The 286,056-nt window shown below is 45.8% G+C and overlaps 6 protein-coding genes, 1 long non-coding RNA gene and 1 pseudogene across 24 annotated transcripts; 3 read left to right on the top strand and 5 right to left on the bottom strand.

The window, feature by feature from the left end:
- Positions 1-10,420: 10,420 nt before the first annotated feature.
- On the bottom strand, positions 10,421-20,936 carry LOC109262673 (uncharacterized). The gene is made up of 2 exons (XR_002077864.2): positions 20,696-20,936; positions 10,421-10,752 (listed from the first exon to the last, which is right to left on the bottom strand). It is a non-coding gene; the product is annotated as an uncharacterized LOC109262673 (long non-coding RNA).
- Positions 20,937-24,606: 3,670 nt separating this feature from the next.
- CUNH15orf39 (chromosome unknown C15orf39 homolog) lies at positions 24,607-49,781 on the top strand. Of its 4 annotated transcripts, none has more exons than XM_019441415.2 (3): positions 24,607-24,625; positions 43,773-46,502; positions 48,439-49,781. In XM_019441415.2, exons 2-3 carry the CDS (start codon positions 43,823-43,825, stop codon positions 48,804-48,806), a joined length of 3,048 nt encoding a protein of 1,015 aa, XP_019296960.2. In that variant the 5' UTR covers positions 24,607-24,625; positions 43,773-43,822; the 3' UTR covers positions 48,807-49,781. The 4 variants fall into 4 exon arrangements, with proteins under 4 accessions (XP_019296960.2, XP_019296963.2, XP_053744811.1 ...); XM_019441418.2 differs by lacking the exon at positions 24,607-24,625 and adding an exon at positions 35,094-35,110; XM_053888836.1 differs by lacking the exon at positions 24,607-24,625 and adding an exon at positions 40,234-40,411.
- Positions 49,782-81,811: 32,030 nt separating this feature from the next.
- COMMD4 (COMM domain containing 4) lies at positions 81,812-87,984 on the top strand. The gene is made up of 8 exons (XM_019441414.2): positions 81,812-81,933; positions 85,883-85,954; positions 86,186-86,251; positions 86,413-86,452; positions 86,753-86,872; positions 87,016-87,096; positions 87,424-87,600; positions 87,692-87,984. The coding sequence occupies exons 1-8, from the start codon at positions 81,931-81,933 to the stop codon at positions 87,730-87,732; spliced, it is 600 nt and encodes a 199-aa protein (XP_019296959.1). The 5' UTR covers positions 81,812-81,930; the 3' UTR covers positions 87,733-87,984.
- A 5,514-nt stretch (positions 87,985-93,498) lies between these two features.
- Positions 93,499-100,080, top strand: NEIL1 (nei like DNA glycosylase 1). 4 transcript variants are annotated; one of them, XM_019441411.2, is made up of 10 exons: positions 93,499-93,767; positions 95,169-95,625; positions 97,521-97,640; positions 97,730-97,793; positions 98,077-98,176; positions 98,573-98,700; positions 99,086-99,113; positions 99,285-99,346; positions 99,479-99,644; positions 99,791-99,952. In XM_019441411.2, the coding sequence occupies exons 2-10, from the start codon at positions 95,192-95,194 to the stop codon at positions 99,835-99,837; spliced, it is 1,149 nt and encodes a 382-aa protein (XP_019296956.1). In that variant the 5' UTR covers positions 93,499-93,767; positions 95,169-95,191; the 3' UTR covers positions 99,838-99,952. The 4 variants fall into 4 exon arrangements, with proteins under 4 accessions (XP_019296956.1, XP_019296954.1, XP_019296957.2 ...); XM_019441409.2 differs by lacking the exon at positions 93,499-93,767 and adding an exon at positions 93,918-94,174; XM_019441410.2 differs by lacking the exon at positions 93,499-93,767 and adding an exon at positions 94,315-94,504.
- A 296-nt stretch (positions 100,081-100,376) lies between these two features.
- On the bottom strand, positions 100,377-112,152 carry MAN2C1 (mannosidase alpha class 2C member 1). Of its 6 annotated transcripts, none has more exons than XM_053888834.1 (26): positions 111,915-112,115; positions 111,520-111,645; positions 110,951-111,074; positions 109,716-109,786; positions 108,010-108,187; positions 107,505-107,694; positions 106,280-106,434; positions 106,042-106,152; positions 105,559-105,651; positions 105,319-105,435; positions 105,047-105,142; positions 104,789-104,934; positions 104,301-104,424; positions 103,831-103,952; positions 103,643-103,728; positions 103,361-103,516; positions 103,065-103,156; positions 102,800-102,894; positions 102,440-102,544; positions 102,201-102,357; positions 101,964-102,107; positions 101,494-101,603; positions 101,306-101,385; positions 101,052-101,200; positions 100,860-100,969; positions 100,551-100,787 (listed from the first exon to the last, which is right to left on the bottom strand). In XM_053888834.1, the coding sequence occupies exons 1-26, from the start codon at positions 112,010-112,012 to the stop codon at positions 100,661-100,663; spliced, it is 3,162 nt and encodes a 1,053-aa protein (XP_053744809.1). In that variant the 5' UTR covers positions 112,013-112,115; the 3' UTR covers positions 100,551-100,660. The 6 variants fall into 6 exon arrangements, with proteins under 6 accessions (XP_053744807.1, XP_053744805.1, XP_053744806.1 ...); XM_053888835.1 differs by having other exon boundaries at positions 106,328-106,434; positions 111,915-112,105; XM_053888832.1 differs by lacking the exon at positions 101,306-101,385 and having other exon boundaries at positions 100,377-100,787; positions 105,622-105,651; positions 111,915-112,152.
- Positions 112,153-114,139: 1,987 nt separating this feature from the next.
- SIN3A (SIN3 transcription regulator family member A) lies at positions 114,140-188,948 on the bottom strand. 3 transcript variants are annotated; one of them, XM_019441404.2, is made up of 21 exons: positions 188,915-188,948; positions 168,165-168,386; positions 163,910-164,086; positions 158,365-158,471; positions 157,378-157,660; positions 156,073-156,324; positions 154,986-155,138; positions 154,686-154,844; positions 152,854-152,943; positions 149,627-149,745; positions 148,861-149,071; positions 148,458-148,574; positions 145,456-145,694; positions 143,672-143,855; positions 141,706-142,279; positions 138,991-139,160; positions 135,091-135,264; positions 127,501-127,593; positions 126,512-126,606; positions 119,397-119,604; positions 114,140-115,497 (listed from the first exon to the last, which is right to left on the bottom strand). In XM_019441404.2, the coding sequence occupies exons 2-21, from the start codon at positions 168,351-168,353 to the stop codon at positions 115,267-115,269; spliced, it is 3,825 nt and encodes a 1,274-aa protein (XP_019296949.2). In that variant the 5' UTR covers positions 168,354-168,386; positions 188,915-188,948; the 3' UTR covers positions 114,140-115,266. The 3 variants fall into 3 exon arrangements, with proteins under 3 accessions (XP_019296949.2, XP_053744803.1, XP_053744804.1); XM_053888828.1 differs by lacking the exon at positions 188,915-188,948 and adding an exon at positions 184,522-184,740; XM_053888829.1 differs by lacking the exons at positions 114,140-115,497; positions 119,397-119,604; positions 188,915-188,948 and adding an exon at positions 184,522-184,743 and having other exon boundaries at positions 126,508-126,606.
- An 8,173-nt stretch (positions 188,949-197,121) lies between these two features.
- On the bottom strand, positions 197,122-278,753 carry PTPN9 (protein tyrosine phosphatase non-receptor type 9). Of its 5 annotated transcripts, none has more exons than XM_019441397.2 (15): positions 277,995-278,108; positions 252,139-252,510; positions 241,688-241,831; positions 238,866-238,955; positions 238,018-238,142; positions 233,138-233,243; positions 224,705-224,815; positions 222,104-222,432; positions 212,881-212,974; positions 209,310-209,363; positions 207,154-207,220; positions 202,616-202,694; positions 201,274-201,424; positions 200,642-200,849; positions 197,122-199,848 (listed from the first exon to the last, which is right to left on the bottom strand). In XM_019441397.2, the coding sequence occupies exons 2-15, from the start codon at positions 252,352-252,354 to the stop codon at positions 199,634-199,636; spliced, it is 1,989 nt and encodes a 662-aa protein (XP_019296942.2). In that variant the 5' UTR covers positions 252,355-252,510; positions 277,995-278,108; the 3' UTR covers positions 197,122-199,633. The 5 variants fall into 5 exon arrangements, with proteins under 5 accessions (XP_019296942.2, XP_019296944.2, XP_019296946.1 ...); XM_019441399.2 differs by having other exon boundaries at positions 252,163-252,510; XM_019441401.2 differs by lacking the exon at positions 252,139-252,510 and having other exon boundaries at positions 277,995-278,753.
- LOC109262665 (40S ribosomal protein S15a-like) lies at positions 256,794-259,701 on the bottom strand (annotated as a pseudogene).
- Positions 278,754-286,056: the final 7,303 nt, after the last annotated feature.

Raw genomic sequence — 286,056 nt, 5'->3', positions numbered from 1 at the left:
GCCAATACCATATTGTTTTGATTTATATAGCTTTATAATATAGTTTGAAATCAGGGAACATGATACATCCAGATTTGTTCTCCTTTCTCAATATTGCTTTGGCTATTTGGGGTCTTTTATGGTTCCATACAAATTTTAGGATTCTTTGTTCTAGTTCTGTGAAATGCCATTAGTATTTTGATGGAAATTGCACTGAATCTGTAGATTGCTTTGCATGGACATCTCAACGATATTCGTGAGCATGGTATGTCTTTCCATTTATTTGTGTTGTCATCAATTTCTTTCATCAATGTCTTCTAATTTTCAGAATACACTTTTCCAGAGAAGACATCCAGATGACCAAGAAGCACATGAAACGATGCTCAACATCATTAATCATAAGGAAAACGCAAATCAAAATCACAATGAGATTATCGTCTCATACCTGTCAGGATGGCTAAGATCAAAAAGGCGAAAAATAGCAAGTGTTGGTGAGGATATGGAGAAAAGGGAACCCTTGTGCACTGTTGGTGGGGCAGTAAATTGGTGCAGCCACTGTGAACAACAGTTACAGAAGTTCTTCAAAAAGTTATAAATAGAATTACCATATGATCCGGCAGTTCAACTCCTGGATATTTATCTGAAGAACATGAAAACACTAATTTGAAGAGCTAAGTGCACTCTATGTTTGCTGCATCATTATTTACAACAGCAAAGATATGGAAGCAACCTGAGGGCCCACTGATAGATAAATGGATAAGAAGATGTGATAGATATAAATATTACTCAGCCATAAAAAAAGAATGAGATCTTGCCATTTATGACAAACTGGATGGATCTAGAGGGGATTATGCTAAGTGAAATAAGTCAGACAGAGAAAGACAAGTACCATAGGATTTCACCTATCTATGGTATCTTAAAAAAAAAATGAACAAAAAACAAAACAAAACAGAAAGAGACTCACAGATACAGGAAACAGTCTGGCGGCTGCTAGAGGGGAGTGGTTGCGGAGGGTGGACAAAATAGGTGAAGGACATCAAGAGGGACAAACTTCCAGGTATGAAATAAACAAGTCACGAGGGGGGTGCCTGGGTGGTTCAGTTGGTTAAGCGTCGGACTTCCGCTCAGGTCATGATCTCACAGTCCGTGAGTTTGAGCCCCGCGTCGGGCTCTGTGCTGACAGCTCAGCACCTGGAGCCTGTTTCGGATTCTGTGTCTCCCTCTCTCTCTGCCCCTCCCCTGCTCATGCTGTCTCTCTCTGTCTCAAAAATAAATAAAAACATTAAAAAAAAACTATAAACAAGTCATGAGGATGTAATGTACAGCATAGGAAATATAATCAATGATATTGTAATAACTTTATATGACAGATGGTAACTACACTTATTGTGGGGATCATTTCATAATGTATAAAAATATCAAATCACTGTGATGTACACTCAAAGCTAATAAGATATTGTGTGTCAATTACATGTCAATTAAAAAAAAGAGAGAGCCCTAGGGTGCCAGGCTGGCTCTATTGGAAGAGCATGCGACTCTTGACCTCAGGGTCGTGAGTTTGAGCCCCATGTTGGGTGTAGAGATTACTTAAAAATAAATAAATAAACTTAGAGGGAAAGAGAGAGAGACCCCAAAAAAGAACAGTCTAGCGGAGCTCAAACTCCAAAACCATGAGAGATGATAGTAAAATGATTGTTCTTGTTCTATGCCACTAAGTTTGGGGTGTTTTTTTTACACACTAGTGATTGGAACATATTCCTTCCAGGCTCCATCCTGCATGATGATGGAAGAGGGGTTCAAGTGTGTGGGCACCCCCAGAACTTCTGTCCACACTCTCCCTGTGTCCTCCCGTACAAGCAGCCATGATTGGGCGCCTCCCGGGCCTAGATGTGCTGGTCTTTCTGCCCTCAGGAAGACAAGGTGGGGCAGAGGCCAGCTCAGGTCCAGAAAGCGGGCTTGGGCAGGAGACCCAGAGTATAGTCTAGAAGGGGGGTGTGGGCTCCAACTGGCTTCTACCCTTGGTCCCAGTGGGGTGGGGAGCAGGCAGGGAAGGACCTCCGAAGTGCAGGGTCCAGACAGAGGCCTGCTGCCATGGTTAGGACAGTACTGACCGAGTACTTTGTACGCATCATCTCTTAATCTCCCCCTAGCCTTGCCCTTCTGGCTTCATTGTCTTCATTGTGTACATGAGAACACAGAGGCTCGCAGAGAGTAAGTCACAAGACAGGCACATCAACTGCAGCCAAGGTCAAGCCCTCTCCATTATACCACACTGCTTCCAAGGTCCTCTCTGGCTCAAAGACATTTGATTGAGCATTTCTTAGAAATATAGTTCTACTTATCTTTGCTTTAAAACAAAACAAAGCTGTAAAAGTTTTAGACTAAAGGGGGAGGCCCAAGGAACCTGAAAAAGGAGGACCCAGCCTTGACCCTGGAGGATGATGCCAGAACTCAGAGGGCTGGAGGCATCCAGCTGCCATCCAGCTGGGAGCCCAGTCTTGTTGGAGGTCATCAAAGCAGCTGGCACAGACTGATTTATCTCTTTAGCTCCCCACGAAGGGATCTCTTTATCGGCTACCCAGCCTTTAAACCTAACGTCCACCCCCAAAGAGTGTCTTTTTAAACTGTTTGGCCTTGAGAAAGGCGGTCTACTCCTTATCTCTCTGTTTTGTACTGTGTTGGCTTCCTGGAGGGTTATCAAGGGAGGCTTTGGTTTCTGTCTCCTGTTATCTCCCTGCTGGGTTTCAAAGCTGCCCTCACAGCAGCCCTTGGCCTGAGCTGGAGCCTTACCCTGCAGAGAGGCCAGAGAGCCTCCTGAGATTCCAGCTCCTGGAACTCGCCTGTCCCTTGCCCACCTGGGCTCTCACCAAGGCTGGCTGGGTGTCATTTGTGGCTTCTCCAGGGAAATATGACACCAGGTGGACACTAGATTTGGGGAGTTCACAGAGCACCCACTTTTTTTTTTTTAAGTAGAGAAACCGATGCAGGCTTTTCACTTCACTTTTGTATGTATGTTTATTTATTTGCCAAATACGTTACAAAAAGCAACTTCTTTTATTTCTTAAGAAAAAAGGGAGTTTCAACTCCCATTGAGTGGGAAGGCTATAATGTCAGATTAAAATGATTGTGCTCCCCCCACCCCCAACTTCCAGCCCCACTCCCTGCCGAGAAAGGACAGCTGGCATCCTCACTTGACCCCTGAGGCCTGGGAAAACTTTGTCCAGCTGCATCAGCCCCTGGGCGGGTATTAAGGCCCAGATCTGAGGACACAGGCTCTGGGAATTTCACAGAACTGCCAGGGCCTCGCACACATTGCGCTGTTTCGTGGCCTCCGCTATTGCTCAGGATGCTTCCCCTCACACGCTCACACTCATCCTTCAGACTCAGCTCAGGCGTGTCCTCTTTTAGGCAAGGCCAGCTTTGGGGAGTGTGAGATCTGTGCAGTCTACGCAGGGCCCAGGGCTGCGAAGGGCCCTGTGCTGGGTCGAGTGCTCTGCTATTGCCATCTTGAAATCTGAACAAGAGACCCTGCATTTTCATTTTGCACCGGGCCGTCCAAATTATGTAGCTGGTCCTGCCTCCAACAACATCTTTCTGATGTCACCTCCCACCCTAATTTGAGTCTGGTGCCTCCCCTGGGCTCACACAACCCCCATGCTCACTTCCTCCCTACCAACCCACCAAGAGCCCTTAGTCACTTATTTGTCTCCCCACTAGACTCTGAACCCCTTGAGGGATGGGGCAGAGTTTATATGTGTCCTATACTGTATTTAGCGCGTAGCAGGTGTTCAGTAAATGTGTGTTGAAGTGAATGATCCAGATGGTTGAAGGCCTGGCCCTGTTCCCTATATGATTCTGGCCAAAGCTGGGTTTCAACTCATTTCTCTTGCTTTGGGGCCAAGACAATTCTCCCTGTCCTCTCGCTCTCCTGACCAGTGGCCAAAGGCCAAAACCAACCCAGACCAAAGCCAAATATGAATTTGTTTTTCTGCCCTAGGACCCAAATTAATGTACTTCCCCCCCCCCCCACAAAGGTATTCTACCATTTTCTAAAGCAGTTAAGTCCAACTAATCCAGAACATCAGAATATCCTCAACTATCCAGGATTGGGTGGGGTGGAGTTGGGGTGAGGACCAAAATTCCACCAAAGGAGGACTAGGAGCCCTGCTGGGTCATGAGGGATTCAAACTGGATCCCAGACATGAGGAACTGGGGAGCTCTGGGCAGTCCGCACTCTTGAATGTGGCCAGGAGGGGTGGCCTATGTTGAGGCTGGAATTTATAGCAGCAAGGAAAGGAAAAGTATGGCTTATACGAGGTCTGCCAAATTCACCACACAATCCCCTTACAGCCATTCATTCACTCATTCATACATCCATTCATCCATTCATCCACTCATGCAGTGGATGTGCTAGTAAGGGAGACTGACAGGTTCCAACTTTTTTGATGCTTAGGTTCCAATCTTCTTTGGAATAAGCCAGAGTCTATAAACAATAGGCGGGGTGGGGGGTGGGGGGAAACAAGTCATTGGTGCCCATCTGGCTGCCTGCACTGAACAGAGGCTCCACAGAAGCACCCTCTGGGCTTTTGTTATCTTCAGTGGCAGCTCTCTCCTTGCTCTAGCACCCAGGCCCAAGTACAAAAGCTAGGTCAGGGCCAGTGGTTATCTAAGTGTGCAACAGGCAACACTGTGCTGTGCTCTGAACTTCCCCAGGAGGGCCCCAGGGTCCTTTTCTCTCTCTCAGCTGTGTTCTCAGCCAGAAGGCTCTGGGTCCCATCTGACCCAGACTAGTGAACAGACCCGCAGCTACCAAGTCTCCTTTGCCCATCCTGGAGGCCTGAGAGGTAAAATGGGCCATGGCCACCAACAAATACTCGAACATCGTCTGGGTACCCAGCTCTGGCTGGGCTCAGTTACCCTGAAACGGGTATATGCAGCCCCAGAAGGGAAGGGCCCCTGGCCTGCCTTCTAGAGCTCTGGTCTCCATTGTGAGCACCTGAGAAAGAGTTATTAGAGGAATGAATGACCAGGCTGGGCAGACTCTTAACTTCTGGACAGTTTGAGCACAGATGATCAGTGTGTGGCTGGTCGGTCCAGATGATCAGTGCGTGGCTGGTCCATGGGGAGAAGTCAGAGCGAGCATGGGTGGGGAGGTGAAAATGAAAGGTTTTTATTTTCTAAACTCAAAAAAGAAAAGATTTCTGGGCCCAAGTCCCAAACTGCGAACAAGTCACTACAGATCCCCGGTAAATCTAGCCCAACTAATCACAGACTGCCTTACCTGCGTACCCCGAGAGCCAGCCAATCAGTGGCAGGCTCATTCCAGTGTCCACGTTTCTGAGGGTCAGCCAATGAGCAAGAGCCAGCGATAACCCTTCTGAAAGTCAGCCAATCCCTAAACTCCAAGACTGAAAGTCAACCAATCTACAAACAGACCACCTTTTGAAAGTCAGCCAATTGCTGAGCAGCATGCTTTCCGTACTCTATATAAAGTCAACACGGATGGCGGTAATTCTGTGCTTTCTTGGTAATTAGAATGTTTGTTTGTTTGTTTGTTCTGCGAGTAATGAACTCAGAGCCAGTGTTTCACATATGTATGTCCCCGCGGCCCCTGAGGTGCTACTGCCCCCTCTGCCCCACCCCACACGCCCCAAGGCTGGGGCAGGCTCCCTGGGCTCCTGGCCATAGGTGACTGGCAGCTTCAGAGCCTCCCGACCACTCTCTAAACTCCTGTCCTCTTCTTTCCTCAGCTGTGTCCTGAGAAGGAGGGTGAGGGAGGCTGTGGTTGACGAGGATGCATGTAGGAGGGAGGTAAATCCACAAGGCATTCTATGGTTCCGACAGGCAAAAGGAGGGGTTCAGCCTAAGGGGGAATCCAGTGACAGGAGAGAAAGGCCTGCTTTCCCAGGGATGATCTGAGAGGGATACCGAGGGATGAGAGGACGTCCCGCACATCACATCTGATTGGCGTGACATGCTCTGAGAGGGGAGGCAGGAAACCTAAGAGCGCTCAGCAAAACCTCTCTAGAGCTCCCAGGCCACATCCAGTTAGGCTCCTCTTCCCTGTGCATACAATGAGGAGGGAAGGGGAGGCTAAGTTAAGAAAGGCTTCCTCTGGGAAGTGAGGCTGAGGGGGAGGTGGGGCAGACCCTAGCTGGCACTTCTGGCCAGGGAAAGGAAGAGGACGACATAGCTCACCCCTTTCTGCCTTCTCCCAACCCTGCCCCCCAGTATCCTGCAGGCCAAGTCTCTGGCGGTGTGAGCCCAGAGCAGGAGGTCCTTTCAGAAGAGAACTTCTGTGGGCTTCATGGAAGAGGAGGAGGGAGAGCCGGGTGGGGCGTTTGGAGTGGCCAGTGCAATAAGCAGAATGAGCCTGCTGTGAAGTTTCTGTATCCCTTTATCTGCTTGCTGGTCTCTCCTCCTCCCCACACACACCTGTCTCCGTAGCTCCCCTTCACATCAGAGCATCAGTCTTCCTTTGTGCAGTGAGTGTAGCACCCACCCACGTCCCCTTCCTGCAGTCTGCTTAGTGGTGCGCTGCCCCTTGGCATCCCAGTCCCCATCCCATGCAAACCTCCAAGAGACTGATTTGCATAGCATTTTGCCTCTGTTTGCCTGGTGGCTTCCCTCTCTTTAAAAAAAAAAAAAAAAAAGTTAATGTTTACTTATTTATTTTTGAGAGAGAGGGAGAGCACCAGCAGGGGAGGGGCAGAGTGAAAAAGAGAGACACAGAATCCAAAGCAGGCTCCAGGCTCTGAGCTGTCAGCCCAGAGCCTGATGTGGGCTTTGAGCCGATGATCCATGAGATCATGACCTGAGCCGAAGTCAGACACTTAACCAACTGAGCCACCCAGGCACTCCACTTCTCTCTCTTTTTAAAGCCAGCCAGGAACTCTGAGTTCTGGCCTCAAGGAGCTCTACTCTGTGCCTGTCTGCCTCAGGAGGACAAGGTTCCTCAATCCTCCCTAGAGTCCAGGCTGGGACCAGAGTAAAGCCAGCAAGGTGCCTACAGTGAAAAAAAAAAAAAAAAAATAAGGAGGCACTCACTCCTTAAGTGCCAGTCTGCACTTGTAAGACCCTGAGGGTGAGTGCTTCCTCAAATTTTGCACCCTAGCTTCCTCGCTTGCCTTACCCCAGCCTCTGTTGGAGGTGTTCTGGCCTCTGGAGTCTGAAATCAAATTTCATCAAATATGCCCTAAAAGCTGTTAGGTCCAGAGTCTGTCCTTGAGCTGGCCTAGGCACCCCCTTCCCTGGCCCCTGAATCCTCTTAGAGGGGCAGCTAAAAGATGTAGGAAGAAGGTTTGAAGTGGGTAGGACTCTATATGAGAACAAGGATGGGAGGGGAGCCCCCACACCCCAGGAACTGAAAACCGTGTGGAAGGAATGTCAGAGTGACCTGCCCACAGAAGGAACCAGGCTGGCCAGACTGTGATTGGGACCAAGTGCTGATGTGAAACCCAGACGTCTGAGTTGAATTTGACCCCAGAGGGATCTGAAGGACTCCAGGAAAGGCCAGGCTGATGCGGGGATGATTTAGATCCCAGATCTCTGATAGGAATTAGCTGTGAAAGGGGCTACTGTGGACCAGGAGAAACAAGGCAGTAAAGGACCCTGCCTATGTGCCTGTGGGCATGGAGGTTGGGGGGTGTCCCCCATTTGCATGCCTAGGCCTCAGTACCTGCACTGGGGCAACCTTCCCCCCTCTTGGTCCTGCCCGTTCTTTACTCTGCAGGTAGCTTTATCATGCCTGATCCCTTGGGTGTCCCTCCTACTTTCCTGGGTGGCTCAGTTGGTTGAGTGTCCAACTCCTGATTTCGGCTGAGGTCAATCCCAGGGTCACAAGATTGAGCCCTGTGTTGGGCTCCATGCTGAGCATGGAGGCTGCTTAAGATTCTCTCTCTCTTGGGGCGCCTGGGTGGCGCAGTCGGTTAAGCGTCCGACTTCAGCCAGGTCACGATCTCGCGGTCCGTGAGTTCGAGCCCCGCGTCAGGCTCTGGGCTGATGGCTCGGAGCCTGGAGCCTGTTTCCGATTCTGTGTCTCCCTCTCTCTCTGCCCCTCCCCCGTTCATGCTCTGTCTCTCTCTGTCCCAAAAATAAATTAAAAACGCTGAAAAAAAAATTAAAAAAAAAAAAAGATTCTCTCTCTCTCTCTCTCTCTCTCTCTGCCCCTCTCCCTTCTCTCTCTCTCTCTCTCAAGTAAAAGCTAGGGGTGCCTGGGTGGTTCAGTCAGTTGAGTGTCAGACTTCAGCTCAGGTTATGATGTCATGGTTCATGAGTTTGAGCTTCACATCGGGCTCTCTGCTGTCAGTGCAGGGCCCACTTTGGATCCTCTGTTCTCCCCTGTCTCTTCCCTTCCCTATTTGTGTTCTCTCTCTCTGTCTCGAAATAAATAAACAAAAAATTAAATGGAATAAAATAAAATCTAAAAACTAAAAACAAAAACAAAGTGCATCTAGAGCCTGAAACCCATTCTGTGCCTGAGTTGCTATTTATGGTCTCAGGGAATGTTTTCTTTCTTTATTTCTCTTTTTTTGTTTGTTTGTTTTCTTTTAGAGAGAGAGAGAGTGGGCGAGTGAGAGGGGCAGAGGGAGGGAGAGAGAGAATATTAAATAGGCTCCACTCTCAGTGTGGACCCCGACACAGGGCTTGATCCCAGCACTCTGGGATCATGACTTGAGCTGAAATCAAGAGTCGGATGTTCAACCACTGAGCCACCCAGGTGCTCCACAGGAAGTGTTCTCTTGAGTCTAGTTGAAGGAGCGCGTGCCCTTGTTCACTGGCTTCTTCTAGTGATTGGGTGGCAGTGGTCTGTATGTCTGTGTGGTTGAAATGGAGTGGGCGGGTGAACCAAGAGAAGGGTGGGCTCCTTCCCTATCTGGGGAGGTGCTGAGCCAGTGCGCGCGCCTATTGAGGTGCTCCTGGATTATTCCAGGGTGGGCCTTCTGCATTCTCTGCGTGTCTGGGAGGCCTGAGCTCACTAGACAAACACCACCCTGGCAGCTGGCCTGCAGGGTATTGTTTTCAGGAGGTGTTTCCTCACTTTGTTTGGGAAAGGTAAAAACAAAGAAAAAATGGCCGATGATTCTGAGCCTCGCCAACCAGGGTGTGAAGTGATCTCAAACTCCCTGCCTCCCATATTTCTCCTCCTAGCTCCCTTAGGGCTGGGAAACTCCCAGGAGGATCTGGACCCAAGCTTCCACCTGACACTTACGAGACCTCTGGTTGGCAGGCTTGTGCCTAGTGTTGGCTTGTGTCCCTCCAGTGATGCGGAGTTCATTGTGCTCCAGAGAGTATGAGCTGCTAAAAACACAACAGACTTCGGAAAGAGGCTGAGAGGTGGTGGCCTGGAGAGGCTGGAGAGACGTGCTCATAAACCAGAACTGGTGGGGTAGACCCCACAGCACTGGCCCCGCAGCTTTGACAGTAAAGGGGAACAGAATACGCCACCGTAGAATGTGCCACTTTGGTGTGTGGATTATTTGAAGCTGAAGACATTTTGGGTCCAGCAGACTCAGGAAGGGCTTTTTACCTCCTCCTTAACTGCCTAAAAGAATTAGATAGGGGGCCTGTACCAAGAAGAGAGCTATTACCAGAGATGACTTTTTACAACAAAAAGAATTATCTGCATGGCATGGAAAACATTTGTTTACCAAACATTTGCTCTTCCCATCTTCCTGTGAATTCTCTTCCTCCACTTTGAAGTCCCAGACCCCCTACCCCCTTCTTCTTAGCTCAGGATAGCAGATAAGCCTCAATTACCTGACTATCATTGGGGGTCTTCTATTTTTATGGGTTTCCCGTACACACGAAATGTGTTTTTCTCATGTCAATCTTTTTTTTTTTCATGTTTATTGATTTATTTTTGAGAGAGAGAGAGCAGGGGAGAAGCAGAGAGAGAGGGGGGCAGAGAGAATTCCAAGCAGGCTCTGTGCCATCAGTGCAGAGCCCGATTTGGGGCTTGAACCCACGAACCGCAAGATCATGATCTGAGCCGAAATCAAGAGTTGGCTACTGAACCAACTGAGCCACCCAGGCACCCCTCTTGTTAATCTGTTTTATGTCAAGTTAATTAGTAGACCAGCCAAAGGACAGTTTCCGGCCCCTATAACAGTGTCTGGGGTCCACTGGCCAATGAGGTAAGTCCCAGGGAGAGGGATTCCAGCTCAAAAAGAAGAAAGACTTTCAGCAGAACTGGAGGCCAGTGATTTGGTTTGGGGGGAACTAATGAGTTTTCTGTCACTGAGGAGTACATAGAGAGTAGCCCGTAGGTGGGACTGCGAGAGCTTCCAGAAGGGCCCCCAGGGGGCCCCTCCGGATGGGACAGGACCCTACCGACCCTACCGAGGCAGGCTAGGTCCAAGGACCCAGAGGGGGCCCTGCAGGACGAGCCAAGAAAGTTGGTTTCATACAGGATAGAAATCAAACGCGAACCAGGCAGAAGTGAGAGCAGAGTTTAATTGAATAGCGTAAGTGAAGGCACACAGCTGATGGGAGTATCTGGGGGACTCAGAAAAGGAGGGAGTCTCTCCGCCACTTGGGTTAGGGGTTTCTATTGGAAGGGGGTCCAGGATACACATTCCTTCAGGAATCCAGGGTAGGGTCTGATCAAAGGCGAGTGTCAGGTGAACAGTAGGTGTTTTTCCATAAATCACCAAAGGTAGGGGGGATTGATGCCAGTGTTGACCGAGGTTTGTTCAAAGCTACCGTCCTGGAACATGTTTGGGATCCAGTTCTTCTTACATAGTATCAGGTGTTTGGGGGCCTGGGAAGAAACTTAGAGAATGATTAAGTTTCTTGTCTCCCCGTGGAGTGGGAACATAGCTTCTTTGGTTTACTCAGATGCAAAATATAGAGCATGAGCAAACTTAGGAGAGAAACAACCGAAATGGAGCCTTTCTAAAATGGAGTCCCTTCACTTTCTCTATCTCACTCCTTTGGGAAGATGGCCAGGAAGGGTATCTCCTCCCCAAATCCCCGCTGGCCCATCTGAGAGAGGGCTGGCAGGCTGGAGGGCTGGGGCGGTGGAGCCTGGGCATTGCCCAAATATCCTGCTCTCAGGACATGCCTCTCCTCTGGGCATCAGCAGTTGGACTTTGGCTTCCTCCCCAGTCCGGTTTCTATCCCAGCTCCTGTCACGACTCCACACATTCTCACAGCCAGGTGAAGGCAGGACTGCTAAGGAAAACCCCACTGCCCAGCATAGACCAGAGCACCGCAGTGCCCTCAGACTCCTCAGGGCTGGGCCTCACCTCCCTCTAGTGCCTCCTGGACCCAGGTGAGTGAGGGGCCTCCCCTCTCAAGGCCCAGACCTGCTGCTCCAGTGAAGCCTCTGGGGTCTGACCAATACACCTTGCCCCTCCTGTGCTGTGAGCCTCGCCTCTCTCCGGGAGAACTCCTTCACAGCCAGATACTGGAAGGGCAAGCCTGCTTCAGGGACAGGCACTGATAGGGAAGGGGGTTCTGGGACACTGCACAGGGGAGGTAGTGGGGGCCAGAGGGACCCTCCTTCAGCTGAGGGTCTTGCAGGTGGGCCTGCTCTGGGAGTGAGGCAGGGGGAACGCATTCAAATGAGATGTAAATTACCTACAGTGCCCCAGCCTGTCCCACAGCCATCCCTTCCTCTTCCTCCTGCCCCAGGGAGACCACGCTGGGTCTGAGCAGCCACCAAGGAGGCTCAGAGCTGGGTCAGCCTCTTCCCCTCAGCCCCTTTACCCTTAAGAGAGTTTTCTTTCCTCTGACAGCCTCAGTTTCCCCACACGAGCTATCTCCAAGAGCTTGTCTCAAGTGAACTGAGGCTGTCTGGCCAGGCCTTAGGGTGAGGTGGCCTAGGGGGTGGGGGGGATCTTGGAGGCCAGAGAAAGCAGGAGGCAGTCTCAGTCCTAGGGCCTGACATCCCAACAATGTGGCCAGCCAGCCTCTGGCTCCAAGGTGAAAGGTGATGGGCCTGGGGGTAGGGGTGGGCAAGAGGTGGGGACAGCTTGTGCTCTAGGTATTCAAAGATCAGGATGGTGGGGGCTGTGCACCCCAAGTGCAGGCAGTAAGAGGGGCATCATACGCAGAGAATTTAAAAACAATAATAAAGTTTATCTGCCTTTTATTTTCACCCTGTGCCAGCACTTTTAAACCAGGTCAGTGATAAAAGACTCCTCTCTGAAAGTCTTACTGATCAAAGTTCTAACAATTGCTACAATTACTATTGAATTTTTATAATAAACAAAATAAGCTTCAGATTAGCACCTTTACTGCTTATTGAGGAATATTGTGTTCTACATAAACGTTCACTCAGAGAATTCCCTGTTACACACGCACGGACAAGCTGTAGGGTCCCCGCTGCCCATTCCGGGCCATTCCTGTCTCCAGTCCCTGCAGGACATGGTCCTATGTGTAAACAGTGGATTCCAAATACACCAGGATAGTCCAATGGTTGTAAAGACGAAGAAACAGAACTTGAGTGCCTTCAATTCTGCCACTCTGTGACAGCTTGGAGGTTTTATTTCTGTTTAAATTTAAGCTAGTTAGGGGTCCCTGAGTGGCTTAGTCCGTTGAGCATCCAACTTCAGCTCAGGTCATGACCTCAAGTTCTGGGAGTTCGAGCCCCACATCAGGCTCTGTGCTGACAGCTCAGAGCCTGCAGCCTGCTTCAGATTCTGTGTCTCCCTCTCTGCCCACTCCCTTGCTCATGTTCTGTCTCTCTCTGTCTCAAAAATAAATAAATGTTTAAAAAAATAATTAAAAAATAAAATTTAAACTAGTTAAATGGTGCAAAGTAAGAGAGGTAATAATTTTTGTCTGATAAATGCAAACTCTAGTTCATTATGAAATATATTCATTTCATTTCCTTATCATGTAGAGGAGGGAAGTATTAAAGAATGGTCCACTATGAGAGTCAGATATGCTTGATAGAGTCAAATTTCTTGAGCAGCTCTGCAGGGGGGAACCCAGCCACTTCTCCACCCTGGGGGACCTTGACCCCATGGGGAGGGCAGGGAAGGTGTTCGGCCTCCCCAGAGAAACCGCCCTCGCTGACATTCCCAGCCCAGCAGTGGGCACCATCCCCCATTCCAGCTTCACCTGTGGGTGAGAATCCTCAGTATAGCCTGAAGCCACCTCGTTGCACCAGGTCAGAGGGGCAGGGAATGGCATGGCCCCAGCTTAGCTGTGAGGGAGCTCTGATGAGAAGCAGAGGCCCCAAGCGTTCCAACCTCAGCCAGGGAGGACAGCCTGGAAGACGTCTAGGAAACCGACAGGTGCTCTCCAGCTTCAGCCTGCAGCTCCCATCCTACCCCACTGTCTCCCCTGCATGACTGGAGGTGCATAAAATATGCCAGTGTGTCTTAAGCATTATTTTGAGCTGAAGATATTTGAGAATCAGCACATGCAGGAAGAGGCGCTTTTTTCTTAACTTCCCCTTATCTGCCTAAAATCAGAGCCTCCCAAAAGAATTCCAGCGTCATAGGGGGCACCTGGGTGGCTCAGTAGGTTAAGAATTCCAGCGTCATAAACCCCCTCCCCAGGAGTTTTGCAACCAGAGAAGATTGACTCCTGTCACCTGAGACCAGGATAAGAAATCACCTAAACAGACATATCACAAAACGATCTTATCTCCCATCTATTGTAGAGGCCCATGTATCTTTCCTAAAAGTCATTTGTTTTCCCATAAAGTGTCATTTCTCCCCTCCCCCTTCCCTTATTGGGACGGGATCTAACATCTGACAAGGGGAAAAATATAGAGAACTCATGCAACTAAAGAGCAAAACAAAAAACAAACAATCCAACTAAAAATGGGCAAAAGAACTGAATAGAGATTTCTCCAAAGAAAACATCCAGATGGCCAACGGATACATCAAAAGATGCTCAACATCACTCATCATCAGGGAAATACAAATCAAAACCACAATGAGATATCACCTCACACCTGTTAGCATGACTGTCATCAAAAAAGACAAGAAATAATGAGTGTCGGCAAAGATGTGGAGGAAAGGGAACCCTGGTGCACCATTGGTAGAAATGCAAACTGGTGTAGCCACCGTGGAAAACAGTATGGAGGTTCCTCGAGAAATTAAAAAGAGCTGCCCTATGATTCAACAACCCCACTTCTAGGCATATATGTAAAGGAAAGGAAAGCAGGATCTCAAGGACATGACTGTACTCCCGTGTTCATTGCAACATAATTCAACACAGCCAAGACATGGAAACAGCATAAGTGTCCATCGAGGGATAAATGGTACATATATGCAGTGGAATATTATTCAGCCAGGAGGAAGAAGAAAATCTGCCATTTGCAACATGGATGGACCTTGAGGGCATTATGCTGAGTGTCAGGCAGAGAAAGACAAATACTGTAACGTATCACTTGTATGTGATATGTGCAGAACTCGTAGAAACAGAGAATACGGTGTTGGTTGCCAGGGGCTAGGAGGATGGGGGCAAGGGAGAGTTGTCGGTCCAACAGTAAAAACTTTGAGTTATAAGATGAATAAGTTCTGGGGATCTAATGTGTAGCATGGTAATTATAGTCAATAATACCGTATTATATAGTTGAAAGTTGCCAAGAGAGTACATCTTGACAGTTATCACCATGAAAAATAAATACTCATTCTATGACATGATGGAGGTGTTAGCTAACCTATGATGGTAATCATTTTGCAATACATAACTGTATTAAATCAACACGTACTACTTAAACTTACACAGTGTTGTATGTCAATTAAATCTCAAGAAAACTGGAAAACAAAATTGGGTGTAGGAGCCCCAAATTCTAACTGCTTCTTTGAGCACATTTTCCATGAGCTCCTGCATTAGTGCATGAATAAACTTTATCTTTTCTTCTATTAATTTTTTAATCTGTCAGTTTAATTCACAGGTCCTCAATCACTGGATCTAAGTAGGTAGAGGAAAAGTTTGTCCTCCCCAACATGATTAGAATCAAAATAGTACTAGGTAACATTCATTGATCATGTACTATATGCCAGGCCCCGTCCTAAACCTTTATATGTGTTATCTAATTTAATCCACCTAATATCCCTTTGAGGTGGATGCTGTTGTTAGCCCCATTTAATAAAAACAAAAGTTGGGCACCTAGCTGACTCAGTCGGTGGAGCATGTGACTCTTGATCTTGGGGTCATGAGTTCAGGACCCACACTGGGTGTAGAGCTCACTAAGGAAAGAAAGAGGAAGGAAGGAAAGAAGCAAGGAAGGAAGGAGAGGGGGAAGGAGGGAGGGAGAAAGAAATATAAAAATAAAAACAAAACTTAAGGCATAAAGAGGTTAACTTGCCCAAGGCACAGAGAATAAGCAGTGGAGCTGGGATTTGAACCAGTCATACCCAGAGCTCAAGCCTAAGGAGCTGGGGCCAGGCCACAGGTGCTGTGGGTCCTGCTTCTGGCTCTGCCACCACTGGCTCTGTAACTTGGGACCTCAGTTTCCCTGTCTTCACAGAGGGGTAGTAATGTCCCTCCTAGCTCTGATAGTTCTCAGTCCCAAGACAGTGGGGCCGGCAAGGACACCAGCTGGAGTGTGACCCATCTACATGGCCAGCAGAGATAATGTCGTACTACAGGAAGAAGCCCTTGGCTGCAGAGGGAGGGGCTGGGCTGAAGCCCTAAGACTTGGGTGTTCTACCCACTTCTGCCACTGCCTTACCGTGGACCTTTGGACCAATTGCTTGTCTTTCTGAGTCTCAGTGCCTTCATATCTCATCTACCTGGTCTTTAGTCTTGAAGATCCGAAGACAGAGTGTAAACTATATAGAATATACTCAAAATGTAGAGTATCAGTGCATGAATTGTGAGTCCCAGTGATATGGTGACCGCACCTCAGCATCAACATATGAGGGTTGCCTAATTTGCATATTTATCAGACCTGCTGCCAGGTTTGAGGGGGTGGTGGAGCCTGCATATGTGCCAGTCCAATCAAGAGCAACACCTCATTTAACTAATTTGCCTGTAGCCAATCATAGTGAAGACATGAATGGCAACTCCCTTAGAGGAACTGTAGTATGATAAAAAAAATATTATATATGTAATTGGGGCTCCTGAGTGGCTCCTTTGGTTAAGTGTCTGACTCTTGATTCAGCTCTGGTCATGATCTCTCTGTTGGTAAAGTTCAAGCCCCGCATCAGGCTCTGCACTGAGAGTGCAGAGCCTGCTTGGAATTCTCTCTCTCTCTCTCTCTCTCTCTCTCTGCCCCTGCCCCACTCTTGCTCTCTCTCTCTCTCTCTAAATAAATAAATAAACTTTAGAATTTATGCTAATGAGGTGACTTAGGGTGGGTGGCCCCCAAGATAGTTTCAGGATGGGGGCTGATCACCAGAAACGCCAAATATGTGATTTCAGCTCCACACCCACCCTGACCTGGGAGGAGGGAGAGAGGGCTGACTATTGGATTATAAAAACTCTTTTACAACAAGATTCAGAGAGCCTCCGAGTTGGTAAATACATGAAGGAGCAGGGTGGGCGGGTAGTGTAGCTGCAGAGGGCACGGAAGCTCCGTGCCTTATCCCCATGCCTTGCCCCATGCGTGTCTTCCATTTGACTGTTTGTATCTTTCATAATAAGCTGGTAAGTGTAAGTAAAGTGTTTTCCTGAGTTCATTCTAGCAAATGACTGAAACTGGGGGGTGGGGCGATTGTGGGAACCCCTGAGTTTATAGTCAGCCCAGCAGAGGTGTGCGTAGCCCAGGCACCCCATTTGCAACTGGCGTCTGAAGTGGGGCTAGTCTTGTGGGACTGAGCCCTTTAAGTTGTAAGATCTGAGGCTAACTCCAGGTAGACAGTGTCAGAATTAAGTTGACTTGCTGGACACCCAGTTAGAGAATTGGCTGTTGGCGTGGAAAAAACTACACACGGGAAACACTTACAAAAACGGAGTTCTCCGCTACAGAGTGTAAGAGCCATGCTGGGTGCATGCTGTCTCTCAGCAACATGCACAGAAAAGTTTGAAATAAAGGGCAAGTGTCCATCAGGAGGCTCTGCGTGCTGCCCTGAAGAGCTTCAAACCAGAGCTGCTGCAGAATAACATTCGGGGAGGCAGCACTGTTGGCGAGAGGGCACGTCTATACCAGTAAAGCGGACCACCACGGGCATCGCCTAGAGCCGTGGCCCGTTTACTTCTGCCCCAAAGCAATGCGTATGATTCTATATTAGGATCTTTTGTAATATCTTTCTTTTCTTTTTTTAGTTTATTTTGAGAGAGAGAGAGTGCTCGTGCGCATGAGCAAGCAGGGGAGAAGCAGAGAGAGAGAGAGAGAGAGAATCCCGACCAGGCTCCCCTTGTCAGCTCGGAGCCCCAAGCGGGGCTGGAACTCACAAACTGAAACTGGGATCGTGACCTGAGCTGAAATCAAGAGCCGGTCGCCCAGGCGTCCCTGTTTTAGGATTTTTTATGTTGAATAACCATATAATAAGTGTGAATAATTTGGACGTGCTACCCATCTTATCCTGGGTCCTCTGAAAAACCGAGTTGGATGCAAGGACTAAGGACTAAGGTGCTAACACTTTATTTGGGAGAAGAAGGAAAGGGAGGGAGGCCAGGGGAGGTGGAATGCACTGTGTGATGTGTGACCGAGCTGACGGTATCCTCACAGCAAGCAAGCATGTCCCTCCGCTTGGGGATGTGGCCAGAGGGTTACAAGGAGGAATGGCACCTTGGAGCAGTCCCAGGGGAGACAAACGAGGCAGAATTTATCTGCCCAGCTGCTCCCCATCTCCTATTTCTTGTTGGCCAAGTTTCACCTCAGTTGGAGTGAAATCACCCATTCTTAGGGGTTCATCACCAAGTTCCTCGGTGGTGCGATCCGTGCCTTGTGATGTGGCATTTTCTCCTATTCTAAAAGCGGAGCGTCGCCCAGTGCTGGTGGTGTGCCGGACAAGAGGACGAAAGCCGATTGCTGAGTGAATCTGAGCAAATACTCAAGGTCTGCACCTGCAGATGCTCTTCTGTTTGGGATCCAAAGTTGCTTTGAAGCCAGGAGAATCAGTACAATGTGTTCACTGCATTGACACACTTTCTCCTTCTGTAAAATGAGGGAGCTGAGGATGACCTTCATGTCTCCCTACTCCAATTCTGGGGCGGGGGAGGGGGAGGTAGGAAGGCCACCAGGGGCCCAGCACAGCTCACTCACACCTCTGCCTTCGGCTGTCTGTGACCACACCCCCCAAGCCATCTCCCAGCACAGCCCAATAACAGAACTCACATTCTCCAGTAACCACTTACTGTATGCCAGGGACCCGTAAGTGAATCAGACCCCGTCTCTACTGTTTGATTGCTAATAATAGCCGCCCCTAATACCACCTTTTATTGTGGCAACAGCTTTGTGTCTGGCATATAAGCATGAACATACACACATGCATCTTGTTTAATCCTGCCCACAACCTTGAAGTTATGCATCATTTCCCCATGTTACAGATGGAAAAACTAAGGCTTGCACTTGATCTTAGCCAAAAGGCCGAGAAGCGATGGAAAAACTAAGGCTTGGATAATGCTCTGGGATTTGCCCAAGACCACGAAGGAGTAGGAGGAGCCTGATGTAGACTTAACCCATACTATAGTTTGAATATTATGGGAAAGTCAACTGAAGAACATGCTAGAGGGATGCCCATTTTTCCTTAATCAGGCAGCTTTTCTCAATATACTATAAAGTTGTTTGTGGCCAATGCCCCTGCACACACTTCAGGCTAAGGGTCCTGGGTGGCCTCCTGTCTGGGTATGAGTGTGTGTGTGTGAGTGCTCACCCTCTTCCTCTCCTCAGTGCAGCACAGCCTGATAGCTAGAGGGCTGAGCTTCGGCCCCCATTATGGGTCATCAGGGGCACACAACTCTTAGGCTGAACTTGTGTCATCAGGCTTTGGGGTCCTCTTGTCCTTTGCCCACACTTTGCAGCCCTCCTCCCTGGTGAGACGCTCCCTCCAGCAACTGGTCTGGAGCATCTGGCCACACCTGAGAAACAGAACCCAAATCACCCTGGTCTGGGGCTGGTGTTGTATGAAGAGTGCCTCTTCCAAACTCTATCAGGAAGTAGACACCTGGGGCACCACGGTCATTCCGCTCAAGGGAACAAACCGCCATGCTTAATAAGTGGAAATATTTTTTAAGCCAGGAAGCCTGCTGCTCTAAATTTGCTAAAACTGGGTCAATATTTGGCTTCAATCCCGAGGACAAATATCAGTATGGAGAAAAGTTTTATAGTTGTCAGTGTTCTGCAGACCAATGAATGTGGCCAATTACATGTTGTACAGATGGGCAGTGAACTGGGTGTTTGAAAATGTTACCTTTCACTTGTGTAGAAGCAAAAGACACATTTTTAGAAAGTATTTTCAAAAAGAGAAAAGTGGCACAATATAAAAATAAAATGGAAGAGATAAGCCTGATAGTTGGCGATCAACGTTCCATAACAAAACCGAGTCTTGCTTGTTGAACAAGTTTTTGCCCACTTGCAATGCTCTGTGAGTGCTTTCCCCAAGTGGGGGTTCTCACTGAGGAGGGAGGGAGGGTTTGGGAATCTCTTTGGTCTCTCCTCTCCTTCCCCCCCCCCAGGATCCCCCACCAATGTGAGGTCTGGTGCACTGGCCCACCTGGCCTCCTGTTCCTCCCCACCCACCCCACTGGCCATCCTTCCCGGGACAGGCAGTGATATGATGCATTCAGCACAGTGATTTGCCCAGGGCGAGCCTCTCTCCCACTTCCATTTCTTTTTGGTTTTTTAAGCTTTTCAATGTTTATTTATTTTTGAGAGAGAGAGAGAGAGAGACAGAGACAGAGTGCAAGTGGGGGAGGGGCAGGGAGAGAGGGAGACATAGAATTCGAAGCAGGCCCCAGGCTCTGAGCTGTCAGTACAGAGCCCGATGCGGGCCTCGAACCCAAGGACTGCAAGATCATGACCTGAGCTGAAGTCGGATGCTTAACCAACTGAACCACCCAGTCACCCCTCTCCCAACCCCATTTGGGTGCCTAGCATATCCTGGCTTGAAGGTTGGGACCCGGGTCTAGACTGAAGGCCTCTGGGAAGGGAAGATGCTTGACTTGACTTTGTGGGTCATCTCTCTGGATCGGAGGAGGATCCATCCGGCCAGAGGAGCAGCCTGGTAGTTGGTGGGTCCCATAAATACGTGCCAAGTCTTGGGGCTCATCCACCTCCACCTCCCCATTGGCAGTTCTGCACTTGCCCTGTGAGTATCCCCATACTGGAAGGAGGGGATTTATTTATTAAATAAATAAAAAGAACATTATAATGGTTGAGAGAGAAATCGCGGAAAAAAAGGAAAAAGCCTTCCTTTCTGCTTTTTGAACAGGAACGCTATAATTTCCCTTTGCACTTGGCCTGGCAAATTATGTAACCAATCGTGGATGCAGGTTGTGCTGGAGCCAGCTCTCACTAGCTCCCAACTCCATGTTCAGTGACATCATGTTAGAAGCTTAAAAGGGCCATGGTGGTAATAGTACAGAAATCAGGCAAATGCTGCAAAGCAGGACTTTTTTTTTTTTTTTTTTTTTTTTAAGAGCTGATTGTTAAACATTTACCAGCACACCATTACAGAGCATTAAATAACACTGGAAACTTCCTACTCTTGTACTGACTAAACCCAAAGGCCCAAACTTCTATGGAGACACTGTGGAGCCCTGGAAGGAAGGCCAGGGAAGAAAGCCAGGGACTGACCCAAACCACTTCACCACTGTTATCAGGATGAGGAAACAAGCTCAGAGAGGTAATGGGACTCACCCAAGACCACACAGCAGGACAACTGCTGAGCTTACATTTGGATCCAAAGTCCTGGCTCTTCGGAGAGGCTCTTTAGAGCTGCATGTCTCCTGTCCCTGCACAGCACCTAGCGCAGGGTCTGAACTTCGGGAATAACTAGGACCAAAGTGCTCAGGAGGAGCAGGCAGGAGGGGAGCTGGGGGAAGGACCCAGAAGTCCCAACCCTGCAGTTTTGTCCTCTTCCAGGACCTTCACAGCCTGAGGCAGAGGCCTGTACAAATGAGCAGCAGGACAGAACGTTCCAGCAGCCAGTGACTGCATCAGAGGCACAAATATTTGCTAAGCCCAGGGGCCTCCCAGACATTCTGGCAGGATTGGGGAAAGCAAGTGTATGGAGCCTCTCCCTCTGGGGCCAGGAAATCCAGAGAAGGTAAGAGCCCCTTGAAGAGGTGTCCCCTGACCCCATTCTCTTCGTCACATTTGTATACTAGGCTCTCACACCCGTAAGTAGGTAAAGTCTTATCACAAAGCACCTTCTCAGCCGTGAGCAGAACAGAGAGCTGACCCCCCTTTTACAGATGAGGAAAGCCAGGCCCACAGAGGGAAGAGACTGTGTGAAAGGGCTGGGAAATGGGAGAGCCTGAAGTGGAGACAGGACCAGAAAGCTAACACCCAGCACCAACAGTCTCCCATCCTGCACTGGGTCTGCTGCCCCCTTCCTCAAGAACTTCCCTTAAGCCTTGGACTAGTCGGATCCTTAAGCTTGGACTAGTTGGTAGTCCCTGACGGACTGCCAGACCATCTTCTCTGGTCAGACCTCCCGTACCCTTGTTTCTTCCCCTCTCTTCTTACCTCCCAGCTCAGGGAGCCCTTGCAGCCCCACACTCTCCCCCAGTCTTGCCCTTCCTGCCTTGCCTAGCTCAGACCTCCAGTCCGGGAAGCTGTCCGGGACTGTTCCTGCCCACAGGGCTCTTGCCCTCACAAGAATGGGAGCATGAAGGACTGGAAGCAAGGGTCTGGATCCTAGTTGCAGCTCTGTCACCAACTTGCGGGGTGACCTGGGGCTACCTTGCGAGTCTCAGATTGCTCATCTGGACTCAGCTCTCCTGCCTCACCAGGGAACTGAGAGTCCGGGTGGGAAAATCCTGGCAGTGGACACAGGCCACAGCCGCTGGGGTTCTTGTCGGCATCAGCATTGTCCAAACTTTAGGCTCCATTCAGATCCATTGTCATCCAGCCACACCTTGTATTGTCTTCTGCCTCTGGGGAGGGCGAGGGGCTAGGGGAGGCCTGTGTCTGGCCTGAGAGCTCAGCTGGGCTGGGTGCTGTGGGCCCAGCAGCCCCTGCTCCTCTCCACTGGCTCCAGTAAGCCAGACCTGGGTGTGGGGTTTGGGGGGCCTGCAGCAAGAGGGTTTGGAGGCCACCTTGAGTCCCAGCCCCTAGGCAGCTGGGTCCTTCAAACCCCCAGGGTGTTAACAACTTTTCCCAGTTAAGAGCAAATTCCCTCTCCATGCTAACAAAATTAGAAAGGGCCCCTGGGAAGTGCTGGAGTCTTCCCTCCCCCCACCCCACCACCAACCCTCACAGACTCTTGAAGGGCCACAATGCATAGAATCAGAGACTGTCACAGCAACGCACCGTAATTGTACAGATGAGAAAACTAAGACCTAAAGAGAGACGGGGACTCGCCACCACCGCGTGGAGACGCTAGTGTGTTCAGAGGGAGGGCCCTTGTCTTGAGGCTTCGTGGGCCTTCCAAGCACCAGCTTTTTATTTAGTTGTAATGTTATTTTGAGTTGCTTTGGGGGATTAGGCCCTTTCGGAGTCACCCATTGGCGCCGCCACTGCTCCGGGTTTTGGACGTCTGAGGTTTTTGGAAACGAGACCAATTCCCACGGGCGCCGAGCGACCTCCTGGAGCGGGTTCCGAGGTCCTGGACTTTCGGATGTCCCAGGACTCGGCTGGGCTCCCTGAGGGAGCGGGGCGGGCTCTGGGGGCGGGGCTCCGGGGGGCGGGGCCAGTGACTGTGACCCCGTCCCCCGGCCTGAACCCACTCGGTAAACAGGCGGCCGTGGCGCCTGGGGGCTTCTGCTGCAAGCCGGGCGAGGAGTTACATCACGGTTCCCGGGAGCTTCCTGCCCCGACGGCCAGGTCCCCGTGGCCCTCGCCTGCCCGCCTGACGCCGGTGTCCGAGGAGCAGAGGGTGGCGAGGCGCCCGTCTGCCCTGGCCTGCTTGCCTGCGCTCTCCCCGCAGGCCCGTGGGGCTTCGTGGAGATCTGGCTCGGCTGGAGGGTGGGGCCTCTGCCTCAGCCGCGCAGAATCTGCGTCTCAGTTTCCCCGTCTCTGAAACCAGGGGCTGCGTTAGGAGTGGGTGTCTCCCAGTTGGGGGACGAGGAGATGCTCCTTGAGCCTCTGGCGAAGGGCGGCCCTAGGAGGGTCAGTGACTCTGACTTGGCTTTCGACTTTAGCCAAGGGGTGGCTGCTCACAAAGCCACTTGACTCAGAAGGCAGTCGCGGCCCCCGAGGGCCTTAGGGACCACTCAGCCTCGCAGAAGAAGGATGACTTTGTAGTACCCTAGCCTACCCCTCTCCCCACTTGTTGCGGACACAGACCCTCTGGGTAAAATGAAAAACTTGGTCTCAGGCTACCACTCTCCCAGAGCTTTGGAAAAGATACTCGGTTGCACAACCTGGAGGGAGATTTCTGCGCAACAACAGCTTCCCCCTTGGGGCCTGAGAGAAACAGGCTGCCTGAGGAGGCAGGGGGCACCTTGCGCTTGGGAGACACCCAAGCAAATGTGGGCCAGAGCTGGTGAGGGAGGCGGTAGAAAGGATGCTTGCTGAGATCTCCGGGGGCTGCCCAGTCCTGGGACTTGACTATTTGGTGATTCTGCACCAACACTGTCCAAAAAGAAAAGCACTAGCCACATGTAGCTGTTGAGCACTTGAAATATGGTGTGGGGACCCACTCAGAACCCCAGAGCTGGCATGAAGATTATCTTAAGACATTTGAGATTCAACCAATGCAGGAAAAAGGCTTCCTCAGAGCTTCCCTTATCTGACTAAGAACATCAACTTCTGGGAAGTGAGGCTACCATAAATCCTGTCTTCAAAAGAGCTTTATGGCCCAGAAGAAGATGAGAGACCATCCATACCCGTATAGATAAATATTATCACAGACTCTCTTATCTTATGTTCTCCTAAAAGTCCATTTGTCTTTGCTAAAGAAATCTATTTGTTTTTCCCATTGAACCACTTCCCTCCACTCACTTTTCCTTACTAAGGTCTGTAAACCTTTACCTGTAATAGTTTGAGACTCCTACTTCCTTTGTTCCTTTGTTGGCTCCTGTATGCATACCAATACCCCCTTTCTCCTGTTAATTTGCCTTTTGTCAATGTAGTCCCAGCAACTGCACCTAGGAGGGTACGGGAAACTTTGTTTCCCTCCCCTACAGTCACTAGTCCACATTGATAAGTGCAAGAAGTGTAAAATACACACAGGATTTCAAAGATAGCATGAGATAAAAGAATGCAAAATAGGGGCGCCGGGGTGGCTCAGTCCTTTGAGCTTCCGACTTCAGCTCAGGTCATGATCTTGCGGTTCGTGGGTACGAGCCCCACATTGGATTCTGTGCTGACAGCTCAGAGCCTGGAGCCTGCTTTAGATTCTGTGTCTCCCTCTCTCTCTGCCCTTCCCCCACTCACGCGCTGTCTCTCTCTGTCTCAAAAATAAACATTAAAAAAAAGAATGTAAAATGTATCATTAATAACTCCAAGTATTGATTACATGTGAAATCATACTTTGGATAAGTTGGGTTAAATAAAATATATTATTAAAATTAATTTCACCTGTTTTTTTTTTTTACTCTTTTCATGTCTACTAGAGAAACTTTAAAAAAAACATATGCGGTTGGCATTATGTCCCTATTGGAAAGAACTACTAAATGTCAGGTAACCTTGTATCTTTGGGTTTGCTTTTACCAGACAACATCACCGGGCTTTGTTAACTGAATGCTCTGCATCAGGTCCTGAACAGCTTCGGCGGGGGGCGGGTGGAGACGGGGGAGATACTGCGCCAGCCTTCGGGGAAGCTGCCAAGCCCCTCTTGGCTCTCAGCTCAGCCTGGCTGAGTCCTCCTGCAGTCCTGCCTCCACAGGACACTCAGGCCAGCAGAAGGCTGGGCAGAGGGCTCTGAGGACTGCCAAGGCTCTGGGAACTTAGGGAAGGAGCTTCATGCAGGGCAAGGGTTCAGAAGACAGTGTAGCCACTGGCCAGGAACCACGGTTGGCCCTTGAGAGCTGTTCCCATGGCCAGGACCACAGACAGGCCTTTCAGCTGCCCCAGTCCCAGGCCTCACTGCCCAGCACCTCCTGGCCATCTCTTAGTGGCAACAGAACCTTCCACCAGCCTTGCCAGCACCACCTGGCTATGATGGAACAGGCTTCTCTGCTCTCTCATTCTCTTTGCCACCTCCCAGCCCCCAGGCTCTGCTTGATTAAAAGATATTTCTGATAGTCATTCAGGGGTACAGGTGGCAGTTTGGGGGAAAAAATATCCCAGGCTCAAAAAAGACAACTACAGCTGGTGTTTCTGATTAACAGCCCACACCTAGCAATTTGGAGGGATGGTCCTGCTTGGTATGACCCAGGTTTAACCCATGCAGCTGATACAAATGTGACAGCTTTACAGCCATGTAAAGCTAACCAGACCTGTACATAGTTAAACAACCTTATCTAACATTCCTGTTTCTTCTCCTATATAAATGTGCTCATAATAATAATAGCCGACGCTCTTATCGTGCTTATTGTGTGTCAGGCACTGTGCTGGTAGCTTACATTGATGAATTCATTTAATTTGAATCCAGTTAGATTTTAGGCACAAACAACAACCCTATGAGATAAGCACTATTATTTATTTTTATTTTTTACTTATTTTTATTTTATTTTATTTTTTTGATTTACATCCAAATTAGCGTATAGTACAACAATGATTTCAGGAGTAGATTCCTTAGTGCCCCTTACCCATTTAGCCCATCCCCCCTCCCACAACCCCTCCAGCAACCCTCTGTTTGTTCTCCATATTTATGAGTCTCTTGTGCTTTGTCCCCCTCCTTGTTTTTAGATTCTTTTTGTTCCCCTTCCCTTATGTTCATCTGTTTTGTCTCTTAAAGTCCTCATATGAGTGAAGTCATATGATATTTGTCTTTCCCTGACTAATTCCACTTAGCATAATACCCTCTAGCTCCATCCACGTAGTTGCAAATGGCAAAATTTCATTCTTTTTGACTGCTGAGTAATACTCCATTGTATATATATATACATACCACATCTTCTTTATCCATTCATCCATCGAGGGACATTTTGGCTTTTTCCATACGTTGGCTATTGTCGATAGTGCTGCTATAAACATGGGGGTGCATGTGTCTCTTCGAAAGAGCACACCTGTGTCCCTTGGATAAATACCTAGTAGTGCAATTGCTGAGTCGTAGGGTAGTTCTATTTTTACTTTTTTGAGGAACCTCCATACTGTTTTCCAGAGTGGCTGCACCAGCTTGCATTCCCAGAGATAAGTACTATTATTATCCATTGTCCATGGGTGAAGAAACTGAGGCACAGAGAAGATTTTTTGTTTGTTTGTTTGTTTGAGAGAGACAATGACAGTGTGAGTGGGAGAGGGGCAGGGAGAGAGGGAGACAGAATCCCAAGCAGGCTCCACGCTGCCAGTTCAGAGCCCGATGTGGGGCTTGAACCCACGAAACCGTGAGGTCATAACCTGAGCTAAAACCAAGAGTCGGACGCTTAACTGACTGAACTGCCCAGGCACCCTGAGGCACAGAGAAGTTAAATAAACTTGCTCAAGGTCACACAGCTAGAAAGGTGCAAAAGTGGTACTGAAACCCAGCAGTCTGGCTTTAGTGTTTGTACTCCAAACCACTGCATTACACAGCTTCTCCCAGGATGCTGGAGGAATCTGGTGTGTTTTGTTTTCCTTGACTGGTTCCTTTGCTAAGCAGTTTATGATAAACCTGTGGCATGTGCTCACAATCTAAAAACTGTCTGCGATCGGCTTTAACAGATTAAAAAGGATGAGATGTGACTGGGACCAGACTTGTGGGGAAGAAGAAATTCCTGAAAGAAAAAGATCGTTCTATCCTTCTTTGTCTGTTTCTCTACATGAGTGGGCAAGGGCACCCCGACTGAGAATGAGTGCAGCTTGTGAGAAGACAGACCCGCAGCCAAAGGTTGTTGTGGCCTGGGGTTGATAGGTACCCCCAACTTAGTAAACGGCCTGGGCGGGCTTAGAAACGTGGAGCCATATCTGGTTTGCACGTATGGGGGTGGGGGTGGGGGTGGGGTGGAGGGCTAAATAGCTTTGAATGAGGACAGGAGAACAAGGGGGGAAAGGGGGAAGGGGGACCTGAAAAGAAGATGCCAGCTGTGACCTGAGTGGGGTGTGGCAGAACACGAAATAGCTGATGGGTTTGAAAACAAGATGGCCACTGCTTGTCTGCCTTGCTTGTTCTGAGTTGGGATGTTCATGTTCCTCATCCTCCTGACCTTTGGTCAAAGTCTAATACCAACGCTGCTTTGTGCCAGTGGGTGCTGAGGGGCTGGAGGGAGAGGGTCCGGCTGGGGGAGCAGTGGGCCTAGAGGCCATGGGCACACGGGGAGCTGCTGGGTGGGAAGTCTGCCTGGAGAAATCTAAGTTGCTGCTATCCTCAGAGTTACTGGGGGGTCACAGGGTTCCTGCCAGTTGCAGGTTGGGCAGTACACAAGGGTGTCCAGCCGAAATGGTGTCTAGCCTCTGAAATCCATGCTCTTGCCCCCAGTCAGGTATCCTGGCACACAGGGCTCTGTCTGCCCAGAGGGGTTCCTTTTCCGGGTCCATGTGGGCTTGGCAGCTGCCCTGTGGGGAGCCTCTGCTGACGGCCGAGGAATGGAGGAGGCCCCTCAGGTAGCAGCCTCTTGGGTCCCACACATAGTGTGGGTCCTGGGCTGCTGTTCTAGACCCTCCAAAGTAAGAGAAAGCCTCATTGGGCCTCCCAGGCCTTCCTTATCCTGACTCCTGACTCAGCCTCCCACTTTTTTCTGAGGCCTCCCTAGGCCAGCCTCCCCTGGGGAGTCTGTCTCTACAAGGGTATCCTGTCAGCGGCACCTCAAAGACACAGAGATGGGGCCCACGATGGGAATCCCTAGCAATATACTAGTATCAGAATTTGCTAACCAGAGTTTTGGCATTGTTTTAAGAAGTTAGGGGCGCCTGGGTGGCTCGGTTGGTTAAGCATCTGATTCATGATCTCAGCTCAGGTCACGAGCTCACAGTTTCATGGGTTCGAGCCCTGCATTGGGCTCTGTGCTGACAGCATGGAGGAGTCTGCTTGGGATGCTCTCTCTCCCTCTCTCTGCCCCTCCCCTCCTCGAGCACGTGCGCGCGCTGTCTCTCAAAATAAATAAACATTTAAAAAAAATTTTTTTTAAGTTAGAGCAGACTCATGAGTATGTTCCTTTATCTATCCATTTATTCCTATCGTTTATATTAACCTATATACTAGCTACATTGCTTTTCTAATTTAGTGTCACAACATATCTTTAGGTATTTTTATTCCCAAATTACCAATGAGGAAACTGAGCTGGTAGTCAACGCCTGTCTGGATTGTACCAGTCTTCCAGCTCAGTAGGGGTGGGCCTGGGGCATCCTGGGCTTGGACCTTGAACTGAAGAAGGGGATGAGGGGAGCTGGGTGTGCCTGCGGGCCACAGACCCACATAAGAGCCACACTGAGCAAAGAGGGGCTTGTGAAAGAGAATGCAGGTGGACCCCGCACAAAGATAGAAAACAGGGAGGGAGGGGACAGGGTGCTCCCTGGGCCTTGTGGAAGCAGGTGGAGGCTAGAGGGATGGGAAGCTGGTGGGTGCCCAGCGGAACTCGCCCTGCAGAGGTCTCCTGGCATAAAGTGATGGGGACTACCTTGAGGGTGGGGTGGGTTGCCCATGCCTGCTCCTCTGAGGTAAGCAGAAGGGAGGATTCCAGCTGGGTGAGCTGGGCCTCCACCCACCCCCAGGTGCTGTCTAGGGCAGCTGTCTGGAGGGGAACCAGCTCCATCCCTGGCAGGTGGGAGAGGATGAGCTACCGATCACAGCGCATAGTGCTTTTCATTCAAGACTTCCTACCTCCCTCCCCTCCATAATAAGAACATAAGAAAGGTTGGGGTGCCTGGGTGGTGCAGTCAGTTAAGCATCCAACTCTTGGTTTCGTCTCAGGTCATGATCTCACATTCGTGAGTTCGAGCTCCACGTCGGGCTCTGCGCTTGACAGCTCAGAGCCTGCGAGAGATTCTCTCTCCCTCTCTCTCTGCTCCTCCCCTGCTCTCTCTCCCTGTATCTCAAAATAAATAAACTTAAAGAAAAATCTTAAAAAAAAAAACATAAGAAAGGCATAAGCCCCATTTTAGAGATGAGAAAGCAGGCCAACCATGTCCAGTGATGTGCCTGAGGTCACAGAGTTAGGCTGGGGTACAGCCAGGATGCAAACTTGCCTTTGCTGTTCTGGTGGAGGAACTTGGTGCAAACCCTAGAGCAGTGGGTGCCAGGAATGGGGTGCTGGGAGCAAAGCTGGAGAGGGGGGAGTGGGTGATTGAATACCCCCACCCCAAAACCCACCTTCCCAGCCCCTCCTTATTTGGAGCCAGGAAGGAGAGGTTAGTGGCCCTTTAGGGCTGTGACTAGTGGCTCCTGTGACCATACACAGAGGTCATACATACCCTGACCTAACAGGCCTGACAGGGTGCAGCACACTGAGAAAGAAAGCAGATGAATGAATGAATGAATGCGGGAAAGAATGCATGAAAAGCCATGTCTGGAGGTCTGTCTGTGCACAGGGGTGCTCATGGGTGGACGTGACATCCTTCTCATCTGTCGCAGCTCCTGTGAGTCCCGCCTTGCCAGAAGGCCTCCATTCCGGGTGACAGAGCACAGTGTTGGGAGTGAGGAACCCTAGGCTTGCTTGACTCCTGGATCTGCTGCTTCCTGGTGGTGAGACTTCGAGTAAGTCACTTCACCTCGGCTTCCTCCTTTGCACAACAGGCCTATGAACCCGTAGCCCGGGAGATGGTTGTGCATGCCAGCCCACTAAGCTTCATGAGCTGTAAGTCTCTGCACTGGTATTATTTTCATTACAAGAGGAGTCAACAGCCCTGGACAGAGTCCACGGGCAGAGGGGTGGGGAGGAGAGAGGACAGGAAATGGGGAAGGGAGGAAGATAGAGGAGGGAAGGCTGAGTAGGGCTGGGGAGCAGTGCACACCCCGGGCAAGCCTGTGCTAGAAGAAGGGGTGCTCTTGCCTGTCCCGGGCCAGACAGTCCCCCCACGTGCATGTGCGCCGCTGGCTGCACAGCCCGGCTTGGGTCCCCCCGACCCCTCAGGTTGACTTCCTCCAGGAGTATTGCCCTGTGCCAGCTCAGGCTGCAGCATGTTCACAGCCTCACTTAGTCTGCCTGGCTGTCCCATGTCGGTAAGTGACAGTTATCCCAATTTTCTGCCTGTGTAAACTGTGCTTCAGGAAGGTGAAGTGACTTGCCTAAGGCAACACGGCTAAGGAGCAGCAGAGGCGGGATGTGAGCTAAGGATGGGCACCAATCTTCGCTGGCCACTCGAGCACAGCACGAGCACAGGGTGCGGGCCCCCTTCTCTCCAGTCCCCTGGCCCCAGGAGCACATTCCTGAGATCATTCTGCTCTGTGAGGCCTGTCTTGACTTGTCACGGGGTGGGGAGCCTGGCATCCTGGTGGAAGCATATCAGGTCACAGTGACAGTCCCGGCTCCCCAGGGATTGGCTCCTGGGGGGAGGGGGTGGTGGGTAGTGCTGTACCCACTGAACCCACTGAACCTGAGCATGGGGTCAGCCAATCAGGGAGCCCCTCAAAGTTCAAAGGGATGCTGGCCACCTGAGAGGCTGAAGGAGGTGGCTTAGTTCTGGGCAGGCCCTGCTGAGGGCAGTTCATGGAGAAAGCTGTGGTTGGGTGGGCCCTGGGGGCCGTGTGGGCCTTTCGTGTCCAAGCCCAGCCCCGTGTCTTGGGTTCATCTCCCACAGCCCTCGCAGCCTGGCTGAGCAGTGGACAAAGTCTCCCCAGTTCCCCCAAATGCCTTCTGGAACTCTTTGCCCTCAAGGGTTTCATGCTTCCACTTCTGGGTACAAACAGGCCAGCTGCCCACCAGACACAAGGAAACATGGAGGCTTCCCCTTAACTGAACAGGGCCACTGCTGGCCTTTTGTCCCTATTAGGATTTTCCTGGTGTGTTTACTGGCTGTTGCCTCAGAATTGGGATAGGAATGAGGCCAGAGCTGGGACTGGGAGCCAGATGGGGGTGAAGATGGGCTGGGATGGGGGCAGAATCTTAGGCTGAGAGCCAGAATCTTAAAAGCAGGAGATTTTATTGGCAATGAGCCTCTGCAGGGTGTGGCTGGAGGCCAGTTTCATGACTGACCACAGCGGGCCATCAGCCCCAGGTTGCCTCGATCTGCAGGCCTCCTCTTGTGGTGGGGCTGACTTCCTGTCTGTCTGGGTCCCCTGTGCCTTTCACACTCGTTACTCAGGCCCAGTGTGCACTCCTTCCCCCAAGGCTGAGCGATGGGATGCCCACTCCTAGGGCCACTGCTGTTCTGAGTCTGGGAGAGGGAGATGAGATGTGGTTTCCCTGGCCGCTCACTCCTACACCGTGGCCTGGGTGCCAATGCCACCTGCATCCTACCCCCATAGCACTATTGCCCATCCCACACCCTGCCTCTCGAATCCTCTCTAGACCCTGGGGGTTGTTACTCTCATTGTCCCTATGTTAGAGATGGAGGAACTGAGCTTAGTCAGGGGACATCTCTGCCTGCCTCTGCCCCCGGAGCCACTCCATTGTGCTGTGACCCCACACACGCTGACAGCACCTCACGACTTACCACCTACTTTTGTCTCTTGCAGGAGGTCTTCTCTGACCCCACCAGCCACAGGCCATCCTACCCTCAGCCCCCTGATATTACCCCAACTGGTTTTGCCTTCTTCCCTAGGGGACCTTGGGGACTTGGCTATCCTCCTACCCTTCCCCACTGCCCTGCCCATATCCCGATATCCTAACCAGCCAAGCCTTCCTGAGTAAGCAGAGCTGGTGAGGAGGTTTGTGTGGGTGCAGTGCATGGCCCTGGGGATTGCTGCGAGAAGCGGTGTCCTGCCTGAGGCTCCATTACTTTTCAGCTGCCCTACTCCAGTCTCAGAGGGATTCTTCAGTTGGGTCCACTGCCCTATGCTGGGAAACTCATACTAGCAAGTGCTAGGGGGCATGTGTGAATGCAGGGAGGCCTGCTAGGACTTGCCATAGCCCTGGGCCCCTGAGGTCGTGGAGACCTCCTGAAACCCCTTCCCAGGAGAGCTATTCAAAGGTAGACAGGCCTGATGAGGTGCTAATTACTGAGCTAATTGGAGCCTGTGTGAGCTACAGATGGCCTAGTTGACAGGACTTGAGGCCTGCAGGAGGGGAAGGGGCTGCCAGCAGAGGGTGAGGAGAGAGGCCCAGGTCCAGAGGGCCGTGTTTGTTCAGGAATTGTTGACTCACTAGCGCTGACCAGCTGCTTTGAAATGCAGCCCGGTCGCCTCTATACCTTGGCCCTGGCTTTCCCTCCACGAAAGGACTTGTCTTCTGAGGCCCTATTTGTTGGAAGGGTCCACTGAGCACTTTGCAGGGGCAGACTGCTCTGCTCTGGGGACCCCTCAAGGAGAAGGGAGCCACCCCCCACCCTGTCCTGGGGCCTCCAGGCTTGCTGCAGCCCAGGCAGACACCGGGCTGGGTGCTGTTGGAGGCTGCCTGTGAAAATAGAAGTGACATCATTGAGCTGGGTCATCTTTGAGGGGTCTGGTCTCACCCATGGCAGGCCCTGACTCTTTCTGGAACTTGGCCTGGGCCCTGTCCCGAGAACAGGCCTGTGTGGCTTCCTGAGGGGGCCGGAGAGCCGGAGGAGATGAACTCGTGCCCCGTGACTACAGAGACCTCCCAGATTGGGGATGAGACTGGCCCCAGACAGAGGGCAGGGGAGTCAGTAAGGCCACTTGGCTGCAACCAGAAAGGCAACAAGTAGCACCCACCTCCCTCGCCCAGATCTCAAATTCCCTGCTTCACAGACCACCTGCAGAGTGCAGGCGTTCTCAGCACCCTGGAGCTAGGGGGCACTCTGGCCTCAGCCGGGCAGTGTGTGGCTGTCACTCACGTTGGCCTAGGTATCTCAGCAGACCACAGCTCTGGCCCTGGCTCCCCATGGCTCCTGTCCACATTCTGCATTCTCTCTGGTCTCCAGGCCTTTATTTGGGCTGTTCACCCCACCAAGCACCCCCTCTCTTCTCCTCGCTGCCTAGTGAGGTCCTCCCCACTCCGCAGGCTCTGGCTCCCTCTGCATCCCAACTGCTGTGTGACCTCCTGCTTGACCCGCACCCACAGCCCCTGCTCCTCCACATCCCTCCCCAGGCCCAGGACCCACACTCAGGTAATCAGGACAGACAGCTAGGAGGCTAATGCCCCCAGAACTAAACAAGAAGATGGGTACGAAAGGCCTTTGGTATAATATTGGTTTAATAACATGATAATAATTGCTCCGATTTTATGAGTCCCTACTTCTGGGCCAGGCATTGTGCTTGGAACTTTCTGTACATACTTTCTCACAGCAACCCTCCAAGAGCTCTCTTATTATCTCCACTTTCCAGTGAGGAAATGGAGGCTCAGAGAGGCCATGCAACTTACCCAAAGTCATACAGCAACTTAGTGATAGTCTGGCAACTCCCGTCATTCCCCTCACAATGAGAGGGGGCTTGTTGTTGTTGTTGTTATTATTATTATTATTATTATTATTATTTTTGCCAACCTGTTTCCTTCCCTCTTTCCCCTCCCTCCCTGCCTGTTATCCTCTATCTGGTGAGTTTGCATCATTACTAGAGCCTGTGGGTCCAATTAGGGGACCTCCCCAAGGGAGCTGACTGAGGCAATCCCTGCCCCGAGGGGGCCTCCCTGAGCCAAAGTTTTAATTAGTCGTCACTGCTCTTCCTGAAACTCTGACCTGCCCACGGCTACACCAGCCCAGCCTGGCGTTGTGGAAAGAGGCGGGACTGGCATCTAACCCAGCGGCCGGGTGAAGCCACGCCAGCATGGCAAGGAGGTGTGCCTGGGCCCCTGTCCCACACAGCTCTCCAGGTCTACCTCAGCATTACTTCATTTAATCCATTAAATGGATTAATAAAATAAACGGATTAAGTGACTTAATCCATTAAATGGATTAAATAAATTAAATGCATTAATATTTGTAAAGCCCTTAAACCAGTGACCTGCTACATAGTAAAGGGCTATATGAGTATTACATTGAAAAAACAAGGCAGGAGGGACAGGGGGAGCAAGGGGCAGGGTGAGGGCACAAGGCTATTCTTGGACTTGAGGATGGCACGTCCCTGGGTCACCTGGCAATGCTGGGTGGACGGTGTGTGGGCTGTCAGCATCTGTAATGCTTGTCCCCCGTAACATGGGAGGCTTGGGGTTCAGAGGAAGGGAACGAACAGGTATGGAGAGGAGGCTATGTAACAGGCGCTGCTTTGAGCATTTTACATACTGCACACTGCCTTATAAGACAGGGGTTAGCATCCCATTCTACAGACGAGGCAACCTAGGCTCAGACAAGGAATTAACATGCCCAGGGCCACACAACCATTAAAAGGCAGAGCAGGATTTATGAGGAACCTGGGTGGCTCTGTCGATTAAGCATCCAACTTCGGCTCAGGTCATGATCTCGCGGTTGGTGGGGTTGAGCCCCATGTCGGGCTCTCAAATATAAATGAACATTAAAAAAAAAATTTAATAAAAAAAAAAAAAGGCAGGGCAGGATTTAAACTCAGGTCTAAGCCCTGTACACTGGGAAATCTGACTCCTCTTGTCCCCCACCTCAGGCCACAGGGTGGTGGTCAATAAGCCCAACACGGGTATACAGCCAGTCCCTCTCTGCTCCCACTCAGCCTCCCCTCAAGCTCCCAGAAACTCTGAGTATGAGTGTTTGTGTGGAGGACCATGGAGGGCCTCGGAGACCCCTTTCCTGGGGCTGGGCTGTGAGTCTAGGCTGAGACAATGACAGGAGTTCTGAGGTTGCAGAGCTGAGGCCCCACCCCCACCCCTCCCAGGAGCAAGAGGCCTCCTGACCGTGACCCTGGCCTGGCTGCACGCCTCCCCCTCAGCAGCAGCGGCTGTGCCAGCCTCAGCCAGAGCCAGCCCTCCCGACGCGGTTGCCTGGTAACCAGCCCTAAGTGACGGAAACCCCAGCAGGCCACTAACGAGGGGGCAGCACCAACCACCTGGCCCAGACCCCACTGCCCCAGCGGCTAAAGCTAAGGGAAGGTTTCGATGGACAGTCCCCCGGCCCAGCCTGCCCACGGTAGGAGGGGATGTGCTCTAGCACTGGGGGAGGGGGCCTGGGCAGGGCCAGGAGGAGCTGTGTTGGCAGCCCCCCAAGACCTTTGAACTGGGGAGCTGCGGGAAGGTAATTCCCTACGGAGGCCGCAGCGAGACAGACACTGGGCAGGAGTCAGGGCTGTGGGTACAGCCCGCCCAGGCCCAAACCACCATCCTGGAAACAGCTGTGCTGCTCTGCCCAGGGCACAGAGGTGGGGGAGGGGATCCCCAGAGAGAGGCCCTGGATAGGGAAAGGAAAGGAGGTGATTAGGGAGGCTGGCAGAAGTCCAGGCTCCGGGTAGGTTGCAGCCTCCTGCAACACTGAGGGGGAAATGCATCAGCCTCTCTCCTTTTCACTGGTCCTCCCCCTCCTCTTCTCACACCCCCAGCTCCAGGCTAGGGGCCTCCAAGGAGGGGGCTGCAGGCAGCCCAAAGCTCAGGTGGAGCTCAGCCAGGTGTTTTTCCATCCTGGGTCTGGGGATGGAGAGGGAGGCGGGGGGAGGCCGCGTCAAAACAAGAAGGAAGCTGGTGTGCAGACTGGACAGGCTTTCAGGAGACCTAGGTTCAAGGCCCGCCCACCCCAGACCCTGGGCATGTGGCTGCCCCTCTCTGGGCCTCAGTGTTTCCTTGTTGAAGTGGGCTTGGCAGCAGGCTGTTGCTGGTCTGAGGTTTGGTGTCATGGGTCCCGGGAGGCTGAGAGGGGAAGTACAGGGGCTTTAGGGGAGCTTTCGGCTGTAGAGGCTCCCTTCAGGCCCTCATTTCTGGGCCCAAGGAAGTTTTTCTGCTTTTCTTCCCTTTCAGATGAGCAGAGCCCTGCTTTACCATTAGACCTCCACTCCCTAACCATGGCCAGACTCCACCCGCTGCTGGGCACTAGAGTATCAGCATTCAGGCAGACCCAGGCCCTGCCCTGGAAGAGGTCCCTGCCCAGTCTAGCAGGGAAGCCAGGCTTATAACCAGGCCGTGTTAGCATAGGGAACTGAGGCTAGGCTAGGGCGGAGTGGAGTTTGCAGTGCTGTGAGGCTTCAGAAGAAGCCCAGCCTAGAGTTCTGGAAGGCTTCCCACAGGAGGGAGCCTGAGCTGTCCTGAAGACCAGCGGGAATTAGCAAAGAAAGAGCTGGACAAGCAGCAGAGGCCAGTGCTCTCAGCCCAGGAGAGCGTATTCTAAAGCGTAGAGGTATGCCCCAGCGAGGCCCTGAGGCAGGCTCTGGGGGCTCTAGTGGTAGGATGGTTGGAGGGGGCCAGTTAGGAGGCAGGCAGAAGCCAGAGTGAGAAACTGGATCCTGAGGGTACTGGGGAGCCATGGGAAGCTCCAAGCTGGGGGGTGACGGGGTCAGATGTGGGCATTAGAAAGACCTCTCTAGAGGAAGGAAGGTAATATTTCCCACTGCTTACAAAACCAAGCCAGACCCCCTCGTCCCCCCGCCCCACCCCGCCCCCGTGGCTGGGCTCTGGCACAACCAGAATGGGGGACCCTACACAGTACCCTATTCTTCAGGCCTCTCTTGGGCAGCCCATCCCTACGCAAACACACATCACACTGAAATGCCACAGTCTGTTTCACATCTGTCTCTCTCAGTGCACTGGGAAACAGCACTGGAAGGAAGGATGGGAAGGATGGTTAACCCACCCTGGCTGTTAATTAATCAAAGTGCTCCCCCCTCCCCTTCAGTAAGGTCCCAAAATTACTGTGTGTGGGCTTTTTCTGTCTAGCCAGTAGGCTGGCAGGCACAGTCCTCCAGAGGGGCCCAGTGAAAGCCCATCTCCCTTTCCTGGTCTTTGGGATTCCCCTCTGAGAGACTCTGATTTCCTCGGGAGGTGGAGTGGGGCTCCTCTGGAATTTGGGGGCTTCCCACTCTCTGCTCACCTGGTAGGACAGCAGGTTACTGCCTCCCCAGCGGAAGGAAGCTCTGGCTTGCCAGCATACCCATGGGAGGGGCTGAGCTCACTCTGATGAGATGCCTTGACCCTGCCCCTCACCCCAGGTCCTATCCAACCCAGACTCCCTGAGATGGTGTGAGTCCACACTGACGGCTGCTGGGTCAGCGCAGCCCTCAGGCTTTGTGTGGGTGGGTGGCAGAGAGTTCCTGACCACCAACTGTACCTGAGCCTTTGCTCAGAATGGTTTGGGGTCACAGTTCTTCGTGGGGAGTCCCAGCTCCTCCATTTCTTGGCTCTGTGGGCAAGCCACTTCCCCCTCCTCCTCTAGAGCTACCACTGGTTAAGGTCTTACCATAAAGCAAGCTGTGAACTCATTAGATTTGCATGAGCCCTGTGACATGTTCTCATTATACCCATTTGATGAGCAAACTGAGAGGTTAAGGGGCTGCCTTAAGGTCACACAGCTCGGTAAGTCAAACCTGTTTGCCTGTTTTTCAGACCCTGGCTTCATATGGTTGTTGTAAGAATTAAATGAGATGCGTATTAAGTGACCAGCACAGGGCCATGTGTCAAGTAGGAGCGCCTTGTCTAGCCCACCCACCAACACTGAAATATTCCTCTGCTAAGTGGGAGTAGGAAAGGGATGAGGAAGCAGAAAGGGCAGACAGTGCTGCAGCAGCAGTCCAAGGGCCTTCCTGGAGGAGGCAAGTGTATAGTTGGGTCTGAAAGGATTGGAGAGAGCACTGCTGTGTGTCTCAGGGAAAGATGCCATACTTCTCTGTTTCTCTGCCTGTAGAGTGGCTGTGGGCGCCACATCTCCCTCCTCTGGGGTGAGAAGAAGCTCCTCGGAGGAAGGAAAGAGATTTGTAAATAGCAAATGTGGCCTCATTAGAGGGAACAACATTATTAATAACTGTAGGTACAGCTGAGGTTCGGGGAGGTGACCTTTTACCTCACCTTCCCAGAGAGCCAAGGGGGAGTAATCAGGGGTGGGGTACAGGAGGAGTGTGTGCCTGTAGAGCCTGTGCAGACCTGGTGGGGGGAGGGGGGGAAGCTGGGGGAGTGTGAAACCTCCCTTCCAGACTTTTCTATGCTACTTTTCTTTGTTTACCCCACCCGAGAAGCCCACAGAAAGACAGGCTGCTCCCTTCTCTGCTTTTGTTAACACTGTCCCTTCCAGCCACAACACCACTTCTCCTCTCCACGACCACAGCCTAATAAATACGTGGAGGCTCCCAAGGCAGTCACCTTGTGTTGATTACCTTCCTTCATCCATGAGACACCTGATAGCCGCTTTTCTTCACAGTCTGCACATACATGACCGCTGAGGTAGAGAAGAAAAGGACAAGGTTGGGGCCTTCAGGAGTTCACAGCTGATACCCTACAGAGCTTTTTACCATTTATAGGCAATTTCCCACGCTGATTTTGTGCAACACTCACCTCAGTCTGTGAGGCAGATCTCAAGGTTCCCATTTTGCTGATGAGGAAACTGAGGCTCAGAAAGTAACAACAAAGTGGCTCCCAAGTTCCCTACCATGTCCTTGCTTTTGTAGTGCAAGGTATTTAAGTGATGCTGAAAAGGAAGGGGCGAGATACTGATTAAGGGGGCTGCTGTCTTTGTGGATTAAGGCAAGACTCAGTGGGGCTGCAGAATCTTAACTGGCCCCTAGGGTCTCACCAGGCTCATCCCGGCCTGGGTGGGTCCCACTCGGGCCCAGAGAGATTGGAGAGAACATCAGGTGAACTGAGCACACAACCTGACAGTCCTAGCTCCTAAGAACTGAACCTCCTCCCACCCCTCAGCCGCAGGGCAGAGGTGAGAGAACCGGGTGTTGGGCTAAAGAACGGGGAGGGGAGTGCAGAGGTGGTGAGGAGCAAGAGTGGGGACGAACAGCCTGTTGATGGGGGCCTGGCCAATACCCCCAGTTGTCACACACAGGTGCACCTTCCTGATGCCAAGGTGCAGGAGCCAGGAGATCTGAGTTTTTATCCCAACCTGCTGTGGACCCTCGGGAGAGCCCCAAACCTCTCTGAGTGTCTGCTCCCCAGTTCTCTCCAAACCCTATTTCTAAGGACCCTCCAGCTCTCAATGAAGTGATACTCTCTCCCCCTCCCCGCCACCCAGGTGACCTCCACTTCCTCTTCCCTTTCTACCTCTAGTGTCCAGCCCCTCCTCCTCAGCTCCAGCTGCTTCCTGACTCTTGGAACCTATGGCCTCAGGCCTGCTTTGCCCTCTGACTCAGGCAGCCCTGACCTTTGGGATCCAAGCAGGTGGCCTGGGTGGTTTTGCCCCATGAACTTGCTCTGACCTTTGGCATGTCCACCTGCCTCCCCACTCCTCCACTGCACACACCTGTCCTTGGACAGCCCAGGAACTGTGAGGGACCAGGTTTCTTTCGAAAAGGTAGCAGCACTGAGAGGCTTCACATCCAAAATCAGATGGTTCAGAGAGTCGGGGCAAATGGAGACAGCCGGTGGGCCTCTCCAGCCCCTCTCTCAGCAACATATCATTCCTGTCTGGGAATGCTCCACCCCATCCCACCTTGCAGGCTTCACATGCTCAGACCTGTCTTACTGAGGGAGGTTTGTCAAGAAGGTTCAGAGGTGCCCACTGAGGCCACTTCGTAACCCCCAGCACCCTCACTCCTGGCTCATTACAGTGATGGGGAAATCACCTCTTCCTCAGATACATGTGGTGCCCTAACAGGGATTGACATATGTTGGTCTGGAATTTGCTCTCACTGGCTGCACTGAGATTGAGGGACAGACTAAGGAACCCTTCTCCAGCTCTCTAACGCAACTAGTTAGTACTGGCCAAGGGAACCGGAGCACCTACTGTGTGCCAGATATCTTAATACAACCTCTTCTAAGCCTTTACAGCACCACCACTATGATATAATTCGTTTTACTAAAATAAGGAAACTGACGCCCAAAGAGGTCAAGTGGCATGCACGAGGCCACGTAGCTAGAAAGTGGCAATGAATGAATGATCTCACGGAGTGACTGCATGAAGGCGTGTGCTGGGCGCGCTGGGGAGCGGTTCGCGGAGTGCGGTAGACACAGACGGTGCACGGCACGCGAGGCCGGGGCCGGGTAGGGCTGGCCGCCGGAGGCCCTCCGCACCCCGGGCCCAGGGGAACGTGGGCTCCCAGAGGCGCTGCCGGGCTCAGCCTCCACCACGCGGGCCGCCCCGCCCCCGCTCCGCCCCCAGCCCGCCCCGCCCGGGACCGCAGACGGCGCCCAGCGGCGGCGCGAACGGCCGCGAGGAGGGTGGCTCCGAGCTCGGTGCTCACCGCGACTTCCCGCTCAGGGCCTGGCCCGACGAGGACCCGCGGCCTCCGCGGCGCTGGACGATGCGGTCGCGGCCCCGGGCAGCAGCGGCGGGAAGCCTGGCGCCCTGCAGGTACGAGCTCGCCCGCTCCGGCGCGGAAAGTTGGGCCGAGTTTGCGGGCGGCGCGTGGGGAAGGGGCGGGTGGCGCTGCCCTAGGGCGCCCCTACCGGCCGGCCGGCGCATGGAGCGCCCCAGGCCTGGGCAGAGGTGCGGCGGCTCCGGGCTGCGGCGGGCCGGGGGCTGGCGGGCTGAGGGGCAGGGGGCGCGCGGCTGCTCCAACTTTCCCCGAACTTCGAGGCTCCCGGGGCCCGGGAGCGCCCCGCAGCTCTGGCAGGGCTCTGGCGCCAGATCCGGCGAGGGGCCGGTGAGGAGCAGCTCCGGCAGGAGCCCTCGGGCCTCCCTCGGGGCCCCGCTCACGTGGACTGCCGGGGCGGAGATGAGGGGGCGGCGGGGGGCTGGGCCTGGGGGGCGGCGGGCGCGGAGGCGCCGCAGGGCCCTGGACGCGCCCTGCTGGGACGGGACGGCCCTGTGGTTTCCTCGCTACGGCTTGACTCACCCTCTGGCCGCAGCCCAGGCTGGCGGGATCGCCCCGAGGCGGTGGCTGCCCGGACTCTGAGGCCAGGCCGCCCCCTGCGCCTGACCTCCCGCCAGTCTTTGGTGTAGGTCCGTGGGCATGGGTGCACGGGCCTTCTTGGGGTGCACACGTGTGCCGGGCCCCAGCGAGGGGAGAACGCAGTTCTGAAGGGGCGTGTGTGCAGATGTGGGCCGTGCACGTACTTGCAAGCACGGGTTTGCATGCGTGGCTGCGGCCTGTGTAACAGCCTGCTGGGGTGCACGTGCGCCCCAGCGCCAACGGGCAGAACATGGGGACACGCGGAAGCCGCGGGGTCAGGCGCGGCGGCAGCCCCAAAGCCAGGTTGGCCGAGGGCCCCTGGCACCACGGTTATGGGCGGGGCAGGTAGAAGAAAGGTGGTGGAGGCTGATCCTGCGACCCTTCCCCCTCCCCTGGAGCCTGGGCCGCCCCAGGTTCATTTGTTCCCGTCAGCAGGGCCCAGAGTCTCAGCTGGGGGAGGTGTGAGAACCCCGGGAAGGGCCTGATTCAGCCCTCTAGGGGAGGCCAGACGCTGGTCATAGCCAGGCAGGATCGCTGTCTTATTCCTGGTCTTTCCCACCGTCCATGGGCCTTCCGGAGAGCAGCTAGGAGATGGAAGAGGGAATTGCGCTCCAGATTCTGTTTGCTTCCCCTGATGCTTGGCAGGGATGGCACGGCAGGGGGGGGGGGGGGGTCCTTTTCCTTGTCCCTGCCCTAGGCCCTGGCCGAGGTTGATCCTCCCAGCCCAACTCTAACCTCAGTCAGCAGACAGCTTGGTGGCCCAAAAGATGATATGACCCTGCTCCTTGTGGTCCTGCCCTTCTCCAAACAATCGCTTGCCTCCTCAGTATATGTGTGTGTGTGTGTGTGTGTGTGTGTGTGTGTGTGTGTGTGTGTCAGGGAAGAAGGCACCTACATTTTGGCTACTGTCTTGAGTGGGGAGGGGCCTCCCTCAAGGGAGTGTACACTGGGCTCCTTCTACTGGCAGGAGGTCAGGTCAGCCCCATACCCTTCATAGTCCTCCACTGACTCCCCAGAACCCTCATCTCTCCCCTAAAGACTCCCGAGGGTCCCCGGGGGGCTTTGCCTCTATTGGCTGAGTCCCAGGGTAGAGGGGAGGCTGTCTCAGGAAATCTCCGGGGCAAAGGGCACGCAATGGGCAGAGCCCAGGAGAGAAGGACTCCTGGGATTGGGGTGGGTGTGCAGCAGGCCCCAAGGGGCATGTGGAGGTGGTGAGACCAGAGCCAGCACTTAATTAATCCAGAGCTATCCTTGGGCGGGGAACGGAGCCTTAACACCCCCAACACAGTACAACTCCTTGTAAGGTTGCCGTGCAGCTGGTTGGGGTTTTCTCTCTGGGATGCAGATCTCTGTCATAGAGCATTGCTCTCAGTACCGTTGCCCTGACGCCCCTTCCTGTCTCCTAGGCTGGCCTGAGGTGTTGGGATTCTGGCCAGAAGATGAGCCAACTTTGTGAGAGTCCTGCCCGGCTTCCTTGGTGCAATTAAGCTAGGATAGGAGTGAGCATTGGCCCTCACACTACCCTTGGCTTTTCCTGCCCCCAAAATGTGCTGGTCTCACTCTGGGCCTGTGGCTGTCATTGGCCACTAGCCAGAAGGGAGGAGAGGGCTGGGAGAGAGGGCTGGCTTGGCTTGTTAGTGATAGAAACCTGTGGCACCTGAACCATGGCCTAATCATAACAAGAGTGAGCTGATTCATCCTTTCTAAGCCACCTGAGTGTTTCGGAGACCAGGGTACTAGGAGGGGTAGAGGCAGGGCAATGTGGCCCTAGAAGACTGACCTTAGATGACCCTTCACGGATCACTGCGTACCTGCTGCCCTGATGCTTGACCTCTCTGGGCCCGGCTCCCAATCCTTGCTTGGCCTTGCTTCAGGACTTTAGTCTTGTTCTGGCATTCAGTTTTTCTATTGGTACAGTGGGGGTAGTTGCCAACTAGCACTCTGTGGCCCCTGGGGACTCCTTCCCTGCACAGTCACACCCTCCCACCTCCCTACCTGCTTGTCCCTGGTGCTGTGCTGCCCTCATGTGCCTTGGAATACCCAACTGCAGCTTAGGGGCTGGGATGCACACAAGGCTGTCCTTCTGGACACTTTTGGGACCTTCCTGCTGGTGGCACAGCACCATCTACTGGACAGCCTTGGCTCTCCAGCTGGGGGCAGGGCCTGTACAAAGCTGTGCACCCCACAGCCTCTCCTGGGGGAATAGCCCTACCCTGCGAAACCAGGCCCAGTGTCTGTGTCACTCTGGGCTGAGGGACCTGGGTTCCAGGCTTAGCTCTGACATTTTTGATAAGACTGGCAGGTCAGAGAGTAAGAGCTGAAGAGTGTCTCAGGAAGTCTGAATTCACAGACAATGTCCAATTCCACATCTTGGCTGCAGTGGGCACCTTGAGAACCCTATAGCATCTGCAGTGAGAGCTATAGTGGGAGGTAGGAAGCCTACCTCTTGTCCCATCTCCTTTATCAGTGACGTTGGGATGAATGGGTTTCATCCCAATATGGGGAACGGGGGTAGCCAAGTGAGCTGATCCTCAGACTGTGCTCTGTAAAGTCTGAAACCCCAAGAAAGGGGTCTTGGGAGTCATGTGGAGAGAAGCTGAACAGAAGGAGGCTCCTGGGATGGGGGTGGGGAGTATACATTGGAAATCTCTGTGTTGTATGACTCACGCGTTCATTCATTCATAGTCTTTATCGAGCATCTACTAAGTGCCAAGTTCTTAGGTGTGGCAACAAGCCAGTGAGAGCAGCAGTCCTCCATTGCTTGTCTGGAACCCATTCTGACAGCCCCTCCCTTTCTCTCTTTCTCTCTCTCTCCCCCAGGTCAGCAGTTGAGTAGCCGGGGCCCCTGAGGGCTTGAAGCCTTCACAGTGATGGCGGAGAAGCGGCCACTGGGGACCCTGGGGCCTGTGGTATATGGCAAGCTCCCCCGCCTAGAGGCAGACCCCGGACCCGGGCACAGCCTGCCCCCCTCTGCTGGTAACCAGGACCCCTGCAGCTACAAGGGTGCCTACTTTTCCTGCCCTATGGGGGGTGCTCCCAAGGCAGGGTCTGAGCGGTTGGCATCCTGGACCCCATACCCACCCTTGTACCCTACCAGCGTGGCAGGACCCCCTCTTCGGACAGACAACCTATTGACCAGCTGCCTGCTCTACCGCCCGCCAACAGAAAGCTCTGAGAAGGTGCAGGACTCTGGCCCCGTTGAGCTCCTGCCCTTCGGTCCCCAGTCTCATTCCTACCCAGGCCCACCGTTGGCGGCCCCCAAACCTGTCTACCGCAGCCCTCTGTGTTACGGGCTCTCGACTTGCCTGGGCGAAGGGGCGGTGAAGAGGCCACTGGATGTTGATTGGACAATGGTGACTGGACCCCTGTTACCCCCGGCTGACCCGCCTTGTTCACTGACCCCAACTCCTGGCAAGAGCCAGTCTCTGGATGGCACCTTCTTGCGTGGGGTGCCGGCTGGGGGATCCAGCAAAAACTCCGTGGGCTTCTCCCCGTGTCAGGCATTCCTGGAGAAGTATCGGACCATCCACAGCACAGGCTTCCTAGCCTCCAAGTATGCGGGTCCTTACTCTGGGGACCCCAAGCAGGCATTGTCTGAGGGCCCCCCAAGTCCTTGGACCCAGCTGGCCCAACCCTTGGGGCCAGCCTGCCAGGATACGGTGCCCACCCACTACCCGCTCCCTCACCCTCACCCTCCACAGGCCCTGCCTTGCCCACCAGCCTGTCGCCACCCAGACAAGCAGGGCAGCTACAGCTCAGTGCTCCCACTGCAGCCTCTGGGAGCCCACAAAGGGACTGGGTACCCAGCTGGTGGGCTGAGCAGCCCCTACCTGAGGCAGCAGGCAGCCCAGACACCCTATATGCCCCCAGTGGGCCTGGACACTTTTTCCTACCCCTCTGCCCCGCTCCCAGCACCCTCACCAGGCCTCAAGCTGGAGCCACCTCTTGCTCCCCGGTGCCCGCTGGACTTTGCTCCCCAGACACTGGGCTTTCCTTATGCCCGGGATGACCTCTCTCTCTATGGGGCATCCCCAGGGCTCGGAGGGACGCCACCTTCCCAAAACAGTGTGCAGGCTGTGCCGCAGCCCGGTGCCTTCCAGCGAGGATGCCAGCCTCTCCCTGTCAGCCAGCCATGCCCAGAGCCCGGAAGGCCTGCAGAGAAGCCGGTGCGGGAAGCAGAGGAGAAGATGTGGCTGCCCAGCTGCAGGAAAGAGCAGCTCCAGCCCCAGCTTGATGAACACCCTGGAGCGCCCATTATCATCGAAGACAGTCCGGGCCCTCGCACCCCGCCGGCACTCCCAGCCTGTGCCCAGGAGCGCCAGTCTCTTCCACAGAATCAGGGTACGCTGCCACCCAGCTCTCCGCCCATGCCTATTATTGACAATGTCTTCAGCCTGGCCCCTTACCGTGACTATCTGGATGTGCAGGCACCTGAGGACGCAGCTGAGCCTGACTCAGCCCCTGCCCCCAGGGAGAGCCCTGCCAAAGGCTGTGGGGAGCCCCTGCCTGCCCGGGAGACCCCTTCGAAGGCACGATGCTCGCTTCGAGAGGAGGTGGCACTGGACTTAAGTGTGAAGAAGCCCATGGCAGAGGCTCCAGTCAGGGTTCCTAGTCCTGCAGCGCATGCCAAGCCCCCGGCCCTGGATGCCCCTGGTGTGGGAAACACGGTCTCGGATCTGCCTGACCTGGAAAAGGTAGTCCCAGAGGCACCCGGGGCGCCAGCGACTACAGAGGCCACCCCTAGGACCAACTTCCATAGCTCCGTGGCCTTCATGTTCCGAAAATTCAAGATCCTCCGGCCGGCACCCTTGCCTGCAGCCGTGGTCCCATCTGCGCCTACCCCGGCCCCTGCGTCTGCCCAGCCTGTACCCACGCCCACATCTGTGCCCCTTGGTCTACAGATTCTCAGCCAGCCCTTGCCCGTGGCCTGCTTCAACCTGGCGCTGCCCAGTCCTCCAGCTGTAGCCATGACATCCCCGACCCCAGCCCCTGCTCCGGCTCCATCGCCGGCCCAGGCCCAGGCCCCGACTCCGGCTTCTACCCCCGCCACGGCGGACTCCCCAGAGCAACACTTTACAGGACTGCATGCGTCCCTGTGCGATGCCATCTCGGGCTCGGTGGCCCATTCCCCGCCCGAGAAGCTGCGCGAGTGGCTCGAGATGGCCGGGCCGTGGGGCCGGGCAGCATGGCAGGACTGCCAGGGCGTGCAGGGGCTGCTGGGCAAGCTGCTGTCACAGCTGCAGAGCTTCGTGTGCACCCAGCAGTGCCCCTTCCCCCACGTGGTGCGGGCCGGTGCCATCTTCGTGCCCATCCACCTGGTGAAGGAGCGGCTCTTCCCACGGTTGCCCCCCGCTTCGGTGGACCATGTGTTGCAGGAGCACCGTGTGGAGCTGCGGCCCACCACGCTGTCAGAGGAGCGGGCGCTGCGCGAGCGGGCCCTGCATGGCTGTACCTCGCGCATGCTCAAGCTGCTGGCGCTGCGCCAGCTGCCCGACATCTACCCTGACCTGCTGGGCCTGCAGTGGCGTGACTGTGTGCGCCGCCAGCTGGGTGAGCATGGGGCAGCCCCAGTAGCCACCGGAGCTGTGTGAGCGAGTGACAGGTGTGTGGGCTGTGTGAATGGTCACGGCTAGGGGCTGAGGGATGCCTGGACCTTGGAAAGGGCAGGGAGGCCCAAGAACTCATGCTGGGGAGGGGGCTGGCCATCCAGGGTAGGCTCTGTGGACCCCCCCTCGCCCCAGCACGAAGAGCCTTCACAGCCTCCTCTGTAAGCCTCTGAGCATGCCAACCGCTCTGTCCCTATGGAGACTTTCTCGGCCTTCCCCGGTGCAGCACCTTCCCAGATTCCCTCCTCCTCCTCTGCTGTGCCTTCTCTGGCTTTGGTGCAGGCTTCTCCTTTGGGTTCTAGGGCTCTGACCAGGCTGTGTTCTCTATCTGAGGTCTTTCCCCACTGTGTCTGTGTCCCTCCCGGCTTCCCTTCTGGGCTTGGGCCGCAAAGAACTGAATGCATGTTGGCATGTTGCACCTGATGTCTGTCTGACCCTTAACTCCTCCCAGACCCACACTCCTGAGCTTCCCCCTAAGTCCTCTGCCCCCCGCCTTCTCCATCTCAGTGAATGGCACCTCATCCCCGAAAGTGGGCAGGAATCCCCTGTCCCCTCCAAAACACTGTTGCCTTTTGAACATGTAGTGTTTCAGTCCTCCCGCGTATTTATGGGTGGTGCACCCATAAGTCGGAGCAGTGTTTTGTGGTTTGCTTTTCCCCTACTAAATGATGCCTTGTGCATATTGTTCTTCAGCTCGCTCTTTTTGTGTCCTGGAGCATCATGTGCATTGGTGTGGGTAGCTTGGCCCCGCTCTCGGGAGCTGCTGTGGTGTTTCATGGTGTGTACACTCACTTCTTCGGCCAGGACTTTGGTGATGGTGCCAGGCGGTGTCCATCGTGGCCTCTCCTGCATGTGGCATATTGAGGCCTGAGGCCTGTGACCCTCTCGGTAGTCTTTCTTCCCTTGCTGCTCTGCCATCCCTGCCACCAAGCCTGTGTCTGGGCTGTGTCTCCACAGGAACTGTTTCTTGTCCCCTTGCCATGATGGCAACCTTGGCCTGGGCCCTTACCTTGTCCAAGTTTCAGGTCAGGGTGGAGAAGACCCTGAGGCAATGAGGCACAGATGTGGAGCTTGGGGTCTGGGTGACAAGCATTGCTGTCCCCTGAGCACTTAAACAGTTGGGGCATTTGCCCTAATGGGTGCAAAGACCATCTTGTTTCTGTACAATTGGGCTGTTAGGCCTAGAGAGGACAGGGCCGTATTTCCTGGACAGCTTGCTGGGCAATGGGGTCCAGGCACTTCATAGTCCCCTCCTGCTCTGACTGAGCCTGCTGGAATCTGGGGCATAGTGCAGAGTTGACTGGGACCCAGCTTCCTGCCGCTGGCTGGATTTGCATCCCAGTCCCCACTCCCTCCCTGGGCTGTGGGTCCTCCCCCGATCCTTGGGGGGGGGGTCCACCCTTCTGTGGGTGTCCTTAGTGTTACCCTGACAGCCTCCCTTACTAGTAGGTGTGTTCTTGGTCAGAAGCTCCCCTTCTGTCCCTTCTGCTGCTTCCTCCACCCCAAGCTCTGGGGTGGTGTGATGGAAAGATGATGGTGCTGATGTATAGCAGGGCCCTCTCTCATACCTCAGTTTCCCTGCCTGTACAGGCCAGTGGTTCCTGGCCTGTTGGCCCCTTTCCTTTTGTTCTTACACCAGACACTTCTCCTGAGCAGTACCCTCATCAGACAGAGCTCTGGTATCACCAGGGGAGAATCACACCCTTTGGTTTAGTGGTCTGGCCTCCAGCATGTGTGGGGAAGGGTCATGATGTCTGTGACCCTGCTGGGGCCACCCAGGCCTGAGCAGAGTGGAACCACTGGTTTAGGTGGCTGGGAGGCCAGGAGATGGGACCTAAGGGTGTTGGGGTCTACAGCCTGACTGTGTGTTCATTTTCCAGGTGACTTGGACACTGAGGCTGGATCCGTGCCCTCCTCAGAACCCACCATGGCCAGAGATGAGCCAGAAAGCCCAACCCTGGCCTGGAAGTCACCCGCCCCCAAGGCCAGGAAGCCGGGGAGGAAGCCACCAACCCCTGGCCCGGAGAAAGCGGAGGCAAATGCTGGGGAAGGGTCCCGCGGTGCCTCACCTACCCCTGCCACCAGCGCCAGCCCACCTGGCCCCACACTAAGGGCTCGCTTCCGCAACCTGCTGGAAACTGCCTGGCTCAATGGCCTAGCACTGCCCACTTGGGGCCACAAGGCCTCAGGGCCGGATCGGCCCGTGCCCCACCCACAGGTGTTGGGTGGCCAGAGCCATCACCTGTAGCACTGGTTGCTGTTTGGACAGCTGCTGTGTGGGGGTCACTCTGTACCCTTATCTTGTAGGCCAGCGGCCCAGGGCCATCAGTGGATACACCCTTGGAGCTTCTCCAGCTCTTGCTGCCCCCACTGGGCTGGAGACCCCACTTTTAACTTGAGGGCCTTCATTAGAAAGAACTACTTCCTGTTTTTTTCCTTAGAGAAAATGTGTGGGCTTTGGAGCTCAACAGACTTGGGCTTGAATCCTGGCTCCTGTGTTCCTTGCTGTGTAACCAGGCAAGTCACTTCCTTCCTTGAGCTCCCAGTTCTCCATTTGTAAGATAGGACAACGCAGCCTACCTCACAGGGTTGTTGTGGGGTGATGCCTGACACACACCCATTAGGGTTTGCTCTCTGCTCCCTCCCCAGGACCAGGGCCTAAATCCCAGCCGGGGCCTGGAGTAGGAGGCTAAGGCAAGCAGAACCTTCTTCTAGAAAGTCTTTGTGTGTCATGAGACTTGGTTATTGTACAGTGTGTATGACTTACACTTTCTAGAGTCATCCCCAGGAAAGCCTGGGGCTATACCCCCTCACTTGGTGTTGGGCCCTGACCCCCCAGCCTGGAGCACTCTGGGGAAGCCTGCTTCTTCCCTCCTGCACTACAGGGGGTGCAGGGATACAGCCTGGGGCTGAGATCCTTGTGTGTTTTCCCAAGAAGTTGTGTTTGCTAGAAGTCATGCAGCTGCAGGGACTCAGGGACTAGAAGAGACAGGCTGAATGACAGCTCAGTCCTGGGAGGTCTCTGAAGATATGGACTGGGGCCCCTGGCACTCCCAAGCTAGAGCCCCATCCGTCATGCCTGCTATGAGTTACCTCCTTGCAGAGTGCTAACCTGAGCCAGAGGCTGGCAGGCTGGGCCCTTGGCCTGGCTAAGGTTTGTCATAAGGCTGTGGGCCCTGGAGGCAGGCCATTAAACATTAAAAGCAATTGGGTTGTTTTTGGACCTGGGGCCTGGCTGTGTGTTTGGCGGGGCGTCCACAGGTTTAATAGGCCATCATCAGGTGCCTAGTCCTTAGCAGTTCTCCCTGTTCCCAGCCCAGAAGGTGCCAAGCCTCTCTGGCACCCCTGCTCGCTTGCTCTGGCCATGTGGGTCCTTGTCACACCCACTGGGCAGCCACTTCCTTGCTCGGGGAAAGCCCCTCCCCTTGTGGGTCCTGGTGGCTGTTGGTCTATAGCACACCACCCGGTGAGAAATGCTAGTCACCACACACCCCAGCACCAAGGACATGCCCACCAAGGTGTACTTCATCCTTCACACGTGAGCTGGTGTGGGGAGACCCAGCACGCCCTCCAGAGACCCTGCCTCTGCTGGGCTCTCCCTGCAGAGGTTCGTTCTCGGGGCTGCTGTGGTGGTGTCTCACTCCATCTAGACCGGAGGCTGGTCTACTAAGGCTGGTCAGACCTGCCAGTGTCAGTCCTAGTGTTGGTGAGTCTTTCCTGAGCCCGGCTACAGGATCCCTCCTGGCTCTGCTTTGCCCCAATGGCTGAGCCCAGGCCTGTTTGGTTAGGCTTCTCTCTGACTCGGGTGGCCTCACTAGGCAAGATGCTAGGTGCGTCTCTGGCCTCAGTTAATAAAAGGAAGATGGCACTCAGGTGAGCCTCCAGCTTGAGTGAGGCCCTGCCTCCTGGCTGCCCCACTTGGGGCTCTAACCCAGTACAAAAGGCTGAGGAGCCCAACCCACTAGCTTTGCCACCAGGAGTTAAGCCTTCAAGGTAAGTGACGGGGCAGCTTTGTCTCGGAGCCGGTGTTTTGGAAGGAAGAGAGCAGAGCTATGCCTGACAAGGGGATTATGAAGAACCACCCCCCCCCCCCTTGGTAATCAGGTGCTTTCTGCTCTGCCTTGTTCTCACTAAAGGGGTTGGGGTGAAAGGGCTGGGTCTCCCTAAACCCCCACAGGGGAGATGGAGCAAGGCCCAACCCTCTTGCCTGAATGTGCCTCTTCTGACCCCACAGTCCCCCTCCTAGAGTAGTGTCTCCAGCCCATGGGCTACCCCCTAGCCTGGCCTGCTGCCCCTTCAGGCCCAGCCGCAGCTGAGGAAGGCTACAGGGACATCCCAGCCAGTGAGCACCAAGCCCTGCTGCAGGCTGATCTCTGTGCACTCCAGACTTCTTCCCAGGCAGTTCCTTCAGCCCCCAGCCCAGCCTAGTGCAGCCCTTCCAGGCCCCAAGTCAGGGGAAGGTCCTGCAGACCCCCTCCTATCTCTAGCAAGACAAGCTCCTGGACTGAGGCTGGCAGGGAGGTGGGCTCTTCAGGGACATTGTTGCCTCCATGGGGACCCTGACCCTGGGTGTTCTAGCTGCTGCCCCTCGGAGGTGTCTATATCTGTAGAGCGATCCATCCCATTTAACACTCCCATCCCAAACCCCCTGCCTCTGTCCCAGAGGGACCCAACTCCCAGGCTCTGTGTCTTCTTGAGGCAGTGAAAGCCTGGGCTCCTGGGAAGAGGGTGCTGGCTCCCTTGGAAGAACCTTGAGAGGCTCCTCCTATGATTACTATGACTGGCAGGGGGTCCCTTGCTTCTTTCTCCACTAGCCACCAGATCCAATCCTCTGTAGACCTCTTCTCAGATGGGGGTGATGGGGCCAGAGAACGCTCCACTCCTGCCTCTAGTTTAGAGCCTGGGACTCCAAGCTTGGCAACTGCTTCTCAGACCCTATAAACCTCCCAGACCCAAGCATCCTGTCAGAAGAGCCGAAGCTTCAGCTCAGCACAGAAGCTAGAGGCTTCTGTCAGCCTCTGCCCTTCCATTGAAGTGTCCTTGGGTTTGAGCTTGCTTGCATCCACTCTGAGTGGGCAAGAGATCCTGAAGAAAGCCCCTACTCAGAGAGGCCTGGGTCCCCTGACAGACACGGGCCCTGCCTGCCGCCTCTGTCCCTGGTGTGAGAGAGCCAGGGTCACCCTCTCCAGCCTTCACTGCCACCCCTCCACTTGCCACCTGCTGGCCCTGAGGACACACTAGGTGTTCCCAGCCCTGTCCACTACCAACCTACCACCCTTGGCATCACCAAGTCAGCAGGTGGCAAGGGTGTCCAACTGAAGGACTGGTCCTTACCAGATCTGCCTGGCACTTCCCGAACACTGCCTTGCAACTCAGGGGCATCCTAGGACCCCAGCTTCTGGTAGTCTGGTCCTTTCCAGTTGTCAGCTTGGAGCCACCTTCTGGACCTGTGAATGCTCTTGCATCTGGAGTTAGCTTAGATCCCCCTCCTGGAAGCCTGGTCTCCCAGCTTTCCTCAGGACTGGTGAGGAGGCCTCTCCTGGCTCAGCTGATGCCATGCTCTGTACACCAGAGTTGCTTTCCACGTAGTCCCAGCAGGTAGCCCTTTTCCCATGTGGCCCCTGCCATGTAGACCCTAAACCTCCAGCTGGGCCCACCCTTGCAGAGAAGGTACCCACGGCTTCTGTAACACTTTCGTGCTGGGCTCCATCCCAGGGACCTCTCGGGGGTCTGGTGCCATGGACCTGACACAGTCCAGGCCCCCTTCCTCCTCACACATCAGGGGCTCTGTGTCCACCGAGGCTCCTGACTGCTGCGAGACCCACACAAAGGCCTAAGAACCACAGGCCCCTTTCTGACTGATGGTCCTTCCACAGCCTGGATATTCAAGCCTCTGGGCAGAGGTTTAATGACCCCTAGCACATTCTTCTCAACCAGAGAAGCTACTTGGCACCAGGCCTTGGCTCTCTGGGCTGAGCTGGGTAGTGGGAGTGTCTCTGAGGCCACCTGGGCAGAGGGGCTCAGTCCTAAGCAACCAGCACTCACAACTCCTGCCATGTTCCTGTCAGCTCTCCTACCTTGGCTGCTGGGTTGCTATCCCAATTCAGCCACTGGTCATGGCGAGACCACCTCAGGAACCCACAGCCAGCTGGGAGGGTTTCTGCACCCCCTTTATATGGTGCCCACTTGGGTGGGAGGGGCTTTGGGATCTGTTGGGGGGCGTGGGCTACAGGTCCTCTCTTCTTCACCCCAGCTCAGAAGTCTGCCCCAGAGGATGGGACTGCCCCCCTCGCAGAGGTGATCTGAATCAGCCAGTCCCAGCCCTGCCTTCAAGCAGAGCCCTTCCAGGTTTGTTTTTCCAGCTGGCCAGCAGACCCAAAGTCCCAGTGATGTCTGGGTGGCCTATGTCCTATCCCACTGTGTCCCTTGCCCCTGGAGAGGAGTCTGGCTCCAGTCCTGGCCTGGAAATCGGATACCTTTGGGTTGGAGGCCACATCTGGCAGGTTCCAGTACAGCCTGCCATGGCCAGGGCAGGTACCATGTCTGAAGCCCCAGGCTTGCCTGCCAGGGCTCCCATGCTCCTCTCCACTTCCGTGCACATCATCTATGCACCACTCCTGATGAATCCAGGCTTTGTCTGTGTTCACCAGCTCAGCTGGGAAGTTGCATTGACAGTAAGGAGAATAGTACCATCTGAGTTGTTGACCAAGAAGGGAGAAGCCTGGTTTGGAGATGGGTGGAAGAGGGACTGTGGCACAATGTCTGTGAGCTCCTCTCTGCTTAGCTTCCTTTTTCCTTGGCCCTCAAAGAAAGCAGTTTTCTCCATGTCTCCTACCCTGCCCCAAGCACACAACACTGCCCCTGGGCTTTCTTTCCTTAGAATGTCTCCTCCACCTCCCTGTGGGACTGACAGCTTTGTTTTGCCCTGGGATCCTTGTGAGATGGGGTTATCCCTGCTTTCCTCAACAAAGAGGGCCAACTGAGGCAGAGAGGTGGAAGCGCCGCCCCCCCCCCCACCATGGCCCCAGCCCTTCTCTGGGTAGTCATGCCTAGTGGGTGCTAAGCTTAGAGGCCTCCCTCTTACCAGCCTTCTTGTAGCTCAGGCACATGCTGTCCTCACACCCAGCTTCCTAAAAGAGTCTGTTTCTAGTAAGTCTTCTTGGCTCCATGAGGCTGGATGAGGCTCTAAGCCTGGGGTTAGGGCCCTGCCCTGTCTGCCTCTCAAGCTCCAGGCTAGGGAGAGACCTGGGCCTCCATTGCTACTGATACCCACTAGCTGTGCCCTCTTCATGCCCGCTCCCTGCAGCGGGAGGTCGGTCTGGGTGCAGAGTCGGGTGGAGGCCTAGGAGTACTTTGTGCCCACTAGCTCATATCCGTGCCCTGTGGTAGCCAACATGTGCCAGCTCATGGGCCTGGCCTCACTCAGCCCCAGTGGTGAATGGAAGGATGCTCACTATCTTCTAGAACATGCCCACCACACCTTTGTGCCTCCTGGATTCCTTGGCAGACCTGTTACCTACCCCTCTGACTGCCCTGAGGCCCAGCTCAAACCTTCCCTGCCCACAAAAACTTTTACCTGAAAGGACATCCCCACCCCTTCCCCCCCCCCCCCCCCTCACTTCAGAGCTTTTGGTGGGAGTTCATGTTAGGGGTTGGATATTAGGGGGTAACATTTAAGAGTGGAGAGTAGGACCCAGATAGCTGTAATTCCCACAGGGTCAGGCTCTCATCTGCCGTGGCCTCTCCTTCCAGGACAGCTCAATGCCCTGCTTCCTTTGGTCTGGGGCTGGCTGGGAGCTATAGTTAACCTTGCTCAATTTGACTTCCAAGACGGTACTGACATCCCTGTGAGACAGAGGGGAAGGCTGGCCTAGCAGGGGTTGTCAGGGGCACCACAGCCAAACAGGCCTTGGGTCTTGGCACAAGGTGGCCTAACACCCTTCTAGTTTTGTGCCCTGTAGGGTGTACCTGGAGCACCTGGAGCCCAAGAAGCTGCCCATCACCTTGGTGGTCCTGAGATCAACGTTCTGCCCATGATGAAGGCTGAACCTGCTGAGCAACCCAAAAGCAGGTGCTGTCCCTGCACCTTCCACAGCCCTGGTGTTGGGAGGGTGTTGTTCCTAGAGGCTTAGGGGGTGGGAGCAGATCACAGATCGAGAGGACAGGGTATCTCCATAAGCTGTCATCTGGGCTCCTGGGTGGGACCTCTGAACCTGACCCTTCCCCTGTGAATCACATGGCTCCAAAAAAAAAAAAAAAAAAAAAAAAGAGGAATTGTCCAAGGTTTACCCCACAGTGAGGGGCAGAGTGGGACCTTGGCTCTTCCTTACTCAGATATAGCTTTCTCACCCCTCTGCAGCCAACAGAGAAGATGGGTGGGCATGTCCAGTGAAGACTTCACCTTCATTTATATCTGGAAAGGGTAGGAGGGAATAGGGGGCTGGGGCTCTGCCTTCACTGCCACCTCTTCTTCCATTTGAGCACAGATGGCATCTGGGCAGTAGCTTGAGTGGCTTAGACCAGACAAGGCATCCCCCAGGTCCACAACCTGGCCTTGGGCAGAGTGCTTTTTTCTGTGTCTTGATCCAGGAGCCCAGGACTTTGAGTCTGTCTCACTAAAGGTCCTCAGGCCCCCAGACCCTGGGCATTCTCCTCTCCCAGCCCTGGAGGATCCCGGGGCATTGCCACCTCCATGGCTGCCACACCAAGACAGGCTTTGGCCACTGAAGTTTCCCCCTGGAGCCTGAAGCCATTGCCCTGCCATCTTCCAGCCCCTGGAGGGACACTCAGCCTGTAGCTCCTGGGCCCTGGACCAGACCTGCGGCTACTTCTGTCTTGTATGACTCATCTTGGCAGATTCAACACAGCATTGCCAGATGTGCTAGGCTGGGCTTGGCCCCTTCCCCACTGCAGTGGCATCTATTTGTAGAGGTTCAAGCAGGCTGTATTCTGAGGGTGGGGGTAGGGTCTGACTTAAATGGACAAGATGTCCCAGGACATCTGCTTAAGTTCTTGGCCCCTGTGGCCTCTTTTGGGCATGACGCCTTGTCATGCGTGGGTTCCTGCATATGGCCACAGGAGCCTCCCCTACCACCCTCCCTACCTCAGGCCAGTGTCAGGGCCCCTGTGGTTCCAGGCAGAAGCCCAAGTGCAGAGCCAGGCCTGGTGAATGGTCCCCAGGTGCTGACGGTGCTGACCAACCAGCCATGGGCCTGAGCTCTCTCACTGTGGCTGGTGAGTGACACCCCTCTTTCCCCACCCTGCTGTTCCTCCAAGGCCAGGTGTGGGCCCACCTGGCCTTTGTCTGCTTCTGGCCTCTCCTTTGCCTACCAGGCTCTCAGCTGAATGCAACAGTCTTGCCTATTCCCTTGACTGTCCTCAATAGGAAACTTATAGAGCTACTCAGACATTATGTCTGTTGTCTGCCAGGCCCTTACAAGAGACATGGCCACCCTGGTAGGCCTAGGGCCAGCTTGAAGTACCCAGAGGTCATGCTCTCCTTCTGGGACCTAGCTCCAGTGGCTCCCAGAGACCCTTCCCCATCTGAGCAATGGCCTAGTGGGCAGCTACCACTTCTCCCATGCAGGGCACCTTGCAGGAGCAGGAGACAGGAGAGGAAGGTCAGGCAAGAGCTCTGTCCCTGCCTCCACCACTTAAGGTTCATTGGAGGTGAGGTGTCCATTCCTGCCTGCCTCCCGGCTCCCTGAGCTACAGGTTTCATCTTGAGGTTCCCAGTGAGTGTCAGGGGTGGGAGGGAGGTGAGCCTCAGCACTCCTCCCTGATCTTCAGGGCCTGGGCAACCACTGGCCCAAGAGAGCCTTGGTCAGCTGGTTTCCCTACGGCCATCTCCCAATACCTGGGGCTGCATGCTCTGTCCTCTGGGTGGGCAGAAGGAAGAAGCAGTGTTCCTACCTTCCACATTTAGGTCCTAGTAAAGCCCCTGTCATGGGGATGTGGTGGTCAAGAATGCAGTCTCTGGAGTCATTCGCACAGCTGGGGTTTGAGCCCAGCCCTGTTACTTTGTGACTTTAATTTTTTTTTTTAACGTTTATTCATTTTTTGATAGAGACAGAGCGTGAGTGGAGGAGGGACAGAGAGAGAGGGAGACACAGAATCTGAAGCAGGCTCCAGGCTCTGAGCTCTGAGCTGTCAGCACAGAGCCCGACGTGGGGCTTGAACTCATGGACCGTGAGATCATGACCTGAGCTGAAGTTGGACGCCTTAACCGACTGAGCCACCCAGGCGCCCCACACTTTGTGACTTTAGACAAGTCACTTAACTCGTAAGCCTCCCTTTCTTCAGATGTTATATGGGGACAATAGTGCCTGTTTCACAGGTACTTGATGAGCACCCAGTTGTTGGCAGGAATGGAGTCCAGAGGTGGTGACAGGCGGAGTGATTGAGGCCAGATTGCATGTCCGTCTCTCTGAGCCTCTTATTCATCTGGAATAAGATGCGTGGCGCTAGGGTTGCTGCGAGAATGTTCTGTGTGCTGCTGGTCACAGGCCCCGGGAAGTGATCCTGAAGCCCCATCCTGCCCACAGGAAAGACCTGCTTAGGAAAGACTCACTCATCTGCATGGGGGAGTGAGTATTCCCGGCCCAGGCCAGACCCCTCCACCATCCTGCTGACCCTGGTGGTGACTGTCCAGCCTGACGGCCATCTGGCTGACTCACCTCCCCGGGTGGACCCTTTCTCCTTCCATGTTGCAGGTTTATCTATCACCTCCAAAGAGGTCATGCCAGGCATGAGGGTTCTCCTCTTGTGCCCCCACCGAGGGTGTGTACTGTCTGAACTATATCTTCACGCAAGGCCTCACATGAGGCTTGACACAGCCTGTTTTGTAGAGGGCCAGAAAACAAAGCCCAAAGAGGGGAGGGGCTCAGCTCACCCTCAGGCTCTGTCCCTGTCCATCCCACTGCTTTGCTCCCAGGTCGCCTACAAGGACTCCTATGGTAATGGAGGTGACTCAAGAGAACAGGGCTGCATAATCCTCCCTCCCTAGGACAAACCCTGATGGGGAAGTTTTAGATATCCTAACAGTCGGGGGAGTATCTCCCAGGGAACCCTCTTATACCCTGGCCTGCCCCGGCCCTTTTAGTCAGAAGTTGTGGGTACATGGAGAGTGAAGACTGACTGAGGGTATGTGCATATATCAGGCCGGTCTTTGAGGGGCTGGGGTAGAACCTTGGGGGGCAGGGGCCCCTCAGGGGTATGAATGAAGGACAGAAGAACATGTCACCGACTGTAGTCAACCAGTATATGGTGACCTTCTTGCTGACCCTCTCTGGCATCTTGGTGTTGGCTGCCATCTTTGTCTAGGTCCTGGGCTCCTGGGGCACCTCATGGGGCCTGTTGGCTCTTCTGTAGGTGGGGAGCCTAAAGTAGGACTACATCTGAGTCTCCATTTCCTTCCAGGTCACAAGTTCCAAGACCATCCTCCCTCTGCTGCCAAATCTCTCTCGTGTCCCAGTGGGCCCAGGAGCTGTTGGAGTTTTGTGAATCAAGGCCTTTTCCCACCTGGATGTCACCCAGGAGGTCACCAAACCTGCCTGCAGAGGGCATGATGCTATACATAGAAAACCCTAAAGACTCCATCAAAAAACTATTAGAATAAATGCATTCAGTAAAGTTGTAGGATACAAAATTAATATACAGACATCTGTTGCATTTCTATACGCCAATAGTGAAGTAGCAGAAAGAGAAATTAAGAAAACAATTTATGATTACACCAAAAAGAATAAAAGACCTGGGAATGAACTTAACCCAGGAGAGGAAAGACCCATACTCTGAAAACCATAAAACACTGATGAAAGAAATGGAGGATGACACAAGCAGGAAATGGTCCATGCTCATGTATTGGAAAGACATTAGTCAAATACAGTTAAAGTGTCCATACTACCCAAAGCAATTTACAGATTCAGTGTAATCCCTAGAAAAATACCGATAGCACTTTTCACAGAGCTAGAACAAATAATTCTAACATTTGTATAGAACCACAAAAGACCTTGAATAGCCAACGCAGTCCTGAGAAAGAACAAAGTGAGAGGTATCACAATTCCAGATTGTAAGATATACTACAAAGCTATAATAATCAAAGTAGTATGGTGCTGGCACAAAAATGGACACAAAGATCAATGAAACAGAATAAAGAGCCCAGAAAGAAACCCACAATTCAATGGCCAGTTAATCTCTTACAAAGATGGTAAGAATATACAACGGAGAAAGGACAGTTTCTTTAATAAGAGGTGCTGGGAAAACTGGACCGCTTTCTCACACCATACACAAAAATAAAATAAGTACCTAAATGTGAGACCTAAAACCATAAAACTCTCGGAAGAGTGTTGGTCTTAGCAACAAAACATTGGTCTTAGCAACATTTTTCTAGATGTGTTTCCTCAGGCAAGGGAAACAAAAGCAGAAATAAACTGTTGGGACTAAAATGAAAACCTTGCACAGTGAAGGAAACCATTAACAAAACAAAAAGGCAAGTTACTGAACAGGAGAAGATATTTGTCAATGATATATCTAAAAAGGAGTTAATGTCTAAAATATATACAATCCTTCTACAACTTAAAACCAAAAAACCACAAACAAAAACAAGCAAAACCAGTTAAATTTTTAAAAACAGGGAGGTGGGGCACCTGGGTGGCTCAGTTGGTTGGGCCACCGACTTCAGCTCAGGTCATGATCTCACAGTTTGTGACTTCGAGCCCCACATCGGGCTCTGTGCTGACAGCTCGGAGACTGGGGCCTGTTTCAGATTCTGTGTCTCTCCCTCTCTCTACCCCTCTCCTGCTCATGCTCTGTGTCTCTCTGTCTCTCAGTAATAAATAAACGTTAAAAAATTAAAAAAAAAATATTTTTATTCAGGAGGGGACCTGAATAAACATTTTTCCAAAGAAGACATACAGATAACAACAGACCCATGAAAAGATATTCAGGTCTCAGTCAGTTGAGCACCCCACTCTTGATTTCAGCTCAGGTCATGATCCTGGGGTCTTGGGATCGAGTCCCATGTCGGGATCTGTGCTGAACGTACAGCCTGTTTACAATTCTTTCTCTCCCTCTCTCTCTTGCTGCCCCTCTCCCCCACTTGTGTGCTCTTTTTCTCTAAAATAAAAAAAAATTAAAGATATTTAACATCATGAATCATTGGGGAAGTGTAAATCAAAACCACAATGAGATATCACCTCACAACAGAATGGCTAGTATCAAAAAGCAAGAGATAACAAGGGTTGGTGAGGATGTGGAGAAAAAGGAACACTCATGCACCACCATTCTTGGGAATGTAAATTGGTGCAGCCATTGTGGAGTGGAAGTTCCTCAAAGATTTAAAAATAGAGATATCATATGATCCCCTTATTCCACTACTGGTTATTTACCCAAAGAAAATGGAAACACTAATTTGAAAAGATATATGCACCCATGTGTTTATTGCAGCACTATTTACAATAGCCAAGGGGCACCTGGGTGGCTCCGTCGGTTAAGTGTCTGACTTCAGCTCAGGTCATGATCTCATGGTCCGTGAGTTCGAGCCCTGCATCGGGCTCTGTGCTGACAGCTCAGAGCCTGGAGCCTGCTTCGGATTCTGTGTCTCCCTCTCTCTCTGATCCTCCCCCCATTCATGCTCTGTCTTTCTCTGTCTCAAAAATAAATAAACATTTAAAAAAATTAAAAAATAATAAATAAAACACAATCTTACAATAGCTAAGATATGGAAGCAACGTAAGTGTACATTGATAGATGAATGGATAAATATACATGATATATGTGTGGTATAAATGTGATATATATGCATACATACACACAATGGAATATTAGCCATAAGAAGGATGAGATAATCCCATTTGTAAAAACATGGATGGACCTAGAAGGCATTATAATAAGCAAAATAAGTCAGAGGAAGACAAAACTATATGACTTCACTTGTGTGTGGAATGTGAAAAACCAAACAAAGAAAGCAGAAACAGGCCCGGAAATACAGAAAACAGCTGGCAGTTGCCAGATGGGATGGGTTGGGGGCATGAGCAAAATGGGCACAGGAGAGTGGGAGATACAAGCTTCTGGTTGGGGAATGTGAAAGTCATGGGGAGGAAAGGTACAGCATAATGAATACAGTCAATGACACTGTGATCGTGTTGTATGGTGACGTGTGGCAGCTACACTTGCCGGGGGGCATAGCATACTATACAGTTGTGGATTTACTACGTTGTACACCTGAATCTAATGTAACATTGTGTGTCAACTGTAATTTTTAAAAAGTTTCTGTGAATGTGGTCTCCCTGTCTCTCAGAATAGCCTGTTGTACTATACTCACCCTTCTTGTGATGATATGAAATGACAAAATGCCTACATAATGACATGAAGTGAGGTGATTGACGTAGGCACTGCGACATAGCATTAGGCTGCTTGTGACCTTCTGACATATGGCAGGATCATCTGTTTCCAGACTATGACTGACGACAGGTAACTAAAACCACAGGAAGTGAAACCACAGATGGGGGTGGAAAACCGCTGTATACATATATAAACCCACGAACATCCATCTAAATGAGTATTTTTACCTCCTTTTTATGGAAAGTTTCTATCTATATGGAGGTAAAGAAAAAAAACAACCCCATCACTCACTTTCAATAATTACCAAATACAGATCATCTTGCTTCCTCTATGCTCTCCATACTCTGCTTACACTGGATTAGCTGAAGCAAATCCCAAACTTCATATAACATCATCTATAAATTCTTCAGTATGTATATCTTCAAGATAATGATTCTGTATTTTGGGGACACCTGGGTGGCTCAGTCGGTTAAGCATTCGACTTCAGCTCAGGTCATGATCTTACAGTTCATGAGTTCGAGCCCCATGTCGGGCTCTGTGCTGACAGCTCAGAGCCTGGAGCCTGCTTTGGATGCTGTGTCTCCCTCTCTCTGCCTCTCCCCTGCTAGCGCTCTGTCTCTGTCTCTGTCTATGTCTCTGTCTCTGTCTCTCAAAAATAAACAAACATTTTAAAAAAGTAAGTAAAATAGTATAGTGGACCTAATGGGAGATGGGGTAGGTAAAAGGGCTCTGTCCTCTGTATACTGGGGATCTGTGCTTTGATTGCTGATGGCTGCTTTTGACTACAGAGGTGCAGACAGAGAGGAGGGCAGCCTTTGTTGTGGCACCTTCCCCACTGTAGCAAGCCCCTTCCCTCTGACTGAAGTGACTTCCAGGAAATTTAGAGTGCTGGAGCTGTTTGCTGGTTTTTCATTTTTGGCTTTTTCCCTTTCCAGAGCCAGACATTCAAAAGCAGCTAGAAGATAGGGACGCCTGGGTGGCTCAGTCAGTTAAGCTTCCGACTCTTGATTTCAGCTCAGGTCATGATCTCACAGGCGTGAGATCAAGCCCTGATCTCTTGAGCTCTGAGCTGAGCATGGAGCCTGCTTAAGACTCTCTCTCTCTGTGGCGCAAAAACAGGCAGATCAAAGGAGATCCCAGAAATGGACCCACAAACGTATGGCCAACTAATCTTTGACAAAGCAGGTAAGAATATCCAATGGAATTGAGACAGTCTCTTCAGCAAGTGGTGCTGGGAAAACTGGACAGCGACATGCAGAAAAAAATGAACCCGGACCATTTTCTTACACCGTACACAAAAATAAACTCAAAATGGATGAAAGACCTAAATGTAAGACAGGAAGCCATCAAAATCCTCGAGGAGAAAGCAGGCAAAAACCGCTTTGATCTTGTCCGCAGCAACTTCTTACTCAACACGTCTCCGGAGGCAAGGGAAACAAAGCCAAAAATGAACTCTTGGGACCTCATCAAAATAAAAAGCTTCTGCACAGCCAAGGAAACAATCAGCAAAACTAAAAGGCAACCGATGGAATGGGAGAAGATATTTGCAAATGACACATCAGATAAAGGGTTAGTATCCAAAATCTATAAAAAACTTATCAAACTCAACACCCAAAAAACAAATAATCCAGTGAAGAAATGGGCAGAAGCCATGAATAGACACTTCTCCAAAGAAGACATCCAGATGGCCAACCGACACAATGAAAAAAATGCTCCACATCACTCATCATCAGGGAAATACAAATCAAACCCACAATGAGATACCACCTCACGCCTGTCAGAATGGCTAACATTAACAACTCAGGCAACAACAGATGTTGGCGAGGATGCAGAGAAAGAGGATCTCTTTTGCATTGTTGGTGGGAATGCAAACTGGTGCAGCCACTCTGGAAAACAATATGGAGGTTCCTCAAAAAACTAAACATAGAACTACCCTACGACCCAGCAATTGCACTACTAGGTATTTATCCAAGGGATACAGGTGTGCTGTTTCGAAGGGACACATGCACCCCATGTTTATAGCAGCACTATTGACAATAGCCAAGGTATGGAAAGAGCCCAAATGTCCATCGATGGATGAATGGATTAAGAAGACGTGGTATATATATACACAATGGAGTATCACTCGGCAATCAAAAAGAATGAAATCTTGCCATTTGCAACTACATGGATGGAACTAGAGGGTATTATGCTGAGCAAAATTAGTCAGAGAAAGACAAATATCATGTGACTTCACTCGTATGAGGACTTTAAGATACAAAACAGGTGAACATAAGGGAAGGGAAGCAAAAATAATATAAAACCAGGGAGGGGCACAAAAACATAAGAGACTCTTAAATATGGAGAACAAACTGCGGGTTACTGGAGGGGTTGTGGGGGGGGGAGGGGCAAAACGGGTAAGGGGCATTAAGGAATCTACTCCTGAAATCATTGTTGCGCTATATGCTAACTAACTTGGATGTAAATTTTTAAAAAATACATTAAATAAAATTTTTTTAAAAATTTACAAGGTATACAAAGAGACAGGAAAGCATAACCCATTCAAAAGAAAAGATAAATGGAGAACCTGGGTGGCTCACTTGGTTGGGCATCTGACTCTTGACTTTTAGCTTAAGTCATGGTCCCCCAATGCAGGGCTCAAATTCATGACAGGATTAAAGTTGGCACTGGCACCACGAGACTCACAATGCCATCATGGCCCTCCATGGAGAGTGGACCTGTAGAGGGCTGGTAATAAGTGAAGCCCTGGGCGAGGTCAATCTCATAGTGGATCTAAGGGGATCATAGCTCCACCTTGTTGTCACCTCTCTTCTTTCTAAACAATTGAGATAAGTATGCCTAGAAGTAAGAGTGCTCTCTTTTATTCTCTGACCTGTGGGTGGGAGCCATTATAGTAGGATGGGCCAAGTTAAAGTCTGGGAAACTGTCCCCTCCCCACTGCCAAGAGCAAGACGGTATTCCAGGTGGGACTGCAGAGATTACTGCCACCCTCAGCAGTGATCCCTACTTTACGCAGCATACTTCCATTTCCCTGCTCCTGTCCTTTATACTATCCTTGCCACTGCTTTACTTCTATGCTTGTTACGTAAATGTAAAACCCACAGCATATCGTTATTACTTTTGCTTTAAACTGTCAATGTTTTTTAGAGATCAAAAATGAGAAAATGTTATCTTTTACATTCTTCCATATATTTGTAATTTCAGTGCCCTTCATTCCTTTGTGTAGATTTCCATCTGGTATCATTTTACTTGTGACTGAAGAACATTCCTTATATGCAGGTCTGCTGGTGATTATCTCTGCTTTTGTGTGAAAAACTTTGTTTTGCTTTCATCGTTATTTTTTATTTATTTTTAAACTATTTTTTAATGATGATTTATTGATTTTTTTTGAGAGAGAGAAAGAGATAAAGAATGAGTGGGGGAGGGGTAGAGAGAGAAGGAGAGAGAGAATCCCAAACAGGTGCACACTCAGCATAGAGCCCAATATGACCTGAGCCGATCAAGAGTCAGGTGCTTAACCGACTGAGCCACCCAGGCGCCCCTTGCCTTCATCTTTATGTTTTTTAATTTTTTTTAGAAAGAGAGAGTGTGCTAGTAGGGGAGAGAGGCAGAGGGAGGGGAAAAGAGAAAGAGAACATTCTCTCTGAATGTTAAGCAGGCTCCACACTCAGCGCAGAGCCCGACATAGGGCTCAATCCCACAACCTGAGCAGAAACCAAGAGTCAGACACTTAATCAACTGAGCCACCCAGGCACCCCTTGCCTTCACCTTTAAAACATTTTTTTTTCTGGAGGTGCTTGAGTGGCTCAGCTGGTTAAGCGTCCAACTTCAGCTCAGGTCACGATCTCTCAGTTTGTGAGTTCAAGCCCCATGTCAGGCTCCATGCTGACAGCTCAGAGCCTGCAGCCTGCTTCAGATTCTGTGTCTTCCCCTCTCTCTGCCTCTCCCCTGCTCGTGCTCCATCTCTCTCTCTCTCACTCACAAAAAAACAAACACTGAAAAAAAATTTTAACATTTTTTTCTGACTATAGAATTCTAAGAAGATTTTTTTTTTTGCAGCACATTAAAGATAACATTAAACTATCTTTTAGCTTATGTAGTTTCTGAGGGGAAGTTTAATGTCATTTTCATTCATCTGTGCATTATAGGCCTTTACTCTCTACCTTGTATAACGAGATTTATTACTTTTTTTCTAAGTAATTTTACCATAATATGCCTTGGTATGTTTCTCTTCTCCTTGGAGTTTATTGAGGATCTTGGATCTGTGTGATTACAGTTTTCATCAATTTGGGGAAATTTTGGCTATTTCTTTAAATACTTTTCTCTGAACTCCCTCTTTCTTTCTTGGATTCCAATTCAATGTATGTTAGTCCACTTGATATTGTCTCACAAACCACTGGTGTTGTCTTCATCATTTTCAGTCTTTTTTTTTTTATCTTTCATTTTGGAAAGCTTCTATTCAAGTTCACTGTCTTCAGGTTCATTGACTTTTTTTTTTTTTTTCTGCAGTATGAATCCGTTAATCCCATGTACTGTTGGGGCACCTGGGTGGCTCAGCCGGTTAAGTGTCAACTTCGGCTCAGGTCATGATCTCGCTGTTCGTGAGTTCGAGCCCCACGTCATGCTCTGTGCTGACATCTCAGAGCCTGGAGCCTGCTTTCGACTGTGTCTCCCTCTCTCTCTGCCCCTCCCCTACTTTCAGTCTGTTTCTCACTCCCTCTCAAAAATAAATAAACATTAAAACATTTTTTTTAATCCTGTGCACTGTTGACTTTTTTGTCTCTAGAAAACCCTTTTTTAAAATTTATTTTTATTTTTATTTGAGAGAGAGAAAGTGCAATCAGGGGAGATCGTACAGAGGGAGGGAGGGAGAAAGAGAGAGAGGAGAATCCCAAGCAGACTCCATGCTCAGTGCACAGCCTAATGCAGGGCTCGATCTCACAACCCCTGGGATCATTACCTGAGCTGAAATCAAGAGTTGGACGTCTGCTCACCTGACTGAGCCACTCAGGAGCCCTAGAAATTCCTTTTTAAAATATCTTCCATTTATCTCTTCTCATCATGTGTAGGTTTTTCTCTACCTTCTTGAACACATGGCATATATTTATAACAACTACTAAAATTTTTTTAATGTTTATTTATTTTTAAGAGACAGAGTGCGAGTGAGGGAGGGGCAGAGAGAGGGAGACGCAGAATCCAAAGCAGTCTCCAGGCTCTGGGCTGTCAGCACAGAGCCAGACACGGGACTCAAACTCACGACCGTGAGATCATGACCTGAGCCGAAGTCAGACGCTTAACCGACTGAGCCACCCACGCGCCCCAATATAACCACTATTTTTGAATGTCCTGTTAATTACATCTCAAACATTTCAGGGCCTATTTCCATGGACAGATTTTTCTCCTGGTTGTAGGTCGTATTTTATTCCTTCTTTGCATTCCTGGTAATTTTTGACTAGATGATAGATGTGATTTTGATGTTGTGGATGCTGAATTTAGTAATTTTCTTTTAAATAGTTTTGGACTTTGTTCCCACATCATTGAAGTTACTTAACATTAGGTCTATTCAAAGCTTACTTTCAAGCTTTGTTAGGACGGTTTCAGAGCAGCCTTTATCCTCCTGTAAACTAAAGTTAATTAAAGTTCTCCTTTATCCTCCAAGCATTCCTGTTAAGATAAAACTTCTGTTCAGTGTCCTGTGTATTAGGAGGTGTTTCTATTCTGGTTAGTGAGAATAGGAATTATTTCTAGTCTCTTGTACGCTCTGGGAATTGCTTGGGCTTCTGCTTTCTAGTTTTTTATCTTACACTTGTTTCCTCTCACATGTGTATATGTCAGTACTGAGCCAAATACTTCAAGAATCTTTGTAATTTTCCAGAATATACTCACTCATGCTCTCTTTCTGAAGCACTGTTCTCTCTGGTATTCTGCCTCACAAATTCTATATTTGTTGACCTTCCTAACCTCTAGTCTCCCATCTCAACTCAGCAAGAGAGTTGGGCATTACTTGGATTCCCTCTCCCTGGGTGGGAGCCTGAAGCTGTAAGTTTCACCTTCTTTTAGAAATCACGATTCTGATCTATCTATTGTCTAATGTCTAAAAGTTGTTGTTTTATATATTTTGTCCAGTTTTTCTCATTGCTCAAGGAGGGAGGGAGTCCTAGTACCTGTTACACCATTAATGGCCATAAGTAGAAGTTTCTCCATTTAGTTTTTTTTCAATTTTTTATTTTTTAATTTTATTTTTAAATTTTACATCCAAGTTAGCATATAGCGCAACAATGATTTCAGGAGTAGATTCCTTAATGCCCCTTACCTGTTTAGCCCCTCCCCCCCCACAACCCCTCCAGTAACCCGCAGTTTGTTCTCCATATTTAAGAGTCTCTTATGTTTTTGTCCCCCTCCCTGTTTTTATATTATTTTTGCTTCCCTTCCCTTATGTTCACCTGTTTTGTATCTTAAAGTCCTCATATGAGTGAAGTCACATGATATTTGTCTTTCTCTGATTAATTTTGCTTAGCATAATACCCTCTAGTTCCATCCATGTAGTTGCAAATGGCAAGATTTCATTCTTTTTGATTGCTGAGTGGTACTCCATTGTGTATATATATACCACGTCTTCTTTATCCATTCATCCATCGATGGACATTTGGGCTCTTTCCATAGCTTGGCTATTGTCAATAGTGCTGCTATAAACATGGGGTGCATGTGTCCCTTCAAAACAGCACACCTGTATCCCTTGGATAAATACCTAGTAGTGCAATTGCTGGGTCGTAGGGTAGTTCTTGTTTCAATTTTTTGAGGAACCTCCATACTGTTTTCCAGAGTGGCTGCACCAGTTTGCATTCCCACCAACAATGCAAAAGAGATCCTCTTTCTCCGCATCCTTGCCAACATCTGTTGTTGCCTGAGTTGTTAATGTTAGCCATTCTGACAGGCGTGAGGTGGTATCTCATTGTGGGTTTGATTTGTATTTCCCTGATGATGAGTGATGTGGAGCATTTTCTTCATGTGTCGGTTGGCCATCTGGATGTCTTCTTTGGAGAAGTGTCTATTCATGGCTTCTGCCCATTTCTTCACTGGATTATTTGTTTTTTGGGTGTTGAGTTTGATAAGTTTTTTATAGATTTTGGATACTAACCCTTTATCTGATACGTCGTTTGCAAATATCTTCTCCCATTCCATCGGTTGCCTTTTAGTTTTGCTGATTGTTTCCTTGGCTGTGCAGAAGCTTTTTATTTTGATGAGGTCCCAAGAGTTCATTTTTGGCTTTGTTTCCCTTGCCTCCGGAGACGTGTTGAGTAAGAAGTTGCTGCGGACAAGATCAAAGCGGTTTTTGCCTGCTTTCTCCTCGAGGATTTTGATGGCTTCCTGTCTTACATTTAGGTCTTTCATCCATTTTGAGTTTATTTTTGTGTACGGTGTAAGAAAATGGTCCGGGTTCATTTTTTTCTGCATGTTGCTGTCCAGTTTTCCCAACACCACTTGCTGAAGAGACTGTCTCAATTCCACTGGGTATTCTTACCTGCTTTGTCAAAGATTAGTTGGCCATACGTTTGTGGGTCCATTTCTGGGTTCTCTATTCTGTTCTATTCATCTGTCTGTTTTTTGTGCCTGTACCATACTGTCTCGATGATTACACCTTTGTAGTATAGCTTGAAGTCCAGGATTACGATGCCTCCTGCTTTGGTTTTCTTTTTCAAGATTGCTTTGGGTATTCGGGGTCTTTTCTGGTTCCATACAAATTTTAGGATTATTTTTTTCTAGCTCTGTGAAGAATGCTGGTGTTATTTTGATAGGGATTGCATTGAATATGTAGATTGCTTTGGATAGTATCAACATTTTAACAATATTTGTTCTTCCTATCCAGGAGCGTGGAATCTTTTCCCTTTGTGTGTGTGTGTGTGTCTTCTTCAATTTCTTTCATAAGCTGTCTATAGTTTTCAGTGTATAGATTTTTCACTTCTTTGGTTAGATTTATTCCTAGGTATTTTATGGGTTTTGGTGCAATTGTAAATGGGATCGATTCCTTGATTTCTCTTTCTGTTGCTTCATTGTTGGTGTATAGGAATGCAACCAATTTCTGTGTGTTGATTTTATATCCTGCAACTTTGCTGAATTCATGAATCAGTTCTAGAAGTTTTTTGGTGGAATCTTTTGGGTTTCCCATATAGAGTATCATGTCATCTGCGAAGAGTGAAAGTTTGACCTCCTCCTGGCTGATTTGAATGCCTTTTATTTCTTTGTGTTGTCTTATTGCCGAGGCTAAGATTTCCAATACTATGTTGAATAACAGTGGCGAGAGTGGACATCCCTGTCTTGTTCCTGACCTTAGGGGGAAAGCTCTCAGTTTTCCCCATTGAGGATGATATTGGGTCTTTCATATGTGGCTTTTATGATCTTGAGGTATGATCCTTCCATCCCTACTTTCATGAGGATTTTTATCAAGAAAGAATGCTGTATTTTGTCAAATATTTTTCTCTACATCTATTGAGAGGATCATATGGTTCTTGTCCTTTCTTTTATTGAGGTGATGAATCACATTGATTGTTTTGCGGATACTGAACCAGCCCAGCATCCCAGGTGTAAATCCCACTTGGTCGTGGTGAATAATTTTTTTAATGTATTGTTGAATCCAGTTGACTAATATCTTGTTGAGGATTTTTGCATCCATGTTCATCATGGAAACTGGTCTGTAGTTCTCCTTTTTAGTGGGGTCTCTGGTTTTGGAATCAAGGTAATTCTGGCTTCATAGAAAGAGTTTGGAAGTTTTTCTTCCATTTCTATTTTTTGGAACAGCTTCAAGAGAATAGGTGTTAACTCTTCCTTAAGTGTTTGGTAGAATTCCCCTGGAAAGCCATCTGGCCCTGGACTCTGTTTTTGGGGGAGATTTTTGATTATTAATTCAATTTCTTTACTGGGTCTGTTCAAATTTTCTATTTCTTCCTGTTTTAGTTTTGATAGTGTATATGTTTCTAGGAATTTTTCCATTTCTTCCAGATTGCCCATTTTATTTGCATATAATTGCTCATAATATTCTCTTATTATTGTTTTTATTTCTGCTGTGTTGGTTGTGATCTCTCCTCTTTTATTCTTGATTTTATTTATTTGGGTCCTTTCCTTTTTCTTTTTGATCAAACTGGCTAGTGGTTTATCAATTTTGTTAATTCTTTCAAAGAACCAGCTTCTGGTTTCATCGATCTGTTCTACTGGTTTTTTTGGTTTTGATAGCATTAATTTCTGCTCTAATCTTTATTATTTCCTGTCTTCTGCTGGTTTTGGGTTTTGTTTGCTGTTCTTTTTCCAGCTATTAAGGCGTAAGGTTAGGTTGTATATCTGAGATCTTTCTTCCTTCTTTAGGAAGACCTGGATTGCTATATACTTTCCTCTTATGACCGCCTTTCCTGCATCCCAGAGGTTTTGGGTTGTGGTGTTATCATTATCATTGGCTTCCATGAACTTTTTAACTTCCCCTTTAACTTCTTGGCTAGCCAATTCATTCTTTAGTAGGATGTTCTTTAGCCTCCAAGTATTTGTTACCTTTCCAAAATTTTTCTTGTGGTTGATTTTGAGTTTCATAGCATTATAGTCTGAAAATATGCACGGTATGATCTCTATCTTTTTGTACTTGTTGAGGGCTGATTTGTGTCCCAGTATGTGGTCTATTCTGGAGAACGTTCCATGTGCACTGGAGAAGAATGTATAGTCCACTGCTTTAGGATGAAATGTTCTGAATATATCTGTTAAGTCCACCTGGTCCAGTGTGTCATTCAAAGCCATTGTTTCTTTGTTGACTTTTGACTAGATGATCTGTCCATTACTGTGAGTGGGGTGTTGAAGTCCCCTACTATTATGGTATTACTATCAGTGAGTTTCTTTATGTTTGTGATTAATTGATTTATATATTTGAGTGCTTTCACATTTGGTGCATAAATGTTCACAATTGTTAGGTCTTCTTGGTGGATAGACCCCTTAATTATGATATAATGCCCTTCTTCATCTCTTGATACAGTCTTTAAAGTATAGATTGTCTGATATAAGTATGGCTACTCTAACTTCTTTTGTTGACCATTAGCATGATAGATGGTTCTCCTTCCCTTTATTTTCAATCTGTAGGTGTCTTTAGGTCTAAAGTGGGTCTCTTGTAAATAGCATATAGATGGATCTTGTTTTCTTATCCATTCCATTACCCTGTTTTTTGATTGGAGCATTGAGTCCATTGACGTTTAGAGTAAGTACTGAAAGATATGAATTTATTGCCATTATGTTGCTTGTAGAGTTGGAGTTTCTGGTGGTGTTCTCTGGTCCTTTCTAGTCTTTGCTGCTTTTGGTCTTTATTTGTTTGTTTGTTTGTTTTTTCATCTTTTCTCCCCTCAAAGAGTCCCCCTTAAAATTTCTGGCAGGGCTGGTTTAGTGGTCACAAACTCCTTTAATTTTTGTTTGTCTGGGAAACTTTTTATCTCTCCTTCTATTTTGAATGACAGCCTTGCTGGATAAAGAATTCTTGGCTGCAAGGGCGCCTGGGTGGCTCAGTCAGTTAAGCATCTGACTTCAGCTCAGTTCACGATCTCGAGGTCCGTGAGTTCAAGCCCCGCGTCGGGCTCTGTGCTGACCGCTCAGAGCCTGGAGCCTGTTTCAGATTCTGTGTCTCCCTCTCTCTCTGCCCCTCCCCCGTTCATGCTCTGTCTCTCTCTGTCTCAAAAACAAATAAACGTTAAAAAAAAAAAAAAAAAGAATTATTCGCTGCATATTTTTCTGATTCAGCACATTGAATATATCCTGCCACTCCTTTCTGGCCTGCCAAGTTTCTTTGGATAGGTCTGTTGCAAACCTGATCTGTTTTCCCTCATAGGTTAAGGACTTTTTTTCCCTTGCTGCTTTCATGATTCTCTCCTTGCCTGACTATTTTGTGAACTTGACTATGATATGCCTTGTTGATGGTCAGTTTTTGTTGAATCTAATGGGACTCCTCTGTGCTTCCTGGATTTTGATGTCTTGTCTTTCCCCAGGTTAGGACTTTTCTGCTATGATTTGCTCATATAACCCTTCTACCCCTATTTCTCTCTCTTCCTCTTCTGGGACCCCTATGATTCTGATGTTCCCTTTTAATGAGTCACTGATTTCTCTAAGTCTTAAATCGTGCCTTTTTGCCTTAATTGCCCTCTTTTTTTTTTTTCTGCTTCATTATTCTCCATAAGTTTGTCCTCTATGTCACTGATTCTCTGTTCTGCCTCATCCATTCTTGCTGCCGTGGCATCCATTAGAGATTGCAGCTCAGTTATAGCATTTTTAAATTTCATCCTGACTAGCTTTTACTTCTTTTATCTCCACAGAAAGGGATTCTAATCTATGTTCGACTCCAGCTGGTATTCTTACTGTTGTGATTCAGTTCAGACATCTTGCTTGTATCTGTGTTGGTTAAGTCCTTGGCTGTCATTTCTTCCAACTCTTTCATTTGGGGTGAATTCCTTTGTTTCATCATTTTGAAGGGAGAAAAGGAATTTTGAGGTAAAAAAATTAAAATTAAAAAAATATTAAAATTAAAAATTAAACACACACACACAAAATTAAATAAATGAGGCTAGATTGTAAGTATGTTTTGGTCTGGGTGTTGAAGGGGGCTTGATAGATTAGAGAAAAAAGGGGAAGAAAAAAAAAGGAAATCATTTGAAATTTTGAAAAAATGAATACACTGAAGTAGACTAAAATGAAATGATGGAAGTAAAATAAAATTTGAAAAAGTTTACACAAAAGTAAAAAATATAGTAGAAAAAATTAAATAAAATATTTTTTAATGTTTTTTATTTATTTTTTTGAGATAGAGAGAGACAGATAATGAGCAGGGGAGAGGCAGAGAGAAAGGGAGGCACAGAAGCAGGCTCCAGGCTCTGAGCTGTCAGCACAGAGCCCAATGTGGGGCTCGAACTCATGGACTGTGAGATCATGACCTGAACCGAAGTCAGATGCTTAACCGACTGAGCCACCCAGGCACCCCTAAAGAAAATATTTTTAATAAAAATTGAAAATGAAAATGAATTTTTTCTCTTTCTGTATTCAAGAAAAAGAAAAGAAACAAAAAAGAAAAAAGAAAAAAAATTGAATAGATCGACTGGTGAACAGACTGAAATACGACTGAAATTACTTCCTTTTCCCCTAGAAGTCTAACTATGAAGCACTTTATAGTCCATAAACTAAGCAGGCAGAGGGACTTGTGTTTCTGAAGAGCGGGGTTGGCCCACTTGGGTGGGGCTTAGTGTAATGGCTCCATTTTCCACTAGATGGTGCTGCTTAGCTTACTGGGGTGGATTGTTGTGACACTTGTAGGTGCATATGCGCATGTGCAGCAGCGGTGAAAATGGCCATCACCCAGCTACCCAGTCTCTAGTATTGAAACTCTGTTCTCCCCAATCAGCAATTGTGCACCCGTCCTTTGTCTTTGGCTTCCTTCTATTCCCCGCTTTTACACAGTCCATGACCAAGCCCCAGGCAGCACCTCCCTACTGAGTTTATCTCAGATGCAGCTGTTTTTCTGACCCCTTACTTCTGAGGGACTGTGGCTTTGACCCATTATTCCCCTCTGCAGGCGGGTCTCAGCAAGCAAAGGCCAGGTGCCAGCCGCACCCAAGAACGTATGCAGGACTGTGCTGCTGCTGATGCCCAGAGACTGTGGCCGGGTGCCAGCCCACCCCAGGAAAATTTCATGAGATAGTGTAGCAACAGCATTTCAGGGATTATGGAAAATCAGAACACACATCTGGCACCAGGCTTCACCCTTAATGACCTTGTTTCAGCACCAGTGAATGTGGTTGTTCTCCCAGGTCCACTGGGGCCTTGCCTTTGGGGGACCCACACAGCCTCTACCAGGTGTCCTCCCAGCAGGGGAGCTGCCTCTCGCTGTGTGGCCTGAAGAACACTGGACTCCACTCTGCTCCTGGGAATTCTCCCTTCCCACCAGAGCACCAGCAGGTATCGAGCTGCAGAGTTGCAGACTCTGTGCTCCCCCTGTTTATAGTCTTTTTTTTTTTAATTTTTTAAACGTTTATTTATTTTTGAGACAGAGAGACAGAGCATGAACAGGGGAGGGGCAGAGAGAGAGGGAGACACAGAATCTGAAACAGGCTCCAGGCTCTGAGCTGTCAGCACAGAGCCCGACGCAGGGCTCGAACTCACAGACTGTGAGACCATGACCTGAGCTGAAGTCGGACGCTTAACTGACCAAGCCACCCAAGCGTCCCCCCCCAACCCGTTTATAGTCTTAATGGAATTTAAACCCTCTTCTTTCTCCTTTCTCCTTTCTCACGTTTTAGTTCAGTCCCTGTGGCTGCTTCCACTTTTCCACTTTCTCTCCAGCTGTTTTGGGGGGGATGACTTTTCCTGTATTCTCCCCCCACACCCATACCCCTGTTGCTGTCCTCTCTCCACCTGCAAAAGTGGCTCCCTGCCCTCTAAAGCTTCTCTCTCCCCCAGTTCACCCTTCTGCACCGTGTACCTGCTGAATTCTGTGGTTCAGGTTGAGCAGATTGTTGTATTAATCCTCTGATCAGTTTTCTAGGTGTGCAGGATGGTTTAGTGTTGGTCTGGCTGTATTTCATGGATGCAAGACACACAGAAAACTTCCATGATGTTCCGCCATCTTGGTTTCTCCCTCCATTTAGTTTTAATCTGTGTCTTTCTTGTCAGTGAGTTTGAACATTTTTTTTTATGTGTCAGGAGAATTTGCATTTCTTTTTCTTTGAAGTTTTATATGTCTTTCCAGTTTTTCTTAGAATTGTTGGTCTTTCTTTTCTTTTTTTAGCATGGAATGAATAATAGCACTCCTACTGTGACCAAGATGGAATATTGATTATAGCCTCCCATCATAAAACTAAAAAGCTGAACAAAATATATACAGAAATTATCTTCAGGCATTGGGCAACAGACAGTGCAAGTTTACAATCTCTGAGAGAAGGGAATAATATGAAGTGAATTTTACATCTTTCTGCCTGGAAGACATTTCCAAGCCCCAAATGATGGCACAGGGAAGTGGAGTTCAGGTAGAGAGCATCGGAGTTCAGGGCTGCTAAAATGCATATGGTAGAGTAGCAGAAAGGAGTTACAGAGAAGGGGCCCCAGAAATCTTACAGAGCTTCTCCTCAGGTCCTTGGTCAAATCCTAAACTCTGAGTGTGTGGACTCAGACTCTGCAAGGGCTAGCAGAAAACAGCTGCCAGGGCGCTGAGGGCAAAACATATACTTCCGAGGTCACAGGATACTAGAGACACAATGGAGCTCTGACCCAACCAGAGTGGAGAGGTCTTCATAACCATCCCAGACAGTCACATGAGGGCCTAGAATGCTATGCTTTTGGAGTAAGGAAACTTCTCTAGGAATCAAGGAAAAATGGAAAAAGATGCACCATAACAAAACCTAAAACCAAGCCTTGACATATATGATCAAGTTAATCCATCAGTAATTTAATTGCCTCCCGGAACAAAATTCAACACTAGAGTGAGATAATATAATCCAAATTTTGGGGCACCTGGGTGGCTCAGTCAGTTAAGCATCCGACTTTGGCTCAGGTCATGATCTCACGGTCTGTGAGTTCAAGCCCCGTGTCGGTCTCTGTGCTGACAGCTCAGAGTCTGGAGCCTGTTTCAGATTCTGTGTCTCCTTTTCTCTCTGATCCTCCCCCATTCATGCTCTGTCTCTCCCTGTCTCAAAAGGGAATAAACGTTAATATAATCCAAATTTCTACAGTGTACATTCACAATGTTCAGCATATCAAAAAATATTTACTAGACATATGAAGAAGAAAGGATATTCAAAAATTAAGAGAAAAACCAGCCAACACATGCAGACCTGTAAATGGTTCAGATATTAGAATTAGCAGACAAGGGCTTAAAAAGACAACTATTTAAGTACATTAAAGAATTTTCAGGGGCGCCTGGGTGGCTCAGTCGGTTAAGCGTCCGACTTTGGCTCAGGTCACGATCTCACTGTCCGTGGGTTCAAGCCCCGTGTCAGGCTCTGTGCTGACAGCTCAGAGCCTGTAGCCTGTTTCAGATTCTGTGTCTCCCTCTCTCTCTGACCCTCCCCCGTTCATGCTCTGTCTCTCTCTGTCTCAAAAATAAATAAATGTTAAAAAAAATTAAAAAAAATTTTTCAGGAATAATATTTTAGTATAAGTATATCCCATTAATTATTTGGGATATACTTACACTAAAAATTATTCCTTGTTTATCAGAAATTTAAATATCACTGGGCACCCTGTATTTTACTTGGCAACCCTACCCCAAATGCCAAGCGGAAAGAAGAATCCAAAATCCCAGCCTCCTGCAAGTGGTCTGGCCTAGAGCATGGCCTCATGGGGACAATTGTGCATTGGATAGATTAGTGATAGTCATGGGGGCGCCTGGGTGGCTCAGTAGATTGGGCGTCTGACTCTTGGTTTTGGCTCAGGTCATGATCTCATGACTTGTGAGGCTGAGCCCTGCATCCGGCTCTGCAAGCCTGCTTGGAATTTCTCTCTCCCCACTTCTCTCTGCCACTGCCAGACTTGCTCTGTCTCTCTCTCTCTCTCTCAGTAAATAAACAAACATAAAAAACTATTTTAAAAAAGAGATGCTCAGTCATTTACTATGTCAAAATTGCCAGACCTTCATACTGCCAAGTACTATTTTTTACTAAATCAATTCTTTTTCATCTTGAAATCACTATAGATTCAGGAGAGGTTTCAAAGATAGTGCAGGGAGGTTTCATGTATTCTTCATTCCATTTCTTCCAATGGTTACATTCGACAGAAATATAGCTCAATATGAAAACAATATCAAATATATAGTTCTACATCATTTTATCCCATGTTTAGGTTCATGTGACCACCTGTAATCAGGATACAGAACTGTTCCACCACCACAAAGAGTTCCCTCTGCTACTCCTTTGTAATCACACCTCCCTCCTCCCTCCCACCACCCTTTCCCCAGCAACCACTGCTCTGCTTCCCGTGTCTATGATTTTGTCATTCCAACACTGTTATATAAATGGACTTATATTCTATGTGACCTTTTGAGATTGGCCTTTCTCCCCTCACTCTGCATAATACCCTTGAGATCTATCCAAGTTGTTGCATATATCTATAGCTTGTCCCTTTTTATTGCTGAGTAGTATTTCATAGAATGGATGTCAAACAGTTTGCTTGACTGTTCACTATTTGAGGGATATTTGGTTGTTTCCAGTTTGAGATTATTACAAATAAATCTGCCATGAACAACTGCATATAGGTTTTTGTGTAGACATAATTTGTCTTTTTTTCCCTTGGGATAATTGCTCAAGAATGTAATTTCTAGGTCATATAGGAGGTATATATTTATTTTTTTAATGTTTATTTTTGAGAGTGAGAGAGAGACAGAGCGTGAGAGGGGGAAGGGCAGAGAGATGGGGAGACACAGAATCTGAAGCAGGATCCAGGCTCTGAGCTGTCAGCACAGAGCCTGACACAGGTCTTGAACTCACAGACCATGCACAGACCAAGAGATCATGACCTGAGCTGAAGACAGATGACCAACTGACAGAGCCACCCAGGCACCCCAAGGAGGTATATATTTACCCTTTTTTTTTTAAGTTTATTTATTTATTTTGAGAGACAGCGAGCAAGCACAAGCAGGGTAGGGGCAGAGAGAGAGGGAGAGAGAGAGAAAAACCCAAGCAGGCTCTGCACCATCAGCACAGAGCCCTACTCGAGGTTGGAACCCTTGAAGTGCAAGATCATGACCTGAGCCAGTCAAGAGTCAGTCGCTCAACAGAGCCACCCAGGCGATCCCAGGTACATATTTAAAGAAACTGCCAAACTATTTCCTAGAGTATCTGCACCATTTTACATTTCCAACAGAGATCCATTTTTTAAGTTTATTTATTTATTTATTTTGAGACAGAGAGAGAGAGAGAGAGAGAGAGCATGAGCAGGAGAGGGGCATAAAGAGAGAGCGAGAATCCAAAGCAGGCTCCCTGTTGCCAGCACAGAGCCCGAGGTGCGGCTTGAACTCAGGAACTGTGAGATCTTGACCTGAGCCAAAATCAAGAGTTGGCTCCTTAACCAACTGAACCACCTGGGTGCCCCCAGAGATCCAGTTTTAATGGCATCTGCACCAGGATTTGGTATTATCACGACTTTTTAGTTCAGCTGTTCTGATAGGTATGTAGTAATACCTTACCATGGTCTTAATTTGTATTTCCCTAAAAGCTAGTGATGTTGGACATCTATTTGTGTACTTTAAATCAACTCATTTCTAACACCTAAACCAATGTATTTAAAAGGCAACCAAATTTGTGGTTCTCCATGTGTGATCTCTGAGCTGCCAGCATGGCAGTTTGCTTGACTATCATTTACTATATATAGAAGGTATCATTTACTATATATAGAAGGTAACTGTAAATATCAATTATTTATGGTATATCACCTGAAACCATCTTGCGTACCTACAGGTTCACACACCACATTCAGGGCAGGGCACATTCATTGCCCAGTTCTGGGGGTTCCATGCCCACAGATTATGGTGTGAATTCCCCTCCCCCTGGAATTGTGCAGTACACAGCCTATACAGCTTTATGTGACAATTCTGACTCACAGACACTGATCTAGTCCTACTCACACCTCTTCCTGCCCTTAATTTGACACACACACACACACACACACACACACACACGGTAAGACTCCTCTTCCAGTGCTCTCACCCCTGCTAGGACTCGGGGCAGGGCTAGCACAATTCCTAGCGTGTTCAAAGCCTGCCCCTAGTCGTTGCTGAGTGAAAAATCACGTTCCAAAACAGAATACAGGGTAAGATACCATTATGAAATTTATATTAATAGTTGATAAAACAGACAATACACTGACATCAAAGGTGTTCCTCCCCAATCAATTCTCCAACACTGGCTGAATGCCCTACAATTCAATTCAATTCAATTCTGACAGTGTCTACCTAGAGTTAGCATCAGAGCCCACAGGTTAAGGGCTCAGTCCCACAAGACTGCCCGCACTTCAGACAGCAGTTGGAAGTAGTGAGTTCTCTGGTTACCCCCGCTTCTGTCTGGTTTGGCAACAAATCAGGGTTTTCACAACCCTCTCAAGTTAATTTGCAGAAATTAGGGAAACATGCCCACCAGTTTACTATATAATAAAGGGTACAAATGAACCGTCCGATGAAGAGATACTCAAGGCAAGACCTGAAAGGGTCCCGAGTGCAGGACTTCTGTCTCCATTGAGTTGAGACATGCTACTTCCCAGCACATGGATGTGATCACAACCCGGAAGCTCTCTGCAGTTCAGAGGTTTTTATGGAAGCTTCATCATGTAGACATGATCAGTCATTAACTCAGTCTGTGGCTCTTCTCCAAGCTTCCAATCATGGCTTGGTCTTCCTGGTGACCAGCCCCATCCTGAAGCTATCCAGGAGCCCACCAAGAGTCAAGGGACTCCTATTACCTAGGAAACTCCAAGGGATTTAGGAGCTCTGTGTCAGGAACTGAGGGCAGAGACCAAATATATATTTCTTATTAGGTCACAGTTGTGTACGTATGGAAAAAAGCCAGAAAGGGCTGTTAGAGAAGTTACCCGGGGAGAGAAGGGCTTTGCTAATTTTTTGTTCCTTTAACTTTTCTGTATTTTGTGATTTATTTACATGCCTTTTTGTGTTTATTTCAAAATGAATTACTATTTTAGGTTTTTATGTTAATCACCCAGTGCTCATCATGACAAGTGCACTCTTTAATCCCCATCACCTGTTTTACCCATTGTCCACCCACCCACCTCCCCTCTGGTAACCATAAGTTTGTTCTCTATAGTTAAGAGTCTGTTTCTTGGTTTGTCTTTCTTTTTTTTCCCTTTGCTCATTTGTTTTGTTTCTTAAATTCCACATGAGTGAAATCATATGGTATTTGTCTTCCTCTGACTGACTTATTTCACTTAGCATTAAACTCTCTAGCTCCATCCATTGTACATTGCAAATGACAAAATTTCGTTATTGTTTATAGCTGAGGAATATTCCACTGTGTATGTGTGTACACACATTTATACACACAAACACACACACACATCCCACATCTTCTTTATCTGTTCATCAATCGATGGACACTTGACACTTGGGCTGCTTGCATTTGGATGCTTACAATTTGGCTATTGTAAATAATGCTGCTATAAACATAGGGGTGCATGTATCCCTTTGAATTAGTGTTTTTGTATTCTTTGGGTAAATACCTAGTAACGTGGTAAATTGTAAAGCTAGTTCAAGTAACATTTTGAGGAAAAGTATTTCTAATGTGTGTTGAATTAGAGAGAAACCCTGTCAATGTTTGACAGGGTGATAAAACTGTAATCTTTGGGGTTATTTTTTCTACTAGACAGAAATCTGTAAGTTAACATATAACCTTTCAGGTACATTTTCCTACATTAGTGGTTTTCAAAGTATAGTCCCCAAAGGGGAAGCATCAGTATCACTTGGGAACTTGGTGGGAATTGCACATTTTCGGGTCCCATCCCAGACCTGTTTAATTAGAAACTCCGAGGAATAAATAAAAAACATTAAAAAAAAAAAAGAAACTCCGAGGGTGGGAACCACCTCTGTTTGCCCAAGCCCTGCCAGTGATCCTGATGCACTGTAAAGTTTGAGAACCACTGCTCTAAATAGTCAAATAACCTTTACTTGTGAAAAAAATCCGAGACAGTGCTCCAGTATGACATTAAAAGGACACACCACCCACCTTTTTGCCTTGTTTCCAGATTTAAATAATTTGTCTGTCTGATGCTAAGTTTCATATTTGCTCTTTCGTTTTTCAAATACCCTATCAACTTAAGGCAGTTTCCACCTATTCCCAAATTTTCTTTTAAATCAAAACTGGTTTTGATTAAACAGTCTATCAACTGTTTTCTTCTGTAACCTACTGATATGCTGAAATAGAAATTGAGCCAGTCTTATAATGCTTAAAATGTAAGTTTTCTTTGACATCGTGTAGTATTTTAAAACACTGTTGACTTAAACATGCTGACGTTTATGATTTTCAAAAAGCTCTTTATAAATGAGATCGATTTTAGCATGAATTGGGAAAGCTTTCCATCTTTTTCTATTTATGGAGAGTTTAATTGCGATGGGTTGTCCTTTGAAAGCTTGAAAGGCTGCAACAATAAAACCAGCTGGGCCTGGCTTATGGGGGCAGGATATGTCATTGAAGAGAGCTCTCAAATTGTTCAATTTCTCCTTTGGTTATTAGTCTATTCTCTAGGGTGTTTTCGGTGCTGTTGCTGTTTTGTTTTTTGCTTTTACCTCTTTAAGTGAATGTTGGAAACTGTTCCTAGTTCACCCCTTGCTCAAACTCACCAGTAAGCGGACTAATGCAACTTCAAACAACTTATTCTCTTCCCATTAGAAAAACTAAGGTATAACATCTAACGTTGGCGAAGCCACAGGGGAAGTTCCGAGCATGTCAATTGTTACAGCCAATTGTAACGAAGGCAACTAAAGGGAATTCATCAAAATGAAATAAAATACGCAGGCACTCGAGGGAGCTGGGCGGGTGCTGGTGACGTGGGCTGTACAGTTTATGAAAATTCATTAAGCTTTATACTTACAGAGTGTACAATTTTCTTTATGTGTATCTTATTTCAGTAAAGTTTTTAAACTGTCTTTTGCCGCAGCCCACAGCTACCTATAACGGCACCGCTTACTGGCGGCCTACACGGAACGACCTGAACCACCCCCCCCCTCTTCTCAAGAGTATCATCGCAAGTGCCAAAAAGGGCTCCCGGACTCCTGCTCTCTTAAGTTGAACACATTCAATGGCTCCCTGTCCCTCTCTTCTAGCTAAACTGGGGGCCGGCGCCGGGCAGTTCCGGGAAGAGGCTCCGGGGAGACACGGAACTCGTCGCCAGCCCCCTGCAGCTCCGGACGCGCAGACGCGCGCCCGTCCCCGCCCCCGCCCCCGCCCGCAGAGGCCCCGCCCCGCGTCACGTGAGCGCCGCGTCAGCTGACCAGAACCGCCGGGAGGAGAAAGGCCGGGCGGCTTTCTGGCGCGATGGTGAGGGCCGCGGGGTGTCGGGAGGCGGGGCCCCGGGGCGGGCGTGCGGGCAGGCGGGCCCCCGAGTCTCGTGGCTGCGGCCGCGGGCGGACGTCAGGACGGGCAGGTGGAGACGGCCCCGGCCCCTCGGCAGACACCTGGGTGCGGTCGTGAGGGCCGAGCGTCCGGCTGGCAGGGCGGGCTGGCTGGGCGGGCGGGCGCCCTGCGGACTTGGTGTCCCGGGTGCTTCCTCGGCGGAAAGGAAGGGCCCGCACCCCCCGGACAGGAACTGGGCTTGCCTGCGGCGGGAGGTGCCCGCTTCCCGGCCCTCCTGTGAGACCTGGAGAATAATTTGCTTGGAATTAGGCTGAGTCTTCCGCACTGTTAGGAAGCCCCTTCGCCCTTCCCAGAACCAGACAGGACTAGACGTGGGATTGAGGCTTCTCAACTCCTCCATCCATTCATTCCTTCGACAGACTTCGAGTGCCTACTCTGTACCAGGCAGGGTGCCAGGCGCTGGGACTTCAGCTGCAGGGGGCCTGAATTGGCGGTCATAGGACTTGAGGGGACGGGACCTAACGTGTGTAGTGTTAGGAAGGCTTCCTGAGCCTGACAGCAACCTGAGGAGGCGGGGGCAGGGAAGAAAGCTGGCTGGCTGCAGTGCAGTTTGTGTACCAGAGGTTAGGAAGCTTTGCGGGTGGGGGCTGTATCTTCAGACAGAGAACAGCATGTTTAAAGACTTCAGGGGAGAGAGAGCAGGGCTCCCTAGGTAGACGCACTTCACCTATCTGGAAGGGGACCAACTGGAGGTTAGTGAAACATGAGGCTCAAAAGGTAAGCAAAGACCATATCTTGCTGGGTCTTGAGAGCTGGGAAAGGAGTTTACTTTAAGAAGAGAGCACTGAGAAGCTAGGAAGATCCTTTCCAGCAGAAATTAGAGATACTTTCCTATTTTCGGCTGACTTGTGGTGGGAGCAGGAGGGGAGCAGAGGGCCCCAGTTAGGGCAGCAGACCCCCCAGGAAACGGAGGTGACCTGAGTTAGGGCGGAGAGAGTGGAGAAATCATCAGGGCCTAAGGACCAGAGGCTTGAGGGAAAAGGGAGAGGCAGGTGTCGGCTTGGTTCCCAGGTGGCCGTGCTCAGTGGGATGGGAAACCCAGGAAGGGGAGCAGGCTTCAGTGGGAAGAGCACAAGTTATTTTGCCAGGCGCTGTGGGAGGTGTCTGTGGGCCACCAGGTGCAGCTGGGAGAAGACCATCTAGATTTCAGGGGCTAAAGCTCAGAAGAGAATCTACAGTGCAGTTATAAATTTAGGAGTCATCAGCACCAAGATGATCACGGTAACCCTAAAAACAAGTAACCTGAGTGATGTGAGTTGGGAAGAGAGGACCTAGAGCAGAACCTTGAGAAATGCCAGCATTTTAAGAAACGAACGCAAGAAACACGTTCTTGTAGTAAAAAAATGTAAATAATACAGAGATGGTGGAAGACTTCTGCGGGTAGAAGTCAGGGGCCCATGAACTTAGGAGAAATCTCACATCTTAATTTTCACTAACTTCAAACTGAAATTCAGCATTGCCTTCAATCATGAATGTTGGCAATAAACCCCAATATTAGCACCTCTGACTTTGTCACCAATAGAAATGAGAGATATCTGCCTATCACATTACAGTTGTTGACATTGTTCATGTATGTATTTATGTTCATTTGTAAATTACAGTGGATATCAGACTTGAAACATACACTACATCGCCAATTTATTTGAAGATTTTGATAACTTAGTTTCCTTTGCAATCCTGTGTATTTTATGCATTTAAAAACATTGTTTTGAGGGGCACCTGGGTGGCTCAGTCGGTTAAGCTCCAACTTTGGCTCAGGTCATGATCTCTCGGTTCATGGGTTCACGGGTCCAAGCCCCATGTCAGGCTCTGTGCTGACAGCTCAGAGCCTGGAGCCTGCTTTGGATTCAGTGTCTCCCTCTCTCTCTGCCCCTTCCCGCTCATGCTCTGTCTCTCTCTCTCAAAAATTAACATTTTAAAAATTAAAAATAAAAACATTGTTTTGAGAAAGGCCTGTAGGTTTTGCCAGATGCCAAATGAGTCTATGGCACCAAAATGTTAAAAACCCCTGAAATAGAGACTAGTGCAAGCCTGTCACTGTCCTTAACACCCCATCACCTCACCAACTGGTCCAGGCTCCTGCCCCAGAGTAATGACAGCAGGTGATGTGCAGAGATCACTATTTGGGGGCAGGGGGAGGAGGGTGAGCCAGCGAATGAGACCAAGGCCAGGACCGGGAGAAGTCCAGAAGAGTATGCTGTTTCACCAGGAAGGACGGGTTTGTGTCAGATGTCACTGAGGAGTTGAGGAAGAGGAAGGCCAGATTTAATGACAGTCATTTGTGACCATGGCTATGGGACTTCACTGGAGGCCCATATAGAAGCACCAGTGCAGTAGGGTCAGGTGAAGAGGAGCAAGAGGGTTGGAGGTTGAAGGGTCGTGGAGCAGGTCTGAAGTGTCTGAGAAGGTGACTGGGGGGGCCAAGTAGAGGACATGGTGTTTCCAGGCTGCCTGAGGGTCCAGTGGGATCAGGAGAACATGGGTTTGCGGTGTCCTCAGTTTATGCGGTTTTGTTCCCAGCAGCAGGAAGCTGCCCACAGGTAAGAGGCATGGAAGGATGGACGTGGATGTTGCTGTGCACTAGACTCCTGCCAGGCGGACAGGAGCTGGTCTGGGGAATGGAGGGTATGGGCAAGATGTGGTTGACAGGGTGGGTTTGCATTCTAGCAAGAGACAGACCTCAAATAGATAATAAAACCTGTCTGCTCTGATAAATGCTGTGGAGATCAAGAAAGAAGGATAGAGCAATGCCTTGGGTGGCTCAGTTGGTTAAGCACCTGACTTGATTTTGGCTCAGGTCATGATCTCACAGTTCCTGAGTTTGAGCCCCACGTCGGGCTCCATGCTGAGAGCGCAAAGCCTGCTTGGGATTCTCTGTCTCCCTGTCTGCCCCTCCCCCACTCGTGCCCCCCCCTTCACAAAAATAAATAAATATTAAAACAAAATAATAAAAAGGATAGGGGCTAGAGTATGATGGAGAAGAGGTATTTTATTTATTTGTTTGTTTGTTTTAAGTTTATTTATTTTGAGAGAGCATGAGCAGGAAGGGGCAGAGAGAGAGAGAGGGAGACAGAATTCCAAGCAGGCTCCACAATGCCACAGAGCCTGAGGGGGGGGCTCAAACTCAGAAACCATGAGATCATGACCTGAGCCGAAATCAAGAGTCAGACGCTTAGCTGACTGAGCTACCTGGGAGCCCCAACTATTTTATTAACAGCTTAACTGAAGTAAAGTCAATAATATACATCTGTAAATGTACAGTTCAATAAGTTTTAACACGTATATGTTCCTGAAAACTTTACCACAATCAAGATCACTGGGGCACTGGCCCCCAGAATTTCCTTGTGTAAGGGGCTGTTTTAGAAAGTATGGTCAGAGAATGCCCATTTGAGCAGAGACCTGAATGAAAGATGAGAGAGCAGGGTGCGCAGAGGGGGTGGCAAGGACACGGGAGAGTGTCCGTTGTAACAGGAGTAGCAGGGAGGCCAGCATGGCTGGAGCTGGAGAAGGGAAGGAGGAAGAAGTGAGAGGTCATGACGCCCTGACAAGGACTTTGTTCTATGCTGTACCCCCAGCACTTAGAGCAGGATCTGCCACAGAGAAGTTTGCCACAGTCACTGCTGAGCACATAAACACCCAGGACAGGGATCAGAACTAGGCTTGGTGGTGGGTGGGGTCAGTGAGAGGGTTCCCTAAATGGCCTGGTAATCGGAGAGAACAAGTGGCCAGACGACATCCATCTTGGACAGGGAGCAGGGGTCCCTAAAGAACAGAATGTGGGAGACACCTGGCCACACCTCGGCACCCCTCCACCCCCCGCCCCAGCCTGACCACCTGCCTCACTCTTGTGCAGAGGTTCCGGTTCTGCGGTGATCTGGACTGTCCTGACTGGGTCCTGGCGGAGATCAGCACGCTGGCCAAGATTGTTGAGTGCATGGGATCTTTTTGAGGGTGGGAAGAGCAGGGATGGGGGATGGGGGCTTTGGGGATGAAGGGTGGTGAGGTCACTCGGAGGTTGGGGCCTCGGTGCCCTCAGCTTGTCCTAGCCTGCTATATGACTCTGATCATGTGGCCAGCTGTCTCTGAGCCCGCCTCCCCCCCCAGCATGGAGGGGTGAGGTGGGACACTTTGACTAATGCAAGGCCTTCCCCTCCAGTCCTCCGTGAAGCTGAGGCTGCTGTGTAGCCAGGTGCTGAAGGAACTCCTGGGACAGGGGATTGACGTGAGTGCCGGGCCCAGCACCCCACTGTCCCATGAGCCTTGACCTCTACTGCCCTGAAAGTGCACCAGACCCAGGGAGGCGGGTGATCAGGACCCTGGCTGGGGTGCGAGAGGCTGGTGAGCAGGGGTCTGGCACTCCCTGAGGGCCTCCTTTCCCCATAGTATGAGAAGATCCTGAAGCTCACCGCCGATGCCAGGTTTGGTGAGTACCCCACTGTGTCCACAGATGTTTGGGCCACTCTAGGTACTCGGCCTGGGGGTTAGCACAGAGGCCCCTCCTCCCAGCAGTCTGCCCTGACGCACTTGCCTCAGCAGAGGCGCATGGAGGAAAGGTGTTGACATCCCCCCCGCTCGCCAGTGTCCTCTTCCACTTCCTGGTGAAGCAGTAACAGTGCTCATGGGCTCAAGCAGGCCCAGGGGCTCTGAGCTGAAGATAGTAGGGCAACAAGGAGCTGGCCGAGGCCACAGTGACACCCCCTACCCCACCCATGGGTCCTCCCAGAGTCGGGCGATGTCAAGGCCACGGTGGCAGTGCTGAGTTTCATCCTCTCCAGTGCGGCCAAGCACAGCGTAGATGGCGAGTCCTTGTCCAGCGAACTGCAGCAGCTGGGGCTGCCCAAAGGTATGGGTGTGCAGGCGGCGGGCAGGTAACCTGTGTGCCAGGGGCTGCTGGGCAGCAGGCGGGGCCGGGTGGCCCTGAGAGGTGCCCTGTAAGCAGTCTGAGCCCCTACCTGCTACTTCAGGGGACCTCTATTCTGCCCCCAGAGCACGCGGCCAGCCTCTGTCGCTGTTATGAGGAGAAGCAGAGTCCCCTACAAGAGCACCTGCGGGCCTGCAGCCTGCGTGGTGAGTGTGGGGGGGTGGGGTCTGGCTTCCATTCTAGAAGGTGCATGCTGCCCGAGAGGTGCTTGACCTCAGGAAGGAGACTTGACCCTGGTCACATGTGGAGGAGTTACAGAGCCCAGGACTCCTGACTCCAGCCCAGATTTCTTTCCTCTGAGATCTGCTGTGGATAATCTAGCTTCTGATTGTGGCGTGTCTGCCCTGGGTGAGAGGGATGAGAGCTTCTCAGAGATCACGCAGCTTTGAAGGGTTGAGAGATGACCCCGGTGCGGGCTAAGGGCTGTGTGGCTCACCAGCCTGTGATCCTGAGAGCCCCACCCCACCCCGCAGTGAATAGGCTGGCGGGTGTGGGCTGGCGCGTGGACTACACCCTGAGCTCCAGCCTGCTTCGGTCCGTGGAAGAGCCCATGGTGCATCTGAGGCTGGAGGTGGCAGCTGCCTCGGGTGCCCCGGCCCAGCCTGTGGCCATGTCCCTCTCAGCAGACAAGTTCCAGGTCCTCCTGGCAGGTGAGACTCAGCTGTACCCGGAGGGGGAAGGGCCCCTCCCAGATCCCACCCCAGTGCTGCCCACCTACCCCCCCACCCCTTCCTCCCGCAGAACTGAAGCAGGCTCAGACCCTGATGAGCTCCCTAGGCTGAGGAGAATGGTGTTTGGGGCCCCTGTGGAGCCACCTTGCCCATGTCGAGTTGCTGCCCCCCAAACTCTTGAGGGGTGGCTCCAGCTCCAGGACCCTGGAGGCCTGGCCTCCCAGATCTCTGGCTTGCCAGGTTACCACTTGAGAATTCAGCATAAGGATTCTGAGGATTTTTCCAGCATTGCCCTCCCTCCCCCACGAGAGGCACTTGTCAACAGTTTTCACAAGCAGGAAGAATAAACAGAAGTGTAAAGGAGTGTGTGCACAGGTTTCTTTTTGGGTTCAAATGAAGGGTTTTTGTGAGAGAAGCCAAGCAACATACAGATGTCCCCGGCCCGTCACTCTTTTTCTATCTGCTGGTTGAGGCAGGTCAGGGGCGAGGCAGAACAAGGACCAAAATGAAACAGCTTGTCGGTAGACCAGAAAATCAGGGTTCTGGTTCCTAGTCCCATGACACTCGTGGCACTGCCCTCTCAGGCTGGCAGCAAGCACGTGGCCATAGTGCCAGATGCCCCAAAGAGAGAAAGGAGAGAGCCCTGCTCTTCCTGCTGTGTCCATTTAGAAGAGAGGAAGACTGCACCCCCTCAAACCACTCATTGTCAGGAGTGGGGTAGGGACTGAATGTATGTGTCCCCCCCCACCCCCAGATGAAGCCTTAACTGCCCAATTAGATGGTTTTAGGAGATGGGGCCTTTGTAGAGTGATTAGGTTTAGATGAGGTCATGAGAGTGGGACCTTCATGATGGGATTAGGAAAGACAGAGGGACTCTCTCCACAAACATGTACTGAGAAAAGGCCACATGAGAACAGCAAAGCAGGAGAAGGCCCACCAAGAACCAAATCTTCTGGCTCCTTGATCTCAGACTTCCCAGCCTCTGGAACATGAGAAATAAATGTGGTTTGAGCCACCCAGTTTGTATTTTATTACAGCACCTTAAGCCTAAAACATCTTAGGGTGCAGGAAAGCCATCAAAGAATAGTCCTGTCAAAAGGAGCCAGCATGTCCCACTGGCCAAAGATGGTTCCATTTAAGCATCAGAAAGTTTAAGGACCGACTCCACTCCTGACTTCTGCTTCTGGGAAAATGGAACATTTTTTCCTCCCACTAAGTAGAGCTGAAAACCTTGGACATTACTTACGAAACAAACCTAAGACTCTAAAAGGTGAAGAGAAGGCAGACTGGCTAGGACCATCAGGAACTGAAGGATCACAGCAGAGTAGATCTTAGATTTGCTTTGTGTGTCCCGCCTGGAGGCGGGAGACTGGCAGCCTGGGACACACCAGCACACCGAAAACCCTGACAAGCATCCTCTCTTGAGCCAAAGGACCAGGAAAGGGGCCAACCAACAAGACGGGAAACTACAGATACTCACTGCTGGCCTCCAGTCACAGCACAGAGAAACTGCAGTCCCTTTTCCACCCCTGCGCCGCTCCCCCCACCCACCCCCCCCGCAGAGGCTGAGTGGGTGCCTGGATTCCCACCCCACATGGCAACAAGGAAGTGGCATTCCCTCCTCCTTTCCTCACTGGTGCTGTGTCTGGGGAGCCCTGCTAAAAAAGAGGATCTAAATAAGATCCAGAGTCTCAATACCCCAAATGTCCAGGATTTAAAAAAAAAAAAAAGCCAAGAACCAAGAAACTTTCGGTTTGAATGAGAAAAGACAACAGATGCCAACACCAAGAAAATACAGACTTGTATGCCAAAGATTTTATTTTATTTTTTATGTTTTTATTTATTTATTTTGAGAGAGCATGTGAACAGAGGGAGGGCCAGAGAGAGAATCCCAAGCAGGCTCCATGCTGGCAGCACAGAGCCCAACACGGGGCTTGATCCCACAAACCATGAGATCATGACCTGAGCCAAAATCAAGAGTCTGACACCCAACCAACTGAGCCACCCAGGTGCCTCTATGCCAAGAACTTAAATTTTTTATTTTTTTGTTTAAAAAATTTTTAACATATCCATTTTTTTGACAGAGACAAGAGTGTGAGTGGGGGAGGGGCAGAGAGTGAGGGAGACACAAAATACGAAGCAGGCTCCAGGCTCTGAGCTGTCAGCACAGAGCCAGACGTGGGGCTCAAATTCACAAACCTGAACCAAAGTCAGCCCCTTAACCAACTGAGCCACCCAGGTGCACCTCTGCCAAGGATTTTAAAGCAGCCAATGTAAAAATGCCTCAAGTCTTAATAGAAGATACAAGGAGCCAGATAGAAGTTTTAGAACTGAAATCTGTAGTAATCAAAGTGAGAAATCAATAGATGGACTTCGAAGAAAGAATCCATGGATTTGAAGATAAATCCTAGAAATTATCCAATCTGAACAACAGAAGATAATTGGGAAAATAAGCACACAGAAACCAATAAAACAGAGTCTCGGACCTGCAGGACCATAACATAAGCTCTAATATTCATGCCTTCAGAGTCTCAGAACATGAGGAGAAAGAGGCTAGGACAGAAAAAAAAAATATACAAAGAAATAATAGCTGAAAATCTCCCCAACATGGCAAAAGTTCCCTAAACCTACAGAGTCCAGAAGCTGAATGAATCCCGTATGGGTTGGACCCAAAGAAATCCATGTTGAGCTACATCATACAATCAAACTTCTGCAAGCTAAAGAAGAGAAAAAAAAATCTTGAAAGCAGCAAGAGAGAAATGACACTTTACCTTATGGGGGGAGAAACTGTTCGAATGATTGTGGACTTCTCACCAGAAACCATAGAGGCCAAGTGGAAGAAGCACATTTTTCAGGCCCTGAAAGAAAATTTCAACCGAGAAGTCTATATTCAGCAAAAATCACCTCGAGAGTAAAGGGGGAAATCAAGATATTCTCCGATGAAGGGTAACTAATATAAGTTGTCACCAGCAGACCTAGAAATAAAAAGGCGAAAGGATGATCTCTAATCAGAAGGGAAATGATGAAGGAATCTTGGAACATCGGGGAGTAAGAGCAATGGAAGGAGTAAAACTATGGATACGGTTAGACTTGAGCATTTTCGGTTCCATTTGACAGTTGAAGCAAAACGTGGAGCACTGATGGATGTGGTTTTCAGAGTATGTAGAGGGAATATTTCAGGTTATTATAAACAGGAGAGGGTAAGGGGAGGTAAGGTTTCTACACGGCACTTAGACAAAGCGTCGATACCAGTGAACCATGACAAATACGTGTATCGTATCTAGAACAACTACTTCAGAGGCTGTGCGATGTAATATACTCAAAAGCAACACCAAGTCAAAGTGGAATTCGAAACATTCAAGTGGCCCACGGGAGAGAAAGAAGAAGACAAAAATGGAAAAATCGAATAAACAAAAAGTGGCAAAAAGTCGCAAGGAAGTTCAAAGTCTCCTGAAACGTTTAATATAAGCTTGATTTCCCAGGTAGCATTCCATCCTCAGTGGGGTCACAGAATCCCACAGGTACTTCTCTCATGGCCTTATAACATGGATTGTAATTTTGTGTTTAGTCATTTGCCTCTTTTATCATTCTGAGTTTGTTAAGGATGGGAATTGTATTCCCATGTTTGTATAGCCCCAGTGCCTAATAAAGTACTCCTCCAATAGATGGGGGAAAAGATAAAGACTTGAACGGATTTAAAGATGTTGAATGTAAAAAAATCCTTGAGTCTGTAATAGAAGAGTCTATAAAAGACGCAGTCCGTCCCCCCAAAAGCCAAATCAGTCCTGGTTTGTCACCATTGGATGTTATTGGACCAATTTTTTAGCCTGAAGATTGATAGTTAAAGGGAAAGAATTCAGATCTCTCCTGTGTTTTTAGCATTTCAGGATAACCAGATAACCTTAGTCCAGCTTAGGTCCAGCTCTTTACAGGAGATTTCTAGCTGAGGTAGAAGGAATGACAGAAAAACACCATTTTGTGATTCCCAATTAAATACTTGATTGAAGCAAGGATCATCAAGGATAATAAAGCCATAAAGTGAAATGTTTATGTGATGTGAAACTGGTTATTTTGTGGTGCTAAAGAATCCCCTCCCATAAACAACCCAACCTCCTCAGTTGGTAAATTGTTGAAAACACTGGCCCAGCTACACAGTGGAATACTACTCAGAAAAGAAAAGAACTGATAATCCTAATGACACAGATGGATCTCAGATGTACTATGCTAAGGGGCACCTCGCTGGCTCAGTTGGTGGACCTTGTGATTCTTGACCTCAGGGTAGTGAGTTCCAGCCCCATGTTGCACGTAGAGCCTACTTAAAAATGAAGTAAAGATATTTTTAAAATGCATTATGCTAAAAAACCAGACTCAAAAGACTACCTACTGAAGATTCCATTTATATGGTGTTATGGAGAAGGCAAAAACTATAGGGACAGAAAACAGATCAGTGGTTGCCAGCAGATGGGGTGGAAGTGTTGACCAATAAGGTGTATAGGCAAATTTTGGGTGATGGAAATGTGTTATCTTTTGACTGTCGTGATGGTTATGTGAGTGTATGTATTTGTCAAAACTCACACTTTAATAGGGTGAATTTTACTATATAGAAATTATACCTTAATTTAAACAAAACAACCAACAAATAAATCACCCCGTAGATTTCTTAGTGGGCACAAGGTGTGACACATACCTTTACAAAGCAGAGGTCTGGTGACCACCTCACCTGTGATCAATTTCAGCTGCACTAAAATGGGACAACCAGATGTTGGGTGCCTCCTAATGTGAAGCAATTTTGGAGTACAGAGCAACACCTAAGAGAGATCTATCTAAGAAAACGTTCAGACAAATCCAGAATATGATGGGGCATCTCAACTGGCTTAGACTCCAGGAAGATCAAAAAAGAAAAAGAAAAAAGGGTGAGGTGGGTGGAAGAGGGTGGTTCAGTCAAGATCAAAAATGATTAAAGCTGGCCGCCTGGGTGGCTCAGTCAGTTAAGCGTCCAACTCTTGTTTTCCGCTCAGGTCATGATCTCGAAGATCGTGAGTTTGAGTCCTGCCTTGGGCTTTGTGCTGACAGCACAGAGCCTGCTTGGGATTCTCCTTTCCCCCTCCCCCCACCCCCAGCCCTTCCCCCACTCCTCTCTCTCCTTTTCTCTCTCTCAAAATAAATAAATAAACCTTAAAAAATGATTAAAGAGTCATATAATCCTTGATCGGACTCTGCTTTAAACAAACTGGCTATACAAGTCATTTTGGGGACAATTAGGGAAATCTGAATGTGGACTAGGTATTAGATGGTACTAATTTTATTAGGCATAGTAAATGTATTGTGGCTTTGTAGGATATTGCTTTTTAGAGATGCCTGTTGAGGTATTAGGGATGAAATGTCGTATTTTCCCTAGTTTACTTCAAAAGACTTCCACCCAAATAAATGAGTAGATGGAGGAGGAGGAAGCAGAAGTAATAGGCGGGGCAAATCAGGGCTATGGGTCAGGCACCTGTGCCTGCTCCACTGACGATGGAATGCAGGCTCCTTACAGAGGCCTCTTGAGACCAGACCTGACCTGACCTCACCTTGCCGTGTGTCTGTCCTCACCTCCCAGCCCTCCCCCCAGCCCCACTCCAGCCACACAAGCCTTCTTTCAATGGGCCAGTCCCTTTTCTGCCTGCAGGCCTTTGCAATGGCCTTTCCTTCCGTCTGGCGTATCGTCCTGTCCCCCGCCAGCCAGCTGTCTCCTGAGGACTCAGCCTAAGCGTCACCTCAGAGAGTCCCTCCCCCACAGAACCATCTGAAGTGGGTTCTGCTTCTCTGCCCGCATTTTGTTGCTCGGCTGCACTTGCCACCGGGCAGGTGGTGATGATGTTTCTGTTTATGTGTTCTGTCTGTACGTTGGCATTTAGGGGCCACCACCGGGTCCCCAGGGTCTGCGTTTATCACGCACGGGTGCGCGCCCAGCGCCCAGCTGCAGGCGCCTCGGCCTCGGGGCACTGCTGCTGTTTCCTGCTGGCAGTGTCGACCCCGTCCGGGACTAGCCGGGTGACTCTCCGCCCCCGCCGGCCACGGAGACAGCTGCAACCCGAGACGTCAGACCTGACCCCGCTGCTCGGCGCCGGCGGGAAGCCAGTTTTCCTCCTCCACCTCCCGGCCAGGTGACTGCCCCCAAACCTTTCCCGCACCCGGGGCCCCCAGCCCACCCCGCCCAGCCTCTGCCCTACCCGAGAAACTACACTTCCCAGCAGGCACGGGAGCGGAGACCTCAGCTCCCAGCGTGCTCTTAGGCGCGGCCCGGCCCCCGCGTTAACCCCTCAGTGGCCGCAGGCTGGCGGGAGCGGCGCGGGGCGCAGGTGTCCGGGGGCGTGGGGAAAAGCGGAGCTGAGGAGGGGATGAGATTGGAGGCCCTTGGGAAGGAAGGGACCTGGGGTTAGCCGAGGACGGGCAGCGAGGAGGAGGGTGAAGGGGAGGCGAACACTGCGGAAATTAGGAATCTGGACATTCACCTTTTCCCGAAAAACGAAACTTTTCTTTTCGGGTGCCAGCCCCGGACGGCGCTGAGGAGGTAAGGGAGTCTGCCCCTAGCTAAACGCCCGCCTCTGTCCCACACACAACTTCGCCTTGATCTCGGCACGTCCAGAAAGAGGAGAGTGGCCATCTACGCTCCCTCGGCCCGGCAGGAGGGGGCGAGGGTGGGCGGGTGGAGTTTGCGTCCCTCCGCCCCGGGAGCTGACCTGAGCGTTTTCCTGTGACCCTCCTGGACCATGGCCTGGAGCTCGGGAGCCCTTCTTGTCACCCCTGTCCTCCCTCTGAGTCGTGGGGACCTGGTTCCAGCGCAGATGTGCCTGGAGATTCCTGCCTTCCCTCCTCCTTGTGCTCGCTCTGGTCCTGACCAGTAGGTGGTAGCAGGCTGGCCAAGCCCTGCCGAGGGGAGGAGAGGGAGTCTCTGGGCCTCTTTATCCCAGCCCCGGCCTCCCAGGAGGGGTCAGGTTCACTCCCTCAGTAGTTGTGGACCAGATGCAGGCCAGGTCCTAAGAAGCAGAGTCATGGGCGAGTAGAGCTTGCACTCGGGTGGGAGTGGAGGTAGAGCCAGACAACAAGCAAGATAACTTCATATTCTGGGAGTGCCATGAAGAAAAGAACACTCTTAAGTGTCCCAGACAGAAGGGCCAGCAGAGGCAAAGACATGGGGATGGGAAGACAGTGTGCTTGGAGCAAGCGAGCGAGGGGGAGTCTGGGAGGAAGTGACATGACCGTGCGGGCCCAGGAAAGATCCGGACTTTATTCTAAAAGCAGTGGCAGCTCACGAGAGCCCCGGGAGAGTGTTAAATAAGGCAGAGTCGTGCTTCCCCAGCCTGAGCTCCACAGCGCCCCGGGTTTCCCCAGCGCTTTCAGGTGGGGCCCCGGGCTTGCGGCCAGGCCAGCCGACTTTTCTGCCAGTCCTAGCTGGCCGCCGCCCGTACTGACCCTCACGAGTCTCCTTTGCAAAATGGGCTGAGAATTTCCACCTCACAGGGGGACACTTGACCCAACCTGCTGTCATCCTCCCCCACCCACAGGGCCCAGCCACCCCTCCCACAGAATGCCCGAGGGCCCCGAGTTGCATCTGGCCAGCCGCTTCGTGAACGACGCGTGCAGGGGGTTGGTGTTCGGCGGGTGTGTGGAGAAGTCACCCGTCAGCCGCAACCCCGAGGTGCCCTTTGAGAGCAGTGCCTACTGCATCTCATCCTCAGCCCGTGGCAAAGAGCTGCGCCTGACCCTGAGCCCCCTGCCTGGGGCCCAGCCCCCACGGGAGCCACTGGCCCTGGTCTTCCGATTTGGCATGTCTGGCTCCTTCCAGCTGGCGCCCAGCGAGGCACTGCCCGCCCACGCCCACCTGCGCTTCTACACAGCCCCACCTGGCCCCCGACTCGCCCTCTGCTTCGTGGACATCCGCCGCTTCGGCCACTGGGACATCGGGGGCGAGTGGCAGCCAGGCCGCGGGCCTTGTGTCTTGCTGGAGTATGAGCAGTTCAGGTAGGCCCAGCACCAGGTGTGATGAAGCCTTGGGCTCCGGGCCTGGCTCTCTAATTAGTGCCTCGCTGGCCGTGAGGGGCGAGTGTAGCCCCCTCTGGCCCTCAGTCCCTTCCTGTGTAGACCAAGACGGCGTCCTTTCCTGGGACAGCTCTCTGAGCTAATGGATGTGGAACCCCCAAACTGGCATGGGGGTGGGCAAGAGGATGGCTAGGCATACCCTGCGGACATACGGCCAGTTCGAGTCAGAGCTGGGGATCAGCATCCCACTCTTGTTTCTTGGTGCTCTCAGGAGGCTAAGAAGAAAGGTGAAGGGGCTTTAACAACCTGGTAAGAAGGGACGCTGAGAAGGAAGGAATGGCTTCAAGGGGGTGGGCAAGGGACTGACTGCCTAATGACATGGTTTCTGCATCAGGTTTTGTGGTCTCCCACATTCTGCCTGCCCACTGGTCTGTGACAGCCCATGGTCTCCTCCATGGGAGGGGTAACACCAGGATGTAATGCGTGTCACAGAGGATGGCACGGTGGCAGCCCTTCCCTTCCTCTAAAGGTGAACTGCGTATGGGTTTCTGTTTCATGCCAAGCTCTCTTCTAGGCGTTGGGGGTACAGCAATGATCAAGATGGATGTGGCCCCTGCTCCCACAGAGCTAAAGTTCAGATGGGCCAGGGGGGACAGGAAACAAAGTAGATGAATTCACATAGGTACACGCCTGAAGAAAAATCCAAGAGGTAGAGAATGACTCTAGGCTGGGTATGCTGGGGCGGGGGGGGGGGGGGTTGGCCACTCTAGGTGACATTTGAGCTGAGGCCTGCCTGATAAAAAGGAGCCGGGCTTGCAAAGTTCTAGAGGAAGAGCAATATAACAGACAAGCACCACAGACACGAAGGCCCACAGTGGACCTGGCAAGTCCTCCCTTCCTTGGGGACGGCGTGCTTTCTGTTGGTCCTCAGACTTGGTTGCCCGTGGGTCAGGGCGTCTCTAGCACCACAGAAGCCACTTGACTCCTGGCCTTTCCAGGCATGACCCCCAGTGCTCCCCAGGGAAGTGTCTGTCATGGTCCTGGATTCCTCCCATCTTATCTTTCCTGGGAAGTCATGCCACAAGTTAACTCTTTGCCAGCTGGCTCTGAAGTTCCTGTCACACGAGGAGGCATATTGGCCGTTTCTTTGGTCTCACAGCTGGGGAGCCTGCAGGGATCTGCTCCTCTCAGTGATCCGACCACGTAGGCTAATGTCCACTCTTACCTTCACCCCACACTCTGTCTTCTGGCCCCTACTTCATATGCTCCTCATGCCCATTACTGAGTCAGTCTTGCCATGGTCTTTCCCCACAAAGAAACAAGATGCATTTCCTCTTCGTGGTGGTGAGAAAGGATCCATGACCCCTGGAGGTGGGGTGGGGGCTGCTGGGACACTCACTAGCCAGGACTTGCCTTACACACCTGCTACACAGAACCAGTCCCAGCTTCCTTGGAGATCTTCAGGGTCTTGAGAAAAGTTGACCCCACCAAAGTCAAATCCTCAGAGCTAACCAATCAGAAGTTCTACAGGGAGTTCCAGACTGCAGGCAGAGTCTTGAATCTGAGGACTTTGGTGATATACCCACAACATATACAGACTCGTGTATTTGCTTGAACACATTGCTTTTGATTGGTACTTTTCACCTTTCATTGTGAATTACAGTCTTATTCTGATGTTCCCATTTAACGGATAGGAAAATGGAGGTTCCTGCTGCCAAAATAGCACTGAGGTTGGGAAAAGGGGAACAGGGACTTCCGTGTTTCTTCCTCTTGCATCCAGGAATAGACACTCCCAGCCCCTCTCCCCTATCCTGCAGCAAGGCATTCGGGATGGGGGTAGAGAATGGGTCTCACGGGCCCAGGCTGTGTTCCTCCAGGGAGAATGTGTTACGAAACCTAGCGGACAAGGTCTTTGACAAGCCCATCTGTGAGGCCCTCTTGGACCAGAGGTTCTTCAACGGCATTGGCAACTATCTTCGGGCAGAGATCCTGTACCGGTCAGCAGGCAGGCCACGAGGACTAGGGAGGGCTGGGTGCACCCACATTCCCCACTACTTAGCCTGGCTCCCTCTCCACCCCACTTCAGATTGAAGATACCCCCCTTCGAGAAAGCCCGCGAGGTTCTGGAGGCGCTGCAGCAGCACAGGCCGGTGAGAGTGCAGGAAGGAATGTGCATGTACCTATCAGAGCAGGCCAACAAGTGTATGGCTGGGTCAGGTGTCTGCAGCTTAGCTCAAGTACATCCTTTCTTGGCTTTGGGTCCATTTCCCTTTCCCTGCAGTGTGGGGGGTAGGGGGTTGGGCGGGGGGTTGCTGCTAAGGCATTGTCTCTGAGTCCTGTCAAGCTCAGGGGTTCTGCTCCCCGGGATTCAGCCGCCTTCTCAGTGGTCCTGCGTCAAGCTGACAGCCAGGTCCTGCCCTGCCCCTTCTCCAGAGCCCGGAGCTAACCCTGAGCCAGAAGATCAGGGCGAAGCTGCAGAACCCAGACCTGCTGGAACTGTGTCACTCAGTGCCCAAGGAAGTGGTCCAGCTGGGTGAGGCCTGGGAGGCAAAGATGGCTAACTACCTCTGCTTCAGCATGTTGTGTAACCTCAGGGCAATTCCTGCCCCACGTGGGGCATGGATGTTTGTAGATCTAGTTGTTGCTGAATGGACTAGGCCTACTCACTTGTTAGGTATCTGTATCCTCTGAGGTGCCCATGAGGCAGGCAGGACAAGGATTACCAACCCCACTCCAGGTTGGGAAAGCCATGGCCCAGAGTGGGGAAGACACCAGCCCGAGGGCATGCACAGCTGGAGGAGGGAGAGCCTCGGCCCTCTGACTCAGCCCATCAGCTATATAGCTGAGGTCTGGGCCAAGTTGACCAGGCTCCCCCTTCTCTCAGCCCGAGTCAGCCCTCTGACTTCCGCCTGGTTCCTCTGTCCCACAGGGGGCAAAGGTTACGGGCCGGAGAGCGGAGAGGAGGACTTCGCTGCCTTTCGGGCGTGGCTGCGTTGCTATGGCATGCCGGGCATGAGCTCCCTGCAGGACGGGCGTGGCCGCACCATCTGGTTCCAGGTTTGGGCCCTAATCTCACACAAATGGAGATCCCAAGGAAGCTAGTGGGGCAGACAGATCTGGGGTCACAGTGGGGCAGGAGCTGGGGGTCTCCGAAGTGGAGATGCCCAGGGCCTGTCGTGACCCCCAAGGATCACATGGTCTATGTCTTCCCTGTGTTATGCCCCTCCCCTCCTCAATCCAAGGGTCCCAGCTAGTACAGCAGCCCAAGGCACGGTGGCCTTGTTGGTGTCCTTCACCTGGGGAAGAGGGGGTGGTCAGAGAGGCTTCTCACCTGAGGAGAAGCTCCACCGATCTGGAAGGATGGTATGAGCTCTGCCTCTCCAAGAGAAGGTACCCCTGCCCCAACCAGGTTGATTCCTCAATTCTCCTCATTCCATTTCAGGGGGATCCCGGACCCCTGGCACCCAAAGGTAGGCTACTCCTATTGTAACAAGCTAGGACAGCACAAAGAACTAGATGGCCTGCAAGAACTACCTCACCCTTCTCCACCCCAGTCCCCACTCCACTCCCAGAGTAGGAGAGTCTGCAGAAAGGGGACTGAAGCCGCAGGTCCCTCCAAGCCCAGTGTCAATGTCCTGCAGGGGGCAAGTCCCGCAAGAAGAAATCCAAGGGAGCACAGCAGGGTCCTGAGCACGGATCAGAGGTATGGCTCTCTCCTCTGCCGTGGTAGCAGCTCCCAGGTGCCCTCCCTTGACAATGGGGGGCAGTGGTGGGTCCTCATCAACCTCTGAACTGCTCACTGAGCCCCTTGAGGACCTGGCTCTCCTCTACTCAGGACCCTCTCCTTCCAAGCACGGCCCCTTCCAGAACACATGGGGCACAGAGAGGCCTTTCTGAGCAAACTACAGCCTGGCAGCCCGAGGGGACCAGCCTCTCGCAGGACCCAGAAGTCCCCCTAGTCCCTAAGAAAGGAAGAAGGAGGGGGAGACCAACAACCTCAGGTGGGCAACAGGCCTTCCTCAGCATTGTCCTCTGGGGAGAGGAGGGGCACCACCAAATGGGCTGTACAGGAGGCAGGGGCGGGGTGGGGGGGGGGGGAGTCCTCAGCCTGTGGTCTGAGCTGCCATCTCACCTGTCTTCCTCCCAGGCCCCCGCAGACCCCAAAAGGTCAAAGCTGAGAATGGGGGGACCTGAGCCTCTTAGCAGGAGGGACTCCCTGCTTGCATCCACCCCTTCCCTTTGCCTTGCCCTGGATCGAGGGGCCTGTGTAGCTTGCTGGAAGCAGGCTGGAGCTGAAGGTGCCTGGATGCCCCTGGCCCTGTGGCTGTTCCCTGCACAGCTATGATGTTTTACTGTACCCCACCTTCCCCATTTTTTAAGCCCATGTGAAAGATACTGTAATTTTTTTATAAACTAATAAACTTGAGCTTCTTGGCACTTCTTGGGCTGGCTGCAGAAGGTCTGGATAGGCCAAGTTGGGAGGACCTGCTGCCTGACCCTGGAGACAGGAGAGCCACTGGGGCAAGGCAGACTGAGCCCCATCCCCGTCCTCAGGGCCCTGTCCCTCACGCAGTAGTCTGCCTCTGCAGGTACAGCCTGTCAGAGGTAGCGCAGAGATCCCGGCCCTCAGCAGGCCCTCCAGTCCAGAATTCCCAGCACTGACATTGGTCAGTGCTCCTCTCCTAGTGGGTGGCTCATCAGAAGCCCTGGCTTCCTCCCCAGGGGAGGAACTTCTTCTCACAGGTCCCCTAGCCACCCTGTGGTCGCTGAAATCCCAAATCTCTCCCAGGGGCTGCAACCCAGACCCTGTAGATCTTGCCCTTGCCCCCAAATGCCTGGGGCAAAGTCTTCCTCCCTTGGGAGTCTGGGGATAGGCCCTTCGGGAGTGAGCAGGGACTATAGCAGGGTTCCTGAGTCAAGGGTTTATTGTTCAAGAGGTGATGAATCAGGCTGGGGAGGTGGAAGTGAGCACCCCCCCCCCAGGCCTTCCACAAACAAAACCCCACCCTCAAGAGGCTCAGTTTGGTGGGGGTTGCAGCACCAGCAACAGGGACTGCACTTGGAAGGGAGAAAAGGTGAGCTTCAGGCGGTCGTCCTGAAGGGGCAGGTGGCCAGCGGGGTCGCGCCGCTCCAGGAGGTCGCAGCTGGAGAACAGGAGGGGTCACGAGGCCCCCGCGAGGGCAGGACTCCCACCCCCACCCCGCGCCCCCACTCACAGGACGGCCTCCTGAACCGGCAGCGACGTGTGCAGCCAGCAGTCTACGTGGCTGCCGTGGGCCTCGTACAGCCTGAGGACCAGCGTGCTGCCCTGGGGGCTGGTCTCCGCCTGCGGAGGGAGGCGGGCGGTGGGCGGGGCCGAGGGTGGACCCAGCCGGGGAGCCCGCCCCCGGCGCCACGCGGCCCCTTGCCTGTTTGACCGTCTCCAACACTACCGCAGGCGAGGACACCGAGAAGGCGCTCCAGGCGGCAGCGGGCGCCGGGCCCGGGGCAGGCAGCGCCAACAGGGGGAAGTTGAGGCTGTAGGCAGCGGGGATAACGCCAGCGTCCTGGAATGAGCCTGGAGATGGGGGTACGGGCGTGAGTGTGCTGGCGTTTTCCTCACCGGCCGCTGCGAGAAACCGGCTCAGAGAAGGGCAGAGAAGCGCCCGGCAACAGCCCTCACCCTTGTGCGGCATCAGCGCATAGGTGAACTCGTGGCGTCCCATGTCAGCGGTGGCGTCGGGGGCCTTAGGTGCCCGCAAGCTGGGGTGGGGAGGGTGGGTATGGGCCGGGCTGGAGCTGCGTCAGCTCTGGCCTAGGAAGACCTGCGCCCCCACGCCAGCACCCCGGGCCTGGCGGGCACCCACTCACAGTGAGAGGCTGAGGACGTTGCCTCGGACTGAGGCGCCATACTTGCAGTCATTGAGCAGGGCCAGCCCGAAGCCGTGCTCCGACAGATCCATCCAGCGGTGGGCCCACACCTGGAGGGCAGACCCCAGACTCACTTGGTGGCCCTGCCTCCTCGTGCTCCAGAGCTCCCGTCACTACCGTGAGGGTCAGCCCTGGGGACCACAGGATTGAATTCCAGCTCTCACTACGGGAGACCCTGGGCACACCACCCAACCTGTCCGGGCCTCAGTTCTTCCTCTGCGAAATGGGCCTAACAGAATTTACCCCACCAAATACGCATGAGTGTCAAACTAAACAAAGCATTTAGCAACAATGCCTAGCACAAGGTAGGAGCCAGCAAATCTTGATCACGGTTTGCTGACTCTACACCACACAACCACGCCCTCCCCAGCCAGGCAGGATCCAAACCCCCACCCCACCCCATGTCAGACCTCAAATCGAGCCCAGTCCCAGGAGGTGTTGTGGTGGGTGGGCCGCTGCAGATGCCCGAACTGGACCTCATAGGTGGCCTGGGGGCTCCGCACACGGGCGGGGAACTCCACCTTCAGGAACTTGTGGGCCTCGTGCCAGTGCACCTGGAGTGGGAGGCCAGACGCACACAGGCCTGGGCGGCTCCCCCCTCACCAGCCACACTGGGGGAGGACGCCCACCACGCTGCCCTCTGCTACCTCGGTGTGGAAGCGGACGTAGGGGCAGCCAACATCCAGCACAACCTCCTGGCTGAGCCGACTGTTGGCGCCGATCTGCAGCAGGAACCAGGCACTGCCCCGCATGCCACCCTCGATGCCCACTGCCAAGGTCCCTGCCTGGCCCCGCACTGGCTTCCTGTGGGGCGGGGTGGCAGACCTGAGCCAGGGCAGGCTGATGGAGGGGGCCCACCACCGCCCGGGTCCTGCCCATGGCGTACCGTGTCTCCAAATGGTAGTCCATGACATCCCATGCATCCCAGTACAGGGGGACATCATCGAACAGCACAAACTGATTCCCCACGGTGCCCTCAGCAATGGCTTCCCTAGAAGGACACGGGGTTGGTGCTTTCGAACTTTATGACCTTGGTCTCTCCAGCTGCTTAAGGTGGGGTGGGGGCAGGGAGAGTAGGCCCAAAGGACAAGGGGATTCCTAGCCCAGTCTGCCCTGCTTCATGTGTGGGTTGCAGTCCAGACCCACTGAAGGGCTGCCGTCGGTAGTGCTGTGGCCAGGAGACAGAGGGAACAGGGTCTGGGGTCTACTTGTCAGGCACCGGAAGAGGGCAATGAGGAGTTGGCACCTGCCAGAGGCCACCAGCACCAGGGACGTCAGGCAGCCGGTTGGGTCCAGCGTCACCCGGATGATGCCGTTGTCCAGAGTCACAGAACCGTCAGCCTTGGTGGGAGGGGTCCTTGAAGCTGAGTCTGCAGGGGCTTCCCACAACCAACAGCTCCCCCAGCCCAGCCCCACCTTACCACTTGCTCCGGGCTGGGGAGCTCAGCATCCCCATGTTGTTAGGGACGGCCCAGGACAGGCCCTGCCCACCAGGACGTGCCTACACTTACCTCTTGCACTACAAACACGGGCTGCTGGGGCGGCAGGGGCTGCAATGAGGTGGGGGCAGGAGCATAGCCCATGCTGGGCACTGTCACCAGGGCTGGGGATGAGGCGTAGGTATCAGTGCAGCCTCCCTGCCCTTTCTAGGAGCCTTGCTCGGGGGCGGGAGGAGGGGCAGATACTTCCACTACTATTCTCCAGCCTGGGGCACCCCAGGGCAGCGACCCCCAGGGCAGCGTCCCCAACTCTGGGTCGGGCCTCGGTCCCTCCTACTGCAGTGGCAGCTTTTCTCTCCAGCTCATACCTAGGCTGTGGGCCCCACCAGGCCTGGGCAGGGCCAACACTTCAGTGCGCTTCCAAGGCAGCGTGTTGACAATGAGGAGGCCCTCAGGACCTGGCTCCCCAGCACACAGGGCTGCGGCTGCAGCACTGAGCAGTGTGTTGCCATGGGCACGGATGTCTGAGGAGAGACTGGCTGGTCACGGGTGGGCAGTGGGTCTGGGACGACCCCTGAGTATCCCATAGGACACCCTCAGGGCTCCACCCTTGCCATCGGGGACAGCGGTGGGAATGTCATCAGCCTCACCTTCATAGTGGCACATGGCTTCCTCTGCCACCAGCTCGATGCAGCTGCCGGTCACCACATCATGGAACTGGTTCAGGAGCAGGAGCCTGCAGGAGCCAAGGACAGGGATGGGGAAGGCCGGGAAGGGTGGCCACAGAGGTGTCGGGGAGGAGGTCAGGTTGGTGGCAGGGGCCAGAAGCCAGGCTGACCTCCAGAGGTCCTGCAGCTGGGCCGCCGGGTACAGGAACTGGGCGCTGCGGGCCACGGCCAGGCTGCTGAGCAGCTCCACGTCATGCAGGATCCGCTCACACTCCCGGTTTCCCTTCTTGATCTGAGCAGGGTTGGGGTGGGGGGGGGGATCTGTCCCAGGACACCTTCCAAGCCCTCCCCTGCTCAGAACCTGAGGCTCCCCGGGGCCTTCCGGATAAAGCCTCTTGTGGCTGACCTGCCCCGCATGCCTTCGTCCTCTCCCCTCAGCCCACACCCACCCTTCTTCAGGGACACCCAGCCCTGTCTCTCCTCCAGGCCCCTGACCCACTCAGCTCCGGTACTTTTCCCCCCTCAGCGCCTCCCTGGAACACAAACCTCTTCCCCCAGGTCTAGACTAGACTCTATCCCCCACTTCCTCCTCTAACCCTCTGCAGACCCTCCCCGCTGGGCTCAATGACCAGCTCCTGACCTGGGCATGGGTGGTGTAGGTGCCATTATGTAACTCCAGAAAGAGCTCCCCAACCCATGTGCACAGCTGCCCTGAGTCGGTCTCCAGTGCCGAGAAGAGTCTCCCCGGAGAAGACAGCTGCACCCTGAGGGGGACCACAGCCTGGGTCTCCCAGTCTTGGGGCTACTACGTGGCTCACCCTTCCTCCACGCCAGAGTGGACAAGAGATCCAGCCCCAACAGAAAGGAGCCACCCCCAGAAAGTTCCCTGTCCACACAAAGCCAGTTCTGGACACGCCAGGAGAGTTCTCTCTCTGGTAGATTTAAGCTCCTTCCCACCATCAGCTTTTTCCCCACCCCTCCCCCAGGGTGGGAGCTGGGAAGGGCCAGTGGTCCGGGATTGGAGCAGGATCAGGTTCAGTGGAGGAGTTGGACCCGATGTTTGAGCAGAAAGCAGGGCTGCGCAAGGGCAAAGTGAACAGTGAGGGCTGCCGGAGGGCCAGGTCCAACCTGGGCAGCCCATCTGTGTTGTGCAGCCGCTTCAAGCGGTCCACCATCGTCTGGGTGGGGCCACCACCCCCATCCCCAAAGCCGAAGAGAAATGCACTGTGGTTGGTCCGCCCCTTGTCCCTGTTTTTGACCACGGTCTTCAGCACCTGGACAGGCGGGGATAGGTCAACATGGGTCAGCTGAGAACAGGACACCCAGCCCTCTCCGGCCTGCCGCCCCCGCCCCCCCCCCCACCTCAGCCACTAGGTGCCCCCTCACCTCCTCCACACTGCCCTGCATCCCATATGAGTCGCCAGGTGGGAAGTGGGCCAGCACACGGGAGCCATCCAGCCCCTCCCAGAAAAAAGTATGGTGCTGCGGGTAGGGAGATAGGAGAGCGGCCAGAGTCAGGGCATTCCTGTCCTACCTTTGTGTAACCCTGGGGAGGGACGGCCTCTCTGGGTGGGGGTTGGGTGGTCTGTCCAGGACCCCTTAATGAGGGGGAGATGAACGTTCCACGTGGGGCCCCTGGTCCCCTGAGGTCTGCTCACCGGGAAGGAGTTCACCAAGTTCCAGCTCAGTTTTTGGGTCAGGAAGTGCCGGATGCCACAGCTGCGCATGATCTGGGGGAGCTGTGCCGAGTAGCCAAACGTGTCTGGCAGCCAGAACTGCGGGGAAGAGGGCCTCTGGGACAGGGGAACCAGGGCTCTTGGTGGAACAGCCCCAGCCTCAGCCTCTCAAGGTCAAGCTCCAACCCCATCTGCCCGCAGGTGCAGCAGCTCCCAGCCTACCTCAGAGCACATTTTCCCAAACTCCTGCAGGAAGAAGTTCTGGCCCTGTAGGAACTGTCTCACCATGGCCTCTCCACTGGGAAGGTTCCCATCCTGGCAGGAGTGAAGACGGAGGTAGCCGGCGTCAGCATAGATGGGGAATAGGCAGGAGATCTGGCCACCCCCACCTCACGTGTAAGAGAAACTGCGGCTGACATAGGGGTTACAGCCAGTGCCCAGAGGGGTCCATCTCCTCCCATCAGGCCCAACTGTCTGCCTGCTGGAAGGGGAGGTATCCAGGGTGGGGTCACAAAGACAGCCTGCCACAGTACTTGAGGCCCTCCTCCCCCTTGGGGTCCCGGGCCTTGGGACTCCGTGGACTAGTAAGTGCTGCCACAGAGGGGGTATGAAGGGCATGCAGAAAGCCACCTACCGGCAAGGCCGAGTGGGGAAGGCTATTTTGACAGTGTGGCCTGAGGTGGAGGGGGTGCAGATAGTACTTACCATCTCCACCCAGGTGCCCCCCACAGGCACAAACTGCCCGCGGCAGGCGAACTCCTGGAGTCGAGCATGCAGGCCAGGGTAGTGGCTCTTTACCCACTCGAGCTGCTGCGCCTGTGGGCAGATGGGGCCCGAGCCGGTCAGAAGTGACCAGGACACCACCCAGGCCTGAGCGTCTGGAGCCAGTGGGCAGCTGAAGGTGGGGAAGAGTCCTCCTCCTCAGAAGCCCTCAGAACCTCACCCTTGGACCTACTGGGCTCAGGTGCCCCCACACGGCTGTCCCTCTGACCTGGGAGCAGGCAAAGATGAATTCAGGGTTCTGCTCCATGAGCTGCACAGCTGACACCCAGCTCCGGGCACATTTTCGCACAGTCTCCTTGAAGGGCCAAAGCCAGGCTGGACAGGAGGGGCGCAGAGGTGGAGGGAGAGCAGCAAGGTCCACAACTCCTCACACATCTCCAGCCTCATCCCTGGCTCCCAGCACCAGACCAGGCCCAGCCTGGGCCTCCAGAGGGCTGTCCCCCTACCACCCCAGGCCCCTTTCCCTGCCAGGCCCTGTGGCACCCCTCCCGAGCTCTCAGTTCAAAACACGCCGGCAAGGTGCAAGTAGGGGGTGGGGAAAGGAGGCTGTCAGCTTTATAGGTCAGGAAATGGAGGCCCCACACCCTGAAATAGCCTCACTCTGAGGCTGAGACCCCACCCCACCCCACCCCCGAAAGGATTCTATAAAAGGTGGCAGGGTGTTAACACATTGAGGGATATCCCAGAACAGGGGGGCACAGCATCCCGAGATGGACCTGCTGGGACCAGCTATCCTGCATAAAGCCCTCCAGCCTCCTGGCCTCTAGGCCTCACATCCTTCCTTACCAGCCCAGAATCCCCACACTCCACTGCAAACCTTGGCACAGCAGAGAAAGCCCTTGTTCTGTGGTTCAGAAATGTTAGCTGCATCGGAATCAGTACCTTGGGGAGCTTGTAAAAATGTAGATTTCCCATAAGCCTCACAGATGCTGCAAACTCATCAAGTCCAAAGCTAGAAGCCTGCCCCTGCGCTTGAGCCCCTATCTTAATTACTTCTAGGCCACTCCTGTCTGAGGACTTGGACACTCTTGTCAAACTTACTCATTCTCACTCAGTTCCAAGATCACCTCCTACAGGGAGCCTCTCTTGAGTTCTCCTGACCTTCCTCCGTTATGGCCCCAACTCTGTCTGCCTATTTTACAGTCACCAGTCTCTATACTCCTACCTCCCACTATCTGGCAGGGGGCCACATGGGGCATCAGATTTTGTCGAAAGAATAAATGAGGCGACACAGTCCAGGCCCCTGACCCCATTTTACAAATGGGGAAAACTGAGGTCCAATAGGGGTAAGAATTTGCTGGGGATGACACAGTGCTTCCAGGGCACATCCAGGGCTTCAAGGGCATTCCTGCTTCCCCCACCAACCTGGCCAGCTGCTGCCCTACCTGTATCAATGTGGCAGTGCCCCATGGCATGGATGGTATGTTGACTTTCTCCTCCACGTTGGCCAAAGAACCTGGAGGCCAGGGCCTGCGCCACTGGGAAGGTCTCAGGCTGGGCAGGGTCACACACGTTCACCATCTGGTTGGCTGTGTACAGGGCCTGGAAGCTGCGCTGGTTGTCCTCCCCAAGGCCCTGCAGCAGGGTTCTGTCCCTTCATCCCAGTCTCAACCAAGTTGAGTCTCCAGAATTAGGCCCTGGCTGACCTCTCAATGGCTCTCAGCAAAGCTCCTCCCTACCTCTGACCCTTTGCTCCTTCTGGTTTCCCCTGCTTAGCACTGTCTCCCTCCTCCCCTTTACATAGGGAAATCCTTTCGGTACTCAAGCAGGCAGAAACACTCTCCCTAATCTGGATTCCCAGACTCCCAACTATCTGACACAAGAAATAGCCTGCTCCTGGGGGCCAGGAAGGGCTCTAGAGTGACTAGGTGGGATAGGGGTGTCGAGTACCTTGGCTATGCCCAGCAGCAGCTCTAGATCCACCAGGAGCCTGTGGACATCCCGGCGGAACACAGCCAGCTCAGCCCGGCTCACCTGGAACATCTTCTCTGGGTCAGGGGCTGCGATCATGCTTCCCTTCCCGGCCCCCAGGAGCCCATTGCAGGCTACTTCCACGTAGAGGGTCAGGCTACGAATGTGGACAGGCAACCTCAGGCCAAGGGACTAGCAGAAGATCCTGGGGGCTTGGGGAGCCAGAACCAAGGGAGCATCCATCTGGCCTCTCCCTGTTCGCCTCCAGGATCCACTACCCAGATCCCACAGTATCTGAGGTGTGTGGACAAGAAGGTCATGTTCTGCTGATGAGGGTCCTGCTTTGGGCAGGGTCAATGAGTAGCCAAGTTCGGAACTGTGTGAATTATGCTGCTGCTTAGCCTTTTGTTTCCATTTCCACAGCTGTCTTTACAATACACTCCCTTGGTCTCAGAACCCTCTTTGCCGATTAAAAACGTGTTTGGATCCTCCAGGTCCAATCCTTCAGAGCAAGAAGCCAGCAGCCAATATGGGGCAGGGCCGTTCTTTGGGGTGGCACAGTAGTCTGTGTTGTGGTTCTACTTAGACTTCAGTGAACAAACACGAGTTCCTTGGGGAAGCCTTCCCTAATCCACCTCCCACCCCTCTCCTAAATCTGGAACAGCTTTCCCATATTGAGCTCCCAGTATTTGCATTCAGAGCCGCCATTGGTTTTGTAATTTTGTAAGTATCTGTGAGTCCCCCTTGCTGTCAAGGACCAGATTACTCGCTAACCCTGTCCTAGTATCTGGGAGCATCAGATACAGTGTTCAGTAAATATTAGAGGGGCACCTGGGTGGCTCAGTTAGTTAAGCATCCAACTCTTAATTTTGGCTCAGGCCATGATCTCATGGTTCGTGAGTTCAAGTCCTGTGTCAGGCTCTGCTCTGACAGCACCCTGCTTGGGATTCTCTCTCCCTCTCTCTCTGCCCCTTCCTCATCAGACGCATGTGTGTGCGCACGCTCTCTCTCTCTCAAAATAAATGAACATATAAAAAAATAAAAAACAAAAAATAAATAAAAATAGGGGCACCTGGGTGGCTCAGCCAGTTAAGCATCCAACTTTGGCTCAGGTCATGATCTCCCGGTTCGTGGGTTAGAGCCCTGTGTCAGGCTCTGTGCTTATAGCTCAGAGCCTGGAGCCTGCTTGGGATCCTGTCTCCCTTTCCCTCTGCCCCTCCCCCACTCACCCTCAGTCTCTCTCTTTCTCTAAAAAATAAATAAAAATAAAACAATAAAAATAAATAGTAGAAAATATAATAATATTATGTTGGAGTTTTTAATGGTGACATAAAATGCCCATGTTATAATATGGGACGGAAAAAATCAGAATGCAAAATATCAAAGAAATACAACCTTAACTAGTAAGAACTATGCCTGAATGAGTTCCTGTGGTGAAGGCTGAAATGTTAATAACGGTCATCTCTAGGTGATGGGATAATGGGAGTCATTTACTTCTTTGTGCTTTCCTGTATTTACCACAAGAAGGCAGATATTATCTTTCTAGGCAGGAAAAAAAATCCTATTCTTTTAAAAATTGTGAGATTTGAGGATGCTTGTGTTGGAGGTTGGCATTTCTGGGTCACGCTGGACTTCAGCTCTTCCTCAACTACTGGTGGTCAACTAGAGCACAGGAACTCACTCACCTCCGGGGGTCTCCTTCTTCCAGCCTGTCAGTCAGGACATAGCTGGTCTTCTCCCCCTCTTTGGTCAAACCCTTATGAGGAATGAAGTGAGAGACAGGGCCTGAGGCTTTTGAACAGTTCAGGTGAAGTTTAAGCTGAGGGAGGCCAGGCCTCTCTGCCTAGTCCTCAGCCCTGGCTCCTCTCTCCCATGCAAGGCCAGGATTGACAAATTGGGGACCCCTGGTAGCCAGTGCCTAACCCCTACAGAAGCTGGAGTGCCATGAGCACAAATGGCACCCATTTACCAGCAGAAAAGCCCCTGGTCTTATGGGAAGGGTCCTGGGCAGGTATTAGGATGTCTGGGTATGGCTTCTGGTGGCCTCTGTACCACTGAATAAGTATTTGAAGGGGAACTCTATGAAGTCAGATGCAGGGTTGCCTCATTCCTTGCTAAATCCCCAGTGCTTAGTACAGGGCCTGGCCCAGAGAGGGCACTCAGGAGACATCTGCTGAGCCAATGGAAGGAGAGAGAGAGGGAGGGAGGGGTTTGCCATCTTTCCATACAAAAAGAACAAGAGTCCTATCCTGAGACAGGAAGTTAGTCTAATTGGAATGGAGGCTGAGCAAGTGAACTGACCGCTAGATCTCAGTTTCTTCATCTGTAAATGCGCATAAAGACCCACCACATAGGACTGTAAAGATTAAACCTGATATGGGTGGATGTATAAACAAGACAGTCAATAGTTATATCTGGGGAACTGGGAATGGTGTGGCAGGGAGAGAGCCATTACTTCAGGGGAAGAGGACTTGCATTTATACTTTATACCATCGAGAACCATTTGAAAGTCTCCCCTCGTAAGTATATGCTACATATAATAAGAACTAGTTTATGAAAAACTTAAAAGTGTTATGGTCTGCAAAGCCAACAGTCTTGGCACCTGACACCTAGTAGAGGGTTAATAAATGGATCTGCTGTATTTATTATTATTGTGCTTGATTAGCAACTATATTCAGCCCAGAATGGGAAGGTGGCCAGTCAGTGGCAGCTGTTGGTTTAGCACTAATTATGTTAGGACCTAAAACCATCCACTGAACTTCCCACTATGAGAGGGACCAATTACACTGGGGCCCAAGTGGCAACTTCCCCAATCCTGATATCCTGATACCACCCTGCAGGCAGAGCCACTAAGCTGTGGCTTCTTCACAGACAAGGGCTGAAATGGGGCCCTACCTATCCCTAGGGCAGGGCTCCTCACCTGGACAGGCTCTCCATCTCTCCACACCAGGCCTTCTCCATCACTTTCCCAGCGAAGGTGAACTTCCTGACCCACCCATGCCTCCGGAATGGTCAGCTCCACCCGAAACCAACAGGTCCACCATCTGCAAGACAGCCATTGAGATGGGCCTAGGGGGTCGAAGCCCTGTCCTTTTGCCATACTTCCTCGGATTAAGGGTCAGCAGGGACTGGAGACTGTCTCCAAGCATCTGCAGCGTCACAAGGTAGTCAGCTTTGATCCACAAGAAAGGAGCAACAAGGTGTGCAGCAAGGTGAGGGGAAAAGGCAGAAAAGTCAGGGGTCTGTAATCCGTGCTAGAGTGCCTTTCCTAACGGGTGTCTAGGTACTGGGAGGAGGGAGGGGCGGGGGATGAAAACTCTCCCACGGAAACTGAGAGACCAGGGAGCTGTTTCCAGCAGAGGGCGCTGCTCCTCCCCAAGCGGCTGTCTAGGACCTAAGGCCGCAATGGAGGTGTGGCCCTTAGAGGGGGTGAGCGAGAGGGGAGGGGCGCTGCCCGCTGGCCCCACCCTGCCCCCGGGCGTTACCCACGTGGGTCCAAAGCTGTCGCGGATCTGCGCGGGGCGGAACTCCTGCCGGACCGCCTCCTGGTACGGTAGCCTCTCGGGCGTCTGGAAGCTGGAGAGCGCGGCCACCGGGCAGCTGTCCCCGAAGAGTCTGGGCGGGAGGGACGGGTGGGCGCGGGCTCGAGGCCGCCCCTTGCCGCCCGTGGGCCAGTCGGCGGATGGGGACGCCCTTGACCCGCCGCCGGGAAGGCTGCCCCACAGCACAGCGTCTCCCGACCCCTCCTCCCGGGGCCTTGCCCAGTCGGCGGCGGGCACTTCATCCCTCGGCCCCGGTGGCCGCAGCTTGAGTTCCCCCCCCGGAAGGGAAGGCTGAGGCGCGCGGCCGCGGCCGGCCGGCGCCCTGGGCGGGAGGAACCCCACCTGCCGTGGAGGTTACAGTCGGTAAAGTAGAGCGGCGACACGAATTTCTCCACCCGCTCCAGCGTAGTGCGCCAGTGCTTCAGGGCCGGCGCCGCCATCGTCGCACGCCCACTCCTCTCCCCGGAAGGCCCCTGTCGTTGCCGGCGCGGCCCACGGTCGGGAACCAAAGGTTCCGGGGCCGAAGGGCGCCTTCCAGCCCCGGGCAGCTTTTCTTGGAACACTGGCGGCTCTCGGAAGTCCCGCTACACTGAATCTTGAACGTGCAGCTGAAAGCCAAGAGCCGGCTTCCGAGGCTATCTCGTCTGAACTGGCAGGCCACTGGGCAAATCCCCCAAAACGGCAAGTTTGACGCCGCTTAGATTCTCCGAAAGAATCGAGACAGAGACCGGGGATTTTAGGCACGACGGGTGGGAGCCTCGGCCAGGAGGCTTAGACGCAGGTCACCAGGGCTTAGAAGCAGCGAGTGGGAACTGGCTAGTTCTCCACGCCTAGCCCGACTTCTGGCTCTTGTCTTCGAAAACCTGTTGTCTGTTTAACGTCTGAAGAGCCAGGAGCCAGGGCTGGTGCTTTGACGCTAATTGGCAGACATCTGTTTAAATAGGGAGGGCTTTGTACCCCCAGTAACCTGAGCTTCCTCTCCTACATGTTTTGTGTATATAGCTGTCAGTTATCACCAGAAACCCTGGGAGTATTTTGATGTGAGATGGCAGATCAGTCATAGCATTCAAAATCCTAATTGAATAACGTATTTCACCACACAGGACTGGGGAGTTCAGAAAAGCCTGATCCAAGAAACACCTCCAGTTTCATCCTTACCTTAGTAGCCCACTGGTATTTTTTTTCCTTCTAGAATTGCCAGGCAGTGCTTGTCTATAAAATCATTACTAGGAAAAATTACATACACACTAGCCCTGATTATTTTTTAATGGAGATACTGATCAAGTTCACATTTCAAGTGTAGGTCACAGGGAAAAGTGACTAAGTGCAGAGTACCAAACGTGATTTAAAATAAAGATAACTCACTGCTACAATACAGGCTGGGTTTAGAGCTTGGAGCTCAATTTTCAGAAGGCAGGAGGGATAAAGATGGGGCTTGTGAAAACCCTGGGTGTAGGTGAGGCTCCCTCCTTTTTTGGTTGCACTGGTGGGTTGGGTTTTCTCCTGAACTGACCCTGAAACCCTATCCTGACCTGTAAGCAGTGCAGGGACAGCAACAGCTGGGGCTACCCCTGGTCAGACCCCATCAATTTCCTCCACAATTCCAGGTTAACACAATCTTTCTTGAGTGAGCAGAGGGTGACAGGTAATAGGCTATTGCTGGAAAAAGCTGAAGAGCCTTCCCCTCAGTCAATAATGCATGTGCCTCCAGGTCTGGCACTGGCCCAGCTTCATCCTAGAATCTGCCGCCACAAGGCTCTTTGACCACCCCCTACACTTCTGGGTTCAGAGTCTCCTGTTACCTCTGCAACAAAAAAGTCTAAAAGCAGAGAAATCTATACCATGTGTTTTTAAAGTTCAGAAGCCAAAAAATTTGTAGTTTGTGGTGGTGGTGGTTTTAATTAAGCAAACAAGTCCACACAAAACATGTTGGTTACTTTATAACTAAGACTAGGGCAATGGTTGATGGAGAAAAATCTACCAGACTACTGGGAGGGGTTCAGTATGTCTTTGTTCATAAACTCCAGGCTGAAGACAGAAAAATCCTAATCAGTTTATCTGGTTTGCTAGTCTAAATTTATGCAATTATATATATATATATAATATATAAAAGTCCATTTGCAGTTGCTAATAATGTAGCAAATTTTTTCTCTCCCAACCCTATTTAGGCCATACACCTTGTACATATTTCTTTTAAATACTAGTTTTGTGTTTAAGTTGTTCACCCCCATTTCCAATTAAGGATTTTGTGTGTGTGTGTGTGTATACACACACACACACACACACACACACACACACACACACACACACAGAGAAATGCAAATAGCTGGACAACTTGCCAAAATACAAAATATTTCCAAACAGTTGAAATAAGGGGAAAAACATGTACTAAAAGAATTAAGTATTCTATTTGAAAATTTTGGAATATTTTGATTTGGGACAAGTGCAATGAATCGCTATTTAAAGCAAATTCTTGTTTGTGCTGAAGATAAGGAACTGAAGCCCAAATCCCTACTCCACAATAGTTCTCTGGTGAGGACAAGGGACTTGGGTTGAGAGTTCATTCCTTAAGTAAGAACCAAGCTTTATTTATTTACAAAAAAAAACAAAAAACAAAAAACCCAAGAAAGAAAAAAAGAAAGAAAAAGAAAAAAGAAAGAAAAAAAAAGTTGGGGCAAGAGGGAAGACAAGTTTTACACAAAAGTACTACAACGGTAACTCCCTTTGGTAAAAAGTGTAATAAATGTCTTGTACATCTGTTCATAGGTACTAAATCTGAAGCCACATAGAACTATGGTACACAAGAAGCTAGAGCAGTTATGCTAGCACATCAAAGCATATTTCTTTTAATAAAAAATCGACAGTATGTACATTATTTACAAAAAAAAAAAGAAAAACCAAGTTAAAATTGTGTGTGTGTGTGTGTGTGTGTGTGTGTGTCAGAGAGTAAAGCTGGTGGATGGCACTAGGGTAGACTAGTAAAGAAGCAGGTACAAAACAGTTCCACGGGAGCTAAAAAGGACGACGGATTTGAACTTGCTGAGGTTGAGAACCAGAGGAGAGAGTAAAGGGTGGGCAGCGAGGGATTCGTCAGGAAAAACCCACAAGATGATCAATCCCAAAGCCAAACTGCAGGTCCCAGATAAAATCTAACAGGTGATCTAGATGTGCTCGAGTGACCAGGGGAAAAAAAAAAAAAAAAAAAAAAAAATCAAATCCAGTTTTTTTTTTCCTTTTGGGGGGAGGGGAGAGGAGCAGTGACCATCAGAGTTACAATCCATCTGAGCGGTGAGTCCTTCCCCAGTCTGTCAGTGCATGCCCATCCAGTCAAGGTGTGAACAGCATCTGGCTCCTTCGTCGAAGGTCAGGCCCCAGGAGACTCCAGTCTTAGCTCTGCTGGTGTGTGCAAGCAAGCTGCATGTCTCTGTGCTTGCATGGATTTCCTTCCCCTCCAGAGCAGGGTAATACCCCAAACCCCTTGGGAAAAGTTCCAGCTCCGGCTTTGTAAGGTATCCACGTTCCTTATATGTAGCCCACTTGGTGCCAGGTTGCACCAGCCACACACTGATCAGGTGGCCATGTCCCAGAGAGGCCCAGTGAGGCTTGAAAGGCATCTTCCTTGTTTCTTCAGTGTGTGTGAGTGCAAGTGCTCCCCACACACACCCCCCTCAAGTTATCTGCTCTGGCTTTGCAGTTATGGGGCTTTGAACACTGTGCCATATTTGACACGGTACTTGTTAATGCTCACAAAGTGCAGGGTCTCTGTGTCACAGGTGGTGGTACAGGGCACCAGGCCCTCCAGCCCCTCACCCATGAGCCACTTGCTGGTCTCTGCTGCCATTTCACGGGGCACATGCTCCTTGGTCCATTTATCTACCCAGGCCTGGAACCTCTGATGTAGCCGCTTGCTTACACGCTCATGGGACTGCAAAACAGAACAACGAAAAAAAACCATGAACTAAGACAAACAAAACAAAACAAAACAAAACACCTCTTCAAATACAAAGCCTAATTTTTTTCTAAAGTAGCAGAGGAAAAGGTGTGGGGTCAAGCCTTGATACCTCTGGTTAGTGAGAAGTCCCTGTTTAAAGAAGAAAATTGAAAGAGATTAAGAACATGGAGTATATAAAGAGTTGGAATCCATAAAGCCCCTAAAGAAATGCCAACATGGGGTCTGAGCAGAACTAGCTCAGCACTTCTCGATTTTAGCATTCATCAGGATCAACTAGGGAACCTGATAAAAACACAGATTTCCTTGTTTCCATCAATCTGCATTAAAAAAAAAAAAAACTGAGAGGGCACGTAAACAGGGGAGGGGTAGAGAGGGAAAGCGAGAATCCCAAACAAGGTCTGTGCTGTCAGTGCAGAGCCTGACACAGGGTTCGATCTCGCGATCAAGAGTTAGACGCCTGGGGCACCTGGATGGCTCAGTTGGTTAAGCGTCTGACTCTTGGTTTCAGCTTAGGTCATGATCTTGCAGTTTCGTGGGTTTGAGCTCCACATTGGGCTCTGTGCTGACAGTTGCAAAGCCTGCTTGGCATTCATTCTCATTCTCTCTCTCTCATTCTCTCTCCTTCTCTCTCTCTCTCTCTCTCTCTCTCTCTCTCTCCCCCCTCTCTGTCCCTCCCCCCACTTGCACTGTCTCTCTCTCAAACTTTTAAAAAGGAGGGGCGCCTGAGTGGCCCAGTCAGTTAAGCGTCCAAATTTGGCTTTGGTTAGGGTGTTATGGTTCACAAGTTTGAGCCCTGCATCGGGCTCTGGGATAGTTCAGAGCCTGAAGCCTGCTTCAGATTCTGTGTGTCCCTCTCTCTCTGTCCCTCCCCCACTTGTGCTCTCTCTCTCAAAAAGAAACAAAGATGCTTAACTGACTGAGCCACCCAGGCGCCCCCCGCCCCCCATTTTGAAACTAGCATCACAGGTGCTTCTAGCATACCCTGAATGAGACCCTATGAGTTGCAGCTGTTAGGTCACCCTGGCAGTGTGACCATCCACTTCTAAGTAAAACAGTGCAAAGGCAAAGGGCTTAAAACCCACTTTCTCTTCACAGTATTACCCCACCCTGCCCAGCAGAGCATGAGGACACAGCAGATCTTCAGGGGAGGTTTATGCTTTCACCTACCCATCTAGTAAATATTTATTGGGGCCTATGTGCAAGGCAGAGTAGGGGATACAAAGATGAATTAGGTGTTACTTAGCCCCCCAAATAATCTGGCATCAAACATACAACACACAGCATCATGAGAGAAGTCCATTAAAACACCCATCCAACATTCTCCTGCTTGAACTGTAGTCCTTTCAAAAAAAAATTTTGTTTTAACATTTATCTTTGAGAGACAGAGAGTGACAGGGCACAAGCAGGGGAGGGGCAGAGAGAGAGAGGGAGACACAGAATCCGAAGCAGGCTCTAGGCTCTGAGCTGTCAGCACAGGCCTGACACGGGGGCAAACCCACGAACCATGACATCACGACCTGAGCTGAAGTTGGATGCTTAACCGACTGAGCCACCCAGGCGCCCCTGTAGTCCTTTCAAACATAACCAGTTCAGGGGCGCTTGGGTGGCTCAGTCGGTTAAGCATCAGACTCTTGGTTTCAGCTCAAGTCATGGTCTTGGCAGTTAGTGAGACTGAGCCCCACATTGGGGTTGACAGCACGGACCCTGCTTGGGATTCTCTCTCTCCCTCTCTCTCTCTGCCCCTCCCCTGCTCTCTCTTTCAAAATAAATAAATAAACATTAAAAAAAAAAAAAAAAAAAGTTCAAAACACAGTGCCTTATATGCCCCCTAACCCACCTCCGTATTAACAGATTGTATCCCTAAACTTCTGATTTACTCAAGCAAGAACAAAAACCAAAAAAACAAAAACCACCAGGCATCATCCTTGATGTTCTCTTTTCTCTTACCTTCTCACATCCGATCATGACCACATCCTGACAATTACATCTCCAAACTGATCTACTTCTTACAATTCCACTGCCACCCTGATAGCCCAGGTACCATCACATCTCATTTGGACAAGAGCAGTCTTTCAAGCAGTCTCCGCCTTTCCGGCGTCATGCCTCAAGTCACCCCACTGTCCTCACAGCAGTTCGAGCCATCTTTGTCAACAATGTCCCAATGTACCACAAACAAAATCCCAACCGTGGTCTATGAGACTAGCAATGATGTCTTCCCCCACCCTTCGACCTCAAACATGCCACTCTCCCTATGGCTCAAGGCACACTGATGCTTCTGGTTTCTCAAACATGCCGAGTCCTTTCCTCCCTTCCAGCGTTGCATTTGCCTGTTTCCTTTGCCTGGAAAGTACCAACCTCTGACTCTTCCCCAGGCTATATCCTTGTCATTGTTCAGGCCTCAAGCGTTTCCTCTTTACAGAGGTCTCCCCCAACAAAAACAGGGCCTGTGTGCCAGTTACCCATGATCACTTCACCCAGTTTCTTTCTCTCATAGTGCATATATGCTCTACTCCTTGGTTGTGTCCCAGGGCCTAGCACAATACCCGGTATGTAACTGCATCAGGAAGCTTCACAATTGAGACAGCATGTGAAAACGGACAGAATTCAAACAAGCAATACCACTTGAAATATAAATGCTGGGAGTAGCTTCATTTCACTGAGGTGCCACCAGCTGTTATGGGGTGAACTGTGTTCCCTGCAAGTCACTGTGTTAAAGTCTTCACCCCAGTACCTGAGAATGTGACCTTACTGAGAAATAAGGTTGTTGCAGATGTAATTAGTTAGGATAGGTCACACTATAGCAGGGTGAACCCATAGTCCAGTATGACTGGCACCCTTTAAATTGGGTTCGTGGGTTCGAGCCCCGCGTCGGGCTCTGTGCTGACAGCTCAGAGCCAGGAGCCTGCTTCAGATTCTGTGTCTCCCTCTCTCTCTCTCTGCCCCTTCCCCACTCATGCTGTATCTCTCAAAAATGAATGAACGTTAACGAAAAAAAAAAAAATTTTTTTTTTAAGGGTAAATTGGAGGCACCAGGGTGGCTCAGTCAGTTGAGTGTCTGACTCTTGATTTCTGCTCAAGTCACAATCCCAGAGTTGCGGGATCAAGCCCGACGTCCACGCTCAGCGTGGAGCCTACTTGGGATTCTCTCTCTCTCTCTCTCTCTCTCTCTCTCTCTGCCCCTCTCCCCAGCTTGCACTCTAAACATAAAAATTTAAATAAGTAAATAAATAAATAGGGTAAATTGGACACAGGCACATAGGGAAAACACCATGTGAAGATGAAGGCAGAGACCTGAAAGCCAGGAAGGCCAAAGACTGCCAGCAAAACACCAGGGGCTAAAAGAGGAGGCAGGGAGCAGATTCTCCTTCACGGCCCTGGTTCAGAGCAACTCTGCCAAACGCTTCAATTTTTGACTTCTAGCCTCCAGAACTGTAGGACAAAAAATTTCTGTTGTTTAAGGCACAGTCTGTGGTTCTTTGGACACTTTTTTAAAAAAAATTTATGTATTTACTTTTAAGAGAGCAAGCAAGTCAGCAAGTGGGGGTGGGGGGGTGGGGCAGAGAGAGAAGGAAAGAGAGAATCACAAGCAGGGTCTGTGCTGTCAGCATAGAGTCCAAAGTGGAGCTAGACCTCAGGAACTGTGAGAACATGACTTGAGCCAATTACCAAGAGTTAGACACTTAACTGACTGAGCTACCCAGGTGCCCCCTGACATCTTTAATAGACTAATACACCTGCTTACTCAACAATTCTCAAATCTGCGAGGTGGTTTTCATAAAGGGAGAGAAGCAATCAGAAGCCTCTGGGGTAGGTCTAGGTCTGGGCCTGGCTGGGAAGGAGGGGTGTGGAGAAATTCAGTTACTCGTTCTTACCTGATGAGCCCGGAGCAAGGCAGTTCTCCGATACATGTAGTCCTCTGACTTGATCACATACACCATCTTGTAGGAATTCAACTTGAATCTACACTCCAGTTTATCCAGGCTATCCACATTCTCCATGGTCTTCTTGCTGTTTCCTTCCTTCCCTTCCTTTTCCTGCTGTTCTCGACCACGCTGACATTTCCGGATCCGCCTCAGATTCCTACAATGCAGAGAAGCCATGCCGGATGAGAGCTCATCCAGACGCAGATTCCCAGAAGTCCCCTCAGAGGGGTTTTCCTTATCATATATATGTCTTCATAGCACTTACCAGGATTTTACATATAATGCCCAATGGTTTCATTGTAAAAAAAAAAAAAAAAAAAAAAAAAAAAAAAAAGTTCAAATGCAGAGATACATAGAATAAAAACTAGGAATCTGTAACCATCTCCTAGCCCTGATTTTCCAAATCCCACGTGCCTTGGCAGAGATAGCCATGGATAGCAGTTTTTGATTTAAAAACTTCTAGGTCTCTCTGAATCAGTAACATATGTAATCACTTGCTATAGTTCTGTTTTGGGATTTGTTTTTTAAGACAAAACATGATCATACTATAAATATTATTCTCAACTTTTCACTTAATGTGAAGATATTGTCAATTCATCACAAAAAGATTTGTCACATTTTCTTGAACTGCTGCAGAGAACATGCCTTAACCATTCCTTAACAAAAATCAATTAGGGCTCCTCACCTGAACCACAGACCAAAGAAAATTATTTGAATGCCTATTTTTTCAATTCCCCCAAAGAGAGTACTTAATTCCTGCTATTCTACACGCATAGTTAAGACGACAATTCATATCAGTGGATGTCTTGGCAGGTATTTAGTGCTGAATCCTCTCCGCCAGTAAGCAGAAAGACTATCAGCTAGACAATTCTATTGTTTCCAATACTATGCTATGAAAAACACTGCTTCAGTGAGTATCTTTGTATACATGTATTTCTGCAGGATGGCAGTTCTTTGGTCCAAGGACCTCTGCGGGTTCCAAGACACTTTTTAGGAGGTCTAGGAGATCAAAACTATTTTCATGATAATACTAAAATGTACTAATACGGAAACATGTATAAAAAAAACCTTTTTTTTCCTAGGGCACGTGGGTGGCTCAGTCATTTAAGTGTCCAACTTTTGATTTCAGCTCGGGTTGTGATCTCACAGGTGTGAGATGGAGCCCCGCTTTGGGCTCCACCCTTGGCATGGAGCCTGCTTAAGATTCTCTCTATCCCTCTCCCTCTCTCAAAAAAACGAAACTTTTTTTTTCCTGTGTTAACATTTGCACTGGCAGTGCAAAACGTAATGGTGAATAAAAATGCTGGTGGCACCAAAGTGTCTTTAGGAATCTTTGTGTTCTCACTGGCCATGCTCTGGCAGTTGAAAGATTCCCATCTTTTTCATACGCTGTGCAATAAAATGGGAACTACACATAACGCACCCTAGTGTGCCAAAACACAATGGGATTCTTACAGAAAAGCACTTGAGCACTGCTTGAGTCGCAAATGGATCACTATTTTTACCTGAAAGAACAATGGGCTAGCCAGCCTGGAGTACCTGGTAGCTATTTTCTCAAAAAATGTACAATGAGGTCTGGCACTTCCAAGAAAACAACTGAAAATGTTTGCTGCCAATGAGAAGGTTTAACCTTTCAAGTAAAACTTTAAAATTTGGTAAACTAGCATTGGCCACCACAAGCTGACAGCTTCCTACTAACAAATGTGTTTGATGAGGTCAAGGGTGATATTAATAAACATGAGGTTTTTATGGGGGAGGAGGAGATGGTAAAATGAACATGTGTCAACATCTGGTAGGTCTGCATAACTTAGTGAATTAATATTTTCCAAATAACCAACCACATGAACTTACAAAAAATCATGCATGAAAAAAAGATTCATTCAAAGTACAAGGTAAACCCACAGATTCTGACCTAACTGTATGAAAAACTCATTGATATTTTCACTGATACTGCAACTAACCTTTAAGAAACTACCACTTGGAAGAGTTTTGATGTCATGTCAAAGAATATCCACAATTACCTGAAAGCCTATGAAAATACTTTTTTCCAGCTACATATCTGAGTAAGGCCACATTTTCTTCACATATTTCAACCTAACAACATAGTGCAACAGATTGAATATAAAAGCAGAGATGAGAAACCAGCTGTTTTTTTATTAAATCTGACATGAAACAGATTTGGAAAAATGGAAAGCAATGCCACTATTTGTACTAATTTTTGTTTTAAAATCGCTTTTCATTAAAATATATTTTTTTAATTTTTAAAAATTATTTATTTCTGAGAAAGAACGAATTATTTCAGCTCGTGCACGAGCTGGGGAGGGGCAGAGAGAGAGAGAGAGAGAGAGAGAGAGAGAGAGAGAGAGAACACACAGAATCTGAAGCAGGCTCCAGGTTCTGAGCTGTCAGCACAGAGCCCGACACTGGGCTTAAACCCACAAACTGTGAGATCATGACCTGAGCCTAAGTTGGACATTCAACCGACTGAGCCACCCAGGTGCCCCATCATTAAAATATTATTTATGATAATATATAATGGATTTAATATTTTTCAAATAACATTTTAAATATTTCTGTTCTAATTTTGAACATAAATATTACTAAATATAATCCACATAAACAAAAGATTTTTGGGATATTCCCTTTCTAAGAATATAGGTCTCACTGAAAACCTTAGCTAGAATAGCTGTAAGGCAAATTATTAGAGACCAAAGTTATAGGGTAAAGGTCCCATACAATTTATCTGCCCTGACCCCAGAATGATTCTATCAATTCATATTCCACCCCCCACCCCGCCCACAGTATATGAAAGTGCTTTCCTTCCACATACCCTCTACAATACAGGTTACAAATATTTAAAAAATTTGGCTGACCTGTGAGAAATACATGATATGTTTATTGTACTATTTCATAAACATGGAGACTAAGTCTGTTTTGTTGAAGAGTGGCCTGGCACAGAACAGCTGCTCGAAGTCTGCTGAATGAATCAAGGAATGGAAGAGCCTGGCGGGGCCCTTCTGCTCACACCCCTTTCCATGTTTTATTTAGGACTAAGTCTAACAACACACATCTTCCTGGACTTAGGGGCTACATCCTGATAAGTAGTTGAAAATACTGTATGTCAAAAATGCATTTTATAAGCCTAAACCTACTAAACACCATAATTTGGCCTAGCCCACTTTAAAGTGCTCAGAACACTTACTTTAGCCTACATTTGGGCAAGATCATCTAACACAAAGCCTATTTTATAATGAAGTGTTACATAACTCATGTAATTTATTGACTACTGTAAAGAAAATGAAAACGGGGGCGCCTGGGTGGCTCAGTTGGTTGAGTGTCCGACTTCGGCTCAGGTCACGATCTCACGATTCTTGAGTCTGAGCCCCGCACTGGGCTCTCTGCTGTCAGCACAGAGTCTCCTTCACATCCTCTGTCTCCCTCTCTCTCTGCCCCTCCCCCACTCACGGTCTCTCTTTCAAAAATGAACAAACATTAAAAAGAAAGAAAGAAAATGAAAACAAAGTGATTGTATGGGTACAGAAAGGTTGTATCAATTCTTGACCCTCCTCCCAGTCATCATGAGGCTGACTGGGAGCTGCAGCCCCTGCCCAGCATCTTGAGAGGGTCGTACCACAGATCACTAGCCTGGGAAAAGACCCAAATTCAAAATTTGAAGTATGGTTTCTCTTGAGTGTGTATCGCTTTCACATCATTGTAAAGTCCTATCATTTAAGACAAACTATCGTAAGTCGGGGATTGTCTGTATTAGGATAATACATTTCTGGAAATGTAAGATGTGAGATTTCAATTCCAAGCTCTTGGGAAGGAAGAGAGTCACTCTACTACAGCAAAACCTCTTTTCTACTTCTGAAACTCCACTTTCATCCTCAGAAAGAAGACCAACAATATGCTTTGCCCATAAATAGGGAGATTTTTAAAAATTCTGGAGTGAATGCAGCAGGCCTAAGACTTCTATCTTTGAGTTTTTTCCTATCATCATCAGAAGAGAGCTCTACTTTCTTACTATTTTTCAACCTTAATTCTGGTATAGGTAACATACAGGGTTGTATTAGCTGCAGGTGTACTGCAACTAATAGTTCACTATCAGTGAACTAATCACTAACAGCGCATCACTAACAGTGACTCAACAATTCCATATAACACTCTGTGCGCATCATGACAAGTGTACTCCTTAATCCCTATCACCTGTTTCACCCAATCCACCCACCCCTCCCCACTCACAGAACCATCAGTTTGTTCTCTATATTTGAGAGTTTATTTCTTGGTTCGTCTTTTTTTTTCCTTTGGTCCTTAAATTTCCTTAAATTCCACATGAGTGAAATCCTATGGTATCTGTCTTTCTCTGAATGACGTCCTTCACTTAGCATAATACTTTTTTTTTTTTTTTTTGTTTTTGTTTTTGTTTTTGTTTTTTATTTTTATTTTTGGGACAGAGAGAGACAGAGCATGAACGGGGGAGGGGCAGAGAGAGAGGGAGACACAGAATCGGAAACAGGCTCCAGGCTCCGAGCCATCAGCCCAGAGCCTGACGCGGGGCTCGAACTCACAGACCGCGAGATCGTGACCTGGCTGAAGTCGGACGCTTAACCGACTGCGCCACCCAGGCGCCCCAGCATAATACTTTCTAGCTCCATCCATGTCATTGAAAATGGCAGGATTTCACTCTTTCTTGTGGCTAAATAATAATCTGTTGTACATTTATACCACATCTTTTCTTTATCCACTCATTTATCAATGGGCAATTGGGCTGCTTCCAGATCTTGGCTCTTGTAAATAATGCTGCAATAAACATAGGGCTGCATGTACTCCTTTGATTGTTTTTGCATTCTTTGGGTAAATACCTAGTAGCACAATTACTGGATTGTAAGGTAGTTCTATTTTTAACTTTTAGAGGTACCTTCATACTGTTTTCCATAGTGGCTGCACCAGTTTGCATTCCTACCAACACTGCATGAAAGTTCTTTTTTCTCCACATCCTCGCCAATACCTGTTGTTTCTTGTGGGGTTGGTTTTAGCCATTCTGACAGATGTGAGGTGATATGTCATTGTAATTTTAATGTGCATTTCCCTGATGATCAGTGATGTTGAGCATCTTTTCATGTGTCTGTTGGCCTTCTGTATGTCTTCTCTGGAGAAATGTCTATTCATGTCTTCTGCTCATTTTTAACTGGATTATTTGTAGGTTTATTTTAAGTTTATTTATTTTGAGTGAGTGAGTGAGAGAGAGAGAGAGAGAGAGAGAGAGCGCGGCGTGCAAGCAGAAGAGAAGCAGAGAGAGAATCCCAAGCAGGCTCCACGCTATCAGTGCAGAGACCGACACGGGCCTCGATCTCACAAACTGTGAGATCATGATCTGAGTCCATATCAAGAGTTGGATGCTTAACCAACTGAGTCACTCAGGCACCCCTGAATTATTTGTTTTTTAGGTGCTGAGTTATGCAAGTTCCTAATATACTCTCAATACTAATCCTTTATCAGATAGGTCCTTTGCAAATATCTTCTCCCATTCTGTAGGTTGCCTTTGAGTTTTGTGGGTTATTTCCTTCACTGTGCAGAAGCTTTTTATTTTGGTATAGTCCCAATAGTTTTTCTTTTTATTTCCCTTGCCTCATGAGACATATCTAGAAAAATGTTGCTATGGTCCATGCCAGAGAATTTACTGCCTGTGTTCTCTTATAGGATTTTTATGGTTTCAGGTCTCAGGGTTAGGTCTGAAATCCATTTCAAATTTGCTTTTGTATATAGTGTACGAAAGTGGTCCAGTTTCATTCTTTGTCATGTTGCTGTCCAATTTTCAACACCACTTGTTGAAGAGACTTTTTCCCATTGTGCATTCTTTCTTTGTCGAAGATTAACTGACCATATAATCATGGATTTATTACTGGGTTTTCTATTCTGTCCCACTGATCTATTTGTCTATTTTTGTGCCAGTACCATACTATTTTGATGCCTATAGCTTTGTAACAGAACTTGAAGTCTGGAATTATGAGGCCTCTAGCTTTGCTTTTCTTTTTCAAAACTGCTTTGGCTACTTGGGTCTTTTGTGATTCTGTACAAATTCAAGGATTTTTTTTTGTTCTAGTTCTGTGAAAAATGCTGGTAGTAGTTTGACAGAGGTTGCATTAAATCTGTAGACTGCTGCAGTATAGACACTTTAACAATATTTGTCCTTCCAATCTGTGAGCATGGAATATCTTTCCATTTCTTTGTGTCTTCTTCAATTTCTTTCATCAGTTTTATAGTTTTCAGAATACAGCTCTTTCACCTATTTAGTTACATTTATTCCTAGGTATTTTACTATTTTTGGTAAGACTGCTATCTTTTGAAAGCCCCACTTTCAAGGTTGTCCCTTGCTTGGGTTCTGGAATCTTGAATCTGGGGAGAGCTTCCGCTATTCCCTAAACAATAAAAGTGGTTCACTGTACCCCAGCTGTTTCGTTTATGCTGAAAACCTGCTTTCTTTCTGGGAGTCTGGCCTATATGACTAGCACCCCATAAAAAACCTTGGCACTGAGTCTCCTAATGAGCCTCCGCTGGTAGACAGCGTTTCAAACATATCGTCATAATTTGCTGCTGGAGGAATTAAGAGCATCCCGTGTGGCTACAATGGAAGAGGACTCTTGGAAGCTTGCGCCTGGCTTCCTTGAATTTTGTCACAGACGCCTTTCCCCCTTGCTGATTTAGCTCTGCATGCTTTTGCCATAATAAATCATCACTGGGAATATGACTACACGTGGAGTCCTTGAGTCTTTCTAGTGAATCATCAAAACTTGGAGACTCCGACACACAGTCCTATCCGACATAGGCAAATTACTGCTACATCTCTAAAACTCTCACTTCTCTGATGCTTCTTTGGCACATGCTCCAGGTAAGCTCATGGTGTAACAGCCATAGAAACCTTGAATTAGTGTCCTCAGTGTCCCCGCTGTCCAGCAGACAGAGCAATGAAGTGAGTGAAAACCAAGGATCTGAAAGCCATTTCACTCTCCGTTCCTCAGCCGTGTACCAGTACATATTGCCAACCTGTGACTTCGTTCACTCACCTCGGGAGAAATACTGGTTTCCGTGCCAGATGCTCACGCAGCTCAGGAGAGGTAGTATCAGAGTTCATGTATCGCTCCACATAGTCTGACCAACGCTAGGATTATAAACACAAAATGGGGGTGGAGAGAGAGCACAAAAACTGGACTCCACCCTCCTCAGGTATTCTAGCAAATTCTACGACTAACATGTCAGAAATCCTTAAGTTTTAAGATCAAAAAAATCTTGCCATAGTGACATGCTGGTACGTATTGACACACAGCTTCAAAATTCTGGTACATAACAAACCCAAAGTTTGTCTGAGATACTTAAAAGTTACCAGAAGTCATAAATGGGTAGAAACTGGCTCACTGACAAGTTTTATTTCACCACAGAGGGTTTTGTTAAAGAACAAAATATACAGTGGCAAATGTTTGAAAATCAGGATCTTTCACATTACAATCTGGCCTTCTGGCATCTCAAATTTTTTTTTTTCCCAAAGATTTGGCACCCAGGAACCAATACTCCCACAGAACAACAATCTCCCTTCCCTATCTCAACATCATCGCATGGCTTGCATCTCTCATTAACATTACCTGCCAGGCCCAGCTAGGATAACCAACTCACTCTACCCACTCTGCAGGCTTGAGAGCTCCTGGCTTCACCTAGCCCAATAAAAAGTAAACATGACACAGAGTCAGGATGATACCAGGCAGATGGCACCTCATTTGTTGTTTCTTATACTTTAAAAGAAAAACAGGAAAGCTGCCAAACAGGACATTTCCTGAGAGACGGATTTACTGAGAGCTAGATGAGACTGCCATCAACCCTAAGTATCTACCACCAGGCAGCCCCCTTCTCTTCTGCTGAACTGGCCTATACTTCAGGCATCAGGTTCTGACCCTTAACAGGTCTGAGGCTGTCTTGGCCTTCTAGAAGATCATCCCTAGGCAGAGCCTCAGGACGTGACGGCCCTCTAAGCACACGGTTTCTGTAATATACTTGTCCATACCTCTGCTTCTACAGGGTCATCCGAGTTCTCTTCTTCTGTGTCCAGGAGCTCAATGGTCAGCTGAACCTGGCCTTGGCTCTGAATAAACATAAGCTGCAAATAAGAAACCAGGGTGTAAACAAAAGACCATCTCCAAAGCTGTAATAATCTAGCTGCTCAAGGGTTGGGAGATAGGGAGGCAATAAACTTATAAAACTTTGCTCTGATTGAAGAGATGAGGCAGACACTCCAAAGCTTAGGAGGCAGATGATAAAAAAGGCAAAGTTCAATCTTGCTACCAGCAAAATGAAAGGTTAGAGCAAAAAGTATCATTCCACGTTTCATACCTCTTATATTGGCTAGAACAATAGTCAATGTCAAGAATGCTTTAAAATTATTTTGTTCGTTAGAAAGAAATATAGCATAAAGCCAGATCCGTAAAACATCAATGCCATTTCACCTGATAATCCCATTTCTGGAACACAATACAAAGATGTTAATGACCCTCTAGCATTAAAGAAAGAGAAGAAAAGAAAAATGAAACAGAAAGGAAGGAAGGGAGGGAGGGAAACTTCTAACAGAAAGTGAAGTGGAAAACATCAAACCCAACAGAGAGCAGCGATCACATTTTTACAGCAATAAAGACTCCCCAAGGAGGTGCCTGGCTGGCTCAGTCAGTGGAGCATGTGACCCTTGATCTTGGGATTGTGAGTTTGAGCCCCACATTGGGTGTAGAGATTACTTAAAAATAAAATCTAAGAAAAAAATAAAAAGACCATCCAAAGCATCACAAACTCTGTGGTGTAAGGAACACAAAACATCAACATATTAATAAGTGATCTGCTGTAATGGTATCAATCATATTTGAGGCTCTTAATATTCTGAGTTCTGCGAACTTTATTTCTGAGAGAGAGAACACATGAGCATGAATCTGGGAAAGGCAGAGAGAGAGAGACAGAATCTGAAGCAGGCTCCACACTGTCAGCATAGAGCCTGCTGCAGGACTCAAACTCACAAACCATGAGATCATGATCTGAGCCAAAGTCATGGACGCTTAACTGACAGAGTCACCCAGGTGCCCCTTAAAAATTCATATTTAAAAGCAATACACTGATAGGGGCAAAAAAAAAGTCATATTTTGCACAAAAGAACTATGAAATGGTGGTGGCACACGGGATCTCCCCGTCAGAATCCCAAGACTCTCAATGCCCTTACCCTAAAGGCTTGCTGCAGACAAGCTCACTGTCCAAATCACAAGGAGAAGAGCAGAGCATATAAGGAAGCTTGAGAATCATTTATTTCAACCTTCTTCATTTTACACAGGGAAAAACCTAAAGTTCAGAGTTCTGACTTCTCAAGGCCACACAGCCAGTAAACAAACAGGACCAGAAGCCAGTTCTGATTCCCAGTGCTCTTCCAAAGCACCTTTAAAAACTCCTATCTGTGGAGCACCCAGGGGGCTCAGTTGGTTAAGTGTCTGACTTTTTTTTTCTTTTTTAAAGTCTATTTTGAGAGAGAGCGAGCGTGTGTGCGCACGCAAGAGAGAGAGAAGAGAGAGCACAGGTGAGCACTCTCTCAAAATAGATTAAAAAAAAAAAAAAATCCCTATCAGGGGCACCTGCGTGGCTCAGTCAGTTAAGCCCCTGACTTCGGCTCAGGTCATGGCCTCATGGGTCGTGAGTTCGAACCCCACGTAGGGCTCTGTGCTAACAGCTCAGAGCCTGGAGCCTGCTTCAGACTCTGTCCCTCTCTCTCTGCCCCTCCCCTGCTCATGCTCTCTCTCTCTCTCTCAAGAATAAATAAACATTAAAAAAATAAAAAAATTAAAAATTCCTATCCACTAGTAAAATTTAGAACATGACAGGAACATAATACATGCAACATAAATATAAAACCACAGTTATCTCTAAAACATTTCAAAAACACTGTCCCTAGGAGTTTGCTCCCCACCAACACCCCAATCTAGGATGACCTAGAGTATCAAGATTTGTTCTACTTCTTAACGAACTCACCCTTTGAAACAATACTAAGACCATCTCCTCTCTACTTGAAACTGAACTTCATTTCACCTCAACAGGGTCCTCCACCTGCCACCTGTCTTCTTAGGCCCTTTACCAGGTGTTTACCGTGGCTCTCTGCACTCTGCAACCACTCCCCAGTTCTTGACTAGCTTCATTATCTGACTGCCCACATCCATAACCCAAACGGTAACTACCTACAGTTGTAAACATACCTCTGGTTTCTCCACTCCTCCTTTCTCAGGGCTACCATACTGATCTGCCTGAAAGCTCAAATCCAGTGGGACACTTAGTCCCTAAAAATGCTTTACCGCTTACCAACCACAAGAAACTTCACACCTTTTACTTAGTATGGCTGAGGATCCTCATTTGGACCCTCGTTCTACACACCTCCTTCACCAATATTCTATACTTCAGTCACTCAACATGTGGTCACTTAATGTGTATCCTCAGGCACCTATAGAAGAGAACACAGTTTCTAGCTTGGAGGAGCCCAATTTAGTAAAGGAAACAGGAATATAAAGAGCTATATTTATGGGGCACCTGGGTGGCTCAGCTGGTTAAGCATCTAACCGGCTCAGGTCACAATCTCATGGTTTGTGGGTTTGAGCCTGGCATCAGGCTCTGCGCTGACAGCTCGAAGCCTGGAGCCTGTTTCAGATTCTGTGTCTCCCTCCCCTCTCCCTCTCCGTGGATCTCTCTCTCTCAAAAATAAACATTAAAAAAATATTAAAAAAAAAAAAATAAAAGAGCTATTATTTACATTAAAACTAAGGTAACTACTGGGGCACCTGGGTGGCTCAGTCGGTTAGGCATATGACTTCGGCTCAGGTTATCATCTCATCTCATGGTTTGTGGATTCGAGCCCCTCATTGGGCTCTGTGATTACAGGACGGAGCCTGCTTCAGATCCTCTGTCTCCCCCCTCTCTCTCAAAAGTAACATTAAAAAAAAAAAAAGAAAGGAAAAAAAAAAAACTAAGGTAACTACCAAGGTACTATTCTAGAGACATGGGCAATACCCCGTGAGAATAAACAATTTCTCCTCAGTGAGCTGAAAAAGATTTCACTTCACTGAAATGGCACTCAGGTGGTCACTGAAGGATATAGGGGAATACCAATCCATTTCAGAAAAACTACAACAGAGAAAACCCTATTTTTAAAAGTACATAAAAAGAGGGGAGGCCTGCCATGTTTGGCTCAGTCAGTTAAATGGCCAACTCTTGATTTTGGCTCAGATCATGATCTCATGGTTCATGAGTTTGAGCCCCGAGTAGGGCTCTGCACTGAGTGTGTGGAGCCTGCTTGGGATTCTCTCTCTCTGCCCCTCCCTCATGTTCTCCCTCTTTCTCTCTCTCCCTCTCAAAATAAATAAATAAAACTTAAATAACTTTAAACCCCTTCCAAAACCAGGGTGAAGGATATGAACAGGCAATACACAGAAAAAGAAATGGGCAATGGCAGAAAACAGGAAAATATGAATTAAAATAATTTTCTGGGGCTCCTGGGTGGCTCAGTTGGTTAAGCATCTGACTCCTGATTTTGGCTCAGGTCGCGATCTCACGGTTTGTGAACTTGAGCCCCTTGTCAGGCTCAGTGCTAACAGCACGGAGACTGCTTGGATATTCTCTGTCTCCCTCTTTCTCTGTCCCTCCTCTGCTCATGTTCTCTCCCTCCCTCTGTCTCTCTTTCTTTCTCTGCCTCTCAAAAATAACATTAAAAAAAAAAAATATATATATATATATATGTATATATATATATATATATATATATATATATATATATATATATATATAAATTTCTAACCATCCAAATGGCCAAAATAAAGTAGTTTGATAATGCCCAGAGTTGACTAAGGATGGGAAAATAAATGCTCTTATGAAACTGTACCCTAGTATATATAGCTTGTTGCTGTGGAGAATAAAATGGTGATATCCATTAAAATTTAACATTTAGGGGTGCCTGGCTTGTTCAGCTGGTAGAGCATGAGACTCTTGATCTCAGGTTCGTGAGTTCAGGCCCCATGTTGGGTGTAGAGCCTACTTAAAATACGTATAATATATGTACATTTTTAATTTTTTTAAATATGCACATCCTTTGACCCAGTAATTTCATTTCTTTGTCCCTACCTTAGACAAAGACTAACACATGCACACTAGGATATAAGCACTAGGATGCAGCACTATTTGAGACAGTAAAAAATGGAAATAGTTTAAATGTTCGCCCTGAAGGGAATATCTTTTAAAACTATGATACATTTTTACTCTTAGGTATGACAAAGCAGTTGTAAAATTGAGCTGGACTTCTATAAACCAAAACAGAGAAATTCTAAGCCAGACTAAGTGAAAAAAGCATGATGCAGAATACGCGGTGTAATATGTATTTCCACATATACACACACATATGCATGTAAAGGCACAGAAGACGGTCTGAACAGGTACACAGAGAGCTACACATGGCTGAGTTTTTGAAAAGCAGTGTACAGAGGCAGCTGGATGGCTCAGTCGGTTAAGTGTCTGACTCTTGAGTTTGGCTCACGTTATGATCTCACAGTCGTGAGACCAAGCCCCGAGTCAGGCTCCATGCTCAGTGTGGAGCCTGCCTGGGATTCTCTCTCTTCCTCTTTGTCCCTCCTCTGCTCACACGTCCAAGTGCGTGCTCTCTCTCTCTCTCTCTCTCAAAATAAACTTAAATAAACAAACAAACAAACAAACAAACAAATAAATAAATAAAAGCAGTGTACAATGCACACAGAAACAAAATGGAGAGGAGGCTGGGGGTCAGAGGTGGGCAGGAGATCTGAAGGGCTGCTTGTGCTTAGCTTAATGTTAATACTATCCAATTTTATTTTCCGTGTGAACATTTTAAAGGATCACGGTCATGGCATAATTTTTCTGGTTACGAAGCCTTCGTTCCCACTGTTCCCTCTGCCACTCTGACAACTGTTCTTATCCCGTAGGGTGACTCTACCTATTCCTTCGTAGGCCTTCACCACACAATTTAATCCATTGTTAATTCACTGTGGGTGGGGATGGCAATTCTGTTCACCAGGAAACAACACACACTAAACTCCTACTAAACATTTATAGATTTAAAACGTTGGAAAACAAACAAACCAATCCTGAAAAGCTTAGGAAATTTCTTCTGTACTGCAAACAGTACAGGTGACAGATTAGAAACTAAAGAAATAGCTGAAAGTAGAAGCAGACAACTAGGTGGAAGATTTGGGGTCAGATCCTAAAAGTACATGGAATATATCCATGGGGCGCCCGGGTGGCTCAGTGGGTTGTGTCTGACTCTTGGTTTCGGCTCAGGTCACAATCTGATGCTTCATGAGTTCAAGCCCCATGTAGGGCTCTGTGCTGCCAGTGTGGAGCCTGCTTTGGATTCTCATTCTCTCTCTCTCTCTCTGCCCCTCCCCCACTCACATGGGCTTCCTCTCTCTCGAACTAAATAGATAAACTTCAAAACAATAAATGGCTGGGGGGGGGGGCGGTGGTGGCAGGGAGCGCCTGGGTGGCTCAGTCTAAGTGTCCAACTTTGGCTCAGGTCATGATCTCACAGTTCATGAGTTCGAGCCCCTCCTCGGGCTCTGTGCTGACAGCTCAGAGCCTGGAGCCTTCTTTCGATTCTGTGTCTCCCTCTCTCTCTGCCCCTCCCCTGCTTGTTCTCTCTCTCAAAAATAAATAAATAAACTTTAAATAAATAAGTAAAATAAAAGCACATGTAACACATCCAACAAGGATATGTTAGCTCTCTCTGCTCAGCCAACTACAAACCTTATTCTGGGCCACCAAAACCATCCTTCTTATGTAAATACATACAAGTTTTGTTCAGCCATACTATATTCATTACATAGCTGCAATCATAATACACATACTTTTGTCTCCTTTTATTTGCTTCGGTATTTTTATAATTTATAATTAACTTTTAAGGGCTGCAAAATGTGCCACCCAGCATTCACAAAATAGGCTGCCATTATCCATTCCCACAGTGGGTTGGACATCAAGGCTGTTTCCAACTATTTGCTTTCTTAACTAGCAACAACAGTGGATAACGGAAAAATGGGAACCACCTAAATGCCCGACGAGGCAGGCATAATTCTCTGTAAGATGAAATATCAACGTCATGAAAAGATGCTAAAGACCCGAGTGTTGCTAACTGAGCAAAATAAGTTAGATTATTTTGCCCAGTATACTCTCTGTTAAATCCAAGCATAGAGTCTAGAAATGTCATCAGTAATTATTTCTGGGAAGCACTACAGGTGACAACTTTTTTCTTTTCTCTACATTTCCTATCTTTTCTATAATGATCATAGATTACATGTATTAACATATTTATTTATTAAATTTATTTTCTTTTTAGTAATCTCTACCCCCAACATGGGGCTACAACTCACGACCCTGAGATCAAGAGTTGTGTGCTCTGAGGAGCCTGGGTGGCTCAGTTGGTTAAGTTTCCAACTTCGGCTCAGGTCATGATCTTGTGATTCTTGAGTTCAAAGCCCTGAGTCCAGCTCTGTGCAGAAAGCTCAGAGCCTGGAGCCTACTTCAGATTCTGTGTCTTCCTCTCTCTCTGCCCTCCCCTGTTCGCACACTCTCTATAAAAAATAAACAAACATTAAGAGCTACATGGTTTTCAGACTGAGCCAGCCAGGCGCCCCTTTGTATTAACATTTTTATTTTTTATTTATTTTTTTAAAAGTTTATTTATTTATTTTGAGAGAGACAGAGACAGCACGAGCTGGGGACGGGCAGAGAGAAGGGAGAAAGAGAATCCCAACCAGGCTCTGCACCATCAGCACAGAGCCCAATGCAGGGCTCAAACTCACAAAACTGTGAGATCATGACCTGAGACGAAATGAATAGTCAGATGGTTAAACCAACTAAACCACCCAGGCGCCACTGTGTTAACATTTTTAAACAAAATATTATAATATTTACAAAGCATTATACTATGAAAAAATATTCACAAGAGAAAAACGCAGAATACAAAACTGTAAAAATCACACACAACAACTAATGTTTTTGTTCTGTTTTGTTTTTGAGTAGGCTTCACTCCCAGGTTGGAGTCCAATGTGGGGTTTGAACTCATGACCCTGAGATCAAGACCTGAGCTGAAATCAAGAGTTGGATGGGGCGCCGGGGTGGTTCAGTTGATTAAGCGCCCAACTTCGGCTCAGGTCATCATCCCGTGGTTTCTGAGTTTGAGACCCGGATTGGGCTCTGTGCTGACAGCTCAGAGCCTGGAGCCTGTTTGGATTTTGCGTCTCCCTCTCTCTCTCAAAAAATAAATAAACATTAAAAAAAAAAATTAGAGTTGGATGCTTAACTGACTGGGCCACCCAGGCACCCCCAACTAATTTTTTTTTTTTAAAGGTAGGGAAGTAACAGACTATCCAAGGGAGACTTTACCTTCATTTTTTTTTTTTTTTTTTTTTAATTCCCTCCAGTGAGCTCATAGGAACTCTAAGGAGTTCTAGGAGTAGAATCACTGGATCAAAGTACCCTGGCATGGCTTTTATTTCTGGTGGAGACAGTTCCAACAATGTCTGCTGTCACCAGCATGGTCCTTGACTCCATGAGTAACTCTCACCTTAAAGCAATTCTCATCTGACATGAGTTGCTCAGCCTTCCGCTGATACGTTGACTCCAGGAGACTCCTGGAGGTCTGTGTGTTCAGCTGGCCTCCTGTGGCCCCATTATTGTTTTCTGCCAGGTAAAGGTCAGTCACCTGTACACAGATCTCGTCACTCACAATGTGCTGCAGCTGAAATCAAGCAAAGGCAAGCTGTCAGTGAACCAAGAAAATATTTCTCCTTGTCATACAGTCAACCTTCCTCTGATGGTTCCAGTCAGTCAGCTTAAAAAGACTTCTGGTTGGTAATTTTAGAAAATTAATCACACAGAACCAGTATTTTATATTCTTGGAGAATAACTAAGCCTAAACCTCCAAGAGTAACACTGGGCCATGAAAAAAGCTTTTCTATGTATTTAAAAGCAAAAGCATAGGCAGTTCATGTTAATATGCTGCTTATTTAAAGTTCTAAGGAAATGTAAAAATAAAAAAAAAATTGTTACATGAAAGAGAAATCTCACGGCTTTCTGTTTTTATGGTGCTTCTTTACGGTTTACAACTTGGTTTCACGCACATTCTCATTTGCTCTATGCAACCAGCCCGGGGAGCAGGCTGAAGAGGGACACCCAGTTACAGTGGAGACAAATGTCCATTTTAGATGAGAAAACTCACTGTGTGCCAAGGTGAGGTCAGGGGCCTTGGTAAACCATGAAAGCTAGACCCCTGTCTATATGTTCCCAGCCCTAGCACAAAGTTGGAAACTCATTAGGTATTTGAGAATTGGTTGCTGAATCAATTACCCAAGGGCACTCAGTTGAAGGAGCACAGTTAGGACTAATATTCAAGCTTCCTGACCCTTATGCTGATATTCTAATACGTTACTTCTGTTTCTACATCTGATAAAAAATACAGTCCTTAAATTGTAAACACTATTAATTAACTCAATTTCAACACAGGTCAATCATGAGTGATTACTGGTAATTATTGTGATTACATTCTTGAACTATCTAATGACTAGAAAGTTGAACCTTTCAGAGTTTCCATTCTCATAGGTCATGATGATCTTTCTATTGTGAAATAAAAATTCCCCTCAAATGAAACTTTACCCATAAAAATGCCAGAGAATGTGAAAAACCTACAAGCAGAGAAAAGCAAGATGTTAACTGCACTATCATTTTGTCTATTTTACTTTAAAATTCTCAAAAACCACTAAGCCATTCTATTTTTAGGAAGATACATCCTTTTTGAAGCACTAGTAACTATGACAACTACTTATTTTTAACATTTAAAAAAGTCTTAAGTGACAAGTATGTGTATTTGTAGATAAATGGACACAGCGCAAGGTCAGAAGGGTGACTGATTTGACAGTGGTTGAAAGGCCAGCAACTGGAGATGGCTGAATTACAATTAGCCCAGACAATGGATTCTAATGTGACCATTAAAATAATGTCTATGATAACCTGATAACAGAGAGAGCAGCTTAAGATATAGTGTTTAAGGGGGCGGGCGGAGGGGGAAAGCAGTGTAATAAAAGTGTATCTAAAGCATGGTGCATACCACGTAGACACTTCCGCTTAAGACCTTCTTACTAAAGTAAACTCACTGACTCCCTATTCACACCCTCTTCTTGGATATTCGGCCCCTCCTAGAGTTTTTGGAAAGGGCAGACCTATAATATCAGGGACAACTGGACAGCTTACACTCCCAAGCTAGGTTGCTCAGATTCTCTCTCCTGCTAATTTGAAATGACACAATGAACATGTTTGGTAGACATTTTACAGAGGAACATCTACATGGAAAGGTCAATGCTAGGGCCAGAGGCACTGGCATAGCAAGCCAAAGCTCCAGGGGAGCTGGAGAAGCCTTGAGTATGTGGCCAAATGTCTATTTGCAGAGAAAAGCATGAGAATGAAGTAGATGTTCAGAAAGAAGGCATGCAGGAGAGAGAAAAAAAAAAAAAAAAAAAGATTCCCAGCCCAATCCCTACATTGGCCATTTTCTGAGTTCTCTACTAGCTATCTGTGAGACCACCTGTTGTGTTAAGACAAATCCCTACTAAACCACAGTAGATCCTTGAACAATGTGAGGGTTAGGGGCACCAACCCTCCATGCAGTGGAAAATCCACATATAACTTCTGACTCCCCCCAAACCTAACTACTAATAGTCTACTAGTGACCAATAAGCCTTACCAATAACCTAAATAGTCAATAAACAAGTATTTTTTGTTAGATGTATTATACACTATACATCTTTACAAAAAAGTAAGTTAGAGAAAAAGTATTATTAAGAAAATCATAAGGAAGAGAAAATGCATTTACAGTATTATGCTGTGTTTATTGAAAACAATCTGCATGGAAGTGGACCAGCGCAGTTCAAATTCAAAGCCCTGTTGTTCAAGCATCAACTGTAGTCTGGAAAAGATAAATGTATGGCCTGACCTTGAAATATATGTTCTGCCTCCAGTCAGGAATAATCTCTGGGAGAACATCAAACAAGATGGGGAGAATGAGAGAAGATATGCCTCCAACTGAGGAGTTAAGATGAGAAGCATGAACATATGTTTTAAAAACACTGGATTTGGGTATCTGGACAAAACCTGTTTCTTAAAAAGATTAGACATTATGTGTTACTGACTCAAAATTGCAACCAGGTGCTTCTAATGTATGGATTAATTATATGTATTGTTTCAAAAACCAAGCTCGGGTTTATAAAAAGTTAATTTTCCTGGATTTCTAAAATTGCTGTGCTGGCAGTGTGGGAGACCTTACTTCCAGCCGTAGCAGCAATACGCAGCAGCAGAAGCACATGACAACTGGAGGCTTTATTTTACATACGTTCAGAAGGTGTTAACAAAGATCAGTCTCTCAAAATTAGGACCAGAGCTGTTGGCACCCATGTAATGATTTCGCTCAGTCACCATACAGACTCCTTATGGGAAGGCCTATTAACATCTTTGACTTTCAGGAAAAAACCTGTATACCTGACAACCTTCCTGAAGATGCCAAGATTCAGTTATGTGAAGCGTTCTTCCTTGACCCTGAGCAGATCCTGCGAAAGGGTGCAGAACCTTTCCAACATGCCCTCCCGACATCAAGGCAAAGGCATGGGTACTTTGCAAAGGATTCCACATTTCACTCCAAGAAAGTACCAAGCAACACAAGCTTTCCACCCCGCCCTCCCCATAGTGGCAGTGAGGACTCCCGAATGTTCTTTGTACAAGTTTTCACTTTAAAGAAAGTAGTGCACCAACAACAGATTCTGAGCCCTTCACAATGCAGACCTTAAGCCAAAAGAGTGGAAACCTGACTACCCAATTGCTGTAAAATTATCACTGCTGTGAAGAACAACATATTTACAAAGTTCCAGGGTGCCACAGGAACAAACCACAAAACCAACCACAAATTCAACTCAAATGGAACCTCAGATAGTGAGGTGGGCAGAGTATTATAGAAGATGTTGTATGAAACCCTTCCCACAAAAGGAACTTTAAATCTTAAAAGGAGGAAAGTACACAGAATTAAACCAACACCTACAGAAGAGGAAGAGTTACCCACTGAGAGCCCCCCACTGGGAGCCAAGGTAAGAGCCGGGCCAGTACCAACACTCACTCTATAGGCAGGCAGTGAGAATAGGGCAAAACATCGGGTCTGCTGTAGACTCATTCAACTGTGAGGGCATACTGAGCAAAGCGAAGGAGTCAATTTAGCGGCTGAAGTACTCCCACTCTGTTAACACGAGAGATCCGTAATCACATTAACCTCCCCCTTTCCTCTAGAGAACCAGACATTTGTAAACATCATTACATGCGCAAACTGCCCTTTTAATTCCAACCGAAATCTTGCCTTTCCTCTTTGCCTCATCCATCTTTAGGTAAGGACTTCTTCCCTCACCAAACCTAGCCTCCACCGTGCCCTCACCTGTCTGACAATGCTCTGGATTAGTTTGTCCATGGTGAAGGCAATGTAGGCGTGAATGGTGAACATCTCTCTCAGCGAATCTTCGTACTGTGACGAGTCTATGTTGCCATCTAGCAGGCTCCGCACCATGTCCAGGAAAGCTGGGTAATAATCTTCTACATCAACATCCACTGTGGGAGAGATGGGAGAGGTGAGGCCTTACCCTGCTACGAAAAGACTGGGAGAGAGGGCAAGGCAAATCCCACAGCTGGCCTAAAGAGCATTTGAAAGAACGAACCCTAGGTATTCAGACATACCCACTCAATCTGCTGCAGGCAGAGATGAGATCTGACAGGTGGCTACAATGGCCAGCGCTGGCTATCAGAGGACAGTGACCCTGCAACTTTAACAGGGGCTCTGACACTCTGTCCATGCTAGAAAGACACTAAATTACAGTACGACTGGGCTCTGCCTCAGGAGAGCAGAATATCCCAGGGAAGAAGTTTCTTCAACAGTTGTTGGCTCTCCTTCTGAGAGAGAAACCTACTCTCCCGGCCTGCACAGAGCATTCCTCACACGGGTCACTTGCTCATAAAGCTATTTCAATGAAGCATCAAGTGCAGATGAGAAAAGGCAGACAGCGCCACACTCAAGTCCTGGGAAACCTCTCGGGAACAGAAAAATAGGAGTGCAAATTAAATCCCCTATGAATAATGAAGTAATCTGCATTTGTCAAAGTCCTTTTGTTTAAAAATGGATTCCCAACGTTGTACTTCACAAATTGCATTGAATGATCTGTACTTGCTGCACATGAATCACTTCAACCAGCAGCTGGAATCTTATCAGTTGTCACAGAGACATTTGGCAACTTGCAGAGTACAAAAGGAAGCATGAAAGTACTCTGCCTTTAGCTTGTTTAAGACCCATTTACTGATCTCCAGTGCTAGCAATCAAGACAGTGGCATGAGGGGGCCACTGGGGTATCGGTTATGTTGTTTCCTGACCCAGGTGCTGGTTACACAGGTGTGTTTCACTTTGTAAAAATTCGCTATTCAATTTGGATTTGTAGATTTTCCTGTACATATGTTGCACTTCAACAAAAAGTTCACTAAAATGAAAAAAAATTCACAAGAACTCTTTGTCACTGACATCTGGTTACCCATTTGTAAAGTTTATACAGAGAAAACAGGCGCAGAGCAAAAAACTAAATCCTTCCCCATTTATCTGAAGTGTGATGGCTCACTGAAGACCATGCAAAACAGAACAATTAACTGTTGAAAAGAAGCAACTGGCTAGACTTTCATCACAGAATATCACCTTGTTCAGACCCACAGCACAGGCACAGGCTGTGCTACTGCTGTGCAGGTGCTTTTATGCCAGAATAAAGCTAGGGGCACAGGCGAGACGTGCCCACAAGCTATGATCAGTGTGAGGCTTAGCGTTACCACTCAAGACACAATGTAAGCTTCAAACCAGGTTAAGTCAGTGGTCAAGCCAGGATTAGGCCATTTGCTCTCTCATTTCTACCCAAGCAGATGGAATTCACCACACTGAGGTCCAAAAGCGATCTCTCTCAAGCTAGGATTAATCCAGACAAAGGCTTTTAAAATTAATATCTCTATGAGCTTTTCAACAGAAAGTTAGGGCCACACATGGGCTACTTACATCAGCAACAGCTAAAAAAAATTTAAAATAATTCACTCCATTAAAAAAAAAAAAGTCTTAAAAAAAAAAAAAAGAGCCTGTGTGGCTCAGTCGGTTAAGCGTCGGACTTCGGCTCAAATCACGATCTCACGGTTCGTGAATTCAAGCCCCACAACAGGCTCTCTGCTGTCAGCACGGAGCCCACTCTGGATCCTCTGTCCCCCTCTCTCCCTGCCTCTCCCCAACTTGTGCACTCTTCTCTCTCTCAAAAATAAACATTAAAAAAAGTCTTAAAGATAATTCATTCCACAAACTGGCTATTTCTTTAAGGGCACAGAAGAAAAGCTCCACGGAAAAGTTTTTGGCTTACAGCTCAAGAACCTAATTACGAACAGGACAGTTATCTAGAAGCAGGCAACAGAGAATTCCGTAAAGCACACGGAGGCTTCCTTAGCCCATGTTTATTTTCCTTTTCCTGTGATCTCTAACTGCACTCCTGTTCTTCATGGTCTGCTGCCTCACACCATCTCTTGACTTCCAATCTCCTTTCCATAAACTATTTCTGTTCATTAGGAATGAGCCATGAACCCTATTGGCTAAAGAGAAGTCTAGCCCAAACATATCTGAGAAAATTCATATCTGGCTCAGGCATGAACAACTAGGAATTTATGTTCCGTCATGCAGCAGAACCGACTGTGATGTTTTAGTCCCACCCTGTCCTTTAAAACATTCTGCAATACCCCTGAGAGCTGCCATTTGGGAAACTGATGGCAACTGACACCCCCTGTCCAGGTGTCCACAGTAGGAACCACTGAGAGCATCCATGATCCAAGCCCTGCAGAGGGTGCTTTGCATATTCTCCCCGATTCTCCCAACAACTCCACAAGGTATTAAGGAGTGCCTCCATTTTACAGGTAAACAGGTAAGGGGAGTTGAAGTAAGGTCACACGACCAGTAAATTGCAGACCTAGGATCTGAACCCTGGTCAGGCTCTGAGGCTGTATGTATAAAAGAAAGCAGTCCCAAATCTAATTTGGCTCTGAGGCCCCCAACCCCTCACACCATCCGGAAACCAACAGTCTAAGCACTCACTAGGTTCTTTGAGGCGCAACTGGATAGCAGGACTGTCACTCTTGTCTCGCTTTATGCCCAACACTTCCCGTTCCCACTCTCTCTCTCGGTTTTCTTCTTCAATTTGTCTTTCAGCTTGGGAACAAATCCGTAGCAGCCGCAAGCAGAGAATCTGGTGCAGTCGCATAAAGATATACCAGTTGTTATTAACATAGAAGAGGTTGTATACTTCATCCATCCCTCTTAACTTCTGAGCTGCTGTGTTACTAAACAGTAGCTTAGACTTAGGGGGACTGCCCCCAACACCATTGTGCTTCTTAGCTGCCCCTGTGGCTTCATCTACATCCATCTCTTCTTCTTCCTCTTCCTCCACATCCGAGAGATCACCTCTCTGAGCAAAGAGCAGATCTGGAATGAAATGATGCATGATTTGCTTGATTTTATACTTGTCCTCCTTTTGAATGCCCGTCTGCCTCTTCACATGGTGGATAATCAAAGCAGCGGCATCTTCCAGGATCTGTTTGTCTTCATAGGCAAGCGAGAGGTGTGGGCCGACAGGTACACCGGCATTTTCTTCTGTAGCCTGCTCCTGCCTCTGACAGGAGAGAGATGCAAAGTATTACCACAACAACAGTCAACAGAGCTGTGCGACTGTGCCAGCAGTACATGCCGTTATCAACCACAGTGTCTATTATTTTCCAACCGGACACTTCCAGAAACAGAAAGATAAGGTGAGAGATGTGGTCTGACACCAAGGTATTGGTATCTTCTAGACTGCGAAGACTTACTGGGACAATGGGACAAAACTGGGACCATCTTTTAAAATTCTGTAGTAGTGTTTATGGATATGGAGGATACAACATGAGGTCTAGGACTGGAGGTCTACAATCTGGGGTGGGAGTGTGGAAGGTGACAGATGTGATAAAACTGGCAAAACAGGGATGCTTTTTTTTTTTTTTTTAATTTTTTAAAATGCTTATTTATTTTTAAGAGACAGAGAGAGACAGAATGTGAGTGGGGGAGGGCAGAAAGAGAGGAGACACAGAATCCGAAGCAGGCTCCAGGCTCGGACATGTCAGCACAGAGCCTGACGTGGGGCTTTAGCTCACCAGCTGTGAGATCATGACCCAAACCAAAGTCAGACGCTCAACTGACTGAGCCACCCAGGCACCCAACAGGGGTGCTTATTTAAGAGCTCGTTTTACCACTCTTTCCCCCTTTTCATGTAGTTTAACATGTTCATAATAAAACTTTTTTTTAAATTCAAGATCATACAACTTTTAGGAATGCTCAATTACACTGTATTTATGTTTCTATCCATCCCCCATGACTGTAAGCTCCAAGAAAGCAGGATTAATTTCTTAATCATCTCTGTATCCTGGCTCCCAGTACTATATACACTCCTGGTAAGTATGCTGAGTAAACACGGATTGGAAAGCGTCTGGGGATTAAGGCTCAGTGTTTCACCGGTGGAAAGTTGAGAAGGGTTACATGAATGAAGACAAGGTATCATTTGGAGGGAGAGAGACAGGAAGACAAGTGGAAGAGGGAGGTGGCAGGCACAGACTGAAGTCAGGATGTTAAACTGGGAAACCAGTAAAGCCACTTAGTCATAAAGGTGAGGCTTAGATTTAAAATGACAGAATCAAGGGGCACCTGGGTGGCTCAGTCACTTAAGCGTCTTGGCTCTTGACCTTGGCTCAGGTCATGATCTCAACAGTTGTGAGACTGAGCCCCGCACTGGGCTCCGCTGGACATGGAACCTGCTTAAGATTCTCTCTTCTCCCTCTGCCCCTTCCCGCTCTCACTCATTCTCAAAAATGAACAAATGAATTAATTAATTAAATGGCAAAATCAGGAATAGAGAAGTCTGTGACAGTTACGAAGCAAGAATCAACATGTCTTGGAGGGTCTCACTTTCACGTAACAAATGTAATTTCCAGGAATCAAAGCCATGCTCTCACAGATGTAGAAACCTCCAGCTCACCTCATCATAGATACTCTCAATCTCGTTGAGTAAACTCTTAGACCTCAGGACCTTGGTATCATTCTGTTTAAAGTTGATGCCCTGGTGGTCCAGAGACTTCAAGTAGTACTTCTCATTCTGCTCTCTCCACACCTTGTTAAAGCCTCTCTGAGCTTCCCGCCATTCTTCCTCTTTCATCTTCAACCTGGGGGGGAGGGGGGAGAAACAACCAGACATGGGAATTATAAGGGAGAGACTTAAACTCTGGCTTTGAATCCTGGCTCTGCTCTACTAGATTCTGTTTTCTTACCGGTAAAACAGAGATAACAAGACCTACTCTCTAAGGGTTTAGAGGTGAGAAATATGCCAGACTTACTTTATTTCAAAAGTCAGAAGATACAATAGGTCTGTCATAATTATTGGTAACTTGGGATATTGTTATTCAAATTGTTATATTGTTATTCAAACCAGGCTTGAACTGTTACACGAGAAAATTACTCATCCAGGACTTATTTTGAAGAAGTAATTTGTCCCAAACTCAGAAATCTTACCTAGAATTTATTTCTCAACAGCATTCCATAGAATACCCTTGAAAGGGGGGGTGCTCTTCCCTGGCCAGCTAAAATAAGCTATAGGACTTCTGCAAACATTTGCTATACTAACTAACATAAATGCAGAAGTGCAGAGCAGAGAACTTGCATTTGCACTGGAAGGCTCCTCTGCACACGGTCTGGGAATTTCTGATGGCAACGACTGATCCGAGCACTCCAGTAGAGAGGAGAAGAAAATCAAAACCAGCATTAGAGCTGAAGAATACCCTACATCTCAAAGCCAAAAGTTAAATGCTATGGGCATGGCAAGAAGAGGAATACCTAGGCCGGCTCCTGAGGAGAGGGCTAGGGAGGCACAATAAAATCTGGACATTTGCACACTGTGCAGCAGACAAGAATCCCTTCCCACCGTTTCAGGTGATACTAAGGGAGGACCCGTCTGTTAGCTGGGATTCACACTGTGGTCCAGAGTGCCATGGACTTGAAGGAGCCCGGGCTCAGCCCTAGCCCTGGCCTCCTCCTTGATGCCTGGTCTAGGTGAGTACAATAGCCCTCAACACTTGAGGCTGAAGGCTTTTCAGGAGAAAAAAAGTAAGACATTCTTGGTAAAAGTGGTGAGCTAGTGGGGCGCCTGGGTGGCTCAGGTGGTTGAGCGTCCGACTTCAGTTAGGGACATGATCTCACGGTTCGTGAGTTCGAGCCCCGCGTCAGGCTCTGTGCTGACAGCTCAGAGCCTGGAGCCTGCTCCGGATTTTGTGTCTCCCTCTCTCTCTGCCCCTCCCTAGCTTGCACTCTGTCTCTCCTTCTCTCAAAAGTCAATAAACATTTAAAAAAAAAAAAAAAAAAAGTGGTGAGCTAGTACGTCTAGTACGTCTTTTTAAATAAAATATAAATTTTACAAAAAGTGATTTTCCTTACTAAAAACAAAGGTGTTAACAAACGGTTAGTACTGAGTGGCAGGAATGTGGGTGGTTGTTTTCTTTGTCCTTTTCTGTATTTTAAAATATTCCCTTAAACACACAGAGCATTCCGCTATGGGAAAGTCCACTATGGACTTTCAAGGTCTGTTCTCTACTGCTGGTCACACAGAAGTTCCACCATCCCAAGCTGCACCTGACTTCCAACAACCAGGGTTGGGGAGATATGGAGGTCTCACGGGATAATACCCAGGTCGAAAATGAGGGCCTTATTTAATGGGGCACTAAATCTGTCATCAAGCACACTAAAGCACAAAGGGCACATTCAGTCAGTTACCTTTTAAGGACAATTGGGACAGCGATGGAGGGGTTCTTCCTCAGACCGTCAATGATGTCAGCTGCTTTATCAGCATATATCCTCTGGAGTGCTTTTCGATGAATAACTTCCGACGTGCCCCCAAGGGTGTTGTCCAAGCGAAATTTGGCTTGTTCCTCAGCAGACAAGCGAGAGAGCTTCTTCTGAATTGCTTCCAGAACCCGGATCGTTGCCAGATTGGTCTCTAAAACTACATCAAGCTAAAGCAAAAGACAAAGTGTGCTCAGGACCCAAACCAGAACAGAATAGCGGTCAGGAGTGTGAAGTAATGAGTCAAGTTCCTTGGATGTGAATCCTAAGCTCTGCTGTAACAGCCACACAAAAGTCTATTTCCTTACCAATAAAATAGGGATAACACCACCTACTCTCATAAGGTGGTTTTCTAGATTAAACAATACAATCCACATAAAGGATTTAGTGCAAGGTCTGGCACATAACATGCAACAAATGATAGATAAGTGGTAGTTGTTACTTCTAACACCATCAATGCACTTTCCTTAGGACTACTGACCCCAGACCAGAGGAATCACACAGGGGGGCAACCTTACCGACACTTCCATCCCTCTGAACTTACCTGGATTGCTAAGATCGGTTACAAATGATAAAACAAAACAAAACAAACAAAATACAACAATCCCCAGAAGACCATTCAAGATGATAAATCAGTCTTAGGTGTAAGGTTTTTCAGGGTAACTTGAAATATTTAAATGTTTAATAGCTTTGCTCTACATCCAGTAAGAGCAGTGACTATCATTCCTTAAGGACTTCGATGTTGGGGCACCTGGGTGGCTCAGTCAGTTGAGCATCTGACTTTGGCTCAGGTCATGATCTCGTGGTTGTGACTTTGAGCCCCGCACTGGGCTCTGTGCTAACTGCTCAGAGCCTGGAGCCTGCTTCGGATTCTGTCTCCCTCTCTCTCTCCCCTCCCTCACTTGTGCTCTGTCTCTCTCTTTCTCTCAAAGATAAGTCAACATTAAAAAAGGGGGAGGGGAAGGGTGGCGCGTGGGTGGCTCAGTTGGGTGAAGCTTCCAGCTTTGGCTCAGGTCTCATGGTTTGTGTGTTTGCGCCCTGCATCGGGCCCTAGGCTGACAGCTCGGAGCCTGAAGCTTTCTTCGAATTCTGTGTCTCCCTCTCTCTCTGCCCTGCCCCACTTGTGCTCTGTCTCTGTCTCTCAAAAATAAATGTTACACAAAAAAAATTTTTTTAAAAAGGACTTCAATGTTGTATCTGTAGGTAACCATCTAAATTCTAACGGAATTCCTGGAACTTACTTTGTGGCAAGGGCCTAGCCAGACCTGGTTAAGGATAGGACTGGCAACCTTTGAGCTAACTTTTTTCCTAGGCTTAACACAAGATTCTCTAAATGAGAAATAGAAAATGAAGTAAACGAGCAATCTTAGGGCCCTATGACCAAATGTCTATAGAAGTACTCCCTAAATTTTCTAGTTTAGGGACTGTGGTAGTAATTTTGTACAAAATTTCTGGTCCCTCTTCTGATTATGGACAAATGATGAACTGAACCTCCCGGCTCCCTTGTGAAAAGACAGGGCCATCTAACTAGTTCTGGCAAATGAGTATGGGCAGGTAAACTGAAGCAGTGTTTGCTACTTCCGAGCAAGACCCTCCTGAGCCCTTTTCCCTCTAGTGATTGGCAATATTCAAGATGGTAGCACTTGGTCAGCCTAGTTCCCTGAAGTAATTCTGATGAGCAGGATCCCCTACTAAACATTAATGCAATGTAGCATGATCAAGAAATAAATCTGTTTTTTCAAGCCACTGAACTTTGGGGGTTGTCTACACTACAGGATCACTAACGTATCCTGAGGTATAAAGGAATGCTCCATCAAACTAGCCCCCAATCCTTCATCATCATGCCTATAATCAGAAATGGGAAATGAGGATGTTGCCTTTTTCAGGCATACCATTTGAGAATAGGAACACCCTGTCAGAAGAAGATGCCAATCTCTGCTTTCTAACTCATCATGTACCCTTACTCAACACAGGTAACAAAGAAATGCTTTCTTCAGCCTGATAAAACTTTCCATGGCATCTGTCATGATTTCGCTTTATGCAAAAGGTTGAAACTCCTCATGAACACTGGGGCCAGTCACCTGCCAGAGGCCAAGCAAAATGTGGCTCTTCATTCAAAATATGCCAGAAACAGCTAAATCAAGCATGAAGAGGGATGGCCGGCAGAGTGAAATCATATGGATTTTAAAAAAGAGCAAGCTATCTTCTATCTATATAAATAAGCAGGGACAGTCACTTTTTAAGTAATAAATGCATTAAATAGGATACACATCATTTTACCTCTTTAAACACAATGAACAGTCCCTTTTCTATTGATGAGATCAGCGAACTAGCCATTTTTACACTCAGTACTCCTACTTGCTGGTACAGAGGCTCTATCAGCTCACTTACTCACTCGGGCTCTTCCCTTCCCAACTACTTTAAAATGAAGCCCTAATTTGCTTTCTTTCCTAAGGAGCTAAATCAATCAGATATAGATAGGAGAGAAGAATTCCAGTTCTCACAGGAGAGCTGCTTTGCTAATAACCGTATCAAGATACCTGCTAAGAATAACAATACACACTTCAAAATAAATAATTCAACCTCTTTACGACAACCCAGACAGCCTTAAACGATACTGTTTTAGATACCCTGTAAAACGCAGTAACTTTTAAAAGGCCGTTAAAAATTCAAGGGATTATTACACAGCCATCAATGGATAACTTTACTCAAAAGGGTAAAGTGGCCTAGATAGCTCACATTCGCCATAAAACATTACTAATATATTTGACGAACTTGTAAAGCATGGTAAATACGACAATAAGCATTTACTACTGAAGAATACAAGCCTCTGGCTCTTCCGTCTTAAAAGCCAAGCCTCACAGACATTTAAGATAGCTTAGCATTCAGCACCTCCCATTTCCCCAACCTCCAAATGATAAAGGAACTTGTACCTCAAAGCGTTCATCTTCACAACGATAGATATGTTCTTCATACTGGGTTTTCTTGGAACTAACAAAGGTGGAGTCCTCAGACCAGGAAGGGAAGGAAACCCACGTATCATTTAAAACCTTGGAGTAAAGGAAGAGAAATTGAAGGCAAGCCTAAAAGTTTTCTGGTGATTAAGCATTCTCAACAAAAAGACACAACTCTAGGGGATGGAAGAAACCATTGCCAATTTTCACCTCTAGTAAGTTTGCAAAAGATGGAAAATATGGATATAAGTATAAAACAATTTCTTCTGAAAAAAGAGAAGGATCTTGATTTCCTCATTTATATAAATTCTTGATCCCTGGTACCACTCCCTCTGGAGGAAGCTGAGTCTTCAGGACTGATCCTTGCCAGAGAAAGCCTTACCTCTTTACAGAGAGGAGTCCGTCCTGTACACTTGGGCTGCTGGTAACTCTTTGGTAGGGCCCGGTAGCTGGAGCCCAACCGTTTACAAGAGGCATAATCTATCTCCATGGCAATGCCCTCTGTGGCTCGTTCCTTTGGAAAGGTTTCCAGATGTACAGACTCCTTATAGCCCAGAAAGTTTTTAAACCAATTAAACAGTTCAGGGAATTTCCTGAAGAATCAAAACCAAAAACTGGTGAGCAATTAGAAGCATGATGTAGTTACCCTGAGGTATGGCTATTTGGTGTTGGGTCAGAACTCTGCTACTAGGGACAAATTCCAATGACAATTATTATTTCCTGCCTAAGAAGCACTGCTTCTGAGCATCTGGCTTCCCCTTTTCTTATCGAGTATTCCAAGACTAGTTAGGGTGCTGATGGAGGAGCTGCACTGAAATTAAGCAATAACCAGCTGTTCTTCTAATCAAGAAGACCACTTTAATGTTCAGATAATTCTTAGGTTGTCAAATACAGTCAAGATTCTAGAACCCTGGAAGAGACTGGTCTCTACAAACATCCAACATTGGTCAGGGGATCAAGAGACCCCCTAGTCTTAGCCGATGCCCTATTTTTCCATCTCTAGAGTTAAACTAGAAGAACTCCCAGAGGATTCTTGTGACTCTGACATTATATGAGTCAACAGACCCATCGCGATCAAATTATTTTTGCCTATCATATACCCTCACCTCCATACCACACATCAGGGCTAAGCCCCTCTCTCCACTTACCCCAGGAAAGGAGAGACTAACTGGACAAGCTCAGCCCGAGAGATCACCTCCTGGTTAAAGATAACAAGACAGCGCAGGAAATTTTCATAGGCCTCAGCACTCCGCAGAGCCTTTCGGACCTTATGGAGACACCAGAAGAGAAACAGTTAAATGGGGAATCAGGAGATCCTGGATTGCTTTTAGAAGATTGGGGAAATTTGGGGGTGTCTGGGTGACTCGGCTGAGCATCTGACACTTGATCTCGATTCAGGTCATGATACCAGGGTCATGGGATCGAGCCCTGAGTCAGGCTCTGTGCTGACAGCTCAGAGCCAGCTTGAGATTCTCTCTCTCCCTCTCTCTCTGTTCCCTTCCCCTGTTCACACACTCTTTCTCTCTCAAAAAAAAAAAATAAAATAAATAATATTTTTTTTTTAATTTTTTTTTTTTTCAACGTTTTTATTTTATTTTTGGGACAGAGAGAGACAGAGCATGAACGGGGGAGGGGCAGAGAGAGAGGGAGACACAGAATCGGAAACAGGCTCCAGGCTCCGAGCCATCAGCCCAGAGCCTGACGCGGGGCTCAAACTCACGGACCGCGAGATCATGACCTGGCTGAAGTCGGACGCTTAACCGACTGCGCCACCCAGGCGCCCCAATAATATTTTTAAAAAAAGGAAACTTGGTAAAATATTTATGTATGAAATAATATAATATCTGGGATTCGTCTCAAAATAACCCAGGGTAGGTTAGAGTACATATGAAACAAGTACACTGGCCAGGAGGTGGAAACTGCTGAAGCTGGATGATGGGTACATCTTACTCCTCTCCTTAATTTCACACGTTTAAAATTTTCTATAATAAAAAATTTTTAATCAAGATCCTAGAGTATATAGTACATTTATCTACTTATATGCTTGATTCTCCAACCATATCAGAGTTACCCAAGTTTTTGCCGCTGCTCCTAACAGCTGTTTATGGCGAGAATCTTTGTCAGTACTGTTTTTAAACTCTGGTAATCTCGAATAATGATTTTCTAAATAAGACACGTCTGTCCTCTGAGCTGATCCTTTCCCTTCCTCCACCTACTATGCTGAACACTTCAACATCCGAAAACCTAAAAACATTCAATGGTATACACACAGTAAAACCAGCCTGACTAGATGAGCAATTTGGAGTTTCAATTCCAAAAGTGAATATTTAGCACTGTGGTACTTCAGTGAGGACTGCAAACAGATCCTCACCAAACCAAGTAGTTTAGCAACAACCTCTTCTTCAGGCTCCTGTATATTTTTATAACGATTTGTCAGTAGACATTATATGGCATATGCATTTTCAAAGCCAAAGATGAAAGAGAACCGTATTTCTTGTACTATACACCAGATTCACTTACTTTTAACTTTTTATTAGCCTTTAAACATGCACAAAAGTAGACAGAATGTCTAATGAACCCCCTGTACTTACCTAGCCTCAATGATCAATATAAAGTAAATTCTATTTCATCAATAACCATTTCCCCCACCAATGAATTTTAAAGCATATTTTAGGGGTGCCTGGGTGGCTGAGTCGCTTAAGCATCCAACTTCGGCTCAGGTCATGATCTCACAGTTCATGAGTTCGAGCCCCATCAGGCTCTATGCTGAAAGCTCAGAGCCTGAAGCCCAATTCGGATTCTGTGTCTCCCTCTCTCTCTCTCTGCCCCTTCCCAGCTTGCGTGCACACTTTCTCTCTCAAAAATGAACAAACATAAAAAAAAAAAAAAAAAAAAATTAAAGCAAATTTCAGACACTTCATCTGTACAGCTGACCCTTGAACATGGGTTTGAGCTGCACCGGTCCATTTATATGCAGATTTTGATAATACAGTACTGTAAATGTATGTTCCCTTTCTTATGATTTTAATAGTAATTTCTCCACCTTATTATTAGCATATCATACATACAGCATAAAAAATATGTATTAACCCATGGTTTACATTATTGGTAAGGCTTTTCTGGTCAAAAGGAAATTTTGGGGGAGTCACAAGTTATACTCAGATTTTCAATCCACAGTGTTTAAGGGTCAACTGTATATCAGTATATATCTCTAAGAAATAAGTGCTCCAAAAATTTTTTTTAAAAACACAAAAAACAAAAACTGACATCACTCATTAAAAAATTAACTTATTCACACCCTACCCTCCACTCTTTCATTGTTATGTAATGGTTGTTACCTGGACTTCCAAATTTCCCTTAGAAGTACCAAGTGCCCAGGCAGCCCTCAGAAATTGCTCAAGTCAGAGCCAGGGACTTGGCTGTCAGACAGGACAGCTCACACAGGCACAGCAGGCTAGAGAGATCAGGAGGCACCAATCATGGGGATGCTAAAACACCTGCCCTTTTGCAAAAACCCAAAGGTGCAAGACAGGGTAAATCTGTACCAGACCAATCCAGGCTGGCTCCTGCCAGTGAGAAGTCTGACAGTTGCCAATTACCTTGATAAAAACAGCCCGCTAATCATCAAGTTGACTCCAAGGAGGAAGTCAGACACAGGAGGAAGTCAAACTAATACACCACACAACACGGTTGACACCAGTAAGCTCAAGCCTGGCAGCTTATCAGGATCACCTGGGGAACTTTGACAACAAATCAGAATTCCCACAAACCCTATATTCGATACTGCAAATAAGTACCACAAGCAATGAGAAGATTGTAAGTCTTCTTAAGTCCTCGACAACTGGTACAGACCTGGAAGTCTACAACAGGGAGCTCCAAACATCTTCCAAGAGTAACATCATGCATTTTTCTTTCTTTCTTTCTTTTCTTTCTTTTTTTTAATGCTTATTTATTTTTGAGAGAGAGCGAGTGCGCCCACTAGCAGGGGAGGAGCAGAAAATCTGAAGCGGGCTCTGTGCTGACAGCAGACAGCCTGATGTGAGGCTCGAACTCAGGAACTGCGAGACCATGACCTGAGCTGAAGTTGGGGACTCAGCCACACAGGTGTCCCATGAGTAACCTCATGTATTTTTCAAAAGCATCTTCCACCATGGAAAGTGCTGTAAACTACTTTACAAAAGTAACACAGACAATCCTACTATTTCTCAGCTGTGCTAATGGTTCCAGTAGTCTGAAAGGACCTACAACTTAGAAACTATGTTAATAAGCAGAAAGTCTTCATCAGCTTGATGCAACTCAAAACAAAATCCTCTTGAGGACAGGGTAATTTGCTTGTGGCATTAATAACCAATATTAAATCTAATTCAACAATTACCTTATCAAAAAATAACGACTCGGTTCCTACACCGTGTTTACTGGCATCTGCCATAGAAGAATCCTTTAGGCTGAGCAGTTTAGGTTTCTTCTGCAAAAAAGAAAAAATACAAACACGTAAGATTCAGAGTTCTCAGAGTCTGATTTTCATCTGTGTTCAATGGGTCCATCACTGACCACTGCTGATGAATAATTTGCAACAAATGAGAGAATTCAAATCACTCACTCACTTTATACCCCCAAAAGATTTCCACCCATCTTCTCTATCTCGGTTTGCCTGTCAGGTTTTTTTTCCCCCCCAGAGATTCACAGATATTCTCTCTACAAATGGTCTCAGCATTACTGTGATAACAGAATATCCTTACTTTTTCCATTAGCCAAAAGTAACTTTATTTGGAATCCAGTGCCACTACCTCATCTCCCTAGCTGTGGAGGCAAAGAGAGCACAATGCCAGACCTAGATAGAAATCAATCTTTAACCTTTAATTATAGTTCAATTTAAAGATCCCTGAAAAAAAGCACAGTTTATTTCCCTAAGAGAAGGAATGACTATCTTGTCAGCAATATCCACTCAGACCAATTTAACATTGCTTCTTCAAAGGGAATGAACAAGCCATGACATAACTGTCAGCAAGAATTCACTTTTCAAAAGCCATCTCTCAACTACCTGTGAAGAAATGTACAAACTTTGGGAGAAAGTATGCACACTTACCCTGATCACCTCAGAGTATACCCTCTCAAGAGCCAAGCTGCTTACAATGCCTAAGGAGAAAACAGGTAGGGAATTCTAATCCCTCTTTCTAGTGTTTCCACCTGAGGGTAATCAAGTGTGGGAGGAGACCAACGCAAGAGTGGGGCTTAACTGCTAACCTGATTCTGGTTACCCATATAACCAACACTCTTTCCTCAAGTGAATATAAACTATTACTACATTCAACTTGCCTTCAAAAGGAAAAGCCATTACAAGCACTAAAAAACAGTCCTTCTAAAGTGTGAGCAACACCTAATGTTGCTAGTCCTTGTAGTCATCTGCTTGTTCACCAGTCACTTTCTACTGTTAAAAATTACACTAGCTTTTTATTCTTTAGATCCTGCAGACACGGCCATCTCTTCCACATTACATACTGCTTTAGAAATCACTGAAGCAACATCCAGTACATACACCTAACTCTCTCCCCAGCACAGCTGCACTACATCCGAGAGGAAGGGAGCAGGCTTAGCTCTCTGCAGGCAGACCATCAGCATTTACTGTAACAAGAAGCATTGTATGACAGGTCACTAACAGAAGTTTAAGATCTCCCTCTGCTATAGCCCAAAGGTCCTGCCTTAGAGATTAGGATGATACAGATAAGATCTGGCAACCCAACAAAGAATCCTGGGCAGGCTGGGTGTCTCAACCAAAGAGATCTCACAATGTATAGACACTTTACTCACAGGAGGACTTAGAGATCACTGACTTAGTTGTGAAACAATTATCAAGCTTAATAACCATCCTTCTCAGCACAAGGCAGGCTGAAGATCAAATCAGAAGAAGGGAAAAATCAGTGTAAGTCTCAAACTTCTGGCAGCAAACAAAAAGAGACATGACAGCGAATAGCAAAGAAAAGAGAAAATACTAAAAACCCAAAAAGTAAACTGTGCAATTAGTGATACTCTAACATTCTTTTGCAAAGCCAGATAAGAAGCTTTGCATCAAGTTTCTGTGACATATACCAACTCACTGAGTTTCCGGGATCCAACTTTCAACACGCTTAGGATAAGATCAACCCTCGAATAGTTGTCCATGAAAACTTCTCCCAGAAGTCAAAATGCACAGGTGCCACCCTTTCTCACCTTCACTGGAGGGGTGGCTCCCGTTCCAGAGTGCCTTCGGATCTGGCAGCCATTCTGGTTGGGCCTCTGTGGCTTGTTGTTCAGCTGGGGCTTCTTCACAGTGCCTCCATGGTCATTTCTCACAGAATCAACCTTCTCAGCTGTGGTTTTGCTTAAAAGCTAATTAAGACAGATGAGAGAGATTAATTCTCTTACCAAAGCAAGTATATCATTTAGAGGAAGTCCCCTCCTATTTCCAGCTTCCTAACTTATTTAAGATGATAATTCTAAATAGTACAGTTCTTTCTAAATAAAACTTACCACAGAGCTGTTGGCATCTGGTAGGAACTGTCCAAACTCTGACAACAGATCTTCCTGATTTTTAAAAAGACGAGCCACCTGGGCATACACCTCCTGCTCGGTCAATGCTGGAGTGTAGTTTCCTCCAGCTTCCTTGGCATTTCGCTGCTCTTTCTGACAGGAAATTGCAAATAGGAAGATACCATATTAGAGGGCCACTGTTTCGAATGACTCCCCTTTGCACACTTCCTGGGATGTCTGAGAGGAGCTCTGTATGTTATCTACTTGGGCTGTAGTTAAGAAAAAAGTCTATGTTCTTAGCACTGTTTTAACTGCAAGCTTTTAAGTTGAGAAATGAGTAGAAGGTGGTGACTGACAATTTTTTAAAACTACACCAGGGGGCGGGGGACCTGGGTAGCTCAGTCAGTTAAGTGTGTGACTCTTGATTTCAGCTCAGGTCATGATCTCATGGTTCATGGGTTTGAGCCCTGCATGGAGCTCTGTGCTGACAGTGGGGAGGCTGCTTGGGATTCTCTCTCTCTCCCCCCCCCCCCCCCCTCTGCCGCTTTCCCCTCCATCTATCTCAAAACAAATAAAAAAAAACTTAAAAAAAAAAACAAAAACAAAATCTAGGACAGGGCACCTGGCTGGCTAGATCAGAAGAGCATGCAACTCTTGATCTCAGGGTCATGAGTTTGATCCCCATGCTGAGTGTAGAGATTACTTAAATACATAAATAAACTTAAAAAAACAAAAAAACTAGGACAGTATATGTGAATGCTCAGGGGACCACTACCAACCAATAAAACACAAAACCTTAGAGAAATGTCTCCTACTGCAGATGAACTACACTACGTAAACCACCCTCTTACTGCCCAGATAATAAGCATCCCTTTCATAGTGCAGTAACTTAAAAATCCTGTCTTGCTGTTACAAGGCAATTAAAGTCAGGCACATCAAATTGGCTTTATAAACACACATCAGTTTCTAACCTGTTGACTTCCAGTAGTAATTAGGGGACATAATAATGGGTATTCAAGTTCTTCTCAGCCCAGATGCCCTCGGCACGTGACCTGGTTAAGACAGGCTGAAAGGGCAACACTCATACCTGATATGTGTGCAAAATCTCCAGGAACGCTTTGTAGATGTCTGGTTGGCCCTGGAACCTGTTCTTGATTTTATTAACATAGTTGATGGCGTGATTAAACTCCACAGGCTGATTGTTCTGCAAGGATGGGGCCGTTCCCAACGAGATTGTCACTGGTGTATGAGGCTGGACAGGTGGAGAACGCGGGGATGCATATGGTGGGAGAGGGGGAGTCTGCTGACTGGCTGGAGTATGTGCTTGTAGTTGGGAAGGCTAAAAAGAAGAAAGTCATTATTCTCCTCAGGAACACAGATGGTCTGACATAGGAAAGAAAAGGTCAAACTAAAGAGAAACAAAGTGTCTAATCAACATATGTCCTTTATTTACTCTGGCCAGGCCATTTAGCCCAACTGAAATCACACTGGGCAGGGGTGGGGAGAGTAGAGAGTTCACACATTTTAATACAGATATTTCAGTCTCAAATTTTCTAAATGCAACCTTAAAAATGGCGACATCTCCAATTACAGGGGAGAATATTTTCTAATGCAGTGTTTAAGCTCACTCAACAGGTGCAAACAGAATAGAAAAAAAAAAAAACAACCTCACTCTCCATAAATCTTTAATGTCAAAAGACAATTGTTGCAGAAGCTCCACATAAAAACCTTCTAAACCACCTCTGTCCAGTAGAACTGAGATGATGGAAGCGTTCTTTATTTGCACTGTCCTGTACAATAGCCACCAAGCCACATGAGACTACTGAGCACTTAAAATGTAGCTGGTACAACTGAGAAACTGAATTTATTTTATATTTTAATTAGTTTAAATTTAAACAGTCATATGTGGCTAGTGGCTACTATATCAGACAATACAGATCCAGACCAAGAACATACCCCCGCCATCATCACTTCCATCAATAGAATCTTCTGCTTAGCCTGATATGACCTAATTTGATAAATGGAGTGACTTTTATAAAAATGAGGACCATAAGGGCAGTAGCATAATCTGATCACAGGATGACCATTTCTGCCTGTGCTGTCAAAGTACTACTGTACAAATCAAGTTGCTATCTGTTGGGATGCTCATGGGTTCACTATGCAGGAGGTGGGGACAAAAAGAATCCTTGTAGGTTGCTAATGTGTTGATTTAAACAGATATCGAAATATGTGGAAGGTAAATGTGAACCATCTTCTAGGGATGTGACTATAGCATCTTCTCTAATAAAATCACTGCAACTGACGTCTCTGAGACTTAAATAAAGGGGAAATGTCCAAGGAGGGTGCTTTCTAGGGATGTATTTTACATGAGGTAAAGTTCCCAAGTGCTCACCTTGCTGACTTTGGCAGGTGGGGGCTGAGGAGCTGGCTGGGCAGGAGCTGGGGCTGACTGGGCTGAAGGCTGGGAAGGATGTTGGGGTGGTGGCTGAGGCTGGGGCTGGATGCCATGGGTAGGGATCTGATGAACCTGGCCAGGAGTTGTCACGTTCACCATGTCATTGGTTTGCACCTCAATCTTGTAGCCAGGGGGCAAGAAGGTATTGAAGCCCATAATCAGGTCGGGGTGGCCTTTGAACAGCTGGGACACACGACTAATCACTCCTGGAGTGTCAATGCTGATTAAAAACAAAACAAAACAAAACAAAACAACACAACAACAACAACAACAAAACACATATACACACATGGAAAAAAAAAACCCACAAAAATTAAAGTGGCAAGCTTGACCAACACCATAGTAAGAAAAAAATTCACATTCCACTAGGTTCTCTGAACAGTAAGACAGGTAAAAATCAACCTGTGTATTACAAAATCAACAAAACACAAAGAACTCTCAAAGTCCAAAGCCATTTTAGCCTCATATTCAATGAGACTTGGTCACAATTTTGAACAGAATATACATTCATGATAATGGTCCTATCTAAAGCTGCTATTCCCATACAAGATCCACCCTCTGACACACCAGTATCAATCACTATGTGTCTACATTTTTCATGGGTTACTCTAACAGTGAACCATGCCAGAATATTAGTGCATCCTAAAATGACTCAAAGAGCTGGTAGCCTAATCATTACCAGTCTACTTCCCTAGACTGAGAAAAATTTTAGTTATGAAAAATTTACCAATATGGAGGCTACAAAGGTCTGGAGCCCATCGTTTTCATCAATAAAGCAATCCATAAATAAAAGCATGACTCTGAAAATTAACCCCCCGAAAGGAGGCATCCTTTATCTTTCAGCATATGAGAATAAGCCATATCCTCCCTCCAAAATTAACATTTCAAGTGCAAAGCTTGAATACAACCACATATATCTTTTACCTCTGAGATTTAAATTCCTTCATGATGTCAAGGAAATCATTGTAGACCTGAGGCTGACTACCAAACTGCAGCTTCACCTGGTCAAGATAGGACAGCGCATCCTCCACCTGAGGCAGGGATAAATCTCAAGGTTATGAAAAGAAAATAAGCCAAGAATTTTTAAAAAAACAAATGATTTGTGCCTAAATAAAATTAGCGCAGTAAATGAAAGAAAAATATCTAGTAAATGTACATGAAAATATTAAAAGTTAGCATGGACGCCAATAATAAAACCTGAGCCTAAAATAAAAATCAACTCATAAAGTCTATAGCCTTGTGTTAAATAATTCTGGGGAGGGTGATTAGTGAAAAATCATCACGTTAATATTATTCACTTATTCATTCGTTTATTCATTTCACAAATATCTACTAAGCTAAAAACATACCACGCCAGGCCCAACATGAGATACTAATGAGTCAATGACAAACAGGCCACAAGTCTCTGCTCTATAGAAGTTCATTCTCATCTAGTTGGGAATCCTAATACACTGGGGTAGGTAGGTGGTCACCGAATGCCCAGAAAGCACATGGGGAGGGTACCTCTGCACTAAGAAAAACCCACGGGGACAGAAGGGAAGGCGGCCCCAAGAAGTGATGCCTAAACTGAGTCCTAAGAATGAGTACAAGCCAGCAAAAGTGAAGACAGTGAAGATCTACAAAGAGAGTCAGAGGAAGCAGCATGAGCAATATCCCAGACAGGACATCATCTGGTACACTGGGAAAACTGAAAACACTTTAGTTTGGCTGAAGGATCTGTGCTGAAGAGGAGCAATGGTGGCAGCAAGAGGTGACAAAAGAGGAGACAAGAGAGGAAGCAGGACCTAGATCCCAAAAGGCCTTGTAAATCTTATTGAAAAGCAGTTTAGATTTTAACATCTGCATGTTAGTGTACTCAATTTGGCTACAGAGTTGACAGTGAATTGGTGTAAAGGAAGGATATATTGAAAGGAGGCAGGACAACCAATTGTGTGAACGACAGTGGCTTGAATTATAGTACCAACCAAAGGAATAGAGAGAACAGGACAAACTCAAAAGCTTTTTAGAAGGTAGAAGTGACAGGGTTTGGGGACTGACTGGATATGGGAGATAAGGGAGAGGGAATATTCACTAAATTATACATTATTTGGCCATTCACAAAGGAAAAAAGACCGAAGGTCTTTCTAGTTAGGAGTCTGATTTAGGACAACTTAATTTTTAGTTACTCAGGAGACATCCAAGGAAACTACTTACTAGGTGTTTCCTATATACTCTGTGGATTATTTAAATTGTACAAAATATCGAGTTTGGGGAAGTTTCAGAAATAAACATGATTTGATAAGTCCTACTCTTGTGATATATTGTAAAATAGAACATTTATGTTCAAATAAGCCACTAAATGGTATTTCAAGAGTTGCCCAAACTTCCATTATGGGAAGCTCCATTATGGGTACCCTTATGCCATGGTTAATCAGAGTATTTCAGTGTTGCTAGAGCACAATTTGTATACTTTGTCAATGCCCACTCATTTTATGGTTGGTTTTTCTGTACCTTAGAAATAACACAACAATTTTTGTTGAAATTCAATGCACTATTTAATTCATATTCAGAACGTTCCATATTGAAATGTTACCTTAAGGACCAAACTGATCAACATAAAACTCATTAAGTTTGCAAAAGAAACAAAGACTGTGGGTGGCTCAGTAAACTGAGCGCCCAGCTTCAGCTCAGGTCACGATCTCACAGTTTGTGGGTTCGAGCACCATGTCAGGCTCTGTGCTGACAGCTTAGAGCCTGGAGCCTGCTTTTGATTCTGTGTCTCCCTCTCTGCTCCTCCCCCGCTCATGCTCTGTCTCTGTCTCTCTCTCCCCTAAAAATGAATAAAAACATTAAAAAAAAGAAAAGAAACAAAGGCTTTGGAAGATATGTACAAATAGCATTCACAACGACATGACAAAGGAGAAATTATCAAAAATAGCATGACGGGGCACCTGGGTGTCTCAGTCCATTAAGCGTCCCACTCTTGATTTAGACTCAGGTCATGACCTCATGGTAGTGAGTTTGAGCCCTGCGTTGGGCTCTGCACTGACAGCGTGGAGCCTGCTTAAGATTCTCTCTCTCCCGGGGCACCTCAGTGGCTCGGTTGGTCAAGCATCCGACTTCGGCTCAGGTCATGATCTCACGGTTTGTGAGTTCGAGCCCCACGTCGGGGTCTGTGCTGACAGCTCAGAGACTGGAGCCTGCTTCGGATTCTGTGTCTCCTCCTCTCTCTGCCCCTCCCATGCTCATGCTCTGTCTCTCTCTGTCTCTCAATAATAAATAAATGTTGGTTTTTTTTTTTTAACGTTTACTTATTTTTGAGACAGAGAGAGACAGAGCATGAATGCGGGAGGGTCAGAGAGAGGGAGACACAGAATCTGAAACAGGCTCCAGGCTCTGAGCTGTCAGCACAGAGCCCGATGCGGGGCTTGAACTCACGGACCGCGAGATCATGACCTGAGCCGAAGTCGGCTGCCTAACCGACTGAGCCACCCAGGCACCCCAATAAATAAATGTTTGAAAAAAAAAAAAAAAAAAAAAAAAGATACTCTCTCTCCCTCTGCCCCTCTCCTGCTCACACTCTCTCTCAAAAAATAAAAATACAAAATTTTGAATAAAAAAATAAACAAGCACGCTATGGCATAATAATAATTACTATAGAGAGAGAAAAATTGCAAAAGCCTGAATGAAAGAAATTATATGTGTTGTGTGTATGTCTGGTCACAGTGAACCGGTGTGAACTAATTTACTGTTTAAATTAGTTATAATTCTATGCTTAAAAACATCCAGCAGGATGGGGCACCTGGGTGGCTCAGTCGGTTAAACGTCCAACTCTTGATTTCGGCTCAGGTCACGATCTCACAGTTTGTGAGATCGAATCCTGCACGCTGAGCTCTTTGCTGACAGTGCAGAGCCTGCTTGAGACTCTCTCTCTCCCTCTCTCTTCCCCTTCCCTGGCTCGCATGTGCTCTCTCAAAATAAATAAATGAACATTAAAAAACTGGGGCGCCTGGGTGGCTCAGTCTTTTGAGCGGCCAACTTCGGCTCAGGTCGTGATCTCGCGGTCCGTGAGTTCAAGCCCCGCGTCGGGCTCTGTGCTGACAGCTCAGAGCCTGGAGCCTGTTTCAGATTCTGTGTCTCTCTCTCCCTGACCCTCCCCCATTAATGCTCTGTCTCTGTCTCAAAAATAAATAAACGTTAAAAAACAAACAAACAAACAAACAAAAAAACATCCAGCATGACAATCACATTATAAACGAACTATTTGCATGTAAGAATAGTGAGGAAATTGTCTCATTGCCTAGAAGTACAGATCAACTCTTTATAATATGCGGCTCTGGGAACCACAACTTAGAAGAAAACAACCTGGAGGTAGCCCTTCAGAAGCTACAGATTTAGGAAAGCACTTAGGGAGGCTTCCAGGCTGTGGATGCATTTTCTTGGCTCACTTCCACAGGCATTTATCATTGAGGTCCCTACCCTCTGGAAGTTCACAATCTTGGGGAAGACAAACACAAACAATTGTAAAGAGAACTTGCTAGAGATGTGCCAAATATCTATGCTGCTAACATTCAACAAGTAGCTAAATCACACCAAATATGCCTCAAATTATTCAAATCCTCCTTGTCATCAACCTGCCAAAGACAGACAAGAAAGTATAGACAATGCTGATGCTTGAAATAACCTAAGTATTTTCACTGAACACTTCCTTATTATAGAATATAAACGGTTTATTGAAGTTGATTCGAATGCTTGTAAAGCATTTTAAGACTTATCCAAAAATGGCAGGCAATGTGGGAATACTGAATGAAGCTACATGGAGGCACAGAAGGCATTTTACCTCTCCTCGTCAGAAGGGAAATTCAACAAGTTATTGCGCACAGGAATTATACCCAAGAGCAAGAAGAGAAAGAGCACAAAGTCCTGCTTCTTGTCTGCCCATGACTCACTCTATCTATAACCCCAACTCCAAAGCCCTTTCTTGCTTTCTTGACAGTTTCTGTAAAACAGACAAAGCACAATCTATATACTTATACCCAAGTGAGGGAGGTGAGTAAAATCAGTGTTGTGCTTTGACAAGATTGGCTTAAAAAGGATATACAAATATATATTTTTGTTAGTTTAATAGCACGTTTGGAAGCTCTTTTGCAACATTAGGATATTAACTGCTGAACACAGTATTAATATGGAATTAAATCATACCAATACAACTTTAAAAAATATTTTCAGGACTTTGTGAAGTGCGAAATTCACAGCAATAATACAGTTTGGTACACAGCCATCACTCTACAAGCAGTCAACCGTCAATATATTACACAAATTTTCCCAAAGACAGAGCCGAGAGTGAAATTTCAGGCCCAAATAATTTCTACTCTCTTTAAAGACTATGCTTAAGTATGGTCAACTCTTCATTACTTAAGCTAATACAGACAAAGTAAATTTTACAAAATCCCTCTATATAGCTTAACTTTGGTATGCTTTATATTTATGTAGCATTTAACTTCCTTAGGCCAATATTAAACAAGTTCCTGAGGACCCAAACAAATGAGGGCAGGAATCAGGGAGAACTAGATAAAGTACCAAGGAAAACAGAAGGCTGAAATGTTTGCTACACGTGGATGTGTTCTTCAAGGGTATAGTGTTCATTCCTACCTGGAAGCTATTTAATTATGCTGATATGACCACATAAAGACCCAACATCTTATCTCTTTATAGTTCTTCAATTCTGTATTTCCTGCACTTGATTTTAAATTTTATGTAAATGTAAAATTAGAAAAATTGAAATCTGGAACATTTGCTGCAACAATCACATACTTTGAAAAGTAACACTCAAGGAAGCACAGAGAGAGGGTTAGCTGGGAACACAAGCTTCACTTCTCCACAGATGCCTCATGAATTTCAAAAGCACTGAAAACCTACAGCACATACTCAGCAGAACAGATGAAAACACTGACACTTCATTCACAATTCTAGTCTTCCCCAATCTTTATAAAGGTTCCCAAAAAAGGAGCATGTGTTTTACTAACGATGGACTTGAAGATGACAGCCCATTCAGCTATTTATAAACAGGGATAAAAAGATTAAATCCTAAGATAATACTGGACCCAGTTACCGTACAGTACGGCAGCCAACCATGTGTATGCTCAATAAAACCTTATGCCATGCTAAGAACTAAGAGTTCAAAAGGAGGTATCTAAAAAATGGACTTTGTTTATTTTGTATGAAAACAGTCCCTCAATCCTGGACACATCTGAGTACTACGCATTCATACATTCCAAAAACATTTCTTGAATATATTCTCTGGATCAGGCACTGATCCAAAGATGGGAAATCTAAGTAGGTCTCAAAACAGAAACAAAGTAAAACTTCTTGTAATTCAATCCCTCATCTAGCATGTTAAAAGTTATAATGTCACTACTAATAGGCTGAAGCCAGTGCTTCCTGCTGACAGAGAAAACTTTTTAATGGAAGAAGAGGAGCTGAATATCACCTTAAGCCTCTGAAACTGCTGCTGTCCCTGCACTGGTGCAACTGGTGGGGCTGGATGAGCATGACTCTGGACCACCTGGCCTCCGTGGGGCTGCACAGCTGTTGGGTGATGATGGCTGCTGTGAACCGCTGCGATGGCAGGCCCGTGACTGCCAGAGCTCTGTGGCACTGCTGAAACCTGGGGTGGACAAAATGCAGACAAGAAACTTCAAGGCTTCTGCATTCTTCCCCAGATGCATCTAAAAGTCATGCATGTATATCTTTGCACACAAAAGATAATTACAGATCTTCCTTGACTAAATCCATTTTAAGTTGAAAATATCCTAAGTTGAAAATGCATTTAATACACCTACCCTACTGAACGTCACAGCGTAGCCTACTACCTTAAATGTGCTCAGAACACTGACGGTAGCCACAGTCGGGCAAAATCATCTCACACAAAGCTTATTTTATAGGAAAGTGTTGAGTATCTCATGTGATATGTTGAATACTATACTAAAAGTGAAAAGCAGAATGCAATGGTCATAAGGGTATAAGCATCTGACTCTTGATTTCAGCTCAGGTCATGATCTCACAGGTTCGTGAGTTTGAGCCCCACATGGGACTCTTGGGCTGACAGCACGGAAGCTGCTTGGGATTCTCTGTCTCCCTCTCTCTCTCTGCCCTTCCCCTGCCTGTGTGTGTGCATGTGCTCTCACTCTCAAAATAAACAAACTTTTTTTAAAAAATCCAGATTTAAAATTCCAAGTATGGTTTCTACTGCACATCACTTTTGCACTACCGTAAAGTCAAAAAACTGGAAGTCACGCTATCCTAAATAGTGAACTATCTGTAATTAGAAACCCAAAATTCCCACAAAAGGGAACTGGTGAAATAAATTATAGCCCACCCATATTATAACAGAATTCTCTGCCAAAAATTGTATGGCTCAATACTTCTCAAACTATGGTAAAGGACCAGTCTTTTCTTAAATTCCAATCCATCATGGGGCACTACTTTTAATAAAATACTATAAAAATGAATTACTAGAGAAGTAAAATAAAAAAATACATAAGCTCAAAATTGTCATTACATTTTACAGATATATTACAAAATTACTGTGTCCAAATCGCTAAGTTTCTAAACATTCTCAATTTCTATACTTATGTCATTATAGACTAGTAAGAAAGTATACACATCAACCATCTGTGGACCACACTTGGAACAGCACTGATACAGATGCATAGATTTTAACATTACAAAATGTTCACAATCCATAAGTTGAATGTATTCGTGTTGTACACAGTCTTAAACTTAAATATTTCTTAGAAAGCACATTAAAAAGCAGTATCTAAAAATCAATAAAAAGATTTTAAACCTTAGATGATGAACATACAGCAAAACGTTAGCATTTTATCTTGTGGCGGGATTAGAGAAGATTTTTACTTTGTTTTATTTTGCTTATCCTTATTTGCTACTTTTAATCCTTATTTGTTTATTTTGTTTATCCTCATTTGCTAAATAAAACTTTCTTCCAAACTGTTAGTGGTTTGGCCTCAAACATAATTATTTTCTATTCTTTCTCTCATCCTCTTGTAAGATCAGAGTGAAATAAAGCCCAAGCCCCTTTCCTTCCATTTCTATTGCAGAAAATGCTACATAAAATTTCCAAAGCTTTTTTCATTTTCCTATTTCAGAACTGTTAATCACCACAGAAGACAACTAAGGACAAGATACCTGATTTGCCATGTGTCCACAATAAGGAGTCTAAACAACCTGAGACTTCGTCTAAACAATGGAAGTTGTATACCACAACTTAAGAGAGGATGTTTCCCCCCTCACCCAGACCCCATAAATTTATAAGGATTCCCCTAGACAGAGGGGAGGGTGGGAGACAGACGACTACTTACAAATCCACACAAACAATACAATACACATTAGGAGTAAAAAGACACTATTTAGACAATTCTAAATGCTCTAATATGTCTCTTGAAAGAAGGGTTATTATTCTGAGCTTCTATATTCCAACATGCATGTTTTGAACAGTTTTTTAAAAGACTATTAATTGGAGCTTATAAACACTTGAGATGACAGGCTTTATGTGAGCACATTATAGTTCCTAGCCTGTGAATATATGTGATCATCCCAAGTGTAGGAAATAGTCCCAAGGAAAACAAGCAGCCTTTCTTTCTTCTAAGACCAAACCTAAAGATTCGATTTGTAGCAGTCCTCTGACTGCAGTCCTCAGCCCCTTATGAGGGCACGATACTGCTTCAAGGGGGACTCCTGATAAAGAATGACACCTAAGGACTCACCATCACCTACTTCACCTGGATTTCCATCTTCTTTGTTTTCTTATACTAAATTCTGAGAAATTTATGGAATTATGAATTGTTAGGTCAAAATGGAATTAAAGATTCTGACACAAACTGTCAAATTGCTCTCAAGAAAGATTACACCAATTTATGTTCCCCGTACCAGCCATACTGTTCTAAAAGTCACTAACGAGTTAGGCTGAATAACGCCTCTCTCTCCAGACCAGTTAAATAAATTATGGTTCAGACTGACCTAGAATGGAGGAATATAAATGCAGTGATTTTTTAAAAAATTACTTAAGGGGCGCCTGGGTGGCTCAGTCGGTTGAGCGGCCGACTTCGGCTCAGGTCATGATCTCGCGATCCATGAGTTCGAGCCCCACGTTGGGCTCTGTGCTGCCCACGCAGAGCCTGGAGCCTGTTTCGGATTCTGTGTCTCCCTCTCTCTGACCCTCCCCCATTCACGCTCTCTCTCTCTCTCTGTCTCAAAAATAAATAAACGTTAAAAAAAATTAAAAAAAAAAATTACTTAAATCTATACAAATGTATTCAAGTGGAAAGTTGTCCGCTATACATTAAGTGAAAAGAGCAAATAGCAGAACAATGTATACTGTATCATACAAATTATGTAAAAAGAAGTGTATCCAGATAGGTAGGCAGGTAAATACAGATACGCTTGTATATGCATACAGTTTTGGACACCCAAGAAATGCACAAATCGGTTAAAGCCTGAAAAGTCAGAGGAAGAAGTCATCTTATATCTTTAAAAAAAATAAATAACCATGGTGATATTTACTTTCATAATTAAAAAGGGCAAAACCCAAATTCCTTCCATTTCCACAAAACAGAGTAAACACAGAAGAGATGAAAGATCATCATCGGCCAGGACGTGGACAAAAGGAATATACAATGCTGGTGGAAATATAAATTGGTACAACTCTGAAAAACAATTTGACGTTACCTGCTAAAGGTGAAGATGCTCACACTCTATGACCCAGCAATCCCTCTCTCTCCTAGATACCCAAGAAAGTCTTCTTCATGTGCCCTCAAACCTACTGAGCGGTCTGCAAGATAAGAAGGAGTTTGCACCAGAATGTAAACCAACTATTTCACTAATAAGTACACTGTTTAATTCAGCTGTCTTTTTTTCCCCATGGCAAGGGTTTTTTTAATTAAAAAAAAGTAGCACATTGATTTAAATTCTGATGCAAGCTTATCTTGTCATGGATTGCCACCATGAGCACCACTGCACTAGGAGAAATACCTAAAATCAGCCACACAGCACCTTTAAAACAATAAAAATCTGGAACAGCCTGATTGTGCAGCAACAGAAAAATGGATAAATGGAATATATTCATGTAATTAATAACAGTAAAAATGACTCAATTATTTACACACAGAAATACAGGTAAGTCTTGGGAACCACACTGAGAGAAAAAAAGTGAGTTAATATAGGGGCGCCTGTCTGGCTCAGTGGAAAGGGTATGTGACTCTTGATCTCAGGGTTGTGAGTTCGAATCCCAAGTTGGGTGTGGAGACTACTTAAAAATAAAACCTTAAAAAAAAGAAGAAGAAGAAAATATATGTTTTCATTTACATAACATTCAAAAATACCAAACTAAACAATTTTATTGTCTAGCAGTATAAACAAAATGATTTAGGGGCACTTGGCTGGCTTAGTCAGTGGTGCATGCAACTCTTGATCTTGGGGTTGTGAGTTTAAGCCCCAGGTAGGGTACAGAGATTACTTAAAAACACTTAAAAAATAAAAATAATTTTAAAAAGTCTGTGAGGTAGGTACACAAGTATACATTATTTTTGTTATTTGTTACATCTTACTTACACATATACCATAAATATAATTTTACATGTAACTGAATGCTTGGTAAACAATTTTTTTAATTGGATGAAATCACCAATGCTCCTCCCTTACACCTAGTCCCTTGGTAGGCTCCAGTTTACCTGATAGCTGGGTGTCACAGAGTACTGAATTCCCGTGGCTGACTGCATGGTCTCAGACACTGCTTCATATACAGGAGGGGCAGGGGCAAGTACCCGGTGCTGGTGAGGAAAAGCCTCTGTGCTACCAGGGATCCGACGCTGCTGGGTCGCATACACCGGTGACTCCTGGTCATCCAAACGTCGCTTCATTCTGTGCTCATGCTCAGTGATGCACTACAAAACCTGCAGAAACCAAAAACATTGACATGCAAACCAAATTCACACTCCAATGTGATGTATACAACTTAGATGGAGAGTCAGATGCTCTTTCGGCTGAGCCACCCAGGTGCCCCTGATGTGTACAACTTAGGACAAGTTGCCCAAATTTATTATAAGCTCAACTCCCAGAACCAACTGTCTATTCCATGCTGGAGATGTGATCACTGGCTAGTTTAAGTGCATGACTGCACACACAGGCCCCACAGTAGATACTGTTCCATAACCAAAAGACAGAAATGTAAATAATCACATAGTCTGAATTTGGGACTACACAGTTGAAAAATAACCTCCAATTTAAAAAGACAAAAGTATACCTTTCTTTTCTTTATTCTCTAGTTTTCTCCTCAAATGCCATCATTCCTAATATTAATTACATGTTTACATGCTACAAAAACATTCAAGTACGTCTTCGTAACTCCACTCAAAACCTAGTACTATAATTGTGGTCTAATTTTTAAAATATCAATTGTTTAACAATTAAATGGTATCATGAGAGAGCACCAGGCCAAGAGTAAGAGGACAATGGTGCTAGACTTGCTAATTTAAGGGGCTATGTACATTTCAACAACTTCCTCATTCCATGTGAGTTTGTTTCTCCAACTACAAAATGAGAAGGTTGGAAAAGATCATTTCTAAGATTTCTTCTGACTCTAACAATCCTTAACACTGAGGAGATTCCAGAGTCCCTTGTTAATATTCCTCTGTGGAAGGACCCTTTCTTTCCTACAGGATACAAACAGTCTAATAATATTCTGGCTGGGAATCCAGTCTGTTCTTCTCAGGGCTTTCCCAACATCTCTAAGCTTCTTCTAGGTAGGGTCCTTTCAACTTTGTCTGCATTGCCCACAGTCCTCTCACAGACACTCAAATACTGACTATGCAGAGGGAAAGAATAACAATAATAGTTAACATAATAATAGCATATCTGGAGTGCCTGGGTGGCTCAGTCGGTTAAGAGTCCAACTCTTGGCTTCAGTTTGGGTCATGATCTCACAGCCATAGGACTAAGCTCCTCATCAGGCTCTGCACCAACAGCACAGAGCCTGCTTGAGATTCTCTCTCCCCCTCTCTCTGCCCCTGCCCTGCTCATGTTCTCTCTCTCCTAAAGTAAATAAACTTAAAAAAATAGCATATAATGAAACCCAAGGACCATTCTACACAGTTTACAAATATTATCATAATCCCCACAACAACCCTATAAGCAAGGTGCTATTATTCTCTATTTTATGAATGAAGAAACTGAAATACAAAGATTAAGTAAACTGCTCAAGGCTGCACAGCTAACAGGCAAAGCTGGAGTAGCAATTCGCCAAATCTGCCTCCAGAGCCTGAATTCTTACCCACTTCACTATCTCCTATCTCTCACAGAAGAAGAAATAAAGGAGGAAGAGTCCCTTTACTTACTTAAGACACACATGCACTGAGCAACTTCAGCTTTCTTTAACCTCTCCCACACTAGGCTCATTCATCCTTTTTTTCAGCCTCAACCCCATAGAGTAAGAAAGCTTTTGCGGCATTCATTTATTCAATTAGCAAATTCAGGGAGCATATATGAAGGTGTTAGGTGCCCTACAAAAGCTTAGAAACTAGTTGGGAAGACCACATACAGCCTCACTAGTAATCAAAGAAATATAAAGTAAAATGATAACTTACCCCAAAGCAACAGGCAAAAATTAAAAGAAAATGATGATACTGAGTGTGGGTAAGGGTATAGGGAAATACTACTGGTAGAAGTTTTAAAATTGGACTGTTTGGTTGGCAACTTGCGGCATTCACTAAATTTTTAAATTGAATTTAAAATGGGCAGGGGCACATGGGTGGCTCAGTCGGTTAAGTGTCCAACTTTGGCCCAGGTCATGCTCTAACGGTGTGAGTTCAAGCCCCACATTGGGCTCTGTGCTGACAGATCAGAGCCTGGCGCCTGCTTCGGATTCTGTGTCTCCCTCTCTCTCTCTCTCTGCCCCTCCCCAGCTCACACTCTGTTTCTCTCTCTCTCTCTCTCTCTCTCTCTCTCTCTCTCTCTCTCTCTCAAAAATAAACATTAAAAAAAAAACATTAAATTTAAAATGGGCATACCCTCTCACCCAGCAATTCTACTTCTAAGTATCTTATACATCTGCCAAGTATATCTACTAGAGCAAAGTAAGAAAAATCTAAATATCTATCAATAACTGAATAAACTTGATACATTGATACTAGGAAAACTATGTAGCAATTAGAAAGACTGGGGTTCCTCTATAAAGAAAGCCCTCCAAAACATACTATTAAGTGAAAAGAACAAGCTACAGAATATATACAGTGTGATCTCAACACCCACACACTATATACTCTTAAGATTTGTGCATTTTATTGCAAATTTCGCATCAGAAGGAAAAAGCTATAAACAAATACTAAACTCTAGATAAGGACACGCATATTCCAGTAATTAGGTAAAAATGTACTAATGTTTGAAACTTACTTTGAAATACATCAAGAAATTAGTTTGGATTAATAGATGGAGGACTGGACAGATGGATATACGGCAAAGTCAGTACTGTAAAAACGGTAATGTAAAATCTAAGCAGTGTGTACATGGGTGTTCCCTATAAAATTCTATCAACTTTGCTGTATATTTGAAATTGTTCTTAATACGATGTTAGGAGAAAAGGCTAACAATACAAACCAACTCATAAGTGCTACAAGTAAGTACTACAAATTTGGAAAGGAGTAGATATGTGTATACTCGGAAAAAAATAAAAAACAACTCTACAGAGAAGGTAAATATTTGGTTATGTCTTGAAAATTAAGGATGAATTGAGGCATAGCAGGTATACAGGATGAGATTAAAATATTACAGTAACTTGGTACTTACAAGTATAAAGAGCTATTTACAGTCTTTGCCAATTCATTTATTCCACAAATAATTCCTGACAATCTACATGTGCCAGACCCTTTGCTTCCTGCTGGGGCACCAGCACTGAATAGGGCAGATTTCCCTGCCCCACAACAACCAAGTCTTCCAAACAGGCCTGGAACAAGTTACTGTGCTCCTCCCCACAGTCCTGTCAGATGGGTATACCCAGAACACGATTTAGAGGGAAACTGATATGCAAAGAAATTAAGTGATTTGTTCAAGGTCACACGGCAAGAGGCTAGACTTTCCTTGGAATACGTGACCAATCTGGAGTAGAAATACTGGACAGACAATAGTAACCTGCTTGCAGAGAGGGACAGTGAAATTCCAGACTATAAAGTATTCGAATGCCAATAATGGAGCCACAAGAGTCAGACACAAAGCTACTTTCAAGCCCTGCTTCAGCTGACATGATTTTCATCTGCCACTTTGGTCTCCAACTGTTCCAGATTTGGGGCTTACACTGTTATCAGAACTCCAGTCTATGAAGACAGAATTTAAACAAGGAAAAGCACTTTGAGAGATAGAAACTAGTGAAGACAGACTCATGTGAACAAACAATGGCAGCAGAACACTAAAAAGTCATCTGGCCATGTGTTACAATAAAAAGTGGGAATAGCTCCATATCATCACGCAAAGAAATCGTAACACCCAAATAAAGCAAGGAGAACAGGGTAACTGTAATACTGCAAGGCGGTCTTCTGGGAAAGGGTAGAACAACTGGGGAGAGTGAATGTGTCACATTTTAGACAAATTTAAGAAAGGCAGAGGTAAAAGCTAACCCTTTCTGAATGACAAAAATAAAAAAACATTTTTCCAGTTCTACAACCAAAAATGTCTTCATTCACAGTAAAAAGTTGGCCTCCTAGAAACCCAGACAGTTCTCCATGATTATTTAAATCCAAATGAAAAATCCAACTTTATTTTATTTTTTTATTAAAAAAAATTTTTTTTAACGTTTATTTATTTTTGAGACAGAGAGAGACAGAGCATGAACGGGGGAGGGTCAGAGAGAGGGAGACACAGAATCCGAAACAGGCTCCAGGCTCTGAGCTGTCAGCACAGAGCCCGACGCGGGGCTCGAACTCACGGACAGTGAGATCATGACCCGAGCCGAAGTCGGCCGCTCAACCGACTGAGCCACCCAGGCGCCCCTGAAAAATCCAACTTTAAAGAATCTTATCTTTTCATTTAGATTAAATTTCACAAATTAGTTTAAAGAGATACAACAGAATTATTTTAGCCAAGATAAGCTCAAAGTAGGAAAGTGTATGCAACAAACCAAACTACCCTATTCCGGAGGCTTTTAAGTATACAAAACTTTATTTTTGAAATTTTTAAATTTATGGTTGACCCTTTAGTGTCTCTTAATTTTGTATTGTTATCTTGAATTAGACACATTTTTAAGTTCCTTTATTTATGTAATAATGAAAAAAATCCTCTGAAATTATTCTCTTATTGATGGTCAGCATCACGTAAAATCACATTAAAATGTGTTCTGGTCAATTTACATCAATAAATACTGTGGAAAAAATGTAAAGTTTCTTTTTAAAAGCAAAGAAATTTGTATCAAAGCATAAAGTGAAATGTAATTACACTCTTCGATCTCCTGCAATTGCCCACCATAGTCTACTTCAAAACCTATCCGAATCCAGTTCTGGATTTAAATCTGCTGGGAAATAAAAAGTATCCCAGAATAAATGAAAAAGGCAACCTATTTAGATTTCCCATTTTACACAGAAATTAACAACCCATCTTTTTTTTTTTTTTTTAATGTTTATTTATTTTTGACAGAGAGAGAGAGAGAGAGAGAGAGAGAGACATAGCATGAGTGGGGAGGGGCAGAGAGAGAGGGAGACACAGAATCTGAAGCAGGCTTCAGGCTCCGAGCTGTCAGCACAGAGCCCGAGGTGGGGCTTGAACTCACAGACCGCAAAATCATGACCTGAGCCAAAGTCGGACACTCAACTGACTGAGCCACTCAGGCACCCCAACAACCCATTCTTTTTTTTTTTTTTTTTTTTTTAATTTTTTTTTAATGTTTATTTATCTTTGAGACAGAGAGAGACAGAGCATGAGTGGGGAAGGGGCAGAGAGAGAGGGAGACACAGAATCCGAAACAGACTCCAGGCTCTGAGCTGTCAGCACAGAGCCCGATGTGGGGTTCGAACTCACGGACCATGAGATCATGACCTGAGCCGAAGTCGGACGCCCAACCGACCAAGCCACCCAGGCGCCCCCAACAACCCATTCTTAACACACTACACATCTAATACCCAAGCCTCCCCAAACTGTCTTACATTCTTCTTCTAATGATGTGGGCCTCAACCAGGAGAGTTTGCCGCTGGGGCACATTTGGTAATGTCAGAAGACATTTTTGGTTGTCACAGTTAAGGCATCTCATGAATTCCCAAACATGCTACAATGCACAGGATAACCCTCCACAACAAAGAATTATTCGGCCAAAATATTAATAGTGCCAAGTTGAGAAATCTGGATCTAATTAATGACAACATCATTTGGCACATACCTTTTATGAGCTTTGGTGGAATTATGTCATACTGTGGTATGACAATTTTTACCAAGGTAGCTCAGAATAGTCATCTTGGTTGTGCAAAAGATATCGTTGCTTTTCTTTAGGACATGTGATTCACCTTGAACCCTCGGGTGTATCAGAAAAAATGTATCATTTACCATTTGAATGAAAAGCAACTTTATTAGAAACCTCAGTAAGAATTTAAATAGCAAATCCAAATTTTTATTCCTTATTTTCCTGGTTTTGAAGATATAAATATCTCAACTAGGCAATATCCTTTAAAGTGCAACTGATTAGTCATCAACTATCATGCATGAAGTTGGAACACAGTCATTCTGTAAATCTGTAAATTTTGATTCCAGATACATCTCTAATAAAGTTCTAGCTTATCATCACTAATGCTACAGAATGACATCTTTTTTCTTTCATCACCAAACATAATACTTTGAAAATTAATTTTTAATTTTGTTGAAGAGGGGACAATCATGTTTTTTGTTCCATAACTGCAAGCATTCTCAGTTTTAGGCTACTAAATACCAATTAGAATGATCAATCCAGAGGTGCCTGGGTGGCTCAGTTGGTTACGCACTGGACTCTTGATTTCAGCTCAGGTTCTCACAGTTCATGAGTTCAAGCCCCACGCTGGGCTCTGCGCTGACAGTGTGGACTCTGCTTGGGATTCCCTTTCTCTCTCTCTCTCTCAAAATAAACAAACATTAAAAAAAAAAAAAAAAAGGGCACCTGGGTGGCTCAGTTGGTTAAATGTCTAACTCTCAATTTTGGCTCGGGTCATGATCTCATGGTTCATGAGTCTGAGCCCTGCACTGAGCTCTGCACTGACGGTGCGGAGCCTGCTTGGGATTCTTTTTCCCCTCTCTCTCTCTGCCCCTTCTCCCCACACCTCTCTCTCTTTAAAATAAATTAAAAAAAAAATTTTAATGCTCGATCCAATGATGTGTTTTCATTTCTATATCCTGTTTCCTTCCAATCACCTCTGTACACCTGCCTTTAGCATGTGTCCACTTACAAGTTAGTTTTGGTGCATGAACATCCTAGAAGAATACACTTGTATACCCTTTAAGCAGACTGAAATAGCTTTGATTCATGTTGAAATGCTGTGTTTCAAAGTCCTTCCTGCTGAACTACCTGGATGAGGACATCATTATTTCTTTTTCCCCCCCTCAAAAATACATTGTACACTCATAAGGTCTTCAGTCTGAGAAAATTCATCATATTGTCATCTAAAGACTACGCAGTTTGCAAACTGGCTCCCAATTTCACCATCATCATCCCAGTCTAGCCTGCTGCTGTCTGCTGGACTGTATCTATCCACTAGCTCCTCCGGTTGCTGCGTAATATCTTCCTCTGTTAGTTTTCCTCTCTTTGCCGTTACAGGGGGGGGAAAAATTCTGGACTACCAAATATATTTACCAAAAGCTTTAAAAAGTTGTAAAATAGTATAAGAAATGGTCGTATATCCTTCACTCAGATTCTCCAAATGCTAACATCTTACAGAATGTTTAAGATGGCATCTCCCAATTCTTGTAGACTTTCTTGAAAGATGCTGTAATGCTTCAGGCAGAGCAGTAAGAAAACTGAAGTGTAATAGTGATGATTTATTTTACCACTGCATTATCTTTCTAGGCAATGCTATCAGTCTTCCCTTTTCTTATCATTTTAATCTTTTTTTTTTTTTAACTTTTAAGGTTTATTTATTTTTGAGAGAGAGAGAGAGAGAACGAGAGGCAGAGAGACACAGAATCCAAAGCAGGCTCCAGGCTCTGAGCTGTTAGCACAGAGCCTGACATGGGGCTCGAACTCAGAGGTCAAGATCATGACCCGAGCTGAAGTCAGAGGCCCAACTGACTGAGCCACCCAGGCGCCCCTTAGTCTTTTTAAGCATAGTTAGGAATATCTGATGAGCAATGATGAAATACTTCCTAAGATGATGTAATACCAAAATGTTTCAAGCTATAGAAAAATGAAGATCATTAAGATCCCATAATATAGGTCAGAATTATAAATGGTAATAGCTAAAATGAGTTTATTACATTAAAAAGAAAGTAAGTAAATTCTGTTTGTTTGCTTATGTTGATGTTTATTCACTTTTGGAGAGAGAGACAGAGCATTAACAGGGAGGGGCAGAGAGAGAGGGAGACACAGAATCTGAAGCAGGTTCCAGGCTCTGAGCTGTCAGCACAAAGCTCAACACAAACCAGGAACCATGAGACCATGACCTGAGCTGAAGCTGGATGCCCAACCAACTGAGCCACCCAGGTGCCCCTCTCTTTCTTCTTTTAAAGACCTATATAATAAAGAATAAAAGTCATGAAATATAAATCTTTACAAACAGTTAGCACTGCTCAAAAAGAAACTCAAAGGGGCACCTGGGTAGCTACGTTGGTTAAGCATCTGACTTCGGCTCAGGTCATTATCTCATGGTTTGTGAATTCAAGCCCCATGTTGGGCTCTGTGCTGACAGCCCAGAGCCTGGAGCCTGTTTCGGATTCTGTGTCTCCCTCTCTCTCTGCCCCCCCCCCCCCCACCACTTGCACTCTGTCTCTCTCCCAAATATAAATACATATTTTTAATGTTTTTTTAATGTTTCTTTTATTTTTGAGAGAGAGAGAGAGAGACAGACAGATTCTGTAGGCAAAAAATGACCAGGAAACTTTAGTTCAACTCAAAATGTATTAAAAACTGCATCAATGTTAACTTTTTGATCTAGCTCACCGTATTAGTTTTGTAAGATGCATTAGGGAGATCTGGATGAACCCTACATAACAACTTTTTTTTTTTTTAAGTGCTTATTTATTTTTGAGAGAGAGAGAGAATGAGAATGAGCAGGGGAAGGGCAGAGAGAGATGGAGACAGAATCTGAAGCAGAGTCCAGGAGCTGAGCTGTCAGCACAGAGCCCAACGTGGGGCTCAAACTCCAAAGCTGTGACATCATGACCTGAACCAAAGTTGGATACTTAATGGGCTGAGCCACCAAGGCACCCCTATACGACAATTCTTTGTATTACTTTTGCAACTTCTTTTGAAGTCTAAAATTATTTCAAAATAAAAAGTTTAAAAAAATTTAAGCATTAACAGTAGTAGAATATGAAAGAAGGAAATCATCCTGTGTCTCTGTTCTAAAGGACACATTTAGTTTATGTGACAAGTTTTGTATAAATTACCTGAGAATGGTATAAAACAACAGACTGAGTTTAACAGAAGGTAACTAGCTAAAGAAAGCATTGCAGGGGCACCTGGGTGGCTCAACTGGTTAAGTGTCCAACTGTGGCTCAGATCATATTCTCATGGTTCATGGGTTCGGGCCCCACGTCGGGCTCTGTGCTAATAACAGCTTAGAGCCTGTTTCAGATTCTGTGCCTCCCTCTCTCTCTGCCCCTTGTGCTCTCTCTCCTTCTCAAAAACAAATAAACATTAAAAAAAAAAAAAAGGAAGCAATGTAAAGCATAGGACTGGAGACAGTTAAAGGGATAAGTAGGGATAGGTAGATGTGTCACTTACCTCATCCTTCCTTTATCCTATTAGCTATAGGTGTGCCCCCACAAAAGCACGGGCACATATACACCTTTAACCAGCTTTGTATCCTCCACTGTGCGTAGCATACGGTCTTGTCTATGGCGGAAATCAAATCATTCACTCATTCATTCATGCATGCACCCTCTAATACTGGAGTACATACTATGTGTCAGGTGTTGCTCTAGAGGCTGGGGATATAGCAGTAAACCAAACAAAAATCTCCTCCCTCACAAAATTTATATTTTAGTGGCAGAAAAGACAATATACCAAGTGCTCAGAACACTAGACAGTGGCAAGCACTAAGAAGAAAAAGAAGAGAAGGGTTTTTGAAATTTTACATACAAATGACCAAAGAATACCTCACTGATAAGGTAACTTTTGAGTAAAGGAAGTGAAGACCTAGCCATGTAGAAATCAGCGAGGAAGCATTGTATGTGGAAGGAACAGGAAATGCAAAGACCCTGATGCATACATGTGCTTGATAGTTTCCAAGAACAGCAAAAAGGCTGTGTAACTGGAGCAGAATGGAGGAAAGATAGACTGGTAGCAAATGAATCAGAGAGGTAATGGGCAGTGGGGAGGACAGTAGGTAGGGAGCATATGTATTTGTTCTCAGAGGTCATAAGGACTCGAGCTTAATAATCAGACTGAACTGGGAAGCCATTGGTGGCTTTGAAGCAGAAAAATGACATGGTCTGAGTTAAAAGAAGTTTTAAAGACTCACTTGGGGAGCACCTGTGTGGCTCAGTTGGTTAAGTGTCCAACTCTTCCACTCAGGTCATGATCTCACGGTTCATTATTTCGAGCCCCCAGTCCGACTCTGAGCTGACAGTACGGAGCCTCCTTGGGATATTCTCTCTCTCTCCCCCTCTCCCCCCCCCCCCCCCCCCGCTGCTTACATTCTCTCTCAAAAATAAATAAATAAATAAATAAACTTTAAAAAGTAAATAAATAAAAGACTCACTTGGATTGCTGTGCTAAGACCAGACTGAAGAGAGGCAATAACTAAGCAAGAGAGAACAATTAAGGTAACTGAAATAATTCAAGCTAGAGATGTAGTTGCATTCACTGCCATAGTTGGGAGTAGGGTGGTAGTGGTGGTGGCGTTACATGATCAATACAGAGCAAATAGGGGGATTTGTTGAAGACCAGATATGAAAAAGACAGAGAAAGAGAAGTCGCGATGCCTATTAAATATCCAAGAGGAAATATGAAGTGGGCCGCTGGTTATGGTTATCTATAGTACAGGGGAGAGGTCCCCAGTTAAAGAAATTTGGGAGGTACCAGCATGGTTTGGATTTTAGGAAGGTAATTCTCCTTAATTAAGTGCATTCAGATTTCTGCACCAAGTACGACACCCTAAAACCAGGTTGTGGCCCTTAATTAGTTGTGGAACCAAGTTTATTTAGTTGTGGAACCAAATGTATCAAAAACCAAAACAAAAATTCTTGCATTTCAGAGCTGCAGATTAGGGATTATGGGCCTGTATATCCTTCAATAGCCCACAAGTCAGCAAGCCTCGCCCTGGAGGACGGAAGAAGTGCCCTCAGCCATGATGCTCTAAGCACAAATAACATGCAGACACACAAGACAGAAAGGCGTGGGTAACAGGAAAGCAAAAGAAGGGAGGGGCAAAAAAGAGAGGTTTGCCTTAGAAACTGCTACTAATAAATGCCTAACTTTGAAGCCAATTGCAACTAAACAGAAGTAGCCTCTAGTTAACAAACTTTAAAATGCAATTAGAGTTCAGTTTGTATACTTTTTATCACCAACTGTGTGCCAATCTTATCCTAGGCACTGAGGCCACCACAAAAAGTTAAGTTCCAGTCTAGATGGACTGTTATTGGCGCAGCTCTCGCTGAGGAAAGCCAGTTGCCCACAAATGTTTAAGAACAAAAACCTCTATGCACTTGGTTATGAATGCCGATGAATCTCACTAGGTACGTCTTTTGGAGAAAAAGGACCAAAAAGAAAATTACAAAATTAAAGGAAGCCAAGGTTTTTTGGTATTTTTAATGTCTTGTTAAAAGACAAGACAGGTACCTGTTGGGGCACCTGGGTGGCGCAGTCGGTTAAATGCCAACTCTTGATCTTAGCTCAGGTCATGATCTCACAGTTCATGAGTTTGAGCCCCACATTGGGCTCTGTGGTGACAGCACAGCACCTGCTTGGGATTCTGTCCCCGTCTCTCTGCGCCCCTCCTCCGCCTCTCAAAAATAAATAAACATTTAAAAAGAAAAAAAAGACAGGTTAATTTTCTAAAGATAATTAGAATTCATATTTAAAAAGAGGGCCAACTGGGTGGCTCAGTCATTTGAGCATCGATCGGACTCTTGGACCCTTGATTTCGGCTGGGATCATGGTCCCAGGGTCGTGGAACTGAGCTGTGTGCACTGGGCTCCGTGCTGAGTATGGAGCCTGCTTGGGATTCTCTCTCCTTCCCTCTCTCTCTGCCCCTCTCCTCCACTTATGCACACACACTCTCTCTTAAGAAAGAAAGAAAGAAAGAAAGAAAGAAAGAAAGAAAGAAAGAAAGAAAGAAAGAAAGAAAGAAAGAAAGAAAGAAAGAAAGAAAAAGGAAGGAAGGAAGGAAGGAAGGAAGGAAGGAAGGAAGGAAGGAAGGAAGGAAGGGAGGGAAAAAATATGGCATGAAAACAAAATTCCTTGAAATACTAGAAAAGAATAGACATAATAAATGACAGAATGACAGACTACCCAAGTATGCTGTTGGCTAATCTTATCCTCAACAAAAGACAAACATCCAGAATTATTTACTAAATCTGTAACAAGATAAAAATCCTTAAGACATTACTTCTACTACTCACTTATTGAAGTAGAAACAAGAAGACATGTGAAGGAAAAGTATTAGGAAACAACAGTTGACCATATTAATATATCTTGAGCTTGACAGGGTAGCAGTAACATATGTGCCAAGTCCATAATTTCTTCACTATCATTCTTAAATACCTTCCAAAGCAGCAGAAGCAATCAGGTCTGCAAACCGAAGAGAACAGGATTCACAAACTCTGGAAGAGACTACAATTCATGTGCTGATTTCAACATAATGCCACCCCTTCTAACACCCCCAAAGCACTTTCTGGGAGTACTTTGAGATGTCTAAGGCCATTCATTCAACAACCACTTCAACTGGATCTATGATTTCAGACTTCACCCTCCTGTTGCTCATTCAGTGTCCTCTCTTCCTCCACCCCTAAGGCAGGCTCTCCCTCCTCTGAATTCCTTTCAGCTCTTTGTACTTGACTCTTATGGCACTCAACCTAAACTAATATGTAGTAAAATTTACCATGTGTATATTTGCCTTTCCTTCTAAGAACATAAACTTTTCCGGGACAAACTCTTCCTGTGTCAGCCCAGAGCTGTTTAAGAAGGTGGTCAATAAACGGGTGTTGACTCTATTTCCCTTTAGAATCTGAGTCCCAATTTTTTCCCTGTTGAGGGAAAAAGCACACTGCTCATTTCTCAAAAAATTAAACACAGAATTACCATATGATCTAGTAATTCCATTTCTGGGTATATATCCAAAAGAATTCAAAGCAGGTACTTGGAGAGATATTTATACTCCCATGTTCATCGCAGCATTATTCACAATAGCCAGTAGGTGGAAACAACCCAAATGTCCACGGACACATGAATAAAACAAAAGATACATACATGTAATGGAACATTACACACCATTAAAAAGGAAAGTAAGTCTGACACATGCTGCAACATGAATGAACCCTGAAGACATCATTCTAAGTTAAATAAGCCAGACACAAAAGGACAAATATGGCATGATTCCACTTACATAAGATACCGAGAGAAGTCAAACACACAGGTTGTTGCTAGGGGCTGGGTAGAGATTTAAAGGGCCTGTTGTTTAATGGGTAGAGTTTCAGTTTGGAAAGATGAAAAAGTTCTGGAGACAGATGGTGGCAATGGCTGCACAACAAAGCGAGTGTACTGAATGCCACTGAATTGTACACTTAAAAATAGTTAAAATGGGGGCACCTGGGTGGCTCAGTTGTTCGAGCGTCTGACTTCGGCTCAGGTCATGTTCTCACAGGTCATCAGTTCGAGCTCCACACAGGGCTCACTGCTGTCAGTGCAGAGCCCACTTCAGATCTTTATCCCTCCCCGCTTCTGCCCCTCTCCCAATTGTGCTCTCTCAAAAATAAATATTTAAAAAAAGTAAAATAAATAAATAATAATGGTTAAAATGGTAAGTTTTGTTATATATATTTTACCACAATTGTTTTTAAAAGCACACTGCTCCTTCTGTTTACTATCCTTAGATGAGACACAGAGTTAAGAACATGGACTCTGGAACCAGAACACCAGGATTCACACCCTAGTGTAGCTACTTACTCTCTGTGTCACTGTTTCTGGATCTTTAAAACATGGATTTCATAGTACCCACTAGACAGGGTTATGAAGAGTAAGTGGATTAATAAATGAACAGTACCCAACTCCGCACCTGGGACATAATAAGGGCTCAATAAATGAAAGTTATAACTCAAGGAGACAGAAGATATAGTTTTAAAAAGCATGTTAACTTTCATTTTTAGAAGAATCGACAGAAAGTAAAGCTTAACAAACTCTTAATAATGGCATTATTCAGAAGAGTGAGAAAGCCTTTTAAAGCACTTCACTAGATTACTGAACGCCATGGACATAATCTTTTAATTCCGACTAAAATTCACAGCCATTAACATCTGCTTTGCAAAGATCTCCAGTTATCGTTTGCGCTGAAGATGTCAACAGGACTATGTTTTGCCAGGAATCTCATCAAATTACGACATACCTCTTTCCTTAAAAAAAAAGAAAAAAAAAATCTTACTCTTTAGGTGAAATCTTCTTAATTACAAAATGCCAACAATCTATCTGGGGTCTTTAACTCTGGCAAACCTATAGGGTGTGGAGATTATACACACACACACACACACACACACACACATATATATCTCAGATATTTGAAGAGATAAGAAGCATTTACGAAAACTTTCCTAACATACATAGTATATCCAGGTTCTTACTTGAATCCTTACAGTCATCGTGGGACTTCTGATCCTGGTGCACCAACAGACAACATATTCTTTAAAGGCATGAATTAGGTCTCCCATGTTTCCCAACAGACAACATCACAAATGGTGGAAACAACTATGTTGACCAAACCTTCCTCCATGGTAAATTCTCCACTGCCTTCCATATCTTTGTCAGTTTATGCACCAGAAAAAAACACCCAGGTTTTTTTGTCTCCACAGCAATTCTAATACAGTCACCATTACTCAAATGGAAAAGCTACCTTTGCCATTGCTACTGCCTTAACAGATATTGAGACTCTCTTCACATGCGTATAGCACAGGGCCAAGCTCTCAGCCCCAAATGAGCAAAGCACAAATCCAGAGTTTAACTTCAATTCAGATTATCAGCCAGAGGGCTTGCTCAGATATTAGTCCATAAATACATATTCCTTCCATTTTTATTTTCTCATGAAAAATATAAAAAATACGTAAGTAATTTCTCTTAAGAAAAGAGAATGTACCAAGTCAGAGCAAAAACTTAATGTAAAATTAAAATAGTTCATTAAAAATGAAATGCCCTAGGGCAACTCCCCAATACAGGTCGGAGAGCACTGCTACCAAAGTCACATACACAAAGCTACACTAGTCCTCGACTACACCCTCTCTGTAATAAAACAGGGCAAGAGCACTGTATTTTATAGAATATAAACAGAAAGTGATCTAGATGTTCTAACAGAATTGCATTAAAACCAGAAGAGATTTTTTAAGAACACCTATAGTTACCTAAATTGCAACTTATTTCTTTGTGAAATTAAGTTTACATAGCAGAACCATCTGTACAATGAAAACATTCAAAAATGCAAGAATCGAAGAAATCAGAGTATTTTATTCAGTCTGAGGGTTTTTTAAGATTACTATCTTTTATAAATAGGTCATTTTAAATAGTAAAATGTAAACCCAACCCTCCCTTTTCTAAATTTCAGCCTTGTTAAGACTTCTGGCTAACTCGGTTTGAAGTCCTAAGGCACCTAAACAGTGGCCAAGTCTAACTACCCACCACCCTATTGGCTCCAAGGAAACCCCGCCCCGTACAGCCACAGTAACTGAACATTCAAGGGAACTCCCAAGAAAGGTTGTCCCCGGCCACATTTCTAGTCTCTGCTAACTCTCCGCCCCTCCCCCCACCATCACCGCTGAGGAAGCATGGTCACAGCAAGAGCAGCCACTCCACCGCAGACTCCAACGAAAGGACCTTGAGCACCGCGCCCCAATAATTACAATCTGGGGGGAGTGGCGGTGACCATGCTCCCACCCTCCAAGGCTGCATGATGCCATCTATGCTGCATGGAACTAAGCAGAGACAACAGCTCTGGCACAGGCCCTTCTGCCCTAGGCAAAAGGCATGGCCGAGCCACAAGAGTAAGTCCTGACACCTCCGCAGCTCAGAGTCGGCGGGAGCCCCTCCCACCCCACGGAGACGTAGGGCGGGGCAAATCTGGGCGCCGCGACTCCCAGCCCGACCGGACAGCGGGCTTTCCCGAACCCCGCCTCATTTGCCAAGGAGGCGGAAACCGGGGGGAGGGGGAGACGGCCAGGAGGAGTGGCATCACGGCTCTGTACGGCCCCTCCGGCCAACCGGATCCCGAGAAGGCGGAGGAAAGCGGACTTCACGCCCCTCCCTGCCGCGCCCCGAAGCCACACGCGGGAGACCCCTTGCCCGTCCCCCAACCCCAGCAAGCCAGAGCGCGGCTGCCCAGCCGAGGCCCCGCCCACCTCGGGAGGACAGGCGGGGTGGTCGACCGCAAACAGCACTTAGCCAGGGCCGACCCCGCCCCTTTCTCCACAATCGCACGCGCGCGCCTGCCCCGCCCCTGAGCGGCGGCGCGAGAGCCCGCCCCCTCCGCGCGCACCGGGACTACGCTCTCCTCCCCCTCCCGCACGAAGATCTACCCCGCTCCGCCCCCCACCCCCCTCACACATCCACACACCTCCCGCCCGCCTGCTCTACGGGAAGCCGAGGAGGTCAGCCCCCCCCTAAAAATACACACCCTCGAGTCCGGTGTTACCCGCCACTAGGCTCCCCGCCCCGACCCCGGCCCGGCGTGCTCTCACCGCAAAGCTGCTTCGGCCGCTCCTCACTGCGTGTCCCTCTCGGCGTGAGCCTTGGGCTCAGCAGGGAGGCCCCGAGAACGGAGCAGGGCACAGGCCCGCCGAAGCGGACTGGCAGCCTCCTCTCCGCTAACGAAACGGTCACAGGCCCCGGTGCCCAGACTGGGAAGGAGGGAGGGAGGGAGGGAGGGAAACTCCGAGGGGGGAAGGGGAGGGGGGGAAAGATGGAGAAACCGTCTCCGCCGCCTCTACCGCCGCGGCCGCTTCTCTGTTACCCGGGAAATCCCGCCCACTCCCCCGGCCCGCCCCGCAGAGGGAAGACTCAACTTCGCTCCACCACAGGCCGCATTATCCGCCCGTCAAAGACTTAACCAATCCCAGCACCCTGCTTGCCGGCTGCCCGCCCCTTCCCCCTCTGCTGGGTGGGGGGGGGAGCCGCTCACCTTCTCCACGCCCCTATTGGCGGGGAGCTTCCCTAACTCAACCCCGCCTATTGGAGACGAATTGCTGAATCCCACCCCCAAGCCTCAACACTATTGGAGGAAGCAGGGGAGCTCTTCACGTCTCATTGGAGGACTCCACACATCCCGCCCCGTGCGGGCTCAGCCACAGGCCCAACAAGTCGGCTCCCGCCCTCGCCGGTCATCGCATTGGAAGGCTACCCCTCGCTCTCTCGCTGCCCCAGGAAGGTAAGTAACCGATGTGGGGTAAAATGTCCGTAAGTGAGACAGGCCCCGCCCCCAGCTATCCGATTGGATATCTCGGCGCCGGTAGCAGCCTCCATTGGCCAGGACGTCCGTCTAGGAAGGAGTTGACTCCGCCCCGCGCTAGGAGGCTGAACCTTAGCAGTCCTTTTGTGGAATGTTTACACTAGAGACTGAAGTGCAGAGAGTTCCAGGGCCCGAAACAGGAGGGGGCGCGGAGCTCAGCGGCCGGGATCCCATGCCCTGGGACTTGAAAGGGAGAGGCAGCAGCACTACCACCGTGGAGGACCCCCTTACCAAAAAAAAAAAAAAAAAAAAAAAAAAAAAAAAAGAGAGAGAAAGAAAGAACCTCATCGTATCGAATTCTTTCTTTACAATTTACATTTCCGCACGCTGCCTCCTTGTAAACACAAATATCCGGAGCAACCGGATCCGTACAGCTTTCAGTTAGTACAGAATTAAGCGCTGGAGACCAAAGCCAAAAAATCGCCCCAGTGGTTGCCAGCCCGCAGTTGGGGTGGCTGCACACTTCTAACACCGACAATCCCTAAACTTCAGTATGCAGTTCTAAGAGGGCGGGGATAATCAAAATGAAGGCAGGGCCCTAACAGCCACCGCCCTGGCAAGCCTCCGGAAGGCGGAGCGTGAGGTGTAAGGCATTTGCGATCTCCGGGGTAGATCTTGTAGGCACATTCGGACTCGAACTGAAGGAGACCAAACAGCCCACGACATAAATGAACCTTCACCCCACACTTCATAGAAAGAATAAAAATTCCAGAGTTAGTGACAAAAGATAAGAACGACTGTTCACCTTACTCCTTTGGCCAACGAGGATTAATGGAAGTTCCTAGGCCGTCTCTGTGTACATTATAATGCTTCAAACACAAGGTGCTTGCAACGTCTAACTTGCTTTTATTTATTTTACCAAAATCGGGCGGAGAACGGTCGCTGGACCTGCTTTGGGGGGCGCTCAAGGAGCGCCAGGAAAGGAGGGGGCGGGACTAGAGTTTTCCCGCTCTCTAGCAAAAAAGGCTACTCCCCCAAGAGAGCCGTGTCAGTCCCCAAGTGGCAGGCCCCTGGGAACCCATTCCCAGGTCCTATCTTGTCCTCCCTCCGCAACCCAGTGGAGATGGCAAAGAAACCATCGCTGGCAACAGGTGGGCCTGACTCCAAGGATGGCTTCGAATCGCAAGGACAAGGCAGTAAACTGGGAACTCCATGAGTAACTAACAGATGAGATCCAAGCCCTGTAGCAGGTCGGAGCTCTAAAAATAAGTCACACCAACTGAAGCGACCCTCGGGCCAAACCTCTAGGAGGTTAGGAAGAAGCGGCACTTTTACAGAACTTTCGAGGGTTACCTTTCACTCTACGGCCGTCCCCTGCTCCTTGGAACTGGGTGCCACACGACGCTCCCATCTGCACCTCAAGAACCACTTCGAATCTAAGGAGGATTGGGCCACCCCCGACTTCTTTGTCAACAGGAGATGAACCGCCCTGGATCTTGCCTAAAGGCATCCAGGCCAATCTTAGGTTGCTCAGAGTTTTACATAAAGCCAACTAAGGACAGGCTGCCAGTGTCCGCGGCGTTCTCAAGCTTAAGCTCAGAGCGATCTCCGGGAAATCAAGAGGCGCGGGAATAGCCAAGCCGCAGGGTCAGAACTTAGTATTTGGCCAGGAAGGCCAGATCCTACCCCTCTTTCTAGCCTCTGCTGAACCCCTGGAGCCGGGGCCCTCCAAATCCACTCATGCTGTCAAACCAACTTCATCGCAAAGCTACCAGATCTCCACCTTTAGAGAAATCATTGTGTGCCTTCTCCGCCCTCCTCACCCCCCCCCCCCCCCCCCCCCCGCCCCTTGCCAAGGACTCCAAACCCGGGACTTCCGGGCGGGAGGACAGTTCGAAGGAGCAAGGCGGGACTCACACATGTGCCGAGCGCGCACACAGGCTAGGGGAGGGGGCGGAGAACAGAGGGTGGACTTCCCCCCTCTCCTAGCTCACCCTGCCGGAGGGGGCGGGACTATCCGTCTCACCAATCAGGAGTGGGGGTGGGACCTTGCGCCTCACGTAAGCCGCAGGAATCCTCCCTCCGCCCTTCACGGAAAAAAATCCTAGCAACTTAAACTCCAGCCCGGCCTCCGATAGGCGGAGCTCAAGAGAATGTCATCCAGTCGAGAACCGAGAAGGCAAAAAGGGAGTCTCGCCCAGCCAGTGGAAGACAAGAGAAGGCGGGCCCTCTGGAGGAGCCCGAGGTGGGTGGAAGAGAGAGGGAAAGGCCCCGCCCCTCAGCTCCCCTCCAGGCGGGTTGCACAAGCGGCGGCTGGAGTAGATAGTAAACAGGCTAGGCCAAGGAGTGGAGGCAGGGGCAGCCCGGCGCTCCGTGGGCTCGGGCCCCGGCACCTCCTCTCCCGGCTACGCCCCGCCCGACCCCGGCGGTTAGCGCCGGCGCCCCGCCTTCCAGCCCGCGGCCGCCATCCCGGCTGACAGGCGCGCCCCCCGCGCCCCTCCCCGCCCGCTGATGCATTTCCTTTTCCCGATTCCGAGCGTGGAGACTGTTTTCCCAGTTTCCGACCTTCACTGCCCCTTTCAGGCCACCCCCTCGTGGGCGCGCTCACACGCCCGCGCCCCCGCCCCCGCACCATCCGCGGGCGAGCGGCACGGCCGGGGGAGGGGAAGGGAGCCGCCACCGCCTTGGGGTGGGCGGGGAAGGAGGCAGCTCCATGTTTGCAAGGGGATCAGCTGGGGCCGCGGGTCGAAGCCGCCGCCGAGTTCCTGGAGGTTTTCCACACCCCCGGGCCGAGTTCCGCGCGGGCTCGCGGCCTGGTGGGTTCCGGCGCCGAATGCTGGCTCTACTGCCACGGCCCGGGAGTTCGGAGAACACAGACCGACACGCGAGGCTAGTGCCCAGGCGCCAGGGGCTCTTTCCGGTGGCCTCCTCCCCCGGCCGCCCCTCCCGCAAGTCCGGCGTTGCCCCCGCCCCCAGAGTCCATAACAACCGCGGCCCACGGCGCCCGCGCCTTTCCGAATCGCGCCCACCGCCCCCTCCTACAAGTTTGCGGACCGAAACAAAACCCTCCCCGCGGCTGCCGCCCTCGCCCAGCATGGTTAGCGGGGAAAGCCGCGGGCTCCGGCTCGCTCGCTAACTCCAGCTCTCGACCAACTCCCGGCGCCGCGGGCTCAGTGGGCCTGGCCCGCCGGGCTCAGGCCGCCGCCCCCTGCCGAGCCCGCGCGCCGCAGCCCGGGCTCAGTTCCCATCGGTGTACGGAATATCCCCTATTTTCTTCTTTACAATATGTTTTTTTAAGGCATTCCAGGAGCGAGGTGGGGGGAAATCTCCCCCTGCCCGCCCCTTTACCCAGTCCGCCGCCGAAACCTACCGAAACCGACTGCTCGGTGAAATAAACTAGGCAGCACGGCCGGCGCACTGGCGACCCCAGGCCTGGCCGACCCCCTCCCCACGAATCCGGCCCGGCTTGGAAACACACACACTGGTGAGCGGGCGGCGCCAAGAGCTCTCCTTCCTGGCCTGCCCCGAGCCTCCCTCGGCCGCCGGACTCCGAACCTCCCCTAGCTCCGTCCCGGGGCCCGCGGCGCCCGCACCGTGGCGGACCGGCCAGAGCGACAGGCCAACGAGCTAGCCCCCCAAACGCCTGAGATTGGGGAGACCAAATTAAAAGCAGCTGTTTAACATACCTTCCGAGCCAGGCGAGGAGTCCTGAATGGGGGGGAACGCCCCCCACGGGCCATTGGCTCCCCAGCACCAGCGTCAGTCAGCCTGGGCACGCCTCCTCCCCTCGCTCCACCTCTTCCCCTTCATTGAACGCTCCCTCCCTCCAAAAACACATAAATAAATAAATTAAACTACCCGCGAGTGCGAAGCGCATCCGTGGCAGAGACCCCTATCTCTCCGGTACCGCCACTTCGAGTTTGAGACCCTAGGACTGGAAGGGGACCTGAGACTCAGAGATCCGCAGGGTGGACTAGGAGGAGGAGCTAGCGGAGCTACCCGGCCCCACTTCCTTCACACTCACACCCCATTTGGAGCTGGGTAGGGGGAGGTTGGTAGGGACACCCTAGCGACTGGCTGGAAGGTCCCCCGACTCCCCTGGCTGTGCAACCTAACCTTGTCCGGCCCATTCTGTTAGGCGGCTGCCTAAAAATGAATGGTGTAAGCAGGAAGTCCGGCGTTCAGGCAACAGGCGCTTCTCTGAGCACCTACCGTGGGCGAGGCAGACACATTCATACCGCATCTGCTTCTGAGTGCAATTACAGAGGCTGGATGAGATGCTCACTCTACACCCTTCAAGAGTAGACCTAGGCTACTAGGTTGATGCTATGGCAAGAGCTAAGTAAGGCAAGGCAAGGCAGAAATGTATGTATAAATAGACATTTATAAGAACTCAGAGCAGAGAGATTGATCCAGTTGAGGAAAACTGGGACAGTCTTCATGGAGGAGATGGCACTCACGTAGGGTCTTAGCGCTTTCATCAGGCAGAAGTGAAGGGGCAGGTAATTTTCAGCAAAGGGCAAAAAGGGCATTATTAAGGATCTTTGAGTGTGGCTGTAGTCGTGAAAATCATGGTTGGAAAGATGGAAGCAAACAGCAGAAGACTTTAATACCTGGTTAAAATTCTTAGACTTGCACAACACAATGTCCAAGCAGCACAGTCCCAGACTGTAGGCCCAGAACTATGGTTTAAGATGGTCACCATCCCAGTAGCTAGACAGGGGCTGAGAATAGTTGAGTGAGAGGTGCCTGTAGGCAGTGAAGGCAGAGCACAAAGGCTGTCATTAATACTGGGTTTGGAGACCAGAGGTACATCTTCTGGTGGGATGCATAGGTGATGGAGCCAAAGGAAAATTGCTTTTCTCTCTCCCAGCCACCCAGTGCAGAAAGCTTTGCCTACTTTCAGTAGCCCTCAAGTCAAAAGCTCTGACTCGGATCCTTCCCTGAATCATTTGCAGTGTTTGTCCTAACTTTCAACCAGAAGTTGCTCAACAGAGCTGAGCCTGGGGTCAGAGCACACAGAGTGAGCAAGAAAGACCTGTTGACTGAGGCATCAAGGAAAGGAAGTTAGTGTGGCCGATGTGGGGTGTGCAGAATGTGAAGGGGTTAGAGTCCTGTGGGCAGAGTGGGGCCTGATGCCAGTTAGGCTGCCCAATAACTCAGGTGAGCTATAACGAGGACTTGACCAGAGCAGTGGCAATAGGAAGCAAAAAGAATAAAAAAGGAGAGGTGTATTTGAGAGAGATTCAAGGGGCCTGAGTGGCTAATTCAATATGGGTGATGGTGATGGTGAGGGTGAGTTAGTGGTCTGGTGTGTGAAGAGGTGGGAGAGTTTGAGGCTAACGGTTGGGTAATCTGGGTTCTAGGCTTTGCCTGGCCAGTGACTGGTTATATATCTTTAGGCAAGTACTTCTTCCCCTTTGGGGCTGTTTCCCTCCTGTGAAATGGGGATGGAAATTGAAGTAGAAAGGCCCAAAGGACTCTTCCTCCACTCAGGGTCCATAGGGAAGGGCGTTTTCTGATGGGAGGGAAGCTTGCCACTAAGGGGAGAGGACAGATGGGAAGAAATACTGATTTGGAAAGGGCAGTGGTCATCCCAGGTGAAGTGGGGACTAGAATTTGGGAGGTAACTTGGTTGATGAGATCACTGAAGGAAAGGGCGTGGAGGCTGGAAGGCCAGGACGTGAGGACTGTGTATTCAGTGGGAGGCCTAGCACCTGGCAGGGCCATGGAGGTTGAGGTTCCTTCTCAGACTGGGGGTTCCCTAGGGTGAGAACCAAGTTTTCCTAATTCAGAACAGAGATCCCCTGATGCCTGGAGCCCCATCTCAGATTTCTATTCTATTTCCCAAGAGGTTCCACCCTAGATGAAGGCATAACAGTTACTGTGTGAATGCATCTGTAGACACAGATGAGGCAGAGTGGTAGAGCTGAAATAACATTAGTCTGGGAGTTGAGTCACGTGGTTCTCAGTCTCTTATTATCTGTGGGTTAGCCCCCTGTCCTGCACAAGAGTGTAACAGCAATCCTTGCGCGGTTATGAAGATCAAGTGTGGTGATAAAATGTGCTTTAATACACCTAGTAAAGTTTTGAGCTTCTGTGGAGGCCAAAGGCCCAAGTATTTGTCTGTAAGCTGAAACAGCAAGTGGTATTCTGTGGATGAAGCTACTTATGAACATTTGCAACCACAGTAGTTACTCCCACTCAGAGAAACAGATGTTGCTGACACTCCCTGCCCTCCTTGGTACACCAGCCGGGTGGCAGTCGCCTCCGAACAGATCTCTCTAGACAAAGCTCCATGAGGGTAGCCACTCTATCCGATTCACCTCTGAGACTCCAGTGTCCACAGCAATCAGGCATAGGAGACCCCCTTAGAAGGAGTACAGGGATTATTGTTTCTGACTCAGTACGCTGATGCCTACATAGGAGAGCCAGTCCCAGACTCTTTGGGAAAGTGAGTATTTGATTTGGTGACATTGGCCCACCAGCTAAATTAAAGGTTACATCCACCCCCACCCCACCCCCACTCTATCAGGACAAAACAGTGAATGGATACGGATGAGGGCCTTCCTTGGAGAAGTCACATTGGGAAGCCAGGTTCTGATTCCCAGGAGGCCTCTTTTGTGTGAGTTAGGGATTATTATCGTAATTATATTTGAGTAAACTGAGGCTCAGAGCAGTAGTAGAATGACTAGTCCAAGTTGAGTCTGTCTGGGCCCAAAGCCTGAGCTTTGTCCACTCCCCCATGTGCTGTCTCTATACACACTAGGGCCCATGATTCACATTGGAACCTTCTGGAGAAAAACAGCCTCCTTCTTGCTGTTCCACCCACCTTACCTCCCTAATTCCAAGAGCATTTTGTCCCCAGATAGTTCTAAATGATTTCTGGCCCTTTCCAAAAAAAAAAAAAAGTTATCCTCAGAGAAGGAAGATAGTTCTCCCAACCACATACATACGTGCGTCCTTAACTCACACCACTGCTCAAAACCGTCACACCCACTGACATCCTGTCTCACGGGCATCACGCGTGTGTGTGCGCAAGCGCGCGCACACACACGCACCCTCATTCACAAAAAGGACTCATTTAGTTCTTTAGGGTGGTAGGTGGTGATTGAGACATTTAGGGCCTGCACTTCAGTGACTCTGCCAAAAAAAATGTCAGTGCCAGTGCCCTGCTGACAAGCTCTGCTAGCTATAGAAGACCACTGCCAGTTTGGGAATATCCAGATGAGGGGCGTCTGAGACTTGCTCTCCACTCCCAACCCAAACTGCCATATAGGCTCAAGGGGAAAAAGCTCAAACTATAGGTCAGAATCTCAGTTTAGCCACTTCCTAGCTGGAAGTCTTTTACAAGTTATTTATCTTCTCAATTTCCTTATCTGCAAACTAAGAATAAGAATACCTACTTCAGTGGGCTGTGAGATTAAAAATAAAATATGCCTGGGGCACCTGGCTGAACACGGGAATCTTGATCTTGAGGTTGTGAGTTCAAGCCCTACATTGGGCAGAGAGATTACTTACTAAATAAATAAATAAATAAATAAATAAATAAATAAATATTTAGTCAAGACTGCACAGACTTTTTTCCCCCTCTGTCTCCTCACTCCTCCCTCTTCTCTTGGCCATTCATGTGCAAAGTTCCTGGTGCAGCAGTCTGAGGGAAGAGCCCAGGACTGGCCTAAAGGAGCCCACAATCCCATTGTGTGAAGAAACTATTTCCCTGGCAGTCAACTGGCTTAGGTTGAACATATTCCATATTCCTGATTTCTGGGTAGTTTGGAGGCTTGGAATTTTTTAGTGGGTTTTAAGATTGCTACTCACTGCCTTTCACTGAGCATTAATATACCTTTCTGGATCATTTCCAGCCCAAATCTAGGAAGTAAGTACAACCTGACTTTACATTTTCTCCCTCTTAACTTTATTTTTTAAGTTTATTTATTTATTTTGAGGGGGGAGGGGCAGAGAGAGGGAGAGAGAAAATCCTAAGCAGGCTCTCTGTTCTGCCAGCACAGAGCCCAACGCGGGCCCTATGCGGGCCTCGATCTCATGAACCATGAGGTTGTGGCCTGAGCTGAAACCAAGAGTCAGAAGCTTAACTGCTTGAGCCACCCAGGCCCCCTGGCTTTCCATTTTCAAAATGTTTTCTTTTGTATGTCATTTGTTTGGTGATTTTATTTTATTTTTTAAAGTAGCAGTTTCCGGGGTGCCTGGGTGTCTCAGTCGGTTGAGCGTCTGACTTTGGCTCAGGTCCTATCTCACAGTTGACGAGTTCGAGCCCTGCGTCGGGCTCTGTGCTGACAGCTCAGAGCCTGAAGCCTGCTTTTGATTCCATGTCTGCCTCTCCCCCGCTCATGCTGTCTCAAAAATAAAGATAAACATTAAAAAAAAAATTAAAGTAGCAGTTTCCTCCTTTGTTTGAATAGTCTTATTCAGAGCCCTAATATGTAAGAGACAAATGTGGTCCTTGCTTTGGTTGGAGACAGCCTGAAAACCAGTCTCTACTCTCACCTTCCATACACACCGCCTCTCCATCAGTACCTGGCCAGAGAACACCACCCGTGCACCTACATTTCTGATTCCTGTACATTCATCCTAACCACTCCCTAACTGACCAGGTTGTGAGAATACAGCCTGGCCATGTCCTCTGTTACTTCAGTCTATTAATCAGAATCTTTCACAAGCTTTTCATCCTCTCCTTAATGTTGGGGACTCCAAATATCTCTCCTCTCTTCTTGCTCGCCTCCTTCTCTGTTCTCACCCACTTCCTTGGCCTCTAACATTTTTTTTTTTTTTTTATTTGAGAGAGCATGCACGAGTAGGGGAGAGGGGGAGGGAGAGAGAGAGAGAGAGGGAGAGAGTCTCAAGCAGGCTCCATGCTCACCATGGAGCCTGACACAGGGCTCAATGCAAGGCTTGATCCCATGACTCTGAGATCATGACCTGAGCCGAAATCAAGAGTTGAATGCTCGACTGACTGAGCCACCCAGGCGCCCCAAGGCCTCTAGCTTTTATCTCGACTAAGTCCCCAATTGGCATCTCCAGCCTAACATCTCTCCTGAACGTCAGTCAGACTCCATTAGTCCATTGGCTGATGACCAAAGAATAGGTATTCATTCAAGGTCAAGGAAGCAACAGACCCCTCAGGATGAAATGGCTGACCTAGGCTCAACTGAGCACCTGGTCAGTTTTGAAGCTTTAGACAAGTACATTAGCTTAGAGAAATAGCCACGTTCTGATGTGGGGCTAGGGGTGGAAGGAAGTGAGCCTGGAGTTGGGAGAGGTACTGTGCCTTCTTTGACTACCTTCTATGTGCCTCTCACTGTCTTGCTTTCCTACTTTCATCTCCATCTTAGCCCTAACAACCATCAGGAACATATTACCCTGACCTGTTGAAAAGGGATCACCGCTCCCAATCTCCATCCAACACTCCTGGCTGGGATTCTGGTGTAGCTGGCTAGCTATGTCCACATTGGCCTTAGCCAGAAAAAACGTGGGTATTTAAGACTCCAGTATGCCAGCATAACTTAAGGAGAAGTTGAATTACTATGCTGTACACCTGACATTAATGTAACATGATGTGTCCGCTCTACTCAGATTTAAAAAAATAAAAAAATAAAAAGACTGCAGCATGCCAGATTTAGCTTAAAACATACAGATTTTCATAAGAGTGATGGTGGGGTGGAGGGAGAGTAAACACTTCAACAGATTTCTGAGTGCTATCCTTCTTTTTGTGGAGAAGACCCAGTCTTCTCTGTGGTCAGTTAAGAGCAGCGCAGTCCGCAACACTGGCTAGTCACAACTGTTGTGATGGTAACCATAGGGCAGATACTCCCCAAGAGAAAATCAGGTTCCCTCCCGGGCAGGAGCTAAAGCTCCTGCCCTTGGTAAGAGAATGGTGGTCTGTGGGGAGTGACCAAGGCCTGAGACAAATCTAAGACCACGGCTGACAACTCTGGGACCTTGGTCGGTTCATTCCTCGACTCTGACTCACCCTGTCAGCTCCACATGGAGCAGCACAGAAGCCTTTAAGGCCTAGGGCTTGGCCTGGGAATTACAGGGGAAACCTGACCTGCTTTCTAAGTTGGGGGCCAAGTGGGGAAGGATGTGAGAGAAAACGGGGAAGTGGCAGCAGCTTGAAAGAAGAGACTTTTGAAAAGCTAAAACTAGGGACTGCAAGTGGGAGCTGACCCAACCAGAGAAGGGCCTGATGGTTTGTCTATAGGAATTCACACTGTCCATCAAAGAATAGCCCCTTAAGAGTTGGAGGGTCTGTAGTAGTATCATCTAATGAGGCTCCTTCTTTTACAAAAGGAAGCTAGGAGCTGGTTGGGGTTGAGTGGTGAGGCCTCAAAACTACTAAAGAGCTCAGTCACTCTAGGAAGGTTTTCTTCCTGGCCCACCTCCCCCAAGGTCTCTGATGTGTGTTTCCATATGCGTGTCTGCTTGTGCCTAGAGACGAGAGGCTTTAAGAGTGGGACTCTCGGGGCGCCTGCGTGGCTCAGTTGGTTAAGTGGCCAACTTTGGCTCAGGTCATGATCTCACAGTTCAGGAGTTCAAGCCCTGTGTCAGGCTCTGTGCTGACAGCTCAGAGCCTGGAGCCTGCTTCAGATTCTGTCTCCCTCTCTCTCTGCCCCTCCCCCACTCATGCTCTGTCTCTCAAAATGGAATAAACATTTTAAAAAAATTAAGAAAAAAGATTGGGAATCTTATCTCCCTCAAACTACAATGCTAAATAGTCCAGTTGCCCAAGAACTGGTCTCACTCTGTCATTTACCTGCATGTGATGACATGGAAATGGACACTGGTAGGCCTCCTAAACTGAGGACGCTGGGGCACCCTTCACCTCAGATGTCCCATCTTAGCTGACAGGGACAGGATGCGGGGACCATCGCTAGAGGGAATAAGTTAGGTGAAAAAAACAGCACTCAAATGGGAAGAAGCCTGAGTTGGCCTGAAATGCTCTCTCTCCCCTGAACACTTGATCTCATGTTCTCAACTGTACAGTCCAGGATTTGACAGCAGGTTCTCTTGCTTTGTTCACCAATTCTCCGGTGTGAGAGCCTTAACTTCCTCAACAGATCCAAGCTCCTTCTCGGTCTTCCCCTTCCCTTCCCTCTTGAAACACCTAGCACAGGTAGGCTCACATTGGGTAGTCACTCTCTTCTCAATGGTAAAAGCTACAAGTAAACTACGGCAGTAGGGGAAAGCTATTGATCCCTTGCTTTCAGATTTAGGAAACACCAATTTGCTAACCTTCCTCAGAGTCAGGAACATGGACTAAGACAATGCTTCTGAAACCTGGCTCATCCTATCTTTCAATCACCTACGAGGCAGGACCCAGGAATCTGCATTTTTATGGAGTTCTTGCCAGTCATGACCTCACCGAGGCTCAGATGTGCGACTCATGTATAACTACTGAATTTGCAGAGCGGTCTGGTTACAGCCTCTTCAAACAAAAGACAGTTCAAGACTACCTCCTCCAGATCTCTTATCACTAATCCTGTTTCCTCCACATTTCCCTAAACCCCTCTGATTTCCCAGATTTCAAGTATCTCTGTTCACCTCTTATGTTTGCTTGCCCCCAACAGAACAAAGACTCATCCAGGGAAAGGACTGGCTTAGTCTTTTATTCTACACTTCAGCTCTTGATTGAAGTGAGAAAGTCAAAAAATATGGCAGGTCAGGAGATGGATCCTTACAGGGACTCTAGTAGGAATGAACAGCAGGTCCTTTTGAGTCAGATGACCAGGATTCTTGATTGGCTAATTAAATTTTCCTGTGCCTCAGTTTTATTTTGGTCAATACCTACCTCAAAAGGTTGTTTTGAGGGTGGTGAATAACATCTAGAAAGCGCTTTGAATAGTTTGTGGAATAGAATTAAGGACCCAGTAAATGTTGGCTGCTATGACTTTTATTAAGAACATCCCAATATTTGCACACTCTCCAGGCCAGAACTGTCCCAACTGGGCAGGCTGTCACTGGTCAACAAGGAGTAGCTACACGGCACAGGGAGTGGTGCTACATGGACAAAGCTCCTGGTTCCATTCTAAGAGAGATGGAAGATCTTCCCACAAAGACCAGTGTACCCCTATACATGGTGTTTCCTTGGGAGGATGATCCCTTTGGTACTCTGGAGACCTCAGGACCTGACACCAGGAGGTTCTACCTGGGAGCATCAGTCCCCAACTCTGTTACCCAACATGCATCATGGGGCCAGGATCAACTACCTGGAATTTAAGAATGGTTTATACTCTGCAAGGAGAGCTAAAAAACAAAACAAAAACAAAAAAACAAAAAACCCTCTGGTTTCCTAGGACAAAACACTATCTTGATCTTTGCTTTCAAAGATCAATTCGGTGAAGAGGCCAAAGTCTTTGTAAGCACACCAACCTGAGCTCCAGTTCCAGAGCAAATCACTGTAATCTTCCGGACATTACCTTCCTCATCTATACAGAAATAGAAGGTAGTGAGAATAATAATCTCACTGGATTATTGCTAGGTTTGAATGAGGTGATGGGGGGAAAAGCACGGAGCATAAGAGCTTGGCACCCAGCAAGCATTCAACTGGTGGTTCCCTTTGCCGGCCCAGAGCTAGGGCCATGGCCTATGGACAAGGTAGATGGCTCTGAGAACTGAGTCTCAGATACCCAGGCCTCGGGTCCCTCCCTGCCTCCCCATCCCTCCCGGACCAGCTCTTGGACCCCCTCCTCACCTTCCCAGCCCCAGACTGCTACTAAATTGATGAAGCTAAAAGGGTTTGATCATGTCGGTATATTTATCTGTAAATACAAAACTGTATCGCTATAAGATATTGAATATGAACATTTACAATTATTTTCTGAATCTGACTCAGTCCATTGACGTTAAATACAAAATGAAGAGATTGTAAAAATAAGAATATATACATTCAAAGAGCTTATTACAGTATAAAAGTATTGAGGTCTGATCAGCTGCCAACCTCATCTGTGATGGGGGAAGGTTTAGGGGTTCCTGGGATTCTTGGGAATGTGGAGTGCCGGGGACTCTTGATTCCATCCCTGGCACATCAGGCTGGGGAGGCCGGGAGCAGACAGGGACAGGTTGGGTGAACAGGGGGCAAACAGTGATTGCAGGGAACTGCCTCACCCAGCCAGGGGTCAAGCTTTTTATTGACACAGAACCCACCCAGCTTGAGCTCCAAAGTGTGGCAGGCTGCTAGGCAGGAAGAGATGGGAATTTGAGTGGACAGGGCCAAGTTGCATAAGGAAAGGAACTTTCTAGAAAAGAAAAAGCTCACTCCCAAGGAGGGATTCTCATAGTAGTTTCCTTTCTCCCACACCTGGGTTCCCTCTCTTTCCCTCTAAGACTTCGTACCAATTGCTCTTGGCTCTGACTGCTCAGTGAGTTCATTTCTACTCCCAGACCCCAAGCCCCAAGGGACAGTGAGAGGAAAGAGGGGTCTGGAATCACAGTGGAGGTCTATTCCTCAAATTGGCAAAGTAAACAAAGTAAAATCATCAGATAAGAGCAATTCATGCTGAGTTAAACCAGTGTCACCACAAACCAGAATTCTCGGCTGCAACAGGCAGTCTCCTGGAAAGAGATAAGTCATTATGTGAGAATGAAGGCCTGTAGCAGGAGCATGAAGAGTGGATGTGTGTGTCCTCTTCCACCACTCTGCGGTTTGACAGTAAGAGATATGATCCCCAACCCCAGCTAGTCCAGGATAAACAGTAGGGTCCAAGAAGCAAGCAGTCCTGAACTGCAACACGGAACCCCAGGAACGTCTACAAGGAGTATCTCTGTGTATATGTATTTATAGAATACGACCATATTATCACATACAATATATATTATATACACACGTACATATGGACCCATACATGTAAGTGCGCACACATACACACACACACAGAGAATGACAGAAAAGACTGGAATACACGCCCTAGGTATAAACGTGCTTGGCACTGGGGACGTTCTCTAAAGTATGTAACTTGGTCAAGCTCTCTGGGAAGGAGGGTGGATGCTCACACCAAACCTCCCCATCAAATCCTAGCAAAGGGAAGGAATGGGAAAGAGACCTCGAGAAGGAGAATGGCATTGGGAAAGGGGGGAGGGAGGTTCCTTCCCCACTTACCTCGGGGCCCCTGGCAAAAACCGATAGCCACAATTTGGTTTTAATAAGGCACAGTTCGATAGCAGGTGCTAGGAATTAAGAACACATTGCTGCTGGCCCTCTCTAGTGGCAACTTCACCACATCTATCTAGCCAAAGGGAAAGACTGCCTTGCGTGCACGAGTGCGCCAGGAGACACAAGTAAAAGGTTGGTCCATTGCTTCAGCGTAACTGGTGGCAACCTACAGGCTCAGCGGTGTCCAGGGTAGTTTAAGGAAGGATGGCCAGCAGGTAGGAGGATCGTGGGACAGTTACTGACCCTCCATGGCCAGGAGGTTGTGACTGGAGGGCACCATGCCCTCCCTCTCTGCGAACTCCAGGATTGCCTTGTAGCAAAAATAGTACTGCTCAGGGGTCTGGATGCTGAAGGCCCTCTGGGTCCTCATGCGGGACACTGTCTGGAACACATTAAGGGTGCCAAGCTCCTCCAGCTGTGCCAGGCAGATGTCCAGTGAACAGAAGGTACCTGAAGGAAGGAAAAAAGTGGTCATACCTGGTCTAGCTCTCCTGCATCCCTCCCTGTACCAAATAACCCAGGCAGGTTGGATGAATGAATTCAAAGGCAGGGTGCCTCATGGCAGGAAGCCAGCTGGCCTTAGGCCTGAAAGGATTCGAGGAGAAGGTCACTTTGGACTGTTGGGAGTCCAGAGAAGTGAGAAGGCCTCTTGTCTCTCAGGACAGTATGGAGGTAACAGGAAGAGTAGGTGGAAAGGTGACAGATAGGAACTGCCTGCTTTAATCTTAGACAGAATGACAGCATTCCCACACCTGGCCCCTAATTTTCAGAGACTCCACAACTTTTCCACAGAGACATAACACAAACCTATTCTTCCTGACTTTCTCCCAAAGGGACCTCTGAACTAGAAAGGCCAGCAGTCCCTGCAATGCACATCCCCTTAAGGCAAAAGCTGCTAACTAGCTCCAGAATGGAGAGCACAGCACAGGGTGGGGATGTCCTTAGGGAGGGGGATGGGAAAGAAGCAACAGCCCAGCTGCAGTCCCTGGGACACCCAGGTGACAGTGATGGGGTCAGAAGACCATCATGCTGACGGGAGGTATAAAGCATCAAACGCTAGGGGCCTGGCCTGTCAAGTGTATTCTGGCCAGTACAGCTGGCACCAGGGATACCAAACGTACATAAGGAGGAACTTTCATGGCGATTCACCACCAATGGATCAAATTCTTGCAAACTGGCAGTAAGAGCATTGTTATTACCCCCATCCTTACTGCCTCTGGAGCTGCTGCATCAGGTGCATTACCTGTCCTGCCAATGCCCGCACTGCAGTGGACCACAATGGGTGGCTCAGGGCACTGCCCTTTGGAGCGTGCACCCATGCTGCTGACGGCCAGCCTCTGCTGGTTCCTGACCACTCTTAAGAAGTCAATGAGAGAAGCTGCTGAGGAAGGGACACCATAGTCTGGCCAGCTCAGGAACTGAAAGTGGGTCACCTGGCGTTTCTGCCGTTCCTTGAATGGGAAAAGAAGCAAAAGTTAATGAGGACATTTCTGCTTGCCCTGACTACCTTTGGCTTTTCTATATTCTCGACACCCTGGGATCCCCACCACCAAGGTTCCTGCCTACCACCCTTAACTTCTTCCACAATCGCTTCTCTACAAACCCAAAAGAAAGGTTAAGTGTCTGGAGAGGACACAATTCTCTATATTGGAGGATCCAGATTTCTTACAATTTTTATTCCTAAGTAATGCCACTGCTGGGTTGAGACAATATGGCTCTATTGGCTCTGAGCTGAATATCCTGATCTTGTTCCCAGAAAAATGAAAGTAACTTATAAGCTGCCTGGAATCCTGCCTATTCCCTCTGGAGATTTTCTTTACAGTAAAGGTTCTCCTCCAGCTTAAAAAAAGTGAGAAAATAGAAACTGGGATTTACCTCCGTGTTGTGAATTTCTAACGTTGTTTTCTTATAATGGTTCATGTTCTCCACGCCTAGATTGGTCACCGTGAGGAAGCCGAATCGGATCCGAGAGTCTCTTTCTAAAGGCCAGTACTGGCCACACTTTCTCCTGCCGCCCTCCTCAAAGCTGAAGACAACACAGAGCAAGGTAAGCCTTCTGTCCTCCCTCTCCACAGCAGTAAGCCCGCTGTCCCCATGATCTGCTGTACCCCTAGCAGCAATGTCATCTCTTGCATTGCTTCTAACCGGTATCTTGGCTTCTGGGCAGGAAAGGAAGAACACCTTCGTTCTAAACACATATAATGACAGCTAATTTTCTGCATGTACTCACTTAGCAGACATTTATTGAGTGCCTGCTACACCATTTGGCCCCTTTTCTGATACTTCTTGGTACTCTTCACACATCTGGGATAAATACTGGGTGGACAAAAAAAGACAGTAGAGGAAATGTGGTGGGCCAGACTGAACTCTCTGTCCTGTGTCTCAGCCACTGTTCATTCCCTTCCCCATTACGGGCCCTGGGCTGAGAGGAGTGGGAAAGGCACAGCTCCTGGGAGCCAGCATGAGGTTTGGGTAAAGGCCTGAAATCCACGTCACTGCCCTTTAGTGGCTCCAAAGTGCTCCATGGTGGTCCTTCTTCCACCACCATCTCTCCAAATCAAAGGCGGTTGTGACAGTGCCACAAGAAAGGGAACTGAGCAAACATTTTCATTAACTTTCTTCTCCTCATCTGAAATAGGTTATCATTATCATAATGACAATGATGATACTAATGAATTTGTATCCTAAGGTTTTGGCAGATATGCAGACCAAAATTTCAAAAGGATTCTTTTCATCAAGAGCTTCCCTGCCTGACCTATTATGTTTCATCTCTCTTTTTGCAATTCTCTTATAGGCAGAAATACAAATGAGCAGAAAAACGATCAAAAGTAGCAGGGAAGGGGAGAGCAGAGGGGAACTGGTAATTCAGAAGCCAGGAAGACAGCTGCCCTTTGGAAGTAGGGAGCAGATCAAAAGTGAATTACCCCACATTTCCCAGGACTTCCGTTAGTGGATGAGGCCAGGACCTTGGAATAGCCTATAACTGGCACAGGGTCACCAGAGCCATCGATTAAAGTTTTTTCAAGTTAGATCTATCAATCTCTACCATTCCCTGGCTATGTTAATTCTGGGTCCACTAAGAAAAAGCTAAAACATCTCAAACTCTTTGCCATGGCTTTTCTAATCCTCATTGTTCTAAGAGTTGAATCCCCTCTGGAATCCTCCATGCTTACAAACAGGGTGGGGGCAGAGTGCAGTAGGAAGAAAGAGGGCTCACCGGGTGGTCATGACAATCACCAGGACTTTTTGCTCCCATACCATGAGCCAGAAGTCACGATAGGTATTCTCCAAAGGGCCTGGAGTAAAAGAAGAAGACAAGGAACATAACTCTGGGAAGCCCTTCTTTCCTTCTCAGGCATTTCTGGTTTTCTCCCAACTAGTAACTCCCAAGTACAGACACCGGCTCCCTGCCCTTCTCACTACATCCCTGCTTTTCAGGGTGGTCCTTGAACCACTGGCACCAGCACTATATGCGAGAGTGTTAGAAATGTGCAATCTGGGGCTCCTGGGTCAGTTAAGCATCCAACTCTTGGTTTCCACTCAGATCATGATCTTGTGGTTTCAAGAGTCTGAACTCCACATTGGACTCTGCATAGGCAGCACGGAGCCTGCTAGGGATTCTCTCTCTTTCTCTCTCTCTCTCTCTCTCTCTCTCTCTTTGCCATTTCTCCACTCACACTGTCTCTGTCTCTCTCAAATAAAACTAAAAAAAAGAAAAGAAAAAAGAAAGAAAGGTGCAGTCTGCATTTTAACAAGATCCCAGTTGAAGCCGTAGGTAGGTTATAGTTTGAGAAATACTGTTACACACCCTCTCAAGAGCCTTACCATCAGGGCTTCAGCTGGCACATCCAGACAGATGGTATCTACTATGTACACACTTCTAGCTGCTTTCATCTCCCCTAAGCTTATAAACATCAGTAGCTTACTGAATCACTCCCCTTCCATATCCCATCATGGGTCTCCTCAGACCCAACATGCTTGCAATCCAATCTCTTCCTTCAAAATGAGCTTTCTCTCTCTACTTTCCCATGTCTGTTAACAGTACTGGCATTTGTAAATCACCCAGTTTTAAAAAGTCAACTCTGACTTATCCATTTCCTTTATCTCCCAGAGCAGCCACCAAGTCCTAGAGATTTTCTGCCTTTGAGTTGGTTTTGGTTTTTATCCTTCTGTCCCCATCTTGTTCTCCTGGCCCAATTTCACTGCCACACGGACCACATCATCTTTTGCCAAAGTTACTATATCATTCTGGTTTACCTTTCTGAATAGGACTCTTTCTCTCTCAGTCTATTCTGGATGCCCCTGCCAGTTGAATCTTTCTAAAAACTTCCTTCATCACAATATAGACAGCTCTTGATGGCACAGCTGGATCAAAGCGGCTTAACCATTTAATTCACATGGTCTTACATTAGTCGTTTTACTTTGTGAGAATTAAACATGTCTAGGCAAACATGGTACTGAGGGTAAGAGTCACGTTGTCAGGTTCCCTTTTTAGAGTTAGAACTTCACAGGGCTGAGCGCTCAGGGGAAACCTGGAAGATACCTGTGGGCCACCAGCTCCCTTTTAATCAAGGAGCTAATCACTTGGGGTAATTCAATGTGTGATCCAACATCACCTAACCTCTTTGGGCTTCACTTTCCCAGTGCTTTTTCCTCCTCTGCTTACAGGGAAGAAGGGCAATATTAAGGGCTAATTTTGTCCTGGAAGTGTGCTGGTTTCACTGCCATTTTTGCTCAAGCCTTTTAGCAGCATTAATGTTTCATGATACTAGAATTCCCTCTTGGCAGAAGTGGACACTGCCAAAAGCATGTAAAGTCTTGGAAACAAGCTAAATGTCTACCAAGAGAGGATTAGTTAAATTATGGCCTATCCCCAATTTAAGCAGTCCATAAAGATGATTTTGTAAGACCTGTTACTTTTGCTATGAAACGGTATTCACAAGATACCATCAGATGAAAAAAGAGGTAATATATAGCAAGAGCCCATTTTGTTAGCTATTTTGTATGTCTGTATCTATTTGATCACACAGAAAATAGTTTGGAAGGAGGTGCGGCAAAATGTTAACATTATCTCTGAGTCTTAGCGTTGTGATTGAATTTCATCCCATCTTCTAAATTTTCTACAATGCACTTCCATTACCATCAGATGCATGTGAAGCAGATACTAAGAACTCCCTTTCCCCATCTCTGACTCCTGGCCTTGTCCACATCCCGCTATTCTGCACCAAGCAGCACTCATATCCTTTATCTTCCACATTTACATCACTGGCAAAAATGGTGTTGCCAATCAGCGCACCTACAACCCAGATACTACTCAGACTCATGCTTGGCAAAGAAGGGTCAGAATTTCCTCCAAGGCATCAGAGAAATTTAGAAGGGAAAACTTCCCACTTCCCAGATCAGTGGTTTATGCTGACATGGGTGAAACAATCCTCTGACTTGGCTTGCAAGGACTTTTGAATCAAACAGACATACGTTCAAATCCGGGCTCTCCCACTTACTATGTGTGTGATCCAACATCACCTAACCTCTTTGGGCTTCAGTTTGTTCTTGGGTTAATAAACATTCCTTGCAGAGTCTCTGTAATAATTGGATGAAGATTATATACCTAATATATAATAGATACTCTCAAGAGATGACAGACATTATTTGTAGAAATATTATTATTAATGATAATCAGAGGGGCACCTGGATGGCTCAGTTGGTTAAACATCTGATTTTGGCTCAGGTCATGATCTCACAGTTCCTGAGTTCGAGCCCCTCATCAGGCTCTCTGCTGTCAGCACAGAGCCTGCTTCAGATCCTCTGTTTCCATCTCTCTCTGCCCCTCCCCAACTCACGTGCACTCCCTCTCTCTCTCAAAAATAAATATATTAAAATAAAATAAAATAAAATTTTATAATCAGAATACTCAATATAGCCAAGAAAGTTAGCCAGGCAAATCAAATCAGCCTTCTCCACATCACAAGACCCCATTTTCCAGTCCTAAGAGAGTGCTGATTCTGTCCAAAGGTGATCTATGCTTGACTCAAAAAATCTCTCTTACTCTTGGAGGAGTTTCTTCTGGACAAGTCCTTCAAAGCTGCCCTAAAGGATCCAATCCCTGAATAAACTGCAACTCTAAGCAGTGGTTTTGCCTTATAAATCCGAGAAGGAAGCATTCTGAGGCACCCTAGAGCCAATCCTCACCCTCCATAAGTCCAACCATGCCAAGGCCATCTTCCTCAACAAAGCCCCCATTTTCAGGCAGATCACATCATATCCTGTATGCCAAAAATCTTTCCTGATAATTCTCATTTCTTCTTAGTGTCTTGAAAGGACTCCTTTTGGAGGGAGTGGTCCCTTCTAGGGGGAAAATATAAACCTGTGACCATCAGACCAATTAACAATGTACCAAGAATCCATTTTTTTCTCCCTCAACTTTTACTTTGAAAAATTTGAAACTGATGAAAAGTTGGAAGAATACTACAATGTACTCATATATTCTTTAGCTAGAAAGCTATCATTTTTAGCTATCATTATAAGACATTTGTTTGTATATACATACACAAGAATATTTTTTAACAGAACTATTTAAAAGTTAGTTCCAGACATTATGACATTTTATTCCTAAATATTTAGGCACATATTTAGAATAACAAAGACATTCTCCTATAGAACAATACCATTAATCACACTGAAAGCAATTAAACACTGATACAATAATATTATCTAATACACAGTCTCCAATTGTCTCGAGTTTGTCCTTAATAGTTTTTTTCTCTAAACTGAGGTTCCAATCATGGGAATGTGCTTTTGGTTATCCTATCTCTTTAGTCTCCTTTAACCTAGAGCAGTTTCCTGCCTTTATTTTTCATGGCATTAACTTTGCAAGGTCTAAGCCAGTTTTCTTCTAGTATGTCCCACCATCTGGATTTGTCTGGTTTATTTTTCATGATCAGATTTAGACTTAAAAACTGGCCACAAACAATACAAGTTATGTTGTACAGTTCTCACTGTATCACAACAGAGGCATAATATCTATTACTGGTGATATTAAGTATGATCACTTGGTTAAAGAGGTAATTGCCAGATCTCTTGCTGGCCATGGTCAGCGATGATCAAAGGGCCTAAAGCCCATAGGGTGTCTTTACGTGCTCCTGTGTTATGATCTCTTCCCACCCTCTTTGAAGGCAACTTGGTATTCTCCTTGAGATGGCAGAGGCCAGGTCAGGAGTAGTACTGGGGCCCAAAGGAGCATGTATAGAAACTCTATCTGAAATCTTCCTAGAGTCCAGTACTTCACAGTCAACTAGTATAGACTATCCATGTCAGAAGACTGCTGGGTGCTCTCTGATGGCACAGGGACCAGCAAAAGTCTCTTAGGACAGCAACACCCTTTCACAGATTGGACTCAATCTCTGAGAAGTCCCACTGCTGTTTCTGGCCTCCTGGACACAAAGAGCATCTCACTGGCCACTGAGTTCTGGTGTCCCATTCCCCTGGGTTGGTAGTACACAATCCAAAAACTTGTGGCAGTGTTATATTCAAATCTCCAGTTTATCTCTGCAGCGAGTTTCCAAGCATATCTGGTACAGAAACTCTATACCTCTCCTCTGCCTTCCTGAATAACCCTCAGTCTTTATGAAAGGCCAGGAGCTAGTGGCCACAACATCACCTCAAATGATCATTTCCTTTAAAAACCATGCAATCATCTGGTGCAAGAAATCACAGGTAGATGACAAAAAACCAACTTTGAGGGGCAGACTAACTTACCTTGTGTACCAATGTAAGCATTCTTCTGCTTGTAGCCATCCATGAAACTGGCATTGATGTAATCTGTCTAATGATAAAAAGGAAATATCATTGCAGCTGTGTGGAATATACCATTTGGATGGGAAAATTATATACTAGGTAAATAAAACCCAACATGTAGATATTCTCTTCTTGTCAGGCAGAAAGTGAGGAAAGCGTCAGTTCAAAACTTAACTTCTACAGATGTTACTGGAACAAATGGATACCCACATGCAGGAGAAAAAAAAAAAAAAATCAAGCTGGCTTGTTCCTCACACTATACACAAAAACTAACTCAAAACAGATCACCTAATGTAAGAGCTAAAATTACAAAACTCTTAGAAGAAAACATAGGGTTAAATCTTTGTGACCTTGGGTTAGGCAAAACCTTCTTAGCCATGACACCAAAAGTACGAGCAACAAAAGAAAACCAGATACGCTGAACTACATTAAAATGGAAAACTTTTGTGCTTCAAAGGATACCATCAAGAAAGTAAAAAAGGGGCACCTGGGTGGCTCAGTTGGTTGAGTATCTGACTCTTGGTTTCAAGCTTAGGTCATGATCTAGCAGCTTAGCTTACAGGTTCGAGACCCTCGTCGGGGTCTGCACCGACAGTGGGAAGCCTGCTTGGGATTCTCTCTCTCCTCTCTCTCTGCCCTTCCCATGCTCTCTCTCTCTCTCTCTCTCTCTCTCAAGATAAATAAATAAACTTAAGAAAAAAGAATAAAAAAACCCCACACAATGCACATATTTGATAAGGGACTTGTATATAGAATATATAGAGAGCCTTCACAATTCAATATTAAAAAGACAACCCAATTTTATTTTTATTTTTTTAAATGTTTATTTATTTATGAGAGAGAGAGACAGAGTACCAGCGGGGGAGGGTCAGAGAGAGAGAGAGACACAGAATCCAAAGCAGGCTCCAGACTCTGAGCTGTCAGCAATGCCCCAATGCAGGGCTCAAACTCATGAACTGTGAGATCATGACCTGAGCCAAAGTCGGACACTCAAGCAACTGAGCCACCAGGCGCCCATGACAACCCAATTTTAAAATGGGCAAAGGATCAGAATAGCCATTTCTCTAAAGATACACAAATGGCAATAAGTACAAGAAAAGATGCTCAACATTATGAGCCATCAGGGAAATGCAAATCAAAACCACAATAAGTGGGGCGCCTGGGTGGCTGAGTCCGTTAAGCATCCGACTCTTGATCTCAGCTCAGGTCTTGATCTCAGGATCATGAGTTCAAACCCCACATTGGGCTCCACACTGGGCATGGAACCTACTTAAAAACAAAAAACAAAACACAATGAGATACCACTTCATACCCAATAGGATGCCTACAGGTACAAGTGGATAATAACAAATGTAGGCAAGGATAGTGCAAAAACTGGAACCCTCATATGCCCCTACTGGGAATGTAAAATGGTGCAGTCATGTTGGAAAACAGTCCAGCGGTTCTTCCAAAGCTTAAACACAGAGTTACCAAATGACCCAGCAATTCCACTCCTGAGGGAAATGAAAACATATGTCCACAGAAAAACTTACACAAATATTCATAACAGCATTATTCATAATAGCCAGAAATGGTATTCACCTGCTGAATGTATAAATAAAAGTGGCATATCCATACGACGGAGTATTATTTAGCAATAAATGGAGTGAAGTACCGCTACATGCTACAACACAGATGAACCTTGAAAACATGCTGAGTTAAGAAGCCAGACACAAAAGGCCACATATTGTAAGATTCCATTGATATGAAATGTCCAAAACAAGCAAATCTCTAGAGACAGAAAGTAGACAAATTGTGGGGGAAATGGGGTGTGACTGCCAAGGGTGTGGAGTTTCTTTTTCAGGTGATAAAAATGTTCTAAGGTTGATTGCAGTGGTTGCCCAACTCTGTGAATGTAAGAAAAACCACTGAATTTTACACTTTAAATAGGTAAATTGTATGGTATGTGAATTACATCTCAACAAAGATGTTAACTACCGAAAAAGGAGTCCATTAAGATTTGTAGCACTGGTTCAAAACCAAAAGGGAGGCAAGCCAAGCAACCTGAGTAGGATCATCCTGTCCATGCTGCCACACACAAAAGGCAAAGCGTGACTGGAGAAGGAAGAAAGCTATACCTCATATCTAGGACCATCAACAGCATGGGCCAAACACCCAGACTCCTTTACTACCTGAATTAACACAAAGCAATAGCCAGACAAATTCAAAGGCGTCTCAATGAACAGCTCTTGACTCAATTCTCTTCTGGGGGCCTTCTCTAATCTCCCAGTGTTTTCAGTCTTATTTACTTCCACATCATCAGCTATCAGGGAAATTAAATAGGATTTAGTCTTTATTATTTTTATTATACCTTCTCACAAGATCTCTGCCAATGTCCTTTAATCCAAGCTGATAAAAGAGAAACACGGATGAAGCTACAGTGTCAAGTTTTGGTATAACTAGTTGAGGGGATCTACCAGTTACGATGAATAGCAGAGGGTGTGAAGGGATATAGGAGGACAAAAGGAAAAAAGTCCAAAGTTAACCTAGAGAAAGCTCATATGCCACTCTACTCTAGAGAGGTCGGAGTGACTCCCCAATCCATCACTTTTTCTCCACTGGGTTCCACCACTTGGAAACCAGTCTGAATTGTCAGTATCCACAGCCACCTTGAGAAGACATCTCCATCTCATGGTCGTTACTTGAGTACGTGTCTGTTAGGCAGCCAGTCTACCTCGTCCTCCCACAAATTATTTAGTCAAGAGTTTCCTGCTTTCTCCTTTCACAGCAGTTGATTTTGACCTCATACTACTAGTGTGTTCTACTCTGAGACATCTTCACTGAGCTAAGGGACCATTCGCAGCAGACCCAGCAAGCTAAAAGCCTCACTCACTCCCAGCCAGACTTGCTCAATCTAGGGCCCACCACAGTCAGTCAAAGCTATCCTCTGCCCAGCCTGGCACATTCAAGTGGTACACCCTGCAGGACCCAAGTGAGGAGGCACAGAAAGTACAAAGGATTTACCTGGTACATGCCAATCAACACTATTCTATAAGTAATATATGGTATATAGTATTATATATTATATATATATATCGTATATATATATATACTATATATATACGATATATATATATATACACACACACACTTACACACACACACACACACACACACACACACACACATACGGCTGTTACTTTTGGAACTTCATGCTTTGAAAAGAAATATCACCTCTTTAAAGGAGACTTACTATTTCTTTATAACCAAGGAAACCAGCTTTCAGTAAGTATCCTTGTCTCTGAGAGTACTAGGAATTAATATCAGTAATTTCAGAAGAATCATCAGAAATTAAACCTGAAAATGACCTCAGAGATAAAGTAGAGATTTTGGGGCAGACTGAAATAGCAGAGAGAACCAAACTAAGTACACTTGTTATGGGCCATGTTCAATAGAAACTATGACTAATAGCTTTATAATTCTAGAAGCAAATCTGGTGAACAATTCACTCATAAACCTGAATCCTGAATCCTCCATTTACTGTGGAAATAAAGCTGTTGCCAATGTTTGCAGTAATTAAAGGAGCATAACTCAAGTGATGATCTTCAGATTAATTACAGGATGACTAGAATAGTCTGCTGGTATACTGAGATTCACGCATTCATTCACAAATAATTTACTGAAGGTCTGATATGTACTGTTCTAGGTACTGAAGATGGAGCAGTCAAGAAGACAGGTAAATACAGATATCTGACTCCAGATCTTCAGCTCAACCATCATACTCTTACTCCTTTAGAGCATATATTATCATGATCTCAATAATAGTGATGAACTTGCTCTAAGTCAGCCAGGCTCTGAGCTAGTGTCCCTGCAAGAAAACCCTTTGTAAGGGTCCTGGACAGGGTTATGAATTCAGTTTATGTGCTTGAAACAGTAGGGTCAAAAGAGATAAAAACCATGATGATAGGGTCTCAACCCACGTATCATATATGCCCAAATACAAGGCAATGATTTTACCAAAAATTATCCCCCAGAAAAAAGAGAGGGGATATAATAAGACCCTATAATGTATGTCATGTTAAAGGGGCACTATCTGAATTCCTTTGCTTTGAACAACAAGCTCAATCAACGCTGGCTTTTTTTAAGTAATGTCTGCGCTCAACGTGGGGCTCAAACTTATAACCCTGAGATCAAGAGTCACATGCTCTACCAACTGAGCCAGCCAGGCACCCCTCAATGGTGTTTTTTTTTTTTTTTTTTTATACATATGGAGGGCACTAGACAGAATTGTATATCGGAAGAAAAAATAAGAAATGTAACACATATTTAGTCATTGACCTCAAAATTCTAAGTGTTGGATGTTGCTGTAAATAATTATATTAAAAAAGACTTTTAAGGGGCACCTAGGTGGCTCAGTCGGTTGAGCGTCCCACTTTGGCTCAGGTCATGATCTCACGCCTTGTGGGTTTGAGCCCCACGTCGAGCTTTGTGCTGACGGCTCAGAGCCCGAAGCTGCTTTGGATTCTGTGTTTCCCCTCTGCCTGCCCCTCCCCTGCTCACACTCTTATCTCTCTCAAAAATAAATAATAAAACATTAAAAAAAAAAAAAAGACTTTTAAGGGGCATGTCAGCACAGAGCCCATTTCAGATCTTCTGTCTCCCCTCTCTCTCTGCCCTTCCCTTGCTAGCATGCTCTGTCTCTCTCTCAAAAATAAACATTAAGGGGTGTCTGGGTAGCTCAGTTGTTTAAGCATCCAACTTCAGCTCAGGTCAAGATCTCACGTTCGTGGGTTTGAGCCCCGCACTGGGCTCTGGGATGACAGCTCACAGCCTGGAGCCTACTTCAGATTCTGTGTCTCCTTCTCTCCCTGTCCCTCCCCTGCTCATGCTCTGTCTCTCAAAAACAAATTTAAAAAATAATAAAGATTTAAAAAAGGAGGACTTTAAAAAAGAATAAGTAAATGATTATACTACAGAGAATGCATAAGATATAGGATAAATGAAAAAGAAAAACCTGTGTTAGTGTTATGCTAATAGGTTTTTCTGGCTTAGGATAAACTTTTCAGTGACAATACCATACACTTAAAAGGAAATAAAAATCCTATGTGCTCTGGAAAACTGTGTTAGATTGGCTCAGGAAGTAGCTCAAATGAGGACAAAGCACTGATGTTAAAGGTGCACTTGAAGAATTTCACTAAATATCTATATTAGTATATTATAAGTGTGATTTTTAAAATGAACAGATATGATCAAATTAATACATTAAATAATATAATTAATTGACCACTTCAACTCTATCCCTAGATATTTACGTATACACTAGTTGTCCAAAATTATTTTCATATCTTCTAGATGGAAAAATCACTTACAATTAGAGTTGCCTTGTATTGATACATATATACACTCACTAACATGGTAGACAACAGAACTCTCATTTTACAACAAGTAAAAGGAGAAATCATTGAACATTTATCAAGCACCTACAATATACCAGACCTTGCCCTATCAGCATCTACATAAATTTTCCATTTAATTTCTGCTTAGTATTGTGAGATGGGTTGATAGGTCACAGACTAGTATATAGCAAAGTTAAAACTCACATCTGAGCTCTCTGGCTGAGAGTCTATGTTCTTTCTGCTATGGTATCAGTAAGCCTCACTTTGGAAAGTTTCCCTCAGTGCTCCTGAAAGACAGCATTTATCTGACTACCTGAGTATAGCCACTTCGTTTTGTCAACTTCACTCTCGTTTGGTCCAGGCAGGGCACATCCCCATAGCGGTTCTTCTCTAGGTTTCCTGGAGACCTGCAGAAAATGAAACAGACAAACTAAAACAAAGACAGAGAAAAGGTGGAAGCAGTGTGTATGTGTGCATACGAAGTGTGGCAGTGCAAAGGTGGATGTCAGTCACTGTTGGTGGTGGAGACCTGGATCTGCTCATTGCCTAGCCTATCCATAGTCCATATCATTCAACCTTTTTAATGATATGTATGTATTCCTGTGGAAATAAAGATATTTCCATTCGAAAGAGAAAAAGGAAAGGGAAATAGGGGTATAGCACTCCCCAAAAAAATCCAGCTGCTAATAAACCTAAGTCCAGTTTAACATGGTAGGTTGACAACATATGTTTGACTCCACTCCATCTAGTAGCCTCACTAAAATGACAATAAAGGTACTAATCGGTACAAATCCCAAAAGTGACGGCAGAGACATCAGCAGACAAAGAGTGAAATCTATTTTGGCAGAGAGAAAACAGATGGAAAAATTTGGGCTGACTTCAGCCAAACAAATGCAGAAAAATAGGACCCACAGCAGTATCTACAGAGAGACACAATGGCTCACTCTCATAACTCCCACACCTTGGAAGGCAACGTGAGGCACAGGGCTAAAAACAGAGGAATAAATGAAAAGCTGAATTATAGAAAATGAGAATCCCCTGCCCTCATCTCCCTGTCCTCTCCCATCTTATACTTACATCCTAGCTTGGACCCTACGGGCAAGAGAGTGGAGAATTCCACTCTGGAGTAAGTGAATACCCCTACATGAAAGAATTCTATCATCTGGAATACACCAACAACTAGCTAGCTGATTAGTTAAACTTGAAGATCACCCATGCAAACAGCATTTCCAAGCAGGGTTTAAGGACTCCACTCCTAAGTATAGAGTACTTACAGCCAAGAACCTCCATGTAATTACAGAAAGCTCCAACACAAAAAAAGAGACCAGTGAAACACATGGCAGGGAAAAAGCACAAAAGAGAATCATTAAGAGCAAATAAGTTCTAAAAGGCTATAATTAACACCCTCAGAGAGAAAAAGATACTGTATGTATGAAAATAAGAACAGGATGCTACGAGAAAGGAACAGAGAAGAAAAGCTCTTAGAAAATAAAAATGATATCCAAAATATAAAACTTTAATAGAAGAGATGAAAGAGAAAGTTGAAGAAATTTTCCAGAATAAAACAAAAATTCAAAGTGATAAAAAATATGAAAAAATTTTAGTCAAATAAGACAATCATTCTAGGGCAGGAGTCAGCAAAGTATGGCCTGGCCAACCTGTTTTTGTAAATAGAAGTTTTACTGGAACACAACCAAGCCTGTCAGTTCAGTACTAGCAGAGATTATTATACTTGCAACAAAGATTATAAGGCCCAAAAGCCTAAAATGTTTACTATTTTGCCTTTCAAGAAAAAGTTTGTCAATCTTTGCTCTGGGAGATCCAACCAGGCTGATAGAAATATTCCAGAAGTAAAGAACTGATACAGTACAAGAAAAGAAAGAAAGAAAAAGAGCTTATATAAAAAAAAAACAAATAGTCCTACGACTAAAGAACACAAGCCTTCAGGTGAAAGAACCTATCAAGCACCCAACAAAATGAAAGGAAAAAAAAGGGACCCACACCAAGCAAGGCATATCATTGTGAAATTTCTAAATGGAAAGAGAGATTATCTAAAAATGTCCAAAAAGACTTGAGAAGGCTTAAGAATAAAATCAGATGATTTAGTAGCATTGCTACCAAATACAGAGGGATTGTTTTAAAAATTCTGTTAAACCTAACCAAAGATATAAAAGATCTGTATGCTGAAAACTATAGAAAGCTTATGAAGGAAATTGAAGAAGATACAAAGAAATGGAAAAACATTCCGTGCTCATGGACTGGAAGAATATATATTGTTAAAATGCCAATACTACCCAAAGCTATCTACACATTCAATGCAATCCCAAACAAAATTGCACCAGCATTCTTCTCGAAGCTAGAACAAGCAATCCTAAAATTTGTATGGAACCACAAAAGACCCCGAATAGCCAAAGTAATATTGAAGAAGAAAACCAAAACGGGAGGCATCACAATCCCAGACTTTAGCCTCTACTACAAATCTGTAATCATCAAGACAGCATGGTATTGGCACAAAAACAGATGCATAGACCAATGGAATAGACTCCAGAATTGGACCCAAAAAGTATGGCCAACTAATCTGACAAAGCAGGAAAGAATATCCGATGGAAAAGACAGTCTCTTTAACAAATGGTGCTGGGATAACTGGACAGCAACATGCAGAAGAAGGAAATTAGACCACTTTCTTATACCATTCACAAAAATAAACTCAAAATGGATAAAGGACCTGAATGTGAGACAGGAAACCATCAAAATCCTAGAGGAGAAAGCAGGAAAAAAACCTCTCTGACCTCAGCCACACAATTTTTTACTTGACACATCTCCAAAGGCAAGGGAATTAAAAGCAAAAATGAACTATGGGGACCTCACGAAGATAAAAATCTTCTGCACTGCAAAGGAAACAATCAACAAAACTAAAAGGCAACCGACGGAATGGGAAAAGATATTTGCAAATGACATATCAGACAAAGGGCTAGTATCCAAAATCTATAAAGAACTCACCAAACTCCACACCCAAAAAACAAATAATCCAGTGAAGAAATGGGCAGAAAACATGAATAGACACTTCTCTAAAGACGACATCCAGATGGCCAACAGGCACATGAAAAGATGCTCAACGTCACTCCTCATCAGGGAAATACAAATCAAAACCATACTGAAATGGTTTTGGGTCCATTTAGAGTGGCTAAAATGAAATCAGGAGACTATAGATGTTGGCGAGGATGTGGAGAAACGGGAACCCTCTTGCACTGTTGGTGGGAATGCAAACTGGTGCAGCTGCTCTGGAAAACATTGTGGAGGTGCCTCAAAAAATTAAAAATACACCTACCCTATGACCCAGCAATAGCACTGCTAGGAATTTACCCAAGGGATACAGGAGTGCTGATGCATAGGGGCACATGTACCCCAATGTTTATAGCAGCACTTTCAACAATAGCCGAATTATGGAAAGAGCCTAAATGTCCATCAACTGATGAATGGATAAAGAAATTGTGGTTTATATACACAATGGAATACTACTTGGCAATGAGAAAGAATGAAATATGGCCTTTTGTAACAATGTGGATGGAACTGGAGAGTGTTATGCTAAGTGAAATAAGTCATACAGAGAAAGACACAGACCATATGTTTTCACTCTTCTGTGGATCCTGAGAAACTTAACAGAAGACCATGGGGGAGAGTAAGGAAAAAAGAAAAAAAGTTGGAACTTTTTTAAAAGGGAGCCAAACCATAAGAGACTCTTAAAAACTGAGAATAAACTGAGGGTTGATGGGGAGTGGGAGGGAGGGGAAAGTGGGTGATGGGCATTGAGGAGGGCACCTGTTGGGATGAGCACTGGGTGTTATATGGAAACCAATTTGATAATAAACTTCATATTAATAAAAAAAAATAGAAAAAAAATTCTGTTATTATTTCCAACCTGGAATTCGATGCTCTACCAAAATTTATGTGAAGAAAGAAGATGGGGGACCCATTAACCAAGAACCAATAAAGGAAAGTGAGGAGGGAAATCAGGAAAAAGCTGAGGAGCAAGTCCAGACAACACCAACCTCAGTTGAGACTAGAGCAAAAAAGAAAAAAACAAAAACAAAAAAAAAACCTAAAAATTCTGCAAGTGAGGACTCCAGGGGAAAATAAACAATCAATTCATCATGTGATATATTCGACCACTTGGAAAATACTAAGAACAGTATAAAATAAATTTAATGAAGCATAGGGGAAAAAATAAAGCTAGGAACATGGAAAACTAAAAACAAATTTAAAAATTGGGTAATTAACTCCAAAAGAAACAAAAAATTGAATTAATAAAATTTAATATATTTGATTTTCTAGAAGCCCATTTAGTTCTGCAGTAGAAAAAATTTCATAGTCATAATAATGTGAACAGTAACTACTGATTTAATAAAAAATTGTGACATAATTATATTGGAAAAACAGTCAAAAGGGAATTGGAGAAAGAGTGTAAGAGCCAAAGCTTACCAACCACAAAAATCAATAAAGAGCATTATAAGGACTTTATTTATAATCATAGAAGAAATACCAGAAGAAACAACTATAAGAGTTGAAAATGGACACCTAAGGGCGTGTGTGGCTCAGTCGGTGAAGCGTCCAACTCTTGATTTGAGCTCAGGTCATGATATCAGGGTCCTGGGATCAGGCCCCCATTGGGCTCCATGCTTAGCTTAGAGAATACTAGCTTAATATTCTCTCTCTCCCTCTCTCTCTGCCCCTACCCCCTCGTGCTCACTCTAAATAAAATTAAAAAAAAAAAAAAGAAAAGAAAATGGACACCTAGTAGAACTGAGGGTAAGGCTAGAGACAGCCATTAATTTCATCATTTCTTTTCTTTTCTTTAAAAATTTTTTAATGTTTATTTTTGACAGAGACAGAGCATGAGTGGGAGAGGGACAGAGAGAAGGAGACACAGAATCTGAAGCAGGCTCCAGGCTCCAGGCTCAGCACAAAGCCTGACTCGGGGCTCGAACCCACCAACCGTGAGATCATAACCTGAGCCAAAGTCAGATGCTTAACCAACTGAGCCACCCAGGTACCCCTCGTCATTCCTTTGGTACTATTTTATAGTAATATTATATTTCATTTTGTAAATGAATTATTGTAAATTTTCTTTTATATAACACATATATAACAGCTATATATATATATATATATATATATATATATATATATACATAAAAGTTATATATAACTTTTATAAAACGAATTCCTTCTTTTATATAACAAAAAAAGGATGGAGCAAATATGGCAAAATATTAAAAATTGTCAGTATCAATTCTGGTGATAGGAAGATAGTTGTTTATCATGTTATACTCTGTACTTTTCCATATTTAAAAAAATTCCCTCTTCCCATACAAATAAGCCCAGCTGATATTTTACAAAGTTCCAAGGACAATTCAATGGAGGAAGGATTTTTCAGCAAATGGTGCTGGAGCAACTGGATAGCCACAGGCTTATACGTGCACGCACAAACACACATACACGCGCACATACAAAAATCAACATCAACCTAAACCTTACGCTTTATACAAAAATTAATTCAAAACGGATCACAGAATTAAATAAATGCAAAACATAACACTATAAAACTTTTACGTAAAAAAAAGAGAAAATCTTTGGAATCTAGGGTTAGATGTTCTTGGATTTGACACCAAGAGTGTGATCCATGAAAGGAAAAACTGATTAAAGGACTTGACCAAAATAAAACCTTTTGCTTCACAAGGGACCCTGTTAAGAGGATGAAAAGACCAGCTACAGACTAGAAGAAAATATTCATAAGCCAGTATCCAACAAAGAACCTATATCTAGAAAATGTTTTTAAAAATTCTCAAATCTCAACACTTTTTTAAAAAGTCCAAACAGAAAGTGGGCAAAAGGCACATTTTTACAAAGAAAATATACAGATGGTAAACAAGCACATGAAAAGATGTTCAATATCATTAACTACTAGAGAAATGTAAATTATACCCACAATGGGATCTCATTACACACCTATCAGGACAACTAAGATAAAAAATAGTGGCAACATCAAATGCTGGGGAGGATGCAAAAAAAAATGGATCATTCATACATTGCTGGGGCATATGCAGAATGGTATGACCACTCTGGAAAACATCTGGGTAGTTTCTCATAAAACTAAACATCCAATTACCAAGTGACCTAGCCATCACACTCATGGATATTTATCCCAGAGAAATGCAAGCTTATGTTCACACAAAACCTAGACATAAACGTTCATAGTGGTTTTACATGTAATAGCCAGAAACTCTAAACAACCTAGGTGTCCTTTAACAGGTGAATGGTTAAACAAACCATTCATACCATGAAACACACCTAGTAATAACAAGGAATGAACTATTGAGACATGTAATAACAACTTGGGTGAATCTCCAAGGAATTACACTGAGAGGAAAAAGCCGATCCTAAAAGGTTCCATATAGTAGGATTCCATTTATTTATTTATTTATTTATTTATTTATTTTTAACGTTTATTTATTTTTGAGACAGGGAGAGACAGCATGAATGGGGGAGGGTCAGAGAGAGAGGGAGACACAGAATTTGAAACAGGCTCCAGGCTCTGAGCTGTCAGCACAGAGCCCGATGCGGAGCTTGAACTCACGGACCGCGAGATCATGACCTGAGCCGAAGTCGGATGCTTAACCGACTGAGCCACCCAGGCGCCCCTCCATTTATTTTTTTAATGTTTACTTATTTTTGAGAGAGAGAGACTGAGTGTGAATGGGGGAAGGGCAGAGAGAGAGAGAGAGAGAGAGAGAGAGAGAGAGAGAGAGAGAGAGAAAGAGTCTGAAACAGGCTCCAGGCTCTAAGCTGTCAGCACGGACCCTGATGCAGGGCTTGAACTCACGAACTGTGAGATTATGACCTAACCTGAAGTCGGATGCTTAACCAACTTAGCCACCCAGGCGCCCCAGTATGATTCCATTTATATGATAACATTTTTGAAATCACAAAATCTTAGTAATGGAAACCACATGAGTTGTTGCAGGGGTTAGGGATGGGGAAGGGTGGGACCAAGGTATGTGGTGATGTATTCTTCTGTATCTTCACTGTAGTGATGGATACACAAACCAATGTGTGGGCTAAAGATTGCATAGAACTAAATACACACACACACACACACACACACACACACACACACTCTAAAACTGGGGAAATCTGAGTAGACTGGTGTAGAATATCAATATCCTAGTTGTGATATTATACTATACTTTTAGAAGATATTATCATGGGAAAACTGTGGAAAGGGTGCATGCAATATCTGTTATTTTTACAACTTTATATGAATCTACAATTATAATAAAATGATAAATTTTTTTAATGTTTATTTATTTTTGAGAGAGAGAGAAGAGAGAGAGACCAGGTGAGGGAGGGGCAGAGAGAGAGGGAGATAGAATATAAAGCAGGCTCCAGGTTCTTAGCGGTCAGCACAGAGCCAGATTGCAGGGCTCAAACTCAGGGACCATGCGATCATGACCTGAGCCGAACCCAGACACTCAACTGACTGAGCCACCCAGGCGCCCCTAAAATTTTTTAAAGAACATCTTTTGAAAAAATGGTGTAGTGGAGAAGAAAAGAAAGAAAGAAAGTCTCTTGGTCTATGGCATTCTGGACAACGAGTACTCTGATATCTACTTCATAATCTAGAATTCCAAGGGAGACATAGTTTGTTCTGTACAAGCAGCTTTATTGGAACTTGGTAAAAGACATAGACCTGGAGCTAATGGGGATTCTGGGTTCTGGCTCCTGAAATGGGGGGCTCATTCATTCAATAAAGAGTGAAGATTAGGAAGTCCTTCCATAGGGCTGGGAAGTGTTCTCTGATGATAACATGATGGCTGGTTTGGGTGATGCCAAGAGGACAATCTAAACTTCCTTTTTCTACTGGGTGGAGGAGGACCACAGTAGAAATGACATCCCAAGGACCTCACAGCAGAAGTACCCAGAATAAGGTTAGGAATCCCCAGGACAAGAATGCATGCTCTTGGAGCAGCCCAGTACTCCTCTTTGCCCAGTACTTCCTTGATTCAAAACTGTTACAAGGAGGGTTGGGGAGGTGTCTGGGTGGCTCAGTTGGTTAAGTGGCAACTACAGCTCAGACTACAGCTCAGGTCATCATCTCGTGGTTCGTGGGTTCGAGTCCCACGTTGGGCTCTGTGCTGACAGCCCAGAGCCTGGAGCGTGCTTCAGATTCTGTGTCTCTCCCACTCTCTCTGTGCTTTCCCCACTCATGCTCTATCTCTCTCTGTCTCTCAACAAAAAATAAATGTTAAAAAAATTTTTTTTTAAAAACTACAGGGAAAAACTAGTTGGGAGAAAGATTGGATGCATACATAGAGATTGTAAGTTGGTAAGAAACAAACAGCTGTGTGGGAGAAAAGAATACCCTGCGCTTGAAAATTGCTCTGCTTTCTTGTTTTTTTCTTACTTCCCTTTGCATTCTTGCTGTTTATTGACTGATTTCTCAATTGTTTCTTCTTTCTAACTCCTCTTATCAGTTTCCTAACTCATTCTTTTCCCTCTTTCCTTTTGCTAAAAGGCTCTCTCCCTGAATCTTCTTTACAGCACACTGACTAAGCTGGACAGGAATTATAAGGGAAAGAGGTATTCACAGAATCATGGACTCCGAAAACATTTAAGCTACACAAGTAGGTAGACATCAGAGACTAAGATCACATATTACACAGAGGAAAACCAGGGTGCAGGGAAGGGAAATAACGTGTATAAATCACAGAGGGGACTTCTGGCTATGCTGGAACTTGAGCCCGGGACAGATTCCCTGGTTTTCAACAGAGCTTCACTTGAAGAGACAGAAATTTCTGCTGCAGCCAATGAAAAAAGTGTAACATAAATGAGAGCAGCAGTAAAGAGAAATGATCTATGCCCTATGGCCAACAATACTTACTGAGTAATTATGAACCAGTTATAAACTAGCCAGGTAGTTCTGCAGTAGAATTTAGATAGAAGGAAAATCCCACAAGGCTAAATGCCTAAGAGTTAATTCTTTTCTGTTACTGTGAATTATTTTAAATGTTCCAGTACCCTCTTCAGAAAGCAAAGTGGCTTTTTTTTTGGCTTGTTTTGTGTGTGTGTGTGTGTGTGTGTGTGTGTGTGTGTGTGTGTTTAAGAAAGTAATGTTATACTACAAAGGCTCTAGGGAGAAACTGCCCAAATAGAGAGCCTACATTTTTGAGCCAACATTTTTGTTTTTTCCTAAAAACACTTGCATTTCAGAAAAATATTTTAATATGTGTCCATTATTACATGGCTCCCCTGCCAGTACTGAAGACCTCCAGAAATTTCAAAATATAGGATACTGGCAACAAGCACCAAAGCAGGAGAGGCGTCTTTCTGGATAAGAAAATCATCATCTAAGTGAGAGTGATGCTTCATAACACAAGGAAGGGCCTCTGTTAAGGAAATGAGATGTGGAAGGAGCTGTTGCCAACACACACCAGAAGCATGTTAGTAACCGATTGTTGTCCCAAACCTTTCCTACTTACATAGAACAGTGGAAAGTGCCAACAGGGTTCTCACGGCGGATGTCTTCATACTCCTCATATATCCCCCGCTTTTGTCTGGTGCTAACATAGTCCATCAACTCTTGGATGGTCATGGCGTGGGGACCCGGAACATGTACCGAGTCCCAGTCTAAGGCAGGAGGGAGGGAGAACAGGATGATCTCATCGAAGGGATCTGGGTGGCCGTTCATCTGGGGTAGGAACTGGAAATTCCAAGTGGCAAGGTCAATTTTGACGTATCCACCCAGGTTTTCTGGAAGGCACTCCCTGGGCAGGTGCTGGGTGACCTCAGATGTCTTTAATATCTGAATCTGGAAGGCCAAAAAGAACCATGTGAGTACGTAGGGGGGGAAAACATAGATAAGTTGAAGATAAAGAATAGGTGTGTTTATATTAGATTTGAAGAAGGGGATGAGATTTGCTTGAAATACGTGGTATACTTGTGAAAGAAGTAGAATGCATTTCATCTGCCTGGGATTGAAGTCTTTTTCCCAAATGTCTGACTTCCAGGAATGTATATCAAATGCATTCCTGGAATTAGGGGTCCTTTTATAAATCTTGAAAGGATGGTACTGTGAACAAAGCCTTTATACTATTAACAAGGCTTCCCAGTGCCATCTCATGCAGGTATTTGCCTTTTTGACTACTAAGAACGCACAGGTAGTGATTTTTTTGGTCAACCCCATACTAAGGTAACCAACTCTAAGCCTGGTGCTTTACTCACAGCTCAGTATGGATGTTCTCAAAGATAGCTTTCTATGAATATAACGCAAGACCAGCCACCCAGAGACAGGGTAGCCCAGGAAAACTGCACGAAAAGTAATCCAAGTCTGCTCTCTGCTTAGACACAGCCTTACTGGACCAAATTAGCCTAGTTGGTTCTCCGTGAAATCTGCGTTGAATGGGAATGCTTGTCTCTCTTACTATTGCCTCTTCTTGGAATGTCCTCTTTTCCTCCTCAGCCTCTTCAAGGAGCAGCTTATAAAGCTCACCTCTTCTGTGACGCCCTCCCTGACTGCCAGAGACAATATTCTCCTCTGGGCTCCTTCCTGCAGAGCCACAGTTTTCTGCACTTCTGCCTCTGTGTTCCCTATCAGGACCATGAACTCCTCAAAGATAAGGAAAGTCTCACTCAATTTTTAATTCCCAGGGCCCAGAGCCTGGACTGTAAAGGTGCTCATGTATTTTGAGTTTATACGCACATTTATACTTACATAAACAAGTGCAAGAACTTGCCTAAAGAGGACTCTCAAAGAGTTACCTTGGAAAAGATCTCTCCTATTCCCAGTCACTAGGTCTCCAAGTACTTCCACAGAGCCAAACGTCTTCAGTTTTCCTCTCCAACACAAGTCTCCTCAGCTATAAAGATCTGCACTGTTATCACTAATATAACCTCATAATTCTTTTTTTTTAAATTTTTTTTTAACGTTTATTTATTTTTGAGACAGAGAGAGACAGAGCATGAATGGGGGAGGGTCACAGAGAGGGAGACACAGAATCCGAAACAGGCTCCAGGCTCCAAGCTGTCAGCACAGAGCCCGATGTGGGGCTCGAACTCACGGACCGTGAGATCATGACCTGAGCCGAAGTCGGCCGCTTAACCGACTGAGCCACCCAGGCGCCCCTATAACCTCATAATTCTATATTACAAAAATCTCTAATAATATTTCACACTATATTATGACATAACTCTTATTATGTCAATGCCCTTTCTTTCAAGGGTGAGAAATGAATGAATGAATAAAACCATAATCTTTCAGTCCTGGAACATTCAGGGGATAATAGATTAAAGATAAATTTAGAAAACACTTTTGAAGTTAGGAAACAACAAGCTGTTTTCAGAGAAAATGCCAGGAATGGAAGTAGAGAGAGATAGTGAGAGAGTCTCCTCCACCACCCTGGTGGTCAAAGGGACGGATTAGTATTTCCAGTTGAACAAATTCAAACACCTGTTCAACTAATGCAATTCCATTAGAGATTGTTAAATATGCATGTACAGCACTAGCCTAAATTTTGGAAAGGGGAGCTATCCTTAAGTTATCCATGGGACACACTCCTTCAGTGCTATCTTTATGCAAGTTGCTATGGAGGGAGAGTGCCAAACAACTATGTGTAGCTCCTAACTTCAAGAAACTTGGAATACAGTGGGAGAGGGAGCCTGTACTGAGCTGAGTAAAGAATAAAGCAGAGAGGGGCACCTGGGTGGCTCAGTCGGTTAAGCATCTGACTTCGGCTCAGGTCGTGAACTCATGGTCTGTGAGTTTGAGCCCCACGTCGGGCTCTGTGCTGACAGCTCAGAGCCTGGAGCCTGCTTCAGATTCTGTGTCTCCCTCTCTCTCTGGCCCTCCCCTGCTCATGCTCTGTCTCTCTCTGTCTCTCAAAAATAAATAAACGTTAAAAAAAAATTAAAAAAAAAAAAAGAATAAAGCAGAGAATACAAGTGGATACGTTAAGAGAAGCAGAAAGCACTTTAGGAAACAAACCAGGAGAATTTTACTGAAGGTAAAAAATTAATTGGCAGGTTTCAACAGTGGGGATGGGAATGTATCTATCCACCTCCAAATAAAATAAAGCTTGCCTTACCCTCTCCCGGACTTTGTCCTTCAGGAGGAGGCTGATGATGGAATAGGGCACTCGGAACCATATTGGTGCTCCCACAATCAGCACTTTCTTCAAACGAGCAGGAAATGCTCCCTATGGAGAACACATATGAAAATTTAAAGATATTAGTTAAAGCACACTGGAACCTGTGACCGTTCGAACGCCAAGTATAGGTTTTCTGCTCTTGTCCCCATCCTTACCCAGCAGGGGGAGTCTACAGCCTAATTTGCGTTTCATTTCAGTAACTACAGAGGTGGTTAAAAATTTTCAAATTATACACCTGACACTAATATAACACTATATGTTAATCATACTAGAATTAAAATTAAAAACTTAATAAAAAAATTAAAAGCTGGTTTACTTTTAAAAGTTATGTTATGTTCTGGGTGCCTGGGTGCCTGAGTCATTAAGCACCTGACTTTGGCTCAGGTCATGATCTTACAGTTAGTCCCACATCTTAGTCCCACATCATCTTAGTCCCACATGGGGTGAGCTTGAGCACGCTTCTCTCTCTCTCTCTCACTCTCTCTCTCTCTCTCCCTCCCTCCCTGCCCCTCATGGGATTCTGTCTCTCTCTTCCCCTCATTCACTTGCACCCTCTCTCTCTCTCTCTCTCAAAAAAAGTTATGTTCTTATTAACATAAGCTTTATGGATCAAAAATATACTGACTTTTGTCAGCATATATGTGTGCATCCTTAAGTTCTGCTTATTAAAACTTTAAGAAAAATTAAATCATGAATAAACAGAACATGAAAGAAACATCTCTCATAACCTTTTATTCTGACATCTGTGTTTATAAATCATTTTTTAAGCCATCTCTTCATCTATTTTTGTATTCATTTATTCAATCAATAAATATAATCTAGTGGACACAAGGGCAAATGAGATATAAAGGCAAGGAGACACCTGATCTGCATAAAGCATAAGAATAAAAAAGTATTCATTCCTAATCCACAACTCTTGGTTTCCTTTGGTTTAATATCCCAGGCCTTCTCACGGGCAGGGATACCAGGTAATATTGGCATTACTGGAAGAAATTACTCCCAAGGAATAAAAAAACAAAAAACAAAAAAGAGGGAATTGTAGCTAAATATCTTCTACAACTTTCTCCCTATTCTTTTTCAAAAAATTGATTCTCAATTTGACATGTCACTCTCTGGCTATTCTTCCACTGATTTGGGGGGGTGGGGGGGCGGGTGGTCCATGAACATTCCCAAAAGAGAATATATAGCATCTAGAACAAAATGCTCCATGGACTTCTTCACTGAAGTCTGAGAAACTACCTTTCATCTCTTCCCTCAAAGATACAACAACTTATTTCAGGACCCAAAAAGGCAAGGTCCCTTTAAACTGCCAGATCAAAAACCAGTCTGGAGAAATACCTATATTTCCACAAAATTATAAATAAAAAGCAGAAGCCATTATATCTGTTTCTTCAGAGCAAAGAACTACACACTAAGGCCTGTTCCATTTTAATGACTTTATGGCATCCACATATACTGTTGATGGGACAGTAAATAGTTACATCTTCTAGAAGGCCTCTGGCATTACATATCCTTAAAAATGTGCATATCCTCTGATCAAGTAACTCTATCCTAAGGTAATAACCAGAAACACAAAGATTTATGAACAAAAATGTTTACTGCACCTTTATTTTTGATAGTTAAAAATAGCATTTAAAACTGGAAAGAATATATATGTCTGAAAATGGGTAGGGGCTAATAAAAATGGTATTATAATAAGATTATTACATGACCTTTAAAATGAAGATTTCAAAGATTTTTTTACAACTTTGGAAAATGCCCACAATATAATCCTAATTAAACTAAACAGAATCAGCTATAACCTTAATTTTGTTTAAAAAATTACACATATATTTCACAAAGAAAAAAGATTATAAAGAATTATATCAAAAGCTCAATAGTTTCTCTCTGATAAGTGAGATTATGAGTTGTTATTTTCTATAATACTTAGCATTACTTTTATTTTTTACAACCTTATTTAAAAATGTTTATATCCTCTTTTTTTTTAAAGTAATCTCTAGGGGCACCTGGATGGCTCAGCTGGTTTGGTGTCTGACTCTTGATTTCCCCTCAGGTCATGACGTTGCAGTCTATGGGTTTGAGCCCTGCATCAGGCTCTGCAGTGACAATTCGGAGCCTGCTTGTGATTCTCTCTCTCTGCCCCCACCACTCATGCTCTCTCTCTCCCTCAAAATAAATGAATAAACTTAAAAGAAAAGTAATCTCCATGTGCAATGTGGGGCTCGAACTCATGACCCAGGGATCAAGAGTTGCATGCTTTACCGACTGAGTCAAGCAGGTGCCCTTAAAATGTTTACATCCTTGGATCTGGTAGGCCTACTCCTAGAAATCCACAAACTATTTTATGTGCAAGATATGAATATAAAAGTGTGTTTGCTGAGAAAACTGTTTATTATAACAAACGGGAAAAAATATCCAACAACATAGAAATAGTTAAGTAAATTATTGTAAATACAGGATAGACTATCATTCAATTACAAGTGTTCATAAAATAAAGTTGTTGGAGCTCACTGTATCTTGAAATTGTATGAACATAATTAAGACCATATTGAAAAACATCTAGAAGAAAGTGTCCTACACCAAAATGTCAACAGTGTTTATTTCTGCATAGTATCAAAGGCAGTATTTCTTCTTAATGTATATTAGTCTGAGTTGTCCAAATTTGTCTACAATGAAAATTTTTTCTGATTATAATAGTATTTTAACTATAAAAGGTAAATGTGAAAAAAATTAGTCACCCTATAAATAATAATCAGCATAAAAGTATAACGGTAAAAACATGTGATTTATAGTAACACTTATGCACACACACACACACACACACACGCACACACACTACCTCTCTCCCTATCTTTTTCTCCCTGAAAGTCATTGGTCTTACAAACAAGATGATTTATCCTTGGTGTGTGCTGTATGTTTTTATATGTATGTATATGTATCTTTTAGCCTAGGAATCAACTAGGTAAGACACATGTAAGATAAATAAAATAATTTTAAAATGTTATTGAAAGACATAACAAAAGACTCAAAAAAAAGTAGAGCATTCTTGGATGGGAGATAATAACATTATAAAGATGTCAATTCCCCCTGAAGTAATTTGTTAATTCATTATATCCAAATAAAATCTGAGAATGTTTCATTTCCCTCAAATGTGACTGAATGACTCTAAAATTCATCTAACCAAAAGGTGATGATTTTTTAAAAAAATTTCTCATCAGATTTAAAATTTGGAAAAAGTGGCTACCCTCTGGGGAATGGCACTGGGTGTATGATGAAGGGTGTCAGAGACTTTTCCCTGAATTGCTTTTTTTTTTTTTTAATTTTTTTTACATTTATTTATTTTTGAGAAACAGAGTGAGACAAAGCGTGAACGGGGGAGGGGCAGAGAGAGAGGGAGACACAGAATCTGAAGCAGGCTCCAGGCTCTGAGCAAGCAGTCACCACAGAGCCTGATGCGGGGCTCGAACCCACGAACTGTGAGATCATGACCTGAGCCGAAGTTGGACACTCAATCAACTGAGCCACCCAGGCGCCCCCTGAATTGCTTTTTAATTGCTTTTATAATAAAGGGCTAGGAGTGCCTGGCTGGCTCAGTCAGTAAAGCATGCGACTTTTTTTTTTTTTTAAAGTTTATTTATTTATTCTGAAAGAGACTTTCAGAATTGTTGTGCGCCTGTGCACAACCAACGGGGTGGGGGGGGGGGAGGAGGAGAAGGAGACGAAGAGAGAATCCCAAGCAGGCTCCATGCTGTCAGCAGTATGGAACCTCATGTGGGGTTCAAACCCATGACCTGAGCCCAAATCAAGAGTCGGTTGACAGAGCCACCTAAGCGGCCCGTTTTGTTTTTTTTTTTTTAAGATTTTATTTCTGGGGCACCTGGATGGCTCAGTCAGTTGCACATTGGACTTGGGCTCAGGTCATAATCTCGAGATTCATTAGATCGAGACCTGCATTAGGCTCGGGGCTGGCAGCATACAGTCTGCTTGAGATTTTCTCTCTCTCCCTCTCTCTGCCCCTCCTCCACTCACGCACATGCTGTCTGTCTCTCAAAGATAAATAAACTTAAAAAAAAAAAAAAAAAGAAAGATTTTATTTTTTTAAAAGTAATCTCTACATCCAACATGGGACACAAACTCACAACCCCAAGACCAAGAATTGCACACCCCACCAACTAAGCCATCCATGCGCCCCCAAGCATGTGACTCTTGATCTCAGGGTTGTAGTAAGTCCCAGCCCCGTGCTGGGTGTAGAGTTTACTTAAAATAAATAAATAAATAAAATACAAACACAATACAATAAAATTCAAGAAAATAAAGAAGAACTAGTTATAAAATAAAGTTTGCTTTCAATATGCATGTTATATATCAATAAATTTAAATAAAGAATACAAAAGTCATGTAAAAAGAATAAAAATGCAAAAAACAGTCAAAACAACTTTTAGAAATAAAAGATTGTGACAGGAATCTTGTCCTATGAGATATTAAACTTTATTATTATAAGATTAAAATAAATAAAACAGTGCATATTTGTTAGTCTAGATGACTAGATCAAGGGAATAGAGTATCCAGAGATGGGACAGTGAGTACCATATAGTGTAATTTAAAGGTATTATCTCAAATGAGTAGAAAAAATATGTATTAGTAAATGCTGTCCAGACAGCTATTTGAAAGCAAATTATTTTATCTATAATATTATGTATCATATATGACACATATACTTTTTTTTTGTTGTTCTGTTTTGTTTTTTAAGTTTATTTATTCTGAGACAGAGAGAGCCTGTGAGTTGGGTAGGGACAGAGAGAGAGAGAAAGAGAATTCTAAGTAGGCTTGCTTTGTCAGTGCAGAGCCTGATGTGGGGCTCAAACCCATGAATGGTGAGATCATGACCTGAGCTGAAATCAAGAGTTGGATGCTTCACTGACTGTGCCACCCAGGCCCCCCATGATGTATATTATTAAATAAAGTATATATAATATAGTAAAAAAAATTACAATGAAAAATAAAATATAGGTGACAAAAGACACCATAAAAATGAATAAATTATAAACTACAAAAAATGTTGCTAACACATACTTAGTAACATTCTTAACAACAAGTCTTACAAATTAGTAAGAGATAAACACTTTTATAAAAAACTGGGTAAAATATATGAGAATAAAAAAATTTTAAATATCCCTTGGCAATGAATGTGAAAATATGCTAACGCTCATCATTAATAAGAAAAACACCACATAAAAACGTGAATATGATTAAAATCCAAATAATAAGTTAATGTTGATAAGACTGGTAAAAAAGCCTGTTGATAGGAGTATAAATTTGAACTGTGTTTTTAGAAGGTTATTTGGCAATATTTATCAAAATTTAAATGTGTAGTGCGCTTGGGTGGCTCAGTCGATTAAGCCTCAGACTCTTGATCTGGGATCAGGTCATGATCTCATGGTTTATGAATTCAACCCCCATATTGGGTTCTGCGCTAATGGTGTGAAACCTGCTTGGGATTCTCTCTCTGTCTCCACTCCTCTCCCACTTTCTCCCTCTCTCTCTCTCTCTCTCTCTCTCTCTCTCAAAATAAGCTTAAAGAAAATTTAAATGTGTGAACTCATTTGCTTACAGCAATGAGAATTTGCTTATAGCAATTTATCATGAGCAAATGATTGGTCAAATATACAAAAATGTATGTAAAACAATGTTCACTGAAGCCTTTGTAACACCAAAAAACCAGCATGTCATTTTTTCTGCTTGATATATCCATAAAAAGAATACTCTTCTACCATTTAAAAAAATGAGGAAGAAGAGCCTTGGGTGGGTTATTTGGTTGGGGTCCAACTTTGGCTCAGGTCATGATCTCACTGTTTGTGAGTTCAAGCCCAGTGTCGGGCTCTGTGCTGACAGCTCAGACCCTGGAGCCTGCTTCGGATTCTATGTCTCCCTCCCTCTCTGCCCCTACCCTGTTTAGGCTCTATCTCTCTCTCAAAAATAAAAAAAATTTTTTTTAATAAAAAAAACAAAAACAACAACCCTGAGGGAAGGGGCACCTGGCTGGCTCAGTCAGTAGAGCATGAAACCCTTGATCCTCAGGGTTGTAAGTTCAAGCTCCACGTTAGGTGTAAAAAAAAAAAAAAAAAAAAAAAAAAAAAAAAAGCCAGGTGGGGGAAAAATGAGGAACAGCTGCATGTACTGACACAGAGTAACCCATGACATGAAAAGATGACGAAGACACGATTGTTAACTAAACAAATGGCAAGTTAGGGGCGCCTGGGTGGCTCAATCGGTTAAGAGTCCAACTTTGGCTCAGGTCATGATCTCACGCTCCCTGAGTTCAAGCCCCGCATCAGGCTCTATGCTGACAGCTCAGAGCCTGGAGCCTGCTTTGGATTCTGTGTCTCCCTCTCTTTCTGCCCCTCCTCTGCTCAGGCTCTATTGTCTCTCTCTGTCTCAAAAATAAATAAAAACATTAAAAAAATTTAAAAAAATGCCAAGTTACAACCACTGAATATAGAACTCCATATTTATAAAGAAAAAAATCATATATCATTCTCATCAATACAAAGAACTGAATCACAGCTACATGGCATAATAGGGATTTTAGTAATATGATGATGAGTGACAAACGCCAAGTGCCAGAAAACAACATGCAGCACAACATCTTCTTTATGTACTCGCTGTTATAAAGCTATAATAGTAAATAAGCACTTCTAAAAATCCAGTTTGCAGTACTCCCAAGGGAGGTCCTAGAACAAAGACTGCCGAGACTCTTAGATCAGTGTTTTTCACACTGTAGGTTCTCACTCAGTGGGTCCTTAAATTAATTTAGTGGCTCATGACTAACATTTTAAAATATGAAATAGAGGGGTGCCTGGGTGGCACAGTCGGTTGAGCTTCCAACTTCAGTTCAGGTCATGATTTCACGGTTTGTGAGTTCAGGCCCCACATCAGGCTCTCTGCTGTCAGCACAGAGCCTGCTCTGGATCCTATCTCCCTCTCTGTCTCTCTGCCCCTCCCCTGCTGGGTGCTCTCTCTCTCTTTCAGAATAAATAAACTTTAAAAAGAAATAAGTAAATCAATAAGAAATAGAATAATAAAGTGACTGTAAATACTAAGGGTAAAGCCTGTTTTGTGTAACTTTTTTGTTTTGTTTTACAAATATATACACACAGATCCACACACCCTAATCCTAGGATTCTGAATCTAAACAGCTCTGAAAGTCTGAAGCTTCTTTTGTAAGTTTGGTCCAAGAATTCATGGAGCAGCAAAATCTCACCTGAAATGCCATAGGCTGTTTATAGCCTTTATTTGTCTCCACTCATTCATTATGAATAACACATTTCATTGCAAAAATATTTTTATTTTTTTTAATGTTTATTAATTTTTGAGAGAGAGAGAGAGAGAGAAGAGACAGAGCACAAGCAGAGAGGGGCAGAGAGAGGAGACACAGAATTCAAGCAGGCTCCAGGCTCTGAGCTGTCAGCACAGAGCCCAATGTGGGTCTTGAACTCACGAGCTAAGAGATCATGACCTGAGCCGAAGTTGGACACCCAACTGACTGAGCCACCCAGGTGCCCCTTCATTGCAAAAATATTAATGTTTGATTATAAAGTGGCATATATATCATATTATCTTTTAAAGTTCAAAACATTAAAAAAAAATAGCAAATAAATTTCAAAATGTTACAAAATGCTTCTGGACTTAAGAGTTTGAGATAAGAGGGCGCCTGGGTGGCTCAATCAGTTAAACATCCGACTTCAGCTCAGGTCATGATCTCACCGCTGATGAGTTTGAGCCCCACATTGGGCTCAGAGCCTGGAGTCTGCTTCTGACTCTGTGTCTCCCTCTCTCTCTGCCCCTCCCCTGCTTGCATTCTGTCTCTCTGTCTCTCAAAGATAAATGAACATTAAAAAAAATTTTTTTTTAAGTGTGGGATAAGAAAGTAAGGACTTATCTATATATATAACTCCACACATATGTGTATAGGTCAGTGTACATACACTTTTGTATATGAAGTCAACATGTAAAACATATGTCTGACTAGACTGAGACAAAAAAGTCTGAAAGTCACTAGCGAGGTGACACTTTTCAGACACTGAGCATACCTAGGCCTTCATGAATTCTTATTCTACACAACTCCAGGAGAGGGACAACCCACCTTCATGACTCAGAATGTTCCTGTGCATTTCTTATTTTAATTCCTCCCACTTCACTTTTAAGACCATTTCGTATTCTGAGGAAGCAAATATTAGTCATCATTTACAGGTGACCTTTACACTGAACACAATGTCTGCAGTTTACATCATTCCTAAGTCTCCCAAAGATTATGGAAAGAAGTATCCTAACCATTGAAGGAGAGTTGAGGAGGCCCTTTCACAGCCTTACCTTTAGCAGGTTTAGGACTTTCTTGCCAAGATCCAGCTCAAAGTTGGTATAATTAGAACCACACATGTCATAGATGAATACCAGTCCATTCCTCTGAGTTTCAAAACTGTAAACCAACCATTGAACAAAAACATTTGTAAGTAATAAGATGGATGAGGCGGGTTGAGAGCCTAGGGCAAAATCAGAGTATGGGACAGATGCGGGACCAAAATAACTACCTCCCGGAACACTGGTTTTACAAAAAGATGATTTATCTTTGGCTTTTGCTATGCTTCTCGTGATATTGCAATTTATAATAAAAAATATATATTTGGTCTTCAGCGTGGTTGCCGGCACAGAGCTCCTAAAACTCTCGGAATTCCTAAATGAAGAGGGAGTTAAAGGTGTCTTTTGTGATGTTAATAAGAGAACTTCTGGAATGCCCCAAGCCATCACTTAAGGATGAGGGTGGTTGCCAGGGGAACTGACTAAGTGATTAGAGGGTTGGTACTTTCATCCCATACCTCCCCCTTCCCCCCTTTCCCCTCAGGGAAAGGGATTGGAGATTGAGTTCAATCTCAAATAGCCAATGGATGATTTAATCAGTCCTGCCACGTGATAAAGCCTCCACGAAAACCCAAAAGGATAGGGTTTGGAGAGCTTCCTGATGGAGGTGCTGAAAGAGTGGCCCTCTCAAAGAGGGCATGGAAGCCCTGCACCCCTTTCACTAAAGCTTTCCCTATGTGTCCCTTCCGTCTAGCTGTTCTGGACTATATCCTTTTATAATAAATTGGTAACCTAGTAAGTAAAATGTTTCTCTGAGTTCTGTGAGCCACTCTAGTAAATTCACTGAAACCTTCAATCTATATAGCGTGTTGATAAGAAGCACAGGTGACAACCTGAACTTGCCACTCCCATCTGTGAATGGGGGTGGGGGTGGGGAGTAGGGGAGATAAATCTTGTAGGATTGAAAACCTTTAACCTCTGGAATCTGATCTAACAGGTAGACAGTGTCAGAACTGAGTTGATTGTAAAACACTAAGCTGGTATCTGAGAACTGCTTGGAGGTGTGGCAGAAAACCCCCACATGTTGGAATTGGAATTATGCTTATTGATGCATGTTAATCAAGTGCCACACTCCTATGCTGAAAATGTTCCAGAGCATCTAGGTTATCAAAATTTGAACTGTTTCCTCCCAGGTTTCTGAATCTGCCTATCCAAATTTTGTAACATTCCATCTTCAACTCAAAAGCTTCCTCTTCCATAAAACCTCCTTGATAACTGTGATCGAAATGTACTGCCATCCTTTACCCCCCTGTAGCCCCATAAATCTTCCTGTGGGATTATTTTATGGCTCTTAAAGCATTTCAACTTTGTCTAGCCATCTGATTCTCTCCTAGGGGGCATAAACATGTTTTGTTGACCTCATCACTCCCAGTAGTCTCTAGCATAGTTCTTGCAAATAGGTATATAATAAATGGTCACTGAATTCTAATGCAGTGGACTGGAAGCCCACTGCTAAGAAAATACTCAGACCTGTGGGAAAATGTAAAACAAAGCTCTAAGCCCAGTGATGGGGAATCTCTTAGGACTTGGCAGAAGAGAACAAACCCACACATGGTCTTGGGAAGGCATCTTGAAAAGTAAGAGGTGGTGAGCTTATTACCAGATTGAGGTTAAGAACATGTGAAGATATGAAAAGTATTCTTCAGTTCAATCTCCTCACTGCCTAAAGACTTCTCAAAGTTGCACTCTTCAACCAAGCCAAATCTTACCTGCTTCTGATCTGCACACCCAAAAGGTCATTAGAAATAAATTATATGTTTGAGATACTCACAGATAATAGCAACAGTTTTCCTATCTATTTAAAATTGAGAAGATTTTTCGGCACAAAACAATCCTAAAATCAGAGATCCCAGTATTATTTTGTATCCTGATTTTTTTGCATGGTGGAAGTACCCACCCACGAAGCATTTCAAGTATCTCTAATTCTGAGGCAGACCCAAGTTTTTCCAGCAGTTTCTGAGTTTCAAATGGTCCTAATGGGTCACAGCACCAAATCTTAACTCCTTTTTTTCCCCCACGACAAGAGAGACTATAATTCACCAAGATCAAAGATGCTGTTACATAACTGACACAATTACTAAATAGATTATCCAGGTGTAGACACTTCCCATTTTTCCACTAGCTCATCAAGGGCCAAATTCAAAAAACTATAGGTTTTCCCCTTCCAGTGCCAGCCTGCGGCAGAAGACTGAAACAAAGAGAAGTCAGTGCCGGGGAAACAGAATTTAATAAAAAGAAGGTATAGTGCAGAATGATGCAGGGTCTATATTCCCAAAAACTGCCAATCCTGTAAAGGCACATGAAATAAATACAAATATGGTAGGACTTCTGTTTTTCTGGGTACAGAATATGAGGTTTACAATAATAGCTAATTCCGTACTAAGAACGATTGTTTTTATTCTACTAAATACAAATTCCTGATCTGGATGCTACCCGCGAACACCAAGATGTTTAAAACATAGTCCCTGACATTTGTTTCAAAATAACTGAGGGTACAGGGTGGGTGAGAGGCTATCAATGAAATAAGATTGGTTATAGATCATTCTGAAGATAGATGATGGGTATCTGGAAGCTTATGATACCATTTACACTCCACTCAGAGATCTGAGGATTTTCTATTATGTAATGTGAAAAAGAAGATTCCCTGCCCTCATGGAACTTACAATCTAGTGGTAAACATAGAAAACAACAGTATAAGATAAATGACATCATTTATAAAATGCAATACAAAATAATTGGTATTAATAACTGCTGTTAAAGTCAGGGCAAAAAGAATTTTATTTATGACAGGTTAGTGTGGTAAGGGAATCAGTCATAGAAGTTGAGCCTTAAAGAAATGGCAAGATTTAGTGAAGAGGAGGGGTTTCCTCCTCTTGCATCCTGGTGAAAGTTAACATAGGAAAACAAGAATTTCTACTCACTAGTGAGAATATTTTGCTGGGAGAAAAGGGTTCACATTTATTTATCTTATCTGCACCTTCTGAATAATGAAGAGTCACTAGGGTTTTTAAGAAAAGGGTGAACATCATGAAAAGTTTTTTTTTTTCCAATAAAGTTCTTTTTTTAAATTTTTTTTTTAGTGTTTGTTTATTTTTGAGAGAGAGACAGAGTGTGAGCAGGGGAGGGGCAGAGAGAGAGGGAGACAGAATCCAAAGCAGGCTCCAGGCTCTGAGCTGTCAGCATAGAGCCTGATGCGGGCCTCAAACCCAGGAACCATGAGATCATGACGTGAGCTGAAGTCAGACACTCAACTGACTGAGCTACCTGGGGGCCCCTCATGAGAACAGTTTTAAATATGTTTACACCCTTGTGGTTCTCCTGAGGGATCCAATCAATACTCACATTGGATAGAGCAAGCTTTGGCCACTGCCATGCCTATAGGAGAGCTCTGACTCTAAGCTGCCCAAGAAGGAAGGCCAGTGAATTTTCTGGTAAAGGCACCTTTCATTCATTCTCCTGAGCTAAAGGATTTCAAAGGAACCTATATATTCTGGAAATTATGCCTGAAGACCAATCACAGGAAAGACAAACTGAGAAATTCCACACTTCTGATTGGGCAGTACAGGGCCTCTAAGACTACTGGTCCTCTCTCCTTACCTTAGTAACTTCTCTTTTTCAAACTAATGCTGTGTGTGGTTTGGATATATCTCCCACTGAGCATCAAAAGCAGAAGCTAAATACTATGAAAGTAACATTAGGAAGGCAGCAATGAGTGAATTGGACAGCCCCACTTCAGATAATCACTTGGCTATCTGCACCCTCTCCGAGTCCACCGTATGACTGAAGTTGTACACAGCTGTCTTTCACTATCTCAGGTTTCAGCCCTCGATATATCTCTTTTAACAGCAGAGAGCTAGCCAATGACATCCAGTGCAATAACAAACTGCAAAAAAGGAAGTATGGCAAAAAGGACAACATAGTAGGGTACAAATAACTCCAGTCAAGAGCAAAGAAACCAAGATGTTAGGCCTAGCTGGACTGGAATGTGATGACTAAAGGAGTCACATAACTTCTTGGGGCTTCAGTTTCATTGTCTGGAAAATAGTCGTAATACCATTTACCTTGAAGAAGGAAGGAGAAATGACCTGAGCTGATTCTTTTTGCTCATGCATCTGTTTAAAAAGATGATTTTGGGGGCGCCTGGGTGGCTTAGTCGGTTAAGCGTCCGACTTCAGCTCAGGTCATGATCTCACGGTCCGTGAGTTCGAGCCCCGCGTCGGGCTCTGGGCTGATGGCTCAGAGCCTGGAGCCTGCTTCCGATTCTGTGTCTCCCTCTCTCTCTGCCCCTCCCCCGTTCATGCTCTGTCTCTCTCTGTCTCAAAAATAAATAAACGTTAAAAAAAAAAAAAGAATTAAAAAAAAAAAGATGATTTTGCTTAACTTTATACTTTTGGACTCTTCTCTCCTGAATGCTGATTCTCAAAATCCTCTAAGCTAATGACATTTTTCCTGTTTTACAAAGAAACTGAGACCCTAGACTGTTTTGAAAATCAGTATTCAGGGGCAAATGAGCAAAAAGAACCAGCACAAGTCACTTCCCCTTCACTCTCAATAGGTAATTCTCAATATGCTAAGGATAACTAGTCAATTGGCTTTCTCAGTTTCTGTTATCCTGAAATAGAGCCAAGCATATAAACATACAGAATACCCACCATCTTGATAGTGACTGGAAACAAGCCAAGCCCTTAAGGACATGGAATGTTTTCTATTCATAGCACTTCCCAAGGCATATCCTAGGAACATGGTGAAGGTACTGCTAAGTAAATCAAGTTAGTCAAGGACTGTCATTTCTCCATCTGGATACAGACCAAATAAAAGATAATCTTCATGCTCACCTATCTACAGCTCTGTCTAGCAAGTAAAACAGAGCCTGAAGTACCACATGTTGGACTGACTTGTGGGGATGATGCAATCTGGCAGTGAAGAGGGCAATGGAAGCTCCTGTTGGGTCCCGAACATTCTAGAGAAATAACAAACAAACAAAAAAACCCCAAGAAATATTTTGAAACCAAATACAGTATCACAACAATCACTAAGGCTTCTCCTAGACAAAAGTTTCATATGAAGAGAACAGATGCTAGCAATACTTCTCTGACTTGCATTAGTTGCTCCAGGAAGTGAAGAAAATTTATTTCATCCCACACCTGATGCTCAGCACCCCTTGGATCATTACTTGTTTGGTAGCAAAAAAAACTACATTCCCTTAATTCTTCAACTGCAGAGAGATTAAAGGATGGTCTACACTGGCTGCCTAGCTAATTTCCCAGACAGAATGGCAAAAGAAACACGCAGCAGGGGAAAACCACAGAATACAACCATGGTTTCCATGCTCTGCCTTAAAAGTACCATTGCATACTTATCTGAAAGGCTGTGCTCTCTAGGGGGAGGCACTTGATTCCAATAAGGATGGGCCTCTGAAATACTGGATACCCATCCAAAGACCTTCACTAACCTTAATGGACCAAAGAAGAAACTTTGCTTAATCTATTGTACAACTGATTCTCCATCATTTCACTTGTTACTAGAATAATCTTGTGCAAACCGCATAGCTGCTTCATGTTTGCTCCCATATGTTGAGATTCTCTAGATTCAGGATAAGGTTATCTAGGTACAAAATCCAAAGAGGACAACAGCTACAAAAGGAAGTAATGACACACTACAAGACAGGTTCATAAAGACTCACTAAGATGGTGAATTTTCCACTAAGGATCTCAGAACGGAGAGGCTCCTCATGAGGTTTCAGCTTCACAATGCCCTCCTTCCTTCGCGTTTCCTAAAAATAAAGCACAGCAAGGTCAATTAGTATGGAAATACTGTATATCCAGGATGGCTTTATGTAACCATCAAATCTCAGAGATAAAGGACTTTAGAAGTCCATTAAGTGGATCAGGAACTCCTTTGTAACATGCTTCAGGCCAACTGAGTGTTGTCTGAATTCTCAGCCAATCTACCTTATCAGCCTCGTAGGTATGATATTTTGCTTTAAATCACTGAGAAGCCTAACACTGAAGTCCAACTAGTATGTATGGTTAGAGTGCAGGGTCAAAGTTCTTAAACATATATCAGTAGTGATATTAGAGCAGGATATTAACATATGGACTCAAACACTGGCTGGAGGCAGACATCCTCACATATCCTCTAGGCTCAGGGTTCTCCCATCTTAAAATGGAGCCATCCCTCCCCACTGATACTTTCTCCAACAAGACCTACAATGACTTCATTTTTCTTATGTCCACAGCAAGATTCTTTAAACTCATGCTCAGTTCCCCCACATTCAATCTATTGCATTCTCATTTCCCCCCAGTCTAATTACCCCACTGAGAGCTCCTGCTCCAGTGGTAGGACCTTCCTTCCTGTCAGTGAACCCAGTCAGCATTTTCAGTCCTCCTTTCACATGACAAGGTTGACCACTCACATTCCCTTTTCCCTGAGGCATTCTGTATCAAAGACTACTCTCTCAGTTTTCCTACTTCTTCAACTACTGCTTCTAAGTCTCTTTTGTGGGTTTTTTTTTTTTTTTATTCATTTGCTCACTCAATTCACTCACTGACTCATTCATTTATTCTGCAAATATTTGTAGAGCAATTACTATGTACCAGGCACTGAGCTAAGTGCTAGGAACACATTGGTAAATGAAACAAACCAGGTCTTTGTTTATATTCTTGCCCAATTCATCCCTAAAACCAAACTCAAAGCCTTCAGAGGCAGGGCAGCACTAGAATTACAGAGAGTGCATGCCCTACCTAAAGCACTCACATTCAACTCTTAAGACAATACTGGACCAAACAAGGCAAAAAATCTGAAGTGAAGTCCTGCCCTACACATCTTCCTATTCCTCATACTCTCCCGGGATGACCTTGCCCTTTCTCATGGCTCTGATATTCAGCTCTACTTTGGTCATTCCGAAATCTCTACTTCTGGTGCAGATTTCTTTTCTGAACCCTAGATTCACATTCCAACTTATTAGAGAAAATGTCTATTTGGATATCCCAATGGCACTTCAAACTTAACATGGCCAAATTGAACTCATGACCTTGTCTCTCCACACACCTGCACTATCTCAGTGTCTCCTAAAATTAGTGAATGCTACCACCATCTACCCTGCCACCCTAATCAAAGACCTGGAACCCCTGACTCCTCTTTCCTTATACACCAGTTTAAGCAACCCTGTCCTACCAATTTTTATAAAATCTGCCCATTTTTCCTGTATCTCCCCTGACACTACACTTAATGACACCACACTCATCTTTCTCCCAGTAAGTACAATGACCATCTAACAGGTCTGTCTCCAGTATAGCCCTCCTGATCCATTCTCTAAAGCACAGTGAGAAAATCTTTCCAGGATGCAAATCTGATCAAGTTATTCTGCTGTTTTTACCTTCAATGAATTTCTCTGCCCTTAAGAAAAAACAAATACTCTACGATCTGGCCTTGTTTACTTCTTCTGTTTTTTCATTTTTTTAAAAATGTTTATTTATTTTTTAGAGAGAGAGAGAGAAAGAGAGAGAGAGAGAGAGCAAGCAGGAGAGGGACGGAGACAGACAGAGAGGAAGGCACAGAATCCGAAGCAGCCTCCAATCTTTGAGTTGTCAGCACAGAGCCCGATGTGGGGCTTAAACTCACAGACTGAGAGATCATGACCTGAGCCGAAGTCAGCCCCTTAACTAAGCCACCCAGGCGCCCCATGGCCTTGTTTACTTCTGCTGCTCAATCTCTTGCCATGCCCCCACTCCCACTGAACATTTCTGCTCAGCTCAATTTCTCTTTTGTCACTAGGCATCTGAACTTGCTATTCTCTCTGCCATACTCCCCTACCTGTCAGATTCCTACTCATTCTTCAGATCTTAATTTATAAGTCACTTCCTTTAAGAAGGCTTCCTTGACCCTTCTAATGAAATGTGCTTCCATAGAAGGAAGTTGTGCCCTATCATAACTTTCTATAATTGTGTGTTTACTCTCTTTCTAAGTAGTAATCTCTGCCCCTGGAACACAGTATGTATACAATAAACATCTGTTGGATAAATGACTGAATACTGTATGAGAATGACCCACAAGACAGGTCTAGGTAAGTGTTTAGTCTTAAACTAATCCTAGCATGCCTTATCCTCCTGTTTTGTTTTTTTAATTTTTAATTTAATTTTTTTTAGAGAGAGGGAGAGCACACAGGGGAAGGGCAGAGGGAAGGAGAGAGTATCCCAAGTAGGCTCCATGCCTAGTGTGGAGCCCAGTGCAACCCTGGGACCATGGCCTGAGCTGAGATCAGGAGTTGGATGCTCAACTGACTGAGCCACCCATGGGCCCTCTTCCTTTTTTAATTTAGAGAGGTTCTGTGTCTCCTCAGAGGATTTTCTAACTCTCAGGTAGGGTTCTTGGATATTGACCCACTTTTTTTTTAATGAGAGTGGGGAGAACACTCAGAGAACCACTGTGTGTAGTGTGTGGCAGAGAAAGCAGCAACACAGAGAGCCCAGCTGCCACAAGTCTGGCCCATCCCCAGCTACATACCCTGTAGGAGTGGAACAACTCTATGGCACGGAGCACATCAAACTTCCGGGCCATGAGGAACTTGACAGCCACATTCCAAGAGAGAGGGGAAACATTGTACTGAACTGTCCACTTGTTAATCTCTTCAAGAAACTGCTTGGTGGCCTGTTTGACAAAGAAAGGAAAGAAAAATTAGTTAGTAGAGAACATATTTATGGAAACAAAAAACAAAGAAGCATGAAAAAATATCATCCTTCCCTCAAGCAAATCTGAACCCAAAATTTCCTACAGGGAGCAGGGAAAGACCAAAGATGGAAAACAGGTCTAAAAGCAGAAATGGTTAAAATTCATATTACTCAATGAGGCCAGAAGCGAGAGTCAGGTTCAGAGAGCAGGGCTTAGCATAGGGATGCGTGAAGAAAAAGTGAGAGGGACAGAGGGGAGACCAAGGCACCCAAATGGGATGCAAATTACTGGCCCGAAAGCAAAAAAAAAACCCAAAAACCAAAAACCAAAAAACAACCCAGCAGTTTGTTTTTGTTGTTGTTGTTGTTTTAAGATTAAAAATAAAAAAAGGTGGACAGGCCCCTTGAAGGGTTATTGCATAAGTGCATCATGGTACGGCAGTCTCAGCTGCTGTTTTGGTCCCACGAGCCAACTGGACACAGCAAAACCATCAGAAAATGGTTTTGGCTTTGGAATTAGTAATACTATTTGAGAGCAGCAAAACTATTATGAAGAATTTAACAAATCAAAAGGCCAACTGTTCTTTGCCACTGACTGATCCCACAGGACCTCTTCATGCTTCACAGGGCAGCCCCCAAATCAGACACTAGTGCCCAAAGGCATTCACAGACCCTCTGGATAGTGGTTGCCAGGGGAGGGGTGGAGAGTCTCATACTGGGGGAGGAGTAGGAAATTTTCATCTTCACTCTCTGATCCCAAGCTGGCAAGATGCCTGTTTGTAGAATTCTTCCTATCTCTTGATTAACCCATGTCCTTCTATCCTTTCTCACCCTATTTCTCCTTACATTTAACCAGTTTCTGCTCTAGCCAAACTACTCTCCTGTTTCTTCAGTTTTTGAACAGGTTTTATAACAGGATTTTTTTTTTTAAGATTTTTTATTTTTAGAAGCAATCTCACGGTGCCTGGGTGGCTCAGTAGGTTAAGTGTCGGACTTGGGCTCAGGTCATGATCTATCTCATGGTTCATGACTTCAAGCCCCGCATAGGGCTCTGTGCTGACAGCTCAGAGCCTGGAGCCTGCTTTGGATTCTGTGTCTCCCTCTCTTTCTGCCCCTCTTCCGTGTGTGCTCTCTCTCTCTCTTTCTCTCTCTCTCTCTCTCTCTCTCTCTCTCAAATAAACATTAAAAAAAAAAATAAAGCAATCTCTACACACATATTGGGGCTTGAACTCACAATCCCAAGATCAAGAGTCTCCAGTGACTGAGCCAGCCAGGCGCCTCTACATCAGGATTTTTTTGCATGCATATTCTCAACTGCTAAACACTTTCTGCAAGGCTATCTGGTCCCTTCCACCCAGACACTCTTCTCACCTGTTGGTCCAAAATGTGACCAACTTGATAAGAATTCTGAAACTTAATTGATCAATCAACCCACAGTTAAGATGTATTTATTAAACTATTATGGATTCATTAACTATTTGTTAATATCTGTGCTAAGAAATACAAGGAATGGAAAAATAAGGTTTGCCTTAAAAGGTGTAAGACCAGCCTGCTATGTGGCCATGGACAAGGTAATTCTCTCTTTAATTTTTCAATTTAAAAACAAGAGGGGAAAGGGTAACAAGCAATTGACCTACTTCAGAATCTTGGCAACAAAGTCCTACTTTTGCAAATACAATTCAAGTTGCTACATATGTGTTTAAACAACTAGCAAACTAGAGTCCCAGGAAGGTCAGCAATACCTCACAAAAGAGCGCCTGATTCATCCCCCAATTTCTAGGAAAGGAAAAAGGCACTTTACAAAACCAAAGTAAAATCTAGGAGGCCTCAGGCTGCACCTGAGCTTTAGAACCTTCCAACCGAAGCAATATAACTTACACCACTGGAAAAGGAGAGAAACAGCAAAACTAATCAGGCAAAGTGCATTAAAAGAGCCAAGAAATAAAGGCCAAGAAGAAAAGCTTTCAGATGATCACTTTGGCCCAGAACCAGTTTAAGTCGGACCAGAGCAATGAGTCCCAGAGAAGACAACAGGACAAACTTAGAATGCTCCACCAGCAAACAGTCTGAGCTGCCTCCGTGGGGTGAGTGGCCAGCATTAGAATGAGACAAGATGGAAGGGACAAGAAGAGAAGTGGGCACAGAAAGATAGCAGAAACAAAACTTCAGCTAGCCTTGAAGGTCCCCAGGAGATTTTGTAAAGGGTATTTGTTTTTTAAATAACATATCATCCTTCAATCCAGCCTTGTCTGAAGCTGCCTGTAGAATAAAACACAGAGTAACAGTAGAACATACTTTCCCCCTTTTTCTAATAAAAACAATAAAGAGACAAATCAATATGCAGGTAGGAGGGGGAAATATAGTTAAAATAGCTAGGAGGTGAAGTCATAACACATCCCATTAAGATGATTTTTCATTTTTCACAAATAAGCTATGCCTTAATAAGACACCCATAGGAAAAAAAAGAGAGAGACACACACAGAGGTTTCACACACTTCTTTCAAAGTACGTACATAATACATATTGGCTTCCTACTTATACTAAATTCAGTTCCTTCAAAGTTCTTAATGTCCTGTAGCTCCCTAGAGCAGTTGCCTTGAGCTGACCTCTGTCCCCTGCTGGTCAGGATGTTATTCTTGGCTTTAAGCACGGGAACAATTCCTCCTGATCTGGCCTGACTAGGCCTTGCATGAAGAGAGTCCAGTGTACTGTAAACACTGATGTGATATTTACAGATACAAATACACATACACACACACACACCATCTGTTAGGTTCAGCCTCAGATTCACCATCCTACATCCCTCTCTCTCTTGTGGAAGAGATGAACCTCTTATTAAAGAAGTCAGAAAGGATGGCCCCCCCACCTTCAACAGGCTTTCTCTAGACAGTTAATCAGGTACCTTCCCGTTTACATAGGAATTCAGTACAACCACTAAGTATAGACCAATTTGTGGTCCTGTTGGTACCAGAAAAACAAGTCCCAGCAATTTTAATGAGCAACACACTCTTCATAAGGGATAACTGAAATTCCTGAAATTAATATTCAGTGTTATTTCCTGGTGAACAAAAGGATGAGCCAAAAGATGAGTCACAGCTTATAAAATACTTCAACTCAAGGTCAATGGTTTGAATCTATCTAGGCTTATGAGTTAACCATAACTTGTTAATACCTGTCAGCTAAGTCACGGTCACAGTTCAAACAGCTTTGGTCTTCCTTTGGGAAAAAGGTCTGAACTGGTGTATAGAAAAATTAACATAACCACTTGCAACCCTCCTCAACCCACTTTTCAGGTACCAGTAAGATTTGTTACAGCATAGTCAAAAAGCTTACTATAATTACATACTTTTCCCACAATCACATTTAAGTAGATAACAAGTTTCTTGACTATGGCCATGAAGATAAAGATACTGGGGAGCCTGCTAGAATATGGCTGAGAAATCTGTCAAGTGGATTACACCCCGGATTCTACCCACTGGTGTTAAATGTTATTAGAGAGAACAAAACCAACAGTCTTCGGGTTACATCAAACTCCCCAGGAGCAGCTACAATTTCGAGATCAGCTCTAGGCAAAAGGCTAGCCACCCAAAAGATCATGGAAAACATGCTGGCATACTCAGTTCCACAGTATCTTAAATCCTGTGTTCCAACACAATGTAGGAGAGAGTGAAAAAGAGCGAGATCTATAAGAAACCTGCTTTTGAGGGGCGCCTGGGTGGCTCAGTCGGTTAAGCGTCCGACTTCAGCTCAGGTCACGATCTCATGGTCCGTGAGTTCGAGCCCCACGTCGGGCTCTGGGCCGATGGCTCAGAGCCTGGAGCCTGCTTCCGATTCTGTGTCTCCCTCTCTCTCTGCCCCTCCCCCGTTCATGCTCTGTCTCTCTCTGTCTCAAAAATAAATAAATGTTAAAAAAAAAAATGTTTTTTAAAAAAAGAAACCTGCTTTTGAAAGAAATAGAAAATTTCTGCCTCTTGGGATGTCAACCACCTAACCATCAGAGAACAAGTCTAGTGGGTGTGTGAGTCAGAAAGAACCCATCCTCTCACTCACTGCTATGTGATATTTGGGCGTCATTTAACCTCTCTGAGCCTCAGGTCCTCATCTGTATAGATAAGGCACGAATGAGACAACTGATAGAAAAGCACCAGAGCATCTGGCACGCAGTAGGTAGTCTTGGAATGTATGTCCATTCTTTTTCTTTACTCCAGTCATTCTACACTAAAACTTCTTTCAATTGAATTACAGTTTCTCAGAATCAAGTGACTGGTTTCTCTTCAACCTGTAGCAGTCCACTCTCTCTAATCCATTTTATCCAAAAGCATAAATTTAAATTAGAAACTTCCAGTATGTGTTCTACCACATGACAAAAGTCTCTAAAAGAGCAAATCCTTCTGCACAATACAGAAGCTGGGTTGGGGAGTATTTATAACCCCGCTCCCATCTCTAAATCCTTTTGTCCCTACTTTCAGACTACACTGCCATCCCGAGCATTAAACTGAGTATGGACTATTTCTCATTATAATAAAGGCACAAGTTTGTGAAGGGAAAACACCACGCAAAAAATGCAGTCACTCTGCACTGAGTATCTAAATAAGGAAAGTGATCAATATAAGCCTCTGTGTCTGTTACCTCTGTAACAGGTTTTTGAGGTTACCTCTGTATTTCATCTAATATGCTATTTCCTCATCAGTGCATTAGTAAACTATCTTAGTAAACTTCTCTTACACTTGTTTCCCTGTCTCTTCTTCCTTGTGAATTGTTTTGTTATGTCTATTAATCCCTTCAATTCATATCTGCTAGGAAACAGATTCTGAGCCAACACACTAGCTTGCTACAATGCAGCAAGGTGATATCTGTTCAATTTCTGAACTGAAAACTATAATCTTTCCATTAGCCCTTTGTTATTGTGCCAAATATGGAAATAAACCTAGTTCCTTTGAATTAACATTTACTTGTTTATCTCAAATATCTTCACTTTCTTAGGAAAATTTGCCTTTCCCTAAAATGTAATTTTAAAAGAGCTAATTTTGTTGTTGTTGTTTTTTGTAATTTTAACTCCAGTATAGTTAACATACAGTGCTGTTAGTTTCAGGTATACAATTCTATATATTACTCAGTGCTCATCAAGGTAAGTTTATTCTGAACAATGCTTTTTTTTTTAACACTTTATTTTGAGAGAGAGAGAGAGAGAGAGCGCATGAGCAGCAGGGAGAGGAGAGAGAATCCTAAGCAGACTCCACACTGCCAGCGCAGAACCAGACATGGGGCTCAATCCCAGGAACTGTGAGATCATGACCTGAGCCAAAATCAAGAGTGGGACAGCTAACCAACTGAGCCACCCAGGCACTACATGGGCCAATGCTTTCCTAAATAGGACTTTACTGCATCTGGGAAGGAAAAAGCCTCAAGAAAAATTTCTGATTTTACCATGTTTGGAAACAAAGGAAAATGCAGAAAAGAAAAGGTTACCCATGATCCCATCACCCTATACAATTGTTTTTATATTTTTAATAATTAAAAAATTAAAGTCAACAGAAAAATACCAATAAATATACAATTTTCTAAATATATGTCCCACAACCCCTCCCCCCAACCTACACACAATTCTTAGGGTGAAGGAAGAAGAAAGAGGGAGTATTCAAGTGTATATTGTTCTAATCCTGGCCTCTCGGGCAACCTGCCATAACTAACAGCAGTAGTATTCCCTTCAAGGCAACCAAACAGTAGACCTCTTTCAGGCAGCCAGTCACGTAGTCAGGCAAACATTTACAAGTATTTGCTGAGGGCCTACTCTGTGCTAAGCAGTATAGTAGCTGTTCAGTAGACACAATGTAGAGAGAGAAAGACCCTACTCTGAGCAGTTCACAGTCATTTAAATATGGAGGCAGATGTATAAGTAAATAGTCATCATCATATAATTTTATAAGTCTTAGGACATATTTATGAACAGAATGCTATGGAATTCACACTATCTCTAGGAGAATTTTTTAAAAAGTCTTTTTAGAGGGGTGCCTTGAAAGATGAGTAGAAATCTGCCAGGCAGACAGAAGGATTCTAGTTTGGAGAAAACAAAATGTGTAGAGGCAGAGTCAAGAAAGAACAGGAATTATTGGGGACACAGTGTAGCTGGTGTGTCCAGTTTGTATTGACAGAGAATGGTATGAATGAGCTGACTTGGACGTTAAGCCACAACGGAAGGCCTTTTTATGCTGTGCTTCAGATTCCAGACAGGATCCTATAGACATGAAGGAGTCAATAGAGAACTTTAAGTAAAGGGATGAGATGTTAACTTTGGTCCTCCTGTGGCCCCAAAACTGATTGTTAGCACTAGGGGAGCCAGACTGGAAAAGGAAAATTTAGCAGCAAGGAGGGAAGTTCTGTGAAGGCAGGGATGAGGTCTATTTTATTCACTAGTTTCTAGCGCTACCCCTGGCCCAAATATCTCTAATAACATCTCCTAATAAATATGTATGAATGAGCAACAGAACTCTGAAGAACATTATTAACATTTAGGAAGTAGAAAGAGGAGGAAGAACCAAGGAAATTTTAAGGTTTATCTTTAAAAATACTAGTGACCACTGAGTATCAAAGAAATGTAAATTAAAAAACAAGAGTTGTCAAATATCCCCTATTAAAAAAAATACCAACAGACTCTGATAACTTTTACATAATGTTCTATTAAACCTTCATGGTACAAATGGCTCCCATGTTATATACAGTGCAGTATAATAGTGGTGCCTGCGTGGCTCAGTGGGAAGCATCCAACTTCCATTCAAGTCATGATCTCTCGGTATGGGAGTTCAAGCCCCTGTTGGGCTCTGTGCTGACAGCTCAGAGCCTGAAACCTGCTTCAGATTCTGTGTCTCCCTCTCTCTGCCCCTCCCCTGCTCACGCTCTCTCTGTCTCTTTCAAAAATAACATGAAAAAAAAAAAAAAAGACTTTAAAGTGCAATATAATAGAGGAAGTACACCTCATAACCAAAGAGGGCTTATCCCAGGAATGTAAAGGCAGTTTAATATCAAGAGATCTATCAAAGTAATTTTTATATTAACACATACTAAGGGAGAAAAAGTATATAACCTTCTCAACAGATGTCGAAAATGCATGGGATAAAATTCAACACCCATTATGATTTTCTTTTTTAATTTTAGCAAACTAGAAATAGAGGGAAGTCTCTTAATTTGGTAAGGGTTATCTGACAGAAACTTCAGCAATCATAACATTAGATAATGAAACATTAGAATTATTTTTTTCTATTAAAGACTGAAAGGCCAGGAGCCCTTTTATTACTACTGCTATGCAATATTGTACTAAAGGTCATATAATGCAACCAAGACAAAAAGAAACATGGTGCATAAGAAGAGGAATGTTAAAGAACAGAATAAAATCCAGAAATAATCCTATGTATATACAGGACTTTTGTATCCACTCTGTTGTATATGTATGATAAAGAGATATGCAATAAAAAAAAGCAAATTATATGAATTTGTTCATATATATGCATAAAATACTTATAGAAGGATACACAAAACACTGATAATATTGATCACCTCTGGAGAGAGGAACTGAATTGGGGTTGGGAAATAGGCTAGGAAACTATAAACTTTCATGCCTTTAAAATTTTAAACCATGTCCATGCATAACCAAGTCAAAAGCTAAATAAAATGTATAGATTTAAAAAGATAAATTTTGGGGACAGCTGGGTGGCTCAATTGGTTAAGCATCTAATTTCAGCTCAGGTCATGATGTCACAGTTTGTGGGTTTGAGCCCTGCATCAGGCTCTGTGCTGACTATGCAGAGCCTCCTTGGGATTCTCTCTCTCCCTCTCTCTGCCCCTCCCCCACGGTCACTGGCACTCTCTTTCTCAAAATAAACTTTAAAAAAAAAAAAAAAATATATATATATATATATATATATTTAAAATTTTTTTAAAGATGCCATTTCTGCCTACCAATTAACAAAATTAAAAAGACTGAAAACATACAGTATTGGTAATAATATGGGAAAGAGGTGCTTTCATACAATGTGGCAACTATATATAATTCATGCCACTTCTTTGTATCAATTTGGCACTAAAATTTAAAATTAAATTTAAAAATGCAAACCCTATAACCCACACCACCAGTTCTAGGAATCGAGTGTACAGAAACATCAGCATGAAGGTACAAAGCAGACAAACCTATATAAACATAAACACTCTTGTTGTTTCAAATATTTTGCCATTAGAAACAATGTTGCAATGAATACTGGCTATTTGAATATTCACTCTTGCTTTCTTTCTAATGACAAAATGTTAGAAACAACCTAAACCAAAAATAAGAAAATGAATAAATTATGAAATGTCAATATAATGGGCCACCATGTAACCAAAACCTGTCACATTTTTGTTAAAGACACTAAAACACCCCAAACATGGCATTAATCTGTAAAACGCTGAATCAAAACCATTTACCCGTTTTTCCACATTTTTTACTTCTTAAAAAAAAACCTGAAAAAATTTACATTTCAAATTAAATCCAAATTAGTTCTATTTGCTTACTTAAGTTACTATCAGTATACTTAAATTATACTATAACTACTGCTACCACTAAAAATTTTCTAAAAATGAAAAAAAAATTCCAAAACTCCATTGGCAGCCCTCCAAATTTCTCACCAAAAAAATAAAAAGTTGGAAATTAAAACCAAATCTGTGTAGCGATTTCTAACTATAAATGGTTCTTGTTTTAAAGGCAATATTTCATTTATTTTTTCCTTTTTTAAAAATTTTAATTCCAGTGTAGTTAACAGTGTTATATTCGTTTCAGGTGTATGATAATAGTGACTCAACGATTCCATAATATTACTCAGTGTTCATCAAATGTACTTTTAAAAAAAATATTTATTTATTTTTGAGACAGAGCGAGCATGAGCAGAGGAGGGGCAGAGAGAGAGGGAGACAGCGAATCCCAAGCAGGCTCTGCAATAATCCCAAGTGGTGAGATCATGACCTGAGCTGAAACCAAAAGTTGGATGCTTAACTGACTGAGCCACCCAGGTGCCCCATCATCAAGGCTGCTCTTAATCATCTTCACCTATTTCACTCATTCCCCCAGCTCCCCTCTGATAACCATCTGTTTGTTCTCTATAGTTGAGAATGTTTTTTGGTTTGTCTTTTTTTCCTCTTTGTTCCTTTGTTTTGTTCCTCAAATTCCAAATATGAATGAAATCATATGGTATTTGTCTTTCTCTGACTTACTTCACTTAGCATTATACTCTCTTGCAAATGCAAGATTTCATTTTTTTTTTTTATGACTGAATATTCCAGTTTGTGGGTATATATATACATGTATATATATACACATACACATACATCCATATACCCACACACACACCACATCTTCTTTATCCATTCATCAATCGATGGACACTTGGGTTGCTTCCATAATTTGCTATTGTCAATAATGCTGCAGTAAACATAGGGTTTCACGTATCCCTTTGAATTTGTGTTTTGGTATTCTCTGGGTAAATACCCAGTAGTGCGATTACTGGATCACAGGATATTTCTATTTTTAATTTTTTGAGGACCATCCATGGTGTTTTCCATAGTGGTTGCACCGTTTGCATCCCCACCAACAGTGCACGAGGGTTGCTATTTCTCCACATCCTTGCCAAAACTTGTTTCTTGCGTGCGTGCGTGCGTGCGTGTGCGTGCGTGCGTGTGTGTGTGTGTGTGTGTGTTTGGGGTGGGGAGGGGAGAGGGAGGGATATACATATATATATATATATATATATATATATATATATATAGAGAGAGAGAGAGAGAGAGAGAGAGAGAGAGAGAGAATGAATCTTAAGCAGGCTCCATGCCCAGTCCAGAACAAGAAGCAGAGCTCAATCCTACCACCCTGGGATCAGGACCTGAGCCAAAATCAAGAGTCGGACGCTTAACCAACTAAGCCACCCAGGTGCCCCATCTTGTGTTTTTTATTTTAGTCATTCTGACAGGAGTGTTTTTATTTTTAAAAAAGAAAAAAACATTTTTTCATAAAAAATGAATATACATAGATTGATTAAACAAGTAAAAAACTTAACATTTCAGTGGTTTATCATGTGCATTTCTAGTCTACCTCCAGCTGGGTCAATTCCTGGGTTGTTCTTAAAGCTGCCGAAAAATACACAAAGGAAAGCAGTGGAGGTAGTGCTTGCAATCAGACCTACTTCGTGTTATTTTTTTTTTTAAAGTATAGTGTGCTCAAGTCTAATTGTTTCTACTCATGTAGGGGGCTGGGCAGGGATGCAAGAGCACCTGGCTCTGGGGGTTCAAACAGACCAGGTTCGGCCACTGGCTGCTGACAAAATCCAGAGGCACAGAGACGAGCGGTGGTGGAACAAGAAAGGAGTTTATTTCAGTGAGGCCAACACCGGGAAGACGGCGGACTAGCGGCTCAGACTGTCTCCAAAGTGCCGAAAATACTTCCAGGCTTATATAAGGAAAATGTGGGACAGTGGTGGGTGGGTACATGCACGTGGGCAGTGAAGGTTCACTGGATCCTTGTCTTGGAGTCAATCACACGGGGTCTTGCAGGCTCAGGGCAGTTCTTGTTGCTTGAGGGGATAGTTTCGGTTCCGTCACAGCATGCTTTGCCCGCAGGGTCTCTTGCCTGAGTTAAGAGATAAGCTGGAAAGAACTTAATCAATTAGAAAGTTTGAGGTCATAATGGAGGTAGCTGAAGTTCTTTTTAACTCACTTTTTCTTCACTATCCCTATTTAACTGCTCTATTTCCATGGACCAAACTTCAAAAAAAAATTATTTTCATTTTCATTTTCTTTAAAAATTTTTTTTTTTTTAACATTTATTTATTTTTGGGACAGAGAGAAACAGAGCATGAACGGGGGAGGGGCAGAGAGAGAGGAAGACACAGAATCGGAAGCAGGCTCCAGGCTCTGAGCCACCAGCCCAGAGCCTGACACGGGGCTCGAACTCACGGACCGCGAGATTGTGACCTGAGCTGAAGTCGGACGCTTAACCGACTGAGCCACCCAGGCGCCCCTTCATTTTCTTTTTAATGTTTTCTTTTAAAAAGTCAGAGAAACTATGGGGCATTTTAATGTCTCCAATTTTTTTTCTGCTTTTTGTGCAGGCCCTCACTATAAGAGATTCTGTTTCCTAACAAATAAAACATGACATGCAATTCCTAAGTCCACATATTCAAATGGGTAAACATTTCTACCTTCCAGTGGTTCCCCAATTAAGTTTTCTCTACCAATATACTAAATATCAAGTCCCTTCAGAGGATACAGTAAATGTATTTGTTTATGAAAGAAATCATTAATAGGACTACTCTCAGCAATCTGGACAACAGTAGTTTGGGAACTCACAAGCAGCTGCTTAAAACAACATCCAACACAGAACACTGCACAGTGGGTATTCAAAAACTGTCTTACTTTAAAAAATATCCCACATTATCAGGTCTTTTTATTCTGGTATTCATGTACTGCAAGACATAAAATCTCTTTCTTTTACACATTAAGAGACCAAGTGAACGTCAAACTTAAAGTCCTACAAATCCCAGGGACCCCTGGCTGGCTGGTTCAGTAGTTACAGCATGTGACTCTTGATCTTGGGTTGTGAGTTGGGAGCTCCACGTTGGGCATAGAGATTACTTAAAAATAAACAAATAAAATATAATTATAGTTTACCTTTAAAAAATGCTAAGGCCAGATAACCATGAAGAAAGGCCTTATACAATCCTTCTGATGAAATAAAATGGGAATGGTACTAAAACTCCAGACTCTTCGATCGATTACATCAAGCACTGACTGTGTAAGAACCAAGAAGAAAAAAACCTAACTGCTATTAAAGCATTAACATCACACTTGGAACTGAAGAGCAGGAAACTCAAAGTAGGGCTGACCAAGTTTTAAGCTTCCCACAAGAGTCCAAAGCTTCAGGCAATACAGAAGGGTTAATTTAGCTATTTAATGTGAAAAGCTCTTCAGTGTTAAAAACTTCCTAACCAGCGGAAGTGAAGGGCTAGGGTTTATCAGCACACCATCAGCCAAGTGTGTGAAGGCCCCAGATCAGGAATAGTCAGGCTCTAACACCTGAGGAGCAAAAGACGTTCTCTTCCTTTCAAAAATGCTATTTCTGTCTCCCCTGGCTCAGATTCCCTTCTAAAAAAATTTTTTTTAATGTTTATTTGTTCTTGAGAGAGAGAGAGACAGAGTGTGAGTGGGAGAAGGGGCAGAGAGAGAGGGAGAATCTGAAGCAGGTTCCAGGCTCCAAGCCATCAGCACAGAGCCTGACGTGGGGCTTGAACCACAAACCATGATACCATGACTTGAGCTAAAGTCAAACGCTTTAAGTGACTGAGCCACCCAGGTGCCCATCAGATTCCCTTCTATATGTAAGAGAGCATTTATCACATATTATAGTAAAGAAAGCAATTCAATCCATTCACTTCTTGCTCCTTCCAGTTCACACAGGCCAAAGAATATGGTCCAGCAAGAAATAACAAAGGTAGCAACCAGCTGTGAAGCATTACCATGCACCAAAGAAGGAACTGTACATATACTAAGTACTATTAACAACATAAAGAAATCAAAGCACCCAGAGCTTAAGCAAGCTGCCCAAGGTTACTAAACTAATAAGGACAGAGCTAAGGTGCTGAGGTTTGAATGTAAGTCTTCAAATCCTAGTCTTTCCACTTCACATGGCCTTGAGAAATACAAGACATGTTATCATTCATCTTGTCAGGTAATATATATGTCACGTGTTTGCCTAGGCACAAAATTATTCTGGAAGAATATATAAGAAACCAGTAACATTGGTTGTCTCTGTCGGGGAGTTGGGGGAGACTTTCCTCACCCCTTCACGGTCCTTCTAGTTGGACTTAGAATCAAATTGACACGAGACAGATTAACAGGAGAAAATAAAATTTAATAGTGTACATATGGGGAATCCACACAGACAAGAAATCCAAAGACAATGAGGCAACAAGAAGTTTACGTGAGCTAAAGAGAGGGGTAGGTTGGAGGATACAAAGGGGGAGGAAAGCCATTACAGGAAGGTGAAAAGCTGTATTTTGAAAAACAAAGGTTGCCTTATTATGCAGGTAAGTTTCTTAGGTAAAGGGGAGCCAGTTTTAATAGCTTTCTTCCAGGTATAGGCTCTCCTTTCCAATGTAAATTTAGGCAGCTGAAGACCTGAAAGAGAGCTTTTCCTGTATCTCCTCGGTTTTGATTATTTTTAACCCAAAATAATGTTCATGCCAAAGTGGCCCACCTTAGGGCAGCCTGCCAGAGGCCCCTAGGTCTCAGAGGACAACTTAGGTAGCTGAGACACATGGCAAGAGAAGGAAATATTTACCATGTTCTCTTTCATGTGACTATATTATCTACTAAAAAAATAAAATGTGTTAATTTTATATAGCTTTCAACTAAAATATATAACAGGAATATCTGAACACACTGCTTTAAAAAGTATTTTAAACTATCCCACCAAATGATAAGTTTGTTAATAGTCTTCATATCACGGCAAAAAGGAATGAGTTTAGGGAGCTCGACAAAGAGGGGATTTATAGCTGCTTTTGGAACTCCTAGCTCCTAGCCCTAAACAGGGGGATGTTCCAAGCTCCTGCAGGGATTGTGCCACACTCACTTTCTTCCTGGTGGCATCTGTCAATAGCATGTTTAGTAAACACAAGCTGGCATCTCTCCTCCAGGCTTAAAAACCTACCTCTCCAGATTAAAGTTATCAGAGGATAAAGAGCTCCCAGAGACAATGGAGGAAATGATTCAACAAGAAAACAAGGAAGTAAACATTTCTAAGTTGTCAGAAGAGAAAATACATGTCAAGAGGTTGAGGAACAGAAGATGGTAAGACAGAAGAGAAAAAAAGAAGAAAACAGAAATCTGGAGAATAAACAGAAGGCTCCTCACCACCAGCAAGAGCAAAATCATTCAGGTTCCCACATGGAGTCCCGGGGCAAGGGTGGGGAATAGTTGGTCACTATGAGAAAAAAACCAGCAGCTTGCCAACTGCTACCCCTTCCAGTTGGTTAATGAAGTGGCAAACCAAACAACCAGAAGAAACCTGAAAAGTCTTTCTAGGGAAAAAATAAGAATCTAAAGGACTTGGAGGACCCAGGGGGTGAGAGAGGTCTTAGCCAACAATGTTTATCTTTTTCCAGTTGAAAGCTGAGACTTTAGGGGGAAAAAGGAGGAATGTGAATGTCTATCAATAAGCTGGAGTTGACTTTCCAGATCATACTGGAACATTCTTCCCCTACACCCCCACTTGGTCTACTACTTACCACTCTTTAGGTGTCCATTCTAAATCCTACTTCTTCAAATCATGAGCAACTCTTAAATACAGAGAACAAACTGAGGGTTGCTGGAGGGGTGTTGGGTGGGGGGATGGGCTAAATGGGCAATGGGTATTAAGAAGGATACTTGTTGGGATGAGCACTGCGGGGTTATATATAAGTGATGAATCACTAAATTCTATTCGTGAAATCGTTATTACACTATATGTTAACTAACAAGGATTTAAATTGAAACAATAAAAAATAAATTAAAAAAAGAAACAATATCCATTAAAATACATAAATAAATAAGCACACAGTATTATAAAAGCTTATATTATTATCTGTCTGCTCCCGTTAGACTATAAGCTTGGGGAGATGCACAACTGCATACTCCCCACCAAGCACAGTGCTTGGCACCATTTTAATGAGTAAATGTATGAAAAAGATTATGGGCTCTCAGTCTGCTAAATGAATGCTGTTCACGGGGAGTAGGAGGAACACGTTTGTCTGAACACTTACTTGCCAATCTATGAGAACTCAAAACTGAAAATAGAGGAAAAGAGAAAAATTCCAGGATAAAACTGGACAAAAAACCAGGAATGCTATGAGAAGAAAAGCAATGGAAGAGGTAACTATTAAGTCACAAAAGAAAATACCCGAGAATTAAGTTGCCAATATCTTAAGACATCTATAATAGAGATATCCAAAATAAATTAAAGTTTATGAATTTTATAAAATGAATAAGACATGGTCACTACCAGGGAAAATTGGAGTTAATGGATTTGTGAATGCAGTACACCAATGAATGGGCAAATCTCATTCAAATCTTAAAAAGGGAAGACCGATGGCAGTATGTCTCAAAATGATAGTCTCCAGTAGAAATCCACAAACCACACTGGAGAATTTCTGAATGAGGATACAAGAGTAAGGGACATGATACAGCTGTTGGAGTACCCTTCAGTCTGCTCAATGATGAAGAATATGGATTGTTTTCTTGACTCAGGTTCCAAAACTGGTGTGGTAATAAGAATGTTAGAGATAGGGAACTTCAAGCACCTTGTCATTTGCCGAATAGGTATTTATTTTAAAGGGGGAGAAGGGGTAGAAAATTCTTGCTGACAGTTTCATCCTAAAAGGATGAGGAACTACTATACTGGACTGCATCCAAACCAAGCAGACAGACTAGTTGAAAAAGAGAAAGTAACCATGTAATCTTTGAAAGTGTGACAGCCAACAACTAAACTGCTGTCAGAAGAAGGCAGTTAAGAGAGCAAGTCCTAGATGTGGCACCAGTAATCCTGGAGTAAAGACCCAGTTCTGCCACAGTATGTGTACCTGAGCCCGGTCAACACTCTTCAGGCCATAGTTTCCTCATCCAAAAAGGGATAATACCTGTCCATCTCATATAATCAAAAAATTGGCTGTGAAGGCATTATGTAAACCTTGCCACAGTGATTTAAATAACATTAGACCTTTAATAAAATTAGCTGTTAACAACAACTAATATTTATTGATACTGAATTCTAACTACCAGATAGTTTTACAAGGACTGTCAAGTCCTCTCAATGGCCCTAAGGAGGTTGATACTCTTATCCATGTAGCAAGATTAGAAAACTCAGATTTCCAACTGTTAACTTGCCCAAGGTCCCCAAATGAGAAAAGTGGTGGAGGCTGCATCAGAACACAGGTTTTCTGACTCTGGAGAGCCCACATTTTTTCCCTAAAACTTTAAAGGTTTATTTTTTAGTATTTATTTCGAGAGAGAGGGAGGCAGGGAGGGGGAGAGAGAAAATCCCAAACAGGCTCCATGCTGTCAGTGCAGATGGAGAGCCCACATTTTTATCCATTTGTTATACGCCTCTAAAAATGTAGGTTTCACAAAATTAAAATCTGAAAAACCTAAAATTCTAAAGAGAATACAGATGCTAGTATTTTTTACAGAAACCCTCAAAAGTGACATTCTGGGGGCGCCTGGGTGGATCGGTTGGTTGAGCGTCTGACTTTGGCTCAGGTCATGATCTTGTGGTCCGAGAGTTCAAGCCTCTCATCGGGCTCTGTGCTGACAGCTCAGAGCCTGGAGCTTGCTTTGGATTCGGTGTCTCCCTGTCTCTCTGCCCCTCCCTCGCTCACACTTTGTCTCTGTCTCTCTCTCTCTCTCTCAAAAATAAACATAAAAAAATTTTTTTTAAGTATTAACTAGTATGGTTGCACAGCATTCTCCATTGAGTATAGATGTTCAAATCACATACACATGTATAAAGAAAGTGGAAGAGGGCACAGTCAAAAAGATAATAGAATGGTGGTTCTGACCTAAAGGAAAAGTGCCAGGAAAGTCACTGCCCAAAAGGCCTGTTAATAAAGCTAAGGCTAACAAAAAGGGCTCTGTGAGAACCGTCTAGATCAACTCCTCTTCTTCCATTTCTCTCTCTTTTTTTTTTTCAGTGAGGCATTTTCTTTGCACGTACGTATTACATCCCTAAAAAAAGAATCCCAGGATTTTCCCTCCTGTGTGTTTTTGTCTTGCTTCTTCATGGTCCATGATGCCAGCTGAGGCTGTCAGTACAATGAAACCAAACTGGCAGGGCGGGAGCAGATTATTCTGCCATTTTTCTAGATCTTTGACTTGTACATCAAACCTGGAGCTTGTTTAACTCCACACTTGTTTAACCTGCCTGTGAGGTTCACAACAATTTTCCCAGCTCTGTGATCATTGATGATTTCAAATTCGCCAATGTAACCATGCTTCATCATCACAGTCAGAAATCGGATGATGACTTTGGAGCAGGGCCTAATAAGAACCTGGCGTTTGGTTTGCCTCTCTTTTCAGCATTGTTAATGCTCTTGAGAGCATCTGCCAGGACATTCATGCACACCATTATGGCAACACGGAAAGATGGCAGAAAGAGAGATCTTCCATTTCTCTATCAACAAGTATCATCTTCAACTTGAAGAGGGGAAGAACAAGCCTTGTGGAAAGCAAGAACTGAAGCTCAGAATAGAACCCCTGATTATTCCAAATCAGTTCAAGTCTCCAGACCTGCAAAACCTAACAATCCTGAGAATCCCAGGGGAGCCTGATGAACATCTGCTGCAGAACCTTAAGGATGAGCAAGGTTATCAAAACCTGAGAATGAGCAAACATGGTCCTAATTCCAAAGAGGGGATGTCTACTGAGGGTTACAAAAGTTCCCAGTCTCTGACATCAATCCCCAGTAGACTGTACAATTTATCTTTCTTTTACATGCATACACACCTAGCTTAGCCAACGGGTTTTTTTGTTTGTTTTTTAAGTGCGCTTTGACCTTTTAGAAAGGGGAGTAGTGATTATCAGAAATGATTTACTAAAAACAAGTCTTTCAAGAAAGAATACAACTAGACTGAAAAAGAAAGGAACAGAATATTACAGTGCTGCTCAAAATGAAGTCCGCAGCACTGGCCTCACCTAGGAGCTTGTTCAGAAATGCACTCTCAGGCCCCACCACAAACCTGCTGAATCATAATCTGTTTTAACAAGATCCCCAGGTGATTCTTTTTTTTTGTTTTAGTGTCTATTTATTTATTTATTTATTGAGAGAGAGGGGCAGGGGGAGCCATGCGAGCAGGGTAGTGGCAGAGAGAAAGGGAGACCAAGGATCTGAAGCGGGCTCTGCGCTGACAGCGAACTCACAAACCATGACATCATGACCTCAGCTGAAATCAGACACTTAACTGACTGAGCCACTAGGTGCCTGCCCCCCTCCGCCAGGTGATTCTTATATATGGTAAAGTTTGAAAATCACCAATACATGGAAGAGATTTACATTTCAGCAAGGCATTTGACAAGTGTTTCATGATATCTTTGTTCACAGTGAGATTTCCTTCTATTAATTTGTTATATTTATTTGCTTGGCAAAATATTAAGCAGTTGACACACTTATTTTTTTTTAATGTTTATTTATTTTTGAGACAGGGAGAGAGAGAGGGTACAAGCAGGGGAGGGGAAGAGAGAGAAGGAGACAGAAGACCCGAAGCAGGCTCTGTGCTGACAGCAGACAGCCCAACACGGGGCCCGAACCCATGAACCATGAGATCATGACTGAGCCAAAGTTGGACGCTCAACTGACTGAGCCACCCAGGCACCTGACACACTTATTTCTCATAATAACCATACAAGGTAGGTATTATTATCTGTAACTTACAGATATTAATACTAGCAAAGATTAAACAGCACTATCTGCCAAGCACTGTTCCAAGGACTTCATATATATTAACTTATTTAATCCTTATAACAACTCTTCATGGTAGGTAGTATTTTTACCCACGTTTTACATGTGATGAAACTGAGGCAGAGTGAGTTTTAAGCACCTTGCTCACACTCCAGCAGAAATTTGTGGTATAGCTCTTAACCACTACTTTCTATAGCCAAGTATGCTGCCACAGTGGGGCATATGATAGCCCTGTGGGAAACTAAACAACTATACCCAAAGACAGTCCATTAAATTAAAAAAAAAAAAAAAAATCAATAGGACTGGGGGGATGAATTTTAAAGGACACAAAAAAATAAAAAGATATTAAAGAATTCCCTGAAATGAGAGAGACAAGTAGACTAATGTTTATTGAGAGCATACAGTATGCTGGGATGGGCCATAATCTAAAGCACTTTGCATTCATTTTCTATTCAACCATTCCAACAGGCCCGTTTGTAGGTATTAAGGCATTTTATATATAAGGAAATAGAGGCCCAGACAAGTTAAGAACCTTGCCATGTCACACCACTTGTGATGATATGACCAAGATTCCAAAACCAAATCCGACTCTAAAGGCCATGCTCTTTCCCTTGATTTGCTCTGCATCCATACCTGGCCTGGTCCCACTGTTATAAATGACTTAGATAAGATCACTGGGTCATGCTGACAATGTAAGAGGGCCTTTAGCTAAGAGAATAAATATATTTAAAAAAATTTTTTAACGTTTATTCATTTTTGAGAGACAGAGACAGAGTGAGAGGGGGGCGGGGCAGAGACAGAGGGAGACACAGAACCCGAAGCAGGCTCCAGGCTCCGAGCTATCGGCACAAACCCGACGCGGGGCTCAAACTCACGAACCGTGAGATCATGACCTGAGCTGAAGTTGGACACTCAACTGACTGAACCACCCAGGTGCCCCAGAGAACAAATATATTTAAAACAGAACACAGATCTAAAAGATCAAAACGGGATGGAACAATGGGCAAGAATGGTATTCAAAAGCAAGAGACTTTGGAGTCAGATCGGTTTGAATGCCTGATTCTACTTCACTGTTTAGAACGCAAGCAAATTACTTAATTTGTTTGAGCCTTAATTTCTATTCTATAAAACAGAAATTACACTTCACAGAATTGTTACAAGAGGAGAGAAAAGGTAATATTTGTAAAGTTCTTGGCACATAAGGCTTAACAAAAATGTTCACAAAATGCTCAGTGAACATTAAATCTAACAGAATAAAATTTATACAGGAAAAGTGCAAGAAAATCAATTTTAGAAACACCAGAAGAAATTTAACAGGAACACATAAGAAAAGACTTAGGGATCTTAGTTAACTTGAACTTATGAGTCAATAGTTTGCCAACACTGCCAAAAATTATTGTGATTTTGGAACACATTACAGAAGCACAGTGTCCAAAACAAGTAAGCCCCAAACAAGGAGGCCATCAGACTTTATTTGTAAGACTGTCTTCAGTCCTGAGTGCTAAATTTTAAGGTTACCGGCAAATGAGAATCAATTCAGGAAAAGATCAGAAGAGTGAGAAGCTTTGAAACCACAGTAACTAGTCCCCTTCCTGGTTCTATATTTCTTCCTCTTCACACAATAGCAGTTACCTGTCAACTACTTCTGTTCCTCAATAACTAACACATTCCTCCCTTCATCTTTATCTCCCTCTCCCCCTCTCCCTCTCCACACACACACCTCAAATTCAATTTTGCCCATGTTACATGGATCTGAGAGGAGTGACTTGATGACTGCTAGCTCACAACTCTAGGACCTGGCATGTCAGAGCTGTTGTTAACCTGGCCTTCGCCTGTAGATTAGACCTGCTGCTGCTAGTCTCCACCAAATGTAACTAGCCTCTTGCTTTTTTCCTAAGATAAGCCCCACAACTTGTACTCTAGGTAACAGAGTCCTGTGTCTTTATCACATACTCAAGACACTGGAACTCTTCCTAAATGTCCATTACTCCCTGAAAGGGATATAGGTGGCCAGAGCACTTCATTAGGCAATGTCACACCTCACACCTCAGCCATTTCAAACTCATTGAATCAATACTCCCCAGCCTAAGGAGGCTCTCAGATAAACAAACTCAAGGGCAAACCTATTCATGTTCCTAAAATAGTACAAGTAGTACAGTTTACTGTACCTAAGAGGCCATTTGCAAACCTACAAAGAATGAAGCCTGCAAAAGCTGCCTGTAATCTGGCTGTCCTCACTGCAGCGCCCCATTTTCAGTTCCAATTAGAACTGGGCTCAGCTCCCTGGCAGGATTCAGACAGTAAAATCTGGTAACTCCTAGGTCCAGATTATCAGGGCAACTGACATTGCAGTAACACGAGCTTCCCTATGGAATAGCCCTGTCAAAGTTGGCAGGTTTTCCTGGCCGAATCAGAACAGCCTGTGTCTCCTTTCATTCAGTACTCCCTTGGAAGCCAAGCATGTCTCTAGGGAATGCCATCTGCAGGGGACATCAGGTGTCTCGATGCCCTGTTGTTTTCAACCATGTAGACATTGTGGTTCAATTTCTATTTCTAAAGTAGGTACAGGCTCTGCTCTTTCTTTGGATGAGAGAAACCATGGTAAATGCTAGCGTTTTGAGAACTTTGCCTTACTGTTCCTTTACCAGGGAACAGTAGAGTTCTAGTCTAGAATCAGACAATACCTGGAGCTTTCATCCAGTTCAAACTAGTTCTATACTTACAGTTCTAGAGTCAATTTGTAAATCTAGGCCTTCTCTTCCTGAAGTGAGCCTGAGTATTTAAACCCACTTTTAGATGGTTCCCCTACCAACGCAACACCCTATTCTCTAGATCACCAGTTCTCAAATTTGAGTGTGCGTTTGGAGGCTTGTTGAATATAGATTATTGAACCTTAAGCCTAGAGTTTCTGATTCAGTAGGTCTGGGGTGGGAGTTGAATATGTGCATTTTTAAAAAGCTCTGATGGCATGCTCACATAGCTGGTCTGGAGACCACTCTCTGAGAACCACTGCTCCAGATCAATATTTCAAGTCACTCCCAGAACTATACTGGGAGTGGGGGTGGGGGAAGAGGAAGATGCTGTACAAATTGGGTCCATTTGCATCATAACATTCAGTGCTTTGTCCCACACAGAAAATTCCTTATTCTCCTACAGAGTAGAGTAGACCTTAACTGGATCTCACATGTGAAACATTCAAGAGCTTAAAAACAGACGACAATTTACATCCTAACAAATTATTAACGTAGCTACATTCTGTAACTGAGAAATGGCACTTACATAAGCGATTCTAGGCTCAAGATCAGCAGCCAAACCAGAAGTGGAATTAACACCTATTCTCTTTCCTATGCCTCACCAGCTGCATTATTCACTAACCAAAACATTAAAACCTGTAAAGCAATTAGAATAGTGCTTAACCATTATTTTATGGTGGTAAAATATACACATAATATTTATCTTTTTTCCTTTTTTTAATGTGTTTTATTTTTAAGAGAGAGAGAGAAAGAGGGAGAGAGAGGGTGCACACACCAGCGGGGGAGGGCAGAGAGACAGAGAGAGAGAGACCAAGAATCCTTGACTCAGGCAGGGCTCCATCCTGAAAGCATAAGTCGGGACACTTAGCCAACTGAGCCACCCAGATGCCCCTACATATAATATTCATTATATTTACCATTCATAAGTATACAAATCAGTGGCATTAAATACATTCACAATGGTGGGTAACCATCACCACTATCTATACCCAAACTTTTTCATCACCCCCAACAAAACTCAGTACCCATTAAACAATAATCCTCTTTCCCATCTTCCCCCAACCCTACTGCTCTACTTTCTCTCTATAAATTTGCCTATTCTAGTTACCTCATGTAAATGGAATCATATATTTGTCTTTCTGTGTCTGACCTATTTCAATAAGCATAGTGGGTTGTTGGTTTTTTTTTTTTTTTAAGATTTCATTCTTAAGTAATTTCTACACCCAACATGGGGCTTGAACTCACAACCCTGAGATCAAGAGTCACCCGCTCCACTGACTAAGCCAGCCAGGTGCCCCAATAAGCAGTGTTTTTGAGGTTCATCCACATGGTAACATATATCAAAATTTCATGTCTTTTTAAGGCTGAGTAATATTCCATTGTATGTATATAACACATTTTGTTTAACTATCCATCTGTCTACGGACACTCAAGTTGCTTCTACCTTTGGGTTACTGTGACTGATGCTATGACATGGACATACACCTAGAAGTAAAATTGCAGGGTTACATGGTAGTTCTACCTTTAATCTTTTAAGAAACCGTCAAACTGTTTTCCACAGTGGCTTCACCCTTTTACACTCCCACCAACAATACCAATACTTGTTATTTTCTGTCTTATTTATTTATTTACTTATTTAATGTTTATTCATTTTTTGAAAGAGAGAGAGAGACAGATAACAAGTCAGGGGAGGGGCAGAGAGAGAGGGAGATACAGAATCCGAAGCGGGCTCTGTGTTGACAGCAGCGAACTCAGGAACTCAGGAACTGCTGGGCTGTCAGCACAGAGCCCGACGCGGGGCTCCAACTCAAGAACCTCAAGACCATGACCTGACCCGAAGTTGGACACCTAACTGACTGAGCCACCCAGGCGCCCCTATTTTCTTTCTTTTTAAAAAAAAATTATAGCCAGAGGCACTGGATGGCTCAGCTGAGTAAGCGTCGGACTTGGGCTCAGGTCATGATCTCACAGTTCCTGAGTTCGCTGCTGTCAGCCAGTCAGCACAGAGCCAGCTTTGGATTCTCTGTCCCCCTCTCTCTGCCCCTCCCCCATTTGCACTCTCCCCCAAATAAATAAATATTTTTAAAAATTACAGTCATCCTGGGGTGCCTGGGTGGCTCAGTCGGTTAAGTAACTGACCAGCTCAGGTCATGATCTCACAGTTTGTGAGTTCGAGCCCCGCGTCGGGCTCTGTGCTGACAGCTCAAGAGCCTGGAGCCTGCTTCCGATTCTGTGTCTCCCTCTCTCTCTGCCCCTCCTCCGCTCGTGCTCTGTCTCTGTCTCTCAAAAATAAATGTTAAAAAAAATTTTAAAAAAAAATTACAGTCATCCTAATAGGTAAATGCTTAGTCACTATTGTTATCACAAGTTTTGACATGGGCTTTTACCAATATTTGTAGCACTATAAGGACAGCACAATAACAATTAGAGGTCCTGACTAGAGTTTCCAAGCATTATCATTCAAAACACAAATTTCCAGTTGCTTCTAATTTTCTCACAAAATCACCTCCAAAGCTAGCATTTGCTTAGTTTGATATCAGCTATGAAAGAAAATGATGTTTTGGATCGCTAAAGAAAAAAAAAAAAAAAAAAGATGTACAGTTATGTTTTTGAAAACAAAAGTATACTGGAAATCCTGTATATTTTAATCTTGCTAGCTGTATCACTGTTAAGTCCCTAACCTCACTAGAAATATTTTCTCATCACTTCAGGGGTTTTCCTGGCATGGAAGAGCTACACTGAGTGAAACAAACGGCTTTTCCCAAGTAAAGCTTTTCTGATGCTTGTGTATTATGTTTGAGGCTCCAGGTCTTCCTCTCGGTAACTCTTTTTCTTCCTTTATGAATCTAAGAGAGAAACCTGTGAGTATAGAAAGTGAAAGAAGGAGAAAAAAAATTTTTTTTTTGTTTTTAGGAAAAATTTTTCTCAACTTTTACACTTGGCAAGAATTGAGAAATAAACTCTAGCTTAAGTGCAGCCAAAACAAGAGCAAAGTGAAGGTATCATGGAAAAAAACTATTTATTTATTTATATTTTTAGGTTTATTTATTTTGGGAGAGAAGAGCATGAGAGGGGCGGGGGGCGGGGAGAGGGAGAGAATCCTAAATAGGTTCCACGCTCAGCACAGAACCCAACGCGGGGCCCAATATCCCACGACCTTGAGATCATGACCTGAGCCAAAATCAAGAGTCAGCTGCTTAACTGAATGAGCCACCCAGGCGCCAGGGAAAAACAATTTAAAAAGCTACAGTTTCAGGGGTGCCTGGGTGGCTCTGTTGGTTGAGCATCCGACTTCGGCTCAGGTCATGATCTCATAGTTCGTGAGTTCGAGCCCCGCGTCGGGCTCTGTGCTCACAGCTTGGAGCCTGGAGCCTGGAGCCTGCTTTGGGTTCTGTGTCTCCCTCTCTCTCTGCCCCATCTGCACTCATGCTTTGTCTCTCTCTGTCTTAAAAATAAATAAAACATTTAAAAAATTAAAGAAAAAAAAAGCTACAGTTTCATCCTAGGATGTATATTACATATGCTTCCCCATTATGCTGATTATAATACATGAAAGATTAAACTTTATATATAAAAGACTAAAGACTGGCTTTATAAAGGCAAAGGGGAGACCTATTAACATTCTGAGAGGTACAGCCAGAGACCTATATGAACCCCCAAGTTCATTAACCCCACTAAAGCATATAATTTCTTTCATAAATAAATGTACAATAACCAGCTGGTAACAATGCAGCCACTTCTCTGTAGGAAAACTTGGGAATAGCAGAAACCAGGAATCTTCAACCCCCAAGTGCCGAGAGAGCTATTTCTGGTGTATATGTATATAGGTGTGTCATACATAGAAATATGTCGGTAAAACAGACGAAGTTTATTAGAACGAGCACCGCATTTAATCAGAGTTTGTGTCCCAGTGCTGCCTCCTTGGTAAATTACTGAAAGCTTCTGAGCATCATCCCAATTATCACATAGACAATCATCCTGAGCAAAAGAATACCAGTTTCGTGGGTTGTGTGAGGAATAAATAATTTCAACATGCTTTCACTCATTCCTCAGCAAATGTATTTTGAGTTCTCACAATGTGCACTAAGGATATAGAGACAGAGATCCTGCCCTCACTGGGTATAAGAGGGCCTCTTCCTTGGTGGGTACCCCACAATTCTAGAACTGCTTAGAACTAGAGGGCAACTCCTCAAAGACAGAGAGCCCCTCATCCATGCTGATCAAGAACTTGGTACACAGTAGACAATTATGATTGCTGAATGAACAGATTTTCTGTTTATAATCTGTAAAACCTTCCTCTTGGCAGACATTAACATGAAAAGGAAGATACATAATAATCACCTCACTCACTGGAGGAACAGAAGCTCAGAAACACTTAGAGGGGAAAGCAAAAATGACACCTCCCATTATCATTACATGGCAGGGCTCAGTAATGTTCTCCTTGTCACATAAAATCCCTCCCATCCCTGAAAACCCCTGCAAATGGCTCATTTTATCGATACTCTGTGATGGTTATGCTATAAAATAAAACACAAGAGTTTTTCACTTTTCAGTACATAAAGTTAATCCCAGAAATCAGTATCTGGGGACACATATTTGAATAAATACTAAATGTGTTAACCAAAGACCTATCTTCAACTAAAAAGCAGGAATTTGTATCTCTGTTCCTAAGAACTACAAAATTCCTTCAGATATAAACTAGGGTTCCTCGGGGAGCCTGGGTGGCTCAGTCAGTTGAGCGGATGACTGTTGATTTTGGTCATGACCCCAGGGTCGTGGGATGTAGCCCTGCATCAAGCTAGGTGCTGAGCATGGAGCCTGCTTAAGACTCTCTCTCCTCCCTCCCTCTCTCTCTCTCCCTCCCCCCTCCACCCCTCTCCTCTGCTTGCTTTCTCTAAAAAAAAAAAACAAAACTAAATTACAGAGTTTCTCAACCTTGGGACTATTGCCAGTCTGGGTCTGATAATTCTTGGTTGTGGTGGGCTGTCCTATACATTTATAGATGTTTCACAGCATTCCTAGCCTCTACCCACCAAATGCCAGTAGCAATTAGAGAATTGTGACAATCAAATGTATCTCTAGACATAGACATTTATTTGGGGCCGAGAGGGCTGTTTTGAAATCATCCTGGTTGAGAACCACTGAGATAAACCATGGAATGAGTATGTTTTCACAAATGCTGTTTAAGAAAGATAAGGAAGATGGAGCACCTGGGTGGCTCCATCAGTTGAGCATCCAACTTTGGCTCTGGTCATGATCTCACGGATTGTGAGTTCGTTCAAGCCCCACGTTAGGCTCGCTGCTGTCAGCTTGTCAGCAGAGCCCACGTGAGATCCTCTGTTCCCTTCTCCCTTTGCCCCTCCCTCGCTTACAGTCTCTCTCGAAAAATAAATAAAATATTTTTTTAAAAAAGAAAGATATAGAAGATAATATAAACTGTTACTCTTCGCACTCCACAAATGAGTCATTTTTAGATCAGATGACCTTTAAAGTTTTATCTGGGAAAAAATAAAAATAAAAAAGACAATGCTGACCAATGCACCTAAAGGTAATCTATAACCAAGAAAGATTAAATAAATCAGTGAACTAATGAATGGTGCAGAAAGTGATAACAGCATAAAATCAGCGGCAGGTATCCCCACTACCATCTTCTAGATACATTACTCATGCATGGTAACTGTCAGAAGTCAGGCAATCTTGAAATCCTCTATCTCATTCCTACAAAGTTAAATTCTTAATTATTCTTCCTTTACTTACCTGAAAAAAAATTGTTTGGTGTTGCAGAAAGAATAAGAATACTATTAGCACAACTATTTACTGAGCGTTTTGTAACTGTAAGGGATGTTACTTATTTAAATTAATTAACGTTTCCTAAAAGTTCCTTAAAAAAGGAAACCAAAACAAACTCAAAAATATAAAATAAAACTGGAGCCACAAAGGAAGCTGGGGATTCCTGAAGTTTACCTAAGACTTATTGCTATTGCCATCATCTCCCAAAAGGCCCAGGTTTCACTTGCAAATAGTTCTGTTTAGAAAAAGGCTAGATTTTAATTAATTTTAAATACTGGGATCTCAGCATTTTTAAAAAAAATTTTTTTAACGTTTATTTATTTTTGAGACAGAGAGAGACAGAGCATGAACGGGGGAGGGTCAGAGAGAGGGAGACACAGAATCGGAAACAGGCTCCAGGCTCTGAGCTGTCAGCACAGAGCCCGACGCAGGGCTCAAACTCACGGACCGTGAGATCATGACCTGAGCCGAAGTCGGCTGCTTAACCGACTGAGCCACCCAGGCGCCCCAGGATCTCAGCATTTTTAAAAATTTTTTTAACGTTTATTATTTGAGAGAGAGAGGGAGAGAGAGGGGGGGAGAGAGAGAGAGAGAGAGAGCGAGAGAGCGAGCATGCGCAAGCAGGGGAGGGGCAGAGAGAGGGAGACACAGAATCCTGTGTCTCAGCCCTGAACCGCCAGCAGAGCCCGATGCTGGGCTAGAACCCATGAGATCATGACCTGAGCTGAAGTCAGTTACTTAACCGACTGAGCCACTCAGGAGCCCCTCAGCATTTAATAACATAATCCCACACTTATATAGTGCATGCAGCACTTTTTACAAGATGTTATTGATTTTAATGATAAAAGAAATATATGATCATTGTAGAGAACCTAAGACTATTTTTAAAAATATTATTTTAATAATGATGTATATCATTTAATTAATGATGTATATAAAAGCAAATACAAACGTAAAACTTAGCCAGTTCAAGGAATGAACAAGTAATTTACGGATTAATGTCCCTAGACACTTCAGTACTAAAGTCATAGACAGCTCTCTTTAGAATCCACCCATCAATTCTGAGAATTCTGGTTTCATAAGAATTCCATAAAGCTAGTCATTTCTGTGCCACCTGTGCTGAATAAAAGACAAGAACTATGCATGTGTGTTTTGGGTGGGTTTGGTATTTCAGAGGAAACCAATACATAAAACAGAAACGGTCTTTCCTAGAGAAAAATGGAATGCTTTTCTTAGAATCAGAAACTAAAGAAAAAGTCACCTCTAACCTGTTTTGTTCTCATCATTTCATAATCTAGATCTAAGAGATAACCAATCCTTAATAAACAAACCACTCTTCCCATGGGCTCTACGGCATCTCAGTCTCCCACCCCTGCTGCCTATCTCATGCCATTTCAGTTAGTTACTCAAGAGGTCTTTTCAAAGTCAGACATGAAAGTGCTCCTTCCAGCAGGTATAGGCCCTCCAGCACTGAAGAATACAGGCTAAAATACCTGTTCCAGGAACATCTGCTCCTACTCCGGAGGAAGAGGAATAAAAAACAGGGACTATTCCAGTGGCCAGAAAGAGCAACCAAGGAGCTCTTGTACAGAGGCATGCACAGGTGGCAAATATGATAATGACTGATTTGGAAAAAGGAAATATCCCCAGTTTTGTGAGACATCGAGGCGGGTGGTAGAACAAGCATGAAATGGCTGTAACTGGCACTGTAGGTTTTAGCATATGAACAGAGTTAGGACGATGGCATCTAATTTTTTTTTTAATGTGAATTTTTGAGAGAGAGAGAGAGAGAGAACATTTAACTTTTACCTCTGTGAAACAGTTCAGCTCCTTTCCAAAGGAAGTGTCTTACTTTTCAATTCATTAATTGAATTGAACCTGACTAAAAGTCAGGTTCCTAGAGAAAACCTCCAGGTTCCTTAACATCCACAAAAGTGAAGTCCAAGGCCATTGATATGCTCAGAAATTTTAACAGAGTAAAATTCTCACATCCAGATGAGATTTCACCTGATTGTTAATTACAACATCATTAGTTACTGGCAATAACGAAAATAATGAGAATTCTTCATCTTTCCGCTCTCTGGAAGGCCTCTACTTAATGTTATGAATCATCTGGTCCTTGACGTATGGATACTTCTGGGGGGACAGATGACATTTAGCACAGGACATGTGAGGCTGTGGGAAAAGGGAAGTTCTTGGCCACAAGAACCAGGACAAAAACCCTTGCCCTTGGGAAAAATGCCAAAAATCTCTGAAGTCCACTGCAAGGCAGTTAAATTTTTAGCTTCAGATGATCCCTGTTATAAGAACACAAACCACAGCATAGAATTAGAATAGGTTTTTGAAAACTATGTGATAGAGTTACAAGATAACTATTTTCTGGCATTCATATGAATCCATGCTAAGTGATAATCCCCAGGGTAAATATAAATATTTTTCTCCCTTGGGATTAGTTTAAGCTAACTTGGCTCTAAAATCTTTCACTATTCAAAAACAGAGAATATTATGATAAAGGCTAACTTTACTGAGTGCTTACAATGTAAGCACTAACTTACTAACTTCACAATAATGCTCTGAACAACATTAACTCTAAAATAGAAATTTTCTTTAGAGGCTTTGAAAATAAATATTAGATTATTTGTTACAGCAACTTTAAAGAAATTCATGAATTATTTTTAATGTGCAAGAAGCATTATACAAGTTATTAAAACCAACTTTGGTCTAAGATGAAAATATGCGTGGTGCCTGGCTGGCTCAGTCAGTGGCACACATGACTCCTGATCTTGGGGTTATGAGTTTGAGCCCTATGTTGGGGGTAGAGATTATTTAAAAATCAAATCTTTTTTTTTTTAAGTTTATTTATTTTTGACAGAGAGAGAGAGCGCGCGCACGTGCGCGAGCGAACGTGAGCTAGGGAGGGGCAGAGAGAGAGGGAGACACAGAATCCAAAGCAGGCTCCAGGCTCCAAGCTGTCAACACAGAGCCTGATGTGGGGCTCGAACTCACGAACTGTGAGATCATGACCTGGGCCAAATTCAGACATTTAACCAGCTGAGCCACCCAGGCGCCCCACTTAAAAATCAAATCTTAAAAAAAGTAAAACAAGAATTTAAGATACAAAACAGATGAACATAAGGGAAGGGAAGCAAAAATAATATAAAAACAGGGGCGCCTGGGTGGCTCAGTCGGTTAAGCATCCGACTTCAGCTCAGGTCACGATCTCACGGTCCGTGAGTTCGAGCCCCGCGTCAGGCTCTGGGCTGACTGCTCAGAGCCTGGAGCCTGTTTCAGATTCTGTGTCTCCCTCTCTCTCTGACCCTCCCCCATTCATGCTCTGTCTCTCTCTGTCTCAAAAATAAATAAAACGTTAAAAAAAAATTTTATAAAAAAAAAAAATAATAATAATATAAAAACAGAGAGAAAGGGGAGCCTGGGTGACTCAGTCAGATAAGTATCTGACTTTGGCTCAGGTCATCGTCTAACGGTTCATGGGTTCAAGCCCTGCGTCGGGCTCTGTGCTGACAGCTCAGAGTCTGGAGCCTGCTTCAGATTCTGTGTCTCTCTCTTTCTCTCTGCCCCTCCCTGACTCACACTCTGCCTCTCTCTGTCTCTCAATAAATAAACATTAAAAAAATTAAAACAAAACAAAACAAAGGGAGGCATACCTTAAGAGACTCTTAAATACAGAGAACAAACTAAGGGTTGCTGGAGGGGTGTTGAGTGGGGGATGGGCTAAATGGGCAAGGGGTATTAAGGAGGACACCTGTTGGGATGAACACTGGGTGTTCTATATAAGTGATGAATCACTAAATTCAATTCCTGAAATCATTATCACAAAAATAAATTAATTAAACAACATAAAATAAAAATACGCATAAATGCATAAGTACTTTAGAAAACTACTCTGTTCTTTTCAGAGTTTATTTATTTTTGAGAGAGAGAGAAAGCGCACATGGGAGGGGGGAAGGGAGAGAGAGAGGGAGAGAGAGAGGGAGAGAGAGAGAGAGAGAGAGAGAGACAGAGGATCCAAAGCAGACTGCGAGCTGACAGCCCACAGCCCGATGCGAGGCTCAATGCAAGGCTTGATTCAAGGCTCAAGAACTGTGAGATCATGACCTTAGCAGAAGTCCGACGCTTAACTGACTGAGCCACCCAGGCGCCTTGAAAACTATTCTTCTATCCTATTAATCACTACTGGGAAATCCATGTAAAATCAAGACCCTTAAAAGCTGTAATTTCTGAATTTGAGTATCCTTAGAATCCTAGGTGAGTCTTTATTTTATGGTTTGATTACAAAGAGAGAGTTCTCACAACTTATGCGCAAACAGATGTAACTCAGGGAGTCCCACTTAAACTTTCTGTAGGTTTTAGACATAGAACAGATGAGTAAGAGACCCCCTTTTTTATCCCCCCCTTCAAGAAACCCTTAATTATCTTTCAAGTTAACTATAATTCAAAAATTATCAACTTCAGGTCAAGTTACAAATGTTAGTATATGCTCTGGCAAAGTGAAATTAAGACAATTAGTAACATAATAAAAATGAAGACTAATGCTGATATGTAGAAATTATCCTTCACACTGCCAAACTTATAATTTTGCCAGCCCATGAAGAAAGGCTTTTATATGTACATATTAACATACAAAACACCTAGCTTTTTAAAGTTTGGAGATGGGGCGCCTGGGTGGCTCAGTCGGTTAAGCGGCCGACTTCGGCTCAGGTCACGATCTCACTGTCCGTGGGTTCAAGCCCCGTGTCGGGCTCTGTGCTGACTGCTCAGAGCCTGGAGCCTGTTTCAGATTCTGTGTCTCCCTCTCTCTCTGCCCCTCCCCCGTTCATGCTCTGTCTCTCTCTGTCTCAAAAATAAATAAATGTTAAAAAAAATAAAAAAATAAAGTTTGGAGAGATACTATTCTTCATATTTGGTTCCATGAATAGTTATTTCTCCTATACAAAAGCTAAAGAAGATATCAAAAAATTAAATTTTTATTGTGACCACACCTCAAAATGGAGAGTTTGTCAACCCTATCTTAGGGAACACATTTTTTCTCAAGAGTATTTTCATCACAATTTCTTGCATAGACTGTGTATGTCTCTGTTGGCAATAGGTCTGAGTAAAGGTCTTCCAAAATTTTTCTTCTGTGCAATTTTTAAACCATATTTTAAGACACATCATCAAAACCAAATACACATATATCAATACCCAAACCAACAAAATTAACTATTATACATGCATGCAGACATCTTAGTAAGGTAACTAGCTGCTTCATGAGAAGTTATGTAGTATAATACAGGGAACATTTGCAGTGGAGGCAGAATAACCCAGAACTGGGTGGAAATCATGGCTCCATTGCTTGCTAGCTATGTGACCTTGGGCAATTTCCTTCTCTCAGTCTGAGTTTTCTTGTTTGCAAAATGAGGTAATAATTCCAATCGTATGAGGATTAATCGTATGTGAAATGCCCAGCGCGGAGCCTGACTCAAAGCAGAAACTCAGGAAACAGTTACTGTTATTACCCTGTTGCTATTCATGTAAATTTATTAAAGGCAAAGCTCACTTTTTCTTGTAACTCAATTGTAAGCTCTGTTAATTACTGGGAACTGAAAAAATAAAGGCAAGAAACATCAGAGTTACAAATGAGAATTTGATATATCAGTTCAGCACATGCCTAGATAGGAAATGGGACTACAAAGCAATAATGATGACCTTCAGAAGTATATGTAAAAATGAACAATGTCCTTATTTTTACAAGCCCCTCAGAAAGGAGATGATGCTGTGTTCTATTCATGTACCGAACTACTCTTTGTTCCACAAGTATTTCCAGAATGTCCATACACTAAGTGCCAATCATTATGCTAGGCGATGTGCATATGGCGATGGGCAAAAGTAGACACAGTTCCAACCCTCATGGAGCTTCCAGTCATGCAATCCCACAAATAGTGTAAACTTGTGAAAAGTGATATAAAGGACAGTACATGGTACTCTAAGAGCCAGTAACACAGATCTAACTTAATTGGGGAGATCAAGGAAGGCCTTCCTGAGGAAGCAAAAGCTGAGGATGAAGAGAGAGTTAACAGTGGCAGGTGTTCCCAGACAGGGGAAAGCAGTCTGTACAAAGACCCTGTACCAGGAGAAAACAGCAAGACTGCAGGACCAAAAGGCCTGTGTGCCTGGAGGAAAGATGAGGTGTGAGAATTAGCTAGGGCTCTAGACCACACTCAGGGCCCATGCATTGTAGATCATACTCAGGAGTTGTTATATCCCAAGAGTAATGAAAAGCCACTGAAGGGTTTTATAAATGCTTCTTTTAGGGGCAGGGAGGCAGACTGGAGACACAATGAGATTTTCAATTTGCTTTTGCCTTCTGGAATAAGAGTAAGGAATGCAGATGATCAGGTAGGAAACAAAAGTTCTGTAAGGATACATTTAACAACAGCTTGGGGACTAGGGTGATGGTGATAGTGGAAGAAGTTGATGAATTCGAAAGATATTCAGGAAAATCTGATGATGTGTAGTGTACAGGGCCTGAGGGAAAGCAAAATGTTCAAGAAACTTCCGGGTTTCTGATTCACATGACTATATACAAGAATATACCATTCAGGAGAGATCTGCTCCAGAAACATCTTTAAAGCAGTTAGTTACCTACCCCCCAAAAGGACCTAAATGCATAAATGTATTTCATTTTCGCCTGAATCTGTGTTAACCTAGCGTGATCCTTTACTTATAAGATTCCAAAAGATTGGTATTTCCAAAAAGCAAATTGACCCTCAAAAGGATAAGATCTTTCCAACACTGAAGATATCTGAAAGATTCTGCCACAAGCTTTAAAATAAGTTCTAAAATTGGTTTGAGGGGCACCTGGGTGGCTGGGTTGGTTAAGCATCCGACTTCAGCTCAGGTCATGATCTCAAGGCGTTCCTGAGTTTGAGCCCCTGGTCAGGCTCTGTGCTGACAGCTCAGAACCTGGAGCCTGCTCTGGATGATTCTGTGTCTCCCTCTCTCTGGCCCTCCCCCCGCCTCACGCTCGCTCGCTCGCTCGCGCTCTGTCTCTCTCTCTCTCAAAAATAAATAAAACATTAAAAATTTTTTGATAAGAAATAAATAAAATTGGTTTCAGCAATGGGGCAGCATTATGAAATGAATGTGTCATATCCCATGATCACTACTTAGATAAGACCAACATGAATTTGCGGCTGCTTAACATAGTCTAAATAAATCATAACAGCGAAGAGTGCTCTTATGTGATATTAAACTATGAAATTTTACAATTTCATTACAATCACAATAATTGGAACTATGCTACTACTTTTATGTTTGCTTCAACATTTTGAAATGCTTGTAGAAAACCTGACATTTTGTAGGAAAAGGTATGATTTTAAAAACCCACATACCTTCTTGATCTTAATATAAAAATATTTTACTGTTACCATCCAGTCCTTACTAATGCCCATCACGTTTATTCACTGTAAAAGATTTTCACTAAATACAAAGATTTTACTAAACACTATAAAAGTATATGCAAATACTCTATACAGAGTAAAGCACTGACTTTATCAATACTTGCTTTCCTTGGTTTTAATTTTTTAACTTGCAACCTAATCCCATTTTCATAGTGGAATGCTAATGTCTTTAAGTCATAGAAACATAGAAACTCTAAATCTGACTAATCCAAGGAAAAGAAGTGAATGGGTTTTGCCTCTTTAAAATCAACACCACAACCTTAGTACTGAAGTAATTCCCTAATTCTGGAAGGACAGGCTCCTTGGCCACCTGCTTGCACTAGGCCTTGACTAGCATTTTATTAACACTCAACTGCAGATACCAGGATGTTACCACTGCTCCTACAGAGCAGAATTTTTTTTTTTCTCCCATGCTGATTTTATCTCAAGGCGTGAAAAGGCAAGATAGTGGTTTGAGGCCAAATGTGAAAAATGTCATCTCCGCAAATAAGGAGAAAAGTCAAGAGCTTTTTAAAAATCAGGTCTTAAGCCCATTAACTAATACTAGTTTGTAAAATCGGACTGTCTCCACCCTAGAGACTGTGCTACCAAATGTGGTCCTTGGGAATAAGGGCTGAAGGGCCTGAAACGGGTTACCAGTATGGTTCATCTTTTTCTTATTTCAGGTTTTCGTTTTTTTAAACATGAAATCAGACTATGGCTATATTTGAGCATAGCTAAAGCCGGGTATGGGCAGTGCCAAGGAAGAGATAGCGAAAGTCTTTAGGGTTCCCAATCTCAGCTAGCAGATTTTCCAATCTTCCTCTGAAGGAGTGGTCCGTGTCTCCCCAAAAGGAATGTGGGGGAGGGAAAGATACAAGGGCCCTGGACTTTTCCCTTACCCAAACCCCCAGAATGACACCGCAAACCACTTCCTCCTGGGAACTGAAGGTCATAAGCTTTAAGGGACAATGGAGCTCAACATAGGCTCCAGAAAGATGGAGACAGCGAGATGAGATGGGAGGGTGGGTAGGGAAGTGGGGGTGAGGGGATGCGCCCAGTTTGAGAGCGCTGAATAGGGCGGTCCAGGCCAGGGGCTTCGGGTGCATGAGGCCTGGATCTTCCAGAATCTGCCCAAGTAGGCCTGCCACAGCCCTGTGAGAAGCCCGAGGGGCTCATCTGAAAATCTAGGGCATCTACGTACCCACTGCCTATCACCACTCTCCTCGGGTGGGGAGATGTTGCCCACAGGAATCCTCCCCCCAAACGGGACTTTGCCTGTCCTTAAAAAACCACAAACCCTTAAGGAAAGAAGCTGAACATTTATAGGGGTGGAGGGCCCGAAGGCAAGTAGGTGTTCAGCAAACGTCGGGGGTCGAGGGTGGTGGGAGGGAAAGGGAGGCCCCCCAGTCCAAGGAACTTGAATTACCACCAGGATGGGGGGAGGGGGCGATCTGAGGCCCGTAAGCCTAAGGGACCGAAGAGGCCGGGAGCTGCGTCCCGCGGCGTCCCCCGGGTCGGGGGCTGACGGCCTGGGGCGCGGTCGCCGGGGGAAGGGGCACCCGCGGGCCGGGGGCCGTGGAGCGCGCGGCCTCCGCGGGCAGAGGCCGGCCTAGGCCTCGGGGGTCCGGACACACCCACCGCCGCGGCCGCGGCCCCGCTTACCTGCTCCTCCTCCGGGGTCAGCTCCGGCGCCATGTCGGGCTGGGGCGCGGTCGCGGGCTCCATCCCGCCGCCGCCGCCGCCGCCCGGCCGACCGAACGCGCCCGGGAGCGCCGAGAGCCCGGTGCTGCCGGCCGACGCTTCCGCGTCTCCGTGCCTCAACAGCCGGAGGCCGGCTCGCGCATGGTGGGGCCGGCGGGGCCGGGCGCCCGCGGCGGCCGCGAACGCCGCTCCTGTCTCCTGAAGGAAAAGCTCTCACAACTGTCGCTCTCTCCGGGCGGAAATCCTTTTTTTTCTTCTCTCCTTTCCCCGCACTCCCCCTCTTCTCCCGGAAAAAAAAAAAAAAAAAAAAAAGTGCCGGCGAAGAGCTAATAGCCAACCGGGATTTAAAAAGGAAATACGAACTCAAGAACTTTCTAAGCCCAGAGTGGAGGGTCTCGGCGGAAATTTCCCGAAGGCCGCCGGCCTCCTCGGCGTCTGGCTCCCCCGGCCGCGCTCCGGCTCCTCCGGAGCGTGAGGCGGAGTCCTCGGGGATGCGGGCCCCGGCGACCTGCGCGGCGGCCTCTCAGTCCCGTTCCTCAAAAGCCGCGGCGGCGGGAGGGAGGGAAGAGGGGAGGGAGCGAGGAAAAGGCGCCCCCCTCCGGGCTCAGGGCCAGCGCTGCGGCCGCGCCGCGTCCGCCCGAGCCCCCCGCGGCTCCATTGAGAAACTGAGCGTCTCATTCACAAACAGGCGGCGGGAGGGCCGGCCGAGCGCGGACGCTGTCCGGGAGGGGGAGACAGAGAGGAGCCCAGGCGGGGGAAACAGGGGGCGGGGGAGGGGAGACCGGAGGGACCGGCGCTGGGAGGGGCTTCGGCGACTCCGGGCTGCGAGGATGGGGTACGAGGAAGAAAGGGGCGTGAGTTTTACGGTTCAGTTCCGTGGAGGAGGAAGAGAATACATTCGTTTGAAAACGAGCTGCTGTCGGGCACCTCGCCGGGGTTACTTGCTGCTGCCCCGTCGTGTGAGGGACCCACCAATCCTCATCTGTTTCCATGTCACTTGCTGACTGGAAGACCCTGTAAAGGTTGCCTGCGACGTCCAGGAGGTCTGGTGAAGGAACAGACCCTGCTCTCACTTTCTCTTTGTTGCGCGTATTCTGTAATCCATAACCAGGATGGCTAATTTTAGTCCCTCACAAAAGCAGCATCCGATTTCAAACCTGATGCCGGAATTACACAGCCTTTGCAAACCTTGGGTTTTCACTTGGGCAATCACAGCAAAGAGCGTGAAGGGTGTTACAGGACAGTCTTGAGATCCGTAGGAGAGGCACAGGGAAGGCAGGGCTGGTCTAGTATGTTGTTGCATCATTTCAGTCCAAAAAGAAATATTCCAAAAGGGATCCAGCTAACAAGCCACAGCTAGTCCTAATGGCTGAAGCCCTGGAGAGCTAGGAGAGACATCCAAGGGAGAGGTCTTCAGACAACAGAGGAAGGTGTTCTGGCTTCTGATGCTCCTTCGAGGATTTCAGAAGCAACCACTGACTTCATCTCATTTCTGCATCATTAAAATAAGAACTTCAAGTTGCCCTTGGTTAGAAAAATGTTGTGCACTGACTCGTCACGATTTCAGATCCATGTTTTGGAACAAAGTTATTTGTGGTTTTAATTTGTTTTGATGAAATTGTTTTGAAGTTTGGTATTAGGACGTTCTTATCGAACTCTTGCACCCGGAGTAAAGAGGACCATTACGTCACTGACACCATAGAAACACCAGTGGTGTCCATCATGTGATGGACTTTTAAACTTTAAAAACCAGGAGGTTTGAACAGTAACTCTAGATTGTTCAGTTTGGACAAGGCTACTCTTTGCTGATCTAAATAGGTTTCCAAAGATCTTGAGACATTTGCTCCTACTGTGGCCTACTCTTCGTCAGCAGTGGTGGTAAGCTGTGCAGCAGTCTGAGGAAGAGAAGGTACATCTGTTCCTGCCTCGGCCAGGCTACTCCTTGTAGGCAGTGGCACAAGATATGTAAATGTTCTGAAGACATAACCTTCAGTGCAGCCCCCTTATGGCTGCCAACCATAGCCTGATAGCCACATGCCCCAAGCAGGGAGGGACCTACGCTGGCAGCTGACACCTCGCTTTTAGTTGGACTCTACCAAGAACCAACTGGTAGAAATGTACACATCATCTAAATTTGGACTTTCATTCATCTCTTTCATCGTCCCTTTGTCTGCAATGATAGTGTAATTAATCTATCATTGGTTTAGATTATGCTATTTCTTTATTGACTTAAGAGATATTATCCTGTGTGCTACTGGCTTGTGAAATATTATTATAAATTATAATTCCTGCAGTGAACCTGTGTTAAATTATTGGCAAAGATAATGTCAGTTTCTGAGCATAATTTGCCATGAATAAAACAAGAAACCCCTGGAACTTGGATCTGTTTCTTCTATCTCGGGTTATTTGCACCAATAAAGCTGACTCTTAGTTGAGTTCATCACCCCATACAAGAGTTACGGTTTCAGTATTGCAACCGGATACCTCTCTGGAAGGCAATCTATTTATTAAACAAGTATATTTTCATGCCAAGCACTGGATTTGCCAACCCCAGTACATACTGGGGTTACAACAATGAACAACACAATGGTCTCTTCCACATGTAAGGATATGGAATGATCCCTGAGTTATATTGTGAAGTAGAAACAACAAGACTCGGGGTGCCTGGGTGGCATCCGACTTTGGCTCAGGTCATGATCTCACAGTTTGTGGGTTTGAGCCCCGCATCAGGGTTTGAGCCCCGCATCAGGCTCTGCGCTGACAGCTTGCTCAGAGCCTGCAGCCTGCTTCAGATTCTGTGTCTCCTTCTTGCCCTCTGCCCCTCCCCCGCTCGTGCTCTATTTCTCTCTTTCTCAAAAATAAATATTAAAAAAAATTAAAAAAAAAACAAGACTCAAATAGTGTACATAATGATATCATTTGTACAAAAAAAAAAAAGAACATATAAACTTATTTATAGGTAGAAAGGGTTTGGGAGGATACAAAAGAAAGATCACTGGTTAGGGTGCCTGGGTGGTTCAGTTGGTTGAGCGTCCGACTTTGGTCATGATCTCATGGTCTGTGAGTTTGAGTCCTATGTCAGGCTCTGTGCTGACAGCTCAGAGCCTGGAGCCTGCTTTGGATTCTGTTTCCCTCTCTGCCCCTCCCCGGCTTGCACTGTGTGTGTGTGTGTGTGTGTGTGTGTGTGTGTGTGTGTGTCTCAAAAAAAATAAACATAAAAAGAAAAAAAGAAAGAAAAAGGAAGGAAGGAAGGAAGGAAGGAAGGAAGGAAGGAAGGAAGGAAGGAAAAGATCACTGATTTGATTGTCTTTCAAGAGGAGAAGCCAGAGTCAGGAGAACAGAAGGGAAAGAGGGACTTTTCCCTATATGGTCTTTTGCACATTTTAAGTTTTTGGTTTTCTTTTTTTGCTAACTTTTTATTGAAGTATAACATACATACAGAAAGGTGAAGCATACAGCATGGTGAATTTTCATAAACTGAGCACACCCATATAACCAACACACAGATCAAGAAATAGAACATTCCCTTGGGGCACCTGGGTGGCTCAGTCGGTTAAGTGTCCGACTTTGACTCAGGTCACGATCTCACAGTCTGTGAGTTCGAGCCCCGCGTCGGGGTCTGGGCTGATGGCTCGGAGCCTGGAGCCTGCTTCAGATTCTGTGTCTCCCTCTCTCTCTGCCCCTCCCCCGTTCATGCTCTGTCTCTCTCTGTCTCAAAAATAAATAAACGTTAAAAAAAAAGAAATAGAACATTCCCAACTTGCCAAAATCCCCCTTATGTCCCCTCCCAGTCACTACTCCTCAAGAGTAATTACTATTTTGGCTTCCAACAGCATAGCGTGTTTAAATCTTGCTGTGGATATATAATCTCCCCCCCCCCAAATTTAAATAGTAACTTAAATATAGTTTTTCTCCCAGAGCAGGCGAATGGCTCTAGAACTAAGCTGGAGTAGGAAATAGCGGGACCTGAGCAAGCACACACTGCTGAGTGTACACAGGAGAAGTTTTGCCTAGTGATTCTCAGGACACCGGGGGTCAGTGATTTCTTCAAAGTCACACAGCTAGCTAATTAATTAGTGTTGGGCTAGAACTTGGATCCAGGCATTTAAAGTCCTAGTACAGGGATCAGGTGAAGAGAATTAATAAAGGGAGAGGTTTGGGGCTCCTGGGTATCTCAGTGCGTTAAGCTTCTGACTTTAGCTCAGGTCATGATCTCACGGATCCGTGGGTTTGAGCCCCGCGTTGGGCCCTGTGCTGACTGCTCAGAGCCTGGAGCCTGCTTTGGATTCTGTGTCTCCTCTCCCTGCCCCTCACCTGCTCTCACTCTGCCTCTCTTTCAAAATAAATAAACATTAAATTTTTTGAAAAATTAAGAAAAATAAGTAAATAAAGGGAGAAATCTAACAGAGTGAGCTAGGAGAGAAAACTCAGCAGTGTTTTCAGAGGCACAGCTGTGTGTGTGGGCGTGTGGGTGTGTAAGAGGACAGCTCTCCAGAACTGCTGCCTATCATAGTCCTAACAGGACAACGTTTGGAAGTTTCTGAGCAGACACAGGGGTAACAAAACTAAGAACAAGGGAGCTGGCTGGATTTGCTTTCATCAGTAATCCTAGGAGAATCGGAGTACAAAGGCTTGCCTTTAACTGCACACTTGAACCAACAAAATCAAGTATGGTACTATCTGTTATCATAGTCAATCAAATCTTAGGGATGCCAAATGGTTTCTAATAGCAAATGATTGGAAACAACATAATGGTCCATCAATAGAAAACTCAGTAATGAAATTACAGTACACACATACACTGAAATACTAAGTTCACATTTGTGTCCCTACCATGTGCCAAGCACTGTTCTAAATGACTTCATCTAATCTCACCATCACAGCATGAGATAGCTGAAATTATCATTTTGCAAAAAATATAAAGGTAGATCCACATGTATTGACATAGCCTCCTCAGATTTTTTAATGCTTGGCTGCAGGGCCTCGGGAGGAAGGTGAGGATAGGGTTGGGCAAATATAGGTGACAGACAAAAATCACATTTTTATTAAATTAACATGAACTGAAATCTGAAAGTAAAAAATAAATTACAAAGAGGAATATTGGCAGGAGGGGTGTTATGAATCGCACTTTTGGTTTTTACATTAATTAATTAATTAATTAATTAATTTTTGAGAGAGAGAGAGAGACAAGGAGAGCACATGTGTGTGAGTAGAGGAGGGGCAGAGGGGGAGAGACTCTTAAGAAGACTCCACACGCAGGCCCAGAGCAGAACCCGACATGGGCTCAATCTCAGGACCATGTGAGATCATGACCAAAACATCATGACCTGAGCTGGAAGTCAAGAGTTGGATGCTTAACTGACTGAGCCACCCAGGCGCCCCCTGTTTTTTGCTTTTAAAGCAAAGGGTTCAGGTCTCTGTCTAGAAACCTTATCCTCCCCTTCCTCCCACCTTCTTCACCAGACAAATCTGACTCATCCTTAAGGTCTCAACTCAAAAGTCACCTCAGCAAGATGGTCATTGGCTACTCCCTACACTGAGACTCCCTGTTGCTCTCTCTCACAGTGCCCTCTTATTCTTTTATCAGAGAGCTGATCACTGTTCCTAATTGTGCCCTTGTTTCTACGTCCATCAGCCTAGTCTCTGCTGCTCTATGAGACAGTAAGCTCCAGAAAGTCAGGAACCACTTGTATCTTGTTGGCCCCTGGCCCTTCAGTATCTAGAGCCTAGTACCTAGTAGGCAGGCCTTTCTAAATCTATTGAATGAATCAATCAGTGAAGACAACCACCTTCAAAAATAAATAATAAAGGGGCACCAGGGTGGCTCAGTCGGTGAAGTGTCTGACTTCAGCTCAGGTCATAAGTTCACGATTTGGGAGTTCAAGCCCCACATTGGGCTCTCTGCTGTCAGCGTGGAGCCTGCTTCCCTCTCTCTCCCTGCCCCTCCCCCACTCTCTCAAAAACAAATAAAAACTTTTTAAAACATTTTTTTAAACAGGGGTGCCTGGGTGGCTCAGTAAGTTAAGTCTCTGACTTCAGTTCAGGTCATTATCTTACAGCTCGTGAGTTCAAGCCCCACGTCGGGCTCTGTGCTGACAGCACAGAGCCTGGAGCCTGCTTCGATTCTGTGTGTCCCTCTCTCTCTGCCCCAGCCCACTCACATTCTGTCTCTGTCTCTCTCAAAAATAAATAAACATTAAAAAAAAATTTTTTTTAAATAATAAACTAAAATCCAAAGCTCCTCTCAAACATTGCTCCAAAATATCTACTGCCTGTGGAAAAGATGTATTGTGCTATACACACATGTTTTGGCTATAAAAGATCCCCCAAAATTCTTACTGCTATTTTTCTAAAAGGCAAACAGACATACAGTAAATAAGTAAATAATACCGCTAACCAGGGTCTAGGCTATACATTTTTTTTCTTGTTTACTCATAGGCTAAATCTACCACCACTAGAATGGCTGAAGGTGAGCCCTGCAAGAAAGATGAAAAATCTTATCCCACGTAGATTACATTCCCCCATTACCCCAAATACTCTAGGGATCAGTCCTTACCTATTGCTGTTCTTGGCCATTTTTTGTTTTTTGTTTTTGTTTTTGTTTTTAATGAGAACATGAGCTGGCTCTTTCCTCATACAATTTTCTCATCTGACACCTTATGTGCCGCTCCCAAATCACAGGTTAATCAGTCACTATTCTATGTTACTTCCACACCTTACACCTGTGTCTAGAGTTTACTTAACACTCTAATTATTTGCTTCCTTGTCCATTTCTCCCACTAGATCATGAGTTCCTTGGGGGCAGGGATCATGTCTTAGTCATTACTCTTTCTTTAGAACCTAGCACAATATACAGTACCCAGTAGGTGGTACTGAATGTTTGCTAAAAGAATGGATCTGTCCTTTCTAGCCAACAAGGTCCAGTTTTTACCAGAGAATACCAAACTGGTTTGGTTACCTTGGAGACTTAGTTGCTTATGAGAAAACATTGGATATAAGAGGGAGGTACCATCTGAGTTCCACTGCTTTCACTCACTTTGACTTATGGGAGTCCAGAGCAGAATGGACAAATTAAGTCCACAAATAGACAGAACCTTGTTTGAACCAGTTTCAACTTCCTCCCTTATAAAAGCTTTTGTTAAAGTTGCCAAAGAGAAGCAGAACTGACAGACTGGAGTTTCATCTTTTATTTCCCGGGTCTGACTGGGGAGAAAACCTGCAGGGCCAAAGCAGAGGGAGACAGAGGGCAGACTTGAAGGACCGCCAGCCGGAGGGAAGGAAGAAGGGAGGAAGTTCGCTACAAATGTTAATAGTCTGTGCCAAGTCTTAGCCAGAAGTACTATCCAGGTTTCAAATTTTGTCTCTTCTCATCTCCTGCTCAGTGAGACCCCTAATCAGCAAGATCATGACCTGAGGTGAAATCAAGAGTCCAGATACTTAACCGACTGAGCCACCCAGAAGCTCTGCCTGAGGCCATGCTTTTTCCTTTTTTAAGTTTATTTATTTATTTTGAAAGAGACAGAACCAGCAGGGGAGAAGCACAGAAATGGAGAGAGAGAATCCCAAGCAAGTTCCACACTGTCAGTGCAGAGCCCAACGTGGGGCTCAAACCATGAACCGTGAGATCATGACCTGAGCTCAAATCGAGTTGGATGCTTAACCCACTGAGATACCCAGGACCCCTGGGGGAGGCTATTCTTAATTCATCTTCACTACTGCCAACCTCTCAGCTCTCCCAGGCCCTTCTTGCCTCTGCCTTGCAGTGGACCCACTGGGGAGGGAGCCCGGGGTAAGTCACAATCAAATCAAGACCCAAGACCAAACTTCTCAGGACTTGGTGGGAAACAAAATTTTTAAATGAATTTGGTTCTTTTTTTTTTAATTAAAAAAATTTTTTAATATTTATTTTTGAGAGAGAGACAAAATGTGAGTAGGGGAGGGGCAAAGAGAGGGAGACAGAATTCCAAGCAGGCTCCAGGCTCCAAGCTGTCAGCACAGAGCCCTATGTGGGGCTCGAACTCAT

The sequence above is a fragment of the Panthera pardus genome, unplaced genomic scaffold (assembly GCF_024362965.1).
Source record: "Panthera pardus isolate Hobbes unplaced genomic scaffold, ASM2436296v1 HiC_scaffold_24, whole genome shotgun sequence".
Lineage (NCBI taxonomy): Eukaryota > Metazoa > Chordata > Mammalia > Carnivora > Felidae > Panthera > Panthera pardus.
Note: the sequence above shows the minus strand (reverse complement) of the source record. Positions and strands in the feature narration are given on the sequence as shown.

Bases quoted from the DNA above. Each gene is read 5' to 3' on its own strand.
- CUNH15orf39 (XM_019441415.2), top strand. From the start codon at position 43,823: ATGGCGGAGAAGCGGCCACTGGGGACCCTGGGGCCTGTGGTATATGGC. The intron at 46,503-48,438 runs GTGAGCATGGGG...TTCATTTTCCAG, and splicing joins CTGTGTGCGCCGCCAGCTGG to GTGACTTGGACACTGAGGCT.
- COMMD4 (XM_019441414.2), top strand. The intron at 86,453-86,752 runs GTGAGTACCCCA...GGGTCCTCCCAG, and splicing joins CACCGCCGATGCCAGGTTTG to AGTCGGGCGATGTCAAGGCC. The intron at 87,601-87,691 runs GTGAGACTCAGC...TTCCTCCCGCAG, and splicing joins GTTCCAGGTCCTCCTGGCAG to AACTGAAGCAGGCTCAGACC.
- NEIL1 (XM_019441411.2), top strand. From the start codon at position 95,192: ATGCCCGAGGGCCCCGAGTTGCATCTGGCCAGCCGCTTCGTGAACGAC. The intron at 97,641-97,729 runs GTCAGCAGGCAG...ACCCCACTTCAG, and splicing joins CGGGCAGAGATCCTGTACCG to ATTGAAGATACCCCCCTTCG. The intron at 98,177-98,572 runs GTGAGGCCTGGG...TCTGTCCCACAG, and splicing joins CAAGGAAGTGGTCCAGCTGG to GGGGCAAAGGTTACGGGCCG.
- MAN2C1 (XM_053888830.1), bottom strand. From the start codon at position 112,012: ATGGCGGCGCCGGCCCTGAAGCACTGGCGCACTACGCTGGAGCGGGTG. The intron at 105,436-105,558 runs GTAGGCTGGGAG...TCTTCCCCGCAG, and splicing joins TTGGGAAAATGTGCTCTGAG to TTCTGGCTGCCAGACACGTT. The intron at 102,545-102,799 runs GTGCCAACTCCT...GTGTCCTTCTAG, and splicing joins GTGCTGGTGGCCTCTGGCAG to GGAAGCCATTGCTGAGGGCA.
- SIN3A (XM_019441404.2), bottom strand. From the start codon at position 168,353: ATGAAGCGACGTTTGGATGACCAGGAGTCACCGGTGTATGCGACCCAG. The intron at 164,087-168,164 runs GTAAACTGGAGC...TGTCCACCCCAG, and splicing joins CTGTGACACCCAGCTATCAG to GTTTCAGCAGTGCCACAGAG. The intron at 135,265-138,990 runs GTGAGGGCACGG...GCTTGATTTCAG, and splicing joins TCCAGAGCATTGTCAGACAG to CTGCAGCACATTGTGAGTGA.
- PTPN9 (XM_019441397.2), bottom strand. From the start codon at position 252,354: ATGTACCCACCCACCACTGTCCCACATTTTCCTTATATAAGCCTGGAA. The intron at 241,832-252,138 runs GTGCTCTTGCAT...TTTGTCAAACAG, and splicing joins GTTTGAACCCCCAGAGCCAG to GCCACCAAGCAGTTTCTTGA. The intron at 200,850-201,273 runs GTAAATCCCAGT...TTCCCATTCAAG, and splicing joins TAGAAATTCACAACACGGAG to GAACGGCAGAAACGCCAGGT.